The sequence below is a fragment of the Notamacropus eugenii genome, chromosome 2, assembly GCF_028372415.1.
Source record: "Notamacropus eugenii isolate mMacEug1 chromosome 2, mMacEug1.pri_v2, whole genome shotgun sequence".
Lineage (NCBI taxonomy): Eukaryota > Metazoa > Chordata > Mammalia > Diprotodontia > Macropodidae > Notamacropus > Notamacropus eugenii.
In genome coordinates this window covers 11,612,997-11,861,135 of record NC_092873.1, presented here as the reverse complement: position 1 = coordinate 11,861,135, position 248,139 = coordinate 11,612,997, and the positions used below count along the sequence as shown (strand labels likewise).

The 248,139-nt window shown below is 37.3% G+C and overlaps 4 protein-coding genes and 1 pseudogene across 4 annotated transcripts; 3 read left to right on the top strand and 2 right to left on the bottom strand.

The window, feature by feature from the left end:
• Window positions 1-2,821: 2,821 nt before the first annotated feature.
• Window positions 2,822-14,930, bottom strand: LOC140524368 (membrane-spanning 4-domains subfamily A member 6A-like). The gene is made up of 7 exons (XM_072638745.1): window positions 14,731-14,930; window positions 11,909-12,071; window positions 9,838-9,972; window positions 7,896-7,952; window positions 6,928-7,158; window positions 3,701-3,802; window positions 2,822-3,457 (listed from the first exon to the last, which is right to left on the bottom strand). The coding sequence occupies exons 2-7, from the start codon at window positions 12,053-12,055 to the stop codon at window positions 3,362-3,364; spliced, it is 768 nt and encodes a 255-aa protein (XP_072494846.1). The 5' UTR covers window positions 12,056-12,071; window positions 14,731-14,930; the 3' UTR covers window positions 2,822-3,361.
• Window positions 14,931-46,761: 31,831 nt separating this feature from the next.
• Window positions 46,762-178,789, top strand: LOC140522509 (vomeronasal type-2 receptor 26-like). The gene is given in 9 exon segments (XM_072637928.1): window positions 46,762-46,896; window positions 75,294-75,389; window positions 76,554-76,677; window positions 87,744-87,798; window positions 90,343-90,634; window positions 106,159-106,953; window positions 112,484-112,702; window positions 163,358-163,481; window positions 177,885-178,789. Coding segments are annotated over 9 exon segments (2,745 nt in total).
• Window positions 119,403-160,734, top strand: LOC140530369 (vomeronasal type-2 receptor 26-like). The gene is given in 4 exon segments (XM_072649937.1): window positions 119,403-119,647; window positions 122,431-122,727; window positions 144,917-145,715; window positions 160,672-160,734. Coding segments are annotated over 4 exon segments (1,404 nt in total).
• A 3,479-nt stretch (window positions 178,790-182,268) lies between the features above and the next one.
• LOC140522508 (E3 ubiquitin-protein ligase TRIM11 pseudogene) lies at window positions 182,269-184,667 on the bottom strand (annotated as a pseudogene).
• Window positions 184,668-185,147: 480 nt separating this feature from the next.
• Window positions 185,148-219,744, top strand: LOC140523412 (vomeronasal type-2 receptor 26-like). The gene is given in 7 exon segments (XM_072638295.1): window positions 185,148-185,392; window positions 191,203-191,494; window positions 205,281-206,081; window positions 213,915-214,133; window positions 215,269-215,392; window positions 218,689-219,475; window positions 219,477-219,744. Coding segments are annotated over 7 exon segments (2,577 nt in total). The 3' UTR covers window positions 219,586-219,744.
• Window positions 219,745-248,139: the final 28,395 nt, after the last annotated feature.

Genomic DNA, 248,139 nt, shown 5'->3' with positions numbered 1-248,139 from the left:
CATTTACTCTTCCTGATTTTCAGATGGAAAAACTGAGACTCAAAGACATGTAGGAAATATCATGGGCCAAATTTGAACATAGGTCCCTTCACTCCACAGCCAGTGCTTTCAACTAGATGATGAAACATTTCATTTTGTGGATTAATAAGTGAAGTGTCATTCATCAAGTAACCTTCCTAGCCTTACTTAACTAGGTTCTAAACATTAGGATTTGATCCCAGTTTTTCCATTCACCAGACCACAGAGCTTGGATTTACAGAAATCACTTTGTAATTTAGAAAGCACTGTATAAATGTTAGCTATTATTAAGGAGCATGAATTTGCCACTAGCAGGGATCTCTTTCAAGCCACGGACTGCAAAGTCTCATCCCCCCAAAAGAAGTCCACCCTCCAATGAAATTAGTGCTTCTATTCCTCAGGTTATTGGTATGAAAGGGACAAGTCTCATTTCAATTTATATGTTTTGGTCTGATTGGATTAAAGAAAAAAATGCATTTCATAGATGTCTTGTCTTCTTAACTACATCACAAGAATTCTTTCTGAACAGGGATTACACATCCCTCCCCTCTTGCTTTTGGTAAAAGGTCAATAAATGCTGGGGAAGCATAATGAGAAATGGAGGAAATCTGGTGTAGTGGAAAGTAACTTTGGGCTGGAAAACCTACATTCAGGTCCTGGCTCTTCCACCAATTAGCTGTGTGTGCCCTTAGGAAGCCATCTCTCTGACTCAGTTTCCCCATCTGGAAATTGAGGCAGCTGGAATAGGTGATCTGTAAGATGCCTTCCAGTTCTGACATTCTATGGCTGGGTGAATCTTTGGTCTGCCAGTCCCTAGATAAGTGTCCACAACAGAACTGTCCTCTTTGTGTTGATGCTCACACATTTCCACAGCTAGAACCCCAAGTGATCACTGATGTCTTATTTGCCACATCTAATGACCATTTCTCAGTCCTCAGTCTTTTTGAACTCTTTGCTTCCTTAGATACTGGGGATCACCCTCTTGTCCTCTATACCCTCTTCTTTGTAGATTTTCATGATACCCCTGGTTCATCTTCTCTTTGATTCTCTTTCTTAGTCTCCCTTGCTGGATCTTCCTCCAAGCCATAGCTGTTAACCATGGGAGTCCTCCACTGCTCTCTGTTGGGTCTCCTCCATCATGTTTCACTTGGTTACCTCATAAGCTTCTATGGATTCCACTATCATCTCTATGCAAATGATTCTAACCAGTTAGGAGCAGCTTGATTGAACTCTGGGCCTGAAATCAGAAAGACCTGATTGTGGCCTTGGGCAAATCACTTAACATCTATTTGCCTCAGTTTCCTCGGATGTGAAATGGGGATTATAATAGCACCTACCTCCCAGGGTTGTTGTGAGAACCAAATAAAATAATAATTGTAAAACACCTGGTACATTGTAAGCACTATGCAAATGTTAGATGTAATTATTTTATATGGATATTTATATATACATATATGCTATTTTAAAATATGTTTTGTATGTAAGTCCAGACACAGACTTTCTCCTCACCTTTAGTCTTGTCTTTCCCTCTGCCTATCAGACATCTCAACCCCAACATCTTAAAGACATCTTAAACTCAATGTGTCCAAAGACGAACTCTTCATCTTTCCCCCTAAACTCTCCCCTCTTCCTAGCTTCCCCCTTATTGTGGAGGGCATCGCCATTTTCCTAGGCTCCTAACCTCATTGTCATCCTCAACTCCTCCCCCTCTTTTAGGTCCATTGTGTCTAATCAGCTGCCAAGTTCTGTCCTTTTTAGTATCTCTCCTGTACCTCTACTTCTACTCTATCCCTGCCACCACCTTGGTTAACACCATCATCACCTCACACTTGGACTATGGTGGTAACCTGCTGGTAAATCTCACAAATCACTCTCGAATCTCTCAGTCGGCAAATTGATTTTCCTAAAGTGTAGGTGTCTTCTCTTTTTCTCTCTCAATTATCTTCTCCTTATTTGCCTCTTTATATACTATATCCCCTGGTGGAAGGGAAGTTCTGTGGGAATGGGGACTATTTCACTTGTGTGTGTTTCATCTTGTGCACCCACCCAGCCTCAGTGCAGAGAAGGGGCCTGGTCAATGTTTGCAGAGTGGAGGTGAGTTGTTACCTCTCTTTGTCACTCCCTATGATCTGCTTCTGTTCTCTCTTTTCCCCATTCATCTTTCTCTACTTTACCTGACCTGTTGCCATTTACCTGCCGACTTCTTTCTCTCCCTTCTTTCCCTTTCCTGCTGGCTGTTTTCTTGCCCCTTGGAAACCACAAAAAGAAACTTTTGGAACCTAGGAGGGCATCAAGCTTAGGTATGGTGGCAGAATTCCCTCTCAGGGCAGAATTTTTCAGAGGAAACAAGGTCTAATCCAACCCTGACATCATTTGGCCAGGTTCAAACCATTCTCAGTGCAGAGGGGTGAGATGAGAGGGCCAAAGCTAGAAGGAAGCTATCAATATCAGCCTTTGGAGAAATATTCACTCCAGGAACAGTTGGGACCTATCTTCCAACATCCATGTGCTCAGAGGCATGTTCTCAGATTATAGCCAACAAGAGGAGTGGGGGAGGGCCAGTAGGGGAGAGAGTGAAGGCTCCCCTTATGAACTTTGGACTTGGGAGGGGTGCAAATGTTAAACTTAGATCCCTGTTCTTCCTTATTTTGAAGTCAGGAAGGATGTGCCTCATTCTCTTCCATAGATATGACCTGGCCCTTGGTTTTTCTAAACCTTGTTCCCAGGCTCTCCTATCATATCTGCCCCTGGGGCTTCCTATTCCTTTAAAAACAGAGTTGAGAAGCAATGCAGAAAACAAGTCTTATAGTTAAAAATTTTTATTAGTAAGAAAATCATACCAACATTCCCCTGATTTAACCCAAAGCCTCATGTCCTTTGCATATAGACAGGCAAAATGAATGTGGAAAACATCATAGCCCTGGCAAGACACCAGAGTCTCAACTCTCTAACCCAAACCTGTGAGCAGCAAAGGGTGAACATAAGAAGGAAATAATATGACTGTTTCCCCAGAAATGGCAGCCACATCCACCCTGTCTGGCCATCCATAGCTCACATGGTAGCAGCAGGGGAGACTGGGATGGAGGGGGCAGTTTACAACCTGACAAAATGATCGACAGATATTCTTGCTTGGAAACCATCCATGAGGCCAAGGTTAAGGATGAACTTGGGAAGTTGATGGCCCATGTGGAAGAAAGAAATTCACTTTAAAAGAAACAAATGTGTTCTGACTCTCCATGTGAATCGGAAATTTGCAGGACCCTGAATCACAGTTCTCTTGGGTTTGGGCTTTCTTGTGTGAGGGTGACCCGCAAAACCCACAGAAGGAAATCCACATCATCTTCTAAGGAGAGGCCCCCAGTTCTTCATAGCCAGGGTCATAAAGAGCTGTTCTTAAGCTGGAATTGATATGGCCACCATGAGGTAGGAAGAGGACTCTCTGTAAACAGCCAAAAGGAACCCAGTCAAATATGTTCTCCCTGCCACCAGCCCTCCAGGCCTCCTGACCCAATAGTTGGATTGTCTGTTTCAGCAAGGACTTTCCCCTTGTAGCTGCAGCTTCCCTTGTCAACAGGGGCCCATCTTATGCTCCCTCACAACCACCTACCCTCTTGGCCCAGAAACAGAAATCAATTGGTCTCTCCCAGAATCCCTGCCTGGCTAGGCTGGGTAAGGCACTCACCCCATGAGAGTCCACTGACAGTCTCCTCCAGTCAAAGATAGCCACAAATACAGCGACGCTTAATTCCAGAACAGTAAAGATCAGCAAGACAGAAAGAGTCCCCTGAAAGCACAGAAAGGGAACCTATCCTGAGACAAGTAGCCTTGGGATCCCCTTGGGCAGTGGCCCTGGGCACAGGAGTCCCAGGGAATTCTAATAGAGAGAGCAGCTTTCTCTTCCACCCAAGGATCATGGACATCAAGGGAGCAAAGCAGAGGCACCAGTATCTGCTAACTCATCCTCAAAGCAGAGGGCACGAGGACTGACCATGCCTCCTTATCTTCCTCTCATTTTCCATCAGCCTGGCATATAGCCAAGACCACACAATTGTATTCCCTGCTCAGACTCGGAACTGTGAGTGCCCTTAGAAGGCACTCTATGCTGACCATTTCCAATGGAAGCAGCTGACTTTGGGGTCCAGATGGTTTCTTCATGTTGTCTATATGGGGAAACCAACAAAAGAACATATGGTAGAGGATTGTGATTCCTTTCCCAGCTCTGTGGATGGATTTACAGAAGACCTAGAATTCAATCCCAGGTGTTAATGAAATATTAAATGACCTGTACAAGATGCATCTGAAACTTGTACCCTATTTGACCTGTAAACTCTTTTTTGGCTGAGGCAAAGAAGGAATATCTCTACTAGCACAGAAAATGAATTATCCATATCTAAGGGAAATTTAACTAGCTAGGTTCTAGGGATCTTAAGGTTGTCTAGGCTTGGGATAGTTGGCTCCTGGCCAGTGGAGGATGATATTTTTCTCTCTTCTCCCTGCTCCCACCCCCAACAATAGTTGTGGCATCCAGCATCAGGAGCTGGGGAGATACTCATCCACTCTGTTGAAGGCACTGTGTGAGGGCTGCTGGCTGGAGGGGGAGGGAAGAGAGGAGGGAGTCCTTCTCTCCTCCTTCCATCCCACTGTCCAGGTAGATTTGAGAAAAGCTACCAAGAGAGATAGATCTTCCAGGTCCCTCACATGCCTATATACATGTGAGTTTGGGTAACATTAGACCCCAAGGCCTTGCCCACTTTTCCCAATGACACTGAGCTTGCTTTTGGGAAAGTGTGTCCTACACTAAGGAAGGAAATATTTTGGGACTGCTGTCCTGGCTGCATCCTTTAGAGAAATGCCTTTGATAGGAAATCATTGAGTCTCTGGGTTGACAACAGGAAGTGAGTCAGTGGGCCTCCATGAGGTACATTAGCAGAATTAACTACCCATGCCGCCTGCCCCCAGAACTCAACCTAGAATCCAAGTTGGGCAGTGACCTCAAGGAATGTTACAGAGACAAAATAGCTTGTGTGGCCTTCCCAACCCAGCTTTCAAGAGTCTTGAAATGTCTGAGTATTCAGGGGTCTCTCAACCTTGAAAATTCACTGTAAACTGAAGTGGTGTGTAATTGGGCATTGGCTTCGGAACCTGCAAGTGCCCCTAGGGCACCAAAGGAAGTGAAGTGTTCTCTTGGGATCTGGGAGAGCCCCTCCAAGGGCTGAAGGAGCCAAGTCTGCAGCTGTAATGGATGGATCTTTAGAGATACCATCAGACTTGGGGGAAGGGCTGACACCAAGAGGGTTTGATCAGCCCCTTTTTGTTCCTTGTCTTGTTGAATCTAAGTCTCACAAAGCAATCTGACTAGGGTCTCTCTGCCTCTTCCTGCTTTTTTTTTTGTTTAATTTTGTTTTCTTTATCTGGCCACTGTATTGGGCAACCTAGATGGTACAGTGGATAGAATGCTGGGCCTGCCCAAATCTGAACTTCCTAACTGTGTGACCCGGGGCTGTCACTTCACCCTCTTTGCCTCAGTTTTCTCAACTGGAAAAGGAGCTGGAGAAGGAAATGACAAACCACTCAGGTATCTTAGCCAAAAAACCCCAAATGGTGTCACAAGGTCTGACAAAAGTCATAGTATTCTATGTCCCCATTATAACACAACTCTCTTTCTGTCTCTGTCTTTCTTTCCCTCTCTCTCTCTTTCTCTCCCTCTCCCTCTCTCCCTCTCCCTTTGTCTCTCTTTCTCTCTCTCTCTCTGTATCTCTCTCTCCCTCTCTCTTTTTTTCTCTCTCTCTTTCTCTCCCTCTGTCTCTCTTTCTCTCTCTCTGTCTCTTTCTGTCTCTCTCTCTCTTCCCCCATCTCTCTCTCTTTCTCTCTCTCTGTCTGTCTCTCTTTCTCTCTCTGTCTCTGTCTGTCTGTCTGTCTCTCCCTCTCCTGCTCTCCCTCTGTCTCTCACTGATTAGCAACAGTGCCAAATAACTGATAGCTTACACTTGGACTAGCCTTGACCTAGGTTCAAAGCTTGCTTCTGATCTTTGATAGCTCATGGCCTGTGGGCAAGTGGATTAACCTGCTGAGCTTTAGTTTTCTTCTCTGTTGTGGTGATGGTTCATTCTTTACAGTCCCATCTGACTCTTCATGACCCCACTTGGGGTTTTCTTGGCAAAGATACTGGAGCTGTTTGTCATTTCCTTCTCCAGCTCATTTTACAGATGAGGAGACTGAGGCAAACAGGGTGAAGCGACTCATCCAGGTTCAGACAACTAGTGAAACTTGAACTCAGGAAGATGAGTCTTCCTGACTGCAGGCCCAGGACTCCATCCACTGCACCATCTATTAGATGGGGATAATGATGTCAATGTCATGTATTTCCTAAGAGATTCAAATGAGATGAAGACTGTAAAACTCTGGGTAAACTGAGGTAGTACATAATTAAGATTTATTGACTTGTAGTTTTGTTGTGTAAAAATACAGACTTTGGAGCCAGGACAGCAACGTTTTGTATTTGAGAATTTCTGAGAACACTGAGGATTGGAGCGATTCCCCACCCCCTTTTCTCTGTCTCCCCATGTCCCCTCCCTTTCTTCCCCTTTCCCCTTTGCCCCCTTTCCTCACCTTTCTTCATGCCCCCAGTGTCCGACTTCTCAGCCCTAGCCCAGTGCCCAGCAACAGGAGATGCTGGAGGTCTACCCAGACTCTCTACCAGGCTACTTCTCGATAGAATGGCTCCTTTTACTGTTAGATTTCCCAGCTCCAAGGCTCTCTTTCCTCCCTCTTTGCAAACCCTTGAACTTTCCCCAGAACCCATCAGACCAGCGATCTGCTCAGCATGATGGCACCTTCTGGCACCAACAAGAATTCCTGAAACAGAAGAAGAATCATTGAGAAACTGACACTGAGTCTGAAAATGCTTACAGTGAGAGTGGAACCAGCCACGTAGCATGCCCAGGAAGTGGTGGGATGGTAAGGATTGTAGCGGGGGATGTAATCATAGTCATTATCTTGGTCATTTTTCTGCTGTGGATTGAGGACTTGAACGCAGTGAGCTAAATTTTCCTGCACCTCTGGCAGGACCACAGAGAGCAAGATGAGTCCAGCTGCCGCTTCGATGCCACTGATCATGTTGGCAGCCAGGCTGATGCGTGTCTGAAAGAGAAAGGCCCAATTTATCCATGCAGGAGGGTAGGAGCCTGTGGGCCCCCAGGGAGGAGAGCAGGAAATAAGGGAGATCCTATGCATGGAACTGGACAGGACCCTTGGAGCCTTCAAATTCCATCCTGGCCTTGGAAAGGAGAGAGGGGAAAGTGACTTGCTCTAAGTCAAATGTGGCTGTTAGTGAGCAGAGGCCAGAATCAATCTGGGACCTCTGACTACAAATGCTACCCTCTTTCTGAAGAAGAGAGAGAGACAGAGATGGAGACAGAGACATAAAGAGACAGCAACTCACACAGACAGAGACAGAGGCAGAGAGACAGAGAAAGACAGACAGAGAGAGAGACAGAGAGGCTGAGAGACACAGAGACAGAAAGACACAGAGAAGCAAAGACAAAGGGCTGTGTGAGGAAAGAGGACTAACTGGGTTCCTAGTACCCCTGGGTTCAACACCAAGTTCTTCCTATATATTCCTACATCACATGACTGCCCCTCTCTATGCTAAGTTCTAAGGCTGAGTGAGACCTTAGGAATCCTTGAATTCAAGCCTCTTATTTTTTAGATGAAGAATTTAGGACCCGGAAGAAGCAGGGACATGGCCAAGGTGAGACAATCAGGAACCCAGCTAGGTTCCAGGGCTCCATGCTCTGCACCATTTCTGGTTGACTTCTCTTGCACAGTGAGGCCAGCTCTCTAGCTTGTCACATCCTCCAATTATCTATGATACTCACCAAGGATTTCGTCTTTTTCCTTTCTGATGCTATGGAGAGGGATCCAGAAATGATAAACTGTGAAGGAGAAGGCACAAAGGTCAGTCTTAGGGCCATAGGGAGACACAGCCCCAGGTCCCAGGGGCCACTTAGCCAGCAGGTGTTTCCCCATTGGCTAAGGGCTGACCCTTAGGGCTGTGGGGCAGTCATGGGATACACTCTGAGATTAAGCTTTGGCTGGGTCAGCCTTGCACTTCAAGAACAGAGACAGGAGAAAGCTCCAGTCATGCCAACCTATTATTTCCAGCTACATTTCTTAAACTGGAAATATTAGACAATATGGCTCAAGAGAAAGAGTGCTGAGATTAGAGGCAAAGGATCACGGTTTGAATCCTAACATTGCTAGTTATTGCCTGTTTTATTTGAGGCAAATCTTAACCGCTTTAAGTCACAGTTTCCTTACCTGTTAAATTAGGGGAGTCAGCCTCAGTGACTCAGGGACAGAGCCTACGATATTCTCCTCTGCTCACTGTCCATTCTAGCCAAGGAGAATTGTCTGTTGTTGTCTGGTCTTGGGCTGTTCTTTTCTCTCTCTCATGGCTGTAATGCCCTCCCCCTCCTGCCTTAAAGGCCCAGGTCTCTGAAGTCCTCCCAGATTCCTAAAGCAGGAAGGGATTGCCCCGACCCCTCTCCTCTGACTCCTGCTCCTGTGACCTGGGTTCCACTGATTTGTGCAGGTGCCACATCCCCTCTGGGACCCCTAAAGCTCTAGGAGAACCAAGAATGTCCTTTTTTGTCATCTTCTCATCCCTAGCATCTAGCCTGGGACCCTGCATACAGGAAGTATGTCATGAATATATGTTCCACAGAAGGGAGCTGAGAGAGAAGAAATGAAACGAGGCAGCAGAAGCAAGGGAGCCCTGAAGGCCACACCAGAAATTAGACACTAATTCATTAAGGAGGTAGTAGGGAGCCACTGGGTGATGAGTGATAGTTGAGTGTCCTGAATTAAATAGAAATAATAATATATTCCAATGCTTGGTGCAGTCAGGCCATCAGAGGGAGATTAGAGGAGTCCAGAGAAAAGAGTCAGGGCAGGGCTGAAGGCTTTATTGGAAGAGAAAAACGGGCAGCTAGGTGGTGTAGTGGATAAAGTGCTGGGCATAAAATGAGGAAGACTCACCTTCCTGAGTTCAAATCTGACCTCACACACTTACTAGCTGTGTGACCCTGGGCAAGTTGCTTAACACTGCCTGCCTCAGTTTCCTCATCTGTAAAATGAGCTGGAGAAGGAAACGGCAAACCATTCCAGTGTCTTTGTCAAGAAAACCCCAGATGGGGTTACAAAGAGTCAGACATGACTGAAATAACTCCACAACAGAGGAAAATGGACAGACTTGAACACTGGAATACAGAAAAATGCTCCTGGATTTAAGAAAACTTAGTAGTAAAAATGGACAGATTTTCTAGAACCATGATAGCTCCCCTCTTACTTAAGCAATTTTAAAACCACAACACAACTTCTTAATGAGGAAGGGAGAGAGTAGAGAGAAGGAGTGAATGTGGACTTGAAAATAAAATACAATAGAATAAAGCATATATATATATGTATATATATACTATAAATTATGTGTATTATACATAATATATAAATTATATGTATGTGTATATGTAAATTGTATATCTTGTAATATTCTATAAACTAGCTTCTTTAGTTTCTTTCTGCCAGATGTTCCCAGCCTCCAGCCTCCGTCCTTACTCCCAAAGCCAAAGTATAAAGAACAATGCCCCTCCCCCTTTGCTGTTAATAATGCAGAGAATGAGACTAAATCTCCCAGCCCCTCCTGAACACAGACCTTCTACATGTTGGAAAAGCAGTTGGGAAAGCAGGAGGATATTTTCATGCCTTGCACTCCTCCTGCATGAGTCACCCAGATGAAATTATAAAGGAGCCTCTACTTACCGAAACCCCACCTACAAATGGGTAGCCAGACTTCACGATTTTAGAATAGGAAGGCTTGAAGTAGGATGCTTCATGTGCACATGCCAAAGTGATACCTATGCTCAAAATCATCAAGCCAGTCAAAGTCTGGATGGTCTGAAAAGCAAGAAAAAGAAATGGGAATTTTTTTTTGTAGGACAGATTAATTTCTGTTCCCAAGGGACAGGAGAACCTTGCTCTGCACCCCCCAATAAGTGACCCCAATGATCAGATCTGGGACTTTTAACCTGAGGTCCATGAATTTCTTGAAAAAATATTATTTAAATCATTTCAATATAATTTTTTCCTTTGTAATTCTATATATTTCATGTTATGAATCTAAAAGTAGGATTTTGAGAAGGGGTCCACAGATTTCACTAGACTACCCATGAGCTTCATGACCAAAAACAGAAAACCAAAAACCAAAACCAAAAACAGAAGCCCTATCCTGGGCAGTGTTAGGCTAGAACTGGATCCGAGGTACCATGTATTTCCTCAGTGATCCCTAGAAGCCACAGTTCAATTCTGCTCTGGTTAACAAACCCCTGTTCCTTTAGCAGATGCAGCTGACCTTCTAGAAACCTCCAGTGCACCTGCTGCCTGAAAGCAATTACCTTTAGCACCCAAGAGTGCCAGTTTGTCCAAATACCTTTCCTGAGTGGATGGGACAAAAATAGCCAAGTCACACAGAATTTCAGCATAGGAAAGCACCTTGGTGACCATCTGGTTTAATCTATACCTCAGTGAAGACAGAAGATTCCCCTGGCACCCCATTCTGCTTTGGAACAAAGCCAGCAGCTACCAAACAAATCATGACGAATCAGCCACTTTGCCACTTCTCCCCACCTTCCTAGTTATACCCTCTGAGGCCAAGCACAACTCCTCTAATCCCCTTTCACATCCTTTCAGATACTTGCCCATAGCTATTACAACTTTGCTAGGTTTTCTGTTCTCAGGGGATTTTGACCTTACCTTTTCCTTCAACTGTTTCTAGGCTCCAGCTTATCAATGCCCTTCTAAAAATGTGTCACTCTGAATTGACCACAATACTCTAGATTTGGTCTGACCAAGGCAGAGGATAGGGCTGATATGTAGAGGGGTGCTAATAAATGTTTAACAACCAACTCTCCAGAAAAGAAAAAAAAAGTATGCTGAAGACACTTTGAAGTTTAATTGATCTTATTAACATTTTCTCCGTCACTTCCCTAAATCTAGATAATCAACAGTGCAGAAAGAACCAGGCTTCAATTGTGGTGTTTGCTAATATCCCAGATCTAAGTATTTATACTGAAAATGCAACAATTGAATCCCACAGGTCATCACAGCTGGTTCCAGTCCACCCCTCTTTCCATCTCCGTACTCCTACACACTGCGTATCAAGGGAGCCTTAGCTTTGAGGACTGCAAGGTTACGTTTCCATGCTACTCAGCCCTGGTCAGATCACCTCTGGGTTCTTGGGCCCAGCTCCAAGAGCCACACACATCCATGGTCATGGTTTTTGGGAGCCAAGGCAACTTGACCTCTCCCTTTTTCAAGGACTATCCGAGATGAAGGAGCTATCCAATGGGGACTTGGAAGGAAATTGTGCATTCCCATTCCTGGCCTGAGAAAAGCCAGAGAGGTGAGATGTGCCTCCCCTGTGTTTTCTAGTCTGCTGAGGTCTCCAGTTATGTTTCCTGATGATAGGAGCAGGGAGGTTTATAAGAACTAAGCATTGTTTCATAACCAGAGGGCATGTTAGTGGGGAAGGAAGGATTGTGTAACTTTTCCTCAATTTTTTTTCCTGCTAGAGGCCTGGATGAGGAAGTTTGGGTTTTTCTCTGCAGTTTCATCCTAACCCCTCCAAAGCTGTCATAATTATCAGTCCCCTAAGCCTGTGAAAAACAGGGCTAGAGGTTTCCCAGGGAACATCTCTGCTCCCTCTCCCTTCAGTCCCAATTCCTCCAATTGTTACTGGCACCCAGCTAAGGGATCTCCAAACCCAGAGCAGAGCTGAAGCCTTAAGATGTGGTTGGCTTCTCCAAGACTCCTTACTAAAAGAACGGGGACCTACCCCAAGAGCTTTGGACTCCTCCTTGAGCCCTTTCTTCAAGTTGTTGTTTGACGCAGAGGAGGGTCCAGGCTGTTCCATCTGGGGAATACTGATTCCGTTGGAAGTTACAATCATGAACGTGCCTGAGGGCACAGGTTGGGATGTCATGATGTTGTATCTTGTGCTGAAAGAGATAATAAGGTGTGTCAAGACTCTCCATGAGTCTCAGAGACTCAGGCTTCCCATTTGGCAATCTTAAGTGGAATCTGGGGGAACTTGCCATTTGGAAAGTGGGAGAAGAGAGTGGTGGCAGTCTTGGACCCTGGCACTGTGGAATTCCTTCTAGCTTACTTTATGAAATTCAGCCAGTCTTCACACCAAGCACAGATCTGCAAACCACCAGCCAAAGACACAATCCCTAAGCCCTCAGCTAAGGACCCAGCCCCCACTTCACTGAGAAACCTGAGGCTTTCAATGGCAACTCCCTCTTCTCCTCTTCTCTTCATCTCCCAGACATCATCTCTCTCTGTGGCAAAAACTGGTCTTTCTCATTGTCAAGGACCACCCTTCTACATGTGCCTTTGATCCTCCTCCTTCCCATATTCCCTAGAAAATTGCATTCTTAATCCTGCCTCTTCTCTCTGGAATCTCCAACATCACATATACCCAATATCATACCAATCATGGCAAGCACTTGTGTAAAGTGCTTTGCAGTATTAATGTAATACTGTTATATGAGATAAGACTGGAATGTTGGTGTCTTTATTATTGCCATTTTGCAGATGAGGAGAGTGAAGCAGACAGAGGTCATGACTTGGTTAGAGTCTCACAGATAGTGTGTCTGAGACAGGAAGCCATCCCATGTCTTCTTGCCTCCAGGTTCTCCAAGCTTCATCCACCAGATCACCTAGGTGCCTCTAACTGTTCCTTCTCTACTGACTTCAAACAGTTAAATCTCCTCCATCTTTAAAAAAATAAAACAGACTTCGCCAGATCCTCCTATGACCTCAAGATATATGTGTGCATGTACACAGACAGAGAGATAGATAGATGGATGATGGACAGACAGACAGATCTCTTTCTCAAACTCCTTGAAAACCTCTTCACTCACTGTCTCCTCTTCTTATCCCCTCACTACTCCAACACTCTGAAATCTCGCTTTGGAGATGATTATTCAAAAGAAACTGTTCTCTTCATTTATTTTTGATCAATGAGAGGATATTTGTAAAGCACTCAGCACAATGCTGGCACATAGTTAGCACTATATAAATGATGATGAAGATGGTCACGATCTCTGAATTGCCAAAACCTATGGTCTTTTATTCAGTCCTCATCCTTCTCTACCACTCTGCTGCATTTAACATAATCCTCTTGTTTTATAGATAGGTAAATTGAGGCCTAGGGAACCTCATTAGCAATCTAAATGAATCCTCTAGTTTTATAGATGGGTAAACTGAGGCCTGGGGAGGAGGTGAAGTAACTTGCCCAAGGCCACACAGGTGGTCAGCATAAGAAGTAAGATTCAAACCCAAAGACTATGAATCTGGAGCCTATGGCCTTTCCATTTCATCATGCTTGGTTTGGAGGTCTGTCAGAAGAGGCCTTGAGGTCAAATACTAGATCATCTTACATAGCCCAAAGCACTTAGGTATCCTCTAAGGTTATAGGATTGTGAATCAAGAGCTTGAAGGGAGCTCAGCAATTATCCAACTTTCTCATTTTACAGATGAGGAAACTGAGACCCAGGGAAGTTATGTGACTTGCCTGAAATTACAGAGAAAAAAAAAAACTGCTGAGCTGGGATTTGAAGTCAGATCCTTTTATTCAGAGCTCTTTGAATCCAGCATTCTTTCCAGTGAACCACACTACCTTGCAACTGCATCCTTTTTGGTTTTATGTTCTATATTCAAAGTCCCCTCTTGACTGACACTCTCTGTTCACTCCCTTCCAACTAGGATACTTTATCCATGGTTCAGTGAGCCATTGGCTTGTTCTGTTCACAAGAGGAAGGAATGATTCTAAGACATAGAAGCCTAAAGGGTGAATCCCTCTGTTTTCTTCAAACTCATTAACCCAATGGTATCTGAAGTGTACATGCCACATTTAAGGGGGCACCCAGGGTCATGCATTTCTATTCATTCCTGTTAGGACCACATGGCTAGTTGTACCCCACGACTCTGTATGAAGACTCAGGGGCTGCTTTTTGAGGTGTCAGGGAATTCATTATGAAGCTCTTGAGTGCTTGACAGTGATATTACTAAAGAATGATGAATCTCTTTCTGGACACTTGTGTGGGCTTATCCACTGAGGATCTCTTTGCTTTCCTAATTTCACAATTATGTCAATCTGTTTTGTCTTTTTTGAAACTTCTCTTGCCCTTGGTGATCATGAGTCTTCCAGATATTCAGTTTTCTCATTTCTAGAGGAGAATTCCTATTACTCCTAAAACCCAGGTCACATTTTTGCTTCGAGAATAGAATGAAGTGGTTTGAAAATCTAAGATTCTCAGGAAATGTCAGCTATTGTTATGTGATCACCAGTATATATATCACAGATCCACCTCACCTTGCCTGGATCTCACCATTCTCCCACAATACTATAACCAAAGCTAGAACAGGACAGGCAGTGTGGTACAGCAGACAAGGCTGGATTTCTTTGATTCAAATTCTAGCTCAACCACTAACTACCTGTGTGACATTAGAAAAGTTAGATAACTTCTGTGAACCTCAGTTTCCCCATCCGTGACTTCCAAAATCTGTTCTACCTTGAAATCTATGATGTTCTGATTTCCTAGAATCACAAGAAGGGATTCAAGCTGTGAAAAGAAGATCTGTGGTACCTACCTGTCCCCTCTGACAGCTCTTGTTGAGTTTTTGCTGAGGTATCCAACAGCGCCTCAGGATGGCTTCCCTCTCCTTCTGCATAGAAACAGGCCCTGTGATGGGGCCTCCTTCTTAGTGCAAAAGTTCTTGTTAATGAAATACTCCTTGAGGCTTTCCTATCCCTTCCTCTATCTGGTAATTATGGTCACACAGGATGTGATGTTCGCAGCAGAAACAGCTGAATTATGGAAAGGGTATATGCTTCCTTCTTCAGAGCAACTGAATTGGATGTTATTAACTCCTCAAAGGTCAAACAGTAACTGTCACCTCTTTGAATAGATTGGCAGAAGATGCCCCCTCCCTTTTCTTGAAGCCAAGGTTATATGCGAACTGAAGGGAATTTGTACCTCTTCACTAATTAACTGAAACCTCATTTCTCTCCTTTCTGCCATTCCAAGTCTGGGACTGTTTTATATGTATCCCTAGAACCTAGCACAGTTCCTGTATAGAGTGGGTACTTAATAATTGCTTGTTTGATTGACTGATTGATTGATGTGGGGAATTTTTCTTGCCTTTTTTGGCTACATTTGGAAAATATTTCAGCACTTTTTAAAAACTAGGCCTTGTTAAGTGTACTTTATCCCAGGTAAAGTGACCATAATTCACTTCATTTTCAGCCAAGGTCCAGAAATCCAAATTCCGTTTTTTAATACCATCCTCTTAACTAGATGTTCATATCCCATATGGGTCATTCTTTTCAGAAGCCCTCATCTTTGGTTGGATGCAATAGTGAAGCACCACTTTGTTCTCAATGTCTTTAGTTGTCTTTAGCCAATAGTTCCTATTCTTTAACCCTACTTTCTAGGGTAGATAATTATCTGCCTTGGAACTCCTCAACAGAGGGCCCTCTGGTTATTCCTGGCTGGCTTCTCACCTAACAGTACATCTCCATGCCACCACTCATTGAAGAAGAAGCTGCTTCATCCAGAAATGTCCCAGTTTCTCATTTACAGAAAGAGGCCTATAAATGGGGGAATATAGGTAAATGTTTAACAACTAGCCCTGGGGAGGAGGGAGAAGTAGAAGGCAATGTACACAGGATACATATTTAAGTTTAATTGGGATTATGAGGATTTTCATCATCCCTTTCGTAAGTTTAGACAATCAACCAAACTATAAATCCAGCCCTAACCTGTAGTGTTTGCCAATGTTCAAGGTATAAATCCATTGAAAATGGAATCCATATGAGTTGGCTCCATCACAGCCCTCCTCATACCTATAAGATGCCTATAGAAGAAAATGAACAGAATGCCAAGGGATCTGAATCCACGTGACAAAGGCTAAGGGTCAAGTAACCAGTGAAATTCTGGAGCAGCAAACACAAGATATCTGAGGGAAGGGCTCTCCTCTTCAGACCTTGAGTGGCTGAATTTTGGGTTTGCAAGTATGTGGGCCAAAATTCCTCTGAGCCATTGACCACATTTGGATATAGAAAGATCAAGAACACAGACAATCTGCTTGTTGATGTGTTACCTCAACGGCTTTTTTTTCAAGGCTCATGGATATGGGCAATTGAGAGAGTCTGAGAATAAGACTCTTCCAGGCATGGAAGAGCCCAGAGGAGAGAGCTTGGAGCCTGAAACAGGATACTCTTCTTTGTGAGATACTGGTCTCAGAGCCAAGATGTGGAGAAGAAGCTTTGTGTAAGAGTTCTTGCTCTCCCTGGAGGAAGATGGCTAAGGATGTCACCTGAACCAAAGGCTGAAGAGATAAGCGATGGCCCAGCAGAGAACGGGTTCAGTGAGCTCCAAAGAGCACCCAGGTTGACTAAGCTTTCTCACCTTGTGAGGAGAACATCAGCAGAGCTGCATCCTTCTGAGGCTTGAGGCAGGAGATGCTTCTTCTTGCAAATGTATTGACCAAATGAGTTCCTTCTGTGGGCCTTTCCATTGGTGATCTCAAAGAGCATCCATTCTTCCTCCACACGCTGTATGCATTTTGGGAGAGAGTGCATGCCAGCTTTGCAGGGGAGATGTTTTGGTTTTGTTTCTTCTTCCTCTACAAGTTTAGTAAATGACTTCTTCATGTTAATAAATCCTTGGAAGGTAAACAAAATGGTGGGGAGTTAACACTATAGTTATAGGGCACCTGATGTGATATACCTCTTCTAGAATGAACAAAATGCTGTCATTTGGAAAGAGAATTAGACTGATTCCATGTGGCCCCATAAGACAAAAGTGAAATGCACAGGAGGTAGATTTTGTCTCAATTTAAAAAAGAATTCTAAGGATGAGAGCTATCAGAAATGAGCCCAAAGACACTTCCAGTAATGGCCATGTTTTGCCAGGCCTGTTGGGGTCTCTGCCTTTGGGTCTGCATGTTAATGAAGAAAGCATTTGCTCATGGATGGGAGCTTCATGAACACCTTTAGCATAAGAGAAACCTCATCTTTTCATTAGGGGCTATGCTCCCAATACTTTTTCCTTCCAGCAGCTATAGTTCAGATGTGGAAAGGCAGTGACTGGCCAAGACAGAAATGGCCAAACTCACAGTTAGAATTCTTTACTCTTACCCTATTCAAGACTTCTGGCTGGAATCTGTGACATCCATTTAAATGTATATTCTGGATATAGGGAACCAACCCCTCTATGGAGATAGCCATTCTTTGTAGAGCTATAGCCACTTAGGTATTTTGACAGAAGTGACATCTCTTAGGTGCCAGTGGGTCCAAGTCAGAATTGGAGGCATTTAGGGTTGTGATTTAATTCTTTCTTCTTCTCAGGAAATGTCTAACCTTAAAAGTATGGTGTATATAGAAGGTACACAATCTTAGCATTCATTCATTCATTCATTTGCAGCTTGCTCACCCTTCATATATGGGGATGCTTTGCATCTGTGAAATCCATAGACCAGCAGGCAAGTACAGGGACACTAAAATAGCTAACACTACATTCTCCAAAACTGGGAAACCCCACCATCTTTCTCCTCCTCTTTCTTCTCTCTTTCTCTCTCTCTCTCTCTCTCTCTCTCTCTCTCTCTGTCTTTCTCTTTCAAACACACCCAGTAGTGTGCTTTTTATCACTATTGATTTTGTGATATTTAAAAAGGTTAAGAGACATGGTTTCTGGGTAACAATCAATCATTTAATTTTTTTTAATTTTAGACAAATACTAAAACTTAAATACATAATAAGAAAAGAAGAAACATTATAAACTTAAATATTAAACTTACACAAGTACAAAATAGAGAAAAGAAAAAATATATCAAACTTCAATACTGGAACTTAAATGCAAAGTAAGAAAAGAAAAATAAAGCACATCATGTGCATAGCAGAAAATAAGAGAGGACTGAAAATATGTAATGACAAGTTTTCATTTCAAGAAAGTCTGTATGATAAATACTACACATTGTGTTGAGAGCTGTCCTTCTTCCCTTTGCTTCCTTTGAAGTTTTCTTTTGTTTTCTGCTGTGTACTTTTACTCCATTCTCTTTTCACCCTTCCTTCCTGTCAGTACATTTAAGTGCAGATCTATATAAATATAGATATAAACATACACATATAAATATATACTCTTATATACACATATGAATAGACATATACTATCCCTAACAAATTCTACTTCTGATCTTTGTTTTTATATTTGTGAATATCTCTTATTTCCTATCCCTCCCGACTCCTGTACTTTACTTCTACATGTAAGCTTGACCTCCTATTACTTAGTCCACCCTCCTCCAAGGATCCCTGCCCTATCCTTCCATTCCCATAAATCTAAGAACCCTCCTGTAGCCTCCTATAACCCATTTCCTCATCCTTCCCTCTAGAGATCCTTCCCTTGTCCTCTTCTCCCTCTCTATACTTTTACCATCTTATTTCTTCTCAATTTAGAAGACTTTTATACTCTTCTAGAAATATATGTATTGTTCCCTCAAACCCATTCCTGATGAAAGTAGGTTACCAGAACTACTAGCCCTCCTTCCCCATCTAATTCTTCTGTATCAATACCCCCTCTTGCACCTCATTTGTATAAAATAATTGCTTTTTAGCTTTTCCTAAATGATTTTACTTTTTAAAGTCATCATACTCAGGTCTAACTCTACCCAGTTATTAATGACAGTCTTAAACATATATACATTTCACATATATAAAAAGTAAATGGTCTGCCTTATTGAAGTTCTGTTGGGCTTTGTATTTCACAGGCTGCCATATTGCTTGGTGACTGTCCTCTGTGTTATCTGTGTTCTTTTCCAACTCAGCTCCTACAGGTAATCAACTGACAAGCATTTGTCAAGGGCCTATCCTGGGCCAGGCATTGTGCTAAGCACTTAGCATTCAGTGATGCCATGCTCTAATTCTTCCCCAGCTGGTCCAGGGTTTTGCATGGAGTGAGTTCTACCAATTAATTCAGTTAGGAATGCATCATTATGTCAAGGAGTTGGCACAAGGTAAGCTTCTCAAGGGTCAGGATGAAGTCATTTTATAAGTCAGAGAAGAGCATTTGGGCCCGAACAAGGCCTCATAAAGCAGAACCAGGAATAAAGAATAACATGTAAGAAATGCAGAAGCACAGATATCTCTGTAGATGTACATATAGCCACACTGAATTGTAGCCTTCTTTAGGGTGAGGGGTGGGGAGGCAGAGGTAAAAATAAAGTAAAAAATGCATAGCAGAGCATAAAAGAAAATCAACAAAGAAGCAAAGAAAACCTGGGCAACTTTGAAAACAATGGGTAGTATTTATTATATAGGTTTTCTTGAAATGGAAATTTATAGTTTGATATCGAATCCTCTCCTATGGTCCGCTGTGCCCATGGCAATGTTTGTTTTTTCTTTTCTCGTTGTTCATTTAAGTGCAAAAAAAACCAAAACCAAAAACAAAAAAAAAGCCAAAGAAAAAAATTGTAAAGAACTTAAAAAAAATTGCAGAAGTAGGTGACATGTAAAATTAAGAATGATTGATTGACAGCTTGTGGCCACTAGTATCTCTGTGATGCTGACAAAAAGTGGGAAAGGTCCCCAGCCTCAGGGTTATCTCCTTGTGTTGATCTGATGGGAAGACATAGACAAGAGCTATCTATTATGGGCCTGCTTATGTGGGTTGCAATCACTGCCAGTCAAGAGAATACACATTGTAAAGAAGTTAGTGATCTATTGGAGTGTTGGGATTACTGTAGCATCTTCTGGGCCAGTATAGGGCTTAGCACAGAGCTGAGGCTTGATCTGTGTTTATTGTCAGTGAATTTAACCCTGATACTGGCCTAGAGGGGATAAGAGTGAAGAATCTGAGTAGGCCCCAATCCAAGAATGTTATTTGGGTAGGAGAGGCTCCTAAAGCCTTAAAACCCTTCTGAATTGTCCATTGGAAGGATGTCCTATTGAGCCAACCATATCCCATGTGGGGATAACGGAGGCCTTGAGAAGAGTGATTTATCAATTTAAAAAGGTGCATCAGGGAGAGCTAGAAAACTGACCATGGAGTCAGGAGAATCTGAGTTCAAATCTAGCCTCAGACATTTGACACTTACTAGCTATGTGACTGTGGGAAAGTTACTTAACCCTGATTTCCTTACCAAAATAAAAACAAAAAATATGCGTTTTTCTGCATTGTATGATCCATTCACTCAATAAAGGCATAAACTGAACTATGATATATATTACATAGGATATTGTAGTGACTGTAGGATTTATAGTGACCTTGTAGAGGGCCTTTAGCCTTCTTTCTTTGAGGCATCTTAGGGGGATGGTCATAATAATCCAGCTTCACTATGGGGATCTTTTCCTGACTCTTTCAGATTGACTAACTAGCATATGAGTCCCCTTTTATCATCCATTAGCAGTGCCCCTTCCATTCTTCCCTCAAGGGGGTGGGGTGGGGCTGATTTGGTATCAGGCCTTGATGATTGAAGATAAGGAAGGAGAGGATCATCCTGAGTACACGTTATTCTCTATATAATTTCCCCCATATGGCCCAATTTCTGATGCCACTTTGTATCTTAGGATGGTCATTCTGGGAGAGTTGCTTTTCCCTAACTGAGCTGCTGAGGATCATGAGTGTGTGCTGAATAAACTTACTTGTTTCATCTTTTTCCCATCTCCCCCATTCTTTCTGTTTTATAAGTGCTCATAGACACCCCTCCACCCCTGACCTATGTGACTTCTGGTATTGTGACAGGACACCTCAGCTTATAAACCCTGGGTGGCAAAGGTCTGAAACTCTCAGCAGGCAAACCCACCTTACAAGACTGTACCCAATTAAAGTACATAGAGAGCAAGGACTGGGACCATTTACCCCATGATGTAAGGGGGAGAACCCTCATTTCTTTTAGTGATACCTAGTCTGGGACTCACAAGCTTGCCTTAAATCTCCTGTCTTCATAAGAAGAGCTACTAAGAGAGGGGCATATATAAAGATTTAAAAGTTTCATTTGCTAGCAAACTTTCTTCCCCTCCCATCTCACATGGGCTCCAGCCTTATGCAATTTCTGGCAAAACAGAATTTGGCTTGATCACAGTGGGAGTATACCTGTGAGTCCCCCATCCCTGCCCTGGCTTTGCAGGAGTCAGAGAGTCTTGTAAACCCATGGAACCAAGGCTCCAGGGACTGGAAGTAGGGAAGTAAATTCCAAAATTCCAAAAAACATGCTTTCTCTCTCTCTCCCTCTCTCTCTCTCTGTCTCTCTGTCTCTCTGTCTCTGTCTGTCTGTCTGTCTGTCTCTCTCTCCTTTATTTTCTCTCAGGACAAGTAATGCAGGTGCACAGCTGCTGGGCAGGATGGTCCTCAGACCTCCTTATCCCTCACTGGTCTTCCTCTTTGTTTGGCTTGCAGCTAAGAGTCACAAAGACAGGCCTCTTTTCCATATCTGTCTCCAGGGATACTGAGAATGATACAAGAGGAAATAGGGTCTCAGAAAAATACCCTGAACTTGCTGGCATTTGCCGTTGTTTTAGAGAGAAGCCTGTCTCGTGGTCTCTCTCTCAGTTTGTGAGGGGCTGACCAGAGTCTAGAAATCTGTCAGGAAGGAGGAACTTTATCTCAAGAAGAATGTGCTCATAGAAAAAGTAGCAAAAGCCCCAGACCCTATTGTCCTCCTGAACTCTTCCCTACTGTGAGGGATTTAAGATTTTCTAGGCCCTTTCTCTTCCTGCTTTTGCAGTTTCTTATTTCAGAGAATAGGAGAACAAGGTACCCCAGCCTCTGGGAAAGAGACTACAGCCTGACTTTCAGCAAGGACAGGGACCTGGTCATTGGTGGACTTTTGTCTCTTTTCCTTCAGTTCCCAATTCACTTGTATCTGAATGTCTTTACAAGCGCTGTAGCCTGGCTTAACACAGCACAAAAGCAAATATCTCTTTTTGTTTAGAACACAGGAAATATTGTCTTTCTTTGTCATTGTAGTGAAGTACAGGCAGACAGAGATGTGATTGGCTTTCCAAATGTGCCATGTGACTGAAACCATGCCCACAAGAGCTCCTTGAGGCAGGATAAGTGGTTTATCCAAGCACTGAATTCTATAAATTATACATACCAATTTTAAGATCTCCTCCCTTTACAGAATATTCTTTTCCCCTCTTTAGAGCGTTTCTCAGTGGTACTCCCTCTCACAGTAAAACAAGATTTCCTCCTTTCCTTTTCCTGTGTTTCAGTGCCATTCTTTGCCTGCTCATCCATCTCCTATGCTTCCTTAAAGACTACTTGGAATCCTTTTCCCTTCATTGTTAAGTGTGACTGAAGCCTTTATTAAGCACTTGCTATGTGAAAAGCACCAGGCTAAGTACTGGGTATACTCAGAGAAAAGGAGGACCATTGCTTCCCTAGAGGAGGGAGATAGCACATATGGAAGTTTCCGACTTCAAGAAAGATGGAAACTTTCCATGATCCATAGAGTGCAGAAGAAAAGCTGAAGTGACTCCTGTTTTTTAATGTCATTTACCTTGATAATGAAATATCAGTTTCTGAGTTGAACCATTCGACAGTGACAGGGATTTTGGTGGCAAGAGCTTTCTTTAATGGTTTTCAGTCTGGAGACCATCTTTTCTTGTATAGAGATCTTGTTTTCATTTAGCAGTAACTTCTTTGGGGGTTCAGAACTTGCCCCAGCTTAATTCCTGGCTCTTTTCCGAGGTTTCATGGAGTGCTACCTCACCATGCACATATATCCTGTCCTTGTCTTCTCTCTTTCTCAGTTCTCTTGCTGAGAGATCTCTTGTAGCACAGAGTACTACTATGTCCCTCTCCTATCTAGGACAAGCTTTGTTGGTTTTTTTTTTTTATAGCAATGGGGGAGAGGGAGTGTAGAGCCTAGTAGTTTTTTTTTGTTTTTGTTTTTTACAAACCTATGGGTTAGCTTATGTGGCCTGGCCAGAGAATAGTGGGCGGTGGTGAAAGAGTTGCTCAGTGAGCATATTAGGGGTCAAGGATTCCAATTTTCTCCTGCTAATTCATCAGATTGTTATCTCCTTAGGGTTTCTGGCGTCCTAGACCTTGGAGGTAGCTGAAATTTCTCTCTTGCACTTATTCCTTATTTTGAAGAGGTTTGAGAGTTTGTATGAGAGAAGCTATGGAGTCTTCCACCTTATTGGTCATGTGATCCTCGAGGCAATCCTTTTCCTGTTTCCTAAATCATTCTCTATCCCATTTTTCATAACAGCTGATCCAAATCTTCTCTTCTCCCCTAAGCTTCCTACTCTACCCCTTTTCTCACCCTCACAGCTAATGCCATTGCCCCCTATTTCACTGAGAAAATGGAGACCATTAGCCTTAAGTTACCTCTTGTACTCTTCTGTATTCCAGCATGTCCTTATCATTGTTTTTCATTCTCAACTCCTAGACTCCTCTCGTTATCAACTACGACATTTCCTCAGGTATTTTGTATTCTCCCTTCTCCTGTTTTCTGCAGTATATTTCTCCCATGCTCTTCCTTTTCCCTTCTCTAATCTACAGTCTCACTAGCTAGAATTTCTTCCTTGTTGCCTTCAAGAATGTGCATTTCCTCACATCATGAAAAACTCCTCATTAGACCCCAACACTCACTTGAACTATTATCCTTAATCTTTCCTAACTTTCTCAGCTAAACTTGTAGAAAACCCTATATTCCCTCCCTCCCCCTCTTTCCCCAACACACACTTTTAAGAACTTTGAATTCTTTTTTTCTGATCTCATCACTCATTACTGCTCTCTTACCTAAGTCATCAGTGATCTGTTGAGTGCTGAATCTGTTGTTTTTTTCCTCAACCCTATTTTGGGTTATTAAATGGTCTCCTAAAACCTATGTTTTTTGTTGCCATATTTTCCAGAATCACCGGACCCAGAACATGCAGAAAGCCTTGAATATATCAAGGACAAAACTCTGTCTAAGCTGACATAATATGTTGTTCCACTCCAAGCAGGGCTCTCTGTGTCTCCTTGGGAGGCAAGACATGTGCAAACCAGTCTGTCCCAGGCTGGGATTATACTTGTGCAGTTGGGGTCCTTTCCCTCCTATCTTCAGTCTAGCAGTTCTCAAGAAAAAAAGAATGGGGCTTTTGCCTTCACCTTGTTCCTCCCTGTGGAGAGTGATCTTGTCTTTCTTCCCACATTTATTTGCAGCACCATTCCCCCTCCCATGTCACACACTTTCCTGGTATTCCCCCCTCCCTCTGTCCTATTATTATAAAAATGTTAACTTCTGTAAGGACCATGAATCTGTGAGATTCCACATGTATGCTAACTTCTGTTGTAATAAACCTGATATTCACATAACTCTTGTGATGTTGTGATTGCCTGTTGACAACCCTTGTCCTCCTTGACATTTCTGCTGCCCTTTCTACTGCTGAGCATGCTGTCCTCCTGGTTCTCTTTCTTCACTAACTTTCCATGGCTCTTCTCTCCAGAATTTCTTTCTTCCTGTCTAACCACTCTGGCCTCCTTTCCTAGATCTTTTAAAAAATCTGTTTCCACAGTTGTATTTGTAATTGTAAAAAAAAAAAAAATCAGCTATTTGTTTTTAAAATTTTGAATTCTAAATACCCTCAGTGAGGAGGCAAGCAATTTGATATAGGTCATACATATGTAGTCATGCAAAACATTTCCATAACAGTTATGCTGTGAAAGAAAACAGACAAAAAAAACCCACTAGAAAAATAAAGAAAGGGAAAAAAAATGTATGCTTCAATTTGTGTTCAGATACCATCAGTTCTTTCTCAGGAGATGGATAGCATTTTTCATCATAGGTCCTTCAGAGTTATCTTGAATGTTGTATGTATTAATATAGCAAAGTCATTCACAGCTGATCATCTTATAATATTGCTGTTACTTTGTACCCAATACATTCACTTTGCATTAGCTCACGTAACTCTTTCTAGGTTTTTCTAAGAGCATCGTGCTCATCATTTATTCCATCACAATCACATACCACAATTTGTTCAGTCATTCTCCAATTGATGGGCATCCCTTCATTTTCAATTTTTTGCCCACCAGAAAAGAGCTACTACAAATACTTTTGAACATATTGGACCTTTTCCTTTTTTAAAAAATCTTTTTCGGGATACAGACTTTGTACTGGCATACATATTGAGGGTATGCATGGTTTTATAACCCTTTGGACATAGTTCCAAACTGCTGTACAGAATGGTTGCACCAGTTCACACTGCACCAACAGTACATTAATGTCTCATTTTTCCCACATCTCCTCCAGCATTGGTCATTTTGCTTTTCTGTGCTATCAGACAAATAGACATGAGATAGTACCTCAGAACTGTTTTAATTTGCATTTAACCAATCAAGAGTGACTTAGAGCATTTTTTCATATGACTAAAGATAACTTTGATTATTTCATCTGAAAACTGTCCATGTCTTTTGATCATTTATCAGTTGAGGAATGGCTCTTATTTTTATATCTCAAATGAGAAATGAGGCCTCTATTATAGAAATTTGCTTCACAATTTTCCCTCAGTTATGATTGCTACCTGTATTTCTCTACATTTTATTCCCTCCTGCCATTTATTCTATTCTCTCTTTCCTTTCAATCTCCCCCTTCTCAATATCCCTCCTCAAAAGTGTTTTCTCTCTGACTCTTCTCCCCTAACCTACCATCCTATCTATCATATCCCCCCCTCCACCTCCTCTTGTCTCTTTCCTCTCCTATTTTAATATATGGTAAAAAAAATACTTCTGTACCTAATTGAGTGTGCATGTTATTCACTCTTTGAGCCAATTCTGATGACAGTAAGATTCACTCAACCCCCCTTAATTCCCCCATCTCTCCCCCCACTGTAAAAACTTTTTTTTACCTCTTTTATGTGAAATAATTTACCCCCATTCTACCTTTCTTTTCCCCTTTCTCCCAGTATATTCTGATCTCACTCCTTAAAGTCTTTTAGATATCAGCCCTTCATAATCACTCTTACCTGTGTCCTCTGTCTAGATATACTCCTCCTTACTGCCCCAATAATGAGATTATATAACTCTTATGAGTTACAAGTATCACCTTCCCATGTAAGAATGTTTAAGCTAATTAAATCCCTTATGATTTTCCTTTCCTGTTTACTTTTTTAATGCTTATTTTGCATTTTGCATTTGAAAGTCAAATTTTCAATTTAGCTCTAGTCTTTTCATTAAGAATGCTTGAAAGTCCTCTATTTCATTGAATGTCTATTTTTTCTCCCTGAAGGAATGTACTCAGTTTTGCTGGGCAGGTGATGCTTGGTTGTAATCTTAACTGTTTTGCCCTCTGAAATATATTCCAAACACTTAGATTCTTTAATATCGAAGCAACTTCTTCTGATTCAGTGATTACTAATGCCTGATTCTGGTTTTCTGTGGCCTAGTCTGGGCTGGCATGGCCTACCCTGAATTGCGCTCCTCTCTCATCCTATAGATCTTTCCTGCCAAACTTCTAACTTGTCTTGGGCAGGTATATTGTTTCATTCTATCTTTTTGTGGGTTATGCCACTATAGAATTTGTTTAGAATCATTATTTAAAGGTTTGTGGAAGGGTTTGGGATAGAGCTCAGGCAAGTCCCTGCCTTTACTTCTCCATCTGTTCTCTGCCTAATCTTAGAAGAACTTAAAAAGAAATTCAAAGATCAAATAAGAAAGAAGAAAAAATAGAAAAAAATAAAATCAATTCAATAAAATTATGAAAAGGAAGTTTACCAATTTGAAAGAGAGATACAATATCATAAGGAAGAAAATAAAAGAAATTCAATCACCAAATAAGACTGAACAAGTAAAAATTAGGAAAGCATAAAAGAAATTTAAGAAAGGTATGAAAAGAAAGTTGATCAATTAGAAAAGGACATGCAAAATCTTAAGAAAAAAATAACTCCTTAAAAACTAGAATTAGGCAAGGGAATCAAATGATCTTATAAGACACCAAGCTATAATAAAACTAGAAAAAATAGAAGGGTATCTGAAACATCTCATTAGAAAAAACAACTAATTTGGAAAAAAGATCAAGGAGAGACAGTATAAAAATTGTTAGAATATCCAAAGTTATGATAAAAATATGGAAAGAATATTGTAAGAAATCATTATGAAAAATTGCCCTGAAGTTCTAGAACAAGAAGGTAAAGCAGAAATAGAAAAAAAATCCACTGATTACTACCTGAAAGAGGTATTAGGGGAAAAAAACAAAAACATTACCAGAATGTCATGGTCAAGTTTCAAAATTGCCAGGTTCATGAGAAAATATTGCAAGCAACAAGAAAAGAAACAATTTAAATACTGGGGAAAACAATCAGAATTTCACAAGACCTATCAGCTTCTCCATTAAAAGACCATATGTTTTGAAACATTATATTTCAAAGAACAAAAGAGTTGCAGTTGCCTCCAAGAATAACGTATCCTTCAAAGTTGAGTATAATCCCAATTGAAAAAAAAAAGACATTTTATGAACTGAAAGATTTTCAGGTATTTACAACAAAAAGACCAGAACTCAATGTCATATTTGATATAAATGTTGCAGATAAAATAAAAGGAAACCATTAAAGACTAATTATAAAGTCCTGATTGAAGTCAATTACTTATGAAAATGATATTAATATTAGCTATTATTACTAAAAATAACATTCTTTTTCCTTTTATATTTTTAAAATTTTATTTTTAATTTCTAGAATAAAACAAAGCTTTCCATAACATAGTGTAATAAAAAGAGATGATTGTTTATGAAACTGTAAATCTATGATGTAAAACTTGCTCTTTCTTTAAAATATGCAACAAAATTATCATTTAAATTTCTTTTTTCTTCCTCCCCCCTGCCCTAGAGATGGCTACCATCACACACACACACACACACACACACACACACACACACACACACACACGTTAAATTATTCATACAAACTTCTATTCATCAGTTCTTTCTCTTGGATTCAGATTACATCTTTCTTCATACGTCGTTTATATTTAATTTATGTATTTGTAACAGTGAAAATAACTTATTCACTCAAAGTTGTTCTTAAAATAATGTTTCTATTACTGTATACAATGTTCTCTTGGGTCTATTGATTCACACTTCATTATTTTATGCAAGTATTTCCATGTTTCTTCTGATATCATTGAAGTTGTTGTTTCTTATTGCACAGTAGTATTCCATCACAATCACATATGAAAACCTGTTCAGTTATTCTCCGATTAAAAGATATTCTGGCAATTTTCAGTTTGTTGCCACCACAGAGAGTCACTATAAACTTTTTAGAACATATAGGTTCTTTTCCTTTTCCCCTAATTATCTTCAGTCATAGACCAAGTAGTTATATTGCTGGGCCAAAAGGCATAGATAGTTTCATAACTCTTTGGGCATAACTCCAGATTGCTCTCCAAAATGGTTGGATCACTTCACAATTCTACCAACGGTGAATTAGTATCCCAGTTTTTCCACATCCACTCCAGCATTTGTCATTTTTTCCTTCTATCATTTTAGCCAGCCTGGTAGGTATAAATTGACATCTCAAGGTTGTTTTTTTTTTTAATTTCTGTAATCAATAATTATTGATTTTTCGTATGATTATAAATTGTTTTTATTTTTTCAGAAAATCACCTGTTTATATCCTTTGACCACTTATCAGTTGGAGAATTAGTTGTATTCTTTTAGACTTGATGAAATTATTTATATATTTTAAATATGAGCCCTTTATCTGATTAACCATTTATAAATTTCCTGCCTTTTTAATTTTCTTCTTATCTTAGCTACATTTGTTGTATTTGTACAAAACCTTTTAAATTTAATTTAATCAAAATGATTCATTTTAAATTTGTTTACTCCCTATTTCTTGCTTATTCATAATTGTTTACTATCTATGAATCTGAGAAGTAAAATGTTCCATGTTTGTCTATTTTTCTTGTAAAATATCTCTTTTTATCTAGGTCATGTGTCCATTTTGAACTTATCTTGGTAAATGGTATAAGACACTGGTCTATGACCAGTTTCTGCCACACTGTGTTGTAGTTTATCCAACAATTTTTTTAACCAAATAATTAATTATTTTTTTAAAAATTCGAATTTATTTTTAGTTTTAAAGATTCATTTCCGTAAGATTTTGAATTCCAAATTTTCTCCTCATCTTTCCTTTCTGCCTACCCCAAAACAGCATGCATTCTGATTACCCTTTCCCCCAATGTGCCCTCCCTTCTATCACACCCCTCTCCTGTCTTATCTCCATCCCCTCTATTTTCTTGGAGTATAAGGCACATTTCCATAACACATTGCCTGTATATGTTGTTTCCCAGCTGCATGTAAAAACAAATTTTGCATTCGTTTTTAAAACTTTGAGGGGGCGGAGCCAAGATGGCGGAGTAGAAAGACGCACATACACATAGCTCTGAACCCACAACCCATAGAATGGCTACAGGGAAGTAACTCACGGCGAATTCCGCACCCAGAGGCCACGGAACATTGGAGCGAGGGAGATTTCTGTTCCAGAGGGACCTGCAAACCTCTCGCCGGGGGGTCCTTCGCGCTGCGGACTGGGCGCCGGGACTGGGAGCTGAGTGCAGCCCTGCCGCGGCCGCGGCACCGAGAGGAAAAGATCCGAGCAGGCTTCACAGACAGGATCTCCAGCGGCCACGCGGGTCCCTCCACCCACAGAGGGATCTGCAAACCTCTCGCAAAAGGTCCGTCGCGCTGCAGACACAAAGCCCAGCCCAGACCTGCTGCGGCCACGGCTGCGGCACCGAGAGAAACAGATCCGAGCAGGCTTCAGGGACGGGATCTCCAGCGGCCGCACAAGTCCCTCCACCCACAGGTGACAGGGGTGGGTGAGAGAGTCTCTTTGGCGGGTCGAGAGGGGAGTGGGGTGCCCCCATAATTCAGGCCCCCCCCCCCGGGAGGTAGAAGCTGAGAGGCGGCTGCAGACAGGGGCTCCCCAAGCGGGCGGGAGCCTGAATCCATTGCGGAAGGTCTGCGCATAAACCCCCTGAGGGAACTGAGCCTGAGAGGTGGCCCTGCCCCGATCTCAGCACCAGATCATAATCTCATACTGAATAGCAGCCCTGCCCCCGCCAAAAGCCCTGAGGCTGGAAGCAGCATTTGAATCTCAGACCACAAACACGGGCTGGGAGGATCAGGAGGTGAGGTGGGTGTGAGGAAAATATTCAGAGGTCAAGTCACTGGCTGGGAAAATGCCCAGAAAAGGGAAAAGAAATAAGACTATAGAAGGTTACTTTCTTGGCGAACAGGCATTTCCTCCCTTCCTTTCTGATGAGGAAGAACAATGCTTACCATCAGGCAAAGACACAGAAATCAAGGCTTCTGTGTCCCAGCCCACCCAATGGGCTCAGGCCATGGAAGAGCTCAAAAAGAATTTTGAAAATCAAGTTAGAGAGGTGGAGGAAAAACTGGGAAGAGAAATGAGAGACATGAAGTCAAAGCATGAACAGCAGATCAGCTCCCTGCTAAGGAAGACCCAAAAAAATGTTGAAGAAATTAACACCTTAAAAACTAGCCTAACTCAATTGGCAAAAGAGGTTCAAAAAGCCAATGAGGAGAAGAATGCTTTCAAAAGCAGAATTAGCCAAATGGAAAAGGAGATTCAAAAGCTCACTGAAGAAAATAGTTCTTTCAAAATTAGAATGGCACAGATGGAGGCTAATGACTTTATGCAAAACCAAGAAATCACAGAACAAAGAGAGAAGAATGGAAAAATGGAAGATAATGTGAAATATCTCATTGGAAAAACAACAGACCTGGAAAATAGATCCAGGAGAGACAATTTAAAAATTATGGGACTACCTGAAAGCCATGATCAAAAGAAGAGCCTAGACATCATCCTTCATGAAATTATTAAGGAAAACTGCCCTGAGATTCTAGAACCAGAGGGCAAAATAAATATTCAAGAAATCCACAGAACACCGCCTGAAAGAGATCCAAAAAGAGAAACTCCTAGGAACATTGTGGCCAAATTCCAGAGTTCCCAGGTCAAGGAGAAAATACTGCAGGCAGCTAGAAAGAAACAATTCAAGTATTGTGGAAATACAATCAGGATAACACAAGATCTAGCAGCCTCTACATTAAGGGATCGAAGGGCATGGAACAGTATATTCCAGAAGTCAAAGGAACTAGGACTAAAACCAAGAATCACCTACCCAGCAAAACTGACTATAATACTTCAGGGGAAAAAATGGTCTTTCAATGAAATAGAGGATTTTCAAGTATTCTTGATGAAAAGACCAGAGCTGAAAAGAAAATTTGACTTTCAAACACAAGAATGAAGAGAACCATGAAAAGGTGAACAGCAAAGTGAAGTCATAAGGGACTTACTAAAGCTGAACTGTTTACATTCCTACATGGAAAGACAATATTTGTAACTCTTGAAACATTTCAGTATCTGGGTACTGGGTGGGATTACACATGCACACACGCTCACATACATAGAGACAGAGTGCACAGAGTGAATTGAATAGGTTGGGATCATATCTTTAAAACAAAATGAAATCAAGCAGTGAGAGAGAAATATATTGGGAAGAGAAAGGGAGAAATTGAATGGGGCAAATTATCTCTCATAAAAGAGGCACTCAAAAGACTCATTAGTGGAGGGATAAAGAGGGGAGGTGAGAGAAAAACATGAAGTCTACTCTCATCACATTCCACTAAAGAAAAGAATAAAGTGCACACTCATTTTGGTAGGAAAACCTATCTCACAATACAGGAAAGTGGGGGATAAGGGGACAAGCAGGGTGGGGGGGATGATAGAAGGCAGGGCATGAGGAGGAGAGTGCAATTCGAGGTCGACACTCATGGGGAGGGATAGGATCAAAAGAGAATAGAAGTAATGGGGGACAGGATAGGATGGAGGGAAATATAGTTAGTCCTATACAACACAACTATTATGGAAGTCATTTGCAAAACTACACAGATATGGCCTATATTGAATTGCTTGCCTTCCAAAGGGAAGGGGTGGGGAGGGAGGGAGGAAGAGAAGTTGGAACTCAAAGTGTTAGGATCAACTGTCGAGTAATGTGCTTGCCACTAGGAAATAAGAAAAACAGGTAAAGGGGTATAGAAAGCTATCTGCCCCTACAGGACAAAAGAGAAGATGGAGACAAGGGCAGAGAGAGATGATAGAAGAGAGAGCAGATTGGTCATAGGGGCAATTAGAATGCTTGGTGTTTGGGGGGGAGGGGATAAAAGGGGAGAAAATTTGTAACCCAAAATTTTGTGAAAATGAATGTTAAAAGTTAAATAAATAAATTTAATAAAAAAATAATAATAATAAAAAAAAAAAAACAAAAAACTTTGAGTTCCAACTTCTCTCTCTTCCTCCCTCCCAAGCCATCCCCACCGAGAAGGCAATCAATTTGATATATGTTTGTTATACATGAGTGATCATGCAAAAGACTTCCATAAAAGTCATGTTGTGGAAGACTAACTTTATTTCCCTCCATCCTATCCTGCTCCCCATTTATTCTATTCTCTCTTTTGACCTTGTCCCTCCCCAGAAGTATTAACTTCTAATCATGCCCTCCTCCCATTTGCCCTCTCTTCTATTCTCTTCCCACCCCCAGCTTGTCCCTATCTCCCCTGCTTTCCTGTAGTGTAAAATAGAATTTCATAGCAAATTGAGTATGCATATTATTCTTTCCTTAAGCCAAATGTGATGAGAGTAACTTTCACTTTTCCCACTCTCATCCTTCCTCTCTTCCCTTCAATTGAACAAGCTTTTTCTTGCCTCTTTTATGTGAGAGATATTTTGTCCCATTCCATTTTCCCCTTTTTTCTCCCACTGTATTCCTCTCATCCCTTATTTTTATATTTTTAGATAACATCTCTTCTATTCAGCTCACCCTGTGCTCTCTGTCTATGTGTAGATAAACCCTCCAACTACCCTAGTACTGAGAAAAGTTTCAAGAGTTATAAATATTATTTTTCCATGTAGGAATGTAAACAGTTCAATTTTAGTAAGTCCCTTATGATATCTCTTTCCTGTTTATTTTTTCATGCTTCTCTTGATTCTTGTGTTTGAAAATCAGATTTCTAATTCAGCTCTGATCTTTTCATCAAGAATGCTTAGAAGTCCTCTATTTCATTGAATGACCCTTTTTCCTACTGAAATATTATACTCAGTTTTGCTGGGTATGTGATTCTTGGTTTTCATCCTAGCTCCTTTGACTTCTAGAATGTCATATTCCAAGCCCTTCAATCCCTTAATGTAGAAGCTGATAGATCTTGTGTTATCCTGTTTGTATTTCCACAGTACTCTAATTGCTTCTTTCTGGTTGCTTGAGAAATTTTCTCCTTGACCTGGGAACTCTTGAATTTGGCTCCATTATTCCTAGGAGTTTTTCATTTGGGATCTCTTTCAGGAGATGATAGGTGGATTCTTTCAATATTTATTTTACCCTCTGGTTCTACAATATCAAGAGAATTTTCCTTGATAATTTCTTGAAAGGTGATGTCTAGGTTGTTTTTTGATCACAGCTTTCAGGTAGTCCCATAGTTTTTAAATTGTCTCTCCTGGATCTATTTTCTAAGTCAGTTGTTTTTCCAATGAGATATTTCACATTGTCTGCTTTTTTTCATTCCTTTAGTTTTGTTGCTGTCTCTGCCCCTGTTCCTGTTATGATTGCTGTGGGTTCTTTCATTCCCTTCCCTGTGTCATCCTGGGACTGGGACCAGACCACTCCACTTTCCCACACTGGTCTCACAGGCCTTTCAATTTCCACTGACCTTTCAAATTGTCCTAGGCGTTTTGGGGTCCTGAGGTCTGGAAACTGTCACAGGTGCAAGGGATTCAATCTCCCCAAAGCCTACCCAAGTTATATTTGTGTTGGCATACCCTATACTGGATTATATCCTGTCCCCTGCCCCCATGTGATGACACAGACATTTCCTGGCTACCTTTCAAGCTGACTTTGGATGGAGATTTGCTTCACACCTTCATTCTGTGGGTTCTGTAGCTCCAAAATTTGTTTAGAGACACTTTTTACAGATATTTGGCTGGACTTGGGGGCAGCACTGTAGAAAGTGCATGCTATTCCTCTGCTATCTTGGCCCTCCTCCCAATAATTAATTCTCCTCCCAAAATCTTAAATCTTTCCACTTGTCATATGCAAGGTTATTTTGTTTATTTGTTGCTGCAAATTATGTGAGATATGCATATTTCTCTTATATGTACTAATTATTGAACCAAGACCAAGGATTTTCCTCTTTTCTACTTCCTCATCCAGAAACCAACCAGTGTGGAAAGTCTCTTTTGGAGATTTACCCAGGAAAACCTCTAATCAAACTGTAAAAGAAATTCCAAGTTTGGGCTAATGGGTACATTCCTGGCTGTTTGTGTTTGCTCAAACAAGTCTCAAAAAAAAGTTGATTCTCCCTTTCTTTCAAGATTGATGATATGGAAATTGATGTCTCTTTGCCCAAGATTTGGGTAATCTAAGTCATGAACCCAAACCCTCATTTTAATATAGCCTACTTACCTTGTATTAGCCAGTCAGAGTTGATTGGCACTCCTCGGAAACACCTACTCTTTGAAGCACATATAAACTGTGAGCCCGAACCCATTTAGAGACTTTGGTCTAAGAGTGATGGCTAAATGATCATCCATTAATTATGCTGACTTTGTTAATAAAGTGACTAAATTATTCAAAAACTATGTCTCTCAAAATTATTTTAATCATCACAGTTATATATCTACTCTATTATATTGACCTACGTTTCTATTTCTTAGCCAGTACCAGATAGTTTTGATAATTACTCACTCATAATAATGTTTAAGGTTTAGTTCTATTAAAACTCCTTTCTTTACATTTTCTCCATTATTTCCTTTATTAATCTCGACTTTTTGCTTTTTCAAATGAATTTTGCTATCATTTTTTCTAATTCAGTAAATTTTTTTTCCTGTTGGGGTAGAGTCAAGATGTCAGAGTAAAAGCAGGGACTTCCAAAGCTCTCCCCTCAAAACCAGTCAAATACCTGTAAAAAACAAGTCTAAATAAATTCTGGAGCTGCAAAACACACAGAATGAGAGAGTGAAGCAAATCTCCAGCCAAAGACAGCCTGGAAGGTCAACAGGAAGTTGCTATCATGTTGAACTGGGAGGAGAGTGCAGTCCAGTTTGGGCCAAGCTGGTACAGATGAGACCTGAGCAGGCCTTGATGGGGGGGACTGAATCTCTGGCACCTGTGGTGGTTTCCAGAATTCATAACCCGAAAACACCTAGGACAAATTGGAAAGTTAGTGGAAAAAAGCCTGTCTTGTTTGTGTGAGAGAGTAGAGTGGTCTGGCCCTAGCCCTAGGCCAATGGAGGGGGTATAGAAGCCTGCAGCAGCCACAGCAGCAGCAGGGGCAGTGGCAGCTGCAGTAGCTGTTTCTGGAGCTCTAGGCCCATGGATTGTGTGTGGGGGGGATTGAGTACCTGCTAGTATACTCCCCACACCCACTGGAAGCAGAGAAGTACCTTGACAAAGAATTCAAAAGTCAAGAAAATGGTTGGGGAAATGAACAAAAACCAGAAAAAGAATAAAACTATAGAATCTTAATTTGGTGACAAGGAAAACCAAAATATACAAACAAAAGAAGAAAACAACGTCAAAGTTCTTACATGCAAAGCCTCCAAGAAAATATGAATTGGTCTCAGGCCATGGAAGATCTCAAAGAGGATTTTGACAATCAAGAGAAGGGGAGGAAAAATTGGGAATAGAAATGAGAGTGATGCAAGAAAATAATGAAAAATGAGGCAATTGCTTGCTGAAGCAGACCCTAAAATATGATGAAGAAATAACACTTTAAAAATAGACTAACCCAATTGTCAAAAGAGATCCAAAAAGTCAATAAGGAGAAGAATGTTTTAAAAAGCAGAACTGGCCAGGTGGAAGAGAAGCAAAAACTCACTGAAGAAAATAATTCCTTAAAGATTAGAATGAAACAGATGGAATCCAATAACTTTACAAAAAATCAAGAAATAATAAAAAAATCAAAAGAATAAAAAAATAGCAGACAATGTGAAAAATCTCATTGCAAGAACAACTGACCTGGAAAATAGATCCAGGAGAGACAATTTATAAATTACTGGACTACCTGAAAGCCATGATCAAAAAAAGAGCCTAGACATCATGTTTCAAGAAGTTATCAGAGAAAACTGCCCTTATATTCTGGAACTAGAGGGTAAAATAGATACTGAAAGAATCCACTTATTGACTCCTGAAATACATTCCAAATGGAGAACTCCTAGGAATATTGTAGCCAAATTCTAGAGCTCCCAGGTCAAGGAGAAAATACTGCAAGCTACCAGAAAGAAAAAAAAATCAAGTATTGTGGAAACACAATTAGCATAACACAAGATTTAGCAGCTTCTACATTAAGAGATCAAAGGGCTGAGAATATGATATTCCAGAGGTACAAGGAAGCTTAAAACCAAAAATCACCTACTCAGCAAAGCTGAGTATAATACTTCAGGGGGAAATATGGTCATTCAATGAAATGGAGGACTTCCAAGAATTTTTGATGAAAAACTAGAGCTGAATAGAAAATTTGACTTTCAAACACAAGAATCAAGAGCAACAGGAAAAGGTAAAGTGGAAAGAAAAATCATAAGGGGCTTACTAAAGTTGAACTGTTTCCATTCCTACATGGAAAGTTAACATTTGTAACTCTTGCAACTTTTCTCAGTATTAGGATAGTTGGAGGGATTATATATATACATCTCTCTCTCTCCCCCCCTTCTCTCCCCCCCCCCTCCCTCTCTCTCCCTATCTATTTCTCTCTGTATATATATATATATATATATATGTACACATATATATATGGCACAGGATGAGTTGAATATGAAGAGATGATATCTAAAAATAAAATTAAAGGATGAGAGAGGAATATATGGGGAGAAGTAGAAATGAGAAATAGAATGGGATAAATTATCTCTCACAAGTTGTTGTATTTGTCCTTCATTGCTGAAGAACACCATGCCATCAGAGAAATGATGACATAACATGGGTTCAACTTTGTTTTGAGTGAGGGAGGGATGTGTAAGGTCACTAGCCTCATTTCTCCTCCGTAGTCATCCCAGGGTACAATAGGAGATCTTCACCCCTTTAGGCCAAGGTCTATTCAGGGACTCACTTAGGATGAGGTAAGCCTCATTCAGTGAACAGGTCTCTTTTAGAAGTATCCAGAGGATGACCCCTTTAGACCTCTCTTATAAAAGGTGCAAGACAAAGCTTTTTTTTTTCAATGTAAAGCAAGAGGGGGGAGATGAAAGGGACAGAGTGAATCTTACTCTCATCACATTTGGCTTAAGGAGGGAATAGCATGCACACTAAATTGGGTATGGAAATCTATCTTACACTACAGAAAATAGGGGTGAAGGAGTTAAGTGAGGGATGAATTGGGGGATGATAGAGGGGAGAGCAAATGAAAAGAAGGGGTAATTAGAAATAAACAATTTTGAGGAGGGAAAGAGTCAATAGAGAGAATAGAATAAATGGTGGGCAGGATGGGATAGAAGGAACTATAGCTCTTCTTTCACAACATGATGGTTATGGAAGTATTTTGCACGACTACTCAGGTGTAACCTGTATTGAATTGCTTACCTTCTCAAAATGGTCATTCAATGAAATAGAGGACTTCCAAGAATTTTTGATGAAAAACCAGAGTTGAATAGAAAATTTGACTTTCTAACACAAGAATTAAGAGCAACATGAAAAGGTAAAAAGGAAAGAAAAATCATAAGGGGCTTACTAAAGTTGAACTGTTTTCATTCCTACATGGAAAAATAACATTTGTAACTCTTGCAACTTTTCTCAGTATTAGGGTAGTTGGAGGGATCATATATACATCTCTCTCTCTGTCTCTCTCTCTGTCTCTCTCTGTCTCTCTCTCTAGGTATATATAGGGGTGAGTGGGGTGGAAGGAAGGTAGAGAAATTGGAACTTAAAGTTTTAAAAACGAAAGTTAAAAATTATTTTGACTTGCAACTGGGAAATAAGACATAGAGACAATGGGGTGTAGAAATCTATCTAGACTTATAAGAAAATAGAGGTAAAGGGCATAAGAGAAGGGAGGAGTGTGAAAGAAGGGAGAGCATATTGAGAAAAGGGATAATCAGAATGCATGCTATCTTGGGGTGAGTGGGAGGGAGAGATGGGGAAAAAAATCTGGAACTCAAAATCTTGTGGAAATGAATGTTTAAAATTCAAAATAAATAAATTAATTAAAAAAAGAAAATTATTTTTCCCCAATTTAATTAGGATGATGCTGAATATATAAATTAAGTTGGCTAAAATTGTCAGTTTTACTATATTGGTTGTGCATTATCATGAACAACTGATATTTGTCCAGTTATTTAAATTTGATTTTATTTGTGTAAAAAAGCTTTTTATAATTTTATTTATTGAGTTCTTGAGGGTTTTTTTTGGCAGATATACTCCTTCATATTTCATACTCTCTAGACTTATCTTAGATGCAGTATTTCTTACTATCTCTTCTTGCAGAGTTCTGTTTGTGACATATAGGAATGTTGATTATTTATACGGATTTACTTTATATCCTGCTACTTTGCTAAAATTGTTAATTGTTTTTGACTGACTTTTTAGTTGAGTGTTCAGGATTTTCCAAGTATATTATCATATCTTCTGGAAAAAGAGATGGTTTTATTACCCATTCCCTTCTATTTCTTTTTCTTCTCTTATTCCTATTGCTAGGATTCCCAATACCATGTTCAGTAATATTGTTGCACATCTATGTGATCTTACTGGGAAGGCTTCTAGTTTATCCCCGTTATGAATAATGCTTGCTAATGGTTTTTAGATAAATACTTTTTATCAATTTAAGGAAAAATCCATTTGTACTAATATTTTCAAGTGTTTTTTAAAAAATAAAAACCGTGTTGAACTTTATGAAAATCTTTTTCTGCATCTATTGATATATGATTAAAATTTTTGTTGGTAAAATTATAATAATATAATAATCACCAATAATGATATCCCTCAAAAAGTTATCACACTAAAGTAGTTTAAAAGAAAATTTGCTGCTGAGTTGTATATGATGAAGTGATTCTGGAAACAAAATCGGTTAGGGAAAGGTCAAAGGGAGAAATTGTCTCATGAGAATGAGGGCTAAACAGAAGAACCAATAGAGAAGAAGTGGGTAGGATGAAGTCTTACATACGTTACAACAATAAAATAATAATAATAATATTAAATAAAATAAAAATAGTCACCCCTTAGTTCCTAATCTGTAAAATGAGCTGGAGAGGGAAATGGCAAGCCACTCCAATATCTTTGCCAAGAAAACCCCAAATAGAATTAATGAAAGAAATGCAAGAGAAGGTAGCCTAGCCATACCACTTCTAAAACTGTATTATAAAAGAGCAGTCATCAAAACTACTTGGTACTAGCTATGAAACAGTGGCAGATCAGTGGAATAGATTAGATATGCAAGACGCAATAGTCAATGGCTGTAGTAATCTACTATTTGATAAATCCAAAGATTCCAACTTCTGGGATAAGAACTCATTATTTTACAAAAACTGCTGAGAAAACCAGAAAATTATATGGCAGAAACTAGGCATACACGAACATCTTACATCTTATACCAAGATAAAATCAAAATGGGTACATGACTTAGCTACAAAGGCTGATAAGCAAAGTAAGAGAGCAAGGAATAGTTTCCTTGTCAGATCTATGGAGAAGGGAAGAATTTTTGACATAAAAGAGATAAAGAACATTATGAAATGCAACATGGATGAGTTTGATTACATTAAATTGAAAAGTATTTGTACAAACAAAGCCAATGCAATCAAGATTTGAAGGGAAGCAGAAAACTGGAAAACAATTTTTGCCACTAGTGTCTCAGATAATGGTCTAATTTCTGAAATATGTAGAGAACTGAATTGAATTTAGAAGAATACAAGTCATTCCCCAGTTGATAAAAAGTCAAAGGATATGAACAGTCAGTTTTCAGAGGAAGAAATAAGGCTATCTATAGTCTTTTGAAGAAATGCTGTAAATAAATAACTGTTGATGAGAGAAATGCACAACAAAACTACTCTTAAGTACCACATTCCACCTATCAGATTGGCTAATATGATGAAACAGGAGAATGATAAATGTTAGAGAAAATTGGAACACTAATGCATTGTTGGTAGAGTTGTGAACTGATCCAACAATTTTGGAGAGCAATTTGGATCTATACTATGAAACTGTGCATACCCTTTGACCCAGTAATATCTCTTCTAGGTCTGTATCCCAAAGAGATCATAAAAATGGGAAAAGGATCCACATGTACAAAAATATTTATAGCACCTCTTTTCGTAGTGGTGAAGAATTAGAAATTGAGGGAATGTCCATCAATGGGAGAATGGCTGGACAAGTTGTCGCATATGAATGTAATGGAATACTGTTATGCTTTAAGAAATGATGAGCAAGTGGACTTCAAAAAAACCTGGAAAGGCTTATATGAACCGATGCTGGGTGAAGTGAGCAGAACCTGGAGAACACTGTCTACAGTAACAGCCACATTGTGCGATGATGAGTGACTTTGATAGACTTAACTCTTCTCAGCAATGCAAGGACCTAAGACAATTTCAAAAGACTCATGATGGAAAATGTTGTCCAGTTCCAGGAAAAGAACTTTGGAATCTGAATGTAGATGGAAACATACCATTTGCTCTCTTTTTCTCTGGGTGTTTTGTTTGTTTCTTCTTTCTCATGGTTGCTCCCATGAGTTCTAATTCTTCTTTACATCATGATTAATGTGAAAATATGTTTAATATGAATATTTATGTAGAGCCTTATCAGATTGCATGCTGTCTTGGGCAGGGGGAGAAAATTTAAAACTTAAAATCTTATGGAAGTAAATATTTAAAATAAAAATTAATTGATTATTTAAAAAAGCCCACTACTTTGGGCACTTAAAAAAACCCAAATGGCATCACAAATAGTCAGATGTGACTGAAAAATAACTGTATCAAAGGAGTCCCTGAAGGTGTTAGGCAGCTTAGGCCAGGAGAGGGTGGAGGAGAGGGAGCTGATGGAATATCATTTCTCACTTTTCCTTGCAGGCATACCTGGCCAAGGAGACCAGTGGAGGGATTACAACTGAATGAAGGGATGCTTCTTTCTGTACAGGAAGGCAGGAACAAGAAAGGTCATGAGATAGATGGAGGGGGCAAAATGATGAGGCATCTTTCTCCACCCCTGCTTTCAGGGCAAGAACAGGCACAGAAACCAGAGAAGAGTGGAGTGTCATCTCTCTTTACTCTAAAGGCAAGAAAGGATCCTGAAAAGAGGAGGAGACCAGCCTAAGATACCTTTTTTTAAAACCAGTATAATTCATAATCTAACAACATCCAGATTATAAGAGAAATTGCTTTTCTAACAACTTTAATACAACACTTTACCAAATTTCACGCAACAAAAAATGTAGAAATACGATAATACCATAAACAATATCATATATTTGGAGCTTGAAACAAAACCCATTACCAATCAAGTGGCCTCAATGAAGTTGAATGCATTTTCAAATTATCTAACACAGAAAATCATTTATCTCACCCACATTGGCATTGTATGCTGATTGCATCTAAAAACCCATGTAAAATTATCAAGTATGAAGCAATTACATCTAATTAAAGAAAAACACAGTTAACATTAATGTACTGTTTTTCATATGCTAACCCCTATGTTAAGTACTTTGCAATCATGTGATCCTAACAATGATGCAGGGATGTGTGTGCTATTATTATCCTGTTATAGAACAGTAAACTGAGGTAAACAGACATAAGGTAACTAACTTGCTTGGGGTCACACAACTAATAAATTTCTTATTGCCAAATAGCAAATGTCTTTTACATTAGGTTCTGATTGACCATAATTATTCTGATAGGAGAACACACAGACTACATTCTGATTTCTTTCAGGACAGATTGTTGCCTTAAATCAAATCCAAATTTATAATCACTACTTGTATCATTTAAACTTTCAAGGCCCCAGCTACTGTTGCTAAGAAGTAAAAGATTATCATCCATAAATCCATATATATTTTAATACATGTATACATATGCATATGCATACATATTCATATGTATGTATATATGTGTGTATAAATATGTATACATATATATGTAAAGATATGTGGTGACATTTTCTGGCTCCATATAATTATTTCTTCTACTTCCATAAAGAGCTGGATCAATTCTCAATCTCCTGCCCCTTTTACTTATCTCTGAGATTTTTCTAGGTAAGGAGCTGGCCTAAGTATTTATCTTCATTTCTTAGTATAGTCATATTCTTAGAAAATATGTGTAAAGTTGTACAAACAATTTGAATTCTCACCTATTATCATTGCATTAGCTTAAAGTATGCTGGTCTGAGTGTTTTCAAGGAGTTTAAGTGATTCTAAAAACTGAGAGTGATAGTAGGGAAAATGAAGAAATAAATGTGAACTATGGATAATGATACTGGAAAGGGAATTTTCAGCTTAGAATAAAAATGACAAAATTTTACTCATTTGAAAAAAAATTCTTTGAATATTAGAATGCAAAAAAATATTAATGACTCTGTTGAGACCAAAAGTTATGCAGTCTAAACTGGATTTACTTTATATGTTAACAGCAGCTTTAAAAATCCTATAAATAATGCATCTTATGGTACTGATCATTTTAATCTGCTACAACTGTAACAATTTGGCTTAGTGGATTAAAAACAAAACAAAACATGTCCCATGGCACATTTAGGTGTTGGTACAAAAAACACAAAGCAAGTAATACAGCTTCTGGAGAATGGATTTTGATACCTGCAACTTTCCAAAGTTGAGGCAATCAGTGAAATAAAATGGAGTGATGCAAGTATCTTCCTATTTTGTAGGAGTCAGTTAATTCAATGCAAAGAGATTCTGTTTCTATTTTAGAAAGGAGGCATGCATACATGCAATATTTAGAGTTGATCATTTTCCTTGGTTCTGAACAGCAAACTTAGAGCCTTGCTCCAAGTTGGAGTTCCAGCAGGTTACTGGAGGATTTAGAAAGCTCTGAAGATTCAGTATAACAGAACTGTAGGCTAACCTATGGACTCACTTTCAAACCCTAGTTTTTACACTGTAGTTTTCAGACTAGACTGGAGAGCCAAAATCAGGACCCGTCCAACTCCTGAGGCCAGAAGTATACAGTTAATTTACACATAAGAGCTTGCTCTCTACTCACTATTTTGCCTATGGACTAAGACTATGGTTTCCTCTAGAAGGTAATGCTTAGACAAGGGTCTATCATTTACTCCACCTGGAACAGAAAACTAGTGATAGAAAACAGAACAGTAAGCAGCAGGGCTGTGAGTTGGTGTGAGTTCCTTCTTAACTGCCAAAGCTGAATGCTTCCTGTGGGTATGGGGCCTCTCCTTGCTCTGGGAGACAGTTTCAGTCCTTTATCTGTTGATGTACTTAATGTCCTTGGTGGCATGTTCATTGGTGCAGTCCCAATTTTAGGAGCCGTGGACCCTTCTGTTTCTATTGTCCATAGAATCACTTTTTGTATCTGTCTGCTTGGACTGGAAAAGTGCCGGACTCCAGTTTACTCAGAATTTGTTGATTGGGACAAGGTTTGTTACATTTTCCAAACATTTAAATGAGGGACTGTTGTGGGAATCTAGGCTGCAATTCTTCCGGCTATTTTCCATTTCACTGAATCCACTCCTCAATATAAAGGCTTTTCTCAAATTTTTTGTGTTCCATAAGTTCCATATTGTCTTCTTCATGTTGCACATGAGCCTAGTATTTCGTGTATTGTCACCCTGCCTTGATGTCCGGACTCATTAAACTAAGAGTGGGGAGAATCTTATCTTAGTGCCTGTTTTTTACACAGATGATCAGTTTAGAATGGGTTTTATATTTTATAATAATATTTCATTTCATTAAAAATTTTTTAAAAGTTAGCCAAATGCCATAGAAAAATAAGAGAGAAGACAATATTTTGTGCATAAATCCATATTTGGACTCATGATCTTGAGAGCAATCACTCAGCCGGTTTTAATGAATCATTGATTATATGCAAAACATTGTGCTAGGCACTGGAGATACAATAGTCAGTCATGGTTCAATTGGTCTGTAGCTAATCCTGGGCTCATAATGAAATTCTTGCTAACAAGCTAATTCAGATAGGCTCACAACATTCGGTTGCTTTCACATTAAAAGGTAAACTCCATCTTCTTAATGAAAATGGTGAGATGATGAAAAAAAATTTAATAGATGCTTCCATATGTGAATATATTAGAATAAAGCCTTCATAAAGAAAAAGTATGAAACGATCATTATTCATCATCATCCATCACATGGTAGTAGTAGTGATAACTGATGAAGTCCTAATTTGCTCCATTGGTCCATTTATGATACTGGGAGAAATTAGGGAAAGGCTCTAGGATAAGGGGTGATTCCCTGTGGGAAATTGGTGGGAAGACAGAGACAAGAATCTCCCAGGATGAGCATCTGAAGGCTGTAATCACAATCTGTGGAGGGAAAGCCCACAGTGAGGAGACCATTGATTTACTGGGTTGTTGTCAGTCTTATTTGTAGTGCCAGCTTGTCACAGTATCAGGACATGATGAATGATGAATGTTTATTACAAATAAATTATTTAACCTTGATGCTGGCTTAGTGAAGATGAGAGTGAAGAGTCTGAGGTGACCTCAATTCATGCACGGCAGTTGTGGTATAAAAAATGATTATTTTTCTGTTATATTAATAACCAATTAATAATTTGGGATACAAATTATCTCTTTATTCACAGCTCAACCCCTCTCTACTGGTAGATAAGTTTGCCCCAAATCCTTCTCACTCATGTAGAAGATCACATTTATGTTTAGTGTGTAAACAGAATCTAATTTAGGTGAATTCCAGCCCTAAAACGTTAGGTTTATACCCTTGAATTCCCCTATTAGAGTTTAGGGCAACTCAGCTCATGAAGGACAAAACTACCCAGAGTGGTCTGGGTAGAGATGATCTCCATGGTTACTGAGAAAGACTAATGCTCACCAATGTGCTTGCTTAATTACTCACTTAATTCATAAATTGGATATTAATTGTTCAGAAACTCGGTCTCTCTGACTTTTCATTCATCTCACATGTGATACATTTTCACCTTCTATAATCCTTTTCAATTGCCTGTAGGAGGTCATTGCCCTACTGAACTCATGGTTTCCCACTAGTGAGGTAATAGGCAGCCTTGTGAGGAAAGTATTCATCAACCTAAAAACATTATTGAGAGTTCTGTTGTTATTATAATTATTTATACGTTCACCAATAGTGTGTACTTTCATTGACCAAAGCACTGTGGTTAATGCTATCAAGGCAAGACAAATATAAAATTGATCTCAGTCTGGGAACTTGTGGACTTAGACCTCATCACTATCATTCACACTTTCTGCCCTTGTCATGTCATGCTGTCCTCTGACTGAAGCAAATTGTCATTTTGAGCCACTGCGGAGATTTGGCCTGGGGAGAATAGAAGTATTACTCTGAAAGGCCCATGAAACCAAATTGAGCAAGATCAAAGACTCCTGTGGGCATCTCAGAACCCATGGAAGCTATGAAGGCTCCAGGCACTAAAGGTAGGGGAGGAGATTCCCAAACATGTTTTTTCACTGGAGATTTTGAAGTTTTCAAGATGAAGGAAGCAGGTGCAGAGTTTCTGGGCAGGACAGTCCCCAGCGACCTTCACTCTCAGACTCGTCAACATATTTGTTTGACTTGCACCCAAGGAGCATGAAAGTCACCCTCCTTTCCTAATCCATCCATAGGGATCAAAGAGTAAGACTTAGGCAGTTAATTCAGCAAGAGTGAAATGAATATTTCACCTTGAATCCTTCTGTGTTGCCCATTACATTTTCCTGAAAGTCCTACGTTTGAAAATTCTATTTTAACTCCAACATATAAACTTAAAAATTATCATGACACATTTAGAAGCTATATTATCAATATATTTGTCTATTCCCAGCTAAAGTGTTTCGCATGGTCAAAGGGGCCATTAGAATATCTCCAAATTGAAAGATATCAGATAGATAATCAGACTGCCTCATTTGTTCAATTTCATTGCAAGACTAGACATATTCTAATATTTAAAGCATGTCATCATCTCTCTGTCTCTCTCTCTCTCCCTTTCTCTCTCTCTCTCTCTCTGTCTCTCTCTCTGACTCTCTGTCTCTCTGTCTCTGTCTCTGCCTCTCTCTCCCCCTCCCTCTCTCTCTCTCTGTGTTTGTGTGTGCATGTCCTTGGATCTTATAGGATAAGTTTAAGTCTCCCGTTTCATAGATGTGGACATTGATGCTCATGGTAGTGAAATGATTTGTCCAGAGCCACGCTGTTAGTAAATTTTAGGGGAGAGATTTACAACAGGAGTTTTTTACTCAATTTCTAACACTGTATCCACTATGACACTTTGCTGTTTCTGTGCATTAAGAGTTTGCTGGGTTCTTTATATTTTCCCTCTCACTTTAGGTTAGTGAGCAAAAATTTCCAACATTTGTTTTCTCCCCAATTTGCAGTGGATGAGAGCAACAAGAACCCCCATTTGCTGCTCAATATAATCTTGGGATATCAGTTGGTTAATAACTTCCATGACAACACACTGGCTATGGAGAACTCGTTGATACGACTGTTATGGGGGGAGGTGGTCCAACTATCCCCAACTATAGCTGTGGCGGGCAGCGCAATTCAGTGACTGTCATTGGAGGGATGTCATCTACACTGTCCATGCCCATGTCCGCCATTCTCAAACTTTACAAAGTTCTACAGGTAAGGGAGTCCAATAGTGCCATTTTCATCCAATATATTCTTTTTATTTAGACTTTTTATTTAGAATTTAGCTAGTATATTCTTTACAATCTGTTCTGGTGCAGTACCAGTGAGACAAGAACAATTATACAAAATTTCAAAGCACTGTTCTGACAAAGGAAGATAAAAAAGGGAGAAACAGTCCCTCCGTCCCATCACAGAACTCACTCTGTCCTCTAGATAAAGTAGTGCTTTATTGGTTTTGAACCAAATAAAATCTGTCCAACTAATGGTCACTATACTCCTAGTTCATCTTTCTTATTTGTACAGCACTCAAATCTTTAGATGGAATGAAGATTTCTCTTTTCTTCACCTCAGAAAATTCGCAGGGAAAGAATTCCTTTCCATTTTGAAATTAATTTGTGTATTTTCCCTAAAAGAATGAACTAGAAGTACTTGCCTTCAATAGTTTGTGCTAACAAGCAGCATCCAATTCTGTGTTTAGAGTGATTTTTCAATTTGGACTAAGAATTTGCCTCCTGCTTGTATCTGGGCCTGATTGGCCAAATAATTAATGTATTCTTTCAGAACAGAAAGTTTGCATATTCAATTCAAGTTATTTCTATGAAATAATCTTTTATCAAGTGCCTAACTTGTTTTCTCTTACTGTACACTCACTGAACATTATGGTGAACAAGATACAGTCTCTGTTTGATCCAATTGCAGATGCATAGGACAACGTAAGAGAAATAAGAGTTGGTTAAGGGCAAAATCAAGATGCCATTTTCTTGTTTGAACACCATTCAATCCTCCCCTCAGCAAAGAGGATAAATGCATTCATCAGAGAAGTCAGATATCATGCACTTCATGGAAATTAAATTCATCAATACTTCAATGCCACAATTTACTTGTACTGTTCCTGTTTTTCTACATTGACTTTTGGGCTTCTCACATTTTTGATTTTTCAAAAATCATGACATAATCATTTTTTATTTAGCTGAATGCTATGAATATTAGTTAAAAAGATCTTTATTTCAAGGAACAACAGGGATCAATGAAATTTGTTAGTAATTATCCAAACGTTATTGTGTACAATTCAATTCATAACACATTTATGAAGCATTGAATGTGCCCTTTTCTGGAAGTTATGGTGTGAGATAACTGTAGTTTCAAAACCAAAATCACCTTTATTCCTTCATGTAGTTTTCATTGTCTCATTTGGTCATAACATGTACACTAATTAAATTACATCCACAGATTATGCTAATTAAAATATATACACATATCTCTCTGTCTCTATGTGATATGATGAATTTCTTTTTTTTTAATTATATTGTTTGTTTTCAGTTTTCTACAATCACTTTCATATACCTTAGATTTTTTTCTCCTCTTTCCCTCTTCTTCCCCTTTCTCTCTACTCCCTCTCTGAAATGGCGTGCAATCACATTTAGGTTCTACTAATAGAATCCTATTAAATACACTTTCATCTTAGTTGCATAGATGTTGCATAGAAGAATTAAAATGAATGAGAAAAATATTAAAACAAAACAAAACATAACACAAGGGAAAATGATCTACTTCATTCTGCAATCCAATTCCATCATTCTTTCTCTGGATGTGGAAAGTGTTTTGAGGGTACATTGGGGATTTTTTAGGTCCTTGCACTGCTGGTAGACTAAGTCCACCAGAAAAATTCCTCACTCACTGTGCTTGTTGTTGTGTACAAAATTCTCCTCGTTCTGCTCCTTTCCCTCTGCATCAGTTCATATAAGTCCTGCCAGGTCTCTGTGAAGTTTTCCTGTTTATCATTTCTTATAGCACAATGGTATTCCAATACATTCATATACTACAACTTGTTCAGCCGTACCCCAATTGATGGGCATCCCCTTAATTTTCAGTTTTTTACCACCACAAAGAGAGCCAGTATAAATATTTTTGTACATGTGGGACCCTTTCCCATATTTATGACCTCTTTCAGATATGGTCCTAGAAGCAATATTGCTGGGTCAAAGAGTATGCATATTATTGTAATTCTTTGGGCATAGTTCCAATCTACTCTCCCAAATGGCTGAATCAGCTAACAGTTATACCAACAATGAATTAGTGTTCTAACTCTCTCACATCTTCTCCAACATTTATCATCTTCTTGTTTTGTCATGTTAACCACTCTGATAGTGGTGCCTCAGAATTGTTTTGATTCGCATCTCTCTAATCAATAGTGACTTAGAACATTTTTTTTCATATGACTATAGATAGCTTTAATTTCTTCCTCTGAAAACTGCCTGTTCATATCCTTTGACAATTTATCAGTTGGGGAATGACTTGTATTCTTGTAAATTTGACTCAGTTCCCTATATATTTTAGAAATGAAGCCTTTATCACAGACACTACTTGCAAAAATTCTTTCCCAGTATTTTGCTTCCCTCCTAATGTTGGTTGTATTGGGTTTGGTTGGGCAAAAACTTTTCAATTTAATGTTATCAAAATTATCCATTTTGTACTTTGTAATGTTTTCTATCTCTTTTTTGGTAAAAAATTTCTTCTTTCCACATAAATATGACAAATACACTTTTCCTTTCTCCCCTAACTTGGTTATAGTATCAGTCGTTATACCTAGATCATGTATCCATTTGGACTTTATTCTCGTGTATGGTGTCAGGCATTCGTCTCTACTCAGTTTCCACCACACTGTTATCCAGTTTTCCCAGCAATTTTTGTCAAACAGTGATTTCTTATCCCAGAAGCTGGGGTCCTTGGGTTTATCAAACAGTACATTGCTATATTCAGAATATGATGAATTTCTGAAAGAATCACTGACAATTGTTGTATCAGCCAGTAGAGACTGCCACTGGAGTTGGGACTTGTATGGACATTAGAATTTCAAAAGGTAGAGTTGAGGAGGCAGGAAAGTAAACTTGTTTTAAGGTACAGAGACAGAGGTTGAAATTTAATGTCCACTCAACATTGAATCCAATTCACCTCTAATGTTGAGGATTTGAATTCTAGTGTTTGTTGTAGCAACAGCAGCAGTCACAGCAGCAGGAGCAGGGGAACTGGCAGATGCTGTTTCTGGAGTCCAAGGCTCACAGATTGTGGGGGAATTGAGTGGTTGTCAGTACACCCCCCAACCCCAATGGAAGCAGAGGACTACCTTGAATAAGAGTTCAAAAGTCAAGTAAATGTCTGGGGAAATGAGCACAAACAGGAAAAAGAATAAGACTGTAGAATCTTACTTTGGTGACAAGGAAGATCAAAATATACAAACAAAAGAAGAAAACAAAGTCAAAGCTCCTACATCCAAAGTCTGCAAGAAAAATATGAATTGGTTTCAGGCCATGAAAGAGCTCAAAAAGAATTTTGAAAATCAAGTAAGAGAAGTAGAGGAAAATCTGGAAAGAAAAATGAGAGTGATGCAAGAAAATGAGAGTGATGCCTCATGAAAAACGAGGCAACCACTTGCTAAAGGGGACCCAAAAGATTGCTGAAGAAAATAACACCTTAAAATAGACTAAACCAAGTGGCAAAAGAGGTCCAAAATTCCAAAGAGGAGAATGCCTTAAAAAGCAGAATTTGCCAGATGGAGAAGGATGTCCAAATGCTCATTGATAACAATAATTACTTGACAATTAGAACGGAACAGATGAAAGATAATGACTTAATGAAAAAATCAATAAATTATAAAATAAAACCAAAGAAAAAACCAGCAAGGTGAAATGTCTCATTGAAAAAATAAGTCCAGGAGAGAAAATTTAAAAATTATTGGACTACCTAAAAGTCACCATCAAAGAAAGAGTCTAGACATCATCTTTAATGAAGTTGTCAAGGGAAACTTCCCTGATATTCTAGAACCAGACAGTAAAATAGATACTGAAAGAATCCACTCATGGCTTCCTGAAGAGATCTCAAAAGGAAAGCTCCTAGGAGCATTGTAGCCAAATTCCAGAGCTCCCAGATCAAGGAGAAAATATTGCAAGCAGCCAGAAAGAAATAATTCAAGTATTGTGGAAACAAAATCAGAATAACACAAGATTCAGCAGCTTCTACATTAAGGGATTAGAGGGCTTGGATTATGATATTCTGGAGGTCCAAGGAGCTAGGATTAAAACTCATAATCATGTATCCTGCAAAACTGAATATAATATTTCAGAGGATAAAATGGACATTTAATGAAATAGAGGTCTTTCAAACATTCTTGATAAAAAGACCAGAGCTGAATAAAAAATTTGACTTTCAGACACAAGAATCAAGAGAAGCAAGAAAAGGTAAACAGGAAAGAGAAAAGGTTAGGGTTGGACTTTTTAAATTCCTACATGGAAAGATAATATTTGTAACTCTTGAGACTTTTCTCCATATTTAGTAGTTGGAGGGATTATATATATAGACAGAGGGCACAGGAAGAGTTGAATATGAAAGGATTATATCTAAAAAATAATATTAAGGGGTGAGAGAGGAATTTATTGGGAGAAGGAGAAAGGGAGAAATAGAATGGAGCAAATTATCTCTCACATAAAAGAGGCAAGGAAAAGCTTTTTCTTTTTTTTTTCTTTTTTTTCTTTTTTTTTCTTTTTTCTTTTTTTTTTATTTTGTAATGTTTAACAATCACTGCCATACAGTTGCAATTTTATCCCTCCCCACCTACTCCCCACTACCCCCCTCCCTCCCCACTACTGCATACAATTCTGTATAGATTCTACATATACTTTCCTATTGAGTATATTTTCACTATAGTCATGCTATGTAGTCAGACTAAGATAAATGAAAGAAATCGTATAACAAATCAGAACATGATACACAAACACATACACATACACAAACATGATCTGCTACAATATGTGAGTGACTTCCATATTTCTCTCTCTGAGTGTGGCAGGCATTTTGCCTTGAGATCTTCCATTGGGATTTATTTTTTTTTTTTTTTTGGTAAGAAGTTCTTGTGTTATTACAAAAATCTAAGTCTACCAGAAAAAACTCTCACACACTGTGGTTGTTGCTGTGCATAAAGTTCTCCTGGTTCTGCTCCTTTCACTCAGCATCAGGTCATATAAGTCCTTCCAGGCCTCTCTGAAGTCTTCTTGTTCATCATTTCTTATGGCACAATAGTACTCCATTACATTCATATACCATAATTTATTCAGCCATTCCCCAATTGATGGACATCCCCTTGACTTCCAGTTTTTGGCAACTACATAGAGTGCTGCTATAAATATTTTTGTACATGTGGGACCCTTTCCCATTTTTATGATCTCTTGGGGATATAGTCCTAGTAGCGATATTGCTGGGTCAAAGGGTATGCACATTTTTGTAGCCCTTTGGGCATAGTTCCAAATTGCTCTCCAGAATGGTTGGATGCGCTCGCAGCTCCACCAACAATGAATTAGTGTTCCAACTCTCCCACATCCTCTCCAGCATTTATCATTTTCTTGTTCTGTCATGTTTGCCAATCTTATAGGTGTGATGTGGTGCCTCAGAGTTGTTTTGATTTGCATCTCTCTAACCAATAGTGATTTAGAGCATTTTTTCATATGATTATAGATAGCCTTAACCTCTTCCTCTGAAAATTGCCTGTTCATATCCTTTGACCATTTATCAATTGGGGAATGACTTGTATGATTATACATTTGGATCAGTTCTCTATATATTCTAGAAATGAGGCCCTTATCCCCGAGCTTAGCTGTAAAAATTCTTTCCCAATTTACTACATCCCTCCGGATTTTGTTTGCAATGGGTTTGGTTGTGCAAAAATTTCTCAGTTTAATGTAATCAAAGTTATCCATTGTGCATTTCATAATGCATTCTATCTCTCCTTTAGTAAAGAATTCTTCCCTTCTCCATAGATCTGATAAATACACTATTCCTTGCTTCTCCAGTTTATTCATGGTATCAATCTTTATACCTAAATCATGTACCCATTTGGACTTTATTCTTGTGCACGGTGTCAGGTATGGGTCTATGCCTAATTTCTGCCACACTGTTATCCAGTTTTCCCAGCAATTTTTGTCAAACAATGAGTTCTTATCCCAGAAGCTGGGGTCCTTGGGTTTATCAAACAGAAGGTTGCTATATTCCTTGCCTACTGCATCTTGAGTGCCAAGTCTATTCCACTTGTCTACCTCTCTGTTTCTTAGCCAATACCAAGTGGTTTTGATAATTGCTGCTTTATAGTACAGTTTGAGGTCTGGTAGCGCTAGGCCACCTTCCCAAGCATTTCTTTTCATTAGTCCCTTTGATATTCTGGACCTTTTGTTTTTCCAAATGAATTTTGATATTATTTTGTCCAGCTCTAGAAAGTAATTGTCTGATAGTTTAATTGGTATGGCACTAAATAAGTATATTAATTTGGGTAGAATTGTCATTTTTATTATGTTAGCATGGCCTACCCATGAGCAACTAATGTTTTTCCACTTACTTAAATCTGACTTTATTTGTGCAAAAAGTGTCTTGTAATTGTGTTCATATAATCCCTGGGTTTGTTTTGGCAGGTAGACTCCCAAGTATTTTATACTGTCTACCCTAACTTTAAATGGGATTTCTCTTTCTATCTCTTGCTGTTGGACTTTGTTGCTAATATATAGGAATGCAGAAGATTTGTGTGGGTTTATTTTGTACCCTGCAACTTTGCCAAAGTTGTTTATTAATTCTAGTAATTTTTTACTTGAATCTCTGGGATTCTCTAGGTAAATCATCATATCATCTGCAAAGAGTGATAACTTAGTTTCTTCTTTGGCTATTTTAATTCCTTGGATATCTTTATCTTGTCTAATTGCTACAGCTAACATTTCTAGTACCATATTAAATAATAGTGGTGATAATGGACAACCTTGTTTCACCTCTGATCTTATTGGGAATGCATCTAGCTTATCCCCATTGCATATAATGCTTGCTGAAGGTTTTAGATAGATACTGCTTATTATTTTATGGAAAGTTCCCTTTATTCCTACATTCTCCAATGTTTTTAGTAGGAATGGATGTTGTATTTTGTCAACAGCTTTTTCTGCATCTATTGATATAATCCTGTGGTTTTTGTTAGCTTTGTTGTTGATGTGATCAATAATGCTAATAGTTTTCCTAATATTGAACCAGCCCTGTAGTCCTGGTATGAATCCTACCTGATCATAATGTATTAATCTCATGATAAGATGCTGTATTCGTTTTGCTAGAATCTTATTTAAAATTTTTGCATCTATATTCATTAGGGAAATTGGTCTATAATTTTCTCTCTCTGTTTTGTCTCTTCCTGGTTTGGGTATCAAAACCATATTTGTATCATAGAAAGAATTTGGGAGGACTCCTTCTTCCCCAATTTTCAAGAATAGTGTATGGAGTATTGGAATTAACTGTTCTTTAAATGTTTGATAGAATTCACTTGTGAATCCATCTGGCCCTGGAGATTTTTTCCTAGGGAGTTCATTGATGGCTTGTTCAATTTCTTTTTCTGAGATGGGGTTGTTTAAGTATTCAACTTCCTCTTCTGTTAATCTGGGCAATTTGTATTTTTTAAAATATTCATCCATCTCGTTTAGATTATCGAATTTGTGGGCATAAAGTTGGGCAAAGTAGTTCCTAATTATTGTTTTAATTTCCTCCTCATTGGAGGTGAGTTCACCCCTTTCATTTTTAATATTAGTAATTTGGTTTTCTTCTTTCTTTTTTTTAATCAGATTGACCAAAGGTTTATCAATTTTATTAGTTTTTTCATAAAACCAACTATTGGTTTTATTTATTAACTCAATAGTTTTCTTAATTTCAATTTTATTAATCTCTCCTTTGGTTTTCAGTATTTCTAATTTGGTATTTACTTGGGGATTTTCAATTTGTTCTTTTTCTAGCTTTTTCAACTGCAAGCCTAAGTCATTGATCTCCTCTTTCTCTATTTTATTTATGTAAGCATTCAGAGATACAAAACTTCCCCCAATAACTGCTTTTGCAGTATCCCATAAGTTTTGGTATGTTGTCTCACTATTGTCATTCTCTCCAATGAAATTGTTGATTGTTTCTATGATTTCTTCTTTAACCCAACCCTTCTTTAGAATTAGATTATTTAGTTTCCAACTGATTTTTGGTTTCTCTTTCCATGGCCTTTTATTACATGTAATTTTTAATGCATTATGATCTGAAAAGGATGCATTGATTATCTCTACCTTTCTGCACTGGATTGTTAGATTTTTATGTCCTAGTACATGGTCAATTTTTGTAAATGTTCCATGTACCGCTGAGAAAAAACTATATTCCTTTCTATTCCCATTTAATTTTCTCCAAAGATCTATCATATCTACCTTATCCAGAGTTTTATTTACCTCCTTAACCTCTTTCTTGTTTATTATGAGGTTGGATTTATCGAGTTCAGAGAGGGGGAGGTTGAGGTCCCCCACTAGTATAGTTTTGCTATCAATTTCTTCCTTCAACTCCCCCAACCTCTCTTCTAAGAATCTGGATGCTATACCACTTGGAGCATACATGTTTAATAATGATATTGCTTCATTGTCTATGGTGCCTTTTAGCAGGATATAGTTTCCATCCTTATCCCTTTTGATTAGATCTATTTCTGCTTTTGCTTAGATCTATTTCTGCTTTTGCTTTGTCTGAGATTAGGATTGCTACTCCTGCCTTTCTTACATGAGCTGAAGCACAATATATTCTGCTCCATCCTTTGACCTCTATCCTATGTGTATCCCCCCGTTTTAAATGTGTTTCTTGTAAGCAGCATATTGTTGGATTATGGCTTTTAATCCATTCTGCTATCCGTCTCCGTTTTATGGAAGAGTTCATTCCATTCACATTCACAGTTATGATTACAATCTGTGTATTTCCCTCCAACCTCTTTCCCACCATTTGTGCTTTTAGCTCTCCCATCTCCCTTCCCCTCCTCAATAGTATTCACTTTTCTCCCCCTCCTCCTGCAGCCTTCCCCTCCTTCTTTTAGCCCCCCTCCCTTTTACTCCCCTTTACTCTTATTGCTTCTTTCCTCCCTTTTAGCCACCCTCCCCTTTCTTCCCCCTTCCCCTCCTACTACCTATAGAGCTAGTTAGGATTATCTACTTAAGATTATTGTTCCCTCCTTTGAACAAATCAGATGAGAGTACCTCTCAAACAATGCTCATCTCCCTCCCCTCCTTCCCTCTACTATAGTTTTGTACTTCTTCCTGTGGTATAATTTGCCATTTTCTGCTTCCCCCTTTCCACACCTCTTATTACATTCCCTTCTTATACTTAAATCATATTTTTGACATGACATCATTTACTTTATGCCCATTCCCTCTACATATATCCCTTTTATCATAATAGCTGCACAGTTCTCAAGATTAACAGGTATCATCTTCCCTTATAGGGAGGTAAACAGTTTGCCCTAATTGAGTAGCAAGTTTTTGTTTTTGTTTTTTCCCCTCTGTTTACCTTTTTATGATTCTCTGGAGACCTGCATTTGAAGATCAAATTGTCTATTGAGTTCTGGTGTTTTGGTCAGGAAGCTCTGGAAATCCCTTATTTCGTTGAATGACTTTCTCCTTGCCTGAAATGTTATGCTGAACTTTGCTGGGTAGTTGATCCTTGGTTGAAGTCCCAACTCCTTTGCCTTACGGAATATTGGGTTCCAATTCTTTCGATCTTTTAATGTAGAAGCTGCAAGGTCCTGTGTGATCCTGACTGTGTGTCCTTGATATTTGAATTGTTTCTTTCTGGCTGCTTGTAGTATTTTCTCCTTCACTTGATAGCTCTGGAATTTGGCAACTATATTTCTTGGGGTTTTGAGTTTGGGATCCCTTTCGGGAGGGGAACGGTGGATTCTTTCGATGACTATTTTGCCCTCTGAGTCTAGTACTTCTGGACAGTTTTCCTTAATGATTTCCTGGAAGATATTGTCCAGACTCTTTTCTTCATCATGGGTTTCTGGCAGGCCAATAATTCTTAGATTTTCTCTCCTGGATCTATTTTCCAGGTCAGTCGTTTTTCCAATTAAATATTTTACATTTTCTTCTATCTTTTCATTCTTTAGATTTTGACTGATTCTTGTTGCCTCATTGAGTCATTAGTTTCTACTTGCCCAATTCTAATCTTCATCGTAGTGTTTTCTTCAGTTAGCTCTTGCATCTCCTTTTCCATCTGACCAATTTTTCCCTTTAAGGAGCTATTTTCTCCATTTAATTTTTGTACTTCTTTTTCCATTCGACCAATTTTCCCAGTTAGGTTTTGGGTTTCCTTTTCCATCTGATCAATTTTCCCAATTAGGTTTTGGGTTTCCTTTTCCATTTGATTAGCTCTTCCTTTTAGGGAATTATTCTCTCCAGTTAATTTTTGAACTTCCTTTTCCATTTCTTCAATTTTCTTTTTCAGGGTGATGTTCTCATCAGTGAATTCTTTTTTTATAGTTTTAAAATCATTGGCCAGTTTTTCTTTTATATCCTTCTTCAGACGTTCCAGGTAATCTAGTTGTGCTTGCGAGAAATTCATAGTCCCATCTGAGGTTTCAGATGGAAGTACAGTCTCAGACCTAACCTCTTTGGTGTTTGTGTTTTGGTCCTTATCCCCATAGAAAGATTCTATGTTTTTTTCACTTTTTGTCTGCTTTTTCCGATTCATGATGTTGGCTGAGTGTTGTAGCTTTTGGTTCTTTCAGTCAGAAGGTACAGATCTTTAAGTTGAGCTGATGTGTGTCTAGGCTAAAAGCAGGCTTTTGTTTTTTGTTTCCCCGATCAACCCTGGGGTTAGCTTGTTAGGTGTGTGGGAGGGGTGGTCTGGTCTCAGGATATCTCCTCAGCTGACTTGAGGCAAAGGCAAGGTCAGGGGGTGATCCCAGCTTCCCTATTGTCTTCCCTTTTCCCCTGGAGGGCTGGGGCACACCTAGAAGCTAACGCGTGTTCCCGCCCCTCCTGGGGCTCGTCTCCGGGCTCTGAGGCTTGCCTGGGTCTCAGTGCGAATTTTCTCTGCCCTGGGTCATCTGTCCCTCCAGATCGCCTCCACCACAGTAGGAAGAATCCCCCCTTGCCACTTTTCCAGCCTCTGGTGTTATGAGACCACCCGCCCCCTTCTGCTGTTCCGCTGATCCAGGATTAATCTGGGGAAGAATTTTATGGTTCCCTCACGGTCATCAGGGGGGAGGAGAGAGCACTTACTGATCACTCTGCCATCCCAGTTCCTGGAAGTTCAAGTAGTGACCCACCGAAGTCCGTCTTCAGGCTGAAGATTTCAAGGGCTGCTGCGCTGATGTCTGGCACTCAGCGGCTCTCACCGGCTCGGCCTGGCTTATCTCCTGCTCCGCTGGTCTCGCCCGCCACTCTCGGGCTCCTCTGGTCCCCTCCGCCCTGCCGCGCTGACCGAAAAGCTTTTTCAATGGAAAGAAAGAAGGTGGAGCTGAGAAGGAAAGAGTGAACCTTACTGTCATCAGATTTGACATAAGAAGAGAATATTATACACACTTAATTTGGTATAAAAATCTATCTTGCACTACAGGAAAGTAGGGCAGAAGAGATAAGCATTGGTTGGGTGTATGATAGAAGGGAGGACAAATAGGAGGTAGTAAACGCTTTTGAGGAGAGATAGGGTCTAAAGAGAGAATAGAATAAATGGGATGGGATGAGATGGAGGGAAATATAGTTAGTCTTTCACAGCATGACTTCACATTTATAACTTTATATCGAATTGTATGCTTTCTCAGTGGGGATGAGTGGGGAGCGAATTGATCTTGCTGGTAAATTTTTTCTTAAGGTGTTCATTCATGATTTATTCAATACATTTTCTAACACATGGCTACTTAAGTATTCTATTTACTCTACTTTTTTTCAAAAATCTGGGCAATTTATATTTTTTAAAATGCTCATCCACTTTAGATAAGTAGTCAGATTTTTTGGCATATATTTTGGGCATCTCAGCTCCTAACAACTGTTTAATTTTTACGTATTTAATGTTGAGCTAATACTTTTTATTTTTTGATATTGGTAATTTAGTTTTCTATTTTAAAAATCAAATTAGACAATGGTTAGTGTATTATTTTTTTATAAAAACTCATGTCTTATTTATTAATTTAAATGTTTTCTTACTTTCAAATTTTTTAATCTCTCTTTTGTTTTTCATGATTTTCAACTTGGTGTTCATTCATCATTTTCATTCTGTTGTTTTTGTAGTTTTTTAAAGCTTCATGTCCATTTCATTGATGTGCTCTTTCTCTGTTATATAGATAAAGCATTTAGAGGTAAACATTTTTCCTTTAAGTGCTGATTTCACTGCATCTCATTAATTTTGTTTTCTCATTGTTGTCATTCTTTTTAATTAAATTATTGACTTTTTATGATTTGTGTTTTGACCTACACATTCTTAATATTAGATAATTTAGTTTTCAATTAATTTTTAATCTATATTTCTCTGGTCTTTTATTTAGTGTGATTTTTATTACATTATTACTTGAAAAGGATGGATTCAGTATCTTGGCTTTTCTTCATTTGACTATAAGATTTTTTATGCCCTAATACATGGTTATTTTGTGTGTGTGTGTGCATGTTGGTGCTGGTGAGCAAAAGGTAATTTCCTCTTTATTGACATTCAATTTTCCTCAGATATATACGTTTAACTTTTTAAAAAAATTTTATTCAGCTCCTTAACTTCTTTCTTCTTTATTTTGTGGTTAGTTTTATCTTGTTCTGAGAGCAGAAAGTTGTCGTCACCCACAGTATAGTTTTATTGTCAATTTACACCTGAAACAAATATGAAATTTTCTTTTAAAATTTGGATGCTATATCACTTGGTGTATATATGTTTAGTATTGATATTACTTAATTATCTGTGGTATCTTTTAGGAAGATATATTTTCCTTCCTAATCTCTTTTAATGAGATATATTTTTGCTTTTACCTTGTCTGAGATCATGATTTCTCACCCTGCTTTTTTTTAACTTTAGCTGAAGCATCTTGGATTCTGTTCCAACTCCTTACCTTTATTCTTTATCTCTTTCCTTCAAATGCTTTTCTTGTAAACAACATATTGTAGGATTTTGTTTTTAAATCCACTCTGCTATCCATTTCTGTTTTAGAGTTTATCCCATTTGTAATTACAGTTCTGACTGCTGTTTATTTCCTGCCATCCTGTTTTCCTGTTTAGACATTTCCCTCTTGTTTGACCATGTCCCTCATCAAATGTCTGTTTTACTTTTAATACTTCTTCCCTTAACATGCCCTTCTTTCTATCAGGGTTCTATCTATGCTTTCTACCCTAGGCTACAAGAGAGAAATATTTCATAATTACTCTTCTAAGGGCAAAATTACTATGACTGTGGTATTGTGGGCCATATTTTATACATTTTTTTGCCATTGATTTGAGCCTAAGGACAACCTGATGTTATTGTATGTCATGGAATAAGTACATTTGTACTAGATTCTCCCCTTCCCACTTAAGGGAACAAAATATGTTAGAATGAGACTACATTCTTCCAAACGTTGGCCACAGGGAGTTCAACTCACAAGGGCATCAGTTTGGGAATCTGGTTCAGGATATCCTTGGTGATAGGTTTACGGGGGATCTGATTAAAAATAGAATTCAACACTAGTTCCTTTATCTCATTCTTAGAAAAATGGGGATGAAAAATATGCCAAAGCCACTCTGTGTATGAAACTTTCCCTTGCTTTCAGAATAAATCTGATCTGATCTGATACTTGTGGATTTTGGGGGGAGAATGTGGGGGATAGAGGTCAGGCATTTGGGTGCTCAATGGATTTGAGGAGTCAATCTTTACTTATGTCAAAGAGATGTTACTAATAGGACAGGGGTAATGTTTAATGCCAATCTGGGCAAGGAATTCAGTGTGAGGAGATTTCCATCTCTCATCTCTGACTGGGTTTGGGCCAGAGAACTTCTCTTCCTGGAACAAGTTCTAGGGCATGTTTCTTGGTGTCAGGTAAGTATCATTATTCCTGGACTCATGAGAGAAATGGAATGCATGCTATAGAGAGGCCAGGTAAAGTCATTGCTGATGTTTGAGTTGGAGAAGAGATGGGATTAGTTACAGGGGACATGTAACTATACACAAGTATTTAACTAACAGATCCATGAAGGAGATATTCTACTTGAATAAACATGAAAGAAATAGGACAACGTTCCAAAGAGATTGACCCAGTTACAAAGTTAAGAAAAAACTTTCTAATCAGAAGAGTTGTCTAAAAGAGCCATGGTCTTTTGGAGGGTGGTAATTTTGGGGATGTTTCAAGTAGAGAGGGAGTAATTGCTTGATGGAGACCTTGGAGAAATGATTTTTGAATTTCCTTCACATTGCTACATTCAACAAGTGTAAATTTGTGACCTGAAATTGTAAAATAAAATGAACAAGCATTTATTCATTAACTGCTCTCTGTAAGCCACTGACAGTTTCTTGACATACAAATATAAAGGAGGACAAAATTCTACTCTGAAGGTACTTAAATCACCATTCTGACCTTTTTTCTTTTTCATTTAAATTGCCTGTGGTCTATTTGATCTTCTCCTGACTGATAAGATATAGTATCCATACACCTATCAGATGGGCAAAAGAGAATCCACTCTTTACTTTGCATTCATTCAACTGATGCTCCATTTTGGTTGGACTTGGGTGGGACTTATTCTTTCTGATAACATGAGCAGGGAAAATTTCTTTAGTGATGTGAAAGAGGAGATGATCAGCCTGTGTGTGGCCTTTAAGGAAAGAGTCTGTGCCCCTCCTCCCCCCAATCTTTGTAGTTAATGAAGATTTTGAATTCTCCTCAAGAATCATTGCTTCATCATCAAATATGATTTTCATCTGTGGAGATACAGACTTCCTTAATGAACTCTCACCCATATTAATGTTTTATACACTTTATGGGAAGATGTTGGTTACTTCTTCTTGGGATTTTTCTTTTGATTCTAATTTTGAGCTGCTTACCCATTTTAATGGTATGATACTCTTTTCTCATGTTGAGATGGAGATTCCTGGTTTTATGGATTTTGTAAGAAGTCTGACTCCCAGTTCGAACCCTAAGGACATTTTCCTAAAGATTTTCTGGGAATTAGTGTTTAATTGCAGAAAATTTAATTCAGAAAAACGTCTTGTAGAAATGTTTCATTCTCTGTGCCAGAAGATATTTCTTTGTCAGATAAACTTTCACATTTTCACACAATCATTATGGAACTGAGTTCTAATGTTTACAGTGCAATATATTTAGTGACCCACGATCTCCATCAAATGCTTTAGTCTGAGGAAAAAGATATATCAGAACTTGGAAGAAACCAAAGTCTTTCTTGGAAGGTAACATTTCTCTTGCACTCCTGGGCTTACCACAGGGTATTCTCAACATTCAGTGATCATAGTCTAGTTGAGTTTATAATACAAGAAAGGATATCTGGGTACAGAAGGATCAGCAGTCCAGATTTGGAGAGAGTATATTTCAAACACCTCAATCTGAACTTATTTTTGGTCTGAAGTTCTATGAAATCATTCATCCTGGAATAGATAGTCAGGTCCAAAATAGTAATTCAGAAGTCAAAAAGAGAATAATAGCAATGAGGATGAAAAGTAGACTTGCTTCTATGTGTTTGTCCTTCATTGCCGAAGAAGACCATGCCATCAAAGAAATGATGATATAACTTGCACTTGACTTTGTTTTGAGTGAGGGAGAGCTGTGCAAGGTCACCAACCTCACATCTCTTCCAGAGCCATCTCAATTCAGTGACCTGATGTTCCTCAGGATGACTGGAGATGACTCAGGATGCACTTGGAGACCTTGACTCTTTTAGGCCAAGGTCTATGCAGGTATTCACTTAGGGTGTGGTAATGTCCATTCATTGAATAGGCCTGTTTAAAATAAGTAGCCAAGGCATGGCCCCTTTAATGAGGCAGAGAAGAGAAAGACATCAGACTGGGAGGGAAACAGCAACAGTTACTATTGATAATCACTCTGAAACCTGGAGGGTCCAGAAGACAGCCTTCAGGCAGGGAGCAGGGGCCCTATGGTGTCTGAGCTACAGAGTGTAGTAGGCTCAAGTTTCAGGGTCAATGATGAGATTCCAAAAACTCAACTATCAACTCAGATGTAGCTATCATATGTAGAGGAGAAGGAAGAATGAGTATGTAACAGGTTACCAAGACAAAACACAAAATAGTCTTGTAAGGGTAATTCCAAGATAGCCAAAGGCCAGAATGATCTGACTCTGCTAAGGATATGAGATTAATAGAAAAAGTTATTATTTTTACATTGTGCAGATTTTAGATTGTTTGAAAGTGGATGATTGAAAAATAGATGAATGTGCTCTGAGTGGATGGAAAAAAATGGTAGTTGACAATAGAAAAAAATGCCTGTTCAAGTACTATTTCCTTGTCATATCTTCCATTCAGAAATGAGTCTTTCAAAAGAATACAGAAATATAAAACATTAGACAAGCAGTTGTTTTGTCTGGGTGTGAATCAGATAAAGAGATCCCCATAACCATTCTCTCAGTTCCCAAATGAGCTTAGTAAATGGATTGTAGAGGATAGTGAGACAAGGGCAAAGATTAATACAGCCCAAGAACCAAGAATTGGATCAACTAACTGTAGTTTCTGAGGTCATTTGAGGTTTTGGTACCGTGATCATAAATCAGAAGGAGAACCTCCATTCATTTGTAAATTGACTGTTTTATTGTTTGTTTGATTTTTAAGAACCAGACAACTCTGATAATTGACTTAGTGCTGGGTCTAGAGTCAGGAAGACCTCACTTAAAATCTAATCAGACACTTAAAAGCTGTATGATCTTGGGCAAGTCACTTAACCTCTATTTGTCTAAGTTTCCTCTCCTATAATATGGTGACAATAACTGCACCTATCTCTGGGTTTTGTTATGAGGATAAATAAAATTTTATTTGTAGATAACCTAACCCAGAGTGTGACACAAAGTAAATACTACATAAATGCTTATTTTACTAAAAAAAAAAAAGATAATTATTGTTATCATAGTATCATTTTAGAAAATTACTAATTGTGTAATATCATGCAAACATATATGTATAATGTAAAATATATGGTAAAATGTACAATTATATAATAATATTTCTTCTACTGCTACTACTACTCTTACTACTACTACTAACACTTCTACTACTGTTGCTGCTACTACTACTACTAGCACTCTTTCTTCTCTGCTACTACTATGACAACATGGGCAGCTGCTACAAGGACTATTATGACATCTATTACTAATATTAACTGAAGGATAGCACACTCATCTTTGGATCCTCACAGATTGTTAAGAGTAGAATCTTTTTTGGGTTGTTAAAAATCAATGCTTGATTTATTGTTTTGTTAACTTTCTAGAAAGAAAAAAAGTTGTCTAGAAACAAAGTGATGGTAAAAAGTTTTAATAATTCACACTAAATTTAGGAGTGTGTCATTGGTACTGACTTTTTTTGGAGAACTGTTGGCTTGTGCAGGGATGGCTTTTTCTGGATTGCACTCACTCCAGTGATAGAGACCTTTCCTGTTGATATGAGTTATGTTAGGCAGGAAAATCATTTTACTCCCTCCTTTTGTTGAATCTGCCACTCTATAATTTGTTTTGAGGCATTATTTTCATGTTGTTTTGAGGGTAATTTGGCATAGGTCAGAGATTCTCCAGACTTTATTGTACCTTGGTTCTGCTCCTAATTCTACTTTAAGGTGATATTTCCTTTATTATATTTTGTGCCTCTTTTACTAAGCTGTTTTTCTTGTATCAGATTCATTTCTTTTCCCAAGTTTTCCTTTACCACTCTTTTCTCTTTCTTTAGCTTTTTCAGAAATTTTTGCTATGGTTGTGTCTACTTTTACTTGAGGCTTTGCTTATTGTTGTTTTGACATTATTGTCTTCTTTTGAGTTTGCGTCTTGATCTTTTCTGCCACGATTGGAGCTTTTTGGGGTGAGATCCTTTTTACCCTTTGCTCATTTTCCCAAACTATTTCTTGATTTTGAACTTTACATTAAAGGTGTATTGTAACATGGGGCTGGATGTATGGGACACCGTATCAAGTGTTTGGCCTTTTTTTAAAACTTTAGTTTTTTAGTTTTAGTTTTCAACATTCATTTTGAGAAGATTTTGAGTTCCAAATTTTCTTCCAAACTCTCTCCTCCCCCTACCCAAGACAGTGTGCCTTCTGATTACCCCTTCCTCCAATCTGCCCTCCCTTCTATCAAACCCCCTCTCTTATCCCCTTCCCCTCTCTTTTCTTATAGGGCACAATACAGTTCTACACCTTATTACCTGTATGTATTATTTCCCAGTTGCTTGTAAAAGCACTTTTTGACACTGATTTTTAAAACTTTGAGTTCCACATTCTCTCCCTTCCTCCCTCCCCACCCATTCTCATTGCTAAGGCAGGCAATTTGATATAAGCTATACATGTGTAGACATGCAAAACACCTCCATAATAGTCATGTTTCCCTCCATCCTATCCCAATTCCCATTTTTTCTATTGTCTCCTTTGACCCTATCCCTCCTCAAAACCATTTGCTTTGCCTGATGGCATTGTTCTTCCTCATCAGAAAGGAAGGAAGGAAAGAAAGTAACCTTCTATAGTCTTATTTCTTTTCCCTTTTCTGGGCATTTTCCCAGCCAGTGACTTGCCTTCTGAATATTCTCTTCACACCCACTTCGCCTCTGGATCCTCCCAGCCAGAGCTTGGGGTCTGAGATTCAAATGCTGCTTTCCAGCCTCAGGGCTTTGGGCGGGGGCAGGGCTGCTATTCAGTGTGAGATTAAGTTTGGGTGCTCAGGTTGGGGCAGGGCCGCCTCATGGGCTCAGTTCCCTCAGGGGGTTTATGCAGAGACCTTCAACAATGGATCCAGACTCCTGCCTGCTTGGGGAGCCCTTGTCTGTTCCCACCTCCGCTTCTGCCTCCTGAGGGGGCCTGAGTTATGGGGGCACCCCACTCCCCTCTCGACCAGCCAAAGAGACCCTCTCACTGATCCCTGTCACCTGTGGGTGGAGGGACCCGCGTGGCTGCTGGAGATCCCGTCCCTGAAGTCCACTCGAATCTTTTCCTCTCGGTGCCGCGGCCGCGGCAGGGCTGTACTTGGCTCCCAGTCCACGGCGCAAAGGACCTTTTGCGAGAGGTTTGCAGGTCCCTCTGGAACAGAAATCTCCTTCGCTCCAATGTTCTGTGGCCTCTGGTCCTGCAGAATTCGCAGTGAGTTGCTATTTACAGATGTTCTATGGATTGTGGGTTCAGAGCTATGTGTATGTGCATCTTTCTACTCCGCCATCTTGGCTTGGCCTTCAAAACCATTTGCTTCTGATTAACCCATCCTCAAATTTGCTCTCCTTTCTACCATTCTCCCCTTCATCTCTTCCTGCCTTCTTTCCTATAGGGTAAGACAGATTTTCAAAGCCAGTTGAGTGTATATGTTTTTCCCTCCTTAAGCCAAATCTGATGAGAGTGAAGTTCACTCATTCCTTCTCATCTTCTCCCTCTTGTACTCCATTGTAAAAGCTTTTTCTTTCCCTTTTTTAGTGAGAAAATTTACCCCATTCTATTTTTCCCCTTCTTCTTCCAATGTATTCCTCTCTTACCTCTTAATTTTATTTTTTAGATATCATTCTTTTGTTTCAAGTATTCCTTCCAACTACCCTAATACTGATAAAGGTCTCATGAGTTATAAATATCATCTTTCCATGTAGGAATTTAAACAGTTCAGCTTTAATAAGCCATTTACGATTTCTCTTTCTTATTTACCTTTTCATGCTTCTCTTGATTCTTCTATTTAAAAGTCAAATTTTCTTTTCAGCTCTGGTCTTTTCATCAAGAATGCCTGAAAGTCCTCTATTTCATTGAATTTCCATTTTCCTCATGATGTATTATACTCAGTTTTACTGGATGGATGATTCTTGGTTTGAATCCTAGCTCCTTTTGACCTCTGGAATATCATATTTCAAGCATTATGATTCCTTAATAGAGAAGGTGCTAAACTTGTGTTATCCTGATTGTGTTTCCACAGTACTTGTTTGTTTCTTTCTGGGTACTTGCAATATTTTTTCCTTGACTTGGGAACTCTGGAATTTGGCTACAATGTTCCTAGTTTTCCTTTTGGGATCTCTTTCAGGAGATTATTGGTGGATTATTTACATTTCTAGTTTGCCCCCTATTTCTAGAATATCAGGGCAGTTTTCCTTGATAATTTCTCTAAAGATGATGTCTAGGTTCTCTTTTTTTTATTGTGTCTTAGGTGGTCCAATAATTTTTAAATTTTCTCTTCTGGATCTATTTTCCAGGTCATTTGTTTCTCCAATGGGATATTTGACATGTCTTCTATTTTTGAATTCTTTTGGTTTTGATTTTATAATTTCTGGATTTTTCATAAAGTTATTAGCCTCCATTTGCTCTGTTCTAATTTTTAAAGAATTCTTTTCTTCAGTGAGCTTTTGGACCTTGTGTAGTGCCAACACGATATTCACAGTGCCTATGGCAGCTATGAACATGCTGATGTAATTCTGAATCGCAAAATGTAACAGATTCTTTACATGCAAGACAGAACCAAAATATTTATTTAAACACCACAAAGCTGAATCTCAACACCAGAAAGCCAAATCCAACAAAGCAACAATGAAATCTGTACACAATAACAGTGCAGGAGACATCACCATTTCCAAGGCTTCCCTCTACTAGGGCCTTTCCACAAATGAAGACTCACAGCTCTCTGCCTGCTTCCTCTCACTCCCTCAATACTAGCCCCTTTGTTGCACTTCCTGTCATCTCTGCTCCAACCTTACTGCTCCATCCCTTCTTGTTCCACTCATTTGACAAGTTCCTCCCACCACAGACTCATATGACTCAGGCTTCCATGTGACTCAAGCAGGTCACATGGTCCTATTAATGGATAAGAAAGATCTTCCCATTATGCAAAAATACATTAACAATACAAACCTCCTTTTCCATTTGTCCAGTTCAGCTTTTTAAAAATTCTTCTCCTTGGAGAAAGGGGGAAATGGAATGGGGCAAATTATCTCTCATAAAAGAGGCAAGCAAAAGACTTATTAGTGGAGGGATAAAGAGGGGAGGTGAGAGAAAAACATGAAGCTTACTCTCATCACATTCCACTAAAGGAAGGAATAAAATACACGCTCATTTTGGTATGAAAACCTATCTTACAATACAGGAAAGTGGGGGATAAGGGGATAAGCAGGGTGGGGGGGATGATGGAAGGGAGGGCAGTGGGAGGAGGGAGCAATTTGAGGTCAACACTCATGGGGAGGGACAGGATCAAAAGAGAGAACAGAAGTAATGGGGGACCGGATAGGATGGAGGGAAATATATTTAGTTCTTACATAACACTACTATTATGGAAGTCATTTGCAAAACTACACAGATTTGGCCTATATTGAATTGCTTGCCTTCCAAAGGGAAGGGGTGGGGAGGGAGGGAGGAAGAGAAGTTGGAACTCAAAGTTTTAGGAACAACTGTTGAGTACTGTTCTTGCCACTAGGAAATAAGAAATACAGGTAAAGGGGTATAGGATGGAGACAAGGGCAGAGAGGAATGATAGAAGAGAGGGCAGATTGGCAGACAGGGGCAATTAGAACACTCGGTGTTTTGGGGTGGGGGGAGGGGACAAAAGGGGAGAAAATTTGGAACCCAAAATTTTGTGAAAATGAATGTTAAAAGTTAAATAAATAAAGAAAGAAAAAAAATTCTTCTCCTCACTGGCTTTTGCGACCTCTTTTGCCTTGGGGTTAGTAGATTTTTTCTAGGGTGGTATTTTTCTTCAGCTTTTTTTTTAGCAAGCTGTTAGCTCATTTTTCATGTTTTTATTGCATCACTGTCATTTCCTTTCCCAATTCTTCCTTTACTTCTATTACTTTATATTCAAAATTCTTTTTGAACTCTTCGATGACCTGTGACCAATTCATATTTTTCGTGAAGACTTTGAATGTAGGACCTTTGACTTTGTTGCATTCTTCTGATTGCATGTTTTGGTCTTCCTTGTCACCAAAGTAAGCTTCTATAGTTTGTTTTTTTCCCCTGCTCTTTGTTCATTTCCCCAGTAAGTTTCTTGACTTTTTACCTGTTTGGCAAGGTAGGACTGTGCTTCCAGTGGGGGGAGGTGTGTACTGTCACAAGCTTCAGGAGTTTTGTGCATCTGTTTTCAGAGATACTTCTAGGGACCTATAAATTTTCAGCTCTTCCAAGGCGGTATGGGATTCCCTCTTTAATGCCTCCACAAGGTTCACCATGCCGGTACTCTTCTCCCCTCAGGACTGCCACACAAGACTGTGACCTAGATCAAAGCATAGAAAAAGCAAGAGAATAATCCTTCAGCACCAGCAAAGAGCTCTCTGCAATCCTCCCTGATCAGCCACTTGATTCCCCCACCATCTTTGGGCCGAGAACTCTGGATGTAGCTATTGCTGCTGCCTCCACCACTTCCCTGGGGCTGGGGTCAGACTGTGCTCCTCTCCCACCCAAGTCTAAGAGACCTTTCCTGCTGACCTTCTAAGGTGTCTTTGGCATTTTTGGGTTGAAAAGTCACAGACACACACATGCACACACACATACAGACACAAGTGTGTCCAAATACACTCATATGCATAATTTGGCTGGACAAGAAATTTGGAACTGAAAGCTAAGTTCATATAATTTTTTCCTACATTTTATTTCCTTTTCTTATTTACTGTTCTGAATTTAAATAATTGTATTATACAAGTTGCCTTTCTTCCATGTATTTGTTCGTCATTTTAAACCACAATGCCAAACTTGCCAATTATTCCAATTCCCTTTTGATTTCCTACTTTAACTTCCAATCCCCTATGATGAATTTGACACTTTGTGGGGTATTATTGATAGAAGATGCTATAGATCTTCGTAGAACTGATAAACATTGGCCTTGTTGGCATCATTGGTTGAAATGCAGACCTGTAGTATGATAATGCTGAGTGGTTTGCCTTGGATTCCAACAGATATCATTCTTCCATTTTTGAGATGATATGTTTGTACTGCTTTTCTCACTCTTTTATTTACTATGAGGGCTACTCCATTTCTTCTAAGAGATTCTTGTTCATAGCAGTATATGCCACAGCTTTATTGTTCCCTTCTAATACCTTTAAACTTTGCTGGCAAAGGTCTGTGTAGTCAAAAGTACAATTTGTTTTCCAGTAGTAATGTATGGCAGGGTGATTTGAACAAAAGGAAAGCTAAGCACTACAGAATCCATCCTTTTGAATTTTGTTGCTGGAGAAGACTTCTGAGAGTCTGTTGGACAGCAAGGAGACAAAATTCAATAAATATTTAAATAAATTAAATCAGACTGTTCACTGAAAAGTCAAATTCTGAAACTGAAGATTAAATATATTGGCCACATAATGAGAGCATGGGACTCATTGAAAAAAGCCCTGTGGGGAAAATATTGAAAGCAAAAGAAGTGGGGAGACTTTAGAACAGAGTTTTTAAGTTTTGTGAACTTCCCTTTACTACACTGGTACAAACTTTAAAATGATATACACTGTTAATCATAAAATGCTTGTTGTAGTCATAATATTGAAATGAACTTTAACATATGTATGCTACATAGTGAATTGCAGTTTCATCTTTAAATAGGATGTTAAAACCCTAATGTGTATTGTAAACATTTTCATATTCAGACTCATAAAACAAATAGGAAAGTAGTAAAGCCATTATTTGGACCTTTAAACAACATAGAGCATTAAGTGACAGTATATAGAATGCCTTTGAAAGTGTCATTTAGAATGAACCTTTATGTAGAATGATCTTGGCAGAAAGATTTAATTTCAACTTTAGTAAGTCATCGTCACAGAATGAAGTGTTTCTCTGTTACGCTAATTGTTCATTTTTATATTGGTAAAAATTCAGTATATACTGTGAAGATTCAAAGTTTGTTTTTCCCCTTTGGATGGAATATCTGCTATCCTAAGGAAAAGGAAGTATTTATTGTATGTGTCACTGACATTTTGATAAATTTAACTTTTGATACATTTTTGATGTCTTATTAGAAAAATTCAGGTCACCTAGTCAGATAATGGATCCAAATAGTTAACAAAAAATAAGCAAACATGAGTTCAAAGGAATAGAATGGAAGACACAAGATTTTTCAAATGCTCCTGCTAACTTTGAACAGGAAAGAGAGAGCCTTTTTCCTATGTGTAACTATTTTTGTCAGAAACATTGAAAGAAAAGAGACAAAAATGAAAGAGGATTATGAAAATGAGGACACAAAAGTGTACTTCACATTTGTTTGGAGATACAGTAGAACATTGGTTTAAGAGTATCATGGTTTACATATGCTTTGCTGGACAAGGAAAAAAGTTTCGCAAAATTTGTCTTGTAGGAGGAACAAAAATTTGCAGTGGGAACACCAAAATTTTGTTTAGAACATCATCCAAATAAGTCTGTAGCAGTGAGAGTAAAGGATATTTTTAATGATAATGCAATGTCACATTTCTGTGACATTCTGGAAAAAAGGTAAAAAATAAGTGTGGTTAGATTTCTAGTTAGAAGCAAACATAAAAAAAAATCAGAGTGGAAACATTAAAGTGATTCTAAAAAAAATTAAAAATAAGTGGAGATGGTAATGTTAGTATTACTTTTAGTGAAAGTAGCATAAAAGAAAACAGTCTGGACATTGAAATCCTGGATATTCTCACAGAAGGAGATTCTCCTTTCAAGCTATAATCCTTCCTCCTCTTCCTTCCTCTCATCTCCCTCACTCCAGCCACGACTGTTCGCAAAGGTAAAGTGCAGGTTAATTTATATTACTTTTTGTTTATATTGTGTACCAATCATGGCTATTGTATTTCAGGCACATTAGGGAGAAAAACTTAGTTAAAATTAAATATATATATATGTATAAAATTTTATATGACTTTACATTATTTCCCTCGGGAAAATTCATTTTGCAGTGTGAACAAATCGCATGACAAACAGAGTCTAGGAAGAAATTAAATTCTTAAATCGAGTTTCTATTGTATTTTGTTCCAGTCCACTAACTAAATTATTGTAATATGCACATATTCATTGCAATAGGATTCATACCCCAGCCTTTCCAGTAGTGTCTTAAATCTTAGTCAAAGACATGTTTAAGTTGAAGCTTTACGTTCAAGGTGAAGTTTTGCTTACAAGAATTCCAGTATAGGATACTCTCTCCCCATTCCCTGTTTAAAGAGTTATATTCTTAAAACGTAGACAGATTGTTTACAGTTCCTTAAACTGCCAACTCATTTGGGATCTTTAGAAATGTGAGCAGGTAAAATAACTAATTAACCAATATATTTCACTTTGAAAAAGTGACTACTGGCCAAGAACAATACATTTTTGTATTTTTTTTAAAGGTTTTCTAATATTGTGTTGTATCTGCATATTTAATGAGTAGCTGTTTCTATTTGATGAGTAATTTGCCTTTTTGCAAATTTTTTTCAATAGTTATTGTTTCTTTGACTAAAGAAGCACAGATGTTTTTATAACTTGGCTAACAATTTTGTCTTGTTTATAAAATCAAAGTGTTGCTAGGCTGATGGATATAAAAAGTAAGGGTTACTTTTAGCTTATATTGCAATCTTTTTATGTAAACATTTGTAATAGCTTAGGGATTGAAAATCAGTTCTTAGTCTCTTAAAGTGCTATAGAATTCTTTTCCATTCATTTCAAGCTGTTTCCTCTTCTTTTGAAGCTACTTTATTGTTAATATAGTATATAGTCTGTTATGAATTCAAACATTGGATTTAATTCAATTTCTACAGCACTTTCCTCTTACCCATACAATTCATCTCTTTTAATTAAAAAAAATGCATGTTTTAAAAGTAGGTACTAATACTGATCTATAGATAGAAAAATCTTTATATAAGCTTATTTTTATATCTTTTTCTAGAGAAAATCTGCATTGCTTGTCATTGGTCTGTTGTAATGATTATTGTGCCATATCATATTATACACAAAATTAACTACTGCTGAAATTTTAAATCCTGGCAATTAGAGTGGGTGAAACAAGGCTGCACTTAGCTACTGCTAACAAGAAATGATGTGATTGCAACTGCAGTACATCTACTGCACCAAATCTTTAATAATGTACAATCCCCATATTAACATTCTGATAAACCCCATTGCTTTTTCCAGTATTTTACCAATGTACTTTCAGCAATATTATTTCAATATGTACAGTACCTGACCATTTATTCTCAGATGGAAATTTATATTAAAACTAAAAATGTTTCTAACCTTTTATTTAAATTAAAGATGACGTCCTAATTAACATGTAAAAAACTATTCCATGAACCTTTTAGTTACAGTAACTGTTTGAACTTATCCACAGCATTCAAAACTTCTCCATTTGTTGTAACTGACGCCATGTCAGGAAACTGAATCGCTTCCATTTTAACTGTCTTAGGAAGATTCTGAGGCTCATCTGGCAGGATAAGGTACCAGACATTGAAGTCCTTGCTCGAACTGAACTGCCAAGTATTCACAGTATACTTCAGAGATCGCAACCCCGATGGGCTGACCACATCGTTCAAATACAAAATGTACGCTTTCCAAAAAGACAATTTTATGGAGAACTTGCATGGGGCAAGTGATCACATGGTGGCCAGAAGAAACTATACAAGGACACTCTCAAGGTCTCTCTCAAGAACTTTGGATTTGACTGTGCAACATGGGAGACATTGTCACAGCTCAGCATGGCATACCCACATAAGAAAAGGTGCTGTGCTCTTTGAGCAAAGCAGCACTGATACAGCACAAAGTAAATGCAAGATGCCCAAATTTGGGATATCCACCCCAAATATTCATATGGACTATTTGTGCCCAACCTGTCGTAGAGCATTCCGAGCTCATATTGGTCCGATCAGTCACAGTTGGACACACTGAAATTTCACTTTACAATGATGATGTCATTTTGGTCCTCTTTGAAGATGAAGGACAACAACCAACCAACCAACCAACCAACCAACCAACCAACCAACCAACCAACAGTAATTTGTGTATAGCAGCAAACTCAGTTTTGTAAAAATTGACATTAAGTGAAATCTGAAACCTGTGCACCTAACAATGACTGTTCCTTGAGTTAAGTAGGATTTGGCAGGAATATTAGAAATCTTGTCATTAAGAGGTGATGAATGTGAAGGAGATCTTGATTATTGAATAAAGTTTTTATCTTTCAAAAAAAAGAGGAGGAGAGAGCAGAGGATGAGATGGATAGACAGTGTGATGGAAACCATGAAAATTAACTTGGACAGACTTTGAGATTTAGTGGAAGACAGAAGAACCAGGTGTGCTATTGTCCATGGATTCATAAAGAATTGGACAGGTCTCAATGACAGAACATCAAACATGTATTATTATTTTGGGCCTGTTAGATTATTTTTCTCCTGAAATAATTAAATATTATCCCAACGTTTCTCAGTGAGAGGAATGTAGACTTCATTTTCATTTTCAGCTTTCTCATCCTATATTTTCAATCTCTCTGGGATATTTTCTTGAATATTTTGCATTGAACAATGACATCCAGATCCTATGTGTCCAAAATAATTTTCTAGCTTTTATTGAAACCTCTGCTTTTCAGATATCGCTAGGATAGTGTTAATACTTCATTTTCTTACACTTTGTCATTATGCAATTTCTTTCATTATTTCTTCCTTTGAAATTATTCTCCTCTCTGTTTATTTTGCATCACTGCATTTTCCAAATTATGTAGCCTCTTAACCATTTGTAATTGTTTTTTTTTTACCTTGTATTGCATCGATATGAATGACAAATCATCCTTAAATCTTATGTTTGCCTAATTAATCATTTGTCACACTTGCATCGCCTTTTTTTTTAATTAGAGGCTTTTGTACCAGAAGTAATATTTCTCTTCAAAATTAGTCCATCAATATCACATTTGTTAAGCACATACTTTGTGCTAGTAAATGTGCAATGTTCTGGGGATGAGATGAAAGGCAAAGAAAGTCCCAGGTTTTGAAAATCTCACAACAAATGGGAAGAAAAAGTAAGCTTTAGCTTATAGAAGGTACTGAGTCCTCTATGATGACAGGATTTAGAAAACAACTTGAAATGAAAGAGAGATATTTGGAAGAAATTCCTAATTTGATGAAAAGAAGATGAAATGGCTTTTGAGGTCAGTTCAATATCTATCTAATAAATAATTGTTTACTGACTTATTATTTTTCTATTGCCCATGGATTGCTATGGAAAGGGAGGAATAGAGGGTAGAGTTGTCAGAGGAGCTCAAGAAGAAGAATTCGAAGAAAAGAGAGAATGGCAACTTTTGGAAGCTCCAATTTGAAAGCCTATTTTATGTTGATAGCCAAGCCTGGGACATGGATGTGAGTCCTTTCTCCGCATGTCTTTGCATCAGCTCCATCCCTTCTTGAAGTGCATCAGTCCTGTCACTAGTGTCAGTGATGAGTCATGTGGGGATGGAACCAGCACAAATGTTGAGATCTAGGATATCCTGAATTATAAATACTTCCCTGGTCAGATTGAGACAGTGGTGAAAGTGGGTGAATTGAGCCCTCATGGTCAGGGATTCAGCATTAATGAAGAAGTGATAGATTGGCCAGAAGATTTCTCTCAGGTAAGGGAGCAGTGCATAATATTAACTTTATCACTTTATCTGTTCAGAGTCTGGGACATTGTCATTTTTTCACTTGCAGCGGGAACTTCCTCACAGATGCTAAACATTACTGTGACAGGGCACTACCATCCACTTGCTCTTCTTTTTGGCTCTGAGTAAGACAGCTCTGGTTTTTCTTTTCTTTTTCAATCCTACTTTGAAATTCTTTCCAGTTAATGAAAATTAAGAAATATAAAATAATAAACTTAATGATATGAATTCTTCAAACTAAGAGAAACTTAAAATATCCCAGATTAGGTGGCTAACATTGAAGTGTAACAATAGGGTGGACACTGGAGAAAAAAAATTTCCGCCAAAGGACCTATGATACCAAAGACTGTCTCATATCTGGAGTCCTACAGCTGCTTAAGTAATTTACCAAGAGGTTGTATCCCGAAGAAGGACAATGGCTTTAAGAGATTCTTAATTTGAATGTTGTGGATATGTCTTCTGCTAATGTCAAACATATGTATCTATGTCTATGTGATTTATAAATCCCACCCCACCCTTTATAGTCATCCCCAAGCAGGATCCAAATGTCAGCATAAGAATCTAGGTCAGCCAATCAAATTATCTGATTCTTACTTAGATTCAATAAAGGTGAACTGTTTATTAGTTCATTATAGTGTATAGTGAACTGTTCATTAGTTCATTATAGTGTATACTCTCTGAAATTATGACTCCCTGAACTGTTCAGGATACTTTATGAAAACTCAAAAACAAAAAAAAACCAGGACTGTTGTGGGGGGAGAAAATAAAGAAGTATTTCCTCTTATGGGTTAATGGATTATTTCACATTACTTTTTCAAAAAATGGAGTTCAGTTCAGAGCTATATTAGCATTTTGGGAGGAAATAAAACACATGCCAGCAAGATATTACAGTTAAAAAAAATCAAGGAAATTGATTATACCTAATGGAGAATTTGGGCAGGTTCATTGGGGAAAAGATGATCCAGAGCAGGAAAAAAGTCTCCATTGAGAATTAGATCACCCTTGTCCTGCAGAGTTGCAAATCCTTCATGCTAAATGTCTTCCAGGCAGATATCTGAGATCATCATCACCTCAGTGCATCGATCTTTCAGCACTCTTACAGTGACATTTTTTCCCTTTCTATGGTGGAAACAGACTCTAACTTCAGTGTGCAGTCGAAAGTGTCATCCTGGATTCAAGAAGACAGTCCGTGAAAGCCAGCCCACTTGCTGCTTTGATTGGACCCCATGCCTTAAAGGGAAAATTTCCAACGAGACAGGTGAGTTCCTAAAGAGAAATAGTCATTCTTCCAAAGTAATAGACAGTTCTTTTATTCTCAACCTGAAGTGACTTAACTTATGAAAACAGTATTTTCTAATTTAAAACATACTGCAGTAATTCAATTACTTTTATTCAGTGTGCTTTTTGGTCATTCTTGTGAGTATCAGGGGCATCCTCTTTATCATGAGAGCAAAACTCTATTCAAAGAGAACCCACCTGTATTTTACTACTACTGTAATCCATAGTCCTTCCCTGTGCTTATCACTTAATTGTAAACTTCTGCTGTTTTCAAGAAAAACTTAATCCTAAACTTCCCCACTCCTAAGGGAAATAATAATAATCTAAAACTCAGAATCTATACATTACCTAAGCACAGATGAATTTGGATTGACTGTAGGAATCTGGCCTCTGGAGGTAGTCTTCATGAAAACATTCCTTACTGAGAGATTAACCAGAGTAATACAGGGAGCTTTTTTTTTTTTTTTTGAAAGGCTCTTTTTCTTGGGGGTTGGTGACCTTACTCAACAAAGCCTGACTCTCAACAAATTGTTTAAAATCTGACACCCATAATCCCTCTGCATTTGAGGTTCAGTATCACAGCTGATGGGGCCTGGCCTTTACCTGTTATATAATTGGCACTCATTGCTTAGTAAATCAAGATGTTCAAAGGCTTGAACTGTGCTGAACACAATGCCCTGTGTCCATTTGTTAGCTCTCCACCATTCCTGTAATGCAGACACTCTTTTTTTCCTGAATCTTGGAATACCCTGATTTTTATTTTCATTTTAACATATCATTATGGTGCAGACACGGGATTAGATTATTTCTCCAGTTATTTAAGGTAGTTACTCTCTTTTTTTTCTTTTTAGGAATCCACTTCAAATTAGATGTTCTTGAGGTCATGTTTTATATTTACCCCATTCCCCATTACTTTTTACTGGGCAGCATCCTACCATTTGCTTTGTTTTAGTGACATCTTTGAATAGTTTTCTTGGCTCAGGATACTTTGATAAAAATTGATGGAATTCTGAGACTTCCTCTAAGAAATAGACAGGTACTGAACGTTATTTTTTGAAAATGCACTTATTATTCTGTAATAAAGAAGAGTACAAAAATGCCACAGCCCAGATCTCTCTCATTTTCTTTTTTAAAAAAAGGATATTCAGTCACAAGACAGGGGAAGAATCTCCAGGATGATAGTAGTAATATTTCCAAGGGCAACTCCCTTCCAGAAAAAAAGATGATAGAGAGTTTAAGTAAAAAATCTGAATACAATAAGTACAAGGATAGTAAGTCAAGAACTGACCTCTAGGTAATTCTGAGGGAAAATGTATCTGTTGGTAATGTCAACAACCCTCCATTGCAGCTCCTGGCTTCCCTCTCTTCTCACAGTCCATTCATAAATATGGCACAAGTGTAGGACCCCTTTGGCTTTTACAAATTTAGAAACTTTGGAGTTCAATACTTTGCAATTTCCTTAGTGGGAGGGTTTCAGGTGTGAATATTTCTTAACTCCCAGGATAAATAGAGAACATACTATAGTATATGGTTACACACCTGGTTTCTTCTGCTCCAAATTCCCTATTCTAGGCAGAAAATTCTCATAACCCATGAGCCAAGGACAAATTTAAATGCTTCACTTTCAGAGTTAAACCCATGCAATTTCCCATACCCATGTCATCAAGCTAAGGACAATGAATCAAGGTCCTTCTGAGGACGAAGAAGACAAGATGTGTCTATCATGTTTTGCTTATGATATGATATTGTACCTAGGAAACCCTAGAGATTCAATGCAAAAACAAAGTGGAATAATGAATAACTTCAGAAAAGTGACAATTAAAATAATAAACCCACAGAAATAATGAGCATTTCTTTCAATCACCAACCAAATGAATCAGGAAACCCTAGAAAGAGAAATGTCTTTTAATATGGCTACAGATAGTACAAAACATTTGAGAACCTATCTGACAAGACACGGAAACTGTTGGATATTATTACAAAGCCCTCCATACAAATACAGAAAAATCTTAATTACTGGACAAATATTAATTTCTCATGTTTAGGCCAATCCAGTATAATCAAATGAAAAGAATCCTTAAATTAATTTGCTTATTCTTTGACATTATACAGTTCTGTGAAATAATTAATTGGCAGTTTGATTGGTATGGCAGTAAATAAGTAAATGAAAACACTATGCAAGTCAGTTTACAGATTCAATGCTTTACCAAATATTTATTTTATTTTTTTTAATTTTTCATCTTTTAACACAGTTTATAATAGATAAAATAATTCAAGCTTTTGGTCAGGTGACACTTCTTTTTTAAAGCATTTACAATATGGACCACAAAAGAATTTTTTTTAAACATTAACCAACTGAGACACAAATAATATTTAAGTTGCTAACCTCACAAGCTCTTGATTGTCTCCACAGTATTGTTAAGAATTAAAGGACCCTAACTTATTGTTGTTGGTCTAAAGTCTTATGCCTAATAGCTTAATTTTAGACTTAATCTCAGATGTTCCCCTACCAATTATCTATAATTTAATATATCTGGTATTCAGCTTACAAACTTTTGACTATAGGAAATTTCCACTAAGAGTAGGGACATTGCAGAGATACAACATCTCCTCGACTTCATGTCAGTTCCAGGCAGGATTAGATTATCCACTTGCATTCAGTCAGGCTTAAGGTCTGCCAGGTGTCAGTGGAGAAACTGAGTCAGAACAGCTGCTCTCCCACCATTCCCATGAGATCACCTTTTTGCAGTTCATACCAGCATCTCACCAGCTTACTGACATCATGGGTTGGAGGCTCAGATCACATTTCTTGCTACCCATACCTGGAGTTAGACTCAGGAGAACAGTCACTTAATAGTCCCATAGCATCTAAAAAATGGCAAGTTCCAATAACCAGGTTTCAAATATGATTATAATTTTCACTTTGGCTAAGGAACATCTTTTGAGGCAGGTCATAAGTGGCTTACATGCCTTTCTATGCATGTTCTAGTTCCTGATTAAATAGCAATCATAAAATCAAATTTACCACTAAAACCTTAACTTTTCCATCAATACCAAATTATACCCGAGGCTACCTTCCTCTAGGAAGTTTAGACTGAAATTCTTTTCCCTAAATTAAAGATGTCATTGATTTGTTCTCAGTACTTAATTCAGTCAATTGTTTTGATACTAATTGCTTTTACCTCACTTTGTAACATGGCCAATTTTTCTCCTCATCACTCCCCTCCCCCCACTTCCTAATACCTTACATTCTGATTACTCCTTCCCCCAATATACCCTCCCTTCTATCACACCCCACCCTTCCCTTATCTCCATCCTCTCTCTTTTCTTGTAGGGCAAGATAAATTTCTATACCCCATTCCCTGTAGTTCTTATTTCCCGATTATATGCAATAAAAATTCTCAACATTCGTTTCTAATACTTTGAATTCCAGCTTCTCTCCTTCCCCTCTCCCTCCCCAGCCCCACTGAGAAGGGAAGCAATTCAATACATACTACATATGTGTTCTTTTGCAAAAGACTTCCATAATAATCATGTTGTGTAGTACTAATTATATTGCCCTCTGTCCTATTCTATTCCCCTTTATTTTTTCCCCTACAATTGACCTTGTCCCTTCTCGAAAGTGTTTATTTCTCCTGACTTCCTTCTCCCATTTGCCCTCACCCCTCACCCCACTTGTTACTGTTTCTCCTTCTTTCCCGTGGTGTGATATAAATTTTCATATCAAATTTAGTGAGCATGTTATTCCCTCCTTCAGCCACATGTGGAGAGAGTAGCTCTATTTTTCCTCCCCTCTTCCCTTCTCCCTTATCTCCTCCGTTGAATAAGTTTTTCTTATCTCTTTTATGAGTTATAGCCTGCCCCATTACATTTCTCCTTTTCTCTTCCCAGAATTTTCCTCCTTCACCTCTTGATTTTTTATTTTATTTTATTTTTTTGTGTGGATATCATCGCTTCTGATATAACACACCCTGTACTCTCTATCTATCTGTGTGTATGTGTGTGTGTGTGTATGTGTGTGTGTGAGTGTGGGTATGTATGTATAATCTCTTCATCTACCCAAATACTGAGAGAAGATTCAAGAGTTAAAAATATTTTCTTTCCATGTAGTAATGTAAACAGTTCAGTTTTAGAGTATCTTTTATGATTTTTCTTTCCTGTTTACTGTTACATGCTTTTTTTGATTTTTCTCTTGGGAAGTCAAATTTTTCTATACAGATCTGGTCTTTTCCTCAACAAGAATGATTGAGAGTCATATATGTCATTGAATGATCATTTTTTCCCTTGAAGTATTATACTCAGATTTGCTGGGTAAGTGATTCTTGGTTTCAATCCCAGTTCCTTTGACTTCTGAAATATCCCATTGCAAGCCCTTCAATCCCTTAATGCTGAAGCTTCCAGATCCTGCGTTATCCTGATTGTATTTCCATAATACTCAAATTGTTTCTTTCTAGCTGCTTGCAGTATTTTCTCCTTGATCTGGGAACTCTGAAATTTGGCCACAATATTCCTAGGAGTTTCTCTGTTTGGGTTTCTTTCAGGAGGTGAATGATGAATTCTTTCAATATCCATTTTGCCCTCTGATTCTATAACATCAGGGCAGTTTTCCTTGATAATTTCATGGAAGATAATGTCTAGGCTCTTTTTTTGATCATGGCTTTCAGGTAGTCCTATAATTTTTAAATTATTTCTCCTGGATCTATTTCCCAGGTCAGTTGTTTTTCCAATGAGTTGTTTTACATTATCTTCTATTTTTTCAAATTTTTGGTTTTGTTTACTAACTGCTTGGTTTAACTCAAAGTCACTCATTTCCCTGAACTCAATTCTCTCTTTCAATGAATTATTTTGCTCAGTGAGCTTTTGAACCTTCTCCTCCATTTGGTTAATTCAGCTTTTAAAAACCTCCTTCTCCTCGTTGGCTTTTTGGACCTCTTTTTCCAATTGAGTTAGCCTCTTTTTAAAGCTGCTATTTTCTTCAACATTTTTTTTGGGTTCTCCTTTAATAAGCTGTTAACTTATTTTTTAAGGTCTTCTATTGCCTGAGCCAAGTTTAAGTCCCCTTTGGAGGCAGGGGCCTTGACTTCCTCTGACAGTATGCTTTGTTTTTCCTCATCTGAAAGGATGGGGGGAGATACCTGTTCCCCAAGAAAGTAACCTTCTATGGTCTTTGTTTTTTCCCCTTTTTGGGCATTTTCCCAGCCAGTTACTGGACTTCTGAGTTTCCTCTGCACAACCTCCTGGCCTCCAGTTCTGCCAAGCCAGTACTTGGGGACTGAGATTTAAATGAGCTGCTCCAAAGCCTCAGGGGCTTTCGACAGGGGTGGGGCTGCTATTCGGTGTGAGATTAAGTTCAGCTGCTCTGGTGGGGGCAGGACTGCCACACAGGGTTCATTTCCCTCAGGGGCTTTCTGATGAGACCTTCAACAATGGATGCAGGCTACTGCCTGCTTTGGGATCCCCATCTGCTGCTGCCTCTACTGCTTCCACCTGAGGAGGCCCGAGTTATGGGGACACCTCGCTCCCCTCTCGGCCAGCAGAGAAGACTCTCTCACTGACCTTTGGCCCCTGTGGGTTGAGGGATCTGTACTGCTGCTAGAGATTCTGTCCCTGAAACCTCCTCTGATCTGTTCCTCTTGGTGCCACGTGGCCAAGGCAGGACTGGGTTCTGCTCCATGTCCGGTGTGCACCAGACCTTTCCTGTTGGTTTTTCAGGTCATTCTGGGAAAGAAATCTTCTCCACTCCATTGTTCTGTGGCTTCTGCAGCTCTAGAATTTGTTGAGACTTCTTCTTTACAGGTATTTTATGGGCTATGGGGTAAGAGCTAAGAGTATGTGTCTTTTCTACTCAACCATCTTGGCTCCAAATATTTAAATGAGTACACTACTCAACATAATTTTTAAACTAAATTTATTTCAAGAAATGGCAGGTCTAGACTACTAAAGGAAACAAGGAATGAAATATCAAGATGAAAGGGAAGGAATGGCATTCACAGACTTAAGATTGTAAAATATAGACAACTGCCATCTAAATCACTGACAATTGCTAAAAAATCAGAGAAAGAAATCAAAGGGAGAGTCATTTGAACTCAGTAAAGCTCAGGTCTTGAGAGTTGGACTGTAAGGAAAGCCGAGGACTCCAGACTTGACCCTTTTGAGTTGTAATGCTGGATAAACCTTCTGAGAGTCTATTGAATAGAAAAGAGATCAAATATGTTACTTCTTTATGAAATTAATTTAGGTTATTCATTAGAATTTCAAATACTAAAGCTGAAGCTTAAATATTTTGTCCACCTAGTGAGAAGACAGGACTCACTGAAAAACAGTGTGATATTAATAAATATTGAAGGTAAAAGGCAAAATGGCTAGCAGAGAAGGAGATGGATGGTGTCAACTGTAAATATAGTCAATAAAGAAACAAATGAAATTTGGTTTTATATGTTCTACTTATTCTCCCAGCACTAGAGAAAACATACCAATGGGAGTCAGAATAATTTTGAACTGAAATAAGGGATATTTGAAGTGGACTTTAAACCCTCAGAGCAAGCCTCCCCTCCCATCTTGACTCATGATTTCTGTTACAGCCAAAATTGTAGTCTCCACAAATGTCAACCATAAACATGGAAATGACATAAAACAGGAATACCATAATAAAACAGGGTCCATAAAGCTGTATGATAGAAAAGGAGAGGTGCCATAGTATCCTTTGTCAACTGAAAATGCAGGCCCAAGAGGATGCCCAGGATGCCATAAACAAAGATGTCATAGAACATGAGTATCTTACATTATTATTACAGTGTCCACAAGAGAAATGACACTATTTAAGATAGTGTCTTTAACAAGGGAGAGTCATAAAATAATAAGAAAAATGTCCAATGGTGTCTGGTCCTTGTCAGAAGAATGTTCCCATTCACCTAAATCCAGCAGGAGAGTTTTGAGTTAACTCAAAGAACATGCAAGTTGTTTCTCATTCCAACTGGTGTATCTTCTCAGACTGGTTAGTTCAGGTTTTGGCCTGTGTGTGTGTGTGTGTGGCTGGGGGAGGAGTGATCAATCCTTAGTGGTTAGTGTCATGGAAATAAAGAACAAGAACTTGGAGATAGTGGAGGAGAGAAGGACTTGGCATTCAGTGGTCCATTGGGTCACAAAGAGTAATACAACTGAATGACAACAACAGCAGTGGATAAAGAAATTGAATGAACTATTAACAAATTCCCTAAGGAACAATTCCCAGGACCAGATGAATTCACAACATTAATTCTATTAACATTTTAAGGAACAATTCATCACAATACTATATTTGTATTTGAATCTAGGTTTTATCTGTAAACTGGAGAGTAGAAAAACAGAGTTGAAAACTATAGATTTATTTCCTTAATTAATATTGATGCAAAAACATAAAATAAAATACTAGCAAGAAAATTACAGCAGTATATCACAAAAAATATGTCCTATGACCAATAATTTCTTATGTAAATGTAAACCTCTTTCAATATTTGAAAAACTAGATGCAAAACTGATCATTTCCATATCAAAAAGAAGAAAAATCACATTAGATTCAGAAGAGAATTCAAGAAACTGCATGATATATTCATATTTTAAAATCTTAAATACATAGAATTAAATACATCTGTTCTTAAAATGATTAGCAATAATTATCTAAAACCAAGGGCAAACATTGTCCTTAACAGGACTAAAGTGATGTTTTCCAGTAGGTTCTGAGACAAGAGAAAACAAGACAAAAAATAAATTAGATGAATACAAATGGGAGTGAAAAGCGACATCTCTGCAGATGATATGATGAAATACTTAGAGAACACTAGAGAATCAATTCAAAACCAAGCTGAAACAAAAAACAAGTAACAAGTTAAGCAAAGTTGCGGGATTCAACATAATGCCACACAAATCATTAGCATTGTGATAAATTGGTGACTGGTTCTATCATGTCCAACACTTTGTGACCCCATATGGCATTTTCTTGACAAACGTTGGAGTGGTTTAAATTTCCTTCTCTAGTGAATTAAGGCAAATGGAGGTTAAGTGATTCACCCAGGGTCACACAGATAGAGAGTGTCTAGGGTTAGAAAACCTCAGGTTTTCCTGCCTTCAGGTCCAGCAGTGAGCCCTCTAGTTGCCAGTACTTCTATATATTACTAACAAAACTTAGATGGAAGAAATAGAAAAGAATTCCACATAAAATAACTGCAGACAATTTAAAATACTTAAGCATCTACCTGTTGAGATAAAACCAATGACAACATGAACTCAATTACAAAATGCTTATCACACACACAAAAAAAGAATCTAAACTGTTGGAGAAATATTAATTACTCCTAGGTAAGCCAAACCAATATAATAAAAATTACAATTATACTTAAGTGAATTTACATATTCAGTGCTATACCAATGGAATTGCCAAAGTATCATTTTATTGAGATAGAAAAAAACACACTACAGAAATCATCTAGCAAAAAAAAAGTCAAGAATATCAAGGGAATCAATGAAAAAATATGAAAATAGGCAGCCTTGCAACAGCAGATGATAAACTATGTTCCAAAGTGGCAATTATCAAAACTCTCTCATACTGGCTAAGAAATACGGTAGTGGATGAGGAGAAAGGATTAAATACACAATAACAAATGACCACATCAATCCAGTTTTTGATGAAGCCAATAATCTGAGCTTTTAGGTTAAAAACTCACCACCTGAGAATAATTTTTGGCAAGACTTGAAAGCAGTATGACAGAAATTATGTATAGACAGACATCACATACTGAAAACTAAGATAAAGTTAAAAAGGATAAATGATTTAGACATAAAAGGTGACATCATACATAAATTAAGAGCGTGGAAAATGGACTTCTCAAATCTATAAATAAGGGAAGAGTTTATGACTAAGGATAGTATGGATCAGAAGAAGTAAAATGACTAACTTAGAATGCATGAAATTAAAAATGTTTTGCACAAACAAAACTATCGTAGTCAAAATTGGAAGGAAAGCAGGAAAAAGAAAAAATTTCGAGAGCAAATGTCTTTGATAAGGGTCTCATTTCACAAATATATGAGAAAGTGAGTCAAATTTAGGGGGAAAATGCAAGGTATTTCTCAATTGAGAAATTATCAAAGACTATAAATAGGGAAGTTTCTGAAGAAGAAATTATAGCTATCAATAGTCACCTGAAAAAAATGCTCCAAATCACTATCAATTAGAGAAAAACATATTAAAAGAAATCTGAGATAGTGTCTTACATCTATCAGACTGACTTAGAAGACAGAAAAGGAAAATGGCAAATGCTTGATTGGATGTGGTACAATAGGAAGCTAACACACTGTTAGTGGAGCAGCTATTTAGCAGAGTGGATATAGTGATGTAGTTAGGAAAACTTATCTTTGTGGATTCTATTCCAGCTTCAGACACATTCTAGTCATGTGATCCTGGGCAAGTCACTTAATTCTGCTGAGTTTTCTTATCTGTAAATGAACTGGAAAAGGAAATGGCAAACCACTCCAGTACTGTTGCCAAGAAAACCCAAAATGAGTTCAGAAGAGCAAGATATGACTGAAATGACTGGAGAGAAACAACAAGTACTATTAGTGAAGTTGTGAAATGATCCACCTATTCTGGAGAATAATTTGGAACTATATCCAAATGGACATAAAACTTTGTACAACATTTGATACAACAGTAGCACTGTCACGTATGTAAGCAAAAGAGTTGAGAAGAAAGCAAAAAGAACCTATTTGCAAAAAGATAGCAAAGCTCACTTTGAAATAGCAAAGAAACAAAAATTGAGGGGTGGCTACCAATTTGGAAATCACTGGATAAATTACAGTATTTGATTGTGATAGAATATAATTTTGCTTGTAAGAAATTACAAGTAGAAAGTTTTTTGAAACCTTTGGAAATTCTTATTCAGTTAGATTCTTAGATCGATTCTACTCAGCTGATGAGTGTGGACCACTTTCCTAAACTTCACTCTTTCCATGTTGTTGTTTTCAGAGCTGGCATTAGATGGTTGGAAGTTTTTCATTGTTCCAGGTTGGTTTAATCTAGAGAGAGGTGTGGTCCCTAGGATTCTGGTCTGTCCTCTGACCCTTACCCAGGTAGTGCCTCTGCTCCCAGGCAGACACAAATACTAGCTCTCCTTTTTGTCCTGTAACTGTGATCATTTCATCTGCTCCTTTGCACATGCAAACCCTTTTCCACATCCTGAAAATGAGAGTTAGCATACACAATGGAACTGCCAGAAAATGCATGGTATTATACCCAGTGCTAGCACAGGTTCACCTGTAATGTCTTTCTGAGCAGTTTTCCAATCTTTTTACCATCTCTAGGCTATGAGATCCTGAAGCTGCACTTGCTTCTGTGGTCAGACCTACCTCCCAGTCCCACTGACTGATGCTCTATGACTTCTCTAACCCAAGTTTCAGATTGGATCACTGACAGCAGTGATAACTGATGAAGTACTAGTGTGGACCACTGGTATTTTTGTGATATTGGAAGAAATTTGAAAATAGCTGCAGGAGAAGGGTTGGTCCCCCAGTGAGAAACTGATTGGAAGAGACAAGAGTCCCAAAGGATAGGCAGACATATCAGGGTTCTGATCATGATTTATTGGAGGAAAGGCCACAGTGAGGAGACCATTGATTTATTAGGTTAAGTCTAGCCTGTAGTGTCAGCATAATGCTTGGTACAGAATCAGGATTTGATAATGTGCATTACACATATGGACATCTCAGAACACATGGAAGTTGTGAAGTCTCCAGGGACCAATGGCGGGGAAGGAGAGTCCAAAGTAAAATTGCTATCGTATTCACTTGAGTTTATGAAGTTTGCAAGATGAAGGATGTAGGTGCAGAGTAGCTGGGTTGGGTGGTCCCTAGAGACCATCACTCTCATATTCTGGTCAACATATTTGTTTGATTTGTGTTTGACTTGTGCCAAAGAGACAGGAAGGTGTACCTCCTTTACTAATCAATCCACAGGGAACAAAGAGAATAATATCTAGGAGCCAAAAATGTCTCATAAATATGCCCTGCTCATTCTAGCTTTTACCTTTGTCCTAAGCAGTGACCCGCTGCATATCCTGCTCTGCTTTCCCAAGTGAGAAGGACTGCTCATAGTCTGAGCATCCATTAGGAAAGAACAATCTTTAGCAACAGAGAATGTGCCTAGGGCTGCATGAACAATGACCGCCTTATATTCCCTTACTCCTTAACTCCTAAGAAATTTTTTCAATTGGTCATGGGCTTGTGGCAGCTGGGGCTTTCTTTCTCTCAATTATTTGTGAGCCTGTTTTTGCAGTTTTCTCTCTCTGAGTACCACATAGGGAAGAGTCCTTGTTCTATAGAAAGAGCTTTCAGTCCCACATATAGAAAAGAAGGGGACCTAGTCATAGGGGGCTTCTTCTCCTTGTTTCTGAACATAGAGGAAAAAATCAAAAAGGAATCATTCATATGTTCTCCTATCTGGACTGGTGTCCACTTAAGGTAAGTAAGTAAGTGTGTGTGTGAATTATGCATGTTTGTGTGTGTGTGTATGTTTATTGATGAAATAGTCATCCATATTTCTCTCTGACTAGTTTGTTGATAGATTTATGTTTTATTTAGCCTCCCAACTTTGGTTAAAGCAAAGACATTGGTTTGACAATTTCTAGAAACCTGGTATTTAGGAAGCTGATAAAGTAAAGGTTTCGTTAATGTTCAGTGAAGCAAGTTGAAAGATAGAGATTATTTATCTACACCCTATATGTTACTATAAACAGTCAGAAATTCATCCCAATAGTACAGTGGTGAAAAAGACACATCAGAGAGGAAATATACTCAAATTTGGGTTTCAAGCTGCAAAACTCTATTTACCAAGAATGGGCTTGATGGAGAACTGGTTATTAGTGCCAAATATGGAATGAATCATTCCTTATCTAAATTACATGTGACAAAGTACTTCTTGAGGTCACTTTTTAATGTTGTGCTTGAGGGAGGTTTAGGTAGAGGGAGTTTCTGTGTCCTTATACCACAAATTGGGGCAAGGTTAACTTTCTTAGGCATGAGAAAGTGAAAAAATTTAAGAATGCTTCAGTCACGACAGAGTTTCACCCAATTCAAAACTTCAAGTCTCGTCTTCATGACAGAGAGTTACCACGGGAAAAGGACAAACTCATTATCTTTGTCTATCGTCTATGATGGGCTTTAGGACATTTGATCAAAGTGACTCGACATTGCAGTTTTATCAGTATAATTATAAAATTAAAACATTTCTAAAACACCAAACAAGAAAAAGTTTATAATGACCACAAGTGACATGTCTAACAGACCACTGACAAAGTTCATTAATTGCGCTGACTTTTCAATCCTTTTATGTCAAGAAAATATAAACTATAAGGGAATTTCACTCAAATAGCAAAGAGAACATCATTAGCAGGGCATGAGCCCTGCTAAGTAATGAAAAATGACCCAGGCATCAAGAATAATTTTATTCGGTATCATTGCAATATTATCTATTTTTGAAAAGATCATTTGTTCCAATAACTCCTATTCTGAGCAATGAGACTGGTCCTTTCGAATGTTCAGAGACTGAGCTTAAATACTTTCCTTTTCAATCCTGATTTTTATCCCCCATCCTTTTACTCTGCTCCTTCCTTTCCTTCCCTTCCCCTTTCTTCTATTTCTTAACCCACTGATGGTTTTGATATTTTAGGAGGGGGCACAATGATAGGACCTGGGTTGAGAATTGTCCTTGGGAGGTCATTGCAACGAGATCAGTGATTATGGCCCAGGGTTATCTTCAAAGTATCTTCTAATTGAGTTGTGTGAGATACATGATGTTTCTAATTCTCCTCGAGGACCAGACTTTGTTTTGCCTCTTTTTATATAATCATTTCTTAGCACAGCATCTGACACATAGAACGTACTTAGAAAGTATTTATTGAGTCATTCTCTGGTTCTCAGTTATCTAACACCCAAGAGAGAAACAATATTTCCTTACCTGCATGAGACAGGAGAATGGCCTTCAGGGCCTATGAATATGCCCTGAAATTCTATATTGTGATGATCCTCCTGCTTAATTCAGATTACAGCAAGAGAGAGATGAGTACTTCCTCTACAATCCTTCAGTGTTACACATTACATTTTCTTGAAAAGTATATTTTTGAAATACATGTATTCCATTCTCACCATAAAATATTATCTTGAAATCATTATAGTACTTCTAGAACCTATATTGTCAGTATATTTTTCTATTCCTAGCTAATACATTTTGCATGGCTAAGGAGACCAATAGAAATCTTTCCAAACTGCAAGTTCAAAATTCGTGGCCACTCTTCCTATGTTTGCACAAAATCGAAAATCAGACTGCCTGGTTTGTTTCAAGACTAGGCATAGTCTACTGTCCAAAGAACATCATCATTTCTTTCTCTGCATATGAAAGCATTTGAAAGTATGTTTAGTCCAAGTCATTTATTTTACAGTTGTGGACATTGACACTCAAGGTGGTAAAATGATTTTTCCAGAACCAACTTGTTAGTTAATGTTAGCGGCAAGATTTTAGATGAGTTCTGACTCCTTGTCCAACTCTATCCCTTATGACACTTTGCTGTTTCTATGCGTATTGACTTTTGCCTGGTTCTTTACTTTTCTCATTTCACTTTAGGTCAACAATAAAGCATTACCAACATTTTCTTGCTCTTCAGTTTGCTGTAGATGAGATCAACAAGAACCCCCATTTGCTGCCCAACATAACCTTGGGATACCAGTTGCTCAATAACTTCCATCACAGCAAACTTGCTTTAGAGAACTCCCTGATATGGTTGTCAGGAAGGGGTCCAACCATCCCTAACTATAGCTGTGGCACAGAGTTCTCTTCAGTAGCTGTCATTGGAGGGATGTCATCTACACTGTCCATGGCCATGGCCACCATTCTCAAACTTTACAAAGTTCCACAGGTAAGGGATTCCAGAACTGTCATTCATTTTTACCCAATATGTTTTTTGTGTTTAAAACAGCAAATTCTTTATAATATGTTCTTGTGTGGTGTCAATCACCATGGTTCTGACCAAAGGGGATACAAAAAAGCGGTAAACAGTATCTTCAATCAGGGAACTCCTTTAATTTCACTGTAATTACCCAAATGTGACCTAAAATTCAGTTCAAAACATATTTACAAAGCAGAATGTTATGTGATGTGCTCTGTTGTGGAAACTTGTGTTAAAAATAAAGGAAATTTCAAAAACATAAAATCACACTAAACCCTTCATTGATTTTTATTGTCCTTTTTGGCCAAAACATGTATACTAACTTAATTACATTCATGAATTATTCCAACATACGTAAAGACATCTGTCTATCTCTCCATATTTCTATTTATTTAATACAATAAAATTCTGAAGGAATCACGGGCAATCACTGTATCAGCCTGTACAGATGCCACTAAAATTGGATCCTCCATGGCCTTAGTAATTTCAAGAGGTAGGCAGTTGAGAAGTCTGGAAGGAAAACTTTTTCTAATACAGATGCAGAATGCAAAATTTTATTTCTGCCCAACATAGCATCCAATTCACCTCAAATGTTGAGGATTTGCATGCTAAGGCTTTAGTGTGGTGGTTGAGTTGTTTCAGTCATGTTGCATTCTTCTTGACCCTATTTGATGTTTTCTTGGCAAAGTTACTGGAATGTTTTGCCATTTCCTTCTCTACCTTATTTTTCATATGTGGAAACTAAGGCAAGCAGGGTTAAGAAATGTGCCCAGGCTCACATAGCTAGTGTATGAGACTGGATTTACGCTCAGGTAAATGAGTCTTCCCAAATCAATCCTGGATGCTTTATCCACTTCGTCACCTAGCAGCTCCATTCTAGTTCAGAAAGGTACATTGTACGTATCCCAAAGATCATTATGGCTTTTGACTCCTGCTTTGTGGTGAGAGTGTTCTATAAGGAACAAGAAATTTTTTTGCATCTAAAATACTTAGATGCAGTACGGAGATTTGGCGTACAATAGAGGTACTTCTGGGGGAATGGTGGAGAAGATTTCTGAACAATTAGGTCTAAGAGTTTGTAGGGGGAACAGGTCAATCAGTAGAAGTAGTTACAGAGGAAAAATGACCTTCCAGGATGAGAAGACTTTTTAGTTATAGTAGGAGTTCTCCTTTTTAGGTTCACACAGTATCATGTTGGGAGATTAACGAGGACAAAAACTGTGACTTCACTAGATTTCTTGCCAAAATCCAGGAAAAGCTGAGAGAGAGAAATACTGGTCCTTTGCATGAATCACAACCTAGAATTTTCTGAATCATCAAGGTAAAACTGTCTTCCAAAAATGCACAGGTTGAATTGGTAGCAGGCAGAGAAAGTTTCTTCATGGTTGATGGACCTAACCTCAGTGGCCACTGCCCTTCACTATCCATTAAAAGAAGGCATATAATGAAATCAGTTCTCAAAATTCTTGTGTTCCCAAAGGAGAGCCAGGAAACCTGCTTTGTGCTTAGTTCTCAATTCTTAATGTAAATAAATATATAGTACTTCTTTCATCGTTCTATAGCATTTGTGAATAAGTATCTAGACATAGGATAGAATAGTATTTGAACTTTTAAGCACTGAAAAGTTAAAATTTTCTTCATTGGTCCCTTTATCCCCTAGAGTTGGGAGCAGAGATAGTAGTAGTGGCCAAGCCACCTCTTGGAGCCAATCCAGCAGTGCTTTGACCTGTTAACCAAGAAGAGACCCACTTCAAAAAATTAGTTGATCTAAGTAAGGGAGTCACCAGTCCAAAAGTGTTTTGTATTCAAAAACATTCTTCTCCTCATCCCTTTAAATTATTCCTTCTCACCACAAAGTGGCCTTTGTATCCCAGAATTTCCCACAACCCTTAGCATTCTTTTGGTCATTAGTGAATTCTTGCCAGACCCATACATTGAAAAACCTACCCTGATCAACTGTCCTTCATTGTCTCAACTCTACTTCTGAATCTCTGGATTTCCACATTATGAACATTAACCAAAAGGACCTTCTCCCTCCTTTTCTCATTTTTCTGTGCTTTTTTAGGGGTTGTCTTTCCCATTCTATGAGAAGCATCTTAAGGGCATTGACTTAATTCTCCTGCTTTTTGTACTTGTGTTCCAAGTTCTTGGCACAGTGCTAGGCACAATGTGAGCATTTTAACAAAAGTATGTTTATTTTTAGCATGTGTATAGGTTAACTTCTGGATTTTTTACTAGAAATTACAATTCTTTGTGTGGATCCATTTCTTATTCTCTCATACAGCAAGATGACAAAGTGCTACACAAAAATATGTTCCAGTTGTCTTTGCATAATGTGATGTTGTGAGGAAATAGCTGTTCATAAACTATATGCCTTCAGACTTCAACTCTGGAAACAGGATGATCTATCCATTGTTCTAAAGTAAGGACTGAGGGGACAGAAGTGATTCTGCAAAGAGAAGGTTTGTCATGGAGTCACTCCCTGGCTCATCTGGGCTGGTTCTTTGGGGCAATTCTTGTTCTTATTCATAGGTCAACTTTTTGCTTTTATGGTCAAGTAGTTTGATGTCCTGTTGCTCTTGAGCTGTACTGGAACTATCTGCTATGGCTCTGCACTTCTGTGTTCTCTTTCCAAGACTGTGATACCAGGGGACTGCTAAGGATCCTTCTCATTATTTGTATGTCAATATGTTATAACCTGCTCAGTTCTACATTTGGACCCTCATTCATCTAAGATGAGAATAATTTCAGGGACCATATGCACCAGGACATATGACAGAATGTGGGGTGAGGCATTAGAGAACAGCTAGTTGTTCTTCATCATGCCTTAGATCTCTCATCACTTCTTCCTTTAAATCAACACCTGAGAGGGGAGAAAAAGTCCAAATGACCAAAGTAAAAGCGCTTTCCATCTCATTGTATAATACTCATTTTAGGAGCCAATGAGTTATTATGTTCCAACCTTTCTTTTCTTCAATAAAATGTATTTAATATTTAAAATTTAAATATCCCAAGCATGATAATTCAATGAGCAAGTAATATGTAAACATCTTTCATATCTTTAACAAAGTGACTTTAAAGCTACAAGGGAGGCTTTTACAAAGTTGTATATTTTTCAACTTCTCCCCATTTCCTGTGATTCCTCCCTCCCTCCTTTTGCCTATAGCTTTTAAGATATGTAGAAAGTCGACATCTCTAAACTGCCTAATAATTTTCCTTCTGATGCTCTTTTGTTCTGATTTGGTCAACAGATACTCAAAGGAGCTTACATCTTAGTGATTTAAATGCTCCTAACCATAAAGCATATCACAAACCCCTCAACGCTGCCCATCATTTTTTGTTTGTTTGTTTTAAATTAATTTATTTTTAATTTTCAACATTCATTTGCACAAGGCTTTTAGCTTCAGATTTTCCCTCTGTCTCTCCCCTGTCCCTCATATGGCGTGCATTCTGATTATACCTTCCCCCATTTTGCCCTCCCTTTTATCACACCCCTTTCATCCCCTTCCCATTTTCTTATAGGGCAAGACAGATTTCTATACCCCACAGCCTATATATCTTATTTCCCAGTTGCATGTGAAAATAATGTTCAACATTTGTTTTTGATACTTTAAGTTCCAAATTCTCTTCCTTCTTCCCTCCCCATCCACCTTCATTTAGAAGCCAAGCAATTCAATATAGGCTATAGACATGTAGTTATGCAAAACAGTTACATATTAGTCATTTTGTGAAAGACTAACTGTATTTCCCTCTATCCTATCCTGATCCCCACTTATTCTCTTTTCAACTTTGACCCTGTCCCTTTTCAAAAGTGTTAGCTTCTAATTATGCCCATCCCACTTCTGCCCTCTCCTCTATCATCCTCCTTTCTCCACCCCCTCCTCCTTACTTTCCTGTAGGGTAAGGTATCAAATTTAGTATGTGTGTTATTCCATTCTTAAGCCAAATTCGGTGAGAGTAAGGTTCACTCATTCCCTTTCACTCCCCCCTCTTCCTCTGCACTGTGAAAACTTTTCTTGCCTCCTTTATGTAAGATAATTTATCCCATTCTATCTTTTCCTTTCTCCTTCTCCCAATATATTCCTCTCTCACTCCCTTCATATTCAACTTACTCTGTGCCATCTATTTATCTATGTGTCTATCTCTCTATCTACCTATCTTTCCATTTCTTTCTTCCTTCCTTCCTTCCTTCCTTCCTTCCTTCCTTCCTTCCTTCCTTCCTTCCTTCCTTCCTTCCTTTCTCTCTCTCTTTCTTTCTTTCTTTCTTTCTTTCTTTCTTTCTTTCTTTCTTTCTTTCTTTCTTTCTTTCTTTCTTTCTTTCTTTCTTTCTTTCTTTCTTTCTTTCTTTCTTTCTTTCTTTCCTTGTTTTCTTCTTTCCTTTCTTTCCTTTTTTCTTTCCTTCTCTCTCTCTTTCTTTTTCTATCTTTCTTTCTTTCCTTCTCCAGCTACCCTAATATTATCAAGGTCTCATAAGTTATAAATACCATCTTTCCCTGTAGGAATGTAAACAATTCAAATTTAATAAGTCCTGTATGATTTCCCTTTCCTGTTTACCTTTTTATATTTCCCTTGATTCTTTTATGTAATGGTCAAATTCTCTATTCAGTTCTGTTCTTTTCAGCAAGAATGTTTCAAAGTCCTCTATTTCATTGAATGTCCGTTTTCCCCCTGAAGAATTATACTCAGTTTTGCCAGGTAGGTGATTCTTGGTTTTAATCCTAGTTTCTCTGACCTCTGAAATATAATTTTCTAAGCCCTTTGATCTCTTAACGTAGAAGCTGCTAGATCTTGCATTATCCTGATTTTATTTCCACAATATTTAAATCATTTCTTTTTGAGTGATTGAAATATTTTCTCCTTAATCGGAGAACTCTGGAATTTGGCTGTAATGCTTCTAGGAGTTTTCCTTTTGGTGTCTCTTTCAGGAGGTGATCGGTGGATTCTTTACATTTCTATTTTGCCCTCTGTTTCTAGAATATCAGGGCAGTTTTCCTTGATAACCTTCTGAAAGAAGATATCAAGAATCTTTTTTTGAACATGGCTTTCAGGTAGTGCAATAATTTAAAAACTATCTCTTTTGCATCTGTCTTCCAGTTCAGTCTTTTTTCCCCAATGAGATCTTTTATGTTGTCTTCTATTTTTTCATTCTATTGATTCTGTTTTAGAATTTCTTGACTTCTCATAAACTCATTAGCTTCCATTTGCTCCATTCTAAATTAGAAGGAATTATTTTTTTAGTGAGCTTTTGGACTTCTTTTTCCATTTGGTCAATTCTCCCTTTTAAGGCATTCTTCTCCTCACTAGGTTTTTGGACCACTTTTGCCACATCTATTATTCAAAGGATTATTTTCTTCAGTATTTTTTCTGTTACCTTTAGCAGTTTCTTGACTCATTTTTCATGATTTTCTTGCCTCACTTTCCTTTCTCTTCCCGGTTTTTCTTCTACTTCACTTACTTGATTTTCAAAACCAATTTTGAGCTCTTCCATGGATTGTGACCAATTTATATTTTTCTTAGAGGCTTTTGATATAGAAATTTTGACATTGTTTTCTTCTGGTTGTATATTTTGATCTCCTTTGTCATCAATGTAAGATTGTACAATATGAGTTTTTTTTTTACACTGTTTGCTCATGAGCCCAGCCTAATACTTGACTTTCTAACTCTACATTTTCATCATGGTCACATTGTATAGAAGAGTTAAAATGAATGGGAGAAATCATATAACAAACCAAAACATCATACAAAAAGAAATGGTCTGCTACAATATGCGATTGAATTCCATAGTTTTTTCTCTGAATGTGGAAGGAATTTTGCCTTAAGAGACCACTGGATATTTTTTAAGTCCTTGCCTTGCAATGAAGTTCTAAGTCTACCAGAAAAAATCCTCGCACACTGTGGTTTTTGCTGTGTACAAAGTTCTGCTGGTTCTGCTCTTTTAGCTCAGCGTCAGATCATATAAGTCTTTCCAGGCATCTCTGAAGTCTTCCTTTATAATTTCTTATAGTACAATAGCATTCCATTACATTCATATGTCATAATTTGAGGGCAGCTAGGTGGTGCACAAGATAGAGAACCAGTGTAGGAGTCAGAAAGACCTGAGTTCAAGTCTCACCTCAGACACTTGACACTCACTAGCTGTGTGACTTCGGGCAAGTCACTTAACCACAATTGCCTCATCCTGTGTCACCTCCAGTCATCCTGATGAATATCTTGTCACTGGTTTAGATGGCTCTGGAGGAGAAGTGAGGCTGGTGCCCTGCACAGCCCTCCCTCTCTCAAAACAAAGTAAAGTGAAAGTCATCTCATTATTTCTCTGATGGCATGGACTTCTTTGGCAATGAAGGATGAACACACATACTATAATTTATTCAGCCCTTCCACAATTGATGGCATCCCCTTGATTTCCAGTTTTTGGCCACTGCAAAGAGTGCTGTTATCAATATTTTTGTACATGTGGGACCCTTTCCCATTTTTATGATCTCTTGGGGATCATATCTAGAAGCAGTATTGCTGGGTCAAAGGGTATGCATAGTTTTTTAGCTCTTTGAGCATAGTTAAAAAGTTCTCTCAAGAGTGGTTGGAACTCTCCCACATCTTCTCCAGCATTTATCATCTTCCTGCTGTGTCATGTTTGCCAATCTGATAGGTGTGATGTGGTACCCCAGAGTTGTTTTGATTTGCATCTCTCTAATCAATAGTAATTTAGAGTATTTTTTTATATGGCTATAGCTATCTCTAATTTCTTCCTCTGAAAGCTGCCTGTTCATATCCTTTGATCATATATCAATTGTGGAATGATTTGTATTCTTGTACATATGACTTGGTTCTCTATATATTTTAGAAATGAAGTCTTTATCACAGACACTAGATGCAAAAATCCTGTCCCAGTTTTCTACTTCCCCCCTAATCTTGGTTGCATTGGGTTTGGTTGTGCAAAAACTTTTCAGTTTAATGTAGTCAAAATTATCCATTTTGCCCTTCATAATTCTTTCTATCTCTTTTTTATTAAAAAATTCTTCCCTTCTCCATAGATCTGATAAGTACACTATTCCTTGCTCCACTAATCTGTTTATACTATCACTCTCTTCAGTAGTATGGAATTCAATATCTGCATATTTTATTACTTTCTGCTGTTTGGGAAGAGAATTATAGCAGGACAGATTTAAGTGGAGAATGTTATTGTAGGCCATAGAGATATTTTGCTTTCCGATTTCTACCAGGCTAGATGATGAGGAAGAGAAGTTGGACTAGAATTCAACAAGGAGATAGATAAGTTCTTACAGCATGATGATTACATGGGATATGTTCAAGGAACTGCCCACAAAAATCAACTTATTGAATCATGGTCAACATGTTGCTCCACTGAGGGAGAAATAATCTTAGTATATGACTCCATTATCATATGAGAAAAAATATGAAAATAAATTAATGATGCTTACTCCATGTTTCCTTCCAAGACATTTCACATGGTGACAAAGTCATAGTAAGAAATCTTGGTGGTTATGGAACAGGGAAGTTAGGAGACTAATGAGAAACTACTCTGCACCTAGATGTGAAAGGCATGGCAACTTGTCTGTTTACATAAAAGATGTTGAGATTGAAAGAAGTCTAGTAAATACAACTTCTGAATTGGTCATTTACTTTCGTTCCTAAATGAGAAGATTGAGAGTAGAAGACACTAATTTCAATACGCACTAAGGAAAAAAAAGTTCATGTTCCATGTAGGTGAAGACTATTTCATTCAGTATTATTGTTCACAGACCTACATTCCACATGACCACTGGGGGACCATAATTGGTCAATTGATTGGAAGAAGATTATGGGGCACCCTTTACTAGTACTGGGTTTAGGCCATTTTTCTTTTTTCATTGACCCTTAACAGTTCGCAGTCTTAGTTCCAGGGCCAAAAGGAGAAAAGAGTTGCTATCTTAGGGTAGAAGAGGTCCTGGTCACAATTCCAGCATGGGGAGGAGTACTTGTGGTCACTCATATTGTAGTATGGTCCCTGGTGTCAATATCAACAAAGAGAGGATCACTGTATAATAGCAATTATATCTACAGGAAACCAGGAACCAGTTTACAGTCCCAAGACCAGAAGGAGTGGTGGAAGGGAAACATGAAAAACAATCTTCCGTTCTCAGAAGTAGATAAATCTAGTCATACAATAAATAAAAAAGGAGTTAAGGAGATGAATAGAATTTTAGAAAAGTTAAATATAATAGACATTTGGGGAGAGTCCAGTGGGAATAGAGGGGTTTACTTCTTTTCATATGTATGTGACACTATTAAAAAACTACTATGTTTAGGCATAAAAACTGCATATGCAAATGCAGAAAAAAGTATTAATGCATCATTTTCCTATAATAATGGAATAGACTTATATTCACTAAAGGTTTGTGGGAAAATGGATTAAAATTAATTTAGAAACTACATAATTTGATGCTAATGCATTGGGGGTGGCAAAGAACAAATCATAGAAACAATAAATAAGACAGCATATCAAAATTTAGGAGGCACAGCCAATGCAGTACTTAAGTGGAAAAATATATCTGTAACTCTTGCATCAGCAAAATACAAAAAGAGGAAATCAAGGAAGTGGGCACAGAAAAAAAAACTAGAAAGAGAAGAAGTTTTTAAAATATCCAATTAAACACCATATGAGAGATTAATTAATTTACTTATTGAGTGCCATACCAAACTACCAAAAAGTATTTATAGAACTAGAAAAAATTATATCAAAATTCATCTGGAAGAACAAAAGATGCAGAATATCAAGGTAATTAATGAAAAGAAATGTTAGGGAAGGTGGTCTAACCTTACCAATTCTTAAATTCTATTATAAAGCAGTAAAAATAAAAACTACTTAATACTGTCTAAGAAACAGAGGGGTAGATCAGTGGAAAATGTTAGGTACACAAGACACAGTAGTCAATGATTATAGCAATCTACTGTCTGATAAATCCAAAGTCCCCAGCTTCTTGGATGAGAACTCACTATTTGACAAATACTGCTGGGAAACTAAAAAATAGTATGGTGGAAACTGGACATAGAACAATGTCTGATATTATATAGAAAATTAAATTTCAAATGGGTACACAAATTAGTTATCAAGGTTCATACTTAAAACAATTTAGGAGAGCAAGTAACAGTTTGTCTGTCAGATTTATGGTGAATGGAGGGATTTATAACAAAATAAGAGCTAGAGGTCATCATGACCCAGCAATGCTGCTTTTAGAGCTCTATCTCAAAGAGATCATAAAATGGGAAAAAGTCCCAAATGTACAAAAATATTTGTTGCAGCTCTTTTTGTGGTGGCCAAGAACTGGAAATTAAGGGATTGCTCATCCATTCAGCAATGGTAAGCAAATTTTGGTATATGAATGTAATGGAATACTATTGTGCTGTAATAAATGATAAACAGGCAGACTTCAGAAAAACCTGGAAAGGCTTATAAGAACTGATGTTGAGTGAAATAAGCATAACCAGGACAACATTATACACAGTAACAGCCACAGTGAATGAGGACTTATTTTGATAGTCCTAGCCATTTTCAGCAATGAAAGGATCCAAAACATTTCCAAAGAACTCATGATGCAAAATGATATCCACATCCTGAGAAAGAGCTATAAAGTCAGAAGACTGAATGAAGCAGACAATTTTCTCTTTTAAGTTTTCTTTTGTTTTTCTCATTGTTTCTCCCATTCATTATAACTCTTCTTTGAAGCATGACTAATGTCAAAATATCTTTAATAGGAATGTATGTGCAGAGCCCATATAAGATTGCATGCCACCTTGGGAAGGGAGAGAGAAGGGAGGAAGAGAAAATTTAAGACTTATGGGAGTGAATGTTGAAAACTGAAAACAAATAAATTAATAAATTTGGGGGAAAAAGAAAGCAGCTGTTAATTCCATCAAAAAATAAAGTACAAGCAAAGCTTGGAGAGATGCAGAATTCTTGACTCAGTAAGAAGGCAGATAAAATTTAGCATTACACTGAGAGTAACAATCCAAAGAGTTTTTATGATGCCTGGAAGGCTATTTATGGGTCAAAGATCTATGGTGCATCTCAACTACAAAGTACTAATGGAGCCACATTGATTAGGGATAAAGATATCATTCTTGAAAGATGAACTGAACACTCCCCTAGTGTTCTCAACAGGCCACCATCAATCAATGCTGAAGTCATTAAATGTTTACTTCAGGTGGAACTCAATCACTCCCTAACTGAAGTTCCAAATGAAAAAGAGGTTTTGAATGCTCCTCTCATGTGGCAAAGCACTTAGTCCTGATTCTATTCCTGCTGAGCTTTACAAGATAGGGGGTCTCTTGCTTCTCTGAAAGCTGACTGAAATTTTCCAGATTGTATGGCAAGAGAGATTATCCCCCAGGAGTTCAAGTGGCCTCCACTGTCCATATCCATAAGGCTAAAGGAAATAGATTGTCCTGTAGCAATCACATGGATGATTCTCTCTTATTCATTTCTGGCAAAATTCTTGCCAGAGTCTTCTTTAATAGTCCAATCCCTCACTTGTAAAATGGTAATCTACCTGAGAGCCAGTGCAGCTTCAGAAAGGGCCCAGAAATTATTTTCTTCAGCATTTTTTGGGTCTCCTTTAGCAAGGTGTTGACCTGCTTTTCATGCTTTTCTTTCATCTCTCTCATTTCTCTTCCCAGTTTTTCCTCCACCTCTCTAACTTGATTTTCAAAATCCTTTTTGAGCTCTTCCATGGCCTGAGCCCATTGAATATTTATTTTGGATGTTTGGGATACAGAAGTCTTGACTTTTATGTCTTTCCCTGATGGTAAGCATTGTTCTTCCTCATCCCAAAGGCTGGGAGGAGATATCTGTTCACCAAGAAAGTAACCTTCTATGGTCTTATTTTTTTTCCCTTTTTCGGGCATTTTCCCAACCAGTTACTTGACTTTTGGGTCCTTTGCCAAGAATAGGGTATACTCTGGGAATCTGTGAGATCTCAGTTCCTCCAAGGTGGCACAATCAAGCATGTACTGGTCTGGATGCAGAGAGGGATTTTTATGCCCAGAATTTTAGCAGTTACCTCTCCACAGCCACCTGGCCTCCAGTTCCCAAGTCAGCACTAGGGGCTGATTTTCAGATAAGCTGGATGGGCAGGGCGACCATTCCATCTGAGACAAAGAGCAGCTCCACCAGAGCCTCCACCCAGGGCTAAGGTAAGACTCAGCTCTTCAATGCCCCCAGGGATTTTTACGCTCCAACAACGGAGCTTCCATAGGGGCTGCTGTGCAGGCTCTGTGGCTGCTGCCTGCTGCCGGAGCTATGGGAAGGCCCTTCTCCCTTCCTGGCTAGCTAATAAAACCCCATCACTGACCTTTGGCGCCTGTGGGCCAAGGGATCTGAGGACCTGCTACTGAGACTGGAGATTCTGCCCGTGAACTGTCCTCCTCCCAGAGTCTTGTAGCACCACACTAAGTGTCCAAGGCTGGGCTGGGCTCTGTTTTGGTGCAACTGATGTTTCCATGGGCCTTTCAGGTCACTGTGTGCTGGAAATCTCCTCCACTCTGTTGTTCTCCACTTCTATTTGTTGAAAGTCCCTCTCTACAGGTATTTTATGGGCTGTGGGGAGGACCCTGCGTGAGTGTGTCTTTCTAGTGCACCATCTTGGCCAAGGTCTTTAGTATTGTGAGTCATGAGGACTTATGGAAAATTATGTCAAAATTTGAGTGCTTGGAGGAGTTCTTCAGCATTGTAGATCAATTACATGATAGCATGTTTGCCAGGGATCTGGATAAAAGACAATGCTCTTATGCTTTCCCAGTCTCCAATGGAGTGAAACAGGGCTGTGTGCTTGCTCTCATGGTTTTAGCATGATGTTTTCAGCCATGTGGTCAAATGCTTTCAATGAAAATAAACACAGTAAGAAAGTCAGCTATCGCACGGATGGCAAATTCTTCAAATTTTAAAGGTTACAAGGCAAGACCAAAGCGGAGGGACTGTCAGTGCAGGATTTTCTCTTTGCAGATGGCTGGGCACTCAGTGAAGCCTCTGAAACTGAAATGCAATGATGATTGAATGAATTCTCTCCTGCTTATACTAATTTTGGCCTAAAAACTAACTTCAAGAAAACACAAGTGCTCCATCAGCTACCACCACACCATCTACTTGTGGAACCATCAGTTACAGCAAATGAAGAAGTTTTGAATGCTGTGGATAAGTTCACTTACCTTGGTAGTGTACTTTCCAGGGATGTACTCAGTGATAATGAGGTTGATACATACCTTGCCAGAGATAGTTCAGTGTTTGGGAGGCTCCAAAGAAAAAGAAAGTATGAGAGAGAAGAAGCATCAGACTTGCTGCCAAACTGAAGACCTACAGAGCAGTTGTATTGACCTCCTTGTTATATACTTGTGAAACCTAGACAGTATACCAGCCCCATGCCAGGAAACGGAATCACTTCCATTTGAATTGGACAGATTCTGAAGATCACTTGGCAGGATGAGATATCAGAAACTGAGGTACTTTTTTGAAGTATACTGCCAAGCAGTCAAGCTCTGCTTCAGACAGGGCAACTCCTAATGGGATGGCTATGTTGTTCAAATGCAACCTGGAAAATAGATCCAGGAGAGATAATTTAAAAATTATGAGACTACAAGAAAGTCATGGTAAAAAAAAGAGCCTAGACATCATTTTTCATGAAATTATCAAGGAAAACTGCCCTGATATTCTAGAAACAGAGGACAAAATAAATATTGAAAGAATCCACTGATCGCCTCCTGAAAGAGACCCAAAAAGAGAAACTTCTAGGAATATTGTAGCCAAATTTCAGAGTTCCCAGGTGAAGGAGAAAATATTGCTAGCAGCTAGAAAGAAACAATTCAAGTATTGTGGAAATACAATCAGGGTAACAGAGGATCTGGCAGTTTCTATATTAAGGGATCAAAGGGCTTGGAATAGGATATTCCAAAAGTCAAAGGAACTAGGATTAAAACCAGCAATCACCTACTCAGCATAACTGAATATAATACTTCAGGGGAAAAAAAATGGTCATTCAATGAAATTGAATGCTTTCAAGCATTCTTTATGCAAAGACCAGAACTGAAGAGAAAATTTGACTTTCAAACACAAGAATCAAGAGAAACATGAAAAGATAAACAGGAAAGATAAATCATAAAGGACTTTCTAAAGTTGAACTATTTGCATTCCTACATGGAAAGATGATATTTGTAACTCTTTAGACTTTTCTCAGTATTTGGGTAGGTGGGAGGATTATACACACATTCACACACACACACATACACACATACACACACATAGACAGCATGGGTTGAGTTGAATCAGAAGGGATGATATCTATAAAAAATGAAATTAAGGGATGAGAGTGGAATACACTAGGAGGAGAAAGGGAGAAATAGAATGGGGGAAATTATCAGTCATAAAAGACAAGAGAAAAGAGAGGAGGTGAGAGGGAAAAATTGAAGTTTACTCTCTTCATATATGGCTTAAGGAAGGAATAACATGCTCACTCAATTTGGTATGAAAATCAATCTTAAACCACAGGAAAGTAGGGGAGAAGGGGCCATGTGGGGTGAGGGTGATGATAAAAGGGAGGGCAAATGAGAGAAGGGAGTAATTAGAAGTAAACACTTTTAGAAAGGGACAAGGTCAAATGAGAGAATAGAATAAATAGGGGACAGGGTAGGATGGAGAGAAACATAGTTAGTCTTACACAATATGACTATTATGGAAGTCATTTTCAAAATGACACATATGTACCCTGTATTGAATTACTTGCCTTCTCAGTGGGGATAGGTGGGGAGGGAAGAAGGGGGAGAAGTTGTAATTCAAAGAATTAGAAACAAATATGGAGAACTGTTATTGCATATAACTGGGAAATAAGAAATACAGGCAATGTGGTATAGAAATCTATCTTGCCCTACAAGAAAAGAGAGAAGATGAGAATAAGGGAAGGGTGAGATGTAATAGAACTGAGGGCACATTGAGGGAAGGGGTAATCAGAATGCAAGATGTTTTGGGGTGGGGGAGGGAAGAGAAGGGAGAAAAATTGGATCTCAAAATTTTGTGGAAATGAATGTTGAAATCTAAAAATAAATAAACATTTTAAAAAAATAAAATAAAAAATAAAAAAAACCCATTCCCTCCTGCATTTATCTTTCTCCTTTCTCTCATTTTAGGCAATTTGGTAGGTTTGGGAAAGTGTCTCATAGTTGTTTTAATTTTCATTTCTTTAATGAATAAGAGAGATGATACTTTTTTCTTAGCAAATGGTAGAATAGCCCCCAATTCATCGATTTGATTTCTTAGTAGGGGTATAAGAAAAAACTATTTCATAATTATTCTTCTGAGGGAAAAATTACCATGATTGTTATTCATATTCTATTTTTTTTTTTTACCATAGATTAAAGGCTAAGACTAACCTGATGTTATTATGTGTCATGTGTTGGGGAAGTACCATTGTCTTAGGTTCTTACCTTGACTGACACTTAATATGATGAAAAATGTTAGAATGATGCTATATTTTTTCTAACCTTTGGCCACAAGCAGATCACTTTGTGAATCTAGATTAGGATATCCTTGATGGTGGGGTTACTGGGGAGCTGATCAAAATGAAAGTTCAGCACAAGTTACTTTATTTCTTTCTTAGAGCATTGGAAATGAAGGAGACAGGGAAGACACTCTGAATATGAAAATTTCTCTTACCTCCAGGAGAAATCGGTTGACTGAAAGTCTGATACTGTGGACTTCTTGGTTAGAGATCAGTCATTTGGATGCTCCATGGATATGGAAAAATGAATCGTTGCTTATCTCCTAGAATCCTTACTAACATGGTAGGGGTAATGTGTAATGCCAACCTTGGCAGTAGACTTCAGTTTCAGTAGGTCTCCATCTCCCATCTCTGGTTGGATTTTGGCTAGAGAACTTTTTCTCTTTGAACAAGCTTTGGGGCACAATTCTTAGCATCAGGATACAGAGTAAAGGAATTGTTGGTGTTTGAATTGAAGAAGGGACAAGAGGTAATGAGATATGCTCAAACTTTTAAATAACAATGTCATGCAAGAGACAATAGGAATGTTCTCCTTGAATCAACATGAAAGAAACAGAACAAATGAGTTAAGGTTCCAAAAATATTGATTTAGTTACAAAGTAAAGAAATAAGGTTTTAATTGTTAGTTGTCTTAAAGAGGAATAGTCTTTTTGCAAGGCACTGAATTTCCACTCATTGAAAAGTTTCAAGTAGAGACTTAGTAATTGCTTGATGGAGACACCGGCGAAGGGATTCTTGCTCAGGTACAGTTTCAGAATTTCCTCCAAATAGTTATACACCCTAAAGAGTGTGATTTCCTGACCTGAAACTATAAAGTAAAATTAACAATCATTTATCTATTGCTTGCTTTTTGTAAGCCACCAATAGTTGCTTGACATCCAAATGTAAACAGATCCAGTTCCGACTCTGAAGGAAATTAAATGACCATTCCAGTCTTCTTTATTTTTCATTTAGATCAGCTATGGCTCATTTGATCTTCTTCTGACTGATAGGATCCAGTATCCATACGTCTATCAGATGGGCAGCAGGGAATCCAGTCTTCATCACGCATTCATCCAATTGATGCTCCATTTTGGATGGGATTGGGTGGGATTGGTTCTTTCAGATAACATTAAAGGGGAAAATTTCTTCAGTAATCTGAAAGAGGAGATGGTCACGAATGATTTGTGTGTGGCTTTTAAGGAAAGAGTGCCCCTAAACTTTAGAAGTGAAGATTTGGAACTCTTGTCTAGGATCATTGCATCATCATCAAACGTAATCTTCATCTACGGAGACACAGACTCCCTTCAGGAACTTTCAGTTATATTGATTGATTTTGTACTTTTTGGGAAAATGTTGGTCACCACCTCCTCTTGGGATTTTTCTGATGATTCTAATTTTGAAATATTTAGCCATTTCCATGGTACAATAGTATTTTCTCATACCAAGAAGGAGATTCCTGGTTTGAAAGATTTTGTAAAAAGCTTGAAACCCAGTGTGAACCCTGAGGACATTTTCTTAAAGACTGTCTGGGAGTTAATCTTTAGCTGTAGATTTTCAGCAGAAAATCATGTAGAAATGTTGCATTCTTTGTGCTCTGAAGCTGCATCCTTGTCAAATTTATCCACTATAAATTTTGACATGATAATGGAACTCACTTATAATGTTTACCATGCAGTATATTTAGTGGCCCATGCTCTCCATAAAATGCTCCAGTCTGAGGCAAAAGAGACATCAGAACTTGCACGAAACCCAGCTCTGTCTTGGAAGGTAACATTTCTCTTCCATTCTTGGGCTTACAACATTCAGTTTTTAGCTATCTCTTCTATAGATAATGCAGCAATGATCTGTGACTTCAATATTACCCCCTTTTCCCCTAAAATTATCCCCATTTTTAATTTATGATTACATTTAATTTTATGTGAAAACAATAAAATTGTTTCAGATAATAGGCATCTATTTCAATTCTGATATAGGTATCACGGTGAATTTGTTGGTATTCTTTATTTTACACAAGAGTGTATGAGTCTATGTGCAGGAACGGGTCATTAAATCTGTTGCAATTTAGGGCATTTATTGGGTCATGATATTGCAAGTGAAGTATTTTTTGGGATTTCAGCTTCATGGATTTTATTTTAACTTCTATCAATATCTATACCTTAAGCAGCAGAGTTGATATTTGTACATGGGTACCTTTGTTTCAATGATGCATTCATTTTTAAAAATACACGGGGGCCTATTGACAGAAGTTGTATCTTATATAAGATTCTTAGTGCTTGAAAGAACTGCTGGTTGTGGTAGAAATGTTGGGAAACTGGGAACACAAGGAGTGATCATAGTCTAGCAGAGTTTATAATACAAATGAGGACCTCTGGTTACAGAATGATCAGCAGTCTAGATTTGAAGAGAATACATTTCAAACATCTCAATTAGAACATTTCTGTGGTCTGTAGTTTTATGGGATCAGTCATCCCAGGATAGATAGGAAGTTCCAAGATAGAAGTTCAGTAGTCAATGATACTATGGAGAAAGTAAAATTGGACTTGATTTTCATAGGCCAATGATAAGACAGCAAAAACTCAATCAACTGAGATGTACATATCACGAGTAGAGGAGAAAGAAAAATGGGAATGTAGCAGGTTACCAAGACAAAAAATGAAATAGGCCTGCATGGATAGTTCCAAGAGAACCAAAAAATCAGAATTATCTGACTCTGGTGAGGAAATGAGTTTAATAGAAAAAGTGATTATTTTTCATTTTTGCAGATTTAGATTGTTTGAAAGCAGATGATTGAAGGAGAAGCTCTCAGTGGATGGAAAAATAATAATTGACAATAGAAAAATGTCTGCTCAATTATCATTTCCTTGTTTTATCTTCCCCTCATAATACAGAAGTATAATACACTAGTTAAGAAATTGTTTGATCTGGTTATGAATCAGATAATGAGATCCCTGTAACCAATCTTTCAGTTAGCAAAATGAGCTTAGCAAATGAACTGTTAGAAGATTGTCAGAGCAGGCCAAAGATTAATGTAGCCTAAGGATCAAGAATTAGTTCAACTGAATTTACTTTCTGAGGACATTTGAGGTCTTGTGTTTATAAATCAGAGGGAGAAACTCCTGCCTTTTGTGAACTGTCTCTTTTACTGTTTTAATTTTTTTTTCTCTTTGAACAACCAGAAAACTCTGATAGCTGGCCTACCGCTGTGTTTAATGCCAGAAAGACCTCAATTTAAATCTAGTCACAGACACATATAGACAGACACAGATCTCGGGCAAGTCACTTATCCTCTATTTGTCTGTTTCCTCGGGTAAAATGTGGTCACAATAACTGTATCTACCTCTGAGGGTTCTCATGAAGATAAAAAAAAATTACATTTGTAAATGACCTAGCACAGACTCTGAAACATAGTAAGAACTATATAAATGCTTATTACTAAAAAGTTAATCTTATCATAGTTATGATCTATAAAATGTTTTGTATATCATGTAATTTTATAAGAACATAAAATACATGAAAAAGTACAGTTTTATAATAATAAGACAAATACCATTATTTCTACTACTTCTCTTCATTCTTCTTCTACCATTTCTAAGTACTACTGCAGAAAGACAACTACTACAAGTACCACTACAACAGCAACTACTAATATTAACAGTAGGACAGCACACTTCTTTTTTAATCCTTGCACACTTCTAGAATGGATTTTATTTGGTTAGAAATCAATGCTTGCTTTATTGTTTTGTTTGATTGTTGAAAAGGGGAAAAAATTATCCATAAAAAATGATGTTTAAAAAAAGTGTTAATATTGTAGATTAAACTTTGGAGTGTGTCATAGGTAATAACATTTTGGGGAGAGCTCCTGGTTGGTGAAAGCATGCTCTTTTCTGGACTTCACTCCTATCTCCATTGAGATAGACCTTTCTTGCTGATTTTCTAAGTTATCTTGGCCTAGGAAATTCTTTCACTCTCTCCTTTTGTTGGTTCTGCCAATCCAGAATTTGGTTTAAGGCATTATTTTCATATTGATTTGAGGAGAATTCAGGATAGGTCAGACAATCTGATGCCTTGACTGTCATTTTGGCTCTGTTCCTAATTCTGTTTTTCAAGGTGGTATTTCCATTATTAATTTTTAAGCCTCTTTTATCAAGCTGTTTATTTTTTTCTTGAATGACACTCATTTGTTTTTTGCAAATTTTCCTCTGACACTCTTATTTCATTCTTTAGCTTTTATTTTTAAGAATTCTTGTTATGGTTGTGTCTAATTTGAATTTTCATTTGAGACTTTACTTATCACTGTGTAGACATTGTTGTTTTTTTGGAGTTTGTGTCTTGATGTTTTTTTCACCATTGGAGCTTTTCTTGGCTTGATTCTTTTGGTTGTTTCCTCATTTTTCCAGACTACTTACCAATTTTGAATGTTACCTTAAAATTGAGCTGTGCCCTTGGGATGTGTATGAGGGAGGGCACTCTCTCAGGCTTTCATCCAACTCTTTCAAGTGTCAATTCTGGGAGTCTACATATTGTTGCTTCCAAAGTGTTGTTTTCCAGGGAGAAGTGTAGTGACTGCTCACTTTGTCTGGTCTTTACCCAGAAAGCAACTCTTTTCTTCTATAATTGCAAGCAAAAACACTGTCTTCTGCCTTTGAATTGTGAGCAGGTCTCCTGCTCCTCTAGAAACTCAAGGGCTAGTGGGTTTCTCTGCCCTGGAAAGTCTTTGGGCTGAGTTCCTGAAGCTGCTGCAGCTGCTATTGCAGCTGTCTTTAAGGCTCACTGTTTTTAGTTTTTCAATTTCTCCTCTGGTTTAGGCCCCAACCAGGTATCACAAACCTGTCCTTCCAAACTTGTAAGTTGTTTTGGGCAAAAATAATAATTCATCATGAAATTTTATTGGCTATGCTGTTTCAGAATTTAATTAGATGCATGTTTGAAAGAGAACGTTGAGAGAATTCGGCTCGGTTGCTGTCTCTGCCATCCTGGCTCTGCCTGATACATAATTTTTAAGTATGTAATTTCACTGACTTTCTTTTATTTAGCCAGAACACTTTAGGGTTCTCTACTCTATCCCTTTCCCCACTTTCTTCATTTGTTTGGACTTTATATGCTATGCAATTCATTTATAGGACAAACTTTCTTTTTTCTTTTCTTTTTTTCCCTTCAAAGATTCGTTTCTTCCCCTTTTGGTGCCTTCCTGTCAGATGTACTCATCAGTTCTTTGTTGTTGTCCTTCTTATTTCTCTGGTATCTTAAAGGGAACATAATAAACCCCCAGCCAAAAATGACTCCCTAATTTTTTGATTGTCCACATTTTGGGAATTTACTAAGAATGTTTTGTCTCAGTGATGGCCAAGGTTTTGGAAACTTGGCTCCATTTTCTAGAGTTTCTGGAATTTTCAAGTTTTTAAAAATTAATTTATTTTTAGTTTTTGACATTCACTTCCACAAGATTTTGAGTTCCAAATTTTCTCCCCACCCCTCCCCTCCCCCACCCTAAACCAGTATGCATTCTGATTACTCCTTCCCCCAATCTGCCTTCACTTTGATTACACCCCCACCCCTTCTCTTATCCTCTTCCTCTCCATTTTCTTGTATGGCAATATTGATGTCTATCCCTCATTGCCTGTATATCTTATTTCCCAGTGCATGAAAAAACAATTTTTAATATTTGTTTTAAAAACTTTGAGCTCCAAATTTGCTCCCTTCTTCTTTCTCCACCCACCTCCATTGAGAAGGCAAGCAATTCAATATACATGTATAATCATGCAAAACACTTCCATAAGAGTTATGTTGTAAAAGACTAACTATATTTCTTTCTATCCTAACCTTCCCCCTTCATTCTATTATCTCTTTTAACCCTGTCCCTCAACAAAATTGTTTACTTCTAATTATGCCTTGTTGTCATTTGTCATGCCTTCTACTGTCCCCCTCCCCTCTTACCCCTTTTCCCCTACTTTCCTGTAGGGTAAATTAGATTTTCTTACCCAATTGAATATGTATGTTATTCCCTTCTTAAGCCAAATCCAATAAGAGTAAGATTCACTCATTCCCTCTCATCTCTTTCATCTTCCCCTCCATTGTAAAAGTTTTTTCTGCCTCTTTTATGTGAGATAATTTATCCCATTTTATTTCTCCTTTTCTCCTTGTCCCAAAATATTACTTTCTCACCCCTTAATTTTATTTTTACATATCATCCACTCATATTCAATTCAACCTGTGCCCCCCCCACTTCATGGTCCATGAAGTGTCATACAGATCTCAATGACTGAAGGCCAAATATATATAATTATTTCTTAGCTGTTAGATTCTATACTTTTCTCCTGAAATAATGAAATCTTACCCCAAAATTTCTCAGCAAGAAGAATGTAGACTTCATTTTAGTTTTCATTCTTCTTGTTCTAAATTTTCAATTTCTCTATGCAATTTTCTTGATTTATTGAGGATGACATGTAGATCCAGTGTGTGCAAAACAATTCCCTAGCTTTTATTGGAACCTCTGCTTCTCAAATCTTCCTCAGATTGCATTAATATTTCATTTCCTTGCAGTTTATCATGTAATTTCTTTTATAATTTCTTCCACTGAAATAATCTTTTCCTATTTGTTTGGCATGATTGAATTTTCCAAATTGTTTAGACTCTTAATCATTTATATTTGCTTTTCTTTCTTTACCTTGTATTGCATCACTTTGAATATCAAATTGTCCTTTGTTCTTAAGTTCAACTTGTTAACCATGTCAAAGATTTACATTGGAGATTTTTTATTTTATTAAAGAGACTTTTGTATAAGGAGTAAGACTTCCCTTATAAAAAAATCCAGCAGTGCACATTTCTTAAGAAACAAGTCTGTGTTAGGAAATGTGTAAAGTTGTGTGAATGTAAAGAAAGGCAAAGAAAGTTTCAATTTTTGAGGCTCTTACAAGCTAATAGGAAAGGAATAGTAAGGCTCTGCTTGTAGAAGGTTCTGAGTCCTCTGTGATGACAGGCTTTAGAAAAGAAATAGAATGCAAGATATCAAAGACATTTGGAAGTAATTCCTGATTTGGTGAAAGGAAGATGAAATGGTTTCAGTTACAGTCTATGTCGATGACACATAATTGGTCACTGGCTTTATTCTTGTATAGCACAATGTTTTCTATGGAATAGAAGAAAAAGAGGAACTCCAAAAGAAGAATTTGAAGACAAGAGAATGACACCTTTTGGAAGCTCCAGATTCAGAGAGTATTTGGTGTTGATAGTCAACCTGTGACATAAGGATGAATCCTTCTTTCTCCAAAGATTAATAAATTGTTATCTTTGCCTTCAGCTCCACAACTTCCTGAAATGTGCCAGTCCTGTCAGTAGTGACAGTGATGGATCATGTAGAGATGGAGCCAGCATGGCTCCTGAGACATATGACATCCTGAATTTGAAATCCTTTCCTGAACAGAGGGTGACTCTGGTGTTAGTGGGGGAAGGGACCCTTCATGGTCAGTGATTCAGCATTAATGAAAAGGACATAGATTGGCCAGAAGATTTTTCTCAAGTAAGTGACCCCTGAGTAATAGAACCTTTATGACTTTGCCTATTTATAGTTCTGGCCACTTTTGTTTGCTCACTGGCCCCAGGATGTTCTCCACAGTTGCTGGAAACTATTGTCAGGGTTCTAGAATCTCCTTACACTTATTTTTTGGTGTGAGTAATATAGAGCTCAGATTTCCTTTTTATAGTCTTTCCTTATAATTATTTTCTTCTAATTTATATAATGATCTGAATTGTTCATAAAAAGAGAATCTTGAAATATCCTAGATCATCTGTGAAGTTTGAAGAATAGCAATAAGGGGTGGGAGATTTGAGAATTTTTTTCCCCCAAAAAAGTCAATCATACCTATGCTAGTTTACTTAGTGTCATACCAATGAAATTACAAAGTACCATTTTATAGAGTTAAAAAAAATATAGAATTCATCTTGAAAAACAAAGGTCAAGAATATCATGCAATCAATGAAAAAATGCAAAATTAAGTAGCCTTACAACAGTAGATGATGAACTATGTTACAGAGTGATAATTTTCAAAACCATCTGGTTCTTGATAAGAAGTATAATAATGGATAAGTAAAATGGATTAATTACACAATACACAGGGATATATGACTAGCAATCCAGTTTTTGATAAAATTAATTATCCAACCAATGATACATTTTTAGAGTAAAAATTCATCATTTGAGAAAAATTGTTGGTAAAACTGTCAAGTAGTGTGGCAGAAACTAGATATAGATTAACATCATATACTGAATACTAAGATAAGGTCAAATAGTATAAATGATTTACACATAAAAGGTAATATCATACATAAATTAGAAGAGTATGGAAAAATGGAGCTTTCAAACCTATGAATAAGAGAAGAGTTTATGACTAAAGAAGAGACAGAAAGGATCAGAGGATGTAAAATGACTAACTGCCTGCATGAAATTAAAAATGTTTTACACAAACAAAACTATTGTATTCAAAATTGGAGGGAAAGCAGGAAGGTAAATTATTTTTAAATTAAATGTGTTTGATAGACATCTCATTTCAAAAATATATAGGCAACTGAGCCTAATTTAGAGAAAAAAATACAAGACATCCCTCAATTGAGAAATTGTCAAAAGCAAGGCAAGTTTCAGGAGAAGAAATTAAAGCTATCAATAGTCACATGAAAAATACTCCAAATCACTATCAATTAGAGAAATGTATATTAAAAGAATTCTGAGACACTACCTCATATCTATCAGATTGACTAAGATGAGAAGGGAAATGACAAATACATGATAGACATGGCGAAATTGGGAAGTAACACACTGTTATTTGAGCTGCTAGTTAACACAGTGGATAGAATGTTGGGTCTGGAGTCAGGAAAACTCATCTTTGTGGGTCCAAGTCCAGCCTCAGATATTTACTAGTTGTGTGATCCTGGACAAGTCACTTAATTTTGCTTAGTTTCCTCATCTGTAAAATAAGTCAAAAAGGAAATGTCAAAACACTCCAGTATCTTTGCCAAGAAAACCCCAACTGGGATTACAAAGAGTAGGACATGACTGAAATGACTGAAGAAAAACAAGTATACTTGGGGCAGTTGTAAAATGGTCCAGCCATTCTGGAGAATAATTAGAAACCTGACCCAAAGGGCTGTAGACTATAGTATTAGCACCAGTAGGTATGTAACCCAAAGAGATGAGAGGACGGCAAAGAAGCACCTATCTGTAAAAACAAACAAAAAGAAAAAAAGAAAAAAACAAAACGAAAAAATAAAAGAAACATATGGCAGCTCACTTTGGATTGGCAAAGAAATAGAAATTGAAGGATGTTCACCAGTTTAGGAATCACTGAAATAAGTTGTGGTGTATGATTTGTATGGGATAAAAGACCCTTACTCAAAATTTTAAATAAAGGAAGAGGCTTCTCGATAAGAACAAAAAATGATTTATTGCAATTCTCACGAGAAAGGGGCACCCCTCCATGAGGATGGGGCTAATCTGATGGAAGGAGGCAACTTACAGAGGATAAGAACACCATTACATAACCTAACGCAGAGAATCCCATCTCCCCACTATCTCACCTCTCCATTGGTTGGGAGGTGGGCTTACAATCTAAGCATGAAAAACTAGACAAACCCCGGGAAATAGTCACCTATCCAGCACGCTTCCTCCTCTATTACCTAATTTAACTGTTGATGTGGCTTTTCTATAAGGAGGGGAGGAGGAAAAGGTGGAGCTGGTAATGTTGATGTGGCAACAGTATAACAAACGAAGGGGAGATTTGAGTAACTTCCCAGTTTCAGTTCATAGCACTATCACAAAAAAAGAAGTGTGTGTGTGGGGTCAACTGACTGTCCACAGGCCTTGGATATCTAAAACTCAGGTATCCAGGGAGGGAGGCTTTATGGAAAAGAGATTTTATTTAGAAAATACAATATTCCCCATATTTTTTTTATTATGAAAAGTCTTCACAATCTCCTCATTTCACTCAATTGTGATATAATATTATTTTACTAATGAGAAATTACAAATAAAAAGTTTTCTGAAACATTTGAGAATTCTTTTCCCCCCTCATATTTCACCATTTTAATCTAAGACATAGAGAGATCTTTTATTCTTTGAAATACCAGCCTTTTCCCAGAGGGCATTCAAATACTGCTTTAATTCATATCCCTTACCCCGAATCACCCTATCAACTATACCCTGGAGGAAACACCACTCACTTTAGGTAATGAATGAGGGAGGGACAGTACTGAGTTCTGATGGGGTCTAGCAGAGTTTGACAGAATCTCTTGTGAAAGGATTAATCTCATTAAGATAAAACTTACACATTATTCAGTATTGTGTGTTCTTTTGACCTTTCACAATGCCCATCCCCAAATCCTTTCGTTTAAAAAGTAAAACAGGCTAGATGAAACACAATGTAGCAGAAAGAGCATTACAATTGCAGTCTGCAGACCCTGGTTTGAATTCTCACTTTACCACTGATAGACTAGTCACCCATGTGACTTGATCAGTAATTCACCTCCAGTTTTCTCTGTCAAATATGGATAATTCTTGCTCTAGTTACTTCCTAGCTATGTTGTGAGGAAGGTGCTTTGTAAATAGCAAGTCACCATAGAAATGTGACTGATTCTTATGAATAAATACACATTTAAAAGGCAATAAAAGGGAGGGGGGCTGAAAGAAGGAAGGGATGACTGTAGGAGGTGGTGATAAAAAAATGAATAAATACACATGGAATTGAAATGAATGCAAGTTCTCAGGGAGCAAACCTCACGTTCTTGTTTTGGGCAGGAAGCACATTATAATAAGATCCCCAAGTTCCAAAGTATAGCCTATATACATTTATTTACAAGTATCTAGAAATTCTTGGATCTTGAGAACATACCTTTGGGATGTGGGTAAGGAGTTTTCCAGTGAATGGGAGAGTGTTGCGATTGAATTACAGAAGTGCTCCTGGTAATGAGTGACTTGTAGGCAGTGTATATGTGGATCTGTTCCACCAAATCATCTAAAACTTTATAAAACCACCCAGCAACAATTCTCCCTCTACCTGTTGTCTCCACTGTACAAATATTACCATTCTGTTTGTGGGGCAAAACTTCTTCCATTGCTTAAAGTTAAGATCTCAATGTAAGGATGGGGCAACTGATCATAAAATACAGAAGTCAAGAATATCAGAAAGTTAAAAATCCATGTTTTCCTTTTCTCTCCCCACCCCCCAAATACCTTGATTACAGCCTTTTGTAAAAAGCACACTTTCAAACATAAAACTTTTGGAAAAAATACTTTGTCTTTGACATACAATATATGGAAAGAATCTGAACGTAGAACATCAAATACTGGGTTTTTTACTGGGAAAATTAGTAAGCTTAAATTATTTAGCTTGATTTTATTAATCATAGAGAAGCAAACCAGACATACATGAGTCACTGGTACAGAAAACCTCTATTTGACACCTTTGGAGGCCTATCAATGCTGTATAATCAATGAAGCTCCAACATTTTCTATTCCTTGACTGGCTATGAGTTGAGACTATTGCACCACTATTCTTGGTTATTTTAATGAAATCTTCTCTTTGGCCAAGGAATTTGCTCATGAAGGAAGGAAGCTGGTTACCATCCTAGCTCATAGACTTCGCAAAAATACCTGTGTGTGCATCAATAATAGCAACACCAGATGTAAGGATTTTCAAGTTAATATTGTGAGAAATGCAAAATTGCTAAAAAATACAGCTGCCTTGAAATCCTATTTTGGCTTGAATCCTAATTTGGCTTGAATCATTCCAACACACTCCCTCCCTGCTACCACACACATGCCAATACTTGCATTCCTTCCACTCTTTCCAAAACAAGGTCACAGAATCTTAGAGTTGGGAAGAGATCTGGGGTGGTCATCTAGTCCAACTCCTACCTGAAGCATGACACTAGTCTTTCCCAAAAATGCAACAGAATAGATCTGTGACAGCTGTTCACATTTGGTATTTTTGGTGCTTGGTGCCTACTCCAGGCAAGGCACTGCATTGGTGATATGAAAACAAATTTCCAGTGAGTTGAGAAGGATGTGTTGGCTGATTCCAGCTCCTTCCTTGGTATCTATGGCTGGGTCCCAACACCATGGCTGTCTAACTCTAGGGTCGTTATTTAATTGTTTGATTTATAACCTATTCAATCACATATTTCGAGAAGAAATGATTTAATGGTGCAATCTTCTGCATCATAGCCTGACACAGTCATATAAGGGTGCTTGACTCTATTTCTCAATCCAGTCATGAAGAAAAGTTTCTACAGAATACACTATTCCTGGCCACAAAGGGCCTTCCATATATAGTAGTTGCTTATTGAATCTTCATTGAACTGAAAATTCAATTCTTCCATAATTCATACTTTTTTCCCTTTAAATTTATAGTAGAATTTATCAGTTTTCATAGGTACAAATGTACCAGGTATGACCAGCCCATTCAGTATCGTACTTAATTTTTTTTCAGTCAGACTCTTCATCATTTCAGCTTCTTGCTTCTCTCTGCTTTCTGGTTCAGTCTACTCTTGTCACTCTTCACCATATAGATGAAATCACCAAGGGTCTCTCTCATTCACTGGGATGTTCCAGAAGTGATGGCTTACTGCTTCTGCTAGCCATGTCTTGATAAACCCTGGTGTAGTCTACAATTGTGGAATGATTTTTTGTAGTGCATGCTCACCTGCAACGAGTACAAATCAACCTCAGGTAATTCTGTTTCATTCTCAGGAGAATCTCTGCCATCATCACTGCTCTTTCTCTTCCTTTTATTACATACATTCTGGATGACATTTTTGTTAAAAATCACAGATAGATGTCTTATGCAACTGTTTATGTCCACCCAGAATTTCTTCTGGGAGATGCTCATCTGAATCCTCTTGCTGAAGGAGGCATTACTGGCAGGCTGGACACAGTTCTCCTGTCCTTGATAAGACAACACTTACCATTTTGCTGTTTTCAGAGCTACTGCTGAGTGGTTGGAGGATTGTCCTGGTCTTAAGCTGGTTTGAAGTCAGGAAAGGTGTGGCCCTTGGAATTCTGGTCTATGCTGTGGTCCTTATCCAGGTAGGGCCTCTTCAAAGATAGATACCAGTACCAGCTCTCTTCTTGTCCTGTAACTGTGACCATTTCATCTGCCCCTTTGAACATGCTGAGGAAACCCTTTTCCACATGCTGAAAATGGGACTTAGTACATGCAATGGAATTGCAAAGAAATGCATGGTATTGTACTCAATACTAACACAGGTTCTCCTCATATCTTTCTGAGCAGTTTTCCAATCTTCTTACTATCACTTGTCTGTGAGATCCTGAAGCTGCACTTGCTTCTGTGGTCATACTATCTCCCAGTCCCACTGACTGCTGCTCTATGACTTCCCTAACCCAAGTTTCAGACTGGATCACTGACAGCAGTGATAACTGATGAAGTGCTAGTGTGGACAACTGGTACTTTTGTGAAATTGGGAGAAATTAGGAAATAGCTGCATGAGAAGGAGTGGTCCCCCAGTGGGAAACTGATGGGAAGAGACAAGAGTCCCAGAGGATAAGCAGACATATCAGAGTTCTGATTATGATTTATTGGAGGAAAAGTCAGAGGGAGGAGACCATTGATTTATTAGGTTGTCTAGCCTTTAGTGTCAGCATAATGCTTGGTACAGCATCAGGACTTGATAAATGTGCATTACATATCTGGACATCTCAGAACTCATGGAAGTTGTGAGGACTCCAGGGACTAATGGTGGGGAAGGAGAGTCTAAAGTAAAATTACTGCTGTATTCATTTCAGTTTATGAAGTTTGCAAAATGAAGGATGCAGGTGCAGAGTTTCTGTGCTGGATGGTCCCCAGACACCCTCACTCTCAGATCCTCAAATATGGTAAATATATTTGTTTGATTTGTGTTTGACTGGCACCAAAGAGACATGGAGATGTACCTCTTTACTCATCAATCCACAGGGAACAAAGAGAATAATATCCAGGAGCAAAAATGTCCCATAAATCTGCCCAGCTCTTTCTACTTCTTGCCTTTGTCTTAAGAAGTGACGTGCTGCATGTCATGCTCTGCTTTCCCAAGTGAGAAGGACTGTTCAAAGTCTGAGCGTCCATTAGGAGAGAATGATCTTTAGCAACAGGGAATGTGACTAGAGTTGCATGAACAATGACTGCCTTATATTCCCTTACTCCTTGACTCTTAAGGGATTTGTTTCATTGGCCATGGGCTTGTGGCAACTGGGGCTTTCTTTCTCTCAATTATTTGTGAGCCTGCTTTTGCAGTTTTCTCTCTCTGAGTACCACATAGGGATGAGTCCTTGTTATATAGAAAGAGCTTACAGGCCCACATATAGAAAAGAAGGGGATCTAATCATAGAGGGCTTCTTCTCCTTGTTTCTAAAAATAGAGGAAAAAATCAGCAAGGAATCATTCATATACTCTCCTTTCTGGACGGGTGTCCAATCAAAGTAAGTAACTAAGTGTGTGTGTGAGTTGTGTGTGTGTGTGTTTATTGGTGAAATAGTCATCTATATTTCTGTCTGACTAATTTGTTGGTAGATTTGTGTTTTATTTAACCTCCCAGCTTTTATTTAGCATCCTAGTTCTTTAAAATAAAGACCTGGTTTGACAATTTCTAGAAACTTGGTATTTAGGAAACTGATAAAGTAAAGGTTTCATTAATGTTCAGTGGGGCAAGCAGAAAGATAAAGATTATTAATCTACATCCTATATGATACTACAAACACTCAGAAATTCATCCTAACAGTGCAATGGTGAAGGCGACACATTGGGGAGGTGTCCTGGGCTTTCTACACTAATTTAAATATCCCGGGCTCCCTACACTAACTTTCCCTCCCTGGGCTTTGCTTGGAATCTTACCTCAAGATCTAGATCTAGATCTCTGTTAGTCTTCAGACGTCTCTGGCCCCTCCTGTGGGGGAGGGGAATAACTAGACAGAGCACCCGAGTTGGCAGCTGCACACACTTTAATGGCTACATCACTACCCCCGGGATCCCCCCAATGCCCCAGTATATCTTTAGGCACCCGAGCTCTTCCCATGTTCCTCCCCGTAGGCAGAGCCTATCCTGTTACTGAGGCATTCCCTGTACCTCCTAGCTTACTAGACCAGCTAGCGCGCTATGTAAGCAGGTTAACACCTCCAGGTGTCTCTACTTTCCATACAGGAGGCCACGGTCCAGAGCTGGGCCCCAACAGGGAGGAAATATACTCAAATATGGGTTTTAAGTTGCAAAACTCTGTTTCCCAAGAATAGGTTTTATTGAGAACTCTTTATTGCTGCCAAATATGGGACAAAACATTCCTTATCTAAATTATATATGACAAAGAAGTTCTTGAGGTCACTTATCAATGTTGTGCTTGCGAGTGGTTTGGGTAGAGGGAATTTCTGTGTCTTTATATCACAAATTGGGGGAATGTTAACTATCTTAGGCACTAGAAAAGAGAAAAAGTTTAAGAATGCTTCAGTCAGTGCAGAGTTTCATCCAATCCAAACTTCAAATCTCATCTTCCTGACAGAGAGTTACCAAGGGAAAAGGACAAACCCATTATTTTTGCTTATAGTCTTTGATGGGCTTTAGGAGGACTTGCTCAAAGTGACTCCATATTGGAATTTTATCAGTATAAGTATAAAATTAAAACATCTCTAAAACACCAAACAACATAAAGTTTACAATGACCACAAGTGACATGTCTATCAGACCACTGACAATGAGATTGGTCCTTTCAAATGTTCAGAGACTGGGCTTGAATGCTATCCTTTTCAGTCCTGATTTTTATCCCCATTTCTTTTACTCTGCTTCTTCCCTTCCCTTCCCTTCCCTTCCCTTCCCTTCCCTTCCCTTCCCTTCCCTTCCCTTCCCTTCCCTTCCCTTCCTTCCTTTCCCTTCCCTTCCCTTCCCTTCCCTTCCCTTCCCTTCCTTTCCTTTCCCTTCCCTTCCCTTCCCTTCCCTTCCCTTCCCTTCCCTTCCCTTCCCTTCCCTTCCCTTCCCTTCCCTTCCCTTCCTTTCCCTTCCTTTCCTTTCCCTTCCCTTCTCTTCCCTTCCCTTCCTTTCCCTTCCCTTCCCTTCCCTTCCCTTCCCTTCCCTTCCCTTCCCTTCCCTTCCCTTCCCTTCCCTTCCCTTCCTTTTCCCTTCCTTCCTTTCCCTTCCCTTCCCTTCCCTTCCCTTCCCTTCCCTTCCCTTCCCTTCCCTTCCCTTCCTTTTCCCTTCCTTCCTTTCCCTTCTCCTTCCCTTCTCCTTCCTTCTATTTCCTAACCCACTGATTGCTTTGATATTTTAAAAGGGGACACAGTGATAGAACCTGGGTTGGGAATTGTCCTTGGGGGGTCATTACAATGAGATCAGCGACTATGGCCTAGGATTCTCTTCAAGGTATCTTCTAATTGAGGTGTGTGAGATACATGATGTTTCTAATTCTCGAGGACCAGACTTTGTTTTGCTGCTTTTTATATACTCACTGCTTAGTACGGTATCTGTCACATAGAAGGTGCTTAGAAAGTATTTATTGAGTCAGTCTCTGGTTTTCAATGATCTGATATCCAAGAGAGAAACAATATATCCTTACCTGAATAAGAGAGGAGAGGCCTTCAGGGCCAATGAATATGCCTTGAAATTCTATATTGTCATAATCTTCCTACTTAATTCAGGTGGTCATTACAGCAAGGGAGAGATGAGTATTTCCTCTGGAATCCTTCAGTGTTACACATTACATTTTCTTGAAAAGTACACTTTTGAAATGCCTGCATTCTATTTTCACCACAAAATATTATCTTAAAATCATTATAATAGTTGTAGAACCTATATTATCAATATATTTTTCTATTCCTAGCTAATATGTTTTGCATGACTAAGGAGACCAATAGAAATCTTTCCAGATTTCACGTTCAAAATTAGCAGCTCCTCTTTTCATATTTGCACAAAATAAAAATCACACTGCCTGGTTTGTTGAGTTCCATTTCAACACTAGTCATATTTATTGTCTAAAGCACACTTTCTCTCCATATGAAAGTATTTGAAAGTATGTTTAGTCCAAATCATTCATTTTACAGTTGCAGACATTGACACTCAAGGTGGTGAAACGATTTTTCCAGGGTTACCCTGTTAGTAAATGTTACTAACAAGATTTTAGATGAGTTCTGACTCCTTGTCCAACTCTATTCCTTATGACACTCTGCTGTTTCTATGCATATGGAATTTTGCCTGGTTCTTTACTTTTATCCTCTCATTTTAGGTCAATGATAAAGCATTACCAACATTTTCTTGCTCTTCAGTTTGCTGTGGATGAGATCAGCAAGAACCCACATTTGCTGCCCAACATAACATTGGGATACCAGTTGCTCAATAACTTGCACAACAACAAAATAGCTGTGGAGAGCTCCTTGATATGGTTGGCAGGGAGGGGCCCAACCATCCCTAACTATAGTTGTGGTGGGCAGCCCAATTCAGTGGCTGTCATTGGAGGGATGTCATCTACACTGTCCATGGCCATGGCCACCATTCTCAAACTTTACAAAATTCCACAGGTAAGGCAGTCTAATATTGTCACTCATTTTCATCCAATATGTTCTTGGTATTTAGTACAGCAGATGCTTTATAATCTGTTCTGGTGCAGTGTCAGTGAGTCAATAAAGAGTTATCAAGAAGATCTAGGCAATGTTCTGACAGCAGGAGATACTAAAAAGGGTTAAACAGTCTCTTTCATCAGGAAACTCACTTCTCTAGATGAGGTATTGCTCTAAGGCTTTAACGTGGATAGTTTTGAACCAAGTAGAAATCTGCCCAACTAGAGGTCACTGTTCTTCTAGTTCATCTTCTCTTATATTTGTATAGGACTCAGAAGATTTGAGATGGAAGAAAGATTTTTCTTATCCTCACCTCAGAAAATTCCCAGGGAAAAGACTCTCTTTTAATTTTGATATTGGTTTGTGTCTTTTCCCTGAAAGGATCAGCCTCTAGTATTTGCCTTCAGTAGTCTGGTAACAAGCAACATCCAATTCTGTGTTTACAATGCTCTTCCAATTTGAGCTGAGAATTCACCCCCTTTCTGAATCTGATCTTGATTTGTCCAATATGAGATGTATCCCTTCAGAACGGAAATAGTTTATATATTCAAGTTATTTCAAAGAAATAATTTTTTATCAAGTGCTTAATGTACCTTTCTAACTGGATACTCATAGAACATAATGATGAAAAAAATGCAGCCTTTGTGTGAGCCTACTGATCAGGTCCCTGGACAATGTGAGAGATATAAGCTTTGTTTAAGTGCAAAGTCAAAATGTCATTTTCTTTTTTGTTTAGCAAGCAATCCTTCTCTGAGCAGAGAGGATGAATATATGCATCAAAGGAGTGACGAATTATATATTTCATGGTATTTCTGAGAGCAAATTCACTGATGCTTCTATGCCACAGTTTACTTAAGCTATCCCTGATTTTCTGTGTTATCCTTTATACTTCTCACTATTTTGATTTTTCAATGTGACCCATTATTATATTTGTTTTCACAGGACCCTACAAATTTTAGTTTACAAAAAGTGCTTTTTCTTCAGGGATTTTCTGGGATCAATGAAATTCCTCAGTAATTACCCAAATTTCATAAGGTACAAGGCAATTCAAAACATATTTATGAATCAGAGTATTATGTGATGGGCTCTGTCCTATAAACTTGTGTTTGAGATAAAGGAAATTTTGAAAACACAAAATCACACTAGGCCCTTCATTAGTTTTTTATTGTTCTCTTTGGTCACAAATACATACACTAATTTAATTACATTCATGAATTGTTCATATATACATGAAGACATTTATCTATTTTTCAATCTTTGTATTTATTAAATAAAATAAAATTCTGAAGGAATAACTGGAAATTGTTATATTCTCCTGTACAGATGCCACTTAAATTGGATCCTCCATGACTTTCATAATTTCAAGAGGTAGAGAAGTGAGAAGTCAAGAGAGATAACTTGTTCTAACACACAGGTTCAAAATGTAAAATTTTATTTCCACCCAACAAAGAGTCCAATTCACCTCAAAAGTTGAGGATTTGTATTCTAAGGATTGAGTATTGTAGTTGAGTTCTTACAGTCATATCTCAATCTCCTTGACCCTATTTTGTGTTTTCTTGGCAAAGTTATTAGAGTGTTTTGCCATTTCCATCTCTTCCTTCTTTTATATGAGGAAACTAAGGCAAATAGTGCTCAGGACCACTCAACCAGTGTCTGAGGTTAGATTTGAATTCACATAAATGAGCCTTCCCCATTCAAGGCTGGGTACTTTATCCACCTCATCACCTAGCACCTCAAGTCTTGGGATGTAAAGAAGGTGTGGGAGAGTTGGAACACTAATTCATTGTTGGTGAAGCTGTGAGCTGATCCAACCCTTCTGTAGAGCAATTGGGAACTACACCCAAAGGGCTAAAGTAATGTGCATACCCTTTGACCCAGCAATATCGCTTCGAGAATTGTATCCTAAAGAGATCTTAAAAATGGGAAAGTGTCTCACATACACAAAAATATTTATAGTAGCTCTTTTTGTGATGGCCAAAAACTGGAAATCAAGAGGATGCCCATTAGTTGGGGAATGGTTGAACAAGTTGTGGTACATGAATGTCATGGAATACTATTGTGCTATAAGAAATGATGAGCAAGAAAACTTCGGAGAGGCCTGGGTAGACTTAAATTAACTAATGGTGAGTGAAAGGAGCAGAATCAGGAGAACTTTGTGCACAGCAATAACCACAGAGTGGGAGGAATTTTTCTGGTAGACTTAGTCCTTCATAGCAATGCAAGGACCTAAAAAATTCCCAAAGAATTTTTGAGGCAAAACACCTTCCACATGCAGAGAAAGAACTATGGAACTGGATTACTGAATGAAGCAGACAATTTTCTTTTGTTTTATATTTTGCTTTGTTTTATGGTTTCTCCCATTCATTTTAGTTCTGCTCTTCAACATGATTTGATGAAATTATATTTAAGAGAAATGTATGTGTAGAACCTATATAAGATTTCAAGCTGTCTTTGGGAGAGAGGGGGAAAGGAGCGAGAGGGAGGGGAAAAACCTAAGATACGTGGAAATCATTACAGAACATGGAAAACAAATAAAATAATTATTAAAAAAGGAAAATATTCTTTTCCTCATGCCTTTAGATTATTCCTTCTTAGCACAAAGTGACCTTTGTATCTATAAGAGCCAGCAAAGTGGGATTATTTTTTTGTTTGTTTTCTTTTTGGAGTTTAGTTTCTTATGCTCATTGAAAATATCTGATTTCCTTTGAATCCTGATAGTTCACAGCTCTTTTGAGTCACGTAGGCTTCATGGCTACTGACCCTGTGCCAATCAGAAACTGAGTCTTTGTTTAATATATACACACACATATACATATATACACACATCTATTTATATGTATATACACACATATGCACACACACATATAAGTTCATACATATATGCACACACATGCACATATATACATACACACATACACATATATACATACACACACACACACATATATATGTATATACAGTGAGGTTGGTATTTTGCTTTGGTGGTTCGCTTATGAGAAGGACCTTTTTGTTCCCTGAACTGAGTAGTCATTTGTTAGGAGCCCCCAAGTACTGAAAAGTTTGTGCTCTCCCATCTGGTGGTATATGTAGGTGGTTGTGTTACTTACTTCAGATAGTAAAAGCCATGTCTGTTGAGTTTTTGTGCTAATTTCTCTTCTTGTATTTTCTGTTTCTATTTTCTCCATGTTCAGTGTGTTAAACTTTCCCCTAGTGTATGATTTATTTATGTTTAATTAAGAAAAGATTGTTAATCCTTTTGAAAGCTATCTTTCCTTTATAAAGCAGATCAAAGAACCTGTGCTAGCAGGATATCCTGAGTGTGCTGTGGTGCTTTCTAATACAGTATGCCGGAACTTCCCACAACCCTTAGGCTTCTCTTGGCCCTTAGTGAATTCCTGCCAGATCCACATATTGGAAAAGCTATCCATTCCATCTTTGTCTCAGCTCTGCTTCTGAATCTCTGGATTTCCACATTATTCCCAACACCTAAGAGGACCTTCTCTTTGCTTCTCTTCTCATTTTTCTGTGCTTTTTTAGGGGTTGTCATTCCCCAATATATGAGAAGCTTCTTACAGGCACTGACTCTCTTTAGAGAATCTTTTATGATATTTCATTTCTGTTTACCTTTTCATGCTTCTCTTGATTCTAGTCTTGGGGAGTCAAATTTTTAAATACAGATCTGGTCTTTTCCTCAACATGAAATCTTGAAAGTTGTCTATATCACTGAATGACCATTTTTTCCCTTGAAGTATTATATTCAGATTTACTGGGCAGGTGATTCTTGGCTTCAATCCCAGTTCCTTTGACTTCTGAAATATCCCACTGCAAGCCCTTCGATCGCTTAATGTTGAAGCTGCCAGATCCTATGTTATCCTGATTGTATTTCCATAGTACTTAAAATGTTTCTTTCTAGTTGCCTGCAGTATTTTCTCCTTGATATGGGAACTCTGAAATTTGGCCACAATATTCCTAGGAGTTTCTCTGTTTGGGTTTCTTTCAGGAGGTGAAGGATGAATTCTTTCAATATCCATTTTGCCCTCTGGTTCTAGAATCTCAGGGCAGTTTTCCTTGATAATTTCATGGAAGATAATGTCTAGGCTCTTTTTTTGATCATGGCTTTCAGGTAGTCCTATAATTTTTAAATTATTTCTCCTGGATCTATTTTCCAGGTCAGTTGATTTTCCAGTGAGTTGTTTCACATTATCTTCTAAATTTTTGGTTTTGTTTACTAACTGCTTGGTTTAACTCAAAGTCATTCGTTTCCCTGAACTCAATTCTCTCTTTCAATGAATTATTTTATTCAGTGAGCTTTTGAACCTTCTCCTCCATTTGGCTAATTCAGCTTTTTAAAACCTCCTTCTCCTCATTGGCTTTTTGGACCTCTTTTTCCAATTGAGTTAGCCTCTTTGTAAAGCTGTTATTTTCCTCAGCATTTTTTTAGTTCTCCTTTAGTAAGTTGCTAGCTTGTTTTTTAAGGTCTTCTATTGCCTAAGCCAAGTTTAAGTCCCCTTTGGAGGCAGAGGCCTTGACTTCCTCTTATTTTTCCTCATCTGAAAGGATGGGGGGAGACACCTGTTCCCCAAGAAAGTAACCTTCTATGGTCTTATTTTTTTTTTCCTTTTTCTGGGCATTTTCCCAGCCAGTTACTTGACTTCTGAGTTTCCTCTCCACAACCACCTTGCCTCCCGTTCTGCCCAGCCAGCCCTTGGGGGCTGAGATTCAAAAGCTGCTCCCAAGCCTTAGGGGCTTTCGACAGGGATGGGGTTGCTATTCGGTGTGAGATTAAGTGCAGCGGCTCAGGTCAGGGCAGGGCCACCACATGGGGCTTAGTTCCCTCAGGAGGTTTACAAGGAGACCTTCATCAATGGATGCGGGCCACTACCTGCTTTAGAAACCCTTGTCCACTGCTGCCTCCACTGCTGTCTCCCTAGGAGACCTGAGTTATGGGGACACCCCGCTCCCCTCTTGGCCAGCAGAAAAGACCCTCTCACTGACCTTTGGCACCTGTGGGTTTAGGGACCTGCTCTGCCGCTGGAGATTCTGTCCCTGAAGCCTGCTCGGATCTGCTCCTCTCGGTGCCCCATGGCCAAGGTAGGGCTGCGCTCTGCTCCATCTGATGTGCAACAGACCTTTCCCGTCGGTTTTTCAGGTCTCTCTGGAACAGAAATCTCCTCCACTCTGTTGCTTTGTGGCTTCTGCTGCTCTAAAATTTGTTGAGAGTTCTTCTTTACAGGTATTTTATGGGCTGTTTGGTGAGAGCTAAGTGCCTGTGATTCTTTCTACTCCGCCATCTTGGCTCTTCCCCAGGCATTGACTTTCAATTTTCTGTTCCTTGTATTTTTGTTGAAGCTCTTAGCACAGTGCCAGGCATAAAGTGAGCATCTTAACAAAAGTGTGTTTCCTTTTTTTTTTTTTTTTTTTCAAAAAGCAGGTCTATAGATTAACTTCTGGATGTTTTTGTTTCTTTTGTAATTCTTCATGTGGATCTCTTTCTTATGCTCTCATGCAGCAAAATTACAAAGTGCCACACAAAAATATGTGCCAGTTGCCTTTGCATAATGTGATGCGGGGAGAGGGCTCAACATATACTATCTGCCTTCTAACCGTCCAACACTTGGACTCTGAAAATAGGGTGATTTATCCATTCTTATAAAGGAAGGACTGACAGGATGGCAGTGATTCTGCAAACACAATGTTTGTCATAACCAGGCTTATCTGGCCTGGTCCTTTGCAGCAGTTCTTGTTTTGATTCATGGGTCAACGTTCTGCTTTTCTGAATCAAACAGATTTCTGTCCTGTTGTGATGTACTGGAATCAGTTGCTATGGCTGTGGACTTTGGTGCTCTCTTCCCAAGAGTGTAATCCCAAGAGACTGCTAAGGATTCTTCCCATTATTTCTGTCACACCATGTTGTAAAATGCTCAGTACCATCTCTAGACCATCATTCATCTAAGATGAGAATAACTTCAGGAACCATATGCACAGGGACACATGGCAGTATATGGGATGAGACAGGAGAGAATAGCTAGTTGTTCTTCATCAAGCCTCAGTTCTCTTATCACTTTTTTCTTTTAAATCAGCTCCTGGGAGTGGAAAAAAATGCCTAATGGCCAAAGTAAGATGTTCTCCATCTCATTGTATCATCTCCATCTTAGGAGCCAATGAGTTCTTACGTTCCAAAATTTCTTGCAAAGATGTTGTGTTGCATGGGCTCCATGGGCAACAATCAGAAGATGTCTGTGTAAGCTTCAAAGAGCTGATCATCAGCGGGTAGTCAACTTCCTCTGTTTTCAAATGGGAACATTGGAAAATCAGTTCTGTATATTCTCAAATTGTTCTTTCACAGTGGTAACAGGAAATCTCCCTTATACCTCCCTTGGACTCCTATCTTCAAGCTTTCATTTATAGCCAGAACATCAATATCATTGTCTTTGAGGTTTTCATTATCTCAAGCATCCTGATTTAAAAGAACATGTTCCTGAGGAACCAATGTCACATTGTATTGTGTCACATGGTAGAAGTCATCCTGGTTTTTAAACAATGACACTTGTGCCCACCTATTGCACTCATCATACATAGTCTTTGCCCCTCAGGGCACATTGTTCCATCACTAGTTAATTTTCCTTCTCTACTTCGTCAAACAGCCATAACTATTATTCAGTGTTGGCTGGCCCTTGGAACTCATGTATTTCTTTACCAGGTATGTAGCAGATGCGATCAGTGTTGATGGAATTTTACCTAAGAGAAAGGGACTTCTCTTTGCATTTTATGAGCATCACATCCTTGATTTTCATTGCAAGTGTATAACCCCACTTTAAAATTATTTTATTTTCAACTTCTCACGTTATAAAATCTGGGGATTCTGATTTCTGGTGTCTTGCTTCTAGTATTTATTCTCTCGTGATTCTATGTTCTTCTGTAGCAATTTTCTTGCGAAAAGATTACAGAAATTACCATCCTGTTACTCCACAGTCCTGTTCCAGGTAAAAGTGTCTTATCTACTTTTCTCTCTTCTCCATTTCCAGTTTCTTTATTCATGAAAGCTCTCACTCTGCTTTTCCTTTTGCACTCTTTCTGTTTCAGGTATCAGCACAATGCGTATGTAACAAATAGTATTTGATAGTACCTCTTCTTTGCCTATTTTCTCAAATAGGTTATAAAGCATTGGAATTAATTGTTTTTCAAAGACTTGGTAGAATTCTTTTATGGATCTATCTTGCCCTTTAATTTATTCATAATTACTTCATTCAATATATTTTTCTAAAATATGATTAAGTATTGTATTTCCTCTTTTTAAAAATCTGGGTAATTTACATTTTTGAAAATATTTATTTCTATTGGATTGTCAGATTTATCAGATATATTTTGGGCAAATTAGTTCCTAATAATTTCTTTAATTTTATTTATTTGGTATTGAATTCACCCTTTTTATTTTTGCTACTGGTAATTTGGTTTTCTTCATTTTTTAAAATAAAAGTAACCAATGGGTAATGCATTTCATTGTTTTTTGTCCCTTATTAATGCAGTTACCGGTTTTATTTACTAATTTAATGGCTTTTTTTGCTTTTATTAGTCTGTCATTTTTGTGGGATTACTAATTTGAAATTTAAGTGGTCATTTTCATTTTGTTGCTTTTCTAGAACTTTTTTAGTTGTTCATTTCATGTACAATTCATTGATCTGCACTTTCTCTATTACATTGATAGAAAAAGAGATAAAATTTTCCTCTAAGTACTAATTTGCCTGCATTCCATAAATTTTGTTTTTTTGCTCATTGTTGTCATTCTCTTCAATAAAATTTATTACTTGTATAATTTGGTTTTGGACCCACTCATTTTTTAGAATTAGGTAATTTAGTTTCCAGTTAATTTTAATCTGTCTTTCCATAACTTAAATGAATGAAATTTTAGTGCATTATGATCTGAAATATATGTATTGATTTTATCTGCACTTCATTGTGAGTTTTTATACCCTAATAAATGGTTAGTTTTTGTATAGGTGCCAGTGAGAAAATGGTATTTTCCTTTCTATCAATATTCTGTTTCCCTCAGACTTTTATTATGTTTTAATTTTCTAAAATTCTATTCACCTCCTTAACTTCTCTTGTCTTTATTTTGTGGTTAGGTTTATCTAGTACAAAGAGCTGAAAGTTGAGGTCTCCCACTAGTATACTTTTATTATATATTTGCTACTATAACTCTTATAGGTATTTCTTTAAAAATTTGGATGCTACATCATTTAATGCATCTATGTTTAGTACTGGTATTCGTTCGTTACCTATGATACCTTTTACCAACATGTATTTTCCTTCCTTGTCTCTTTTCTTTTGCTTTGTCTGATTATGATTTCTCCCCCCTGTGTCCTTTTTGTACCTTAACAGAAGAGAAGAGATTCTGCTTCAACTCCTTACCTTTGCTCTGTGTCTGTGATTGAATATGTTTCTTGTAAACAACATATTGTAGGATTCTATTTTTAAGCCACTCTGCTATCTGTTTCTGTGTATGAGTTCATGCCATTTATATTCATGGTTATGATTACTGTGTATTACCCTCCACTATATTTTCCTTGTTTATACTCTTCCCTCTTTTATTAATCATGTTCCTCATCAAAAATCTCTTTCTTTCAACCACCTCCTCCCTAAATATGGCCTCCCTTCTATCAGTCCCTTTCTTTTCTCCTTATCTCCTTTCTTTCCTGCTTCCTCATAGGATAAGTTTGATTTATATACCCAAATGAATGTGTATGGTATTCTTTGAGCAAGTTGCAAAGAGAGTGAAGTTTAAATGTTGCCTGACCCAGGTCCCCATTTTCCCTCCAGTATATTAGATCTTTAGAGTCTTTTCCTGTGAGATAATTTTCCCTGTTCTATATCTCCCTTCCCTCTACTTCCAATGTGATTTTCTTTGTCACCAACTTGATATATATATATATATATATATGTGTGTGTGTGTGTGTGTGTGTGTGTGTGTGTGTGTGTGTGTGTGTGTATGTATTTTATTTAATCTCATCATCGAGTTAATACTTGCTTCTTCCTATGTATACTTCTTTTAAGTTCTTTAAGAGAGATAAAATTCTTAAGAGTGCAAGCACCATAGTCACAGTTAATAATCTACACAGTTTAAAGCACACAGATTAAATTGAATCCCTTATATTTTCTCTTTCCTATTTGCTACTTTACTTCTCTTAATTCTTTTATTTGGAAATCTGATTTTCTGTTTAGCTCTGGTAATGTATGTGTCTTCAGCTCTGGTCTTTCTATCAGAAATGCTTGAAAGTGCTCTATTTCATTGAAGATTCATATTTTCTCTTGAAGGATTATTCCCACTTTCACCAGGTACATGATTCTAGATGAGCAACCAGCTAGATTTTCTAAAATTCCCCACTAGTCAACTCTAAAATAACACTTCAAATCCTATTCTAGATTGGCAGATCCAGCAAACATTTGGACAAGCATTTTTCTAGCCAAACACAAGTTACATAGTTTGTAAGAAAGGTCATTCTCATTAGACCTCTTAAGTGCCAACAGCAATCATTAGGAAGCTGCATTCTTGGCTGTAGCAACATTGCTAGTTTTCTGCCCACAAATTGCTGGGGTACCATTATTGAACAAGGGATTGGAAGAAAATTACAGGACACCTTTTTCTGGTGTTGTTTTCAGGAATTTTTTGCATCCTTCAGCTTGAAAAGGCTACAAGTCAAGACAAAAGTGGTGAGAGTGTCAGTGCATGATTTTCTGCTTGCAGATGATTGTGCACTCAGTGCAGCCTCTGAAGCTGAGATGAAACAAAGTATGGATCAATTCTCTGCTGTTTGGGTTAATTTTGGCCTAAGAATTAACACCAAGAAAACACAGATACTCCATCAATCACCACCACACCATCTATATGTGGAACCATTGTTTACAACAAATGGAGAAGTTATGAATTCTATGAATAAGTTCACTTCCCTTGGTAGTGTACTTTCCAGGGATGTGCAGATTTATAATGAAGTTGACACATGCATTACCAGAGCTAGCACAGTATTTGAAAGGCTTGGAAGGAAAGTTTGTGGGAAAAGCATTAGACTGATTATCAAACTGAAGGTCTACAGAGTGGTTGTGCTGACATCATAGTTGTATGCCTATAAAACTTGAACAATACACTAGCCCCATTCCAGGAAACTTAATTGCTTCCACTTGAATTTCTTAGAAAGATTCTGATGATCATCATCAGAATACTGGCAGGATAAGTTACCAGACACTGAGGTCTTTTCTTTTTTTTTTTTCGTTTTTTTAAAAATTTACTTATTTAACTTTTAACATTCATTTTCACAAAATTTTGGGTTCCAAGTTTTCTCCCCATTTGTCCCCTCCCCCACCCTAAAACACTGAGCATTCTAATTGCCCCTATCACCAGTCTGGCCTCTCTTCTATCATCCCTCCCTTCCCTTGTCCCTATCTTCTCTTTTGTCCTGTAGAGCCAGATAACTTTCTGTACCCCATTACCTGTATTTCCTGTTCCCGACTAGTAAAAACAGTACTTGACAGTTGTTCCTAAAACTTTGACTTCCAACTTCTCTTCATCCCTCCCTCCCCACCCATTCCCTTTGGGAAGGCAAGCAATTCAATATACGCCATATCTGTGTAGTTTTGCAAATGACTTCCATAATAGTCATGTTGTGTAAGACTAACTATATTTCCCTCCATCCTATCCTGCCCCCCATTGCTTCTATTCTTTCTTTTGATCCTGTCCCTCCCCAAGAGTGATGACTTCAAATTGCTCCCTCCTCCCAATGCTCTCCCTTCCATCATCCCCCCCACCCTGCTTATCTCCTTCTCCCCCACTTTCCTGTATTGAAGATCAGCATTCATACCAAAATGAGTGTGCATTTTATTCCTTCCTTTAGTCGAATTGATGAGAGTAAGTTTCATGTTTTTCTCTCACCTCCCCTCTTTTTCCCTCCACTAAAAAGTCTTTTGCTTGCCTCTTTTATGAGAGATAATTTGCCCCATTTCATTTCTCCCTTTCTCCTCCCAATATATTTCTCTCTCACTGCTTACTTTCATTTTTTTGAAGATATGATCCCATCCTGTTCAATTCACTCTGTGCTCTGTGCTCTGTGTGTGTGTGTGTGTGTGTGTGTGTGTGTGTGTGTCCGTGGGTGTGTAATCTTACTAACTACTCAGATACTGAAAAGTTTCAAGAGTTACAAATATTGTCTTTCCATGTAGGAATATAAACATTTCAACTTTAATAAGTCCCTTATGACTTCTCTTTGCTGTTTACCTTTTCATGCTTCTCTTCATTCTTGTGTTGGAAAGTCAGATTTTCTTTTCAGCTCTGGTCTTTTCATCAAGAATGCTTGAAAGTCCTCTATTTCATTGAAAGACCAATTTTTCCCCTGAAGTATTATACTCAGTTTTGCTGGGTAGGTGATTCTTGGTTTTAGTCCTAGTTCCTTTGACTTCTGGAATATCCTATTCCATGCCCTTTGATCCCTTAATATAGAAGCTGCTAGATCTTGTGTTATCCTGATTGTATTTCCACAATACTTGAATTGTTTCTTTCTAGCTGCTTGCAATATTTTCTCCTTGACCAGGGAACACTGGAATTTGTTCCTAGGAGTTTCTCTTTTTGGATCTCTTTCAGGCAGTGATCTGTGGATTCCTTTAACACTTATTTTGCCTTCTGATTCTAGAATCTCAGGGCTGTTTTCCTTGATAATTTCATGAAAGATGATGTCTAGGCTCTTTTTCTCATCATGGCTTTCAGGTAGTCCCATAATTTTTAAATTGTCTCTCCTGGACCTATTTTCCAGATCAGTTGTTTTTCCAATGAGATATTTCACATTATCTTCCATTTTTCCATTCTTTTGGTTCTGTTTTGTGATTTCTTGGTTTCTCGTAAAGTCATTAGCCTCCATCTACTCCATTCTAATTTTGAAAGAACTATTTTCTTCAGTGAACTTTTGAACCTCCTTTTCCATTTGGCTTATTCTACTTTTGAAAGCATTCTTCTCCTCATTGGCTTTTTGAACCTCTTTTGCCAATTGAGTTAGCCTGTTTTTCAAGGTGTTATTATCTTCAGCATTTTTTTGGGTCTCCTTTAGCAAGGTGTTGACCTGCTTTTCATGCTTTTCTTTCATCTCTCTCGATTCTCTTCCCAGTTTTTCCTCCACCTCTCTAACTTGATTTTCAAAATCCTTTTTGAGCTCTTCCATGGCCTGAGCCCATTGAATATTTATTCTGGATTTTTGGGATACAGAAGCCTTGACTCCTGTGTCTTTCCCTGATGGTAAGCCTTGTTCTTCCTCATATGAAAGGATGAGGGGTGGGGGGCGAGATATCTGTTCACCAACAAAGTAACCTTCTGTGGTCTTATTTTTTTTCCTTTTTCTGGGCATTTTCCCAGCCAGTGACTTGACTTCTGAGTGTCCTCTCCACACCCACTTAGCCTCCAAATCCGCCCAGCCAGACCTTGGGGTCTGAGATTCAAATGCTGCTCCCCAGCCTCAGAGCTTTTGTCAGGGGTAGGGCTGCTATTCAGTGTGAGATTAAATTCCGGTGCTCAAGTGGGAGCAGGGCCGCCTCATGGGCGCTCAGTTCCCTCAGGGGGCTTATGTGAAGACCTTCAACAATGAATCCGAGCTCTTGCCTTGTTTGGGAGCTCTTGTCTGCTGCCGCCACCGCTGCTGCCTCCCAAGGGGGCCTGAGTTTTGGAGACACCCCACTCTTCTCTTGACCAACCAAAGAGGCCTTCTCACTGACCTTTGCCACCTGTGGGTGGAGGGACCTGTGCGGCCACTGGAGATTTCATCCCTGAAGCCTGCTCAGATCTGCTCCTCTCGGTGCTGTGTGGCCAAGGCAGGGCTAGGCTCTGCTCTGGTCCAGTGTGCGATGGACCTTTCATGTTGTTTTTTCAGAGCTCTCTGGAACAGAAATCTCCTCTGCTCCATTGTTCTGTGGCTTCTGCTGCTCCAGAATTTGTTGGGAGTTCTTCTTTACAGGTATTTTATGGGCCGTGGGTTTTGGAGCTAGCATATGCGTGAGCTAGCATATATGTCTTTCTACTCCGCCATCTTGGCTCCTCCCGAGGTCTTTTCTTGAACAAAACTGCATTCAAACTCTGCTTCATAGAGGGAAACTTCAATGGGCTTCCTATCTTATTTGAATGAAGAACATGTGTTTGCCAAAAAGACTGTTTTATGAAGAGCTCATACAGAGCAAACACTAACATTGTTGTCAGAAGTAGTGATACAAGGACATTCTCAAGGTCTCTCTTAGGAAGTTGGGAATTGATTGTGTGATATGGGAGACACTGGCATAGGTACACTTGACATGACATGCCCACATCAGAGAAGGTGTAATGCTCTATTAGCAAAGTAGAACTGAAGTAGCTCAAAAGAAACACAGGATGCACACATTTAGAGACATGGACCATTTGTGTCCAACCTGTGGTAGACCATTCCAAGCTCATATTGGTCTTATCAGTCACAGATGGACACTAGGAAACTTGAATCTAGCCTAGTGATGTCATTTTGGTCTTCTTCAAGAACAAAAGACAAAAACCAACCAATCTGGACTGGCAGTCACCGACAAAATCTATCAAGTGTGGCTTGGTTTTATATTATTTCTACTGCAAGGATTTTATTTTATTGGTGTTCTTAAATGCTCATTTCTTCCATTTATAATTATTTTTCATAAACACCTGGTACAGTTCATCTTCTATTGTATGGTGTTCCCTTGTTTGCAGCATAAGATATCAGATTGTCCAGAAGCCAAGATGACAGAGTGATCAGCAATTGCTATCTCCCTCCCCTTGTTGACCTTAATGAGCTCAGAGAATATGTTCCCAGGAAAAAACCCCAGAACACTGGGAACAGCAAAAGGGAAACACAGTTTCGTATCCTATGAGGAGAGGAAAATAGCTAAGGAGTGTTCCTCTTGTGGCTGAAGGGGATCAGTGCAGGACCAGCACTGTCCCAGACAGCCCCATCCCATCAAACTAAGAGATGATTGTGAGCCCCAAGGGGGTGAAGCCCACAGCCTCCAACATCAGAACCACCTGTGTGCCTCAGCACCCTAGGGGAATAGAGAAGACAATAGAACCGATGGGATCATCAACCATTGAGCTTGCCTATGCTCTAGTTGAGCAGAGGAGATCTTCTATGACCAGACCACCCCTCTCTCACACTTAACGAGCTAGCTCCAGGGTAACTTTGAGGAAACCAAAAAAGGCCTCACCTGGCCTCTGCTCTCCAACAGCAGCCCCCTCAGCACCAGGTAAGCTGTAGCATTTCAATTTCTAGCTGAAAGAACCACAAAGCCTCAAGTTTTAAGCACCAGAATTGTGGGACAGAGCGCTCTGTGTCTCAGATGCAGAGATTTACTTTAAAAAGCAGGAAAAGAGTGATTATCATGAGTAAGAAGCAAAGCAGAAAAGAAAAGACCATAGAATCTTTCTGTGGAGACAAGTACCAAGACACAAGTACCAAAGAGGTCGGCATTGTGACTGTAGTCCCATATGAAACTTCAGAAGGGAAAATGAATTGGTCTGAAACACAAGGAGCCTATTTGGAAGAGTTCAGGAAGGATTTAAAATGCTAAATTAGAGGAATAGAAGAAGAACTGACCAATACCTTTGAAAATATGAAAGAAAAGAAATCAGAGAAGAATTTAAAAGGACACTTGTATAAGTGGAAAAGAAAGTACAAAACCTAACTGCAGAAAATAACTCCTTAAAAGGAAAAATTGGAAAGATGGAAAAGGAGATGCAAAAGGTAACTGAAGAAAGCAATTTGATAAAAATTATTTGGGCATGTAGAAGCTCATGAATCTATGAGGCATCAAGAATCAAATGGAATCTAAATATTGAAAAGATAGAAGAAAATATAAAATATCTCGTTGGAAAAACAACTGACCTGGAAATAGACCCAGTAGAGAAAATCTAAGGATTAATGGTCTACCAGAAAGTCTTGATGAAAGAAAGAGCCTGGACAATATCATCCAAGAAATCATCAAGGAAAATTGCCTAGAAGTCCTAGATCCAGAAGGCAAAATAATCATCAAAAGACTCCACCATTCATCTCCTGAAAGAGATTCCCAAGAAAAACACCAAGGAATATCCTTTCCAAATTCCAGAACTATCAAGTGAAGGAGAAAATACTGCAGGGAGCCAGAAAGAAACAATTCGTGTATCTAGGAGGTATGGTTAGGATCACATTTTCCACATTAAAAGATCAAAGGAATTGGAATATGATATTTTGTAAGATAAAGGAACAAGGACTACAACTAAGGTTTAATCACCCAGCAAAGTTGAGCATAATATGGAAATTTAATGAAATAAAAATTTCCAGGCCTTCCTCAAGAAAAGGTCAGAACTTAATAGAAAATTTGATCTTCAAACACAGGTCTAAATAGAAGCATAAAAAGGTAAACAGGGGGGAAAAAGCTTACTCAATGTGGGCAAACTGTTTACATTCCCTATAAGGGAAGATCATAGTTGTTAATCTTGAGAACTGTATATTTATTATGATATATTAAAGGGATATACATAGATAGAGTGGGAATAAATTAAATGATGTGATAATAAGAAATGTGAGTTAATGGTGTGAATGGATTGTAATGGGAGATGTGAAAAGGAGGATGTAGAAAAAATAAATTACATCGCAAGAAGAGGTACAAAAATATATTACAGTAGAAGGGAAGAAGGAAGAGGGTGAGCATTGTTTGAGAGGTACTCTCATCTGATTTGGATTTAAGGAGGGAACAACAAACTCAGTTACATATAGAAGTACAAGTAGCTCATAGGCAGTAGGAGGGGAAGGGGGAAAGAAAAGGAAGGGGAGGCTAAAAGGCAGGAAAGAATAAGTAAAGGAAAAGATTAAAAGGGAGGAGTGATGAAAGAAGGGGGGGAGGACTGAGGGAGGCAGTGTTTAAAAGTTAAAACACTTTTGTGGAGGGGAAGGGAGAAGGGAGAGCTAAAAGCATAAACAAGGGGAAAGGGGATGGAGGGAAAGACAGATAGTAATCATACCTGTGAATGTGAATGGAACGAACTCTCCCATAAAACAGAGACAGATAGCAGAATGGATTAAAAACCATAATCCAACAATACATTTTTTACAAGAAACACATTTGAAAAGGAGGCATACACACAGGGTAAAGGTCGAAGGTTAGAGCAAAATATTTTGTGCTTCAGCTAATGTAAAAAAAGCAGGGATAACAATCCTAATCTCAGACAAAGCAAAAGCAGAAACCAATCTAATCAAAAGAGATAAGGAAGGAAACTACATCCTGCTAAAAGGCACCATAGACAATGGATATGCTCCAAGTGGTATAGCATCCAAATTCTTAGAGCAGAAGTTAATGGAGTTACAGGAAAAAACAGACAACAAAGCTATACTAGTGGGGGACCTCAACCTCCCCCCTCTGAACTGATAAATCTAACCTCAAAATAAGCAAGTGAGAAGTTAAGGAGGTGAATAAAACTCTGGATAGGGTAGATATAATAGATCACTGGAGGAAACTGAATGGGGATAGAAAGAAATATACCTTTTTCTCAGCTGTACAAGGCACATATAGAAAAAATGAGCATGTAATAGGGAAGAAAAATCTCATAATCCAGTGCAGAAAGGCAGAAATAGTCAATGTATGCTTCTCAGATCATAATGCAATAAAATTATATGTAATCAAAGACTATGGAAATATAAACCAAAAACTAATTGGAAACTGAACAATCTGCAAGAGTGAGTGGGTTAAACAACAAACTTTGGCAACAATTAACAGCTTCATGCAAGAGAATGACAATAATGAGACAACCTTCCAAAACTTATGGTATGTTGCAAAAGCATTTCTTAGGGGAGGTTTTATATCTTTGAATGCCTAGTTGAATGAAATAGAGAAAGAGGAAATCAATGAATTGGCCATGCAGCTGAAAAAGCTAGTTGGAAATCCCCAAGTAAATACCAAATTAGAAATACTGAAAACCAAGGAAGAGACTAATAAGATTGTAATGAAGAAAAGTATTGAAGTAAGAACTATTACTAAGAGTCGGTTTTATGAAGAAAAAAATAAAATTTACAAACCTTTGGTCAATTTGATTTAAAAAAAGAAAGAAGAAAACCAAATTACCAATATCAAAAATGAAAACGATGAACTCAACTCCAATGAGGAGGAGATTAAAACAATAATTTACTTTGCCCAAATGTATTCCCATAAATTTGACAGTCTAAATGAGAGGGATGATTATTTTAAAAAATATAAATTGCCTAGATTAATAGAGGAGGAATTTGAGTACTTAAATAACCCCATCTCAGAAAAAGAAATTGAACAAGCCATCAATGAACTCTCTAGGAAAATATCTTTAGGGACATATGAATTTACAAGTGAATTCTGTCAATCATTTAAAGAACAATTAATACCAATGCCATAGAGACTATTTGGGAAAATTGGGAAAGAAGGATTACTACTAAATTCTTTTTATGATACAAATATGGTTCTGATACCTAAACTAGGAAGAACCAAAACAGAGAAAGAAAATTGTAGACCAATTTCTCTAATGAACATAGATGTAAAAATGTTAAATAAGATATTAGGAAAAGGGAATATAGCAACTTATCACGAGAATAATACGTTTTGACCAGGAAGGATTTATATCAGGAATGCAGGGTGGGTGTGATATTAGAAAAACAAATAGCATTATTGATCATATCAACAAGAAAACTAACAGAAGCCATATAATGATCTCAATAGATGCAGAAAAAGACTTTGACAAAATGTAACACCCATTCCTCCCGAGAACACTGGAAAGCATAGGAATGCATGGAACTTTCCATAAAATAATAAGCAGTATCTACCCAAAACCATCAGCAAGCATTGTATGCAATAAGGACAGGTTAGATGCATTTCCAGTTAGATCAGGGATGAAACAAGGATGTCCATTATTACCACTGTTATTCAATATGGTATTAGAAATCCTAGGTGAAGCAAAAAAAGAAGAAAAAGAAATAGAAGGAATTACAATAGGCAAAGAAGAAACTAAGTTATCACTCTTTGTAGATGATATGATGATATAGAGAATCAAGTAAAAAAAACTACTTGAAAAACTAAACAACTTTGGCAAAGTTTCAGATTACAAAATAAACCCAGACAAATCATCTGAATTTCTATATATTACTAACGAAGCCCACTAGCAAGACATAGAAAGAGAGATTCTGTTTAAAGTTATGGTAGACACCATAAAATATCTAGACATCTGCCTGTCAAAATAAACCCAAGGGCTGTATGAACACATTTCAAAACACTCTTCGCACAAATAAAGTCAGATCTAAGTAAATGGAAAAACATCCATTGCTCATGGTTAGGCCAAGCTAATATAATAAAAATGACAATTTTACCTCAATTAATATTCTTATTCAGTGCCATACCAATCAAACTACCAGATAATTATTTTCTAGAGCTAGAAAAAAATAATATCAAAATCCATCTGGAAGAACCAAAGGTCCAGAATATCAAGGGAAGTAATGAAAGGAAATGCTAGGGAAGGTGGCCTATCCCTACCAGATCTCAAAAGCAGTAATCATCAGAACCACTTGGTACAGGCTAAGAAACTGAGAGGTAGACCAGTGGAATAGGTTAAATACTCAAGACACAGTAGTTAATGAGTATAGCAATCTACTGTTTGATAACCCAAGGATCCCAGCTTCTGGGATAAGAACTCACTGTTTGACAAAAATTTCTGGAAAAACTGGAGAACAGTGTGGCGGAAACTGGGCATAGACCAATGCCTGACACCATACACAACAATAAAGTCCATATGGATACATGATCTAGGTATAAAGATTGACATTGTAAACAAATTAGGGGAGCAAGGAATAGTGTATTTGTCAGATTTATGGAGAATGGAGAAATTTATGACCACACATGAGGTAGAGGACATGAGGAAGTGCAAAATGGATAATTTTGATTACGTTAAATTGAAAAATTTTTGCACAACCTTAATGCAACCAAGGAGGAAAGCAGAAAACTGGGAAAGAATTTTTGCAACTAGTGTGTGATAAAGGTCTCATTTCTAAAATATAGAGAGAATTGAATCAAATGTACAAGAATACAAGTCATTCCCTAATTGATTAATGGTCAAAGGATATGAACAGAGAATTTTCAGAGGAAGGAATTAAAGCTATCTGTAATCATATGAAAAAATACTCTAAATCCCCATTGATTAAATATTTTCAAATCAAAACAACTCTGAGATACTGCATCACACCTATCAGACTGGCTAACATGACAAAAGAGGCAGATGATAAATGTTGGAGAAGATGTGGGAGAGTTGGAACACTAACTCCTTTTTGGTGGAGCTGTTAGCTGAGTCAACCATTCTTGAGAGCAATTTTGAACTATTTCCAAAGGGCTACAAAAATGTGCATATCCTTTTACCCAGCAATATTCCTTCTGGGCCTCTATCCCACAGAGATCATAGAAATGAGAAAAGGTCCCACATGTAAAAAAATATTTTTAGCAGCTCTGTTTGTGGTGGCCAAAATCAAAAGGATGCCAATCAATTGGGGAATGACTGGACGAGTTGTGGTATACGAATGTCATGGAATACTATTTTGCTATGAGAAACTATGAATAGGAAGACTCCAGAGGTGACTGGAAAGACTTATATGAACTGATGCTGAGTGAAAGGAGTGGATCAAGAACATTTCATACAGCAAAAACTACAGTGGGCAAGGAATTTTTCTGGTAGACTTAGTACTTCATTGAAATGCATGGACTTAAAAAAAATTTCCAATGGTCTCTTGAGGCAAAACACCTTCCACATCTAGAGAAAGAACTACAGAATTTGATTGCAGATAAAAACACTCTCATTCTTATGCATTATGTTTTGTTGTGTTTTAGTTTATGGTTTCTCCCATTCATTTTAATTCTTTTATGCAATATATATTTAATAGAAAAGTATGTGTAGAACCTATATAAGATTGCATCCCATCTCCTGGATGGAGTGGGGATGGAGGGAAAAAAAATCTAAGATATCTGGAAGTGATTGTTAAACACTGAAAACAAATGAAATAATTTAATTAAAATGTACGATCTCAGATCACCTCAGAAACTCACATAGGAGAAGGAATAGTTTGTTTTTATTTTACTTTTTTGTGTGTGATTTAACTAATTAATTAATTTGTTGCATTTGGAGTTCCACATTTGGAGTTCTCCCTTCCCCCTGTCCTCATTCCAGAAGGCCAACATTTGAGATAGATTTATATGTGGAACGATATACTATATACCTGCATATATCATGTCTTTCTCTGCAGATGAATGGCATTTTCCTTCATAAGTCGTTTTTATGTGATTTCAATGTTTGTATTACTCACAATAGCTTAGTCATTCAGAGACAGTATTTGAACCATATTGCTAGTTTTGTGTTTAGTGTTCCTTTGTTTTGCATATTTCACTCTGATTCATTTCATGTGAGTTTTTCTATATCCTTTTCCCCATAAAATCAACCTGTTAATCATTTCTTACAGAACAGTAGTATTCCATTACAGTCATACACTACAATTTAGTCAGACACTCTCCAATTGATGGATATCCACTCAATTTTTATTATTTGTCACCTTTAATAGAACTGCTTTAAATATTTTAGAAAGTTGGATTTATTTCCTTTTCCCCTGATTACCTTGGGAAACAGACCTGTTAGTAGTATTGCTAGCTCAAATTGTACAGATACTTTTATACCTCTTTGAATGTAATTCCAAATTGCCCTTCAAAATGATTGGATCAGTTCACAATTCTACCAAGAGTATATTATTATCCCGATTTTCAACATTCCCTCCCTTTGTCCTTTCCCCCTTCTCTCATTTTAATCAATTTGATAGATGTGAGAAATTCTCCATAATTATTTTCATTTTCATTTCTTTAATAAAAAAGAGAGGATACATTTTTAATCAAATGTCAAGCAGAGCAACCTCCAACTCACTGATTTGATTTCTAACTGAGGGTATAAGAAAAACTATTTCATAATTATTCTTCTGAGGGCAAAACCGCCATGATTGTAGGTCATATTTTATATATTTTACCATGGCTCCAAGCCTAATAATAACCTGATGTTATTATTTGTCACGGGATGGGGAAGTACCAGTATCCTAGGTTCTTACCTTCAACCATAATGGGATCAAAGTCGTTAAAATGAGATTCCATTCTCTCTTAATTTTGTCTGCAAGGAGATCACTTTGTGAATCTAGATCAGGATATCCTTGATGATTGGATTACTGGAGACTTGATCAAAATGAAAGTTCAGCACTAGTTACTTTTTTCCCTTCTTAGAACACTAGGGATGAAGAATACAGGAAAGAGACTCTGAATATGAAAATCTCTCTTGCTTCCAGGAAAATTAGATGACTGAAGGTATAATACTGGCAGATTTTTTTGTTTTTGGTTAGAGATCAGTCATTTGGGTTCTCTGTAGATGAATGAAACATTGCTTATTTCTTGGATTCTCTACTAACATGGTAGGAGTAATGTGTAATTCCTTGACAACGGATTTCAGCGTGAGTAGATCTCCATCTTCCATCTCCCACTGAATTTTTGCTAGAGAACTTTTCATATTTGAACAAAGTCTTAGCATCAAAAACAACTCAGCATCAAAAAGACGGAATAAAGGAATTGTTGATGTTTGAGTTGAAGAAGACATGCAATTACACTCAAATATTTAAATAACAAGGTCATGCAAAAGACACTGGGAATATTTTTCTTGAATCAACATGAAAAAATAGGACCAAGGAGTCAAGGTTACAAAGAGGCTGATTTAGTTAAAAAGTTAAGAAAAAAAAGGTTTGAATTGGTAGAGATTTCTAAATAAGGAATGGCCTTTTCGCAAGACATTGAGTTTTCTCTCATTAAAAAGTTTCAAAGGAGACTTAATTTTTGCTTAATGGAGACCCTGGAGAAAGGGTTCTTGGTCAGGTACAGTGTCAGAATTTCCTCCATATCATCATATCCTATAATAGCATAACTTTGTGACCTAAGACTATAAATTAAACTTAATAAGCATTTATCCATTACTTGCTTTTTGTAAGGCACTGGTAGTTGCTTGTACAAATGTAAAGGATGACAAATTCCTATTCTGAATGAAATTAAATCACCATTCCAGTGTTCTTTATTTTTCATTTGGATCAGCTATTGCCCATTTGGTCTCCTTCTGAATTATAAGGTTCAGTATCCTTATGTCCGTCAGATGGGCAGCAGGGAATCCACTCTTCACCTCGCACTCATCCAATTGATGCTTCATTTTGGCTGGACTTGAGTGAGACTGGTTCTTTCAGATGACAGGAGAGGGGAAACTTTCTTCAATGATCTGAAAGAAGAGATGGTCAGGAATGAGTTGTGTGTGACTTTTAAGGAACGATTGCCCCCAAACTTTAGAAGTGGTGAAGATTTTGAACTCTTTTCTAGGATCACTGCATCATCATCATCAAGTGTGATTTTCATCTATGGAGATACAAACTCCCTTCAGGAACTTTCTACTATATTGATTCATATTGTACTTCATGAGAAGATTTTGGTCACCACCTCTTCTTGGGATTTTTCTGATGATTCTTATTTGGACATGTTTAGCTATTTCCATGGTATGATAACATTTTCCCATACCAAGATAGAGATTCCTGGTTTTAAAGATGTTGTAAGAAGCCTGAATCTTGGTGCAAACCCTGAGGACATTTTCCTGAAGACTATCTGGAAGTTAGTCTTTCATTGTAGACTTTCTGAAGAAAATCATATAGAAACGTTACATTCCTTGTGCTCAGAAGCTGGTTCCTTGTCTATTCTACCTAAAATAAATATTGACACGATCATAATGGAATTACATTTTAATATTTACAATGCAGTATATTTAGTAGCCCACACTCTCCATGAAATGTTTCAGTTTGAGGCAAAAGAGGCATCAGAACTTGGAAGAAACCCTGATCTGTCTTGGAAGGTAACATTTCTCTTCCATTCTTGGGCTTAGCAGAGCATACTTAAAATATTCAGTTGTTATTTATCTGAACTAGAGATGAAGCAGCAATGATTTGAGATTTCAATATTACCTCTTATGCTCTAATATTTTCTCTTGTTATTTTTAATTTGTGATTACATTTAATTCCATGTGAAAACAATGAAATTGCCTCAGATAAAAGGTATTTATTTCAATTCTGATATGACAACTACAGTGAAGTTGTTGATTTTCTTCCTTCTACACAAGAGTATATGAATCTATGTGCAGGAGAGGGTCATTAAACCTGTTCCAATTTAGGGCCTTTCCAGTGGCCTGGGTCATGACATTGCAAATGACAAGGTGATCTATGGGATTCTTACTTAATCGACTTTATTTTTTATGCATAATGATTCTATTAATATCTATAGTTGAGCAGCTGAGTTGATATTTGTACATGAGTACACTAGCTTCAACGATGCATTTGTTTTCTAAAATGCAGAGGAACCCATTGATGGAAGTTGTACCTTTTATAAGATTCTTTTGTTGTATTAATTAATTAATTTTTAGTTTTCAATATTCACTTCCACAAGATTTTGACTTCCAAATATTCTCTCCAATCTCTCCTCTACTTCTATCCCAAGACAATGTGCATTCTGATTACCACTTTCCCCAATCCATCCTCGCATCTATCATACCCCTCCCTTCTCTTATCCCCTTTCCCTCTATTTTCTTGATGGGCAAAATAGATTTCTATACCTCATTTCCTGTTTGTCTTATTTCCCAGTTGCATGTTAAAAATGACTTGTAACATTTGTTTTTAAATCTTTCAGTTCCAACTTCTCTCCCTTCCTCCTTCTCCACTTACCCCCATTAAGAAGGAAACATATACATTATATATGTGTAGTCATGCAAAATACTTCCACAATAGTCATGATGTAAAAAACTAGCTATATTTCTCTCCATCCTATCCTGCCTTCTGTTGACCCTGTCTTTTGACCTCTCTCTTTTGACCCTGTCCCTCCTCAAAGTGTTTACTTCTAATTACACCCATTCTCCCATTTGTCCTCCCTTTTATCATCCTTACCACCTGCTTATTCTCTTACCCCCTACTTTCCTGTAGTGTAAGATAGATTTTCATACCAAACTGGGTGTGTATACTATTCCCTCCCTAATTGAAATCCAATGATAGAAAGATTTGTTCTTTCCCTCTCACTGTCCCTCTCTTCCTGTCCATTGAAAAGGTTTTTCCTTTTCCTCTTATGTGAGCGATTATTTAATTGATTCTATTTCTCCCTTTCACTTTCTCCCCATCTATTCCTCTCTCACTTCATTACTTTATTTTTTTATGCATCATCCTGTCATATTCAACTCATCCTATGCCTGCTCTCTACATATATAATCCCTCCAACTCCCCCAAAACTAAGAAAAGTCTCAAGAGTTACAAATATTATCTTTCCATGTAGGAATGTAAATAGTCCAACTTTAGTAAGTCCCTTATGATTTCTCTTTCCTGTTTATCTTTTCATACTTTTCTTGATACTTGTGTTTGAAAGTCAAATTTTCCATTCAGCTCTGGTCTTTTCATTAAGAATGCTTGAAAATCCTGTATTTCATTGAATGAATATTTTTCCCCTGAAGTATTATACTCAGTTATGCTGTGTAGGTGATTCTTGGTTTTAATCTTAGGTCCTCTGACCTCTGGAATATCATATTCAAAGCTCTCCACTCCCTTACTGTGGAAGCTAGTAGAGCTTGTGTTATCCTGATTGTGTTTCCACAGTACTCGAATTGTTTCTTTCTGGCTGCTTGTAATATTTCCTTTTTCACCTGGGAGCTCTTGAATTTGGCTACAATATTCTCCAATTGTAACTCTAACTTTTGGGATCTCTTTCAGGAGGTGATCAGTGAATACTTTCAGTATCTATTTTATGCTCTGGTTCTACAATATTGGGGCAGTTTTCTTTGATAATTTCTTGAAATATGATTTCTAGCCATTTTTTTTAACCACGGCTTTCAGATAGTCCAATAATTTTAAAATTATCTCTCCTGCATCTGTTTTCCAAGTCAGTTGTTTTTCCAATGAGATATTTCACATTGTTATTTTTTTCATTCTTTGCTTTTGTTTTATATTTTCTTAATATTTCATAGAGTCATTAGCTTCCATCTGCTCCATTCTAATGTTTACGGAATTATTTTCTTCAGTGAACTTTTGGACCTCCTTTTCCATATAGCCAGTTTTCCTTTTTAAGCATTTTTATCCTCATTGGCTTTTTGGATCTCTTTTACTATTTGGATTAGTCTATTTTTAGGGAATTATTTTCTTCAACTTTTTTTTGATCCCTTTTAGCAATCAGTTGACTCCTTTTTCGTGTTTTTCTTTGCATCACTCTCATTTCTCTTCTCAATTTTTGCTCTACTTCTCTTACTTGATTTTCAAAATCATTTCTGAGCTCTTCCATGGCCCTAGACCAATGTATATTTTTCATGGAGGATTTGGATATAGGAGCTTTGAATTTTTGTCTTCTTTTGTTTGTATATTTTGTTCTTCCTTGTAACTAAAGTTAAGATTCTATAGTCTGATTCTGTTTCAATTTTTTTTGCTCATTTTTTCCAGTCATTTACTTGACCTTTGAGCTCTTTGTCAAGGTAGTTCTCTGCTTCCAGTGTGGGTGGGAGGGTGTACCATAACTGCTCAATTGCTCCACAATCTGTGAGCTTAAAGCTCCAGAAAGAGCTGATTCCACTGCTGCCACCATTGCTGCCACTGTGCAAGTTTTTCCACCCCTCTACCACCCTTGAACTGGGACTAAACCACTCTACTCTCTCACACAGGCACAACATGTTTTTGCCACTGACCTTCTAATAGGTCCTTGACATTGTGTGAAGTCTGGAAAATACCACAGGTGCCAGTGATTCAGTTTCACCCAAAAAATACAAAAACTTACTCAGGTCCTATCTATTCAGGCTCAGCTCATGCTGGACTCTACTTTGCTCCTAGCCAAGCATGGTAGACACTTCCTGTTGATCTTCTAGGCTGTCCTGAACTGGAGGTTTGCTTTTCTCTGTCATTCTGTGGGTTCTGCAGCTCCAGAATTTGCTTGGAGTCATTTTTACCGGTATTTGGCTTAGTTTTGAGTCAGAGTTCTAGTAAATCCCTTCTTTTACTATATCTTCTTGACTTACCCTACCCCCCTCCCCATAAGATTCTTATTACTCGAAAGAGCTGCTTGCTCTGGTAGAAATGTTGGGAAACTGGGACCATAAGGAGTGATCATAGCTTAGAATAGTTTATAATGCAAGAGAAGACCTCTGGTTATGGGATGATCAGCAGTTTGGATTCATAAAGAACATATTTCAAACATCCCAATGAGAATATTTCTTTAATCTGAAGTTTTATGGGATCAGTCATCCTAGGATACAAAGAAGGTTCCAAAATGACAATTTAGTAGTCAGTGATACCAATGAGAAAAACAAGTGAACTTGATTTATAGGCCAATGATGAAGCACCAAAAACTCAATCACCATCCCAGATACATATATGATGAATAAAGGTGAATGAAAAATGGGCATGTAACAGATTATCAAGACAAAACATAAAATAGGCCTGTGTGGATAGTTTCAAGATAACCAAAAATCATCATTATCTGACTCTGACGAGGAAATGAGTTTAATAGAAACAGTGATTATTTTTACTTTTTTCAGACTTAGATTGTTTGAAAGTGGATGATTGAAGAAAAGATGACAACATAACTGTTGTTGGATGAAAAAATAATAATTGAAAGTAGGAAAATGCCTTATCAGTAATGATTTTCTTGTTTTACCTTTCACTAATAATACAAAAACATAGTACACTAGATAAGGAGTTGTTCGGTCTGGGTGTGAATCTGGTAGTGAAATCCCTGTAATCAATCTCTCAGTGAAATGAAGTCAGTAAAGGGAGTGGGAGAAGATAGTCAGAGAAGGCTGAAGGGTACTATACTCCAAAGATGAAGAATTGGATCAACTGAATTTAGTTTCTGAAGACATTTGAGGCTTTGTGTTTATGTTTATAAATCACATGGAGAAGCCTCTGTCTTTTGTGAAGTGGTTGTTTTATTGTTGTAATTATTTTTCCTCTTTTAATTCTGAGAATCGACTTAGTGCTGGGTCTAGAGTCAGGGAGACCTGAATTAAAATCTAACCACAGAAACCGAATACCTCTGTGATCTTGGACATGTCACTTAACTTGCTTGTCTCAGTTTTCTCTGGTAAAATATGAGAACAATAACTCTATCTACCTGTGAGAATCTTTATGAAGAGAAAAGAAAATATGTAAATTACCTAGTACAGACTCTGGCACATAGTAAGAAATACACAAATGCTTATTTTACTAAAAAAGATAATAACCTTATCTTATTTTATAAAATAAGTTATCATTTGTAAAAATATGAATTATATATCATGAAACTGTATAACATCACACAAAATACATGAAAACGTAAAAATTTTTATAATAATAATAATACAAATACTCCTGTTTCTACCACTTCTATTTCTTCTTCTTCTACTATGACTCCTAAAAGCACTAAGGCAACTACTGCAAATACCACTACAGTGACTGCTACTAATATTGACTGTAGGACAGCACACTCCTCTTTGAATCCTGGCACACTTCTAGAATAGATTCTCTCTCTTTTTTTGCTATAAATCAGTTCTTGATTCATTGTACTTATATACACACATACATACACACATGTATGCACACACATATATACATTCACACACAGACATACACATGAATACACATATATAATATACATACATACACACCTATATAAATATGTAAGTGTGTATACGTGCATACATACATATGTACATACATATATATAATATAAATATAAATATAAATATAAATATATATGTATATGTTCCCTCTAACTACCTTCATACTGAGAAAGGTCTCATGAGTTACAAATAATATCTTTCCGTGTAGGAATGTAAACAGTTCCACTTTAATGAGTTCCTTAAGGCTTCTATTTCTTGGTTACCTTTTCATGTTTCTCTTGATTCTTACATTTGAAAGTCCAATTTTCTGTTCAGCTCTGGTATTTTCAACAAGAATACTTAGAAGTCCTCTATTTCACTGAAATTCCATTTTTTTCCCTGAAGTATTATACTCAGTTTAGGTGAGTAGGTGATTGTTGGTTTTAATCCTACTTCCTTTGACCTCTGGAATATCATATTCCAAGTCCTCTGATTTCTTAGTGTAGAAGCTGCTAAATCCTGTGTTATCCTAATTGTATTTCCACAATATTTGATTTTTTTTCTTTCTGGATTCTTGTCATATGTTCTCCTTGACCTGGAAACTCTGGAATTTTTCTATAGTATTTCTAGAACTTTTTCTTTTGGGATCTCTTTCAGGATATGATCACTGAATTCTCTCCATTTCTATTTTCCCTCTGTTTCTAGAATACCAGGGCAGTTTTCCTTGATAATTGCTTGGAAGATCATGTATAGGCTCTTTTTTGATCATGGTTTTCAGGTTTTCAATAATTTTTAAATTATTTCTCCTGCATCTATTTTCCAGGTAATTTGTTTTTCCAATGAGATACATCACATTGTATTCTATTTTTTCATTCTTTTGGTTTTATTTTATAATTTCTTCGTTTCTCACAAAATAGTTAGCTTCCATCTTCTTCATTCTAAGTTTTAAAGAATTGTTTTCTTCATTGAACTTTTCCACCTCTGTTTCCATTTGGCCAATTTTGCTTTTAAAGCATTATTCTCCTCATTGGCTTTTTGGATTTCTTTTACTTTGGGATTAGTCTGTTGTTAAATATGTTATTTTCTTCAGCATTTTTTGGAGAATTCTTTAGCAAGCTGTTGACTCATTTTTTATGATTTTCTTCCATTGCTCTCATTTCCCTTCCCAATTTTTCCTCCACCTCTTTTACTTGATTTTCAAAATCCTTTTTGAGCTCTTCCACAGCCTGAGACAATTGCATATTTTTTGGAGGCTTTGAATATACAAGGCTTGACCTTCCTTTCTTACTCTGATGGTATGCTTTGCTCTTCCTCATCTGAAAAGATGGAAGAAAATAACTTTTCACAGAGAAAGTAACCTTCTATAGTCTTACTTTTCCCCATTTTGGGGCATTTTTCCAACCTTTTGAGTCCTTTATCAAGTATACTACCCTGGGTTTCAGAGGTTTTGTGCAGGTATTGTCTGAGATATCTCTAGGGATCTGCAAGTACTCAGTTCCCACAAGGTGGCACTATCAGTGGAGTGGAATTTACTTCTTTCCTGCCCTGTGTTCTGGTCTGTAATCAATCAAAAGTACTCTTTTCTGCCCTGGAACTTTGGGTACAATTCCCTCTTCACGATTGCCTCCAGCTCTGCCAGGCTTCTCTTCTCCCTAGGACTGCCACTCAGGACTGAGACCCAGATCAGCTGCTCAATTTCTCCAGCGTCTTTAGGCAGATTGCTCCAAAAATGGGTGGTTCAGTGAAAGTGACTGTGGCAGCCTTGGAGCAGGGACTGGAAGCAGACCCTGCTCCCCTTTCACCCAGTTGAAAGAACTTTCTTATTGACCTTTGAAGCTGTTTTTGGAGTTTGTGGGTTGAGAAATCTGGGAACTCCACAACTGCCTGTGGTTCCACGCCCTGAAGCCTGCATCAGTCCTGTTGGTGCTACACAGCCCTCGCTGGGCTGAGCTCTGCTTCAAGCCTGGTGTGATAGACTTTTCCCACCAACCTTCAAGGTTGTAGTACTGGAATTCTGTTTCATTCTGTCATTTTGTGACTTCTGATGCTCTAGAATTTGTTTAGAGTCATTTTTACAGGTATTTTATGGGCTATGGAGGAGAGCTAGAGAAGATCTTCCATCATCTTGGCTCTGCCCCCTAAAAAGTATTTTTTAATTAGCTAATTTTACTGACTTTCCTTTATTTAGCCCAAAGATTTAAGGATAATCTACTCTATCTCTTTCCCCATTTTCTTCACTAGCTTGGACTTTATTTGTGATGCTCATTTACAGGACCCACTTTCTTATTTTTTTTGTCTTCTTTTTTTCTCCTTCAATGTTCTTTGTTTTTCCTTTTTATTCCTTCCTGTGAGATGTGCTGATAAATTCTTGTTGTCTCTTTAATTTCTCTGTTACCTTAAAGGGCATTGTTACGAAAATAATGCTTCAACCAAAATTCTGGCTTAGCAGAACCAGCGAAAGGAGGGAATGAAACAATTTTCTAGCCTAATACAGTTTTGAAAACAAGCAGGAAAGGTCTATCTCTTTGGAGGGGGGTGTGGAGTGCAGTCCAGTTGAGGACATTGCTTCACAAGCTAGCAGTTCTCCCCTAAAAGTCAGTACCCATGATATACTCTTAAGTTTAGTCTACATTGTTAAAACTTTTCTTTTTAACATCACTTTGTTACTACACTATCTTTTTAGATTGTCTAATTGTCTCAGCAATGCCCAAATTTTGGAAAACTTTGGCCCATTTTCTGGAATTTTCAATGGTTCTTATGCTTATATCTATACGTATACACACATATACACACAAGTGTGAAAAAGATACTTCCATATGTAGTTTAGTTTTGGTAGAGAAAGTTAAGTTCATCTGATTTTTCCTATATTGTATTACATTTACTTATTCACTGTTCTGGATTGGAAAATTTGCATGACATAATTGAGCTTTCTTCTATGAATTTCTTTTTCATTTTTTACTATAAGGACAAACTTGCCAATTATTCCAATTCCCTTTTGTTTCTCTACTTTATCCTTCCTATCCCATATGATGAATATGGCATCATTTTGGGAGAATTATTTGTAGATGTTGCAGGACTTCATAGAACTGATCAACTTTGGCCTCTTTGACATCAATGGTGGAAACATAAACTATTATCATTATGATGTTGAGAAGTTTGCCTTAAATTTCAATAGATATCATTCTTTCAATTTTGAGATCATACCCTAGTCCTGCTTTTCTCATCTTTTCCCACTTTTTCTATAATGATTGCTCCATTTCTTTTAAGAGATTCTTACTTGCAGTAGTGTATGTGATAATCATCTGAATTGTATTTTGCTGACAAAGGTCTGTACAGGCAAAGTTATGTTTTTTTCAGTAGCAACATATGGCTTTGAGATTTGACTATAAGGAAAGCTGAGTGCTACAGAATTGGAGCTTTTGAATTGTGGTACTGGAGAAAACTAAGATTCTCTTGGACAGCAAGAAGATCAAATTAGCCAATACTTAAAGAAATTAAATCAGACTCTTCACTGGAAGGTCAAATCCTGAAGCCGAAGCAGAAATATTCAGCCGCTGAATGTGCAGAAGGGACTCATTGGAAAACACCCCAATGTTAGAAAAGACTGAAAGTACGTGGAAGATGGGATGGCAGAGGATGAGATGGACAGATGGTATAATGGAAAGAATGTATATTCACTTGGACAGATTGTGAGATATAGTGAAGGACAGAAGAGTCAAATGGGCTGTGGTTCATGAAGTGTTGGACAGGCCTCAATGATTGAACACCAAACATATATTATTATTTCTGGTCCGTTAGAATTTTTCTTTTTCTCCTGAAATAATGGAATCTTTCACCAAAATTTCTCAGTGAGAAAGATGCAGACTTCCTTTTGATTTTCATCCTTCTCATTCTACATTTTCGATCTTTTTGTAAAGTTTTCTGGAATATTACCCATTGAATGATGACATCTACATCCAGTGTATTCAAATTGATTTTCTATCTTTAACTGGAACCTCTGTTTCTCAAATATTCCTCAGATTGCATTAATGTTTCATTTTCTTCCAGTTTATCATTATCCAATTTCTTTTATAATTTCTTTTATTGAAATTATTTTTTACTATTTATTTTGCATCACCAAATTTTCCAAACTGTTTAGTCTCTTAATTATTTGTATTTGCTTTTTTCCCTTTACCTTGAATTGCTTCACTTTGAATGTCAAATTGTCCTCAGTTCCTAAGTTAACCCTCTTGACTATGTTAGATACTTATATTGGGGATTTTTAATTTTATTAAAGAGACCTTTGTATCAGGAGTAACATTTTGCCTAAAAATCAGTCCATCAGTACTTATTTCTTAAGCACCCACTGTGTATTAGGAAGTGTGCAAAGTTCTGGGGATGTAAAGAAAGGCAAAGAAAGTTCCAGTTTTTAAGGTTCTTACAATCTAATGGGCAAGGAACACTAAGCTTCTACTTATAGAAGGTAATGTGTCCTCTGTGATGATAGGCTTTAGAAAAGAGATGGAGGTGGAGCCAAGATGGTAGAGTAAAAGCTAAAGCTCAACCCCAAAGCCAGTCAAATGCCTGGAAAATGACTCTAAACAAATTCTGGAGCTGCAGTACCCACAGAATGACAGAGTAAAGCAAATCTCCAGTCCAAAACAGCCTTAAAGGTCGATTGGAAGCATTTATATTGGCTAGAAGTGGAGCACAGTCCGGCATGGGGAGCACTTGCACAAACAGGACCTCAGAAAACCTACAGTGGACTGAATCACTGGCACCTGTGGTATTTTCCAGACTTCTTGACCCCAAAATGCAGAAAGCAAATTGAAAGGTCAGAGAAAAAACCTGTTGAACCTGAGAGAATACAGTGGTCTGTCCCAAAATTCAGGGTAGCAGACAGGGCTGAGGAGTCTGTGGCAGATGCAGCAGCAGCAGCGGCAGTGGCAGGGGCTGTTTCTGGAACTCTAGGCCCACAGATTATGGGGGGATTGAGTGACTGGAAGTACACTCACTTACTCCCACTGGAAGCAGACAAGTACCTTGACAAAGAGCTCATAAGTCAAGTAATTGGCTAGGTAAATGCGTAAAAACAGGAAAAGAATCAAACTATACAATCTTATTTTAGTGATAAGGAAGATCAAGACATACAATCAGAAAGAGGCAACAAGGTCAAAGTTCCTACATCCATAGTCTCCAAGAAAAATATCAGTTTGTCTCAGGCTACAAAAGAACTCAAAAAGGATTTTGAAAATCAAGTAAGAGAAGGAGAGGAAAAATTGGGAAGATAAATGAAAGCGTTACAAGAAAATCATGGAGAAAGAGTCAACTGATTACTCAAGGGGACCCTAAAAATGTGGAAGAAAATAACACCTTAAAAATAGACAAATACAAAAGGCAAAAGAGATGCAAAAAGGCAATGAGGAGAAGAATGCATTAGAAAGTAGAACTGGCCAGATGGAAAAGGAGGTCCAAAAGCTCAATAAAAAATATAATTCCTTTTTTTTTTAATTTAACTTTTAACATTCATTTTCACAAAATTTTGGGTTACAAATTATCTCCCCTTTTATCCCCTCCCCCCCAAACACCAAGCATTCTAATTGCCCCTGTGACCAATCTGCTCTCTCTTCTATCATCCCTCTCTGCCCTTGTCTCCATCTTCTCTTTTGTCCTGTAGGGCCAGATAGCTTTCTATACCTCTTTACCTGTATTTCTTATTTCCTAGTGGTAGGAACATTACAGTTGATCCTAACACTTTGAGTTCCAACTTCTTTACCTCCCTCCCTCTCCACCCCTTCCCTTTGGAAGGCAAGCAATTCAATATAGGCCAAATCTGTGTAGTTTTGCAAATGACTTCCATAATAGTTGTGTTGTATAGGACTAACTATATTTCCCTCCATCCTATCTTGTCCCCCATTACTTCTATTCTCTTTTGATCCTATCCCTCCCCATGAGTGTCGACCTCGAATTGCATTCTCCTCCCCATGCCCTCCCTTCCATCATCCCCCCCACCCTGCTTGTCCCCTTATCCCCCACTTTCCTGTATTGTGAGATAGGTTTTCCTAACAAAATGAGTGTGCATTTTATTCTTTCCTTTAGTGGAATGTGATGAGAGTAGACCTCATGTTTTTCTCTCACCTCTCCTCTTTATCCCTCCACCAATGAGTCTTTTGCTTGCCTCTTTTATGAGAGATAATTTGCCCCATTCCATTTCTCCCTTTCTCCTCCCAATATAGTTCTCTCTCACTGCTTGATTTCATTTTTTTTTTAAGATATGATCCCATCCTCTTCAATTCACTCTGTGCACTCTGTCTCTATGTATGTGTGCGTGTGTGCATGTGTGTGTGTGTGTGTACTCCCACCCAGAACCCAGATACTGAAATGTTTCAAGAGTTACAAATATTGTCTTTCCATGTAGGAATGTAAACAGTTCAACTTTAGTAAGTCCCTTATGACTTCTCTTTGCTGTTCACTTTTTCATGGTTCTCTTCATTCTTGTGTTTGAAAGTGAAATTTTCTTTTCAGCTCTGGTCTTTTCATCAAGAATGCTTGAAAGTCCTCTATTTCATTGAAAGACCATTTTTTCCCCTGAAGTATTATAGTCAGTTTTGCTGGGTAGGTGATTCTTGGTTTTAGTCCTAGTTCCTTTGACTTCTGGAATATCCTATTCCATGCCCTTCGATCCCTTAATGTAGAGGCTGCTAGATCTTGTGTTATCCTGATTGTATTTCCACAATACTTGAATTGTTTCTTTCTAGCTGCTTGCAATATTTTCTCCTTGACCTGGGAACTCTGGAATTTGGCCACAATATTCCTAAGAGTTTCTCTTTTTGGATCTCTTTCATGCAGTGTTCTGTGGATTCCCTGAATATATATTTTGCCCTCTGGTTCTAGAATCTCAGGGCAGTTTTTCTTGATAATTTCTTGAAAGATGATGTCTAGGCTCTTCTCTTGATCATGGCTTTCAGGTAGTCCCACGATTTTTAAATTGTCTCTCCTGAATATATTTTCCAGGTCAGTTGTTTTTCCAATGAGATATTTCACATTACCTTCCATTTTTCCATTCTTTTGGTTTTGTATTGTGATATCATGCTTTCTCACAAAGTCCTTAGCCTGCATCTGTGCCATTCTAATTTTGAAAGAACTATTTTCTTCAGTGAGCTTTTGAATCTCCTTTTCCATTTGGCTAATTCTGCTTTTGAAAGCATTCTTCTCCTCATTGGCTTTTTGAACCTCTTTTGCCAATTGAGTTAGGCTAGTTTTCAAGGTGTTAATTTCTTCAACATTTTTTTGGGTCTCCTTTAGCAGGGAGCTGATCTGCTTTTCATGCTTTTCTTTCATCTCTCTCATTTCTCTTCCCAGTTTTTCCTCCACCTCTCTAACTTGATTTTCAAAATTCTTTTTGAGCTCTTCCATGGCCTGACCCATTGGGTGGGCTGGAACACAGAAGCCTTGATTTCTGTGTCTTTGCCTGATGGTAAGCATTGTTCTTCCTCATCAGAAAGGAAGGGAGGAAATGCCTGTTCTCCAAGAAAGTAGCCTTCAATAGTCTTATTTCTTTTCCCTTTTCTGGACATTTTCCCAGCCAGTGACTTGACCTCTGAATATTCTCCTCACACCCACCTCGCCTCCGGATCCTCCCAGCCAGCATTTGGGGACTGAGATTCAAATGCTGCTTCCAGCCTTAGGGCTTTTGGCGGGGGCAGGGCTGCTATTCAGTGTGAGATTAAGTTCAGGTGGTCAGGTCGGGGCATGGCCGCCTCTCAGGCTCAGTTCCCTCGGGGGGGGGGGGGGGGTTATGCACAGACCTTCCACAATGGATCCAGGCTCCCGCCCGCTTGGGGAGCCCCTGCCTGCAGCCGCCTCTCAGCTTCTATCTCCCGGGGGGGGCCCGAATCATGGGGGCACCCCACTCCCCTCTCGACCCACCAAAGAGACTCTCTCACCGACCCCCGTCACCTGTGGGCAGAGGGACTTGTGCGGCCACTGGAGATCCCGTCCCTGAAGCCTGCTCGGGTCTGTTTCTCTTGGTGCTGTGGCCGCAGCAGGTCTGGTCTGGGCTGGGCTCCGCGTCTGCAGGGTGACGGACCTTTTGCAAGAGGTTTGCAGGTCCCTCTGTGGGTGGAGGGACCCGCATGGCTGCTGGAGATCCCGTCCCTGAAGCCCGCTCGGATCTTTTCCTCCCAGTGCAGCGGACGCAGCAGGGCTGCACTCAGCTCCCAGTCTCAGCGCCCAGTCCGCGGCGTGAAGGACCCCCCGCGAGAGGTTTGCAGGTCTCTCCGGAACAGAAATCTCCCTTGCTCCAATATTCCGTGGCCTCTGGGTGCAGAATTCGCCATGAGTTACTCCCCTGTAGTCGTTCTGTGGGTTGTGGGTTCGGAGCTATGTGTATGTGAGTCTTTCTACTCCACCATCTTGGCTCCACCCCCAAAAATATAATTCCTTAAAAATTAGAATGGAGCAGATGGAAGCTAATGACTTTATGAAAAATCAAGAAGTTATAAAACAAAACCAAAGAAGTGAAAAATAGCAGAGTATGTGAAATATCTCATTGGGAAAGCAACTGACTTGGAAGACAGATACAGGGGAGACAATTTTAAAATTATTGAACTACATGAAAGCCACGACAAAAAAAGGCTAGAAATCATCTTTCAAGAAAATATCAAGGAAAACTGCTCTGATATTTTAGAAGCAGGGGGTAAAACAGACATTGAAGTAATTCACTGACCCCCTCCTGAAAGAGATCCCCCAAAGAAAACTCCTCAGAATATCTTAGCCAAATTCCAAAGCGAGGTCAAGGAGAAAATAATGCAAGCAGACAAAAAGAAACAATTTGAGTATTTGTTAACTCAATTAGGGTAACACAAGATCTAGCAGCTTCTACTATAATGGACTGAAGGGCTTAGAATATGATATTACAGATGGCAGAGGAGCTAGGATTGCAACCAAGAATCACCTACTAGCAAAACTGAGTGTAATACTTCAGGGGGAAAATGGTCATTCAATGAAATAGAGGACTTTCAAACATTTTTGATGAAAAGACCAGAGTTGATTAGGAAATTATGCTTTCAAACAGAAGAATAAAGAGAAGCATGAAAAGGTAAAGAGGAAAGAGAAATTATAAGGGATTTACTAAATTTGAAATGTTTACACTCCTACATGAGAAGATAATATTTGTAACTCTTGAGACTTTTCTCAGTTTTAGGGTAGTTGGAGAGATTATACACACACACACACACACACACACACACAGAGAGAGAGGGCCAAGGGTAAATTGAATAAGAAGGGATGATATCTAAAAAATAAAATTAAGGGAAGGAAATGTTGGATGGAGAATGGGAGAAATAGAATGGGATAAATTATCTCTCACATAAAAGATGCAAGTAAAAGCTTTTTCAATGGAGGCGAATAGGGAGGAAGTGAGATGGAAAGAGTGACCCTTTCTCTTATTGGATTTGGCTTAAGAAGGGAATAACATGCACACTCAATTTCTTATAGAAATCTATCCTATCATAAAAGAATGTAGAATGGGGGAAGAGGATAAGTGAGAATATGGGGATGGTACAATGAAGGACAAATGGGAGGAGGAGGCAATTAGAAGTAAACACTTTTGAGGAGAGACAGGGTCAAAAGAGAGAATAGAATAAATGGGAGGCAGGATTGGATGGAGCAAGATATAGTCTTTCAAAATATGACTTACGTAAGTGTTTTCTGTGACTACACATGTATAACCAATATAGAATAGCTTGCCTTCTCAATGGGGGTGGGTGGACAGGGAGGAAGGGAGAGAAATTGGAACTCAAAGTTTAAAAATGAATGTTGTTATTTTTGCTTGCAACTGAGAAATAAGATATACAGGCAGTTGGGTATAGAAATCTATCTTGCCTTACAAGAAAATATAGGGGAAGGGGATAAGAGAAGGGAGTGGTATGACAGAAGGGAGGGCAGATTGGGGGAAATGGTCATCAGAATGCATGCTGTCTTGGGGTTGGGGGAGGGGAGAGATGAGAAGGAAATTTGAAACTTAAAATCTTCTGGAAGCAAATTCAGAAAACTGAAAATAAATTATCTAGCTAAAAAAAAGAAATGGGATGTGAGACATCAAAGATATTTGGAAGAAATTCCTGATTCGTTGAAAGGAGGATGAAATAGTTTCAATGTAAGTTCAATGTTGGTAATACATAATTCTTTACTGGCTTTATTATTCTTAAATTGTCTGGCGTTTTCTATGGAATAGGAGAAAAAGAGTGCAGTTTCCAAAGGAGCCCAAGATGAAGAATTTGAAGATAAGAAAGAGTGACTTCTTTTGGAAACCCCACACTCAGAGACTATTTGGTATGGATGGTAAAGCCTGAGACATAAGCGTGAATCATTTCTCCAACCTTAACAAACTCCTGTCCTTGCCTTCAGCTCCATGACTTGGTTCTCTGAGACGTTCTAAGTATATCATCATATCATCTGCAAAGAGTGATAACTTAGTTTCTTCTTTGCCTATTCTCAATGTTCCAATTTCTTTTCCCTCTCTTATTGCCACAGCTAGCATTTCTAATAGATAATAGACATCCTTGTTTCACCCCTCTTCTTATTGGAAATGCATCTAGATTGTTCCCATTACATGTAATGGGGATGATATAATCATATAATTAGCATATAATAATCATATAAAAGCATATAATTGCTGATGGTTTTAGGTAGATACTGCTTATTATTTTATGGAAAGTTCCATTTATTCTTATGCTTTCCAGTGTTTTCATTAGGAATAGGTGTTGTATTTTGTCAAAAGTTTTTCTTCATCTATTGAGATAATCATGTGATGTCTGTTTATATTGTCATTGATATGATCAATAATGCTAATAATTTTTCTAATATTGAAATTACCCTACATTTCTGGTGTAAATGCTACCTTATCATAATGTTTTAGTCTCATGATAAATTGCTGTATTCTTATTGCTAATATCTTATTTAAAATTTTTGCATCTGTGTTCACTAAGGAAATTGGTCTATAATTTTCTTTCTTTGTTTTGGCTCTTCCTGGTTAGGTACCAAAACCATATTTGCATCATAAAAATTTGGGAGGACTCCTTCTTCTGCAATTTTTTCAAATAGTCTGTATAATATTGGAATTAACTGTTCTTTAAATGTTTGGTACAATTCACTTTTAAATCCATATGGCCCTGGAGATTATTGCCTAGGGACTACATTGACGGATTGTTCAATTTCCTTTCCTGATATGGGATTACTTAAGTACTACACTTCCTCTTCTGTTAATCTGGGCAATTTATATTTTCTAAAATAATCATCCATCTCATTTATATAGTCCAATTTATGGACATACAGTTGGGCAAAGTAATTTTTAATTATCGTTTTAATCTCCTCCTCATTGGAGGGGAGTTCACCCTTTTCATTTTTGATATTGGTAATTTGGTTTACTTCTTTCTTTTTTCTAATCAAATTGACCAGAAGTTTATTGATTTATTGATTTTTCATAAAACTAACTCTTAGTTTTATTCATTAGTTCAATACTTTTCTTTATTTCAATTTCAATTTATATAATATATGTATTTATATTTCAATTTATATTCAGTTTTATTATTCTGTTCTTTGGTTTTCAGTATTTCTAATTTGGTATTTACTTGGGGATATTCAATTTGTTCTTTTTCAGGGTTTTACAGTTGCATGCCTAATTCGTTGATCTCTTTATCTTATTCATGTAGGCATTTCTAAGATATAAAACTTTCCTTAGGAACTGCTTTTGCAGGATCCCAAAAGATTTGGTAGGTTGTCTCATAATTGCCATTCCCTTGAATGAAGTTGTTGATTACTTCTTTAGGATTCTTTAGGATTAGATTGTTTAATTTCCAATTAGTTTTTGGTTTGCATTTCCATGGCTGTTGATTATATATAACATTTATTGTGTTATGATCTGAGAATGATGCCTTGAATATTTCTGCCTTTGTGTACTAGATTGTGAGGTTTTTATGGCCTATCACAGGGTCAGTTTTTGTTTGTGTGCCAATTTTTTCTTCTATTTCTGTAATTTGGCTTTTAAAATCCTTCCTGATCTCTTCTAAGAGGGCTCTTTGTGCTTCAGACCAGTTCATATTCCCTTCTGAAGTTTAAGATGGGGCTACAATCTCAATGCTGACCTGACCTCTTTGGTATTTATGTTTTGGTCCTTGTCCCCATAGAAAGATTCTTGGTCTTTTCTTTTGTGCTTTGTTTCTTAGTCATGATAATCCCCCTTTTCCTGGCTTTTAAAGTAGATCTTTGCATCTGGGGTGCAGGAGGCTCTGTCCCACAGTTCTTTTGCCTAATACTTGAGGCTTTGTGTGTTGTGGCCTCTGGTTCTTTCAGCTAGAAGCTACAGTGTTTCAGCTTACCTGGTGCTGAACTGTCTGGTGTTGGAAAGCAGACGCCAGGTGAGGTTTTTGGGGGTTTTCTTGCAGTTACCCTGGAGGTAGCTCTTTAAGTGTGGGGAAAGGTGGTGTGGCCACAGTCGGTCTCCTCTGCTGAGCTAGAGCATAGGCCAACTCAGTAGTTGGTGATCCCATCTGCACTAGTGTCTTCCCACTTCCCCTGGAGTGCTGAGGCATACCTAGGGTCCTATTGTTGGCGGTTGCTGGCTTCACGCCCTGGGGCTCAGGATCTTCTCCTGATTTGTTGAGCTGGGGCTGTCTAGGACAGCTCTGATCCTGCACTGGTTCCCTTCAGCCACAGAAAGAGGGACCCTCCTTAGCTGTTTACCCTTCTGCTGCTCCCACTATTCAAGGGTTTTCCTGGAGAGATATTCTCTGGCCTGTCAAGGTCAACAAGGGGAGGGGTATAGCAATTACTGATCACTCCCCATCTTGGCTCCTGGAACCAGAAGCTTCAGCAGTTATTCTTATACTGACATTTTCTCTCTTTCTGTGGTGGAAACATAGACTCCAATTTCCACGTGCAGTTTGAGCTGTGGTCCTGGATTTAAGAAGACTGTCCTTGAAAGTCAGCCCACCTGCTGTTATGATTGTACCCCGTGCCCTGAAGTACAGATTTCCAATCAGACAGGTGGGTTCCTAAAGATTAATAGTCCTTCTACGTCCACGTAATAGACATATTTTTAATCTTAAACTGAAGTGAATTTTATTTACCAAAACAATGTTTTCTGATTCAAAATAATGCTGTCCTTACTCAATCTCTTTTATTTGTTGCACTTTTGGCCATTTTTGTAACCTATCAGGAACAACTTCTTGTTCAGATACCAAAAATCTATCCAAGGAGAACCCACCAGTGTTTTACTACTACTACAATCTGTAATCTCTTTCAACCATTATCCCATAATTGTAAACTTCTGCACTTCCATGGGAAAGCTGATTATGAATTTTGATCTTAAAATTCTCCTAAGCTAAGAGAAATCAGATCTAAACTTTTTAAAACTTTTTACAGATGTGTTTTCATTGGTTTGCTGAATATTCATTTATACTTTGAAGTTGATCTTTATCACAACCACAACAGAGTTGATGGTAGTATTCTGCCCACTTTAAAAAAAGAATATTTATTTGTTTTCAGTTTCCAACAATCACTTCCATAAGTCTTAATTTTTCTCCCCCTTATTCCTCCCTCCCTTCCTGAGACGGAATGCAATATTATATAGACTCTACACATACATTCTTATTAAACATATTTTCACAGTAGACATGTTGTGTAGAAGGATTAGAATGAATGGGAATAATCATGAGAAAAACCGAACCCAAATGAAACACAACACAAGAGAAAACAGACTGCTTCATTCTGCATTCTGATTCGATAGTTCTTTCTGTGGATCAGATGGCATTTTGCCTCGAGTACTTTGGGGGTGTTTTAGGTCCTTGCATTGCTGAGAAGGGCTAAATCTATCAGAAACAGTCCTTGCACACTGTGTCTGTTACCGTTCTGCTCATTTCACTCAGCATCAGTTCGTGTAAGTCCTTCCAGGCCTCTCTGAAGTCCTCCTGTTCATCATTTCATAAGAAATACAATAGCATTCCATTGCATTTATTTACCACAACTTGTTCAGCCATTCCCCAATTAATGGGCATTCTCTTAATTTCCAGTTCTTGTCCACCACAAAGAGAGCCTCTATAAATATTTTTGCACATGTAAGACCTTTTCCCACTTCTGTGATCTCTTTTGGATACAGTCCTAGAAACAATATTGCTGGGGCAAATAGTATGCAAATTTTTGTAGCCCTTTGGACATAGTTCCAAATTGCTCTCCAGAATGGTTGAATCAGCTCACAGCTTCACCAACAATGAATTAGTGTTCCAACTCTCCCATATCTTCTCTAACATTTATCATCTTCCTGTTTTGTTAAAATCTAAGCATTAGGGCAGAGCCAAGATGGCGGAGTAGAAAGACACACATACACTAGCTTCGAACCCACAGCCTATAAAATATCTGTAAAAAAGAACTCCCAACAAATTCTGGAGCAGCAGAAGCCACAGAACAATGGAGCGGATGAGATTTCTGTTCCAGAGAGCCTGAAAACCTCTCACAAAAGTTCCTTCATGCCCTGGACCCAGAGCCGAGCCCAGCCCTGCCTTGGCTATGTGGCGCTGAGAGGAAAGAATCTGAGCAGGCTTCAGGGATGGAATCTTCAGCAGCTGCGCGAGTCCCTCCACCCACAGGTGACAAGGGTCAGTGAGAGGGTCTCTTCGGCGGGTCGAGAGGGGAGTGGGGTGCCCCCATAACTCAGGCCCCCTAGGGAGGCAGCAGTGGAGGCGGGAGCAGACCAGGGCTCCCCAAGCAGGCAGGAGCCTGGATCCATTGTTGAAGGTCTCTGCATAAACCCCCTGAGGGAATTGAGCCCAGTGAGGCAGCCCTGCCCCCACCTGAACAGCTGAACTTGATCTCACACTAAATAGCAACCCAGCCCCCGCCAAAGCACTGAGGCTGGGAAGCAGCATTTGAATCTCAGACCCCAACCACTGGCTGGAAGGATCTGGAGGCATGGTGGGTGTGAAGAGAATATTCAGAAGTCAAGTCACTGGCTGGGAAAATGCCCAGAAAAGGGAAAAAAAATAAGACTAAAGAAGGTGATTTTCTTGGTGAACAGGTATTTCCTCCCTTCCTTTCTGATGAGGAAGAACAATGCTTATCATCAGGGAAAGACACAGAAGCCAAGGCTTCTGTATCCCAGCCCACTCAAAGGGCTCAGGCCATGGAAGAGCTCAAAAAGGATTTTGAAAATCAAGTTAGGGATGTGGAGGAAAAACTGGGAAGAGAAATGAGAAACATGCAAGTAAAGCCTCAAAAACAAGTAAACACCCTGCTAAAGGAGACCCAAAAAAATGCTGAAGAAAATAACACCTTGAAAAATAGGCTAACTCAATTGGCAAAAAAGGTTCAAAAAGCCAGTGAGGAGAAGAATGCTTTCAAAAGCAGAATTAGCCAAATGGAAAAGGAGGTTCAAAAGCTCTCTGAAGAAAATAGTTCTTTCAAAATTGGAATGGCACAGATGGAGGCCAATGAGTTTATGAGAAACCAAGAAATCACAAAACAAAACCAAAAGAATGAAAAAATGGAAGATAATGTGAAACATCTCATTGGAAAAACAACTGACCTGGAAAATAGATCCAGGAGAGACAATTTAAAAATTATGGGATTACCTGAAAGCCATGATCAAAAGAAGAGCCTAGACATCATCTTTCAAGAAATTATCAAGGAAAACTGCCCTGAGATTCTAGAACCAGAGGGCAAAATATATATTCAGGGAATCCACAGAACACTGCATGAAAGAGATCCAAAAAGAGAAACTCTTAGGAATATTGTGGCCAAATTCCAGAGTTCCCTGGTCAAGGAGAAAATATTGCAAGCAGCTAGAAAGAAACAATTCAAGTATTGTGGAAATACAATCAGGATAACACAAGATCTAGCAGCTTCTACATTAAGGGATCGAAGGGCATGGAATAGGATATTCCAGAAGTCAAAGGAACTAGGACTAAAACCAAGAATCACCTACCCAGCAAAACTGAGTATAATACTTCAGAGGAAAAATTTGTCTTTCAATGAAATAGAGGACTTTCAAGCATTCTTGATGAAAAGACCAGAGCTGAAAAGAAAATTTGATTTTCCAACACAAGAATGAAGAGAACCATGAAAAGGTAAACAGCAAAGAGAAGTCATAAGGGACTTACTAAAGTTGAACAGTTTACATTCCTACATGGAAAGACAATATTTGTAACTCTTGAAACTATTCAATATCTGGGTACTGGGTGGGTTTACACACACACACATGCACACGCACACACACACACACACACACATAGAGACAGAGTGCACAGAGTGAATTGAAGAGGATGGGATCATATCTTTAAAAAATGAAATCAAACAGTGAGAGAGAAATATATTGGGAGGAGAAAGGGAGAAGTGGAATGGGGCAAATTATCTCTCATAAAAGAGGCAAGCAAAAGACTTATTAGTGGAGGGATAAAGAGGGGAGGTGAGAGAAAAACATGAAGTTTACTCTCATCACATTCCAATAAAGGAAGGAATAAAATGCACACTCATTTTGGTATGAAAACCTATCTTACAATACAGGAAAGTGGAGGATAAGGGGATAAGCAGGGTGGGGGGGATGATGGAAGGGAGGGCATGGGGAGGAGGGAACAATTTGAGGTCATCACTCATGGGGAGGGACAAGATCAAAAGAGAGAACAGAAGTAATGGGGGACCGGATAGGATGGAGGGAAATATAGTTAGTCTTATACAACACAACTATTATGGAAGTCATTTGCAAAACTACACAGATTTGGCCTATATTGAATTGCTTGTTTTCCAAAGGGAAGGGGTGGGGAGGGAGAGAGGAAGAGAAGTTGGAACTCAAAATTTTAGGAACAACTGTCGAGTACGGTTCTTGCCACTAGGAAATAAGAAATACAGGTAATGGGGTATAGAAAGTTATTTGGCCCTACAGGATAAAAGAGAAGATGGAGACAAGGGCATAGAGGGATGATAGAAGAGAGAGCAGATTGGTGATAGGGGAAATTAGAATGCTTGGTGTTTTGGGGTGGGGGGAGGGGACAAAAGGGGAGAAAATTTGGAACCCAAAATTTTGTGACAATGAATGTTAAAAATTAAGTAAATATAAATAAATAAATTAAATTAATAAATAAATAAAATTTTAAAAAAAATCTAAGCATTACCTAAATAAAGATGGATTTGAACTGAAAGTGGGCCTCTGGCCATTGGAGGCAGTCTTCATAAAAATATTCCTTTGTAAAAGATTAAGCAGAGTGGTCTAGGGTTTGTTTGTGAAGTCTGTTTTCTTAGAAGTTAATGTCCTGACTCAACCAAGCTTGACCCACAAAAACTTGTATACCTCCACCCCACCCTACTCCCAGTCTTTTGCATTTGAAGTCTTGTTTCAAAGGTGATGATGCGTTTCCTTGATTTTTTATGAAATTCCCATGCATTGCTTAGTAAATGGATTTGTTAAAAGCTTTAGCTTTGTGGACTTTTTCAGTTAATTTTTCAGTGGATATAGTGTCCTGTCTTCATTTGCTAGGTCTCCCCCATTCCTGTAATGCAGTCACTCCTTACTTTTACCTCTTGGAATCCCTGAATTTTTATTTCCAATTTTGTTATATTATTATAGTCAAGCCAGAAGCGTAGGTCATTTCTTCAGGTATTTTAATTTTTCTTTATTTCTTTAAGGATGTTTTTATAAGTGAATCAAAGTAGGAATTCTGAATGATCCCATAAATATTTTGATATTTTATGCACTTTTAAAGTTATTTGGAATGAGATTTTCTTTTCTCTTATAATCTCTTTCATTACATAAATATGTAGAGTATTAAAAGGTTTATTATGTAGTTCACTTCATGATTCTATCAACTTTCCACATTAGTATCTCTACTGATTCCTTAGGATTTTTTAAGTAAACCATCATGTCATTCAAAATAGGCATAGTTTTACCTCTTTTTTTCTGTCGTTGTGTTTTAATTTCCCTACTTTATTCTCCTAATGCCTTTTGAGATATTTTACAAATTAATAAGGAGATTGGCCATCCTAACTTTAGTCCAATACATGTTGGAAAAGGTACTATTTTATGTCTTTGCATAAAGTATTTTCTTTATAAAGATGTATTCCTTTGATATAAAACATCCCTCTACATTTTCTGGTATTTTCAGAATAAGCATTTGTTTTATTTTTTTTACAGGACTTTAAAAAAGATCTTTTTGCAAATTTCTTTTTATTTTTAAAATAATTAAATTTTGTCCCAGAAACTGGGGTCCTTAGGTTTATCGAACATTAGATTGCTGTATTCAAGGACTACTGTGTTTCAAGTACCTAACATATTCCACTGGTCTACCCTTTTGTTTCTTAGTGCCAAGTGGTTTTGATAATTGCTGTGTTGTAATAAAATTTGAGATCTGGTAGAACTAGTTCACCATCCCTAGCATGTCTTTCGATTAGTTCCCTTGATATTCCAGATCTTTTGTTCTTCCAGAAGAATTTTGATATTTTTTCTGCCTCTGGAAAGTAATTATTTGATACTTTGATTGGTATGACACTGAATAAGTAAATTAATTTAGGTAGAATTGTCATTTTTATTATGTTGGCTTGGCCTACCCATGAGCAACTGATGTTTTCCCACTTACTTAGATCTGACTTTGTTTGTGAGAAAAGTGTTTTGTATTCGTCTTCATATAGTTGCTGGATTTGTTTTGGCAGGTAAACTTCCCAATATTTTATGGTGTCTACCCTAGCTTTAAATGGGATTTATCTTTCTATCTCTTGCTGTTGAGTTTTGTTAGTAATACATAGAAATGCAGAAGATTTATGTGGGTTTATTTTGTAACCTGAAACTTTGCCAAAGTTGTTTATTATTGCAAGTAGTATTTTACTGGAATCTCTGGGATTCTCTAAGTACATCATTATATCATCTGCAAAGAGTGATAGTTTAGTTTATTTTTTGCCTATTCTCAGTGTTTCAATTTCTTTTCCTTCTCTTATTGCTACACCTAGCATTTCTACTACCATATTGAAAAATAGTGGTGATAATGGACATCCTTTTCTCACCCCTGATCTTACTGGGCATGCATCTAGCTTATCTCCATGATATATAATGCTTGCTGAAGGTTTTAGGTAGATACTGCTTATTATTTTATGGAAAGTTACATTTATTTCTATGCTTTCCAGTGTTTTCAGTAGGAATGAGTGTTGTATTTTGTCAAAAGCTTTTTCTGCATCTACTGAGATAATCATGTGATTTCTGTTAATATTGTTGTTGATATTATCAATAATGCTAACAGTTTTGCTAATATTGAACCAGCCTTGCGTTCCTGGTATAAATCATAACTAATCATAATGTAGTATTTCCATGATAAATTGCTGTATTCTTTTTGATAAAATCTTATTTAAAATTTTTGCATCTATATTCATTAGAGAATTTGGGCTATAATTTTCTTTCTCTGTTTTGGATCTTCCTGGTTTAGGTATCAAAACCATATTTGTGTCATAAAAAGAATCTGGGAGGACCCCTTCTTCTCCAATTTTCCCAAATTGTCTATATAGTATTGGAATCAACTGTTATTTAAGTATTTGATGGCAATCACTTTTAAATCCGTATGGCCCTGGAGATTTTTTCCTAAGGGTTTCATTGATGGCTTCTTCAGTTTCTTTTCTGAGATGGAGTTGCTTAAGTATTCAACTTCCTTTTCTGTTATTCTGGGCAATTTATTTTTTTAAAAAACAATCATTCACCTCATTTTGATTGTTGAATTTTTGGGCATACAGTTGGAAAAAGTAATTTCTAATTATTGTTTTAATTTCCTCTGCATTGAGGTGAGTTCACCATTTTCATTTTTGATATTGGTGATTTGGTTTTCTTCTTTCTTTTTCTAAATCAAATTGACCAAAAGTTTATCAATTTTATTATTTTTTTCATAAAACCAAAGCTTAGTTTTGTTTATTACTTCAATAGTTTTCTTAATTTCAATTTTATTAATCTCTCTTTTGGTTTTCAGTATTTCTAATTTAGCATTTTCTTGGGGATTTTCAATTTGTTCTTTTTTGAGCTTTTTCAGCTGCATGCCCAATTCATTTATCTCCTCTTTCTCTATTTTATTCATGTAGGTATTCAAAGATATAAACTTTCCCTAAGAACTTCTGTTGCAGTATCCCATAAGATTTGGTGGATTGCCTCATTATTGTCATTCTCTTGAATGGAGTTATTGATTGTTTCTATAATTTGTTGTTTAACTCACTCATTCTTTAGGATTAGATTATTTAGTTTCCAATTAATTTTTGGTTTATCTTTCCATAACCTTTTTTACATATAATTTTTATTGCTTTATGATCTGAGAAGGATGCATTGACTATCTCTCCCTTTCTGCACTGGATTGTAAGGTTTTTCTGCCCCAGTACACAGTTAATTTTTGTATATGTGCCATGAACCACTGAGGAAAATGTATAAGCCTTTCTATCCCAGGTCAGTTTTCTGCAGAGATCTATCATATCTAACTTATCCAGAGTTCTATTCACCTGCTTAACTTCTTCCTTTGTTATTTTGAAGTTATATTTATCAAGTTCAGAGAGGGGGAGGTTGAGGTCCCCCACTAGGATAGTTTTGCTGTCTGTTTCTTCCTGTAACTCCCTTAACTTCACCTGTAACAATTTGGATGCTATACCACTTGGAATATATATGTTTAGTAATGATACTACTTTGTTGCTTATGGTGCCTTTTAGCAGGATATAGTTTTTCTTCCTTATCTCTTTTGGTTAGATGTATTTCTGCTATTTTTTTGTCTGAGGTTAGGATTGCTATATCTGCTTTCTTATGTCAGATGAAGCACAATATATTCTGTTCCAATCTTTTACCTTTACTCTGTGTGTATCCCCCCATTTCAAATGTGTTTCTTGTAAACAATACATTGTTGAATTATGGTTTTTAATCCATTCTGCTATCCATCTCCATTGTATGGGAGAGTTGGTTCCATTCACATTCACAGTTATGATTGCTATCTGTTTCTTTCCCTTCATTTACTTTCCCACCATTTGCACTTTTAGTTCTCCCTTCTCCCTTCCCCTCCACAACAGAGTTTTAATTTTTGACCACCACCTCCCACAGTCTTCCCTTCCTTCTTTCAGCCCCCCTCCCTTTTACTCTCATTTACCCTCACTACTTCTTCCCTCCTTTTTAGCCTCCCCTTTCCTTTCTTTCCCACTTCTCTTCCTACTCCCTATAGACCTAGTTATATTCATGTACTCAATTAAGTTTGTTTTTCGCTCCTTGAACCAAATCAGATGAGAGTACCTCTCAAACAATGGTCATCTCCCTCCTCTCTTTCCCTCTACCATAATATAAATTTGTGCCTCTTCCTGTGATGTAATTTACCATTTTCTGCCTCCTCCTTTTCATATCTCCTGTTATAATCCCTTCTCACCCTTAAATCACTTTTTGATCATGACATCATTTCTTTATGACCACTCCCTCTATCTATGTATATCCCTTTTATATTTCATAATAAATATACAATTCTCAAGATTAACAAGTAACATTTTCCCTTATAGGTATGTAAACAGTTTGCCCATATTGAGGAACAAGTTTTTTTTTTCCCGTTTGCCATTTCATGCCTCTCTTGAAACATGCAACATCACTTCTAGGACTGTATTCCTAAGAGATCATAAAAATCGGAAAGGGTTCCACCTGTACAGAAATATTTATAGCAGCTTCCTTTGTGGGAGCCAAAAACTAGAAATCAAGGGGATGCCCATCAATTGGGGAATGGCTGAATAAATTGTGGTATATGAATGTAACGGAATACTAGTTTGTGATAAGAAATGATGAACAAGAAGACTTCAGAGAGGCCTTAAAAACTGATGCTGAGTGAAAGGACCAGAACCAGAAAGTTGTACACAGCAACAACAACAGTGTGGGAGGAATTTTTCTGGTAGACTTAGTACTTCATTGTAATGCTGGAACTTCAACAATTTCCAGTGATCTCTTAAGACAAAATGCCTTGCCTATCCAGGGAAAGAACTGTGGAATTAGATCACGGAATGAAGCAGAACATTTGCTTTCGTATTATGTGCTGTTTTGTTTTATGATTTCTCCCATTCATTGCACTCCATGCAATATGACTAAGGTGAAAATGTATTTAATAAGAATGTATGTATAGAACCTATATAAAACTGTATGCTGTCTCAGGGAGGGAGAGGGCAGGTAGCGGGTAATGGGGAGAGGGAGGGGAAAAATCTAAGATACCTGCTATTTTTTTCCTTTGGTTTTGTTTTGTGACTTCTTGGTTTCTCATAAAGTCATTAGCTTCCATCAGCTCCATTCTAATTTTTAAAGAACTCAGTTCTTCAGTGAACTTTTGAATCTCCTTTTCCATTTGGCCCATTCTGCTTTTTGAAGTATTCTTCTCCTCATTGACTTTTTGGGTATCTTTTGCCATTTGAGTTTAGTCTATTTTTAAAGGTGCTATTTCCTTTAGCATTTTTTTGGGTCTTCTTTAGCAAGCTGTTGACTTGTTTTTCATGTTTTTCTTGCATCACTCTCTTTTCTCTTCCTAATTTTTCCTTCACCTCTTTTACCTGACTTTCAAAATCCTTTTTGAGCTCGTCCATGGCTTGAGACCATTGCATATTTATTTTGGAGGATTTGGATGTAGAAGTCTTGACTCTTATGTCTTCCTTTGATGGTATGCATTGTTCTTTCTTTTCCAAAAGGATGAGAGAAAATACCTTTTCACCAAGAAATGAACCTTCTATCATTTTTTTTTCATTTTCCCAACCAGTTATTTGACTTATGAGTCCTCTGTGAAGAGGAGGGTATACTCTGACTACCTGTAAGTTCTCAGTTCCTCCAAGGTAGCACAATCAAGGGAGCAGAGTTTATTCCTCTCCTGGCCTGCACTCTGGTCTGGGAGCTGCCACAAGCTTTTCTGCCCAGGATCCTCTCTAAGTCTCTGCCGGCTCCAGCAAGCCTGCCCTCCTCCTCACCCCAGGGCAACCACTTAGGTATCAGATGCAGATCACCAGCTCAATTACCCCATGGAGTTTAGGCTGAGGGCTCCCAAAATGGATACTGCTGCTGCTGCCACATGGGGCCAGGGCTGGGGGAAGAACCCTGCTTCCTTCTCCCCTAGGTGAGAAAGCTTTCTCACTGACCTTTGAAACCATCTTTGGCATTTGTGATTTGAGGGATCTGTGCACTACAGTTGCTACCCAGGATTCTGTCTGCTCCAGTCCTGTTCCTGCAGCGTGGCAGCCAAGGCTGGGCTGCTTTTTGCTCCCAGTCCCATGTGATACACCTTTCCTGTCAGCCTTCCAGGCTGCCTTGGGCTGGAAATCTCTTTTACTCTGTTGTTTTGTAGCTTCTGCTGCTCTAGAATTTGTTTAGTCATTTTTACAGGTATTTTATGGACTGTTGCAGAAGAGCTTCAACAGGTCATCCTTCTACTCTGCCACCTTGGCTCTGCCCCCCTAGCATCCAAATTCTTAAAGGAGAACCTAAGGGAGTTACAATAAGAAGTAGACTGCAAAACTATACCAAATCATAGAAACAAGTAATAATTCATTCAAGAGAAAGACAATAATGAGAAAATATACAAGAATTTATGGGAGGTTGTGAATATGGTTCTTAGGGGAAGTATATCTCTGAATGTTTACAAGAATAAAATAGAAAGAGAGGACATCAAAGAACTGAAAAAGGTAGAAAAAGAACACATTGAAAATGCTCAATTAAATACCAAATTAGAGATACAGAAAACCAAAGAAGAGATTAACACAATTGAAATTAAGGAAACTACTGAACTAATAAATAAAACTAAGAGCTGGTTTTATGAAAAAAATTAAATTAATAAACCTTTGGTCAATTTGATTTAAAAAAGAAAGTAAACCAAATTATCATTATCAGAAACAATAAGGGGGAATTCAATACCAATGTAGATATAAATTAAAAGATAGTTAGAAATCATTTTGCCCAACTGTATGTACATAAATTTGACAATCTTAGTGAAATGGATGAATAATTACAAAAATGTAAATTGCCCAGATTAAGAGAAGAGGAAACAAAATACTTAAATTACCCCATCTAAGAAAAAAACAAAACAAAACAAAAAACCTTGAACAAGCCATCAATGAACTCCCTAGTATCTTCTGGGCCAGATGAATTTACAAGAAAATTCCATGAAACACTTAAAGAACAATTAATTTCAATACTACATACAGTATTTGGTAAATTTAGTAAAGGAATCCTACCAATTTATTTTTGTGATACAAACATGATAGTAATCCCTAAATCAGGAAAAGCCAAGACAAAGCAAGAAAATTATAGACCAGTTTACCAATGAATAGGGATTCAAAATTTTAAAATAAATAATAGCAAAAAGATTACAGCAACTTATCATGAAAATAATACATTTTGATCAGGTAAAATTTATGCCAGGAGTGCAGGGCTTGTTCAATATTAGGAAAACTATTGGCATTATGGATCATATCAACAACAAATATAAGAGAAATCATATGATTATCTGTATAGATATAGGAAAAGCTTTTGATAAAATACAGCACCCATTCTTACTGAAAACACTGGCGAGTACAGGAATAAATGGAGTCTGCCTTGAAATAATAAATAGCACCTCTTTAAAATCATCAGCTAGCATTATATGTAATGGGGGGAAAGTACATACATTTCCAATAAGACTATCGGTGAAACAGGGATATACTTAGGATTAGCAATAAGAGAAGAAGAATAAATTAAAGGAATTAGAAAAGACAAAGAAGAAATTAAGTTATTGTTCTTTGCAGATGATATGATATATTTAGAGAATCCTAGAGAATCAAGAAGAAAATTACTTGAATTAATAAAAAACTTTAAGAAAGTTACAGGATATAAAATAAACCATAAGGTAAAATAAATTGTCAGCATTCCTATATATTATTTTTTAAAAGTCCCAACACCTAGAGACAGAAAGAGAAATTTCATTTAAATTTACTGTAGTCATAAAATATTTGAGTGTCTACCTGCCAATATACATCCAGGAAGCATTTGAATGATATTATAAAACACTTTTCACACAAATAAAGTCAGATCTAAATGATTTAAATGTAATATGTTAAATATAGTATGATAAAAATATCACTTGCTCATGGGTAGATAAACCTAATATAATAAAAATGACAATTCTACCCAAATTAATTTATTTATTCAGTGTCATATAAAATTACCAAAAAAGTATTTTCTAGAGCTAGGAAAAATAGTATCGAAATTCATCTGAAAGAACAAAAGGTCCAGAATATCAAGGGAACTAGTGAAAATAAATGCTAGGGAATATGGCTTACTCATACCTAATCTTAAATTGTAACATATAATAGCAATCATCAAAACTACTTGGCATTCGTTAAGAAATAGAGGGGTAGATCACAATAGGTTAGGTACACATGACACAGTAGTCAATCATTATAGCAATATTCTGTTTGATAAACTCAAGCCCCTAGCTTCTGGGATAAGTACTCACTATTTGACAAAAACTGCTGGGAAAACTAGAAAATTTTATGATCAAAACTGGGTGTAGGCCAATGTCTGACACTGTTTACCAAAATAGAGTCAACATGGGAGCACAGTTTATGTACAAAGTCTGATACTTTAAACCAGTTAGGGAAGCAAGGAATAGTTTATCTCTTATGGAGAAATGGAGGAATTTATGACCAAACATGAGACAGAAAAAATTACTAAATGCAAAATGGATAATTTTGATTTCATTAAATGGAAAAGGTTTTGCATAAACAAAGTCAATACAACAAAGATTAGAAGGGAAGAAGAAAACAGATAATTTTTACAGCTAGTATTTATAATAAATAATAAAATAAATTTATAATTTATAAATGACTGATTTCTAAAATTTATAGAGAATCAAGTCAAATTTACAAGAATATGAGTCATTTCCCAATTTATAAATGGTCAAAGGATATGAACAGGTAGTTTTCAGAGGAAGAAATTCAAATTACGTATATTTTTATGAAAAAATGCTCTGAATAGAGAGCTACACATCAAAATAGCTTTGAGGTACCACCTTGCATCTATCAGATTACATAACATGACAATCAGGAAAATGATAAATGTTGAAGAAGATGTTGGAAAGTTGGAACACTAATTCATTATTTGTGGAGCTTTGAGCTAATCCAACCATTCTAGTGAGCAATTTGGAACTATGCCCAAAGGACTATAAAAATGTGCATACCCTTTGACCCAGCAATATCAACTTTAGGGCTATATCCCAAAGAGATAATAAAAATGGGAAAATGTTCCACATGTGCAAAAATACTTACAGCATATCTTTTTGTGGTTGCCAAAAACTGGAGATTAAGGGGATGCCCATCAATTGTGGAAGGGCTGAAAAAGTTGTGGTATATAAATGTAATGCAATGCTATTTTGCTAGAAGAAAAGATTGACAAGAGAACTTAAAAAACAAAACCTGGGAGGACTTATATAAACTGATGCTGAGCAGAATGAGCAGAACCAGGAGAATATTATACATAGTAACAGCCACAGTGTGCAAGGATGGTTTCAGCCCTTCACAGCAATGGAATTAGCCCTTCATAGCAATGAAAGCACCAAAAACATTCCCAAAGGACTCTTGAAGCAAAATGCCATTCACATTCATAGAAAGAACTGTGGAATCAAAATGCAGCAGGAAGCAGATTACTTTCTCTTGTGTTTTGGTTTGGTTTGGTTTTTGTCATGGTTTCTCTCATTAGTTTTAATTCTTCCATGCAATATGAAAAATGTGAAAATGTGTCTAATAAGAATGTAAGCGTAGAACTCATGTGTGATTGCATACCATCTCAGGGAGGGACAGAGGAGGAAGGGGGAGAAAATTTGAAACTTATGGAAGTGATTGTTGAAAACTGAAATCAAATACATTAATTATCTTTTTAAAATCACAATTGTTGTGAAAATTATTTTAATTAAAAGTATTTGATTTGAACAAACAGAATCATATACTATAAAAACCCAGATTTTTAGTTATGTTCTTACCTTAAAATAAACACATTAAAAAAATTTTTCCATTTAATTCTTTTTAAATTCATGGCCTTCATGCATTAAAGAAAAGAGAATTAAGGGTTTCATTGTGTCATTTCTATTCTGAAAATATAAGATTATCCATAATGTGACACTTTAGGACTTCATTTTAGTTGTTTTAATATTCAAATGGATAATAATTTAAATTTTTTTTGTAAACATATGATAGGCAATTGATATTACCACTATCTTATTTATCCATATTTAAAGATATGAAGATACTGAAATATGTGTTTCTCTTCTTCAGTCTGTTAAAATCTTGTCCTTGTGACTTAGGAGGAGTACAAAAAGAGGCTGAGATCAATGTATAATTACTAAAACTGTGCTTTATTAGGGGTAGAAAACTGTGATCTATGTAAGCTATGGTTAGATTCCTCTTTGTTATTGTTGTATGCAGATGCAAAACAGTGTCTGCAGTGCCCTGAAGATGAATACCCAAGCAGGGAGAGAGATCAATGCCTCCCAAAGACTATGACCTTCCTGGCCTGTGAAGATCCTCTCGGAATGACTTTGGCTAGTGCTGCTCTTGGCTTCTCCTTGCTCACTGTTCTGGTCCTTGGAGTCTTTGTGAAGAACAGAGACACCCCCATAGTCAGAGCCAATAACTGCAGCCTCAGCTACACTCTTCTTGTCTCCCTCAGCCTCTGCTTCCTCTGTTCCCTGCTCTTCCTTGGCCGTCCTAACACCACCACTTGTCTCCTGCGACAAATCACATTTGCCATTGTGTTTATAGTGGCCATTGCCTCCGTTTTAGCTAAAACCATCACTGTGGTTCTGGCCTTCAAGGCCACAAGGCCAGGGAGCAGGCTCAGGAGGTGGATGGGCTCCACAGCATCTTATTCCCTCATTTCCATCTGTACTCTAATCCAAATGTGTCTCTGTGGCATATGGCTTGGGACCTATCCCCCATTCCTGGAGATGGACATATACTCTGAGCCTGCCTTCGTTGTCATCCAGTGTAATGAGGGCTCCATTCTTACCTTCTACTGTGTCCTGGGCTACATGGCCTTGCTGGCCTTGGGGAGCTTCACCATGGCTTTTCTGGCCAGGAATCTGCCAGATACTTTCAATTAAGCCAAGTTCCTTACCTTCAGCATGCTTGTGTTCTTCAGTGTCTGGATAGCCTTTTTGCCCACATCTCAGAGCACCAAGGGCAAGGCCATGGTGGCTGTGGAAGTCTTTTCCATCTTGACCTGCAGTGCTGGGATTCTCATTTGCATCTTTGCTCCTAAGTGCTATGTGATCCTTCTGAGGTCAGACAGAAATACCAAGGAGAGACTGAAAAATAAAGCGAAGCCCTGAGAAACCAGATCTCAAGTTCATCTTCATCAATCACAATGAAGTAGTTATTTGACTCCTATAATCCTATAGATCAAACGGTATACAGAGTTTGTTTGCCCTTTGAGCATAGTTCCAAATTGCTCTCCGGAGTGCTTGGATTAGTTTATAATTCCACCAAAAGTGCATTAGTGTCCCAATTTTCTGATATCCTCTCCAACATTTATCATTTACCTTTTTTGTTATATTAGCCATTCTGGTAGGTGTGAAGTGGTGTCTCAGATTTGTTTTAATTTGCATTTTTCTAATCAAAAGTGTTTTAGAGCACTTCTTCATATGCCTATGGCTTTGATTTCCTCATCTGAAAACTGGTTATTCATATCCTTTTTCTATTCATCAATTGGGTATTGGTTTGTGTTCTTATAAATTTGAGAAACAAGGTCTTCATCAGAGACACTGGATGTAAAGCTTGTTTCCAGGCTTTCTGCTTTCCTTCTTGTCTTGGGTGGATTGATTTTGTTTTCAGGACAGCTTTGTGTTTTAATATAATCAAAATGATGTATTTTAGTTTATAATGCCTGTAACTCACTTAAATTCTCCTTTAAGACTTTTGATGCTATACCATTTGGTTCATATATGTTTACTATTTATAGTGCTCCATTGTCTATGGCAGGTGTAGTTTCTTTTCTCATTCCTTTTAATTAGGTCTATTTTTTTTGCTTTTTCTTTGTCTGAGATCAAGATTTCTATCCTTATTTTCTTTATTTCAGCTGAAATATAACTGATTCCCCTCACCTTTACTCTGTGTGTGTCTCTTTGCTTCAAGTGTGTTTCTTGGAAACAACATACTGTAAGATTCTGATTTTTGCTCCCCTCTGGTATCCACTCCTGTTTTTTGGATCAGACTGCTTTGACCCTTGTTGACTGTATCACTAAGCACCCCAACATACATGGAGGGGCCTGCTATCACAGATTTTTAGATCTGCATCCATAAAAGGAGAGGCAACTTTTGAGGAGTTGACAATCACTTTAATCAAACACATGTATCATTCCTTTAACCAAGTACATATATCATTCACTTCCTTTAACCAAATACATATGCCGTTCACCTAGTTCAGAGGAGTCAGCACACTGAACTTCAAAGAAAATACAGAGAAATCAAAGATCAATAGACATGGTTTCCTCTGCCTGACCATAATCAATACATACATCACAATTCAACTGACAGATTCAACTGTCTGACTATAGTTTCCAGAGAGGGAAGCACCAAAATCTTGGTTTTCGAAGTGGAGATAGAGGGTGGGGGTGGGAAACCTTAGTGGCTTCCCAACATCAGTGAGCCCCAAAATAAAACTACACCTCAGAGTCTTTCTACACTTTTTAGAGCCAGAGGGCATCACATCCCTTGAGAACCAGTGCCTCATTAACAAAAAGTGTGTACCTTCCTACAAATCTTTCTGCATCTGCAAGGCAATATTAACAGCACTGGTGGTGACTATGACTATGCCAAAGTAGTTCTCAATTGCCAATTATAAAAGACTCTCCATATAGAAGGCAGAACAAAAATATTTATTTAAACAACAGAAAGCCAAATCCTAGAACTAGAAAGCAAAATCCATCATGATGGCCAACAAGCTAATAAACATGATCACAGTAGGGGGCAAAGCTATTCTCAAAATTCCTCTCCCTCAACCAGGGTCCTCTCACTATCAGCTGTCATAAACCTGAGCCTTTCTGCATCATTTCATCTGTGTTCTTTCCCCTTTGACCCGAGTCTCCTCACTCACTTCCTCCCAGTTCCACTTCACCCTTCCTGTTCTGTCTGTTCAGCAAGCACCTCCTACCACATGTGACTTAGGCTTCCAGATGATTTAAGTAGATCATATGGCCTATTAATTAATGAGAAAAATCTTTCCATTTAAGTTACTATTACACTTCCCAGGCCTGACAATGGGTGGGAAAGACCCTCTTTAATCACATTATTCAGTGGCACGTTTAGTAAAACAAAAGCAACAAAAGATTCGACTTTGCTTGGTCTTACAATGACCCCATTGTCATGTAAATTTTATTTCCTTTTATTAGTCTTTAATGTACCAAATCAGTTCTTCAAAGAGTGTCCCTTTTATTACAAGTCAGAGTTTGGTGACCAAGTCTGTGTTCAACCTAGGCGTGATTTGGGGGACTTCTATCTTAGCATGTCTTTTTAAATTGCAGAAGAATTCTCCTGTCTTTAGCCATGGTGGAGTCCAAAGCACACTGTTATTATTTAGATAACCTTGATCAAATCCCAGCTCTGACATTAACTAGCTTAATACCTTAAGCAAGTCTGAGATAGAATCCTTACTTTTTACCCTGCCTACAAGGTTGTGAAAAGCAAATGCAACAATACATGTAATACATGTAGGTGGCATAGTAGATAGAATACTGGGCCAAAAGTCAGAATACCTGAGTTCATATGCAGTCTTATTAGCTGCCTTAGTATCCTCAACTGTAAAATGGGGATAAAAACACCAACCTCATAAGACTGCTATGAGGTTCAAAAGAGATAACAGTAAAATGCTTAGTACAGTGCCTGCCCCATAGTGGCCCTATATAAATGCTTATTCACCATATAAATGTCTTTTATATTTGAAGATCCCCTTGGCCTGCCTATCTTTGTTATTCAGGATGAATGACTTCTAAAACAGAAAGTACCCTTTGAAATCATCTAATGCTTCTGTCTTACATGTGAGTAACCTGAGGACCAGAGAGGTTAAATGACTTGCCAGAGAGATAACTCATTTATATTAAAACTGGGTTTGGAAGAGCTGACACCTAATTTATGTTGGTATATAACTTAGATGCCTTGGCTTTTCACCACAGGCATCTCGTTTGGTAAAATCATGGATACCCTGCATTTCTGTAGCAGCACTGGGACCAAAAGACATTTCCATAGCCTAGGCCTCAATCATTCTGATGCTCACCCTAAAACCTTCAAGATTTCACTGCATCTAAAGATAATTTTTGACACGGTGTGAAAATTAGAACATTACAAAGGCACTGAGGATCTCAAACATTACCTGGTCTAAGAGGTTCATCACAAAACACAGAGATGGAATTATTAGTCCCACAGTTACACAACTACCTTGTAGAAAAGTCAGAATTAGAATTCTGATTGCATAACTCAGCTCAAAAATCTTTCCCTCATACAACTTGGGACATTGTTGGGGAAAATCAATGATTTGGGTGGAGTACATACAGATTTGGAAAGCATCATGTTTTAGCACTAAACTATTTATCCCAGTGGCACAGAGTCCATATACACGAGCTTAAAATAAACAAACAAAAAGAATTTCATTCTTTGTTGTCTTCACATCCTTTTGGATTTCTGAGACAAATGGAAAGGACTAGCCCTGGGATTGTAAGGTGCCTGGGCAACTTAAGAATTTCTCATCACAAAGGATGGGTTGAGGCAAAATGTCAGAGAAGTCAGGAGGCAGATATTCCCTAGCTTCTCACATTACTCAGAACGTGGTCATAAGGATTGGGCTAGAGGATAAGGATGAGAGCAGGAGTCTAAATGTCCCAGAGAAGGTTATCTGGGAGAACATGAATAAAAGGGATTCATCAGTTACACTATAAAATGAGATATGTCTAGCTTCATCATCAGAAAAATCCCCACTCCCCAGTCTGACCAACATAACAGTAATAGTGTCTAAAGAATACCAGGATCCAGAATCTATTGCCAATATACAGTCACCCTGCCTCCTTACTGCTAACATTTTCTTTACAATCTCCCAGAACCCAAGCAACCATTTCCTTAATCTCCACCTCTTGAACATGTCTCCCAGAAATAAAGCTTTCATAACCAAGCATGCAAGGACAAGGATCAAATCTCTTCTGGTTGTCAGGCCATGCTTGCTGTATGTCTTACTCCCCATGTCCCACCCACAACCCCAACCCTATCTCATACTTCTCTTCAGAGAAGACCAGTTGAGGATTTGCTATATCTAGATCCAGAGCCACATCTCCTCTGAATCTCTCTCAGCATCTCTACCAGCCACAGACCTCAGCTCCTTAGAAACAACCTCTGGCAGCTGTACCTTCCCATCCTGCCTCCTTTGCAGTCTATCTCTGACATCCTGCAATAAGCCCAAGGCAGGACGCTGGCATCTTCCCTCTCAATGTGTGATCAGCTTTTCTAAAGAATGGCTCTGCTAAATCAGTTTGACTTTGTTCTCCCTGGGCTTTGGCAGTCTCACTCTCTTCTCCAGCTTCTGTAGGAGCCTTTGCTCCTCCTCAGCCAGCAAGCCTTGAGGCTTATCAAATTTAGCTATAACATTCCATTTCTGGCTCTTCACCATTTTCAGCCAAATGATAGAGGTCTCTTCTCCTTGGATCTGAAACTACAAAGTTTCTGCCATTTGCTTCCTCACGTGTTCTAGCAATTTCTCCAACTTTACCTTGTAATCCTCTGAGGCAGCACTTCTTAAACAGTGGGTTGGGATCCCATATGGGGTCACAACTGACTGTGTGAGTCTCTCAAAATTTGACAACAGTAAAAGTTTTCTGAAAGGTCAAAGGCTAAAAATTAATTCAAAATCAAAGAGGTAATGAATCTGAGGTGTTTCTGGGAGTGCTTGCCTATGTTGCACCACACAGCTTTGCTTGTGAATGCAATATCATAGAACTCCATCAGAAACACTTTGGCTCAGAGTCAATACATTGCATATTATGAACTGCAATGTTTTCACTGTACATATTAAGTCCTTAAGTCAACCTTGGCTTGGGATTAGGATAGAATTTCTGAAATGGCCCTAAACATACTTCTGCCATTTTCTACTATGTATTTACGGGCAGCAGAGTTTTCAGCATTAATGATTATAAAATCAAGATCAACTGAAAAAGATTGAAGATGCTATGCCCTGCAGTATCAAGTATTCTGCCAAGTTAATTCTTGGTCAAAATAAACAAGCACATTCATCTCATTAGTATGCAAATTTGCTTTTGTCTTTAATAGATAGCAAAGTTATATGTATGACAAAGAAATTTTTAAGAATAAATTCCTTAGGCAGGGGTGGAGCCAAGATGGCAGAGTAGAAGGATTGACCTGCTCTAGCTCTATCCCCATAGCCCATAACATACTTGGAAAAATGACTCTAAAGAAATTCTGGAGCAGCAGAAGCTACAAAATGAGAGGGTGAAAGAGATTTCCAGCCTAAGACAACCTGGAAGGCTGACAGGAAGAGTCTATCTCACTGGGCTCAGAGTGGAGCGCAGCTCAGAGTTAGCTGTGCTGCAAGGCACAGACAGGACTGCAGCTAGCATCAGAGTGTAAAAGCACCATTAGCAGCTTCGGTTCCCAGATTTCTCAACCCACAAACACCAAAGACAGCTTCAAAGGTCAGTGAAAAAGCTCTTTAACCTGGATGAAAATGAAGCCAGTAGTTCTGGTCATTCATCTCAGGTGTCACAGACTTTGAGCTACTACAATCCTTCTCAATTGCCTGTAGGAGGTAGTTGTCCTACTCAGACAATGCTTTCCAAACAGGCAGACTTTCCAGGAATGTGATTTATCAAGGGAAAAACATTATTCAGAATTCTATTGCTATTATTGTTATTCATTCAATCAAGAGTGGTTTAGTGTGTACTTCTATTGGCCTAAGTGATGTGAATAATTCTATCATGGCTAAAAAAAATGTAAAATTCATCTCAATCTGGGACCTTGTGGGCCTAGGCCTCATCACTATCATTCACACTTTCTACACTTGTCATGTCACATGGTCCTCTGACTGATACAACATAGTCTCATTTTGAGTCACTGCAGAGATCTACCTTGGGAGGAATGTAAGTAATACTCTAGAAGACCCATGAAACCAAGTTGAGAGATATCAGAGGGTCCTGTGGACATCTCAGAACCCATGGAAACTGTGAAGGCTCCAAGGACTCAAGACAGGGAAGGAGATCCCCAAACCTTTTTTTTTATGCTTAAGTTTTTGAAGTTCCCAAGATGAAGGAAGCAGATGTAAAGTTTCTGGGCAAGACAGTCCTCAGAGACCTTCAATCTCAGATTCTGATCAAAATATTGTTTGACTTGAACCCACAAGTCACTAAGAAGCCTCTCCTTTCCTAATCCATCCACAGGGAACAAAGAGAATAATATCCAGGGGGCAAAAATATCCCATAAGTATTCCCTCATCTTTCTAGCTTTTGCCTTTGTCCTGAGGCCTGCTTCCTGTCTCACATTCTGCTTGTCAATGTGAGAGGGAGTGTTAAAGTCTGAGCATCCATTAGAAAAGAAAAGCGTTTGGCAACAGAGGTCACTGCAGTTAAATGAATGATAACTCCCAGTCACCTTAGAATTCTTTACTTCCTGGCTCTTTAGAGACTTGGGATAATGGCTATGGGCCTGGGGAAACTGGGGCTCTTCTTCTCTAGGTTATTTGTGGTCCTAGTTTTACAGTTTTCTCATTTGGAATACCACACGGAGAAGAGTCCTTGTCACATAGAAAGAGCTTACAGTCCCACATACAGAAAAGAAGGGGACCTTGTCATAGGGGGCTTCTTCTCCTTGTATCTGAAGTTAGCACAGCTAAATGACAAATTTTTCTTCCAAACTCCTCCCGTCTGGACTGCTCCAAACCCACAGTAAGTGATTTTTATTTTTCTGATTGATGAAATAGTCATCCATATTTCTGACTGACTAGTTTGCTGGTAGAGTTGTGTTTTATTTAGCTTCAGAGAACTGTTTAAAGAAAAGACCTGAGTTTTACAATTTCTAGAAGCCTGGTGCTCAGAAAACTGATAAATGAAAGGATTTATTAATGTGCAGTACAGGAAGAAGAGAAATAGGGACTATCCATACACACCCTATATGTACTTTTAAACAGATGAAAAACTCACCCTGTACAAGGATGAGGGAGACACATTATGAAGGAAATACACTCAAAGTTGGGGTGCAGATCTATATTTGCTAAGAATGGGCTGATTGACAACTAGTTATTATGGGAGCAAATATTCCTTATCAGACCCATATGTGAGGAAGAAGTTCTGTAGGTAACTTCACTGCTAAGCTTGGGTAAAGTTTGGGTGGCAGCAGTTTCTGTATTCTTATACCACAAACTGGAGGGATGGATCTAAAGTTAACTGTTGTAGGCAGCAGAAAAGAGAATGAATTCAGAATACTCCAGACAGTCCAGAGTTTCATCCAACACAAAACATGAAGTTTTAACTGCCTGACAAATTTACTTGGGAAAAACATTAAATGCCTATCTTTGCTCATAAATCTTGATGGACTTCAGAACCACTTGACCTAAGTTCTCCATCTTAAAGTTCTAGCATTATAACATTAAAATATATCTAGAACATCAAATAATATTAAGTTTTCAATGACCACAAGTGTCATTTCTATCACACCATTGACAAGGTTCATTAGTTTCACTGAGTTTTTAATGCTCTTCTGTCGATATAAAATAAATTGTAGAGAAATTTCATTCAGATGAACAATCCGAACACCATGTGTAGGACATGAGCTAGAGATTTACAAATGAAAAGTGACCCTGGAATCAAGAGTCTTTTTTATTTGCCATCATGGCAATGTGAGATGATCATTTGTGCAAATCTTTCCACCTCTGAGTAATGACATTGCTCCTTTTGCAGGTTTTGAAACTCAGATTCAATACAATCCTTTCAATACTCATCATTATCCCCAATCCACTTACTCTATTTTCTTTATTTTCCTTTCCTATTATGTCTTTAAAATAGTTTAGAAATGTTAGTGGGGGATGATAGTGATTAGATTTGGTTTGGGAATCATCCTTAAGAGGTCATTACAATAAGATCAATGATAATATCATTGGACTCTCTACTAGAATGTCTCCTAATTGAGATATGTGAAACTTTCAGTATTTCTAGTTGCTCCTTATGTACCCAGTATGTGAAATTTTGCTAAGACCTGGGCATGAGAAGTTTCTGATCACTACTTGCCTTACTCTCATTTCATTCTTTTTTCATTTTTCATGGCTGATTATTCTTCCCTCAAAGTTCTCCTTCTCAGTCCTTCTTCTAATTAAATATTCTTACTTTTTCCTTTTATCCTGCCAGAATTTCTTCATCTTGTCTTTATTCTGATCATAAGTTTATTCTTTGAATGTAGAAGGTACTGCAGCAATCACATGAAGAAAGTGTATCTTAAAAGCATTAACTATTAGGATTCTCTTTCTTCTAAAGCCAAAAAAAAAATTATTACTCATCAACTTTTATATACACTGGGGAAAACCCCAGTGACTCCACCAAAGACTTAGTGAAGGACAAGAGTGCAGTTTATCAAATTTGCAGATGATGCAGATTTAGGAGGGATTTATAAATTCTGCCATAAGGAATGTAAGACACTACACAATCTTGGAAGGCTCAAGGATGGCACTGAATCAAGTAAGGAGAAAATTAATAGTAATAAATGCAATCTTCATTCTGCCTTCAAAATCAACAATATAAGAAGACCAGTATTGAGGGGTGTTTACTAACAAAAGAATTATTTGAGGGTTGTAGTGAAATACTCAGTGATTTAAAGAGAATTTTCTATTACAAAGAATATGATAGTCTCTCAGTACAAGACACTAGCCAGAACACATGAGGTTTATTTTGTTACTTTCTGGGCATAGCATTGTAGAAAAAAATGTAAAAATTTGGAGAGGAAATGGAAAATGGCAAGAAGTCTGGCAAAAATGAATGAGTGATTTGTAAAAGGAAATGGGAAACATGAAAACTATTATGATGGACCAAATTCTATTGATTTGGAAACCTCCCCAATGAAAAATTTAAATAAAATGTCAGGAGACCTCTATCATATATTTCATAGAGATTAATCTTTGTGATCTATTGTTTGAGGCTTCACAGTGCAGTAAGAACAGCATTTGAAAACATCAGTGTGTGTCTCCATATCATTCCTCTGCTTTAGGCCAAAGAATAACATTGGGTTTTCAATGTCTGTAAGCATAAATAAGAGCTCATCTGCTAAGTTCAGTCTCTCACCCATGCCTCAACACCCTTTGTAGGTTTACTGCACAACAGTCCCCTTCAAGTAATCTATACTGAATCCAACCTGATTTACTGCTGCATCTCATATCTGAAATCATGCCTCCATCAATGATATATTTGTAATACCAATGCTTGGAAGATGATTTCACATGTACTTGGACATTCAAAATTTTTTAAAGTTGCTGTTGGTACCACTTGCTAGAAGAAGTGTTTTCCTGAGTTTTCCTGTTACTGTAACCAAAATAGAGAAATTTTATTGCATTTATTTTTATGCATGTGTTGTGTATTTTGATTTTGTGTATGTAGGTGATTTACCATCAATTAAACAGAAGGTAGAAATGCATAGGATTTTATATTTTTTATTTTAATCCTTAGCACTTTGAACACATACTTATCAACACACACACGTATATGTACATATTCATACACATATACATATCTATACATATTTACAAACATGCCAATATATATATGTGTATATACACACATATACTCAAAATAAATGGATGAAAAACCCTGATGAATGAACTAATAATTGTCTTTCCCACTGTGGTTAAGTGACTTCCCAAACAGTCCCAATAACTTCCATTTGAGCCTTGCCAAACCCTACTTCCACATTACTCCCTGTATCTTCTTCAAATGCTACCCAGGTGTTATTAAGAAATTTAAGAAAGTTGTAATGTATTGAGAAATGGATCCACTACAAATTTGTATCATATCATCTCAGTTGGGCTCTCACTGCTACAAGACAATCATGTACTACTCCCCAATTGATTGCCTCTTCTTTCCACAGCAGCCATTCAAAACCTTCACTTGAATTGGGAAATTTTCAATATCACCTCACTCTCCATATTCTTCGCTGAGAATATTGCCCTAAATTATGCTGATAAAACACAAAACGTTAGTTTCATCTACTTTTTCCTTTTTTTTATATTCGCTGTCCTATTCACATAAATGCCCATTCTCTCTCCATTTAATCTAGTGTCTGATGAAAATATTCAGTCATTTGTACAATCATCATTTCTGCCAAACTACAATCTCTTATAGTTGTTCTCCATTGAACACTGAATGACTTCCTGTCAAGAATTGGTAACCTCTTTGATGGAGCATTGAAATGGTCTCCTACTGGTTCTTCTGCCACACATCTGTTCTGACATTTGCTAGTCTACCTAACGATGTTTAAGGGATTTTCATAAATTTCAACATTCAGCGTGGCACTTACCTATTTGTTAAATTTGAATTACTTTCTGGTACTTCTGTGGTCAAAGGTAATCTTCATAAGCATTTGACATCATTCTACGTGGGGCCATGCCTAAATATCTATATTTACTATCCTTCAATATCTTTTGTGACCTTTCTAATAAAGCCAAAGTGTGCACACCATTCTTCATGTTCCACACTCCATCTCTCATTTTTGTGCTTTTGGGAATACTGTCTCCCAGACCAGGAATGCAATATCTCCTTGCTTCCATGTCTCAGAATTCCTGATTTCATTTATATTTCAGCTTTTTTGACCTGAAGTCTTTTTTGCTCCCTCTGAGTCAAGTTAGTGACTTCTTCAAAGTCATATTTTATCACTATTGTCTCTAATTTAATACAGTGCTTGCTATGTGATCATGTTTTCTCTGCTGGCTAGAATGTAAACTCTTTGAGAATAGGTATTTTTTTTTCACTCTTGTCTCTACACCCCCATGACTTGCAAATGCCAGAACTCTACTAGGGGCCTCATAAATGCTTGTAAGCTGATTGAAATCACTTGTTAATCATTTCAGTCTCTGCTCATTGGAAACTGCAGGTACTGTCTTTCAGTTTGCTTCACTGTGACTTTGAGACCATTATTTCATTTCTCTTCTTCATTCTTCTTGTCCTCTCTGCCACCTTAGACACTGTTGATCACTCCTCCTCAGTGCTATCTTCTCTCTAGGTTTTAGGGAGCAGTTTTCCCCTCTCCTCCTTCTCCTTTTCTTACTGCTCATTCTCTGGCTCCTTTCATGGATCCTCTTCAGATCCCCCTCTCTAACTGCAAGTGTCCCTCACGTCCCATATCTCTAACCCACTCTACTAGTTCACTTGGTTATTTTATCAGTTCCCGTGATTTACATAGCGTCTCTCTGCTGAGGATTCTCAGATTTACCTATCCTGGCCCAAGTTCTCTGCTGACCTCACATCTCATATCAACAGTTGCCTTTTAGATTTCTTGAAGTAAATGTCCTGTAGGCAGTTCAAGTTTTGTATATCCCAAATGGAAATCAATCTCTTGCCCTTAAACTTTTTCCCTATTACTGTAGAGGACAACACCATCTTTCCATGTCCTCTGACTGGCACCCTTAGAGCAATCTTACATTCCCCTCTATCCCTCTCCCCACTTATCCAAACTGTTATCAAAGCCTGCCAATTTCAGCTTGGCAATGTCTCTTAAATATACAGCTGCCTGCCTGTTTGTCTGTCTGTCTCTTTCTCTGTTTCTCTTTCTCTCACTCTGTTTGTCTGTCTCTCTGCCTCTGTCAAACAGAGTTATGCATACTTGCTTTTCCATTGAGATGTGATCTCCTTGAGGACAGGACCTTCTTTTGCGGCTTCTTGTAACCTCATTGCTTACTATAATACCTGGCATATGGTGCTTAGCAAGTGTTGACTGGTTGATTTTCTGGTTCTCAGTTATTTGGTTTCGAACAGAGGAACATTGTTTCTTATCTGAATAAGACAAGAAGGTGACTGTAGGGTCAATAAAAAGGCCCTAAAATTCCAGATTTGGAGATACTTCCTCCTGTATTTCATGTACTTATTTCAGAAAGAGTGAGAAGAATACTTCACCTTGAATCTTTCAGAGTTACCCATTACATTTTCATGTATGTATTCCATTTTCACCTCAACATGTAATCTTAAAAATCATTAAACTATATGTAGAAATTACATTGATCAATATATTTATCTTTTCCTAGCTAATATGTTTTGCATGATGATGGGGCCATTCAAATATCTCTCAATTGCAAGTTCAGAATTAGAACTTGCACAAGATAGGAAATCTATATTTGCACAAGATAGAAAACCAGAGTGCCTTGTTTGCTCAGTTCCATTGCAAGACTGGACATATTCTAATGTCTAAAGCACATCATCATTTCGCTCCCCCCATCTTTCTCCCTCCTTACCTTCCTCCCCCTCTCTCCCTCCCTGCCTCTCTGTCTCTCTCTGTGTGTGTGTGTGTGTGTGTGTGTGTGTGTGTTCTTGAAAGGACCTTCGACAACGTTTAGTCCAAATCTCTCATTTTACTGATATGGACATTAGTGCTAATGGTGATGTGATGATTTGACCATTTAAGAAAGGAGTTCCTTACTCTTTGTCCAATACTCTACTATGACACCTTGCTTTTTCTGTCCATATGGAGTTTGTCTATTTTTTTATATTTTTTTATCTCACCTTAGGGCATTGCGCAAACATTACCAACATTTCCTTATTCTCCAATTTGCTGTGGATGAGATCAACAAGAATTCCCATTTGCTGCCGAACATCATCTTGGGTTACCAGTTGCTTAATAATTTCCATCATGACAGATAAGCTACAGAAAGCTCCTTGATATGGCTGTCGGGTAGCACTCCAACTATCCCTAACTATAGCTGTGGCACAGAATCCAATTCAGTGGCTGTCATTGGAGGGATGTCAGCAACGCTGTCCATGGCCATGGCCACCATTCTCAAACTTTATAAAATTCCACAGGTAAGGGAGTCCAATACTGTCATGCATTTTCATGTGATGTGTTCTTTGTATTTAAAACAGCCAATCCTTCATTATTTGCTCTCGTGCAGCATCAGTGAGTCAATAAACAATCATTAAGATGAACTAGCCATGGTCCTTGCCAAAGGAGAACAAAAAATTGGGAAACATTCCCTTCCATCAGGGAACTCACTCTGTCTTCTAGATGAGGTCATACTATAACGATTTAACTCTGATGGTTTAAACCAAGTAAATATCTGCCCAGCCCATGGTCACTATACTCCTATGTCACATTTTATACTTGTGTATGACCCTGAAGACTTTAGATGGAAGAAATATTTTTTCTGTTCCTCACCTCAGAAAATTCCCAGGGAATGGTCTCTCTCACTTCTCATTTTCCCTGAAAAGATGAATCACTGGTCCTTTTCTTTAGAAGTATGTGCTCACAAGCATCAATGAACTCTGTGTTTAGAGTGATCTTCCAGTTTGGGCTGAAAATTTGCCTCCTTCCTGAATCTGATCCTGATTTGTCCAATGTGTGATGTATCCCTTCAGAATATAAATAATTTATATATTCAACTCAACTTATTTCTAAGAAATTTTTATCATCTGAATGTAGAAAGCAATTGTTTCTGTTCTGAAACACTGAAGGTCTTCTCCTCACAGTTGTACTACTTTTAAACTAGATAAAGAGACCATTCTCTGCCTCATTTCTCACCTTAATCTCAATCACTTAATTGGTGTTTCCTCAGTCAAATAGAACTATTAAAAACCTTAGCTTAAAGAAGACCAAGGTCTCCCACTGCATCCAAGGTCATCTCCAGTGGTCCTGATCTTTCACCACTGGACCCAAATGACCCCAGGGGAGGAAATAAGACTGGTGACCTTTCATAGTCTTCCCTCATTTAAATCCAATTCACTTGTATGTGATAGAATCACCTCCCTGATGTCATGGTCCTCTTTTGTAAAAGTGTTATTTTCTTTAGGGTTTTTTTTTGGGGGGTGGGGGGTCTCCTTTAGGAAGCTGTTGACTTGCTTTTCATGATTATCTTTCATCATTTTCATTTTTCTTCCCTAGTTTTCCTCCACCTCTCTTGCTTGATTTTCAACATTTTTTTTGAGCTCTTCCATGGCGTGAGACCATTGCAAATTTATTTTGGAGGCTTTGGATGAAGAAGCTTTGACTTTGATGTTTTCCTCTAATGGTATGTTTTGTTCTTCCTCATCTGAAGGGATGGGGAAAATACCTCTTCATCAAGAAAATAACCTTCTATAGTCTTATTTTTTCCCTTTTTGGGGCATTTTTCCCAACCAGTTACTTGACTTTTGAGTCCTTTGTCAAGTGGAGGCTACACTTCAGGGACCTGTCAGTTCTCAGTTCCTCCAAGGTGGCACAATCCAGAGAGAGGAGTTTACTTCTCTCCTGGCCTGTGCCCTAGTCTGGGAACAAACAAAAAATTTTCTACCCAGAGTCTGTGAATAGGGTTCCCTTTCCCCAACTGCCTCTTGCTCCACCACACCAGTGCTTCTCCTCATCACTGGGCCACCACTTAGGGCTAAGATTCATATTAGCAGCTCAATTCACCCAGGTCTTTGGGCCCATGGCTCCAAAAATGGACGCTGTGCCACAGTGACTTCTGCTGCCCTGGGCCCGAGGCTAGAGCTGGACACTACTCCCTTCACCCAGGTGGAAGTTTCTCACTGACCTTTGAAGCTGCTTTTTGCATTTTGGGGGTGAGAAATCTTGGAACCACATGTGCTGCATGGGATTCTGCCTGCTCCAGTCCTGTCTCTGCTGTGCCATGTGGCCAAGGCTGGGCTGTGTTCTGCTCTGAGCCTGGTGCAACACTTGCCAGCCTTCCAGGGTGTCTTAGGCTGGGAATCTCTTTCACTCTGCCGTTTTGTGGCTTCTGCTGCTCTAGAATTTGTTTAGAGTCATATTTTGCAGGTATTTTATGGGCTTTGGAGGTAGAGCTAAGAGCAGGTCTGTCCTTCTACTCTGCACCAATGGATTTCTTTTTTTTAAAGCAAGTTAAGCAATCGTGTCTTTCAATATTTGTTTTACCCGCTGGTTCTAGGATATTAGGGCGATTTTCCTTGATAATTTCATGAAATATGATGTCTAGGCTCCTTTTTGATCATGATTTTCAGGTAGTTCCGTAATTTTTAAATTGTCTCTCCTGGATCTATTTTCCAGGTCAGTTGTTTGTCCAATGACATATTTCACATTATCTTCCATTTTTTCAATCTTTTGGTTTTGTTTTGTAATTTCTTGGTTTCTGATAAAGTCATTAGCTTCCATCTGCTCCATTCTAATTTTTAAAGAACTCTTTTCTTCAAAGAGTTTTTGAACCTCCTTTTCCATTTGGCTAATTCTACTTTTTAAAGCATTCTTCTCCTCATTTTCTTTTCGCATCTTTTTTGCCAATTGAGTTAGCCTATTTTTAAAGATGTTATTTTCTTCAGCATTTTTTGGGGTCTCCTTTCTCAAGGTGTTGACCTACTTTTCATGACTGTCTTGCATCACTCTCATTTCTCTTCCCAATTTTTCCTCCACCTCTCTTACTTGATTTTCAAAATCCTTTTTGAGCTCTTCCATGACCTAAGACCATTGCATATTTATTTTGAAGGTCTTGGATGCAGAAGCCTTGATTTCCTCTGATGGTGTGCTTTGTTCTTCCTCATCTGAAAGGATGGAAGAAAATACATGTTCACCAACAAAGTAACCTTCTGTAGTCTTACTTTTTCTCCTTCTTGGGCTTTTTCCCAGCCAGTTACTTGAATTTGGAGTCCTTGGTCAAGAGGAGGGTATACTCTGGGGACCTGTAAGTTCTCAGTTCCTCCAGGGTGGCACAATCAAAGAAGAGTTTACTACTCTCCTGGCCCGCGAACTGGTCTGGGAGCAACTAAAAACTTTTCTGCCCAGAACCTGTGAGTAGAATTCCCTCTCCAAAATTGCCTCCACCTCTGCCACATCGGCACTCCTCCTCATCCCAAGGCAGCACTCAGGACTGAGTTTCAGATCAGCAGCTCAATTACCCCTGGTGCTTTAGTGGAAGGTTCCCAGGCCCAGGCTGCTACTAAGGACTGAGATTCACATCATCTGCTCAATTTCCCCAGTGGTTTTAAGGGGAGGGCTCCAAAATTGGAGGCTAGGGCTGCAGTGGCTGCTGCTGGTGGGGCCTGAACTTCTTTCCCTCTCCTGGGTGAAGGAGCCCTCCCACTGACCTTTGAAATTCTCTGTGGTATTTGTGGGTTGAGCAATCTAGGAACTTTTGCTGCTGGTGGCTCCCTGAAGCCTGTTCTCGTCCTTTCCCTGCTGTGCTGTGGCCCTTGCTGGCCTGGGTTCCAACCTGGCCTGGTGCGATAGACCCTTCTTGTAGGCCTTCCAGGCTGTCCTGGGCTAAAAAATCTCCCTCACTCTGTAGTTTTGTGGCTTCTGCTGCTCTACAGTTTTTTTTAGAATCATTTTTACAGGTATTTTATTGGTTATGTGAGGGAGCTGCTACAGGTCCATCTTTCTACCCTGCCATCTTGCCTCTGCCTTGAACAATCGTTTACATATTTCATTTTATTCACAAAAAAAACTAGTTTCTTGTTTTATTCATTAATTTAAAGATTTTCTTAATTTCAGTTTTTTTAATCTCTCTTTGTTCAGGATTTCCAATTTGGTGTATTAGCCATTCTCTCCCTGCCTCCCTCTCTCTCTCTCTCTCTCTCTCTCTCTCTCTCTCTCTCTCTCTCTCTCTCTCCATTTTATGACCAGTTAATTGATTTGCTCTTTATATATTATATTGATGAAAATATTTAGAGATAAAAATTTTCTGTAAGTACTGGTTTAGTTGATCTGGTTAGCTGGTTAATCCATCTTTTTGGGGTTCTTTATTGATTGTAATTTTTATTGCATTGTGATCTAAAAAGGATGTATTCATTATTTCGGCTCTTTTGCATTTAACTGAGCATATTTTATGCCCTAATACACAGTCAGTTTTTGTGTAGGTAGAACTGACTTTCTGCCTTTCTCTTTACATTTAGTTTTCCCCAGACAACTATTATGTTTAACTTTTCTAAAATTCTATTCAGCCAAACTTCTATTCAATCTTTCTTCTTTATTTTGCTCTTAAATTTACATTGTTCTTAAAGTAGAAAGCTGAGGTCCCCCACCAGTAGAGTTTGATTGCTCATTTACTCCTGAAATCATGTAAGATTTTCCTGAAATATTTGAATGCTCTATCTCTTGGTGCATGTATGTTTAGTATTGATATTGTTTCATTATCTATGGTACATTTTAGCAAGATGTATTTTCCTTCCTTTTCTCTTTTAATCAGATTAATTTTTTTTTGCATTTTCTTTGTATCAGATTTTGATTTCTCTCACTTCTTATTTTTACTTCAGTTGAAGCAGGTACCCCATTCACCCCTTCCTACAGTCTGTCCTACCTTCCATTACCCCTCCTTTTTCCATCCCCCTCCCATCTATTTTCCTGGAGGTCAAAATAGATTTCTCTACCCTATTGCCTGTAAATCTTATTTCCCAGTTGCATGCAAAAGCAGTTTTAACACTAATGATTGAAGCTTTGAGTTTCATATTCTCTCCCTTCCTGCCCCCACTCACTTTCACTGAGTAAACAAACAATTCAATATAAGTCATACACGTGTAGCCATGTAAAACAATTCCATAACAATTATGTTGTGAAACACGAGCCACATTTCCCTCTGTCCTATCCTGTGCTCCATTCATTCTATTGTTTCCCTTGATCTGTCATCCCACAATTATTGTTTGCTTGTGATTATACCTTTCCCCAATTTGCTGTCCCTTCTATTGTCTTCTCTCTCCTATACACTTCCTCCCACCTTCCTGCAGGGTAAAGTAGATTTTCTTACCCAATGTAGTGTGCATTATTCCCTTTCCTATTCCCTTCTCCCCTGCCTTCCTTCAGGGTAAAATAGATTTCTACATCCAACTGAGTGTGTATTATTCCCTCCTTAAGCTAAATCCCGTGAAAATAAGGCTCACTAATTCTTTTTCATCTCCCCTCTCTTCCCCTCCATTATAAAAACTATTTCTTACCTCTTTTATGTGAAACAATTTGTTACATTCTATCTCTCCCTTTGATTTACTCTTAGTACATTCCACTAAATATTGTATTTTATTTTTTAGGTATTCTCTCTCCATGTTCAGCTCATCCTGTGCCCACTGTCTATATATTTGGGTATTTATATATGTGTGTATATATATACACATATGCATATATTTGTATGTATATATATATGCACATAAACCCATATAAACATACATACCTACACATATAAAATATACACATACATACATACCCTTGCATACCTCTCTCTCTCTTTCTCTCTCTCTCTCTCTCTTTCTCTCTCTCTCTCTCTCTCTCTCTCTCTCTCTCTCTATATATATATATATATATATATATACACACACACAGACATACATATATTCCCTCTAACTACTCTAATACTGAGAAAGGTCTCATGAGTTACAAATATCATCTTTCCATATAGAAATGTAAAGAGTTCAACTTTAATAATTTACTGTTATCCTGTTTACCTTTTCATTTTTCTCTTTATTTTTGTATTTGAAAGTCAAAATTTCTATTCAACTCTGAACTTTTCAACAAGAATGCTTGAAAATCTTCTATTTCCTTGAAATTCCATTTTTGCCCGTAAGTATTATATTCAGTTTTGCTGAGTAGGTGATTCTTTGTTTTAATCCTATCTCCTTTGGATCTCTGGAATATCATATACCAAGTCCTTCAGTCCCTTAGTGTAGAAACTGATAAATCCTGTGTTATCCTGATGGTATTTCCACAATACTTCTATTGTTTCTTTCTGACTACTTGTAATATTTTCTTCTTGACATGGAAAGTTTGGAATTAGGCTACAATATTCCTAAGAGTTTTCCTTTTGGGGTGTCTTTCAGGAGATGATCAGTGAATTATTTCCATTTATATTTTACCTCCTAATTCTAAACTATTAAGGCAGTTTTTGTTGATAATTTCTTGGAAGATGATGTCTAGGCTCTTTTTTTGATCATCCTTCTCAGGTAGACAAACAATTTTAAAATTATCTCTCCTGGATCTATTTTCCAGGTCAGTAGCTTTTCCAGTGAGATATTTCACATTGTCTTCTATTTTTTTTCCATTCTTTTGGTTTTGCTTTATAAATTTTTTTTGATTTCTCATAAAGTCTTTAGCTTTCATCTGCTGCATTCTAACTTTTAAAGAACTATTTTCTTCAATGAGCTTTTGTACCTTCTTTTCCATTTGGTCAATTCTGCTTTTTGAGGAATTCTTCTCCTCATTTTCTTTTTTGCAATTTGTGCTAGTCTCTTACTAAAGGTGTTATTTTCTTCAGAATTTTTTGGGGTCTCCTTTAGCAAGTTGTTGACTCATTTTACATGATTTTCTTTCATCACTCTCATTTCTCTTCCCAGTTGTTTCTCTCCCTCTCTTAATTGAAAGAGAACTTGAGACAGAATCTGAAAAAGAAGATAAATAAGTTCATGCAGCATGATGGTGACGTAGGATGTGTTCAGGGAGCAGTTCACAAAATCCAGTTTTGTGAATCATAGCCAATATCTTGCCCATTTGGGAAAGAAGTTGAAAAAATAACTTAGTATCTGACTTTATCATCATAAAAGAAAAATATCAAAATAAATTAATGCTATTCCTCTTACATTTCCTTCCAACGTGTTTCACAAGGTGACAGATTCATTGTAAACAATCTTGGTGGTTATGGATCAGGGATGTCAGCAGACCAATGGAAAACAGCTCTGTATCTAGAAGTGGAGGATCATCGCAATTTAGGTATTTACATTGTAGATGTTAAGATTGAAAGAGGTCTAGAAAATACGATTTGTCACCTCTTATCATAAATTGCTGATTTAGTCTCATTACTGGATGTGCAGTTTGAGAGCAGAAGTCACTGATTTCAGTTCCAAGCAGGCAAAGACTGTATCTTTCACACAAAGGTTCATAATTATATATAAATATATTATATATATATGTTATATGTATATCTATATATATATATCTATATATCATATGAAGAAGATCCTGGTTACTGTGTCCCAATAACCAATTAAAATAAGGGGAGTTGGTGTTAAGATGTCACAATAGAAAAGCACTCAGCCAAGTTCTTTCATATTCCCCTCTAATCAGCTCTAAAATAACTTTTCAATTAAAATTCTAGATTGACAGGACCAGCAAATGGTTTAGGAAACAATTTTCCAGCTGAAGACAACTTAGATGGTCCATAAGAAAGGTCGATAAGAAATGTCATTCTCTTTAAAGTGGTCAGGGTGGAGTGCAGTGCAGACTGATTAGGTTCCAGCATCAGGCCTCATAGGCAGCTGCATTCTTGGATGTTGCAGCATTATCAGTTTTCAGCCCACAGACTGTTAGGGATCCTTCCTGGAAAACTGTTTGGAAGGAGATTAAAGGGCACCCTTTCCTGGTGCTTAGTTTATGATATTGTTGCATTGCCCTTTAATTCTTTCCAGTTTTAGTCCCAGGGCTAAAAGGAGAAAAGATATGCTGTTGTTTGGTAGCAGTGGTTGTGGTCAAAGTTCCAGCATGAAGAGGAATGCTTGTGATCACTCATGTTGGAGTTTGATTCCTGTTCTCAATTTCAGAGCACAGGGGAGCAATGGAAATTATAGCCACCTTAATGCAGGGAACAGTTCAAAGTTCAAAAGCCAGTAGGAGTGGTAGCATTGATGGCTAAAGAGAAACAAGGACCTCAATCTTCCTTCCTTAGAACTAGATAAATCTAATCATAAAATAAATAAGAAACGACATAAAGAGATGAATAGAATTTTCAAAAAGTTTGATATCATAGATGTTTGCGGGAAACTGAGAAAAGAAAGGATTATGCCTCTTCTCCCATGTACATGGCATCACCATAAAAAATGATGAAGTAATAGAGCATAGCAACTACATACCCAAATGCAGATAAAACAAAAATGTTAGATGCAGTCTTTTCATATTATAATGCAATATATTCAATAAAGATCAATGGAAAATGAATTACAAGTAATTGGAAACTACACAACTGGATTTTAATGCATTGGTGGGTCAAAGAAGTAATCATTTAAACAATTTATAATATCCTTAAAGGCAATGATAACAACGAGATGACAAACCAAAATTTATGACCACAGCCACTGCAATACTTAGGACAAAATTTATATCTCTAAATGCTTGTATCAATAAAATACAAAAAAGAGGAGACCAATGAATTTCAAATTTGAAGGAAAAAAACAAGTAGAAGAAGAAATTTTTTAAAGAAATATGTCCAATTAGACACCACAGGAGAGATTGATACATTGGAAAGGAAACCATTGAGCTAATATGTAATACTAAGAGTTGGTTTTATGGAGAAAAACAATTAAAAAAAAGATGAGCCATTGGTCCATTTAATTAAAAATAAGAAACAAGAAAACCAAATTGCCAATATCAAATATAAAAAGATGAACTCAGAAGCAATGAAGATGAAATTGAAGCAATTATTAGGAACTCATTGGTCCATTTATATTTTAATAAATCTGAAAATCTAGGTAAAATATTGGATCTAACCATTTCAGAGAGCAATTCAGAACTATGTCCCAAGGGGAGTCAAACTATGCCCAGTGTTTGACCAAGCAACACCACTCCGAGATTTGTAATTCAAAGAGATCAAAAGAAAAAGAGAAGGAACTATATGTGTAAAAATATTTTTAGTAGTCCTTTTGGGGTTGGCAAAGAATTAGGAATAAAAGGATGCTCTTCAGTTGGACAATAATTGAACAAGTTGTGTTATGTGATTGTGATTGAATACTACTGTGCTGCTATAAGAGGAATGATGAGGTGGATGCTTTTAGAAAAATCTTGAAACACTTACATGAACTGATGCAAAAGAGTAATGAGCACAATCGGGGGAGAACTATGTACACAATAATAGCAATAATGTACAATAATCATCTGTGAATGACTAGGCTATTCTTTTTTCTTCCTAAATCATTATGATTTTAATATTCTCACTACATACAACTCAAAGTCTTACCAGTAATGATTTTAAAGCATGAATCGATTATACAATCAAACCATATGTGACTTCCCGCTGCAACTGTCAAATATCAAGTAAGATGACACCCATGTACATTTCCTGTCTGCTGAAGCAGACATCTCTGGTTAAAAAATGAGAAAGAAAGACAAGGCCTACGGGAACTGCCAAGAATCCAAGGGGTCATTATAAAGCTGGTTTGTTCTTCAATTTGACATGGAATGTTAAGTTTCATCAGACATAGAACTAGTTAATTAGGAGAAAAAAATGATGTAATTAGTCATCTTAAACATAAAATGGAATTCATATAACTAAGAGTGGACTTTATGGGAATTATCATCGCTACACCATGACAGAGGAACATTTCAAATTCTAAAACTAGTTTTAAAATAATCCTACATCATAGAAAATAGTGAAAGATATATATGTATATGTGTGTGTGTGTATATATATATATATATATATATATATATATATATATATATATAAATATATATAAATTAGGAAATAAGATAGGATTATAGACTTGTCTTATGCATGGCAGTCATTCAATAAATATTTCTTTAATGAATTAAGTAATGTTCAAATTACTGTATGGTGTTAGCCTGGTGTGTTTTGGGTTTATAGATTTTGGCTGTTTTGTTTTTTTACATAATTTCACTAACTGAGTTCCAAAGAAGCATATTCATAAATTGTAAGTTTTGGATGGGAATTAATGAGAACAAATGTGCCAGTCTACTTGGTCAAATAGAGTAGCTATCTTTCCACCAATAACTATGTATATATATATATGTTCAACTGCCTTACATTCTTTTAACATAACTACAACTAATCATGACATTGCAATCATCAACATTTTACATCTTTCAGAGAGATAATATCATCATTTGCAAAGTGCAACCTAAGATAATCTTGACTTACTTTAATATTACAAAAATGTCTCTCATCCTATTTCCCTGACACCTTAAGTATAATTTTAATAACTAGTAGGTTTTAAGTAAATTTCAGTTTAAAGTTTAGGAAGCAGCAAAAGATGCTTAAACTATGGATAACACAAGAAACAAAAAATATATGCAATCTACATATGAAGCAATCCTACACAATGTACATCTCCTTCTTTCCCTGAGTCGTTGTTTCCCTCCTATTACTTTCTCATCCTCAAATAAGTGTAGAGTTTGAGAATAAAACATTCTGGGTTTTCAAGCAAAGGAAAGCAGATTTTATCAAATGGTTCATGAAAAAATTATATCATCCATGAGGATAAGAACTCTCCTAAGTGTTTTATCGCAAAAATTAAAATGGGATTGAAAAGTGCACACATTTCAACAATGTTAAGGGTTGTTGGCAAAAATAAACATTTTAGCTTAAAGTCACATGAAATAAGACTAAATCCGCTATGTATTTAGTGATCTATAGATCTATAACAAGATACAGATTTATTTGCATGAGCTCAAGCAAACCTCTTTCCTAATTTCTATAATCATTTTCTCCTGTCATTAATTCTTCATGACTAGGCTCGTCTCAAAAATATAATGACTGAAGACAATTCTGAAGGACTTATGATAATGCTATCTATCTCCAGAGAATGATATAATGGAGTCTAAATGCAGATTGAACATATATTTTACTATTTTATTATGCCGGGGCTTTGTTTGGTTTTGTTTTTGGTCTACATTTTCTTTTGCAGCTTGGCTAATATGAAAACATTTTGAATGACTACTCATGCATGTAATCTATATGAAATTGCTGCTGACCTCAAGGAGGGAAGCAGGGAGTCAGAACATTTGGAATAATAAATTATAAAAAAAAAACTTTAACACATTCTGTTTGCATGTAATTTAGAAAATTTAATGCAGTTCCTTGCCCCCTCCCCCCGACAAATCAAGATCAGTGAAATTAATCAAGTGGAAATAACACTTTAGCATAATTCTTCAGACATAGAAATTCTTTCTGGATAGACACTCCCTTTGGTACAGAAAAAGAAAACCACTACGCTTTTATTAGGGAAGATTTAGGTCTCAAACAATATCATTGATAGGAGGGTTGTGATTATTCCTCATCATTAACTTGCACGGGTATAAGGAAAGAAAAATCTGTAAATTATAGGAGGAACAGAATTATCTAGTTTCTAGTCTAACCCTATCTAGTACAGCTTACAATATCCAAGGTAATGTGTACCCTGACTACAACTGAAGAGATTCATAAAACATTCATATTAAGACAATGTTTAATTTACATGCTAAGTGTTTGCTTTTTATAGGCATTATGTCTGTTTTGTACTACATTTTGATTGCATTCCTTGTTTATTTTACTGTATGGCCCATTGTGTGGTTTAGAAAGTCTTCCATCGTTATTATTTCTATCCTTATTTGGTTTTATTTAATATATTTTCATGTGCCACTAAGCAATGTGCATGTAGTATATATGCTGTAGCTTACGTAGAGTTGTAGTCATTGACATAATTTATCAAGTGTGGCTTTGCTTTGCAGTATTTCTGTTAAAGTGATTTTTTTCCCGTGTTCTTAAATGCACATTTCTTTTATTAAATATTATTTCTCACAAACACCTCGTGCATTCCTGTCTTCTGTGGTGCAGTATCACTTTGCTTGCAATACAAGTTCTCAGACCACCCCAGGAATGCACACAGGAGAGTGGATATTTTATTTTTTCAAATAATAATAATAATTTTTATCTCTCACTTCCTCTCTAGTCTTCATTCCAGAAGGCAAGCATCTGATATAGATTTACATGTGGAACAATACAACATATAGTTCCACATATCAATTCTTTCTCTGGAAGTGGATAGCCTTTTCCTTCATCATTGATTTCAATGTTTATATTACTATTCTGAATAATATAAATAGCTTAGTCATTCTGAGTTAATGTTTGAACCTTTTGCTGGTAGTATGTTCAATGTTCTCTTGGTTTTGCTTATTTTTCAATGTGTCATTTCATGTGAACCTTTTAATATTTTTCTAAAATCAACGTTTGTCATTTCTTAAAGCACAGTGGTATTCCATTGCAATCATATACCACAACTTATTCACCCATATTCAATTGTTGAATGTCCACTCAATTTCAGTTCTTTCCTACCACTAAAAATCTCTCATAGTATATATTTGTTTCCTTTTCCCCTGATTACCTTGGGAAATAGATCTAATAGTGATATTTCTGGCACAAAATTTGTAGCTAGTTTTATACCTCTTTGAATGTAATTACAGGTTGCTCTTCAAAATCGTTGTATCAGTTCACAATTCCACCAACAGTATACTAACATTCCAAATTTTCTACTTCCCCTCTCACATTTGTCCTTTCCCTCTTCTCTCCTCTTAGACACTGTGATAGGTATGGGATAGCATCTAATAGTAGTTTCAGTTTTCAATTCTCTAATAAAAAAGAGAGATGATACTTTCTTAGTATATGGCAACTAGAAAAGCCCACAACTCATGAAAAAGAGGTTTGGTGTTTAATTTGGGGCATAAGAGAGATATTTGATAATTGCTCTTCTAAGGGAAAATTTCTCATGATTCTGGGCCATATTTCATATTATTTTTTGCCATAGAATCAAGCCTAAGAATAACTTGACATTATTACATGCCATGTAATGAGGAAGTACAATTGTCTTACGTTCTGACCTTCCCACTTAATGTTCTGAAAGATTTTAGGATGAGACTATGTATTCCCAAACACTTAGTCATAGGGAGTTCAGTTAACAAGTGCATCAGTTTGGGAATCTGGATCAAGAAATCCTTACCAATTGGTTACTGGGGATCCAATTAAAATCAGGGTTCAGTACTAGTTCCTTTATTTCATTGTTATAAAATTGACGATGAAGGACACAACAAAGATGCTTTGCATATGAAACTTTCTCTTGACTCTGAGACTAACCTGATGCCTGAAGGTCTGATAATGGTGGATTTTTTGTTAGAGATAAGACAACTTCGTGTTCATGGACAAGGAATTGTTCCTTATCTCATAGAATTCTTACTAATAGGGTAGGAGTCATGTGTAATGCCAACCTTGGCAGTAGATTTCAGTGTGAAAAGGTCCTCATGTCCTATCTCTAACTGAGTTTGGAATAAAGAACTTTCGCTCCTAGGAAAAATTCTGGAGCACATATCTTATTATCAGGGAAATACCATTTCCTCTGGAATCATGAGAGGAATGAAATGCATGCCATTTAAAAGTTGAATAAAGGAATTGTTGATATTTGGATTGAAGTAGAGGTGAGATGAATTAGAGAAGACATGAAACTATGCTCAAGTATTGAAATTACAAGTTAAAGTCTTGGACACTGAATATTTTCCCTGAATCAACATGAAAGAGATAGGACCAATGGATCAGTGCTCCAGACTGACTCAGTAACTAAGTTAAGAAAAAGGTTTTATTTAGTAGAATTGTCTAAAAGAGGAATGTTTTTTTTGGAACCTAGTGAGATTTCCCTCAGTAGAAAGTTTCAAAGAGATTTAATAATTGCTTGATGGAGACTTTGGAGAAAGGATTCTTTATCAGGTACAGTTTTAGAATTTCCTTCAAATTGCTACATTCTATCACAGTGTAATTTTGTGAACTGAAACTCTAAATTAAAATGAGCAAGTATTTACTCATGAATTGATCTGAGGTGTGACTCTAATAGTTGCTTGATATACAAATGTAAAGGAGGACAAAATCTTATTCTGAAGGAAAGTAAGTCACCATTCCAGTCTTATTTTTTCTTCATTCAGATCAGCTGTGGCCTATTTGATCTTCTCCTGACTGATAAAGTCCAATATCCATATGTCTATCAGATGGGCAGCAGGGAATCGACTCTTCACCTTGCATTCATCCAACTGACGCTCCATTTTGGCTGGACATGGGTGGGACTGGTTCTTTCTGATAATGTGAGAGGAGAAATTTTTTTCAGTAATCTGAAAGAAGAGATGGACCGAAATGGTTTATGTGTATCTTTTAAGGAAAGCGTGTCCCCAAACTTTAGAAATGATGAATACTATGAACTCTCTGCTAGGATCATTGCATCATCATCAAATGTGAGCTTCATCTATGGAGATACAGACTCCCTTCAAGAACTTGCTATCGCATTCATTGCTTGTGTGCTGTATGGGAAAATGTTGGTCTCCACCACTTCTTGGGATTTTTCCTTTGATCATAATTTTGAACAGCTTACCCATTTTCAAGGTACAATACTATTTTCTCATTCCCAGATAGAGATTCCTGGTTTCACAGACTTTGTTAGAAGCTTGAATCCCAGTGTGAACTCTAAGGACATTTTTCTAAAGAATTTCTTCGAGTCATTCTTCCATTGCAGATTTTTAGAAAAAAGTCATATAGAAATGGCACATACAATATGCCCAGAAGGTGTTTCTTTGACAGATTAGCCTTTTACAAATTTTCACAAGATCATTATGGAAATGAGTTCAAATGTTTACAATGCAGTATATTTAGTAGCCCGTGCTCTCCATCAAATGCTTCAGTCTGAGGCAAAAGAGACATCAGAACTTGGAAGAAAGCCAGATATTTCTTGGAAGGTAGCATTTCTTTTTGACTCTTGGGATTATCACAAAATACTCACAACATTCAATTGTTAGTTATCAGTTTTATATATTATATAGCAATATCCTCAGATTTCAACGCTACCTTTTACTAACTAATATTTTCCCCATTTTTTCGCTCATGATTACATTGAATTCTGGGTGATAACAGGTAAATTACCTCAGAAAATAGACATTTATTTCAACTCTGATATAGCAACCTTGGTGAAGTTGTTAGTATTCTTCTTTTGACATATCTCCCTGGGTATAAATCTATATTGCAGCAAAGATTCATTAAATCATTTCCAATTTAGCACCTTTATAGTGGACCTGGTCATGACATTCAATTGCCAAGGTGCTTTGTGGTATTTCTTATTGATGAATTTCAGCTTCTATCAACATCTACAGCTGAGCAGCATACTTGACATTGCTACATGGGTACACTAGTTGCAATGATGCATTCAATTTATAAAATATACTGGAAGCCATTAATGGAGGTTGTATACTAGATATGATTATTGATGCTTGAAGGAAGGAATTGGTTTAGTGGAAATGTGGGGTAACTGGGGACATAAGGAGTGATCATAGCCTAGAGAGTTTATATTACAAGAATGGATGTTTGGGTACAAAATGATCAGGAGTCTAGATTTGGAGATAGTATATTTGAAATATCTCAATCAGAACTTTTCTGTGATCTGAAGTTCTATAAGATGTCATCTCAGACTACTTATGAAGTTCCAAGATAATAATTCAGTAGTCAAAAAGAGAAATGATGTCAATGAGGAAGAAAAAGAGGACTTCCTGATATAGGGCAATGATAAGGTAGGCACCAAAAACAGCCACCAATGCAGATGCATGCATCATGTATACAAGAGGAAGAAAAATTTTCATGCAACAGATTGCCAGGATGTAACATGAAAGAGTTCTGTAAGGATAGTTCCAAGATAACCAAAGATCAGAATTATCTCATTCTGGTGAGAAAATGAGGTTAATGGAAAATGTTATCTTTTTAAATTTTTTTGTAGATTATAGATTGTTTGAAATAAGATGATTGAAGAATAGATGAGAACACAGCTCTAGTTGGATGGAAAAATGATAACCGACGATAGAAACATGTCTTGCCAATTATTATCTCCGTGCTTTACCATCCACTCAGAATGAAATAGAAAAAGCTCCCAAAAAACATTAGCTAAGGAGTTTGTTGTGGGTGTGAATCAGATAATGTGATCCCTGTAACCAATCTCTCAGCAAAATGAGCTTAGTAAGTGGACTGGTAGAGGAAAGTCAGACCAGAGAGAAGATTAATGTAGCTCAAGGACCACGAATCACATCAAGTGAGTATAGTTTCTGAAGACATCTGAAGCTTTGGGTCTGTGCACATAAATCAGAGGGAGAAGTTTAAGCCTTTTGTGAACTGGGTTATTTATTATTTTGGTGGAATTTTTGGGAGGGTTCTCTTTTAAGAACCAGACAACTCTAGTCATTGACTTAGTTCTGAGTCTAGGCAGGAAGACCACAATTAAAATCTAGCCTCAGGTACGTAATAGCTCTTGGTCAAGTCACAACCTCTATTTGTCCAGTTTCCTCTAATATAATATGGTGACAATAACCTCTCATAACAAATTTCTGAGGTTTGTTATGAGAATAAAAGAAAATTATATTTGTACATTACCTGGCACATAGTAAGTACTCTATCGATGTTCACTTTCCTAAAAAAAGATAATTATTCTTGTCATAGTTACCATTTATAAAATAATAATTGTTTCATATCACATAATTCTGTAACTTAAAAAATATAAAATACATAATAAATTTTAATTACACAATAAAGCACAATTTCTACTACTACTACTACTACTACTGCTAGTAGTAGCAGTTGTAGTAGTAAAACTACAACTATTACTATGACCACCAAGACAATTATTGCTACAAGTATTATAATAGTACTAATGCTAACATTAACTGTAGGATAGCACACACTTCTTTGAATCCTTGTCCACACAGACACACATACACACAGACACACACACACACGCTATAAATCAGGGCTTGATTTATTATTTTGTTGGTAGTCTGTAAAGAAAAATAATGTAAACAAATGAATTGTAAAAAAAGTTAATAATTCATATTAATCTTAGGAGTGTGTTATGAGTGTTGACATTTTAGGGAGAGTCCATCCCTGTGCAGAGATGGCTTTTTCTGTACTGCTCTGCACTCCCACTTCTGCAGAGAGAATTTTTCTTCTGATCTTCTAAGTTGTCTTGGGCTGGAAAATTATTTCACTCCCTATTTTGTAGGTTCTTTCACTCCAGAATTTGTTTTCAGTCACTGTTTTCTTGTTGTTTTGAAGAAAATTTAGGATAAGACAGAGAAGTCCCTGTCTTTACTGTGCCACTTTGATTTTGCTCATAATTTTGTTTTTTTATGGTGATATTTCCATTATTATATCTCGTGTCTCCTTTACCAAGTGATTTTCTTGTGTCACACTCTTTTCTTTTCATTAGTTTTCCTCTACCTCTCATATATCTTTGTTTAACTGCTATGGTTGTGTCTAATTTGAATTTTCATTTGAGGTCTTGCTTATGCTGTTTTTGGCACTGTTTTTTCTTTGCAATTTGTGTCTTGATCTTTTCTGTCACCATAGGAACTTTTTATGGTCAGATTCTTTTTTTGTTCTTGTTGCTTGCTCGTTTTTCCAGGAATATCTTAATTTTGACTTTTACCTTAAAGTTGAACTGTGATCCTGGGGTGGGCATGGGTGGAACTGTCTCAAGTGTTAGGCATTTTCACGCAGTTATTTCAAGAGCCATTTCTGAGAATGTACACGTTATTGATGCTTCTAAGGTGTTTTGCAGAGAGAAGTGTAGTGACTGCCTTTTTTGTTTGGGATCTGATCTTAATCTCTGACCAGGTCCCTGCTCCTCTATAGTCTGAAGGGCTAGTATATTCTCTTCCCTGGAAAGTCCTTGGGCTGCTGTTGCATCTGCCTCCAATATCCACTGCTTTTATTTTCACTTGACTTTAGGCCTCAATAAATTGTCACAGACCTCACCTTCCAACCTTGCAAGTTGTCTTGGGCTGAGAATATCCCTCGTTATGATCTTTTATTTGCTATGTTGCTCCCAAATTTAATCTGATGTCTGTTTGAAGGAGAACATTAAAAGAATTCAGTTGATTTGTTGCCTCCTCTCTCCTATCCTAACTCGGTCTGACAAATTTTTAGTGAGCTAACTTCAAAACTGTATATTTAGCCAGAAGAGTTAAGGGTCATTTATTGTACCCCTTTCCCCATTTTCTTCCTAACCTTGGACTTTATTTGTGATAGTCATTTACAACGAACGCTAAATATTCCCAGCAATACTCCCTTCCTTCTCTTCAAGGTTCTTTAAATCCTTCCTGAAAGATGTACTGATCAACTCTTTATTATTGTCTCTTTATACTTTTCTGGTACTTTAAAGGGAATCTAATATTTTTCCTCCACAAATGACTTTATTTTTTTGAATTTCTGCCTTCAAGAAATTTAATAAGGATATTTGTGATGAAGTGATGAAGTTTTTGGAAGCTTTGAGCTATTTACTGGAAATTCTGGAAGTCTCAAGGTTTATATAATTCCATATATATGTATATGTGTATGGCTTTAGAGGGATTATCAGTAGTCACTGTTGCTGTTTCCCTCCCGGCCTGATGTCTTTGTTTTTCTTGGCCACATTAAAGGGGCCATGCCCTGGCTACTTCTAAAAAAGGCCTGTTCAATAAATGGGCATTACCTCACCCTAAGTGAGTACCTGCAAAGACCTTGGCCTGAGGGCCCAACATCTCCCAGTGTATCCTGGGTCATCTCCTGTCATCCTGATGAATACCTGGTCACTGGATTCAGATGGCTCTGGAGAAGTGAGTCTGGTGACCTTATACAGCCCTCCCTCATTCAAAACAAAGTCACATGCAAGTCATATCATCATTTCTCTGATGGCGTGGTCTTCTTCAGCAACAAAGGACAAACATAATGTGTGTATACATACATATGTATGTATGTGTAAGTATATATGTATGTATATATACATGTGTGTATATACAATATATGTATATATGTGTATTTATGTATGCATTTATACACACACGCATATATACATACACACATATACATACACACATGTATACATATACATGTACATGTACATATCTGAAAATCACCTAGCAGAACAAAGTACCACACACTGAGGTCCTTGTTCAAACTAAACTGCCAAGCCTTCACACTATTTTTCAGAGAATGCAATTCCAAATGACTGGTCATGTTGTTCAAATGCAAAATGTACCATTGCCTAAAAGACTATTTTATGGAGAACTTGCATGGGGAAGGCAATCACATGGTGGTCAGATGAAGCAATACAAAGGCACTCTCCAGGTCTCTCTCAAGAAGTTTGGATTTGAATGTGTGACAGGGGAAACACTGGCACAGGACCATTCAGCAGGGCATGACCACATCAGAAAAGGTATTGTGCTCTATGAGCAAAGCAGAATTGAAACAGCAGAAAGGAAATGTGGGATGCACAAATTTGGAGTAACCACCCCAAATGTTCACACGGACTATCTGTGCCCAGTCTGTGATAGAGCATCCGTACTCATATTGGTCTGATCAGCCACAGTCACACATATTGTAACTTCACTTTATCATGGTGATGTCATTTTGGTCCTCTTTGAGAATGAAAAGACAACAACCAACCAACCAACCAACTAACTAACTAACTAACTAACCATATATATGTATATACATATATATGTATACACACACGGATGTATGTGTGCATGTATATATGTATAAGTATATACATATATGTATATACACACATATTCACACATGTATATACACACATGTGTGTATATGTGTGTGCATGTACATATACATACATACATATGTATACACACGAGTGTGCACAAAAGCATTCACATTTATACTTTGACTAGATAGGAAATCTGATACTGAATCCCAAGCTTATCTGATTTTTATTTTTTGTTTGCTTTTCTTATTAACTGTTCTAGATCATAAAATTTGTATAAGTTGGCTTTATTCTTTTTGATTAATTAATTTTTATTTTTGAACATTCATTTTCACAAGATTTGAGTTCCAGATTTTCTCCCCATTTTTCCCCTCCATCCCACCCTGAGATGGCTTACATTCTGATTACCTCTTCGCCAAGTCTGCCCTCCCCCTTAGCCCTTACCCTTCACTTTCTTGAAGGGCAAGATAGATTTCTATACCCCCATTGCCTGTTTATCTTATTTCCCAGTTGCATGTAAAAACAATTTTAACATTTGTTTTTAAAACTTTGAGTTCCACATTCTCTCCCTTCTTTCCCATCCACCTACCCTCGTTGAGAAGGCAAGCAATTCAAAATAGATTATGCATGTATAATTATGCAAAACACTTACATAATGGTCATGTTGTGAAAGACTATATTTTCCTTCATCCTATACTGCCCCCCATTATTCTATTTTTCTCTTTAGACCCTGTCCATTTTCAAATATGTTTGCTTCTGACCACCCCTTCCCCCAGTATTTCCTTCCTTCTATCACCCCTACCTCTTATCCCTTTACCCCCTACTTTCTGCAAGGCAAGATACTCAATTGAGTGTGTATGTTCTTTACTCTTTAAGCGACATCTGATGACAGTAAGATTCACTCATTTCTTCTCACCTCCCCCTTCTTCCCCTCCACTGTGAAAACTCTTCTTGCCTCTGTTATGTGAGATAATTTACCCCGTTCTATCTCTTTCTTTCTCCTTCTCTCTCTCTCATCTCTCAATTTTATTTTTAGATATCATCCTTTCATATTCAACTCACTCCGTGCCAACAATCAATCAATCTATATATCTATCATCTATCTATCTATTTCCTCCAACTACCCTAATAGTTAGAAAAGTCGCACAAGTTGAAAATATCATCTTTCCATATAAGAATGTAAATAATTAAGCTTTAATAAGTCTTTTGTGATTTGTCTTTCTTGTTAACTTTCTGTGCTTCTCTTGAATCTAGTATCTGAAAGTAAAATTTTCCATTCAGCTCTGGTGTTTCCATCAAGAATGCTTGGAAGTCCTCTGTCTCATCGAATATCCATTTCCCCCCCAAAGGATTATACTCAGTTTTGCTGAGGAGATGATTCTTAGTTTTTATTCAAGTTCCTCTGACCTCCAGAATATCATATTCAAAGACCTTCTATCCTTTAATGTAGAAGCTGCTAGATTTTATATTATCCTGATTGTATTTTGCACAATATTTGAATTGTTTCTTTCTGGCTGCTTGCAATATTGTCTTCTTGACCTGGAACTCTGTGATTTGGATATGGTATTCCTAGGAGTTTTACCTTTAGGATCTCTTTCCGGAGGTGATTAGTGAATTATTTCAATTTCTATTTTACCCTCTGTTTTTAGAATATCAGGACAGTGTTCTATGATAATTTCTTGAAAGATGATGTGTAGGCTCTTTTTTTTGACCATAGCTTTCAGATAATCCAATGATTTTAAAATTATCTCTCCTGAATCTATTTTACAGGTCAGTGGTTTTTCCAATGAGAGATTTCACATTGTCTTCTATTTTTTCATTCTTTTGGTTCTGTTTTATAATTTCTTGATTTCTCACAAAAGTCAATAGTTTCCATTTGTTCCATTCTAATGTTGAAGGAATTATTTCCTTAAGTGAGCTTTTACCTCTCCTTTTCCATTTGCCCAATTCTGCTTTTTAAGGCATTTTCCTTCTCAATGGTTTTGTTTTGCTTTTTTTTTTTGGACTTTTTTGCCATTTGGGTTAGTCTATTTTTAAGGGTTATTTTCTTCATTGTTTTTTGGGGTCTCTTTTAGGAAGTTGTTGACTGGATTTTCATGATTTTCTTGCATCACTCTCATTTCTCTTCTCAATTTTTTTCCTCTACTTCTCTTACTTGATTGTCGAAATCTTTTTTCAGCTCTTCCTGTGCATCCAAAACAATTTTCTCACTGTTATTAACCCCTCTGCTTCTTAAATTTTCCTCAGATTGTGGTATTTCATTTCTTTACGGGTTTTCATTGTCTGAAATATTTCATAATTTCTTTCATTGAAATTATTCTCTTTCCTATTTATTTTGCATCACTTGCCAAATGTTTTAGTCTCTTAATTATTTATAATCACTTTTCCTTTTTTCCTTGAATTGCTTCACTATGAATGCCAAATTTCTCTTTATTTCTAAGTTTACCAAATCAGCCTCTTCAGAGATTTACCTTGGACATTTCTTTTCTCAATTAAGTAGACTTTATGTACAAAGCATAAGATTTCCCCTAAGAATGAGTGCATAAGTACACATGTCTTAACCACTCACTATGTGCTAGAAATTGTGCTATGTTCAGAGAATTCATAGAAAGGCAAAGAAAGTTCCAGTTTTTGAGGATCTTAAAATAAAATGGAGAAGAAAAGGTAATTTTTTATTGTAGAAGGTACTGAGTTCCTTTGACCACAGGTCTTAGAAAAGCATTTGGAATGCAAAACATCAGACATGTTTGAAAGAAATTCCTGACTTGGAGAAAGGAAGATCATTGAAATGACCTTTGAGGTAAGTTCAGTTTCTACAACTCAAAATTGTTTACTGGTTTTGTTATTCTTCCTTTGTCCATGGTTTACTATGGAGAAGAAGATAAAGAGTACAGACCTCTAAAATGAGATCAAGAGGAAGAATTTGAGGAAAAGAAAGAATGAACTTCTGGAAGCTCCAAATTCAGAGTCTATTTTGTGTTGATAGTCAACCCTGGGGCATGGGCATGAATCCCTCTTTCCCCAAGGATGAATGAATTCCTATCCTTGTCTTCAGCTCCACCACTTCCTGAAGTGCATCAATTCTGTCAGTAGTGCCAGTGATGAGTCATGCGAGGACGGAATGAGGAAGGCTTCTGAGGCATATGATATCCTGAATTTTAAATACTTTCCTGGTCAGAGGGAAATATTGGTGAAAGTGGGTGAAATGACCCCTCATGATCAGGAATTCAGCATTAACGAAGAAGAAATAGATCGGCCAGAAGATTTCACTCAGGTAAGGGACCAAGGAATAAAATGAGCTTCATGATTTTGCCTGTTTAGAGTCCTGGAAAGTGCTGTTTCTTCAATGATTCCAGGACATTCCTCACAGAAACTGGAAATGACTGTGATAGGGCAATAACATCCACTTACGGCTCTTTTTTGCTTGCTGTAACACAGAGACTTGCTTTCCTTTTTTTCAATCCTAACTTCGAATTCTTTCCAACTAAATTACATAATGAGCTGAATTATTGATACTAAAAGAATCATGAAATAGCCCAGATCCACTGGTCAAGTTTGAAGAATCACACAATAGGATGGAGAATACAGTTAGAATTTCCCCCAAAGAGATCTGTTGCACCAAAGATTATCCAATATCTGGATTCCTATAGCTACCCAAATAATTTATCCTGAGTTTGTGTCCCCAAGAAGGACAACGGCTTTTAAAGATTCTTGATTTAAATATTTTGATGTCTTCTGCTGATGTACAACATATGCATCTATGCAGTTTCATTTCTCTGTGTGATTTGACAAATCCCTCAACACCCTTCAAAGTGGTCCCCAGAGGAACTTCCAAATGTCAATCCAAAAATCCAGATCAGGTAATTAAATCATCTGATTCTTACTTAGATTCAGTTAAGGTGAACTGTTTAATTGGTTTATTATAGTGTAAACTCTCTAAAGTCAAGAGCCTCTGAAACATCAAAAATACTTTATGAAAACACACTAAAAAAAAAAAAGCACAGGGCTTTTTGCTGAAAATATTAAAGAAATATTTCCCCTTATGTGATCAATGAATTATTATAACTTTATGTATTCAACAATGGAGTGCAGTTTAGAGACATACAGTTATTTTTGGAGAAATGTGTTAGCAAGATATTACACTTTTAAAAAAGGCAAAAAGCTTGATTGTGTCTAGTGGATAATCTGTACAGGCTCATTGGGGAAAAGATTAACTGGATTGAAAGGTGGAAATACAGGAAGAAAGTATCTATTCAAAATTAGCTCACCCTTGCCTTGTAGAATTGCGAATGCAGTATTCTAAATGTTGTCCTTAATAGAGGTTTGAAAGCACCATCACATCAATGCATCTATCTTTCAGCAGTCATTCTTACAATGACGTTTTCTCCCTTTCTATGGTGGAAACCTAGGCTCCAACTTCCACGTGCAGTCTGAGCTGTGGCCCTGGATTCAAGAAGACAGTCCATGAAAGCAAACCTGTCTGCTGCTTTGATTGTACCTCATGCCCTGAAGGGCAGATTTCCAGCCAGACAGGTGGGTTCCTTCAGGACGTTAGATTAATAATCCATCTCCTAAAATAATAGACATACTATTTTTAAAATCTTAACCTGAAGTGACTTATGGAGATAATAGTTTCTGATTTAAAGCAACACTGCACTTAATCATTTTCACTCAATGTGCTTTTTGGTCACAAGTGTAATTATCAAGAGTATCTCTTGGTTCAAGATACCAAAAATATATCTAAGGAGAACCCACTGGTATTTTACTGCTACTGGAATCCATAATGCTTCCTAGCCCTTATCATCTAATTGCAAATTTCCCCATTCCTGTGGGAAAGATTGATCAAAAACCTAATCTTAAGCTGCTCTACACGCAGGGAAATTTTAGTAATTCAAAACTTTACAATCTAAATGTTATCTAAGTATAGATGAATTTAGGATTCAGAGTAGGAGATTGGCCTCTGAAACAGTCTTAATGAAAACACTCCTTGGTGAAAGATTAACCAGAGTACTCTAGTGAGGTGGTTTTTTTTTTTTTGAAAGGTTTTTTCTTGGGGATTGAAGTCATGACTCAACTAAACTTGGTTCACAAAATATTGTATAAAAATCTGATATCTCCATGCCCCTAGTGAAGTCCAGTGAAGAAGGTCTGAAGCTGAGAAGGTCTGTTTCCGATTTGTTATGTAATTGCTATGCACTGCTTAGTAAATTGGCATGTTCAAAAGTTTTAACCTTTGTTTTCTCAGTCAGTTCTTCATTCACTAAACAATGACATTTCCTTGGATTTTTAATTTTACAAAAAATGTAGCATTTAAAAAGGTTTATTAGGTAGTTTATGTGAGGATTTTATTAACATCCCCAGTTAGTATCTTTGCTGATTCCCTAGGATTTTCTAAATAAACCATCATGTCATTAAAAATAAGGATAGTTTTATCTTTTTTTCTTTTCTTATCTTTATATTTTAATTTCTCTCATCTTAATGTTCTTAATACCAATTCTGAGAGAATTCCATTTAATAAAAAGGACATTGGATATCACGTTATTCTTATGGTTGTTGGGAGAGATGCTAGTATATGTCTTTGTATACAAGGTTTTCTATTTAAATATGTATTATTATACTGTAAAAGTCCTTTATATTTTTATGTAGCGTTTTCAGCATAAGTATTTGCTTTATTTTGTTAAATTATTTTTCAGCAGATGATGATTTTTTTGGTTTTTGACATTTTAGTTTAAAGTTATATTTTTTATAATGCACTATTATTCCTGAATCTCTTCTATCAAGCCAATTATCACAGGAGGAATTATATCTTGAAGGAATCATTGTCGGCTATTTGACAAGAAGTTTTTTTTTTTAATTGTTGAGTAGTTATTTATTAATTGTATTATAATATCTCCTGAGTTTTATGTTTCTTTAGTTTAAGTAGTGAGCTTTATTTGCCTCACAAAACGTATCCAGTAATATCCTTCGCAAATTCTTGAGAATAATGATTATATTATTGGTACTAATTTTTTCAGTGTTCATATAATTCTGCTGTTAAATGATCAGAAGTGGAAATTATCCCCTCCTTGGTGGTTCCTTTATAATTACTCCATTCTCTTTCTCTGCTATTGGATTATTTAAGATTTTTATTTCGTTTTTTGGCAGTCTCTGTATTTAAGACATACACTTCACATTTCACACACTCTGTGTAACTGTGTAATTCCTGGCTATAACTAAAATCTTCAATCTGTCTTAGAATTTATAATAGATCAAACTGCTCTCAGTTCATCAAACCTACCAAAGTTTTTAATCTTAAAGGTAAATTTTTGGAACGTCTATCCACTTAACTCTATTTTCCATTTATTTTCATGTTCCATGTGGCAAGAATTTCAATATTTATATTGCTCAGGTCTTCATGCAGCATGTTAACTTATTGATCAGGTTTTCACATTGGGAACACAGAGAAAATTTAAAAAAAAAATGCTCAGTATTTATAAGTGAGATAGAAACTGCTTGGCTCACAAAAATCTATTTCGCTCCTCCTCGATGAAACATGTTTTGGGTAGAGTAAGTGGACAGAATGAAAGACCATATTTTAGAGTGTTTGTTGTTCCTATTTTTTCCCCTCATTGATTGCCATTATTGAACAAAATTTTCTGGGGCATACGTGGTGAAAATACAGGGCTGTCTTAATTGCCTGAATGAACATAGGAGTAGGATATTATAATTTTTTTTTGGTGCTAATATACAAATGAAATGAGAATATTGAGTTGACTATTCCATGTACACATTATGTGGATTTACTGGTCACCTTTTTTTCTACCTGCTACTGATTAGTTTTGCTCATATAGTCTTATCCAAACATCTATTGGAAGATATTTTTCTCCTAATATTTCCACAGAAATGACTACTTTTGTAATATCACCCTTATTGACTAATGGATAAATGATAAGTTATCTTACCATTTGATTAAATGACATTATTTGAATAAATCAGAGAAAATTTTTTTCATATACTTTCACTCACATATCTCTGTATTTCAGTCTTTGGTCCAAACTTATAAACAGAAACTCTAAATTTAATAACTATACAATTTATTAATTGTTCAGTAACAAAAGAAACATACGTATGCATGATTTATAAGATATGGGCCCTGTGAGAATAATAGTCCCTGAGACTGGAGTAATGAATATATACATAATATAATTATAACATTGATTAGTAGAAAACATGAAGGAGATAGATATGAAAACTTGACTTACCAAGGTATAGAAACTAGAAAATGATTGAAATATGTGCACAATGTATTTTCCAATTAAAAATATAAATCATTATGGAAACTGCTATATTCGATTTCCATAAACAGAATGATGCACCATAATAACCTAGAAGATTTGAAATTACAACCTTGCATTAAAATAAACATATTAAAAAGTAATTTTCTTTTAATTTATTATTATTGTGAGGCTTTCATCTATGAAAATAATGTCTCATTTTTGTTTTAAAATAAATATAAAATTATCTATAAAGTGAATCCTCTGGGCTCATTGTAGGTGGTTTAATATTGGAATGGAGCAAAGAAAGTTCAAATTTTATTTAGTAGACAAATGACGAGAAATCACTATTTTTAATACATTGATATTATCCATATGTGTAGAAATAAAGATACCAAAATATGTGTTTATCTGAATTAGTCTGAAGAATTCTTGTCCTTATCACTTAGAAGGAGGCATACAAAATTAGTTTGAACTTGACATGGAATGACTAGAACTGTGCTTTTGGAGACATAAAGCTAAGAACTATGTGGAAAATAGTGAGATTCTATAACTGTTTTTTTTTTTTTTTCACAGATGCAGAGCAATGTCTACAGTGCCCTGAAGATCACTTCCCAAGCAGGGAGAACGATCGATGCCTCCCCAAGACTGTGACCTTCCTGGACTACGAAGAACCTCTTGGAATGACTCTGGCTAGTGCTGCTCTTGGCTTTTCCCTCCTCACTGCTCTGGTCCTTGGAGTTTTCATGAAGCACAGAGACACCCCCATAGTCAAAGCCAATAACCGCAGTCTCAGCTACACTCTTTTGGTCTCCCTCATCCTCTGCTTCCTCTGCTCTCTGCTCTTCATTGGCCGTCCTAACACCATAACCTGTGTCCTGCGACAAACCACATTTGCCATTGTGTTTATGGTGGCCATTGCCTCCATTTTAGCTAAAACCATCACTGTGGTTCTGGCCTTCAAGACCACAAAGCCAGGGAGCAGACTCAGGAGGTGGATGGGCTCCACAGCAACTTATTCCCTCATTTCCATCTGTACTCTAATCCAAATGTGTCTCTGTGCCATATGGCTTGGGACCTATCCCCCATTCCTGGAGATGGACATATACTCTGAGCCTGCCTTCATTGTCATCCAGTGTAATGAGGGCTCCATCCTTACCATCTACTGTGTCCTGGGTTACATGGCCTTGCTGGCCTTGGGAAGCTTCACCATGGCTTTTCTGGCCAGGAATTTGCCAGACACTTTCAATGAAGCCAAATTCCTTACCTTCGGCATGCTTGTGTTCTGCAGTGTCTGGATAGCCTTCCTGCCCACATATCAGAGCACCAAGGGCAAGGCCATGGTGGCTGTGGAAATCTTTGACCTCTAGCGCTGGAATTCTCACTTGCATCTTTGCTACCAAGTGCTATGTGATCCTTCTGAGGTGAGACAGAAATACCCTGGATGTAATGAAAAAAGAAACTAATCCCTGACAAGCCAGGTCTTCTCAAATTCTTTCTCACCAAGCACAGTGAGGCAGCTCCTTGGCTGTTGTACTCTTAATAAAATATCTAAAATGAATCTAGCTTATTTGCCTTCTATTTTCTATTATCATCTTTTTTTATTTGAATACAATAGCATTTTGAAGGGAATTTCACCCCTGATTCCAGAACAGAGGTAAAGTTGGATCATTTGTTGAGTTGAAATATCTCACATATCGCAGTCATTCAGCATATGACTGATGATTTAAAATAATAGTAAAAAAAAAATCTATGAATTTAAAGATATGAGTGCCTGGTATCCATTTTTAATTCTGAATAAGTTCATTCAGGATCCTGAGGAACTGATTTACTATTTGCCACATTGAAACAATCATCTCTCGCCAGTCTGATTATCTGAGTACTATCAGTCATTATATTCATAAGATATGATTAAATGAATTGCCTATATCCTTGAGAGAATTGCTGCAGCATATATAAGACCCACAAAATTTGCTGAATAAGGTATTTTCTCACAAATGAATATGTACCAAAAGTTATTATACCTTTCAATCATTTCGATCAACTATGTAACTGTACAATCATGGTCTGTGGTCGAAAACTTTTTCCAAAGTGTTATTGTTCTCCTTCTACAACATTTTAGAATTATGTGTTAAAAATATGTAGTTGATTTTTATAAGACATAATAAATATGAGAAAGTTTTCATGTATCAGTAATTATTCTGTTTTTCTTCTGTGTTTATTTATTTATTATTTATTTTAATTAATTTAATAAGGAATTAACTAAATTAAATTTAATTACATTACATTTAATTGATTAAATTAAATTAAAATCAAATAAACTTATTTTAATTAATTCAATTAGTAATTTATTAATTATTTTTTAGTGTTTATTCTGTTTTTCAGAAATCTATGTTCCTTGCAATGTTTTTGAGGTTCTATTTATTTTTTTATTTATCCAGTACTCCATTACTGTCAATCTGGCAGCATCCTACCATCTGCTTTTTCTTTTTCTTTTCTTTAACATTTTTGAATGTTTCTCTTGGCTTAGAATAATTCAATAGAAAATTGATTGATGAAATTCTGAGATCTCCCCTAAGCAATAATCAACGTACTTGATGTACCATTTTTTTGAGAATACACAAATACCTTTTCAAGAAAGATAAGGACAAAAAATAACATAGCCCATGTGTCTGCAATTTTCTCTTTTTAGAGACTTTCAGTCCTGAGAGAAGAGGAGAAGGCTCAGAATAATAGTAGATGACTATAGTGATACTTCCAAAGGGAGTTTTTTTTTTTCCAGAGCAAGTAATATAAAGGATAATTTTAAAAATTCAAATACAAGAAATACAAAAAGTTAAGAACTGGTAACTAGGTATTCTTGGACAAAATGTATCTCACAGCTACTGATATACCTTCGCCCCCACACTGTATTCACAAATATGCCACAAGACTACACTTATTTTGGCTTTTACAAAATTAGAAACTTTGGAATTCTGTCCTTTATCATTTCCTTGGCAGGAGGTTTGCGAGGTGACAAAATCAAAAATACCCAAAGAACTGAAGAAAAAATGTGAAAGTAGGCAGTTTTGCAGTGGCAGATTAGAAACTTTAAGACAAACTGGTACTGTGTAAGAAATAAAGTACTGGATCAGTGGAATAGATTAAATTCACAGTACAGAGTGATAAATGACCAGAGCAATCCAGAGTTTGACAAACCTAGAAATCCAAGTTTTTCAAGTAAAAATTCACAATTTGACAAATAATTGTTGAGAAGAAAGTTATTTTGTAATCAATAAGTTATCAAAAGACACGAAAAATCTGGCTTTAGAAGAAGAAACCATAGCTCTCTATAATCATATGACAAAATGCTCTAAATCACTATTGATTACAGAAATGCAAAGTAAAATGGTTCTGAGGTACTGCCTCACACCTATCAGATATGTTAATATGGCACAAAAGCAAAACGACCAATGTTGAACATTATGTGTGAAAATTGGAACCCTAAAGCGGTATTGGTGGAATTGAGAACTGATTCAACCATCATGGAGAGCAATTTGTGCAAAGGACAATCAGACTGTGCCTCTGTATCAGAAAGAGTTCATAAAAAATGGGAAAAGGACTTACATGGATAAAAATATTTAGGTAGTTCTTTTTCTATTGGCAAAGAATTGGAAATTGATGGGATACCCATCAACTGGGGAATAATTCCACAAGTTGTATCATAAGATTGTGATTTGACACCATTTTTTTAATAAGAAATTATTAACAGATGGATTTTAGAAAATTCTGCAAATACTTACATGAACTGATGCAGAATGAAATGACCAGAGACAGGAGAACATTGTGCACAGTCACAGCAACATTGTCTGATGATCACCTATGATTGACTTCTTCTCAGCAGTGCTGTGATTCAAGACAATTCCAAAAGGCTAATGATGGAAAATAAGATCCAGAGAAAGAAATGATGGAATCCCAGTGCAGATTGAAGAACACTATTTTTTCTTTCTTCATTTTTTTGTAGTTTTTTTTTTCCTTTTGGCGTATTCCTTCTTCCACAACATGACTGATTTTGGAGATAAGTTTAGCCTAACTGCTCATATATTATCCTATATCAAGTTCCTTACTGCCTTAGGGAGAGGGACAGAAATGGAGGGAAGGGGGGAAATTTGGAACTCAAAATCTTGTAAAGAAATGAGTATTAAAAAGTATCTTTACATGCAATTCAAAAGATGCCATTGGAAGATAGAAAATTGGGCCACAAATGCACTACTGGTGGATGAAATGATCTAACCATTATGGAGAATAATTCAGAGTTATGGCAAATAGCTATAGAACTGTGCCTAGCCTTTGACCCAGAAATACCACTACTGGATTTGTATTCTAAAGAGACCAAAGAAGAAGGGAACTAATATGTAAAAAATATTTATAATAAGTCTTTTGGAGGTTGGTAATTAATGGTTAATTGAAGGAATGATTTTCTTTTTTTTCTTTTTTTTAATGAATTTATTTACTTAACTTTTAACATTCATTTTCACAAAATTTTGGGTTCCAAATTTTCTCCCCACTTGTCCCCTTCCCCCACCCCAAAACACTGAGCATTCTGATTGCCCCTATAACCAATCTGCCCTCTCTTCTATCATCCCTCCCTTCGCTTGTCCCCATCTTCTCTTTTGTTCTGTAGGGCCAGATAACTTTCTATACCCCATTACCTGTATTTCTATTTCCTATTAGCAAGAACAGTACTCAACAGCTGTTCCTAAAACTTTGAGTTCCAACTTCTCTTCATCCCTCTCTCCCCACCCATTCCCTTTGGGAAGGCAAGCAATTCAATATAGGCCATATCTGTGTAGTTTTGCAAATGACTTCCAAGATAGTCGTACTGTGTAAGACTAAGTATATTTCCCTCCATCCTATCCTGCCCCCCATTGCTTCTATTCTCTCTTTTGATCCTGTCCCTCCCCAAGAGTGTTGACTTCAAATTGCACCCTTCTCCCTTTGCCCTCCCTTCCATTGTCCCTCACACCCTACTTATCCCCTTCTCCCCCACTTTCCTGTATTGTAAGATAGGTTATCATACCAAAATGAATGTGCATTTTATTCCTTCCTTTAGTGGAATGTGATGAGAGTAAACTTCATGTTTTTCTCTCACCTCCCCTCTTTTTCCCTCCATTAAAATCTTTTGCCTGCTTCTATTATGAGAGATAATTTGCCCCATTCCATTTCTCCCTTTCTCCTCCCAATATATTTCTCTCTCACCCCTTAATTTCATTTTAAGATATGATCCCATCCTATTCCATTCACTCTGTGCTCTGTGTGTGTGTTTCTGTAATCTCACCAACTACCCAGATACTGAAAAGTTTCAAGAGTTACAAATATTGTCTTTCCATGTAGGAATGTAAACAGTTCAACTTTAGTAAAGTCCCATATGACTTCTCTTTGCTGTTTACCTTTTCATGCTTCTCTTCATTCTTGTGTTGGAAAGTCAAATTTTCTTTTCAGCTCTGGTCTTTTCATCAAGAATGCTTGAAAGTCCTCTGTTTCATTGAAAGACCATTTGTTTCCCCTGAAGTATTATACCCAGTTTTGCTGGGTAGGTGATTCTTGGTTTTAGTCCTAGTTCCTTTGACTTCTGGAATATCCTATTCCACGCCCTTCAATCCCTTAATGTAGAAGCTGCTAGATCTTGTGTTATCCTGATTGTATTTCCACAATACTTGAATTGTTTCTTTCTAGCTGCTTGCAATATTTTCTCTTTGACCAGGGAACTCTGGAATTTGGCCACAATGTTCCTAGGAGTTTCTCTTTTTGGATCTCTTTCAGGCGGTGTTCTGTGGATTCCTTGAATACTTATTTTGCCCTCTGGTTCTAGAATCTCAGGGCAGTTTTCCTTGATAATTTCATGAAAGATGATGTCTAGGCTCTTTTTTTGATCATGACTTTTAGGTAGTCCCATGATTTTTAAATTGTCTCTCCTAGATCTATTTTCCAGGTCAGTTGTTTTTCCAATGAGATATTTCACATTATCTTCCATTTTTTCATTCTTGTGGTTTTGTTGTGTGATTTCTTGGTTTCTCATAAAGTCATTAGCCTCCATCTGCTCCATTCTAATTTTGAAAGAACTATTTTCTTCAGTGAGCTTTTGAACCTCCTTTTCCATTTGGTTAATTCTGCTTTTAGCATTCTTCTCCTCATTGGCTTTTTGAACCTCTTTTGCCAATTGAGTCAGCCTATTTTCCAAGGTGTTATTTTCTTCAGCATTTTTTGGGGTCTCCTTTAGCAAAGTGTTGACCTGCTTTTCATGCTTTTCTTTCATGTTTCTCATTTCTCTTCCCAGTTTTTCCTCCACCTCTCTAACTTGATTTTCAAAATCCTTTTTGAGCTCTTCCATGGCCTGAGCCCATGGTATATTTATTTTGGATGTGTGGGATACAGAAGCTTTGACTTCTGTGTCTTTCCCTCATGGTAAGCATTGTTCTTCTTCATCAGAAAGGAAGAGAGGAATTATCTGTTCACCAAGAAAGTAACCTTCTATAGTCTTATTTTTTTTCCCTTTTCTGGGCATTTTCCCAGCCAGTAACTTGACTTCTGAGTTTTCTTTCCACACCCACCACGCCTCCAGATCCACCCAGCCACGGCTTGGGGTGTGAGATTCAAATGCTGCTTTCCAGCCTCAGGGCTTTTGGCAGTGGCAGAGTTGCTATTCAGTGTGAGATTAAGCTCAGGTGCTCAAGTGGGGGCAGGGCTGCCACACGGGGCTCACTTCCCTCAGGGGGTTTATGTGGAGACCTTCAATAATGAGTCCGGGATCCTGCCTGCTTGGGGAACCTCTGTCCACTGCTGCCCCCACTGCTGCCTCCCGAGGGGGCCTGAATTATGGGGACGCACCACTCCCCTCTCGACCAGCGAAAGATACCCTCTCACTGACCCTTGTCACTTGTGGGTGGAGGGACCTGTGAAGCCGCTGGAGATTCTGTCCCTGGAGCCCGCTCAGATCTGCTCCTCTTGGTGTGGTGCAGGCAAGGCAGGGCTGGGCTCTGCTCAGGGTCCAGTGTGCAATGGACCTTTCACGTCACGTTTTCAGGTCTCTCTGCAACAGAAATCTCATCCACTCCATTGTATTGTGGCTTCTGCTGCTCCAGAATTTGTTGGGTGTTCTTCTTTACAGATATTTTATGGACTGTGGGTTCGGGGCTAGCATATGTGTGTCTTTCTGCTCTGCCATCTTGGCTCTTCCCCAAGAAACAACATTCTTGTAGATAGAAGTTTTCTACCCCTGAGTTCAATCCTATACAAATGAATTTCCATATAAGAGTTTGACTTCACAGCAATTTTGACTAAAAACTTGGAAGGATATTTAAGGTATAAGTTACCTTCCTCAAAGAAAAGTGATTGCCTTGAAGTTCTCTTTCCCAAACCACGGTAAAGAGGGTCCTGATTTAATCATAGTAATTAATAGAATAACTTTTTGGACAGTGTAACAGTTGTACCAGTACTAAATTATTCTTACATCTTTTTGACAAAATTATGGACCTTACTTCATGCAGACATATGTACATTATGGATGTATGTATATGTAAATATATATTTATGTGTATGTGTGTGGATATACATACATACACATACACACACATGTAGTAACAAGCAGATGAGTAATCCAATTACTGATTCAGTAAGTTGTTAATTTTATAGAAAGGAGTATAATTTTAGGCTGAATAACTCAGATCGTCAACACATGTTTTACTTTCCTAGCCTTAGTCTTTGGGATAGTGATTAACGTTGTATTTGTATCTTTGTTTCACAAAATTCTTTTTCCTTTGCCTAATTATTCCCATATCATTCAGAAATAATGTTCCATTCCAGAGATTTAAACTTTCACACGATTATGCAGGCAGATAGATGACAATCCTGAGTACCAATTTGCCTAATTGTTTGTGACATGAGTATCTCACATACTTGGATTTTACTCATACATTTTACAAACCACTTGCTGTTATTATGGAAATTGCCTATACAAGGAAAAAGTAGGAACATAATTACACCAAATATGACAGGATGGCACATCCTTAGTTCTGAATTTGGATGTGTCACAATTTTCCCAAGCATGCAGTGTCAATTCCACCTCAGAGAGACTCAGAGAGTAGGGTATCTAACAGTGCAGCTGTGAGTGGCTAGCAACAGTATGATGATCCCTGGGTATTCAGGGAAATGGGAGTATAAAAGAAAGGGGGAATTATAACAAAGGGAGGTAAGAAGGTACCAACTAAAAAGCAATTTGACCTAGGGCTAGCCTTGTCTTGGGGTAAGGTAGAATGTAGTATTCCTACAGCTTTTTGATCTAATTCTGACTTTTTCTACTAATTCAAAATCTGTTACTAGGAAAGGTATTGTTAAAATTCTTTGTCTTACCACATACTCTGTGAAGTATAGGGCTTTGGTTGATATGAGTGAAAAATTTTGAAAACCTAAATTTCTAAAAAAGATCATTATCATTGTGCTATGGAAAACAATGAATAGGAAGACTTCAGAGAAGCTTTGAAAGACTTATATGAAGTGATGCTGAGGGAAAAGAGCAGAACCAGGAGAACTTTGTACGCAGAAACAACTACAGTGTGCAAGTAATTTTTCTGGTAGACTTAGAACTTCATTGAAATGCATGGATTTAAAAAATTTCCATTGGACTCTTGAAGCAAAACACATTCCACATCCAGAAAAAGAACTATGGCATTGGATTGCAGATAGAAACAGTACATTTTCTTTTATATTGTGATTTGTTTTGGTTTCTTTTGCTACATGGTTTCTCTCATTCATTTTAATTCTTCTATGCAACATGCATTTCATAGGAATGTAGGTGTTGAACCTATATAAGATTGTATGCCATCTCAGTGAGGGAGTGAGGAGGGAGGGGGAATCAGAGGAAGGGAGTGGAAAAAAAATCTAAGCTATATGGAAGTAATTGTCCAACACTGAAAACAAACAAAATAATTCAATTTTATAAAAAGATCATTATCATTGACAAATTTTCTCAAAACTACTAACTTATAGTTTTTAAAAATTTTATGAGAATCTGGTTCTTTAAATAAAGTGCACATAGGAGGAAGGACTCCATCAATCAACCTTTTTTTACATCTTTAGGACTATCACAGACATGCTTCAATAAGGTATGATACATAAACAATATATCATTTAATGTGATATAATATAATGTGACATAATATGGTAATTATGATATGATTTAATATAATAAGTATAATAAAATATATTATATGATACATGATGATGTAATGTGATGTGACGATGTGATATAACATTACATAATATAAAAAAGTAAATATATTATAATACAATGCAATACAATATAAATAGTATGTGTGTATATATACAGTAGTGTATTATTCCTATTTTTTTAGCAGTAATTTCATTCACTCACTCTGACTACTGGACGACCAATGATCCAATAAAATGAACTTTCTAATTTTGTACCCATAATAAAACTAGTGATAGGAAGTAAGGGGAAAAACAAAAAATGAAAACAAAAATCTGCTTCATCATATAGGCAGATTGCAATATCTTATACTACTCCTTTTAATCACTGCTCCAATAAAAAAACAAAGCTCCGAACAGTTTTTCTCCTTATACTTAAAATAAGGGGGGGTGGATGGGAGTAGCTGTGGGAAAGCAGTTTCAGATTAGTATAGCAATACTTAAAAAGAATTCAGAAGTTGTTAAATTGAGGAATCTGGGATTTCCTGAAATGAATTCAGGAATTAACTAGTAATCCCATCTCGTTTCTTTATTTTTATTGTGTCCTATGTTTAAGCATAATAAGATGACACACCTTAAACATATTTTGATGAGCAAGACATAGTAGTAGCATGATATACATGTAAGAGAAAAATGATTGCATAGGATATGGGAATTTTGACCAACTATATAACTTCAGTTGCTCCATCTCTCTGGGTTTCATTGTAAATGAATTAATTATACTTGTTTAGCTCTGAAGATTGCATTGTGACCTTCATAATCTATGCCTTTTTGTATATAGTAGCTGTTAGCCTTTTGAACATTAACATAGACTCTTTAATATAGATTGAAGACACCTTCGAGTTCTAAAATAAATTTCAACAGTTCTAAAATCATTCTTCATATGCAATGCACTGTTTTTTCAAAGAAGACTAATGATTTATTTTTTAAAAAAAGCACTTTCCAATTACTTGGAAATAAAAGATCTGTCCTTACTCAGAGTTAATTTTCCCCTCTCTGACTCCACATAGGAATTTGTCCAAATTTCTCATGCATTTGCCATGGATTATTTTGTACTATCTATGAGTTATTTGTACTAATAACCTTCTATTATGTCCTTAAAATGATCTTGCATTTCAAACTTATATTTCCTTTGGCAAAAAGGAGAAATTGGTTGAGGCAGTTTCTTTTCTTTTTTTTTTGGTCCTTATTGTAGGAACAATCTTACACTAGGTAAACTTTCCTACTCACTGAGGCTTATAGCCTTGGCATCACTGGGAATGTTCCTTTACATTCATGCCACATATCAAATCCATTATGGACTCTCATTTCCATCTTAAACATCATCTCTCTCTTGTATATGCCCCATCATCTTCATACAGATCCTCACCAACTGGCTCTTGGACTGTTAGAGAAGCCTTTTAATTGGTCTGCTGGTCTCAAGTCACTTCCTTTTTCAAGTCCATACCCCATTCTGCAGACAAAGTGATCTTCCTAAATCACAGGTCCAATCATGTTATTTCCCTACACAGTAAACTCCAGTGATTCCTTTTTAGCTCTGAGATCTAATACAAAATCCTCTGTTTGGTTTTTGATAACTTAATAAACTGGCCCCTTCCTGTCTTTCCAGTTGTCTTACATTTTTCCTTATATTTGTGCACACTTACATCTATTAACCATCTCCTTCATAAAATATTTTATACCACATTAATACTAGTGTATAGCATGAGAAACAAATCCACTTAAGTTGTTCATTTTATCATTTCAAACACTTCTATCACTTGTCTCTATAAGGAAATGAAAAACTTTATTTCATAACTTGTAAATCCTTACATCACAAATGTCACTTTCCTCCATTGCAGAAAAATTGAAAATATATCTAACCTATTCGGGTTCTAATGTGAATTCCTTAAACATGACAATTAGCCAAAGGTCCAATTCAGACTTTGTAAGAGTGATAAGAGCATAAAATTAGGAATGGTAATCTAAAATTGTATCAAGGTCAGTTTTGTAGGAGAGTGAACACCTGGATTTCTACAAGAAGATAAAGGGAAGAAGATGCAGAAATGCAGTGCTAAAGATGACCTGAAGGAGCATCCAGACCAGAAAACTTCATGAGATGATGTTAATCTCCAGAGTGCTGTATGGGACAGAATCTCTGAATGGATAATTCATTGATTACCTTTTCCTTTTGAATCTTTGTATCTCCACTTATTACAAGGGGACTGCCCTCTAGCAATATGTCAATATGTCTGTCAAATTTCCTCCCTTCCCATATTCATGTAAAGGGGAGATAGACAAAGGCAAGAATAAATAGGGGAAAGTATGTGAGGAGCTATTTATTGATTGGATTTAGGTGTAGAAACAGAAATTTCAATAAAGAAAAAGGGGAGGGGGTTTGTGGGAAGTAAGAAAGGTCTGTTGTCCCCATTCCTAGGTGATAAGAGTTGTGACCAAGCATGGACAGGTTAGAGGTCAGAGACTAATGCCCACGCCCAAGGAACTGTGTGAGGAAGGGCCTATCAGAGAGGAGAACATGGAGTCACATGGCCAGGAGACAGTGTCCCTGGAGATCTAAAGATTAGAAAACAGTAAAGAAGCCCCATCTTCCTGCATGTGTTGTAGTCTTCCTGTAACTTTACTGGTGAGGCTACCTGCACATTCAGGGGGAATGAACATAAAGATTAATAAGAGCTTTCCTGACTTCATGACAGTTACTGTCCTTTATTTAAGGTGAGCATGTTTCTCACTGTTGGGGACTTATTGAACAGGCTCACTTCTAACAAGAAACAAAGTTGAGACTGAAAGGACAAACCATGAACTTATATAACTAGCTCTGATACTCTGTATAATCCACATTTAGTATTTGATCCCATATTGTCTTTTGTGATCTCCAATTTTTTCATGTGTTTCTTCTGCCCAGCTATTAGTACAATGAGCAGATATCAATAACATTCATAGTATACAGAGATCAAGAAATTCTTCTTCAAGCCTTTGTTTAGCTCCTTGCTAAATCTTAGGCCTGCTGCTTTTGTGTTAATACAGCTCCCAATGGTTACAGAGAAGGTCTAAGTGAATTCATTCACATTTTGAACCAGCTCTCCCATATCTCTCTGCAACATTTTGGTACTGAAAACACGGGAATTAAAATATTAATTGGACTCCTACAATCTAGCCACTGGGATAAAAGTCTAATAAGTCTCAAAGATAAAAGAGACAAGGAACTACAGCTCCTTTCCAGCCAAGACTGGAAGACTCTGGGTCCAGTTGTTGGACCTGGGCACACTTTCCATAGCCCTATCTGGAAGGAAACTCCACTTTCACCTTTTAAGATACCAACCCTGCCCTTGATGTTACCAAGTTGCTTGCCTCTCTCCACCCTGGACTCTGTTGGCATTGTATTCTGCACTCCACACTGATTAATCCTACTGCCCCCTCAACCTGTTCTAGTCCCTGAAGGAGACTCTATGCCCCTGTTCAGCAGGAAACAGCTACTGAAGACAATGACCTTCATCCCTTTTCCTTTAAAGAATTCTACTTAATGGTTGACAGAGCAAATGATGTGGATAGAAACAGTGCGGGAAGAGTTAAAACAATATTGATTGACTTTGTGAAGCCCTTGGTGCCCGAAATGCTCCCCTAAACACAAAACTTCCCCTTATCTTGGACCATAAGATTCCCGGTTCCTGCTCTTCATCCTGAGGGGAACATTTCCTTATCTTGCGACATTCATACTACTCACCCTGTACCTTTATCTTGCAAGACTTCTCTCTCTTGCAAGACTTACCCTAGGTCTTCAGTCCCCAGAAGGAAACCCTGAAATCATCCTATACAAAAGTTTCACCGTTTTCCTATAACTTTGCCTTTATTTAGCTCCTTGCTAAATCTCAGGCCCACTCTTTTTGCATCAATAAAGCTCCCAATGGCTACAGGGGGAAAAATTTTACAAATGGAAAAAAAAAGAAATTCTTCTTCAGTTATGCCAGGTCTCCAGCAGCAAGAGATCTTAAAAGGAATTTGAAAAGAAATAAAATTCCTTTTTATCACTGATTCATTGTTGATAGACTTTACTGAGAAAGCAAATACGTTTATGCCCAGGTAAATGCCACATTGTAGGATATTTGATTACTGAACCAGAGAAAATCATGGCTTACTTACCAACAAAACTCAGGTCACAATGCCCAGAGAACAGAACACATTTACAAGGGGTTCTCTTGTGTAATGGTCCTCTTTTGGCTTCCCAAGAGTCTCAACAGAACAAACCAACAAGCTCAACACGACTTTTACCTGTTTTCCTTCAGAACCAGGGGTTAGATGACTGACTTGAATAAGTGATAAACAAAAAAATGTGACAGCAACGCCTTTCAGATTCCAAAACCTCAATAATTGTTAAGAAGTTAATTCTTTTTAAGGATTGTTGATGAGAACTGCAAGCCAGCAGACATCATCTGGGAAAATGAATGATCATAAGAAAAAATATTTCTAAGAAGTCACTTGACATTATGGAAAAAATTAGTCCTTCTAGTAGTTTGCATTTACATAACACTTTAAGATTTGTCACTGTGACCTCATTTGAACACTGATGATGCTTTTCAAAACCTCTTTAGGACTTTCCCCCAACTTGTGGTGGTGTAAGATATTGGGGAAATGTCTCAATATTATTAAATTTTAATTTTTTTTAAAAAAAGTAACAGTTGTTGGTAAAAATTAAATGATGTGATGATAATAAATGTGGTTTAAGGGTGCAAACCGATTATAAAAGGAGATGTGAAAAGGAGGAGATAGAAACAAAATAAGTTCCATCACCGGAAGAGACACAAAAATATATTACAGAAGAGGGAAAGAGGGGAGGCAGATGAGTATTGTTTCAGAGGGACTCATCTGATTGGATTCAAGGAGGTTACAACAAACTCAGTTAAGTATAGAAATAGAACTAGCTCTAGAGGCAATAGAAGGGGAAGGGGCAAATAAAAGGGAAGGGAGGCTAAAAGAGAGAGAAGAAGTAGTAAGGGAAAAGGGGATTAAAAGAGAGGTGAGCTGAAAGAAGGGAGGGAAAACTGAGAGAGGCCCTGGTCAAAAATTAAAACTGTATTGAGGAGGGGAAGGGAGAAGGGAGAACAAATAGCATAAATAAGAGGAAAGGAGATGGAAGAAAAGACACAAAATATTAATCAGAACTGTGAATGTGAATGGGATGAACTCTTCCATAAAATGGAGAGAGATAGCAGAATGGATTAAAAACCATAATCCAACAATATGCTGTTTACAAGAAACACATTTGAAAAGGGGAGATACACATAGGGTAAAGGTGAAAGGTTGGAGCAGAATTTACTGGACTTTAGCTGATGTAAAAACACCAGAGGTAGCAATCCTACTCTCAGACAAAGCAAAGGCAGAAATAGATCAAAGCAAAAGAGATAAGGAAGGAAACTATACCTTGCTGAAAGGCACCGTAGACAACAAAGCAGTTTCATTACTAAACATATATGCTCTAAGTGGTATAGCATCCAGATTCTTAGAGGAGAATTTAAGGGAGTTACAGGAAGAAATAGATAGCAAAACAATACTAATGGGGGACCTCAACCTCCCCCTCTCTGAACTTGATAAATCTAACCTCAAAATAACCAAGGAAGAAGTTAAGCAAGTGAATAAAACTCTGGATAAGGGACATATGATAGCTGTCTGGAGAAAATGGAATGGGGATAGAAAGGAATACCTCTTTTTCTCAGTGGTATATAGCACTTAAACAAAAATTGACCATATACTAGTCCATAAAAACCTCACAATCCAGTGCAGAAAGGCAGACATAGTCAGTGAATCCTTCTCAGATCATAATGCAATAAAACTTATATGTAATCAAAGGCTATGGAAACATAAACTAAAAACTAATTGAAAACTAAACCATCTAATCCTAAAGAATGAGTAGGTTAAACAACAAATTATAATAACAATCAACAACTTCGTTGAAGAGAATGACAATAATGAGACAATCTACCAGATTTTATAGGATATCGGAAAAGCAGTTCTTAGAGGAAGTTTTATACTTTGGAGTGCCTTCATGAATAAAATAGAGACAGGGGAGATCAATAAATTGGGCATGAAGCTGAAAAAGTTCAAAATATGACAAACTGAAAACCCCAAGTAAATACCAATTTAGAAATACTGAAAACCAAAGGAGAGAAGAATAAAATTGAAATTGAGAAAACTATTGAACTAATAAATAAAACCAGTAGTTGGTTTTATAAAAAAAAAAACACAATAAAATTGATAAACTTTGGTCAATTTGCTGAAAAAAAAATGGAAGAAGAAAACCAAATTACCGATATCAAAAATGAAAAGGGTGAATTCACCTTCACTAAGGAGGAAATTAAAATAGCAATAAGATATTATTATGCCCAACTGTATGCCTATAAGTTCGACAATCTAAATGAGATGGATGATTATTTTAAAAGAAACAAATTGTGCAGACTAAGAGAAGAGAAATTTGAATACTTAGATAAACCCATCTCAAAAAAAGAAATTGTACAAGTCATCAACGAACTCTCTAATAAAAAAATTCCAGGGACAAATGGAGTCACAATTGAATTATATCAAACATTAAAAAACAGTTATTTTCAGTACTATATAGACAATTAGGGAAAATTGGGGGAGAAGGATTCCTCCCAAATTATTTTTATGTTACACATGTGATTTTGTTACCTAAACCAGGAAGAGCCAAAGCAGAGAAAGAAAATTATACACCAATTTCTCTAATGGATAGAGATGCTAAAATTTAAAATAAGATTTTAGCAAAAAGAAGAAAATAATACATTATGATCAGGTAGGATTTATGCCAGGAATGCAGGGATTGTTCAAAATTAGGAAAACTATTAACATTATTGATCATGTCAACAACAAAACTAACAGAAACTACGTGATTATCTCAGTAGATGCAGAAAAAGCTTTCCACAAAATACAACACCCCATTCCTTTTGAAAACACTGGAGAACACAGGAATAAATGGAACTTTCCTTAACATAATAAGGAGTATCTACCCACAACCTTCAGCAAGCATTATATGCAATGGGGATAAGATAAATGCATTTCCAATATGATTGGGGGTGAAACAAGGATGTCCATTATTACCACTATTATTCAATATAGTATCAGAAATGTTAGGTGCAGCAATAAGAGAAGAAAAAGAAATCGAAGGAATTAGAATGGGCAAAGAAAAAGGTAAGTTATCACACTTTGCAGATGATATGATGACATACTTTGAGAATCCCAGAGAATCAAGTAAAGACTACTTGAAATAATAAACAACTTTGGCCAAGTTGCAGGTTACAAAATAAACCCACAGAAATCTTCTGCATTTCTATGTATTACTAACAAATCCCAACACCAAGAAATAGAAATGGAAATCATATTTAAAGCTAGGGTGGACTGTATAAAGTACTTGGGAATCTACCTGCCAAATCTAATTCAGGGACTATATGAACACAAATACAAAACACTTATCGCACAAATAAAGTCAGATCTAAGTAAGTGGAGAAACATCAGTTGTTCGTGGGTGGCCCGAGAAAATATTTAAAAAATGAGAATTCTACCTAAATTAATTTACATATTCAGTGCCACACCAATCACACTACAAGATAATTATTTTCTAGAAGTAGAAAAAATAATATCCAAATTCATCTGGAAGAACAAATGGTCCAGAATATCAAGGGAAGTAATGAAAAGAAATGCTCAGGAAGGTGGCCTATCTCTGCCAGATCTCAAATTACATAATAAAATACAATACAATAGTTATGAAATCCACTTGACTAAGAAACAGAATCATAGATGAGTGGAATAAACTAGGTACACAAGACACACTAGTTAAAGAATATAGCAATCTATTGTTTGATGAAACCATAGGGAAAGGAGCAGGAGGGAAGAGGAAAAAAAATCTAAGTTATATGGATATGACTCTACAACACTGAAAGCAAGTAAAAGAAGAAGAAGAAGAAGAAGAAGAAGAAGAAGAAGAAGAAGAAGAAGAAGAAGAAGAAGAAGAAAAAGAAGAAGAAGAGGAAGAAGAGGAAGAACAGGAAGAAGAAGAAGAAGAAGACGAAGAAGACGAAGAAGAAGAAGAAGAAGAAGAAAAGAAAGAGTTTAAGATGAATGAGTCAATTTATTATTCTTCAAGCTGGGGTAATATCTTTGATTCCCTAAAACAGAAAAACAAGGTATAGGTCATAGTGCAATAAAAATGTTTTCACCCACTTACTGGAGGAATGAAACGAAAATCTTTTAAGTACTAGAGTCTTTCCTTCCCTTAAACCAACTCGAGCCCTTTTACTCTAGAGAAAGTCCTTAACTTTTAACTCTATGTTGCATTATGAAATTTCTTAATATTAGTAGTAATCACATTGCAATCAAACTTTGTTTCATTAATTTTTTTTAATTCTAAAATCTCTTAAAGTGCTTCTAGTTTTCAAATACTTTGTGATTCAGTCCTCCTTGTCGGGGATATTTTTTCATCTTCAGGATTCCAGAAACGGAGAGTGGGAGGGAGCTCAGAATTTCTAAGAGGCACTGCAAATACTTCACCTAAAAGGCTTTTTATCATTTGCTTTCTTCAAACAGTCCACCTCCTTTTGGGAACACTCTAACTGTTAGAAAGTTTGTCTATACATGAAATCAAAATTTGTGTCTTTGCAGTTTCCACTGATGAGCAAAACAAGTCTGATATTTCTCCCACCTGACAGTTTGAAAATCTTTGATAAGTCCTTTTAACACACTATATTTAGATACATTCTATTGGATATGAGTTTTATACTGGCAGAAGAGGAAAAATTTCTAACATACAAATCTAGATAGAAAAAGTCACTGGAGCCTAGAAGATTCATGCAGATATAAAGTCCTCAACTTATCTACTGAGTTCCTAAGAGAAGCAAGAAACATGTGACTAGGACTTAAACAGAAAGTATTGCTTTCCAGTCACGGGGAAGGTATAAGTCTCAAGGATGTTGCTCTCCAATGACCTGCTACATGTTCTAAGCACTTCAACAGGAATATAAAGAGAAGACATTTCACATTTTTCTTTGTTATTGATTACCTTATTTTTCAACCTATTAATTTGTCTATCCATTTCAGAATATGCTTGCTCCACTGCCTCCTACTCAAGATCTCCTTTTTCAGATTCTCCAGATTTCTTTTTACTTGTTTCCAAAAGCTTTTTTTAAACCTGTGTGATTGAACAGGATAATTAGGTCGAACTCTTCATACCTTGAATATTATATAATTAAAAAGTATTAATTTTGACCAAGTGCGTTAAATTATTTTCAATCATAGAGAAGAAAATAAATCTAAAAAGAATTCTCGATGTCATCCAACAATACTTTCTTAAAATAAAACCCCAGAGAGACAGTAGACTAACTAATCATTTCATCCCTATTTCAAGAGATGTATATTCATGATCAGCTCTTCATTAATATAACTTCACTGTACAATATTCCCCAAATGATTTTTGGTTATGTTTTAATATTTGTAGAAAGCTGGATAGCTTCCACCAATATAATCCAAAATCTAAAACGTAAGTAAATTTATTTTGAAAAACGTTTTACACTGATGTGTTTTTGTGTCTTTGTAATTTTAGTTGCAGATGTGGGTAAATTAGCTAGTGAAGTATTTAAAGGTCCTACGCCACAAAATACAAATGATATCATTTAATATTGTTAGAATGCAAAATTGCATTTAAAATGTTACTTTAGTGCATGCAAATATAGGCAGTCCCTAACTTGAAAAGTCAATTAGATCATTTAAAAAATGAGGAACCTAAGGCCTGAAGACAGAAAACCCTTTGTGAAAAGTCTTATGGACAGCAAGGGACTGAGCTAAGACTGGAAATGTTGGAAAAGTTCAGGTGTAGGTATTTCTTAATACATATGTATCATATCAATAGATATTATGCATGCAAATATATACTACACAGTAAATGTAGTTATTTGGCAACTGTTCTTGCAGTAGAATTGCTAACTTTGCAAATTTGCATTGACTATTTTTTGTGTAGGGAAGAACAGGACTGGGTGAAGTACCATCTGCTCTAACCCCCGACTATAGTGGTCTCTCCTTTTTATAAATATTTACATATATACCATTCAGTGAGTAGTTCTTTATATCTTACCTTGTATTATAAATGAACTTCCACTATTCTGCATTGGCTTCCCAGTGAAACTGCATATTCTACAAGGAAAGAGGACATGTCTTACACGTAGTATTTGTAATCTGGTCAGAATTAATCATAGTGTAATTCACATAATCGGCATTCACTATTTGATGAAGTGTTGAAAAACGAGGAAACAGTAATTTGGATTAATTCTTATATAGTAAAAGCTTAGTTGCCAGCATGGTCAGGGAAATTAGACAGGGAAGAAATGATGCCAGTTTTCCCTGGATGCTAATCACGTGAGTTAAGTCATAATGACAAAAACGGACTCAAACTTAGTGCTTCCTTGCTATACCTTCTAGAGCTCAGTTCACATGTAGGTTCCCAATTGTAGCCCAAAGGCAAAAGTTTTGGAAGGTTAATATTTTAATCAATGTGGCCCAAAAAGAATGTGATGGCAATGAAGAGAATGGGTGGTAGGGGAGTTAATTGGGAAACAAAACGTATTTCATTCCAGTACTGATTTCTGAAACTTAGAAATATTTGTCAGGTCATTCTAACCCCAGGACAACGTTCTATCCATAATTCCAGCAACGTACCTCTAAGCAGAGGAAAACCTCGTCGACGAAAATTTTATTTTTGACTGTACTGGCATAGATTTCCATTGCTTTACCATTGAAAATGGGTACAAGACTGAAAATGCGTTTTGAAGGATATCAAAAAGATATATTTCTGTAATTTTTGGCTGGTATAATGATTAATATATTGTTTAACAATACATAAGTGTGAGACACAACTGATAACAGAGAAATGTATTTTGCAGTAACAAAGGGAACATTTTAGGAGAATTTAACTGTGAAACTCTTCTAAGCTTTACTTAGCTTTCATTATTTTATTGTTATTATAATTATTATTATATTATTATTTTAGTAGTAGTAGTAGTAGCAGTGGTAGTGATAGTAGTAGTAGTAGTAGTAGTAGTAGTAGTAGTAGTAGTAGTACTTGTACTACTACTAGTACTAGTAGTAGTAACAATAAAAATTTTGTTTTACTGAATTTCTATTTTGCCATTGGGAGACTCTGGGAATTGAAAACTAATAAAAAATCAGACTAGAAAGACTCAAAATGGCTTGGTCCAAATAAAGTCCACATATGGCCTTGGAACAATTTTAATGTTAGCTAAGCTTTCAACTCAGGGTAAAGTCAAGAAATAAACATTTACTTAGCTTGTTCTTCTTCTACCCCTATGAAGATGACTGCTACTGCTCACGCCACTACCACGACTGCTACTACAATAATGACTATTACTTCCGTTTCCAACATGCTGCGAAAAAGAAGTTCTATGGAAGATAATATTGTATAAACAATCCATGTCCTGAAGGAATTACAGTCTAGTTGAGGAAACAAGCCTTAGGCACACAGAATGGTAGTTTGATAACAGGAACAACATAAGGCAATCAATATACAGTTAAATAGGAAATTATGTGGTATCAGATCAAAAGTAGAATTCAGAAGACTGTGAAATCAATAGGACTGAAAAGTCCAAAAAGGCATGTAGCAAAAGAATCATTCTTTTGGAATTCAAAAGGATCTTGGAGGTGAAAGAGGTATTCGTGCATCAGGGTGCTGAGGAACAGATAGATTATGGATAGGTAGCAGAAATGGGGAAGTATAATTAAGCAAGAAGAAGAGCATGACTGAAGTTGTGGAGATGCAAAGCAACACGGTGAGATCATTACGAATAAATTAGAGAATATTAATAAGATTATTCATCTAATTACTTTAATTCTCAATGTCCATTGGCATGCACAAGTTATATATTTACAAATTATGAAGAAATATCATTTTTCTCTTATTCAAGTGGTTTGATTAGAAGTAAGCAACTTCCACTTCACAGAACTGTTATGGGGATTAAATGAGAAAATAAAGATTAAGGAATTTCCAAATATAAAGTGATGGAAATGACTTAGTTAGTACTGTTACTTGGAAAACCACCTCATTCTTTGCATAAGGATAGAAAAACAAAACTGTCAAACACCTAAAGAGTGAATATAATTATCCCAATTGAAGAGTAGAAATGGTGGAGTTTATCAATCTTGTTTTATGTCCATTTGAACAACAGACGCAGTGTTCAGAAAATAATGGTAAAAACTGAAGTTACATTGAAAACACTTTCCATTAATCAATGAGCAGCTATTGACTTTTTGAATACATACGTTGCATTTAGTTTGATGTATTTCCTTCTGCAGTTTTGTTTCATATCTCCCAAATTATTTCCAAAAAGTGATTTACTGTCTAGTTAAGCTTCTGTCCTGGATGTTTTTTTGAATGAGTAAGTTCTAGTTGAAGCTTTCTTACTGTAACCTAATAGAAATATGTTCGCATTGTTTCTATTAATTAGTTCATAAATTTATATCAGCTTATATAAGAAGAATAAACCGTAAAATTAACAGATATAAATATTATGACATGCAACATAATTTCATTAATGTATTCACACTTTTGTTAGATTTAGAACTACAAATATTCTCAGGGACTAGTGAATACAACCACCTCATTTTGCAGATGAGAAAAGCTACACCACAGAGGCCAAATGAGTTACGCACGGCCATAACGATTGCAATTAATAGAGAAATGAACTGCAATTTGGCTCCTGAGATTACAAAGCTCTTTTGACTATACCACCCATCATTCATTCAGCATGGATCAAAGGCTATCTTCCTACATTCTCGGTATACTCCTCATAAAGTCATGCATTCAGCCCTATTTCCCCATTACCACTTTCTGAGATTTACAACACCTCCAAGGCCACCTAGTGGCTAAAATTTGTGTTAGTGCAATTCACATGGAAGATGGGGCAATGGAAAGGAAGAATTTATAGGTTCCTATTCTACATAGAAACTTTAGGGTTTCCTCTTTCCATTTTTCAAAAAGGTAGAGTACTTTATTTGAATAAGGACATCTATTGTAAAAATTGCGTTTTCTTTACTCCCATAGTTTTCCCTGAAGGATGAACATGTGCACTGATACGCTAGTCAAGCTTGGTAAAAACACATTAACAGATTGATTTGGATTTCTGGAAGCCAAAAGAAAAAAAAAAAGAAAAAAGAAAAGAAAAACAGAAAAAAAGATCGTTCACTATCATTCACATCTTGAACTGTCCTTGGCAAACATACAATTCAATTCCTTTTTCTACTAGAATAGTAAGTACGCTCTTGGCTGCAGTCAATAGGCAGAAAAAGGGGAAAATATGTTAATTCCACCACTTAAGTAAAGGGAAATCATTTCATTTCATTTCATGCCCTAATGTAGCACAACTGCATACATACATGTGTGTGTATTTACACACAACACAAATACACAGTTGTATTTTTAGAGATATATACAAATATTCTATAAAATACTATTTATTTCACTATACAATAAATTATTGTACATATTATTAATAGCAAATAAAACTGAAAAGCAAAAGAAATTAATATTTTTCCGTCATTAGATAAAATTAAGTATCATGTAAAAAAAAATTTAGCTAAAGTCTAGGAAGTTTTAGAAAGGAAACATAAACTAAAGGAAGCCAACATAAAATTGTGAAAGGAAAAATTGGCATAATGAATTGAATGCCTAAAAACAAATTAAGTTCTAGCATGAAATCATGAGATTCAATCACATGATCGTATATATTAAAATTAAATATATTTATTATTATACGAAATTTTTTTTACCCAGCACAATTTGTTGTAGTCTGGCCTCCCACTGCATGTGCGAACAAATCTCAAATAATAAGAACTGCTATTATACCACAAAAGACTAACCATCTTCAAAAAATAAAAGGAAATCATCCAAGAAACTACAATTGTGTGCATTTAGCAAGAAGTGTTAGGAAAACAGAGAAAAAATAGTGAGATAAAAATATGGAGTGGCAATGCAAAGAACATTTTTTAATTGGAAATATTAATGTAGAAAAAATACTTATCCTTCATGCAGAATCATAATATCTTTGAACAGCATCACCGTCCTAAATTTTAAAGGGACATAGTGGACAGCATTTGGAATAACATTAAAAATATGATCCAGGGATTAATATTTCTAAAATTATTTCCAAGTGTTTTGAATTGAAAATAGATCGACTGATAAATATTTTCAAGTAATTATGAAAAGTGTAACTATATTATTCCACAGAATCAAAATTCAGATGTACCATTTCAATTATTCCATAATTGCTAGCATAATTTTTCAGGATTTTCTTCAGGTATAGCATTTCATGTAATTTATTCCAAGGCAGAATTAAAATGGAAAAGTAGGCATATTATTAGAGAAATCAATTCATCAGTATTTATGCACAAGGGATTAACCCTACGTGTATTTATGAAAGCCACATTTCATGGGCTACATAATTTCATTATCAAAAAGAGTCATCTTATTTGAAAGATGATTTTTAAATTTTATTTTCATACTTTTCTTTTTAATTTTATTTTTATTCTATCAGTTTTATATTTGAAATTATTTCCATTTACTTATTTAAATATCTATATTCTATTACATTCTGTTTAATTATTTTTTTCTTATAATGATTAGGTTCATATTTTATTACACAGTGCTACATTATTATTTTAGTAGCATATTCATCGTATTATTGTTTCTCATTCTCCTTTCCTACATATCAGTATTTTTTCAATGAAAGGTAGTATCATCTGCAGGCTGATAATTCAAATCTTCTTTTATCTTTATCAAAATTACTTTGATTTTCATTTTGAAAAGAAAATGCTTATCAAACTATGACAAATAAGGAGCTATCTCTTTTTCTGCTTTCCCATTTTCATATTTACACATTTGTTCTCTTAAGGGATTATATTCACTGATTACCTCTTTATTTCTCTCTTCTACCACAAGAATTTGTTTTTCAGTATCAACACGAACTTTGCTGAAGACATCAATACATTCTACCTGGTCATCACTCCATACCTTTTCTTGAATGATGCCTTTGTTTTGCGTATCTTCAAGCTGTTGCTGAAGCAATATATTTTCACTCCAGACGTAAGCTAATCTTTCGTGGATAGATTTATGTTTGACAATATATTTGTTCAGTTTTCCTTTTTACACTTACTTTGCGTGTTCAAGTTTCTTTGCGTTATGTTGGGCCTGTTTTACTTCTCTCTGTGTGCTTTCCAAAATGGCTATCGTTTCTCTAAGGTAGTCATGTACATGGTATAGCTCATTTTTTTAGACTGTTGGCTTTACTTTTAGGTGTAGAGAGCTCTTGACAAAGGACACAATTGCCTTTCCCTAACCTAGACAAGTTATGGTTTAGTTTGTCCTGTAAATGAAGTCACTCATCTCTTTCTCCCTGAAAGGTATGTCCAAAGGCTAGTTTCAATGTCTCACTTTGTTCATGACCTCAATAGTAGAAGGGGTGGTATGATTTCATTTCTGTCTCAAGCCTTTCCTATTTTTCTTTGTTGCATTCTCTACCTTAGTGTTCAACACTACATTCTCAGCTGTCCGAACATTTACTTGTCCACTCTACTGGGATATGATTTTTGTTACTGCTCCTTCATTCAGTTGTAATTCCTCTTGAAGCCCATATTTCTTTTCTTTTCAAACCTCAGTTTCTTCTGGATCTTGATTTTCTTTTGCATGGTCTTTAATTTTTACTGTATTTAGCTCCAGTTGGAGCATAGCAACTTTGTACTGTAGGGTTCCAATTTTGTCCAGCAGATATTTTTCTTTTTCATTACTATCATTCGGGACCTGAATACAATTAAAAGGGGAAAAAATGCTATTCAAGATTAAATTGTATATTCTGAGTTTTCCTTAGTAATTCAAAACAAACTCCAAGGGGCCAAGAAGCATACGGAGAAAAAGTAAATCGAGGGAGTTGCACTTATTTCACATTTCGGTCAGACTCAGGTTTCCCAAAGAATAGGTCTTCAAGGTGCTTCATCAATCTGAAGATGTGGGTTGGATTTTTAGGCCTGTAAAACTGTCTGCCTTTCAGCATATTTCATTTCCTTTGCTCTATCGATGGGACACCACACTGATTCATCCTACCGTAATGACAAAAGTAACAATACCTACTATTTGCACAGGCATACTAGGGTTCTGTGCAAATGACTTTCATTGCATTATCTCACTTAAGACTGGCAACACACTTATGAGGGCAATATTCATATTGTTCAATTCATTTTACAGAATAGAACTTAGGTGAGGAGAACTTGTGAAATAACCCCCCCCCCCCCCCCTTCCAATCATCACACTCAGTACGTTTTAGTAGCAGTATTTCAATCTAGGGCTCTTCATACTCGAAGTCTAACACTCTTTTGCAAAAGTTATTTTCCTCTTAGGTGTTGAAGATAAGAATTTGTCCTATATTTAGAGTCATTATTCTGGTACAATCATCTTAGCTGCAAACCAATGAAATGATGACTGTCTTAAACTTTCCTAATACACGTCTTGAGAAACAGCTCTTTTCTGGGAGAACTGTAGCATTTTCATTTTATCATTGATTTAAAACTTTTAGAAGTTTTCTAGTCTGAACATCTCTTTTAAGGATGGGAAAAGTGAGACCCGGAGTGTGGTTAGTAGATTGTAACCTAAACTTCCTTTACCATCAAATTTCAAAAGAATAGTGGAAGAATTATTGAGTTCAAAGTATAAAAATTTGATGTTTCCCTGCCGTCAGTTCAAGCAAACTGGGCCCCATTCAGGATAGGTGGAAAAGCTATCTCAAAATGCTTAGAAGATCCATTCTATGAGATTCCTTCTATAAAGTCACGAGGAGAGCATGAATAGGGAGCACTCCAGTACCCAGGCGGCAAAGGACTACTAAGGGCTAAATGATTTACTTCCAATCGATTTTGGATAAAAGAAATGCAAAATCCTAAATCTGGCATTTGAGGAACTTGATTTTTTATCATACAGAGCAATGATGAATGTCAATTACTGAATCATTGTAATGGAAGGAGCCTTATTTTAGAAATCTAACTGAAAGTTATTCCTGTTACAAATCCTTATGTTCCTTCTCTTTCATGGAACATGTGTGAGACAACATCGTGAAATCGATCAAATTATTATCATGCATTTTATCACTCTTTCCCTCTGCCTATGAAAGCAGAAACGGATGAAATCAATTAATGAAGGAAGGAAAGAAATTTGTTTGAGATATCACCTTCTATTGGTTGCATTCCTTCCTCCCTGTAGGTATTAGTGACACTGATGAGCTGCCCCTTTCTGATTCTCAGAAAGGGCAGAGGTGCTCCCTTTGTCTTCCTTCCCTTCTAAAGACCCCGTCCTTTTTCTTTCCCCTTCCTCTTCTTACTGCTTCTGAGCCTAGTTAGGTTCCATACTTAACTGAGTATGTTCTTCCTTTCTTGAATCATATCTAATGAGAGCAAAGTAAAAACCATGCTCATCTCCCTCCCTTCTTTCCCTTTACAGTCATATATTTTTGTGTCTCTTTAAGTGGAGCAATTTACAGTTTTCTGCGTCCTCCTTTGCCCTTCTCCCATTGCAATCTTTTTGTGATATTTAATTCCTTTTTTTGTCACATCTGTTAGTTTATACCCACAGCCTCTGTCTATGTCATTATAAAGATAAAATTTTCAAGATTTTTAAATGTCAGAATAAAGATAAAATGGTCAAGATTGTGAAGAGTATTGTTGTCCCACATAGGTATGTCAACAGTTTTCTCTTATTGAATAAGCGGATTTTTTTTAAAATGTGTTTTTCTTGTTTATTTTTTCATACTTCCCTTGAGTCTTGTATTTGAAGGTCAAATTTCCCATCAATCTCTGTCCTTTCATCAGGAAGATCTGGAAGTCCCTTCTTTAATTTAATATCCATCTCCTTTACTGAAAGATCACCCTCATTTTTGCTGGGTACCTGACCCTTGGATATAGTCCAACCTTCTTTGCCTTACAGAATAGCATATCCCAAAGCCTCTGACCTTTTAATGTAGAAGTTCCAAGGACCTTCGTGATCCTGACTGTAATTCCATGGTATTTGAACTGCTTCTTTCTGAATGCATGCAGTATGTTCTCATTCACCTGATAATTCTGGAATTTGACTACAATGTTCCTTGCAGTTTCAAATTTGAGATATCTTTTAGGAAGTGATGGGTGGATATTTTTGATGACTAGGAGAAGGAAGTGGAAGAGGAGGTGGAGGAGGAGGAGGAGACAAAGAAGAATGTGACCTCAGCAGATCATATTAAGGAATGGGAAAGATGTTTACATTTAAATTACCATTACCGAAGGAGGAGAATAAAAAGGAGGAGAGCAAAGAGAAGAAGGAGGGGGAGGAGAGAGAGAGAGGGAAAGGGAAAGTGAGAGGAAAAGTTAAAGGTAAAGGAAGAGGGAGAGGGATAAGAAAAGGGGAAAAGAAGTAGAAGAAACAGAAGAAGAAGAAGAAGAAGAAGATGATGATGATAATGATGATGATGATGATGATGATGATGATGATGATGATGAAGAAGTAGAAGAAGAAGAAGAACAAGAAGAACAAAAAGGAGAAAAAGGAGGAGGAGGAGGAGTAGAAGGAGGCAAAGTAGAAGGGAGAGGAGGAGGAGGAGGAGAAAAGGACATCATCTTGTGAGTATCCGTTATTGTTGTATTCAGAGGTCCAGTGATCATGGACCTGAATGAACAGAATGAATGTTAGTAGTGCAGAGTACAAATTTCACATCATGAATGGAAAGCTGCAGAGGAAAAAAAGGGGAAAAGCCAAAGACCATGTGGTCATAGCTGGTTGTATTCCCCTTTGCAAGTACTTCCTGAGCTAACATCAATAAAGATCGCCAATCTGCTCTGCATTATATGTACCTTCAAAACCAAGGCAGCTTTCATGATCTATTCTAATGGAAGTCTGCAACAGGACGATACAAACAAATACAGAGAATGAAAATATCCCTGTCGGAAGAGACATTATAAATTCCAGAGTCCAACCTTGCAGTCAATGTAAGAATTGTGTCTGTAGTAGTCACACATAGTCAGACAGTGTCTCCTGAAGGAACTTGTCTCACAACCAATCCATTCCATTGCCATAAATTTTCATTTTTCTTATAAAAGTCACAACTAGGCACCTTTCATCACTGATTTGACCAATCTGTTCTAGAGATACCCAAGTCAGCACAGCAGCTCTTCACGGATCTGAAATTAGACATCATGCCGTCCCTCAACTGTCTTATTCATTCTTAGTTCATCCATATCACTTGTCTCTGAATTGAGTTCAGCCTTCTCCAGTCATCCTGATTCATATATGGCCAAAGAACCCTGGTGGTTCTGGAGGAGAAAGTGAAGCTGGTGACTTTGCACAGCCATTCCTTATTGAAATCCAATTCAGTGGTAAGCCGTGTCATCATCTTCTTCAAGTTCTATTGCTCCTCAAGAATAACGGAGATACCAAAGCCTGTGAGTAGCTCACTTTACCTCAATAGGGACCCAGCTGAGCAGTTCTAGTTGGGCTACTCAGCTCGTCCTGTCCTCTCTCCTCTTTTTCTCCCCGACATAGGGTATCACCTCTTTCCTGTAGGGGGTTCTGCCCAAAGAAAGGCGAGATTTCGTGACTCAAACCTACATAGTTACTGGACATTTACTGGTTGGATTCGCTTCTTAACGATAATGCCTTCAACTCAATTCACTCTGCCTCTGATTAAGTGAACTATAGGTCGCTGACGAAGTACCACTTAATGAGTATTTTTTGGCCATCCTGGCTTCAGAGTGAATGTAAATAATAATTGTTTCTCTTCAGGAGAGAAGAGAGTTGAATTTTTTTTTTTAAATTTCCATTAAAGGAGATATCCTTTGATTTACCTTTTAAACAGGCTTCTTCACTGAACTGGCATTGCCTCACTCAAAGTGAGAATTTGAAAAGACATTTATTTCAAACGAACAAGTTTCCTCGGCAAACGCTGGGTCATTTCCAGTCATGCTGATCGATATGTAGCCAGTGGACTCAGATGGCTCCAGAGGAGAAAATCAAGCTGGTGGCTTTGCACAGCCCTCCCGCCAATCCAGTTGAAGTATAAGTCATGTTGTCTTCTTACTGAGGTCAAGGTCCTCTATCAGAAGGAAGGACAAACCATAATCACAACTCTTAACTTATCAATATTCCTCTTAATATGTAGCCCCCATTATTATCATAGTCTTCTGGACGGGGACCCTGCAGCCCAGAGGTGAATGGAACTGTTAACTTGCGAGATTTAAACTGTATTATTCTATTACCGTAGCCTTTCTTATGATCAGCTAAAACGAACATCACTTTTTCCAAGAAACTGCTGCAACCCATTCTTCCCCTACCCTTACTTAGGACATATCTAGGGCAATGATAATTTTGCAGAAGCTAGGCTTGAACCCAGGGCTTCCTGTCTAAGGCCAGCTCCACCCTCCCCGTGCCAGGCAGCCTGTCCCTGACGAATCATTGCCCTCCTCTCCTGAAGGTCAGAAGGGAAAAGGAAGAATGAGAGCAAAGAGGAACCTAGGCTACCAGACATCAGAGTAGTAACATGCTACTCGTTTTCAGTCGGGGCGTCAACGAATTCTTAAAGCCTTGTAGACCCTTGGCGGGCTATGGAGAATCACCTCTTCCTTTTACAGACGAAGAAACTGAGGCTGGGAGAGGAGGTGCTTTCCCAAGTGAAACAACAGAGCCAGTCCGGAGTTCGACATTCGAATCCAAGTCCT

Bases quoted from the DNA above. Each gene is read 5' to 3' on its own strand.
- LOC140524368 (XM_072638745.1), bottom strand. From the start codon at position 12,055: ATGACATCCCAACCTGTGCCCTCAGGCACGTTCATGATTGTAACTTCC. The intron at 7,953-9,837 runs GTAAGTAGAGGC...TCTCCTTCACAG, and splicing joins CATTTGTAGGTGGGGTTTCG to TTTATCATTTCTGGATCCCT. The intron at 3,458-3,700 runs GTGAGTGCCTTA...GGCTGTTTACAG, and splicing joins TGTCAGTGGACTCTCATGGG to AGAGTCCTCTTCCTACCTCA.